This window comes from Anomaloglossus baeobatrachus, chromosome 1, assembly GCF_048569485.1.
Source record: "Anomaloglossus baeobatrachus isolate aAnoBae1 chromosome 1, aAnoBae1.hap1, whole genome shotgun sequence".
NCBI lineage: Eukaryota > Metazoa > Chordata > Amphibia > Anura > Aromobatidae > Anomaloglossus > Anomaloglossus baeobatrachus.
Window position 1 is genome coordinate 598,845,604 of NC_134353.1, and position 253,455 is coordinate 599,099,058.

General features: G+C 47.6%; 1 protein-coding gene across 4 annotated transcripts; it reads left to right on the plus strand.

Moving 5' to 3' along the window:
• Positions 1-29,664: 29,664 nt before the first annotated feature.
• On the plus strand, positions 29,665-175,194 carry CEP78 (centrosomal protein 78). Of its 4 annotated transcripts, XM_075318214.1 has the most exons (18): positions 53,260-53,419; positions 56,603-56,729; positions 57,080-57,351; positions 59,792-59,967; positions 69,443-69,515; positions 77,750-77,853; positions 90,762-90,936; positions 91,911-92,024; positions 94,690-94,754; positions 99,080-99,179; positions 100,493-100,510; positions 113,276-113,408; positions 122,792-122,822; positions 127,354-127,500; positions 130,093-130,170; positions 130,650-130,816; positions 171,018-171,165; positions 174,357-175,194. In XM_075318214.1, exons 3-18 carry the CDS (start codon positions 57,099-57,101, stop codon positions 174,867-174,869), a joined length of 2,295 nt encoding a protein of 764 aa, XP_075174329.1. In that variant the 5' UTR covers positions 53,260-53,419; positions 56,603-56,729; positions 57,080-57,098; the 3' UTR covers positions 174,870-175,194. The 4 variants fall into 4 exon arrangements, with proteins under 4 accessions (XP_075174337.1, XP_075174329.1, XP_075174319.1 ...); XM_075318222.1 differs by lacking the exons at positions 53,260-53,419; positions 56,603-56,729 and adding an exon at positions 29,665-29,690; XM_075318204.1 differs by lacking the exon at positions 56,603-56,729.
• The last annotated feature ends 78,261 nt before the right edge of the window (positions 175,195-253,455 follow it).

The following is a 253,455-nucleotide window of genomic DNA, read 5'->3' on the forward strand; positions in this document are numbered from 1 at the left end:
ACACAGTAGAACATAAACACAGTAAATACCTGCCGGGTTCGGAGCAAAGGGGGAATTCCCGGGACCGCGCACCGGATTCCCCCAGGGAGACCACCAGGAGCGAACCCCTATACAGGGGCTGTCTGGCAATCACCCCAGAAGGCCTAAATGCGCAGCAGCCGGGACACGAAAGGGCAACAGGTATAGTCCAAAAAATGTCCGTACGTGATGTGAGTCCTAGGGTGGATATGAAACGGAAGGGACCGGGCAGAAGTGCCGACCAGAGACGGCAGACAGAGTCCGAGCACAGCTTGATGAGACAGGTGAAGTCCAGAGCCGGTGTCGGGTGTTTCAACAGGATCCAAACAGCAATCAGGAGATGAGAGCAGCAGGGCAGGAGTACACAGGAAGCAGTATACTCAGGCAACTAGACTAGGCTTAGGGGCGGGCTTTTAAACAGATGAACAGGAAGTAGGGCAACAGAACAGAAAACTCCATGTTAACAAAGGGCAAGATCCTTCAGAAGAAAACTGGAAATCTCGGAACTCTGACACCGGTGTTTGCGCAACAACTCTGCCGCAGATGAAGCCTTTTATAGTCTAGACGTCCAAACGCGAAGATCAGGTGAACAGAAATCTTAAAATTAATGACGTATGTGCATGGGTAGGGCGAGGCTTCACACACGCAAGGGTGTAAACTATGTGCAAAGCTACGCCTTTTTCGTTCCCGGAAACGGTGAGTAATATGCTGGTGTCATCGTAAACACTATCTCCTAGATCTAATGAGATATTAATCGATGTGGCTTCGTTTAGAATATAGGGTTGGACGCAGGCTCTTTTGGTCTCCATACTTCCCAGGTAAAACTGCATCTGCCATTGTCTCCCTTATCATTGGAGGCTTGGGTCTCTTCCACAATCCTCCATCAACCCTGTGCAACCCTGTTTTTCATTCATATACCTTACATATATTCTATGTGGTTGCCATGGTTCTTTGAGGAGGTTGTTTTGATCTATGACCCATCTACATTTAAGTGTATTTCATGCAGTTTCCTTGGTGGATTATTAATTATCTGACTGCATATATAGATATACCGTTTTATATGCAACTACAACCAGTATTAGTAAATTTTATTTATAGTTTGTCAGTAATCCGCCATTGATCAGTGCCTATGTCCACACTTGTTTGTGCCGCCCTGCACCTATTTACCAATAAAGTTTTTTCACTTTGTACCCTGGACTTTGGTCGTAATTCTCTTGTTTGTATTCGTTTAGAATTTGCACGTGTGACGGCTCCTAGACGACCTATGTACGATCTCTGCAGATCGTATCAACGACCTGGGAGTGTCACATCGCATACGAGATCGCATATGAAATCGTAGCGTGTAAAGCAGCCTTAACTCATTACTCAGGCACCTCTCATAGGGCAGAGGTGCTTTAAGTATCTGCAGCCTCTTAGCTGACCTGAGAGGCACTTCTGGATTAGGGTACGCTGGCCCTTTAAGAAAAGGGGTGTGACCCAGCGTGCCCTTCGGGCAGAACCCGGAGGCTTGTGAGTTGTGCACAGCCTCCGGGACACAGCAGCATGGACCAGTGATGGAGCAACTACCACAGGACGGGCAGACGGGTGAGAGAACAGACATCCCGGCCAGGGGAGGGGACCTGGACAGTGTGGGGATGCAGATATGAGCATTACACAGTATAGGTGTATATCTATCTATATATATATATATATATATATATATATATATATATATATATATATATATATATATATATATATTTTATATATATATAATATATATATATATATATATATATATATATAAAAAATGTATACTCTCAAGTAAAATCAAATAGCATAATAGTCATTGCAGGTGCAAATGTCAAGTGCAAGCATACCATAAGTATAAATAGAGACTGATCAGAGGAAATGGTAACCTAGATCTCTGCCGTATGTTTTGCTTTAAGTTTTCTGAAATAGTGGTGTGGAATCAAGATATCAGTGCTTTATAAACCCAGTCTCAGCCAATGAAATATATTACAATAGTTTATTGAATGTAAGCAGCTATAGAGGTGAGCAAACTGACCAATGTGCAGTTGATATGTCAAACAGAGCATCCTGGAAGTGATGCATGTGCTTCAGCATGGAACGCACATCACACCTGCATATATTAACATAGTGTGTCTAATGGAAGTGACGGCAGATAAAGATGGCCGTGCATTTCAATGGAGATCGTCAGCCATATTGAATAAATAATGAGCAGCATCAAAATACTGGTGTGCTCAAGCAAAACATATAGTTTGAAGGAAGAGGACAGCTTTATGCCTTCCACAGTGAAAAACAAAATAATATTAAATAATAAGCTGCACCTTAGGGAAGAAAATAACAGAATGTTTTTTTCTTTCATTAGCCCTCGTTTAATAAAAGAAAAACCCACATTGGTCACAGAAATAACTTGAATCTGACAAAAGTAATAATAAATCAAAATAAAAAATAAATAAAAAAAATCTTTCAAAGTGAGAAAATGAAATTCAAACATTGCTTTTCAACCATGCTTCCATAGATTTTTTTTTTTTTAACTAAAACTCATGTAATAGGCCTGGACAGAAATGATGGTACCCTTAACTTAATATTTTCTTGCACAACCTTTTGAGGCAATGACTGCAATCAAACGATTCCTGTAACTGTCAATGAGACTTCTGCAGCTCTGGACACTTATTTTGGTCCACTCCTCAAGAGCAAACTGCTCCCAGTTCTCGTGTTTGAAGCTTGCCTATTCCAGACGGCATGTTTCAGCTCTTTTCAAAGATGCCTCAATAGGATTTAGGTCAGGGCTCATAGAAGGCCACTTCAGAATAGCCCAATGTTTCCCTCTTAAGCCTGCTTTACACATATCAATTTCTCGTGCGTTCGCATGAGCGATCGCACCCACCCCCATCGTTTGTGCGCACGGGCAATTTCTTGCCCGTGTCGCACAAACTCGTTAACCCCCGTCACACGTACTTACCTCCTGGACGACCTCGCTGTGGGCGGCGAACATCCACTTACTGAAGGGGGAGGGACGTTTGGCGTCAGAGCGACGTCCCACAGCGGCCGGCCAATAGAAGCGGAGGGGCGGAGATGAGCAGGACGTAAACATCCCGCCCACCTTCTTCCTTCCACATTGCCGGCAGCTGCAGGTAAGCTGCAGTTCATCGTTCCCGGGGTGTCGACGTGTGCTGCCTCGGGAATGATGAACAACCGGAGCACAGAAGGACGTTCGATTTTTTGAAAATGAGCGACGTGTCAATGAGCAATGATAAGGTGAGTATTTTTGCTCGTTCACAGTCGCTCATTTGTGTTACATGCTACGATATGTCAAACGAGGCCGGATATGCATCACTAACGACGTGACCCCGACGACATATCGTTTGATAAATCGTAGCGTGTAACGTGTCCTTTAGCCATTCTTGGGTGTTTTAACTGTGTGTTTTGGTTCATTATCCTATTGCAAGACCCATGACCTGTGAGTGAGACCAAGCTTTCTGACACTGAGCAGCACATTTTTCTCTAGAATCACTTGATAGTTTTGAGATTTCATCATACCCTGCACAGATTCAAGACACCCTGTGCCAGATACAAAAAAGTAGCCCCAGAAAATAACTGAGCCTTCTCCATGTTTCACAGTAGGGACAGTGTTCTTTTGTTGATATGATTTATTTTTCCGTCTGTGAACATAGAGCTGATGTGTCTTGCCAGAAAGTTCCATTTTTGTCTCATCTGTCCATAGGACATTGTCGCAGAAGCATTGTGGCTTGTCAACATGTAGTTTGGCAAATTCTAGTCTGGCTTTTTTATGTTTGGTTTTTTTGAACAATGATGTCCTCCTTAGTCATCTCCTATGAAGTTCACTTTGGCTCAAACAACAATGGATGGTGCAATCTGACACTGATATTCCTTGAATTTGAAGTTCACCTTTAATCTCTTTACACGTTTTTCTGGCTCTTTTGTTACCATTCGTATTATCCATAGCTTTGATTTGTCATCAATTTTCCTCCTGCGGCCACATATAGGGAGGTTAGCTATAGTCCCATGGATCTTAAATTTCTGAATAATATGTGCAACTGTAGTCACAGGAACATCAAGCTGCTTGGAGATAGTCATATAACCTTTACCTTTAATATGCTTGTCTATAATTTTCTTTCTAATCTCCTGAGACAACTGTTTCCTTCGTTTCCTCTGGTCTATGTTGAATGTGGTACACATCATATCACCAAACAGCACAATTGGTAGTTGTAGCCCTATATAAAGGCCCACTGAATGATTACAAGATTTTTTACATCTGTGATGCTAATTAGCGGACACACCTTGATTTAACATGTCCCTTTTGTCACATCATTTTAGGGGTACCATCATTTCTGTCCAGACCTCTTTCATGAGTTTTATTTTTAAAAAATTCTGTGGAAGCATGGTTGAAAAGCAATGTCTGACTTTCATTTGTTCATTTTCATTTTTAACTCATTATTACTTTTGTCAGATTAAAGTTATTTCAGCGACCATGGGTTTTTCTTTCAGTAAACAAGAGGTACCAACAATTTTGACCGCGTGTGTGTATATATAGATATATATATCTAGTGTGTATATATAGATATATATATATATATATACATATATATAGTGTGTGTATATATATATATATATATATATAGTCATATGAAAAAGTTTGGGCACCCCTATTATTGTTAACCTTTTTTCTTTATAACAATTTGGGTTTTTCCAACAGCTATTTCAGTTTCATATATCTAATAACTGATGGACTGAGTAATATTTCTGGATTGAAATGAGGTTTATTGTACTAACAGAAAATGTGCAATCCGCATTTAAACAAAATTTGACCGGTGCAAAAGTATGGGCACCCTTATCAATTTCTTGATTTGAACACTCCTAACTACTTTTTACTGACTTACTAAAGCACTAAATTGGTTTTGTAACCTCATTGAGCTTTGAACTTCATAGGCATCCAATCATGAGAAAAGGTATTTAAGGTGGCCACTTGCAAGTTGTTCTCCTATTTGAATCTCATATGAAGAGTGGCATCATGGGCTCCTCAAAACAACTCTCAAATGATCTTAAAACAAAGATTATTCAACATAGTTGTTCAGGGAAAGGATACAAAAAGTTGTCTCAGATATTTAAACTGTCAGTTTCCACTGTGAGGAACATAGTAAAGAAACGGAAAAACACAGGTACAGTTCTTGTTAAGCCCAGAAGTGGCAGGCCAAGAAAAATATCAGAAAGGCAGAGAAGAAGCATGGTGAAGAACAGTCAAGGACAATCCACAGACCACCTCCAAAGACCTGCAGCATCATCTTGCTGCAGATGGTGTCAATGTGCATCGGTCAACAACACAGCGCACGTTGCACAAGGAGAAGCTGTATGGGAGAGTGATGCGAAAGAAGCCGTTTCTACAAGCACGCCACAAACAGAGTCGCCTGAGGTATGCAAAAGCACATTTGGACAAGCCAGTTACATTTTGTCGAAAGTCCTGTGAACTGATGAAACAAAAATTGAGTTGTTTGGTCATACAAAAAGGCGTTATGCATGGAGGCAAAAAAACACTGCATTCCAAGAAAAGCACTTGCTACCCACAGTAAAATTTGGTGGAGGTTCCATCATGCTTTGGGGCTGTGTGGCCAATGCCGGCACAGGGAATCTTGTTGAAGTTGAGGGTCGCATGGATTCTACTCAGTATTAGCAGATTCTTGACAATAATGTGCAAGAATCAGTGACGAAGTTGAAGTTACGCAGGGGATGGATATTTCAGCAAGACAATTATCCAAAACACCGCTCCAGATCTACTCAGGCATTCATGCAGAGGAACAACTACAATGTTCTGGAATGGCCATCCCAGTCCCCAGACCTGAATATCATTGAACATCTGTGGGATGATTTGAAGCGTGCTGTCCATGCTCGGCGACCATCAAACTTAACTGAACTGGAATTGTTTTGTAAACAGGAATGGTCAAATATACCTTCATCCAGGATCCAGGAACTCATTAAAAGCTACAGGAAGCGACTAGAGGCTGTTATTATTGCGAAAGGAGGATCTACAAAATATTAATGTCACTTTTATGTTGAGGTGCCCATACTTTTGCACTGGTCAAATTTTGTTTAAATGCGAATTGCACATTTTCTGTTAGTACAATAAACCTCATTTCAATCCAGAAATATTACTCAGTCCATCAGTTATTAAATATATGAAACTGAAATAGCTGTTGCAAAATCCCAAATTGTTATAAAGAAAAAAGGTTAACAATAATAGGGATGCCCAAACTTTTTCATATGACTGTGTATATATATATATATATATATATATATATATATATATACAGTACAGACCAAATGTTTGGACACACCTTGTCATTCAAAGAGTTTTCTTTATTTTCATGACTCTAAAAATTGTAGATTCACATTGAAGACATCAAAACTATGAATTAACACATGTGGAATGAAATACATAACAAAAAAGTGTGAAACAACTGAAAATATGTCTTATATTCTAAGTTCTTCAAAGTAGCCACCTTTTGCTTTGATTACTGCTTTGCACACTTTTGGCATTCTCTTGATGAGCTTCAAGAGGTAGTCATGGGAAATGGTCTTCCAACAGTCTTGAAGGAGTTCCCAGAAACGCTTAGCACTTGTTGGCCCTTTTGCCTTCACTCTGCGGTCCAGCTCATTTCAAACCATCTCGATTGGGTTCAGGTCTAGTGACTGTGGAGGCCAGGTCATCTGGCGTAGCACCCCATCACTCTCCTTCTTAGTCAAATAGCCCTTACACAGCCTGGAGGTGTATGTTGGGGTCATTGTCCTGTTGAAAAATAAATGATGGTCCTACTAAAAGCAAACCGGATGGAATAGCATGCCGCTGCAAGATGCTGTGATAGCCTTCAATTTTGAATAAATCCCCAACAGTGTCACCAGCAAACAGGGCCGGACTAGAACTAAGATTCAGCCCTGGCATTTGGGGGTGCACAGGCCCACTTGTCGAGTGGTGAATGTGTAATATCTTTGTGCACTTATAGGTTGTATAATACGACCATATAGCATGTAGTCACAGCTGTGTCCAGTATTACAGCTCAGTCCTATTTATTGCTTTTAGTTGCAGGACCTGGTGAAGCCACTATTTTACCTACAAAGCTGGGTCTCATAATGATAATGAAAGAGGATGCTGTGCTCCATATAATGCTGCAGCCTCGTCATATATTGATGGGAAGGATGCAAAATTAGATCCCCCAGACCTAATATTGATGACCTATTCTATAGATCGGTGATCAGGGAAGCTGTAACTTTCACTGGTGATAATTTGGGACACATACCACTTAGGGAAGGAGTAATGACATTTTTGGGGGCAGATCCCACCATGGAAACCACTATGAAAAATACTCACAATGAATAAACATCTGCCTCTACTTGCTGTGCACAGGTTCAGGCTTTTGAAAATGTTTTAATCACTTCAGGTTTCTAAAACCAACAAGTGATTAAAAGAAGTGGCCGCTCTATTCTTCTGGTGTTTTCCTCTCAGAAAGCATTATGTGCTTTACAATGCAGATCAATGGGAAGGCTCGGAAGATGCCTGGATATCTTTTGCTGTGTTTTTCCCATCGCTTTTTCTTAAAAGCGCAATAAAGAATGTGACAAAAACAATGGGAAAATATAAAAAAAAAAACAAAACAAAGATGGTCAATACCATAGGTGCTAGGAAACAACTGTAAAACTACACAGAAGATGGGTCAGGAAAAAATGCTATGGGTTTCAACATCTTCTGCTTGAAAGACATGGCAGGTTTGCTTGAGTTTAACCCCTGGGTACTGGGTACGCCATGGATCGTGTGCCGGTAAGCCCCGCCCCCTGCCGCCGGCAGGCGGCTGCGATCCGCGCACATATCAGCTGTTATCAACAGCTGACATGTGTGCCTGCTAGCCGCGGGTGGAACCACTTCCACCCGCGCCCATTAACCCCTTACATTTCGCTGCCAAAATCTGGCAGTGATATGTATATTTGCTCCGCCATGACAATGATCACGTGACTTTCGGCGGTTGCCATGGTAGCACAGGGTCACGTGATGACGCCTGTAGCTAACATGACTCACTTCCTCTCAATGCCGGAATACAGCCGGCATTGAAAGTGAAGCAGCAAATCTGCAGTTCTCAGCTCTGTAGCTGAGATCTGCAGATAGTGCAAAGCGATCGGATTACTGATTGCTATAGCCCCCTAGGGGGACTAGTAAAATAAAAAAAAAAAGTAAAAAAAAGTTTTAAAAAATTAAAAAAAAATAAAAAAACCTAAAAGTTCAAATCACCCCCCTTTCACCCCATTGAAAATTAAAGGGTTAAAAAAATAAAAAATATACACATATTTGGTATCGCCACGTTCAGAAATGCCCGATCTATCAAAATATAAAATCAATGAATCTGATCAGTAAACAGCGTAGCGGCAAAAAAATTCCAAACGACAAAATTACGTTTTTTGGTCGCCGCAAATTTTGCGCAAAATGCAATAACAGGCGATCAAAACGTAACATCTGCGCAAAAATGGTACCGTTAAAAACGTCAGGTCGAGACGCAAAAAATAAGCCATCACTGAGCCTCAGATCCTGAAAAATGAGAACGCTACGGGTTTTGGAAAATGGCGCAAAACGTGCGCCACGTTTTTTGGACAAGCTTGTGAATTTTTTTAACCCCTTAGATACAAGTAAACCTAGACATGTTTGGTGTCTACAAACTTGCACCGACTTGAGGCATCACATAGATACCTCAGTTTTACCATACAGTGAATAAAATATCCCAAAAACTATTGTATGATCACACTTTTTTTGCAATTTTTCCGTACTTGGAATTTTTTTGCCGTTTTCCAGTACACTATATGGTAAAACTCATGGTTTCATTTACAACTCGTCCCGCAAAAAACAAGCCCTCATATGGCAAGATTGATGGAAAAATAAAAAAGTTACGCCTCTCGGAAGAAGGAGAGCAAAAAACAAAAACGCAAAAACGGAAAGTGCCCGGGGGCTGAAGGGGTTAAAAAACCTTGTGTGCACATAGCCTCAGGTTTTCCGGTTTTGGAAACTCATTCCCGCATTGTTTGTTTTATTCACTCCTCAGGTCTGCTATTGTCTGCAGCACTGATGTCACATCACAATGACAACGCTGCAATCAATCAAGGAACTCAGCAGCTAACTGATTGGCTGCAGCACTGCTGATGTGATGACAGAGATGCAGACAATTATAGACACCAGAAGCAACAGCAGTTTGTATTTTTCATAACAAAAAGAACGAATCAGACATCAAGAGGATGTGAACAGTCAGCGTCATGGAAGGGTTACTTACATGAATACATCACCAGAGCCATGTTTTAAATATCTGAGGAGGATTTGGAGAGATTCTGCTGAGTTTCTGCTTCAAAAAAAAATGTGTAAACATATGCTAATTTACACTGGTTTTGGAGCAGAAACTGAGCAGGATCTTGTCAAATTCTTCTCATAATTTCAAAACAAAGTTTTAAGGATTTTTAAGTTTTAACATAGCCATGAAACTTGTTTTGGGTTGTTAAGTGTGTACAAGTTCAGAACCATCATCAGCACATAAATGCCACACCAGAACCATCATCAGCACATGAATGCCGCACCAGAACCATCATCAGCACATGAATGCCGCACCAGAACCATCATCAACACATGAATGCCATTCCAGAACCATCATCTGCACATGAATGCAGCACCAGAACCATTATCAGCACATGAATGCAGCACCAGAACCATCATCAGCACATGAATGCAGCACCAGAATCACCATCATCACATGAATACAGCTTCAGAAACACCATCAGCACATGAATACAGTTTCAGAAACACCATCAGCAGATGAGTACAGTTTCAGAAACACCATCAGCACATGTATGCAGCATCAGAACCACCATTAGCACATGTATGCAGCGTCAGAACCCCAGCCAGTCAGCACTTGAATGCAGCGTCAGAACCACAGTCAGCACATGAATGCAGCATCAGAACCACAGTCAGCACATGAATGCAGCACCAGAACCACAGTCAGCACATGAATGCAGCGTCAGAACCACAGTCAGCACATGAATGCAGCGTCAGAACCACAGTCAGCACATGAATGCAGCGTCAGAACCACAGTCAGCACATGAATGCAGCGTCAGAACCAACGTCAGCACATGAATGCAGCGTCAGAACCACCGTCAGCACATGAATGCAGCGTCAGAACCACCGTCAGCACATGAATGCAGTGTCAGAACCACCATCAGCACATGAATGCAGTGTCAGAACCACAGTCAACACATGAATGCAACGTCAGAACCACAGTCAGCACATGAATGCAACATCAGAACCACAGTCAGCACATGAATACAGCATAAAAACCACCGTCAGTACATCAGTAAATTACCATGCTTAGCCCCATGTACAATTGTATTCCATGAACCAACAACTCGCAGCTTGTCCTTAAAAATGGTAAGGAGATGCTGGGAGTTGTTCTTATCAATAATTATCAGACTGCAAACCATATAAGCAACCACAGTACTGATAAGCCGCAATCAGTACCACAAATAAACATTTACATCCAGGTACCTTATAGATGACATTTTCTTTGATCGGAATTGTTCCCATCCCTTTTGTCTCCACGTATTACAGACGCCATCATGAGATTTCATGCCCACAGCTCTTCTCTGAAAACCTCCCTCTTTGTCTTTCAGCAGCACTTCCCGGCACAATGCCTTTAAAAATAAAAGTATCATTATTCTGATCCCTAAATATAAATATCTCACATTCTGCACCCTGAATAAAAAATTGTTGTGCTTCCTACACAAAATATCTCCACCCATATACACACTGCTCTTATCGAAAATATCTCACACACTATCACTCTTCATAATAAACCCCAACACTGCCCCTTTTTATAATATACCCCCACACACACAGCCTCTCTATATAATATGCTAGCCCACACACAGCCTCTGTATATAATATACCAGCCCACACACAGCCTCTGTATATAATATACCCCCCCACACACAGCCTCTGTATATAATATACCCCCCCACACACAGCCTCTGTATATAATATGCGCCCCCCACACACAGCCTCTGTATATAATATGCCCCCACACACACAGCCTCTGTATATAATATACCAGCCCACACACAGCCTCTGTATATAATATACCAGCCCACACACAGAGCCTCAGTATATAATATACCCACACACACAGCCTCTCTCTATATATAATATACTAGCCACATACAGCCTCTGTATATAATATACCAGCCCACACACAGCCTCTGTATATAATATACCAGCCCACACACACAGCCTCTGTATATAATATACCCCCGACACACAGCCTCTGTATATAATATACCAGCCCACACACACAGCCTCTGTATATAATATACCAGCCCACACACACAGCCTCTGTATATAATATACCAGCCCACACACACAGCCTCTGTATATAATATACCAGCCCACACACACAGCCTCTGTATATAATATACCAGCCCACACACACAGCCTCTGTATATAATATACCAGCCCCCACACACAGCCTCTGTATATAATATACCAGCCCACACACACAGCCTCTGTATATAATATATCCACACACACAGCCTCTGTATATAATATACCCACACACAGCCTCTATATATAATATATCCCCACATACTGCCCCACTCCAGAATTGTGCGACCCCCCCCCCCCACACACACACACACACACACACTGCAGAAAACACACTGCCCCCTCTGGATAAAGTACTCCCCCCACTGCCTCTCGCAAACCTGTGTCCCTTTCACAAACGTTCCACCATGATGTGCCCTAATCCCCTCCTCACCATCGATAGTGATTGCAACTTTCATCTTCGGTTCCTCCATGGAGCGCGCTGCCCGACGTGTCTCTTCGGTGACAGCAGCACGGTGATGACGTGAAGGTGCCGACGTCATCACACAGCCGCACGTCAGAGTCCAAGTCCCGGTGCCATTACTGATCAAATGTAGATACGTCTGACTATGACAGACGTACGGCACATACATTTGAAAAGGAAGTCACCGCCACCGCCGCTCTCCTTGCAGGGTGTACTGCGGGCAGCATAGTTTGCCTTGCGCACAAGATTGCACAGCAGGGCCGGGGGCAGCATAGTACAGCACGCTGCCTCCTGCTGCTTTCAGCTGTGCAAGTGTGCGCAAAGGCAAACTAATGCAGCGCGCGTGCACACGTCAGAAAAGAGTGGCAGTGACTGCAGACTGAGCGGCCCACTACAGGCACCAGCCCATCTGGAATTTGCCAGAATTGCCCTATAGCCAATCCGCCAAAGTACCCCCACACCATCACACCTCCTCCTCCATGCTTCACGGTGGGAACCAGGCATGTAGAGTCCATCCGGTCACCTTTTCTGCGTCGCACAAAGACACGGTGGTTGGATCCAAAGATCTCAAATTTGGACTCATCAGACCAAAGCACAGATTTCCACTGGTCTAATGTCCATTCCTTGTGTTCTTTAGCCCAAACAGATCTCTTCTGCTTGTTGCCTGTCCTTAGCAGTGGTTTCCTAGCAGCTATTTTACCATGAAGGCCTGCTGCACAAAGTCTCCTCTTAACAGATGTGCTACAGATGTGTCTGCTGCTATAACTCTCTGTGGCATTGACCTGGTCTCTAATCTGAGCTGCTGTTAACCTGCGATTTCTGAGGCTGGTGACTCAGATAAACTTAAGCGGGCTTTACACGCTACGATATTGCTAGCAATTGCTAGCGATATCGTACGCAAAAATACCCGCCCCCGTCACGTGCATGCGATTTCGTGTGATCGCTGCCGCAGCGAACATTATCGCTACGGCAGCGTCACAAGCCCTTACCTGGTCGGCGGTGTCACTGTGACTGCCGAACAATCCCTCCCTCAAGGGGGAGGGACGTTCGGCATCACAGCGACGTCACCGCGACGTCACCAATCGGCCGGCCAATCTAAGCAGAGGGGCGGAGATGAGCGGGACGTAACATCCCGCCCACCTTCTTCCTTCCACATTGCGGCCGGCGGCAGGTAAGGAGACGTTCCTCGCTCCAGCGGTGTCACACACAGCGATGTCTGCTGCCGCAGGAGCGACGAACCACATCAATAAACAACCATTACCGTTTTTTGGTTTTGGGACGACCTCTCCATGGTGAACGATTTTCACCATTTTTGAGGTCGCTTAAGGTCGCTGGTAAGTATCACATGCTGCGATATCGTTAATGACGCCGGATGTGCGTCACTAACATCGTGACCCCGACGATAAAACATTAACGATATCGTAGCGTGTAAAGCCCCCTTTATCCTCCGCAGCAGAGGTGACTCTTGGTCTTCCTTTCCTGGGGCGGTCCTCATGTGAGAAAGTTTCTTTGTAGCGTTTGATGGTTTTTGCCACTGCACTTGGGGACACTTTCAAAGTTTTCCCAATTTTTTGGACTGACTGACCTTCATTTCTTAAAGTAATGATGGCCACTCGTTTTTCTTTACTTAGCTGCTTTTTTCTTGCCATAATACAAATTCTAACAGTCTATTCAGTAGGACTATCAGCTGTGAATCCACCAGACTCTGCACAACACAACTGATGGTTCCAACCCCTTTTATAAGGAAAGAAATCCCACTTATTAACACTAAAACTACTGGACTCGTGACACCTATATAGAAATACATAGTGCAAAGTAGTCAAAATGACTACCTCAGTAGTTCTAGTGTTAAACCTGACAGGGCACACCTGTGAAGTGAAGACCATTTCCATTGACTACCTCTTGAAGCTCATCAAGAGAATGCCAAAAGTGTGCAAAGCAGTAATCGAAGCAAAAGGTGGCTACTGTGAAGAACCTAGAATATAAGACATATTTTCAGTTGTTTCAAACTTTTTTGTTAAGTATTTCATTCCACATGTGTTAATTCATATTTTTGATGCCTTCAATGTGAATCTACAATTTTCAGAGTCATGAAAATAAAGAAAACTCTATGAATGAGAAGGTGTGTGCAAACTTTTGGTCTGTACTATATATATATATATATATATATATATATATATATACACAGTCATATGAAATAGAAAAAAAACAGTTGCACTCTGCAATAGCACAAAAATACACTACCTATTGAAGAAATTGGAGGTATTTAGAATATTAGAATGGCCATTATAATACTTGTCCAGCACCACTTCAGAGCACCCTCCTTTGTTGGGTCCTACTCTACACTGCATCTTTTTGGGCTTCTTAAAAACCTTCCCAGCCGGTCTCCCATGCCGGTACTTGCCTGACTTCAAACTGGACTGGCAGCACCTCCCAATGTGAATAGGTGCGTATCTGTTCATGATGTAATATATGAAAAATAGAAAAAAAAACAGTCGTGCAATAGCACAAACCTACACTACCTAATGAAGAAATTGGAGGTATTTAGAATATTAGAATGGCCATTATAATACTAGCCCAGTGCCACTTCACGGCACCCTCCTTTGCTGGGTCCTACTCTACAGTAGGTTGGAGTGCAGAGCCAGTCAGATGCAGTGTAGAGTAGGACCCAGCAAATGAGGGTGCCGTGAAAGTGCCCTGGACTAGTATAATGGCCATTCTAATATTCTAAATACCTCCAATTTCTTCATTAGATAGTATATTTTTGTGCTATTGCAGAGTGCGACTGTTTTTTTTTCTATTTTTTATATATTGGATCATGAACAGATTCCGTGTTTTTCCAAAAATAAGACACTGTGTTATATATTTTTTGCCCACCCAAAAAAGCACTAGGGCTTATTTTTGGAGGAGGTCTTATTCTTGGAGAAATACTGTTGGGGGGTAAGTTTACCCCCCCAAAAAGCAGACCCCCCCCCACTTCCCAGGAGACCTCCTGTGATCTCCAGTGGGTGCTGCACACCGTCCTCCCCTGCTGCTGGCTGACACACACACACACACACCAGATCGCAGACACACACACAGCCGATCGCACACACACACACAGCCGATCGCACACACACAGCAGATCGCACACACACGCGCGCACACATCAAATCCAGCGCAACCGGCCGCAGGGAATGATGGGAGGAAGTCACGTGTCCGGCCACAGGTCCTGTTCTGCAGGTGCTTGCGCTCCACCGCACTGCCTCTCAGGATTCTGCCGATGAGAAGAGATCAATGTTACTGGATGTGGTGAGTATGTATGCGACCCGATATGTGTGCGATCCGATGTTTGTGTGTGTTTTTTGATGTTTGCGTGTGATCCGATGTTTGTGTTTGCGTTCTGATTATGTGTGCGATCTGATTGTGTGTACGATCCAATGTTTCTGTGTGAGATCGGGTGTGTGTGTGTGAGAGAGATCTGATGTGTGCGGGTGTGCGATCACTGCAGGTCTTCTGCTCGGAGTCTGTTGAGTGTGATTACGGGATGCCCGCTGTGTATAATGAAGTGTCCTACAGTATCTGTATCTTTTTTAGCTGCACAGACACTTCATTATTAATCTGCGACTAGGGCTTATTTTCCGGGGAGGGCTTATAAGCCTTGCTCCAAAAATGCTGAAAATCCCTGCTAGGGCTTATTTTTGGTGGAGGTCTTATTTTTGGAAAAACACGGTACGTACCTATTCAAATTGGGAGGTGCTGCCAGTACAGTTTGAAGTCAGGCAAGCACCGGCATGGGAGACCGGCTGGGAATCCCTGGTTTCATTCTTTTTTCATATATTTTATATATATATATATATATATATATATATATATATATATATATATATATATATATACTATATATATATACTGTATATATATATTACAGTGGGTACGGAAAGTATTCAGACCCTTTAAATTTTTCACTCTTTGTTTCATTGCATTGCCATTTGGTAAATTCAAAAAAGTTCATTCTTTTTCTCATTAATGTACACTCTGCCCCCATCTTGACAGAAAAAAAACCCAGAAATGTAGAAATTTTTGCAAATTTATTAAACAAGAAAAACTGAAATATCACATGGTCAAAAGTATTCAGACCCTTTTCTCAGTATTGAGTAGAAAACTATCATAATTGCAGCACACGCTTATAGAATGCAAAAGTGAAATTTAATGGATATATAACACACACACTATGTACAATTTCAACAGGCAAACTGCGATTTAAGGCTATGTTCGCACGTTGCGTTTTTTACCGCGTTTCTGCAGCGTTTTTGACAGCAGCGTTTTTGGGCAAAAAGGCATGCGTTTTTGATTTCCAGCAAAGTCTATGGTAAAAGCAGAAATCCTGTCTGCACTTTGCTTTTTTTTCAGCAGCGTTTAATTTGCATATTTGTGGTCAAAAACCATGCTGAAAAAGAAGCAGCATGTCAGTTGTTTTTGCCATTTCTGCAGCGTTTCCTTAACATTGGAGTCAATGAGAAATGGCAAAACGCAACCAAAATCACAATTCCTGCGTTTTTCATGCTTTTTACCTGCTTTTCCACTGCGTTTTTGGCTCCAAAAACGCATGCTTTCCAGGACAAAATTTAATGGGTTCTAATGTTCCTTTACACACACACAATAACCGAAAATTTAAATGTTAAAAAATTAGAAACTTCACCTATTTTTCTGATAAAATGTGCATAACCACTATTTTCTCATTAAAAATGATAATTTCCCATATAGTTTTATTAAAAGTTAATTTTATACTTTTTTTCTTTTTTTTCATTCTTTTTGACTAATTCAACTTTATTTCTCAGTGTCTTGATCTCAAAAACGCATCTGCAGAAACGCAGGTGAAAACGCAGGTAAAAAGCGCTAAAAACGCACTAAAAGCGCGGTAAAAACGCATGCGTTTTTAGCGCTAAAAAATGGTCAAAAGCCATTTGGTCAAAAACCAAGGGAAGGAAAACGTGCAGAATAAACTGCAGGTACACCGACGCAACGTGCGGACATAGCCTTACTGTGACGTTTCGACCCAATTTGGTCTCAATCATACAGTTGCTCTCTTGTATGTGTGTTAAATGTCTTATTTTTTGAATCAATAGGATGCCACAAGAAAAAAACTAGTTAGCAGGTAAAAAAGGCGGACTGGTGCTTGTAGTGGACCTGGGATACTACAATGCCAATTGTTCATACAGGTACTTGGATGCAAACAAGATGGAAGCGTGTTTCAGCTTCTGTGGTCGCTTGCCATGAGATACAAGCTCTAGTACACGTTGTACTAAGAAACTTATTATGACATATCAGGTCCGGGATTACGAGCAGCCAGAGAGATGGGTGGGAGTGGTATGTTAAAATGTAGACTGTCTCACATGTCGTCTGTGTGTGAAGAGGTTGGAACCTCTTGTAGAACCTTGGTTTTGTGAAATCCCGTTTGGGCGCACCCCGCAGAGATATATAAGGACTGGTTATTTTGCTGTTTATTATTTTGTGCCAGAAAAGTCTTTTTCTTTTATTTTTTTCCTGGAGAGGTTTATAAAGCTTAAAGAAACCTACTGGATTTTAATGAAAACTGTTTTTGTTTTTGCCTTTAACCTGCAGCCAAGTGAGTAGCTTGATTACAGTTAGTGCTAGAGTGCGGCCAGCGTTCCTAGGGAACACGTGTAACTGCTACTGGCGTGCTGCATGTCCTGGATAAAGGCGGCCATAGATATGGAAGCACGGTTGGACAAGATGGAGGAGTTAAGGCCCCGTCACATGCGACGATATATCGTGCGATCGCATGACCGATCGCACCCGCCCCCGTCGTTTGTGCGTCATGAGCAATTTGTGGCTCATAATGTCGTTAACACCCGTCACATGTACTTACCTCCCTAACGACGTCGCTGTGGGCGACGAACATCCTCTTCCTGAAGGGGGTTGGACGTTCGGCAACACAGCGACATCACACAGTGGCCACCCAATAGAAGCGGAGATGAGCGGGACGTAACATCCCACCCACCTCCTTCCTTACGCATTGCCGGCGGGACGCAGGTAAGCTGTGTTCGTCGTTTCCGGGGTGTCACACGTAGCGATGTGTGCTGCCTCAGGAACGACGAACAACCAGCGCGCAGAAGGCGGAACGACATTATGAAAATGAACGACGTGTAAACGAGCAACGATAAGGTGAGTATTTTTGCTCGTTAACAGTCATTCGGTGGTGTCACACGCTACGATATCTCTAACGATGCCGGATGTGCGTCACAAATTCCGTAACCCCGACGACATATCGTTAGATATATCGTAGCGTGTGACGGGGTCTTTAATCCAGCATCTGGTGTAGGTGAATATCCAGCAGCAGCAAGCTCAGCTACAGCAACAACAAGTCTTGCAGCAGGAACAACAAACAAATAAACTGTTGATTCACCAGCGGCAGCAACACCAAGTGCAGGAGCAGCAACAGCAGGCGCTTCAACGGCAGGTGGATCTTCTGGCGGAGGCAGTCTGTGTCAGGGAGACTCCCCCCCAACCTTACACCAAGGTAATGACTCCAGCGGCCAGAAGGTGGTAGGACGAGTGCTACAGAAGATGACCCCAGAGGATGATGTTGAGGCGTTTTTAACTATCTTCAAAAGGGTCGCAGAGTGGGAGAAGCTACTGCAGATTCACTGGGTAGAGGTCCTGGCGCCATATTTAACTGTGGAGCCACAAAAAATGTATTATGATCTGGGCTTACAGGATACAAAAGAGTACACCAAATTAAAAAATGAAATATTGGCACATCTGGTAGTGACACTTACTGTCAGGGCACAACGGGTCCACCGCTGGGCATATCACCATGACATACCTACTCACTCCCAGATCTTTAACTTTCTACACCTGGTCCAGAAGTGGTTACAGGAGTCCTCTTCCCCAGCTCAGATGGTAGAGTGTGTTGCCATGAACCAGTTTGTGCACTGCCTTCTGAGGCTGTTGCAAACATGGGTTGCCCAGGGAGATCCCCAAAACGCCGATGACCTGGTCGAGCTGGTAGAAAGATAGCAGGTGGTAGAGGGATCCTTGGGGAGGCAACAGAACTCACCCTTCACATACTAGGGTTCCCAAAAGGGGATGAATACCAAAAAGACGGCTGGATGACCAAGGTCCAAAGGGGAGGAGGTAGAGCCGAAGGTTTCAGCTGGAGGTATAGTTTGCTGGAGATGTCATGACCCAGGTCATTAGCAGTATAGACCAAAAGTTTGGACACACCTTCTCATCTCTAGAACAACAATTAAGAGGAGACTTTGTGCAGCAGGCCTTCATGGTAAAATAGCTGCTAGGAAACCACTGCTAAGGACAGGCAACAAGAAAAATAGACTTGTTTGGGCTAAAGAACATAAGGATTGGACATTAGACCAGTGGAAATCTGTGCTTTGGTCTGATGAGTCCAAATTTGAGATCTTTGGATCCAACCACCGTGTCTTTGTAGAATAGGTAAACGGATGGACTCTACATGCCTGGTTCCTACTGTGAAGCATGGAGGAGGAGGTGTGATGGTGTGGGGGTACTTTGCTAGTGACACTGTTGGGGATTTATTCAAAATTGAAGACATACTAAACCAGCATGGTTACCACAGCATCTTGCAGCGGCATGCTATTCCATCCGGTTTGCGTTTAGTTGGACCATCATTTATTTTTCAACAGGACAATGACTCCAAATACACCTCCAGGCTGTGTAAGGGCTATTTGACTAAGAAGGAGAGTGATGGGATGCTACGCCAGATGACCTGGCCTCCACAGTCACCAGACCTGAACCCAATCGAGATGGTTTGGGGTGAACTGGACCGCAGCGTGAAGGCAAAAGGGCCAACAAGTGCTAAGCATTTCAGGGAACTCCTTCAAGAAAACCATTTCCGGTGACTAACTCTTGAAGCTCATCAAGAGAATGCCAAGAGTGTGCAAAGCAGTAATCAAAGCAAAAGGTGGCTACTTTGAAGAACCTAGAATATAAGACATATTTTCAGTTATTTTACTCTTTTTTAAGTATTTCATTCCACATGTTTTCATTCATAGTTTTAATGCCTTCAATGTGAATCTACAATTTTTAGAGTCATGAAAATAAAGACAACTTTTTGAATGAGAAGGTGTGTCCAAACGTTTAGTCTGTACTGTAGCTGCCTGTTGTCCCTTAACCACTTTGCCGATGGACTGCGACATGGGGTGACGCTGTTTATATTATGCCTATCCAGCCTGCAGTGTGGACTGTCAGCCTGGTGAGGGGCTGCAGGCATGCCCAGTGACAATAAATGGTGTACCAGTGACTAGACTCTTGGACTCGGAGACTTTGGTGACCCTGATAAGGGCCATTCTCTCTCACCAGTTGATCCTTGGAAAGATTGTCATTTTCCGCTGTATCCATGGGGATTCAAAGGACTATCCTGTCACCACGGTGACTATAAAAATTAACTGGGGTACTGGGTCACATAAGGTTAGTGTGGCCAAAGATCTACTACAGAGAGTGATAATATAACTGGACTTTACAATGTTCTGGGACTTGTGGCAAGAGATGGGAAGGCCCAATTGTTCTGCTAAGAGCTAGGTCGCCCCTAAAGAAGTTGCAACGCAGTCTGAGTCTGATGGGTTTCCCTTCTGTGTGCTTGTGGGTGATGATGCAGAGGCCACGCCCCCTGAGGTCAACATCCCAGAGATAGTGGTGACGGGGGAATTTTGGGTCTGCCCAACTTAGGGACCTGACACTCAAAGGGGCGTTTGATAATGTCACCGTACTAAACGGGGTAACTCAGGAGCCAGGGGCAGACACCAGGTTTCCTTATTTTGCAATAAATGGAGACTTATTATATTAAGTTACCAAGCTGAGGGAGGAGATAATAGAACAATTATTAGTACCAGGGCCTTATAAGTGTAAGGCAGTGTTCCCCAACTCCAGTCCTCAAGAGCCACCAACAGTGCACATCTTCAAGATTTCCTTACTATTGCACAGGTGATAATTTAATTACCTGCACAGGTGATAATTCCATGACCTGTGCAGTACTAAGTAAATCCTGAAAACAATGCCTGTTAGTGGCTCTTGAGGACTGCAGGTGAACTACACTGGCATAAGGTATTAGACATGGCCCATTCAAATGTCTTGGGTGGGCATCTGGATAAATAGATAAAACCCAAGAGCAGACCCTTTGCAGGTTCTACTGGTCCGGATGTCACAGAGAGATAGTAAACTATTGTAGGTCCTGTCCACCTTCCAACTAACCGCTCCATCCTTTAACTTCCGTTATCCCTTATTGCTGTTGCCCATTATAGAGGTGCCCTTTGAACATATGGCCATGGATCTAATCTGCCACTGGTCAAGTCTGCGTGTGGACATCAATATATCCTGGTGATCCTCGACTATGCGACACGGTACCCAGAGGCAGTACCCCTAAGAAACTCCTCTGCGAGAAGCATAAGCCGAAAGTTAGTCCACATCTTTGCCCAGACCGGAATATCGAAGGAGATCCTGACCAACCAAGGAACTCCCTTTATGGATAAGATGATGAAGGAATTATGTAAAGTCCTCCAGATCGCCCAACTGAAGTTGCCGGTGTACCATCCGCACACAGACAGCCTAATTGACAGGTTCAACAAAACCCAAAAATCAATGCTAAAGAAGGTGGTAGAGAAGGATGGGGACTGTCTTCTCCCGTACCTGTTGCTTTCCATCAGGGAGTTCCACAAACATCTACTGGGTTCTCTCTGTTTGAACTACTGTTCAAACAGTAGTTTCCTTTCTTGAGGAAAGAAGGTTTAATCATAATCACAGACGAGGATTCTTTACTGTACGAGCAGTGAGACTATGGAACTCTCTGCCGCATGATGTTGTAATGAGTGATTCACTACTAACATTTAAGCAGAGCCTGGATGCCTTTCTTGAAAAATGTAATATTACCAGTTATGTATATTAGATTTTATGACAGTGTATTGATCCAGGGAACTAGTCTGATTGCCGGATGTGGAGTCAGGAAGGAAATTTTTTCCCCATTGGAACTTGTTTGCCACATTGGGGTTTTTTTGCCTTCCTCTGGATCAACATGTTAGGCTACGGGTTGAACTAGATGGACTTAGAGTCTCCCTTCAACCTTAAAAACTATGATACTATGATACTATGATACTATGATACTGCATGGCCGATACCCTCGATGACTCCATGACATAGTGAAGGAGACCTGGGAACCCAAAGATACACCCTACAGGAGCGTCATCTAGCATGTCGCACAGATACAGGAAAGCATTGCGAAGGTGATGGCTATCATGAAGAAAAGTCTCCTACAGGCACAGGAGGCCCAGGCGAGGGTATACAATCTGCCAGCACAGGTAAGACAATTTAAACCTGGAGACCGAGTGTTAGTGCTGATCCCCACAGTGGAGAGCAATTTTTTTGCCAAATAGCAGGGGCCATATGAAGTAATAGAAAAACTTGGGGAGGTGAACTATAAAGTTCATCAGGACAGAAGACGGAAGCCCTACCAAGTATACCATGTCAATTTGTTCAAGCCGTGACAAGATAGAGAGCCGGTTGTAACTATGTGTCTTTAGGCTAGTCCTGAAGCCAGTATCAAAGATGTCACAGTAGATACATTGTCACAGGCTCAGAAACCCAGTGTCGAGCACTGCTCCTTCTAAACCGAAACTTGTTCTCCGAATTGCCGGGTTGTACACAGATCGTGGAGCACAAAATTCTGATAGAACCTGAAGCCGTTCCAGATCCCTGAGGCTCGCCAAGAACTAATTTCCATGGAGGTAAAACAAATACTGAGTTCTCAGAGTCATCAAGGAGTCTAAAAGCGGTTAGTCCAGCCCGATCGTCCTAGTGCAAAAACCTGGTGGGGAATGGAAATTCTGCAATGACTATCGGAAGTTGAATGACATCCCCAAGTTCGATGCATATCTGATGCCTTGGGTTGATGAGCTGATTGAGAAGTTGGGGCCGAGGAAAGGATACTCGCAAAGCGCAAATCCCCATGTCACAAGATGCTAAGGAGAAGACAGCCTCCTGTATGCCTGACGAATGCTTCCAATATACCAGGATGCCGTTCAGGTTGCAGGGAGCTCCGGCCACCTTCCAGAGGGCTATGGCCCAGATTCTGACTCTATATAAGAGTTCCACAACAGCCTATCTGGATGAAATCGTAATCTTCAGCCCATATTGGGGAAATCATCTGACAAAAGTGCAGGCAGTCTTTGATGCTTTGAGGGAGATAGGGTTTTTGATAAACTCAAAGAAGTGTGCCATAGGGAACGAAGAGGCCAAGTACTTGGGATATTTAGTGGGTAGAGGCAAAATCAAGCCCCAAATCAATTAAGTAGATGCAATCCAGAATTGACCAAGGCCACTTTCAAAGAAGCAGGTGAGGGTCTTTCTTGGAATTGTGAGATACTACAGATATTTCATACCAAACTTTGCCATGGTTGCCGCACTCCTGACAGACCTTCTTAAAGGTACGACGTAAGCATTGGCCAAATGGACTTCAGAGCGAGAGACGGCTTTTCAAGAGTTGAAAACCTAAACAACCGGTTTAGGTGACACCTGACTTTCAAAAATAATTCATGTTCCAAATGGATACTTCAGAGGTTGGGTTAGGAGTAGAGATGAGCGAACCCAAGGTTCGGTTTTCGAACCGAACACTGACTTAAAAAAACAGAGTTAAGGTTCGGTGTTCGGATAGTTAACATGTAACCTTCACTTGTGCAAGCAGCGCTGTGCTCGGGTACGCTTTGTACTGAGCCCAGTGTGAGCTGCTTGAAGTGTCTGAATGGCTCGCACTGCTGATAGTAACAGCGTGATTACATGTAGTGTGCAACAAAAAAAAACAAAACAGTGATTTTGAACCGGCCTTGGGCAAAGTTCGAACCAGTGTAGGTTCGGTTCAATTACTGCAGAGAACTGAACCTTCAAAGGTTTGCTCATCTCTAGTTAGGAGAAGTTCACATGCAGGTAATCAATGGAAAAGAACACACAATAATCTACCTAGAAAGCTGTGGGCTTGTGAGAAAAATTATTCTATTGTGGAAAAGGAGTGCCTGGCCATTAAGTGGGTGGTTGACACATTACGGTACTATCTGTTGGCAGAAGTTTAGATTAGTATCAGACCAAGCCACACTCAGGTGGGTGAGGGAAAAGAGAGGGAAAAATACCCGGGTTACCCGTTGGTTCTTAGCTCTTCAGGATTTCAGCTTCCAGGTAGAACATAGACCTGGCATTTTGCATGGTAATGCAGAACTGCTATCAAGACTCCATTGTTTGTAAGTGGAAGGTGCCAAGCCTCACAGCTTTAGCCAGAGTGGGGGGGGGGATGTAAGATGGCTGCTGGGTATGTAGTTGATCACAGGTATGTATCACAGAGGTGGTTAGCCTGTGTAATCGTGTAAGCCCGGGATGCAAGCTCTAGTACACATTGTACTAAGAAAGTTATTAGGGAATATCAGGGCTGGGCTTACAAGCAGCCGGAGGGATGGGTGGGTCTGGCTGCTCACATACCCTCACCCATGGGAGTGGTATATGGCTTAAAATGGAGACTGTCTATCTCAAATGTTGTCTGTGTGTAAGGAGGTTGGAAGGTGCTGTGGAACCTTGGTTTTGTGAAATCCTGTGTGGGTGAACCCCGCATAGATGTATAAGGACTGGTTATTTTGCGGTTTATTATTTTGAGCCTTTTAAAGTTAAAAGAAACCCGCTGGACTTTAATAAACCTGCTGGACTTTTCCTGTTTCTGCCTTTAACCTACAGCCAAGTGGTAGCCACTGCTAATTTTACAAGTTTTCCCACCTACAAAGAATGGAGAGGTCTCTAATTTTTCTCGTAGGTACCCTTCAACTGTATCAGACAGAATCCCAAAAAATTCCAGAAAATCACTGTGACAGGGTCCTTCTCCCATATCCCACAATCAACAGAGCGAGAGATGGCTGAAGAATCTAAAGAGCATTTATTCCAAGCAAATCAAATGGTCCATAACATAATCCACAAAACAGAAGGTAAAATTGTCCAGTAATGGCATCAATGTCCCGAGGATCAGTCACAATCCTCCAGCAGTGGTTTTCCAGGCAAATTAGGGTTTTTCACAGTCTTTCTGGCATGCTGACCGCAGCCTCAGCTTTCCCTCCCAGAGGATCAATCTTCTTCCTTCTCTCTTCAAGTTCTCAAACAGACTGACTCATCCCCCCAGGTAAGCAAAGAGGTTAGGTAGATTCCAGGTCCACCTCCCCCCACACCTAGGGACAAACACTACAGGGGGTGATTACTTACAGACAATACAATGTACACACAAGCAATACAAATAATAGACTGTGAACCATGCCTAAAGTATGACCTTACACAACATGATACACAGTACACCATATCCCAACATCACAATCACATTGTATGATTTTTAAATAATTAATTTGCATTTTACTGTATAAAATAGGTATTTGATACAATAGAAAAACAGAATTTAATGACTCATGACCAAGTTTGCATGCAATGCAGCAGGAATTTTGGTGCACTGCTCCATACAGATCTTCTTCAGGTGTTTCAGGTTTCGGGGCTGTGACTGGGATACATTAAGTTTCAGCTCCCTCCAAAGATTTTCTATATGGTTTAGGTCTGAAGACTGGCTAGGCCACTCCAGGACCTTTGAAATGCTTCTTATGGAGCTATCCCTTAGTTGTCCTGACAGCATGTTTTGTGTCATTGTCATGCTGGAAGCCCAGTCACGACCCATCCTCAATACTCTTATCAAAGGAAGGAATGGTTGGCCAATATCTTGCGATACATGACCCCATCCATCCTCCTTTTAATGTGGTGCAGTTGTTCTGTCTTTTTTGCAGAAAAGTATCCCCAATGTATGATGTTTCCACCATCATGCTTCATGGTTGGGATGGTGTTCTTGAGGTTGTACTCATCCTTCTTCTTCTTCCAAACACGGCGAGTGGAGTTGATACCAAAAAGGTCTATTTTGGTCTCATCTGACGCTTCTGGATCAGATTGGTGAACTTAAAATGGGCCTGGACATGTGCTGGTGTGAGCAGGGTGTCACAGGGATGAGATGACTGGACAGGGATGCCTAGGCTGGCCCTCAGACTGGGATCTGTGCTTTCCCTTAGCTCAGAGGTACACTTGATAGTAGCGAGGTCTGAGTCACCAGCATGACCTTAACTCCTGTCCTAGCCCTGGTGTAACGCCCCTCCCCAGGGGTAGGCTAGGATCGCAGTCACAAACCCCTTAACTAAACCCAGACAGGGGAAAAACCAATACTCATTCACATGAACCAAACACAAAGGAGCAACAATACGTGCACAGGGGAAAATAACATAAAAGGGAACAAGTAAGCTAACAACTGGGAAACTTCCGCACCACACAGTATAGCACACCACAGATCTCAAAAGATTGGATCACCACTATAAGGCTATGTGCCCACGTTTTGTTCTGTCCCTGCAGAAATTTCTGCAGCGATTTGAACAGCACACATGCGCTTCAAATCGCTGCAGAAAGTCTGTAATGAAAAGCCGATTTCATGCGCTCTGGATGCAGCCTCTCCCATAGACAGAGCGGGACCTGCATCCAAAGCGCATGAAAGAAGTGACATGTTGCTTTTTAGAACGCAGCGCTTCGGCAGTAGCTCAAGCGATCTCGTTGGGGTCATGGAATTTGTGACGCACATCCGGTCGCTTTAGCGAAGCCGTTGCGTGTGACACCTATCAGCGATTTTGCATCGTCGCGAAAACGTGCAAAATCGCTCATCAGTGACATGGGGGTCCATTCTCAAATATCATTACTGCAGCAGTAACGAAGTTGTTCCTCGTTCCTGCGGCAACACACATCGATACGTGGGACACTGCAGGAGCAAGGAAGCTCTCCTTAACTGCCTCCCGCCCGCAATGCGGAAGGAAGGAGGTGGGCGGGATGTTCGTCCCGCTCATCTCCGCCCCTCCGCTTCTATTGGGCGACGGTTCAGTGACGCTGCTGTGACGTCGTTGTGATGCTGAATGAACCGTCCCCTTAGAAAGGAGGCGGTTCGCCGTTCACAGCAGCGATTTGCCCATGTCGCACAACTGATGGGGGCGGGTACTCACGCTAGCGATATCGGTCACGATATCGCAGCGTGTAAAGAGGCCTTAAGACTGGAATCGCACAAGCTGGAGCTATTATTGGTACTGAGTACCAGAATACCTTATATAGGAAGGAGATGGCTGTGATTGGTAATTAGCAACCTGAGCTCCTAGCAGAGGTCTCCTGGCTAGCAGGAATTAACTCCTTCAAGACTGAGGTATAGTGGACATGAAATAACCGACACCCAGCTCTGGCTGAACAAATAGGAGACATCAGGTTGCTTGTCAGCCTCTGCAGTGCGAACAGGGACTCAAAGAACTGTGGTCCGGATAAACATTAACATAGACTGGTTCCAAGAATCAAAGTGGTAGTGATCAAAAACATTTTGCATCCTATAATTGTCGGTCATGTTTATCCTCTGTTTTGGGATTTATGAGGGAAATACATAATGCCTGCTAGTTCAGCTGACAGCCAGTTTACAGCAATAAAAACCTTGTCACACACTGCGGCTGATGAGTTACCATTATCTGCATGGGTTGGCAATAAGGATGTGGAAGTGTTGGAGGAGGGGACGCTGCGCTCACCCACTGCTCGGGTCTGGGTACTGCTGCTGCTGCTCGGTGGTGGCTCGAGCGGTGGGTCGGATCCCGGGGACTCGAGCGGCGTTCCTCGCCCGTGAGTGAAAGGGGGTGGTTTGGTTTAGGGATATTGTCCGTGACGCCACCCACGGTTGTGGTGAGGTTGTGACACCACCTTTGCTCTGGACGGGGATTTTGGGAGCGATGACAGGGAGCAGCTTAGATGTTGGTTCTCCCCTCCGTGGGTAGGGGGGTTTGGTGGTCCCGGGGCCCGGTGAGGGGTAGGGATGGATGGCAGGCGGGTTACGGGGCCTGGTGAGGTGCAGGGTTGCGGGGGTAGCGCTGTGCCGCACAGCACGGTGGTACTCACTCAGCCAGTAATTCACACAGAGTCTCTGGTCAAACAAACGGCTGGATGGACGGGTCCCACAGGCGGCTGCGGTTGTTCTCCTCCCTGCAGGTTGATGGTGACTGCCTTTCCCTGCACCTGTGTAGTGTGTATGGTTCCAATGGGTTCCCACCGTTAACCCGCTCCCCAGCTTGGATGGATGCTGAGGGAGCCCCTTTTGCCCGCAGGCTCTGGCCCTGGGAACTGTAGCCTCGGCGGTGACTGTGTTTCCCTCTACGGTGTGAGCTGTTGCTTTCAATTGGGTCTTGGCTGCTGGGAAACCCCGGAGGTTCCCTTCGCTAACGGATTTCACCAGTTTTACGGCGACTCCTAGCCTGGTCGGGGTCCGTAGGCCCTGCCGGATGGTGCTGGCTTCTCTTTACTCTCCGATCCGGTACCGCCGGGCCACCGCCTGTCCACGGTCCATACAGTTTGCTCCGATCAGCCTCTCCTGCAGACGGTCACCACCGTCTGCCAACCTTGCTGTTTGTGCCCGGGCCACACACCCGGACACGGTCAGTCTCCTCCTTTACCACTTCACTCTTCAAAACTCAACTCTAAACTGATCCCTTTTCCCGCCTCCAGGACTGTGAACTCCTCGGTGGGCGGGACCAACCGCCTGGCCCACCCCCTTGTGTGGACATCAGCCCCTGGAGGAAGGCAACAAGGATTTTGTGTTTGGCTCTGGTGTACCTAACCGGGGTGTAGGGTGTGTTGGTGTTGTCCTGTGACGACGTGGCTTGTCCAGGGCGCCACAGAAGCATTCCCTAAAGACAATATCGCTGGGTTGGAAGTGGAAAAACTTTGGAACCACCCAACTCAGGAACTTTACTTTAAAAGATGCTCGGAAAAAGGTAAGGAGATTAAATGTTGTTCCTTTGGTGTCAAGACCCAGTAAACAGTCTCTGCATTTGCTAGCTATAATGTTCTTTTATATCAAGGGACCAAAGTGAGAGGCCAGGTAAATGAGTGCCTCCTTAAGACTCAAGTAAGACAATTGAAGCCTGGTGATCATGTACTTGTGATGGCTCCCACAGTGGGTAGTAAGGTCCTTGCCAAGTGGCAGGGACACTATGAAATGATGGTAGAAGGTGCCCAGCTTCCGACTTTGGGCAGAGGGGCAGAGGGGCAGGGTATGTAAGCAGCTGGCAGAATCCTGGATGAAAGGTGTATATCACTGATGTGGAAACCTTCGGGTATGTGAAACCTGGTAGTAGGCTCCAGTACTGAAAGGTAATGAGAGGGTTAATAGATCCAGTATGGTTTCAGGTTTTTAAGAACAACTAAAAGAAATGAGTGAGACTAATCATTAACATTCTCCAATCTAGCTAATGCAGTAAATATAAAAATGGCAGCAAAACTCATCAGGGCCTGGGAGTAGAGATGGAAACACCTCTGAAACTTGTGTGAGAAATTGAAAGGGAAAAGACCTGGTATATGTTGCTCGGTGTCACGCCGGTGACTCTCACTGTTGGCAAGTGACGCTGTACTCACTACAGTTACCACTCTGCTCTTTCCAGCTTAAGTTTGTCTCTCTAAGCCAGGGGTGGGGAACCTCCGGCCCGCGGGCCGTATGCGGCCCGCCATGACCTTTTCTGCGGCCCCCGGGCACATTCCACAGTCCACAGAGCTCGGGAGGCAGCAGCGTCTTGCTTGCTGCTGGCCCTTTAAACCCTGTATGGCTTACGTCCTCATGCTAGCGTGAGGACGTACTTTGTGGGTGGAGTAAGCGCTCAACTCGCTCTTTTTCCACAGAAGAGAAGCTACTACCTCAGCGTCCGACAGGTGTGTTTGTGCTCCCATGCCTGTGTGTGCCCCTGCACATCCCCACTGCAGCCTGTGCTCCGTGCAGCGTCCCGTCCTCCTTGTGCATTCCCACTGCAGCCTGTGCTCCGTGCAGCGTCTCATCCTCCTCACTCTCCCCCACGGCAGCCTGTGCTCCTCACTCTCCCCCACGGCAGCCTGTCCCCCTGTGGCCTCCCCACGGCAGCCTGTCCCCCTGTGGCCTCCCCACGGCAGCCTGTGCCCCTGTGGCCTCCACACTGCTGCCTATGCCCCTGCGGCCTCCACACTGCTGCCTGTGCCCCCCTGGTATGTCAGAACCCCTAGCAATGTCCTTATATTTCTCCCAGCCCTCCCAAGTGATATATAATCCTCCCCAGTGATATATAATCCTCCCCAGTGATATATAATCCTCCCCAGTGATATATAATCCTCCCCAGTGATATATAATCCTCCCCAGTGATATATAATCCTCCCCAGTGATATATAATCCTCCCCAGTGATATATAATCCTCCCCAGTGATGTCTAGTCCTCGCAGCCCTCCCCAGTGATGTCTAGTCCTCGCAGCCCTCCCCAGTGATGTCTAGTCCTCCCAGCCCTCCCCAGTGATGTCTAGTCCTCCCAGCCCTCCCCAGTGATGTCTAGTCCTCGCAGCCCTCCCCAGTGATGTCTAGTCCTCCCAGCCCTCCCCAGTGATGTCTAGTCCTCCCAGCCCTCCCCAGTGATGTCTAGTCCTCCCAGCCCTCCCCAGTGATGTCTAGTCCTCGCAGCCCTCCCCAGTGATGTCTAGTCCTCCCAGCCCTCCCCAGTGATGTCTAGTCCTCCCAGCCCTCCCCAGTGATGTCTAGTCCTCCCAGCCCTCCCCAGTGATGTCTAGTCCTCCCAGCCCTCCCCAGTGATGTCTAGTCCTCCCAGCCCTCCCCAGTGATGTCTAGTCCTCCCAGCCCTCCCCAGTGATGTCTAGTCCTCCCAGCCCTCCCCAGTGATGTCTAGTCCTCCCAGCCCTCCCCAGTGATGTCTAGTCCTCGCAGCCCTCCCCAGTGATGTCTAGTCCTCCCAGTCCTCCACAGTGATGTCTAGTCCTCCCAGCCCTCCCCAGTGATGTCTAGTCCTCGCAGCCCTCCCCAGTGATGTCTAGTCCTCCCAGCCCTCCACAGTGATGTCTAGTCCTCCCAGCCCTCCACAGTGATGTCTAGTCCTCCCAGCCCTCCCCAGTGATGTCTAGTCCTCGCAGCCCTCCCCAGTGATGTCTAGTCCTCGCAGCCCTCCCCAGTGATGTCTAGTCCTCGCAGCCCTCCCCAGTGATGTCTAGTCCTCCCAGCCCTCCCCAGTGATGTCTAGTCCTCCCAGCCCTCCCCAGTGATGTCTAGTCCTCCCAGCCCTCCCCAGTGATGTCTAGTCCTCCCAGCCCTCCACAGTGATGTCTAGTCCTCCCAGCCCTCCACAGTGATGTCTAGTCCTCCCAGCCCTCCCCAGTGATGTCTAGTCCTCCCAGCCCTCCCCAGTGATGTCTAGTCCTCCCAGCCCTCCCCAGTGATGTCTAGTCCTCCCAGCCCTCCCCAGTGATGTCTAGTCCTCCCAGCCCTCCCCAGTGATGTCTAGTCCTCCCAGCCCTCCCCAGTGATGTCTAGTCCTCCCAGTCCTCCCCAGTGATGTCTAGTCCTCCCAGTCCTCCACAGTGATGTCTAGTCCTCCCAGCCCTCCACAGTGATGTCTAGTCCTCCCAGCCCTCCCCAGTGATGTCTAGTCCTCCCAGCCCTCCCCAGTGATGTCTAGTCCTCGCAGCCCTCCCCAGTGATGTCTAGTCCTCCCAGCCCTCCCCAGTGATGTCTAGTCCTCGCAGCCCTCCCCAGTGATGTCTAGTCCTCGCAGCCCTCCCCAGTGATGTCTAGTCCTCGCAGCCCTCCCCAGTGATGTCTAGTCCTCGCAGCCCTCCCCAGTGATGTCTAGTCCTCGCAGCCCTCCCCAGTGATGTCTAGTCCTCCCAGCCCTCCCCAGTGATGTCTAGTCCTCCCAGCCCTCCCCAGTGATGTCTAGTCCTCCCAGCCCTCCCCAGTGATGTCTAGTCCTCCCAGCCCTCCCCAGTGATGTCTAGTCCTCCCAGCCCTCCCCAGTGATGTCTAGTCCTCCCAGCCCTCCCCAGTGATGTCTAGTCCTCCCAGCCCTCCCCAGTGATGTCTAGTCCTCCCAGCCCTCCCCAGTGATGTCTAGTCCTCCCAGCCCTCCCCAGTGATGTCTAGTCCTCCTAGCCCTCCCCAGTGATGTCTAGTCCTCCCAGCCCTTCCCAGTGATGTCTAGTCCTCCCAGCCCTCCCCAGTGATGTCTAGTCTTCCCAGCCCTCCCCAGTGATGTCTAGTCCTCCCAGCCCTCCCCAGTGATGTCTAGTCCTCCCAGCCCTCCCCAGTGATGTCTAGTCCTCCCAGCCCTCCACAGTGATGTCTAGTCCTCCCAGCCCTCCACAGTGATGTCTAGTCCTCCCAGCCCTCCCCAGTGATGTCTAGTCCTCCCAGCCCTCCCCAGTGATGTCTAGTCCTCCCAGCCCTCCCCAGTGATGTCTAGTCCTCCCAGCCCTCCACAGTGATGTCTAGTCCTCCCAGCCCTCCCCAGTGATGTCTAGTCCTCCTAGCCCTCCCCAGTGATGTCTAGTCCTCCCAGCCCTCCCCAGTGATGTCTAGTCCTCCCAGCAATGTATATTCCTTCCAGCCCTCCCCAGTGATGTATATGCCCTCAGCATCTCCTGTGATGTATATGCCCTCAGCATCTCCTGTGATGTATATGCCCTCAGCATCTCCTGTGATGTATATGCCCTCAGCATCTCCTGTGATGTATATGCCCTCAGCATCTCCTGTGATGTATATGCCCTCAGCATCTCCTGTGATGTATATGCCCTCAGCATCTCCTGTGATGTATTTACAGCAGTCCCAGCTGACACAAACGTGGAAAAACAGTTGTGAGAAGCAATAAGATCAATATTGAATAATATAGCCGCACCAAAAACAAGAAGCTTCAGCCGCCATGATGAGTTAATTGTTTGACTAAGTATAGCAGGGTAATTTTAAGTTGATAGTTTTGTGCGGCCCCCGAAGGTTGGTAGAACATTCCAAATGGCCCTCGGCATTAAAAAGGTTCCCCACCCCTGCTCTAAGCTGTCTCCTATAGCCTTTCAAACTTTGCTACATCCTCCTGCTGCTGGTGAGTTTCTAGCTAACCTGGCTATAGGGAGGCGCAGCAAGAATTTAATGCAACTATTTCCAGCAGAGTTTAGGTTCCCTGGCCAATCCATAAGCAGCAGGGACTTCATTTTTACAGCTCCACCCACCACACCTTGCCTGATTTAGGTTTTTGTTCAGTTCACTGTCAAGTTTCCTGCAAGGTGTTTCTATTGTTAACTCTTTCATTTGCTGACACAGCTTGACTTCTCGTTTATCTCTCCACTCCTGACATTAGTTACCAATACTGAACCTGTGCTGCCTGCCCTGATCTTGAACTGCTTGACTACCTCTGTGACTGTGCCCTCTGCACCTCATACACCTGCCTTGACCTGTCGGTCAGCTGCTGCAGTCACAGGGACTGCTTTGCAAATGGTACCTGATGACTACCTGTAGCAAAGCCTATCCTCACCACCAGAGGTCCTAGTGAAAATACGTAGTTGCTTAGTTACACCCCTCTATAGTAAGTCCGGTCCATGGTGCAGTGGGACTACACCTACTAGGGTTACAGTTAGATCAGGTCATGGACATCGCTGACAAGTCAGGTCCTAGGGACCCCAAGTCTAATGTGCAAATCCTGTACGAAGTTGTCGCTGCCCCTTCCCTCTATCACATCTGGGCAACTCTCCACAGGGTCGTCAGCCTCTTTGAGGGAAATGCCTAATGCTCCAGTCTCTGGTGGTTCTGCTAACTCCAACTTCCACCTCATCCTATTATGGTGGAGACCCCAAAAAGAGAACATGTGCATGTACAATAGAGGAAATGGACATATTATTCTCCAGTATGCTGTGAGACCGAGAAACTCCAGACCCTCAGGTTTGCGGTAGAGTCAACCCTAGGTGAAAGTAATTTATCTACAAAGCTACTGACTGAAGTTACCCTGGTCTGGAAGGAGAGGTCCCTCTTCATGCCTGCCCATAGAGATTCCGGCTTCACAGGCAACTCATTCATTAAGTTCTGGACCATTATCTTCAGCTCCATACACAGCAACTGGAACACCCCCAGACTATTGCCTTCATTGGTGGACAATGACTGGCAGAACAAATTCTATTCATTACACAGCCCTTCATGCTGTGGAACGGAGTCCTGCATTCTGAGAAAATTTCATTCTATTTTCTACCCAGATATATGAATTCAATTGTTCTAGATTTTTACATGCCATCTGTTGACTGGTCCACCAGACAGGTGCTCCACTGGGGACCATATAACTGCCTCACCAAGGTCACGTCCTTAACTCTGTTCTCCATGCCTTCGAACTTTGCTTCCCTGTCTGTTCATTATCATGCCTTTGCAGATGTCTCCTGTGAAAAGAAGTCTGAGGTCTTGTCACCCCACAGACTTAATGACTATCCAATCAATCTACTGTTTGGTACAACTCCCAGGGGTTGGATGTATCCGCTATTTCAGCCTGAGACTTGGGCCATGTCCGAATACATTCAAGAAAACTTGGCCAAAGGATTCATCCGGAAATGCTATTCATTGGCTAGACAGGGCTTCTTCTTTGTGTCTAAGAAGGACAGTTCCCTACGTCCATGCATAGACTATCGTGGAGTTAACAAAATTACCATCAGGAATAGGTATTGCCTGTCTTGGATCTCCAACTGTTTGACAACATTCGTGGGAGAAGATCTTCTCCAAACTGGATCTATGAGAGGCTTGCAAATTTATTTATATTCACAGGGGTGATGAATAAAAAATGGCTTTAATAAAGTCAATTTGAATATCATATTACGTCTTTTGGTTTGTGCAACACTCCCGCCTTTTTTTCATTAATTTGTCAATGACCTCTTTCAGGAGGTCTCTCTTCTCTATTTTTCCATGGTAGTGTATTTGGATGACATCCTGATTTTCATTCCAGAACTCACCACCCATAGAAGGCATGTTTCTCAGGTTCTGGGAGAACAATTTGTTTGGCAGGTTATCCAAATGTACTTTAGAGAAACCTTCCTTTCCTTTCTTTGGTTATATCAATTCCAGTCTGGGCCTAGAAATGGATCATGAACAGGTTTCTGTCATTCTTCCCTGCACTCGTCCCCAGCGTTTATGGGCCATCCAGCTGTTCATGGGTTTTGCCCACTTCTGCAGACAATTTATTCAGCACTTCTCAACCATCATGGCACCCATTTCTGCCCTAACCAAGGAAAGGGCTAATACCACAATCTGGCCAGAGTTGGCCATGTTGGCCTTCCAGATTTTGAAAAAGGTTTTTGCAAGCGCACCAATTCTGCACTACCCTGATCCCAACAAGTAGATTCTCTTGCAGGTAGGTTTATTGGTGCATGGGCAGTTCTCCTGCAAATAACTTTTTCAGGGATATCTATCTCTTGTGTCTATGTATAATGTACTGTGTTTTTATGATGCAAATTGTGTTAAGGTAATGTGAGTAATGTACAAAGCAGAGTATACTTAGTATGAGGTTTTAAACTGGTGTCACACATAACGACAACGATGTCACTGCTACGTCACCATATTCTGTGACGTAGCAGCGACGTCGCTGTGTGTGACACATAACAACGATCAGACCCCTACTGCGAAATCGTTGCTCGCTCCTGAATGTTCCAGGTCATTTTTTGATCGCTGCTATCCCGCTGCGCCATGCTGATAAGCTGATAATCCTTGTGTTTGACACCGCAGCAGCGACAATCGCTACGCTACGTCTGAAACCACACAACGACCGTCGACGTCGCTATGATCACTGCTCCGTCGCTGCTTTATATAACATGTTTGACAGCTTACTAACGATCATCTATGGTCGCTGCTACGTCACAGAATATGGTGACGTAGCAGCGATGTCGTTGTCGTTATGTGTGACACCAGCTTTAGACAAAGACATAGGTTTTGAAATTGGAGATGAAGGGTTTAAAGCTGCACTGCTGTCCACAAGCACAAATAGAGTCTTATCTTTGAAGACAGTGGAGAAACAAAACAGGACAAATTGCTTCCTCACCTGGAGGGCTTATGTGAAACACAACCACTATTGAAGCGACTGATGACAGCTGCAGCAGCCTCCACAGCGTGAAGTGTAGAAATTGGAGATGAAGGGTTAAATGCTGCGCTGCTGTCCACAAGGAAAATGCTGGTGCTTGAAAAAGTGATTTTATTCAATGCGTTTCAGTGTTGAAAACTCCTTCATCAGGATTCTCACAATTACATGCAGCACATCAAGGGGGTATATATAGTGAAACAGGTTTTCAAAAAACAGTGCACAGGAGATGTTCCTTGGAACAGCTGATCACTGTAAATATTGTGCTACATAAATAAATTGCAACGCGTGATAAAAATGGTACTTGAGGATGTCATTTATATTGTACAATAAACTAAACATAAAAAGAACATTTTTAAAAATTGAGTATCTCTATAAGTTGAAAAAAAAAAATTAAAGGAATTAAGGCACTAGAACTTGTGCTGAAGGGGTGTAAATCAATGACATGCTATTTGCTAGACCTTGACTCTATTGTGGAATTGTATTTGGGAGTGAAGAAAAATGTTGAATTATCTACACAGTGAAAGGGAGAAAAAGAAAAGAAGCAAAGTGGAAAGGATGAGTATCAAACTTATAGGGGAGCAACGGAATTGATTCATTATAGGGTGATATACCGACTCTAGTATCAGAAGAACCAATTGGGATAGGAAAATGTTTTAATAGCTGTGACAGATCAATGATGTAGGAGAAACTATATTGTTTATTATATTGAAGGGAACCTGTCACCAGAGTCACTATTCCCAAAGCATTAAAGGGAACCTGTCACCAGATTTTGGCCTTCTAAACAAAAACTAGCAGCGCCTGTGCTACATGCCATGAAGGTGCACATTACCCCCTGACCTCCCCCTTTAGACCTCACAAATACCTTTATCAAATCTCCCGCCCTGTATGTAAATTGTCCAATCCAGTCCAATGTGTGTCCTAATCTGTGCGTCCTGTCCCTCCTTTCGCCCTCCTCCTGTGCCTCCGACACCACCTATGCCTTGGAGGCCATCCACATAGGCAGGCAAAATCTCGCGCCTGCACAAACATATTACCAGCTTGCGCAGGCACACTTTGCTCTGCCCTATTGCGAGCAGAGCTGAAAACATAGGTGCGTCTTCGCGATCTGGCAAGTTCCCTGTGCAGGCGCGAGATATTGCCCGATGTGGATGAGGTCAGCCGCTTCATCCACATTACTGGGAAAAATCTCGAGCCTGCGCAGAGAACTCGCTGGTCCGCACAGGTGCACCTATGTCTTTGGCTTTGCCTGCAACAGGGCAGAGCAAAGTGTTCCTGTGAAGCCAGGAATATGGATATTTTGCCCACCTATGTGGATGGCGTCCAAGGCGTCATTCACGTCAATCAGCACAGAAGGAAGGCGAAAGGAGGGACAGAAGGCACAGATTAGGACTCCCATCAAACCATATAATTTACATACAGGGCGGAAGATTTTATAAAGATATTTTTGGGCTCTACAGGGGGGGTCAGGGGGTAACGTGCACCTTCATGGGATGCAGCACAGTTGCTAGTTTTAGTTTAGAAGGCCAAAATCTGGTGACAGGTTCCCTTTAATGCATTGGGTATCGTGACTATTTTCAAGGAGGGAAGGGACAGCAGAATACTGGCATGAGACAACGATTGAAAAAGAGTTTGATTTTAATGAGGATTGGAGTGGAAAGAAGCTGATACCATTGATACCTTTCCACTCCAATGCTCATTAAAATCAAACCCCTTTTTCAACTGTAGTCTCATGCCAGTATTCTGCTGTCCCTTCCTTCCCTGCTTTGAAAATAGTCATGATACCCAATGCATTAATATAATAAACTTAATATATTTTCACCTACATCACTGATCTGTCACAGGTATTAAATATTCTCCTATCCCAATTGATTCTTCTGATACTACAGTGAATATATCACCCTATAATGAATCAATTATTTTGGTCCCCTATAAGTTCGATACTCATCCTTTCCACTTTTCGTTTTCTTTTTTCTCCCCTTCTCTGTCTAGATAATTCAACATTTTTCATCACTCCCACATATAATTCCAATAGAGTCAAGGTCTAGCAAATAGCATGTCATTGATTTACAACCCTTCAGCACAAGTTTTAGTGCTGAGACTCCTTTAATTATTATTTTTTTTCAACTTCTGGAGATACTCAGTTTTTATAAATTTTCTTTTTATGTTCATACAGTTTATTGTACAATGTAAATCACATCCTACTGTGGCATTTTATCATGTTTTACAATTAATTTATGTAGTACAATGTTTGCAGTGATCAACTGTTCCAACGGACATCTCCTGCGCACTCTTTTGAAAACCTGTTTCAAAATATACAGTATACAGTATACCCCCTTGATTTGCTGTATGTAATTGTGATTATGCTCATGGAATGTTCAACTCCGAAACGCGTTGAATAAAATTACTTTTTCAAGCACCAGCATTTTCCTTGTGAACAGCAGTGCAGCATTTAACCCTTCATCTCCTATTTCTACATTTCACGCTGTGGGGCCTGCTGCAGTTGACATCAGTTGCTTCAATAGTAGTTGTGTTTCACACAACCTCTCCAGGTGAGCAGGTGATTTTTTTCCTGCTTTGTTTCTCCAATGTCTTCAAAGATAAGACCCTACAGTGCCTACAAGTAGTATTCAACCCCCTGCAGATTTAGCAGGTTTGATAAGATGCAAATAAGTTAGAGCTTGCAAACTTCAAACAAGAGCAGGATTTATTAACAGATGCATAAATCTTACAAACCAACAAGTTATGTTGCTCAGTTAAATTTTAATAAATTTTCAACATAAAAGTGTGGGTCAATTATTATTCCACCCCTAGGTTTAATATTTTGTGGAATAACCCTTGTTTGCAATTACAGCTAATAATCGTCTTTTATAAGACCTGATCAGGCCGGCACAGGTCTCTGGAGTTATCTTGCAGATCTTCTCCAAGTTATCTAGGTTCTTTGGGTGTCTCATGTAGACTTTAATCTTGAGCTCCTTCCACAAGTTTTCAATTGGGTTAAGGTCAGGAGACTGACTAGGCCACTGCAACACCTTGATTTTTTCCCTCTTGAACCAGGCCTTGGTTTTCTTGGCTGTGTGCTTTGGGTCGTTGTCTTGTTGGAAGATGAAATGACGACCCATCTTAAGATCCTTGATGGAGGAGCGGAGGTTCTTGGCCAAAATCTCCAGGTAGGCCGTGCTATCCATCTTCCCATGGATGCGGACCAGATGGCCAGGCCCCTTGGCTGAGAAACAGCCCCACAGCATGATGCTGCCACCACCATGCTTGACTGTAGGAATGGTATTTTTGGGGTCATATGCAGTGCCATCCAGTCTCCAAACGTCACGTGTGTGGTTGGCACCAAAGATCTCGATCTTGGTCTCATCAGACCAGAGAACCTTGAACCAGTCTGTCTCAGAGTCCTCCAAGTGATCATGAGCAAACTGTAGACGAGCCTTGACATGACGCTTTGAAAGTAAAGGTACCTTACGGGCTCGTCTGGAACGGAGACCATTGCGGTGGAGCACGTTACTTATGGTATTGACTGACACCAATGTCCCCACTGCCATGAGATCTTCACGGAGCTCATTCCTTGTTGTCCTTGGGTTAGCCTCGACTCTTCGGACAAGCCTGGCCTCGGCACGGGTGGAAACTTTCAAAGGCTGTCCAGGCCGTGGAAGGCTAACAGAAGTTCCATAAGCCTTCCACTTCCGGATGATGCTCCCAACAGTGGAGACAGGTAGGCCCAACTCCTTGGAAAGGGTTTTGTACCCCTTGCCAGCCTTGTGACCCTCCATGATCTTGTCTCTGATGGCCTTGGAATGCTCCTTTGTCTTTCCCATGTTGACCAAGTATGAGTGCTGTTCACAAGTTTGGGGAGGGTCTTAATTAGTCAGAAAAGGCTGGAAAAAGAGATAATCCAAACATGTGAAGCTCATTGTTCTTTGTGCCTGAAATACTTCTTAATACTTTAGGGCAGGGGTCTCAAACTCGTCAGAGTAAGTGGGCCGCACATAAAAAAAAATTAAGGCCGAGGGCCGCATTCCTTTCAAATTTAATACAATACAATATAATTGCTAATCAATTATTTCAACTATTATAACAATGCTACATTAGTATGCGCTGAGAATCAAAAATACCGTGAAGCGAAACGTCATTTTTTTATATTATTTATTTGTCAAAGAGAGTGGGCATCTGTGATTGGCATCAGCATCAAAATGTATAAGCAGATTCCAGGTTATTCCAACAGCCAAGCACAAACACTCATTCTCTGTCACAGCATTAAAAAAATTACATAGCGCTCCGCAGTATTTTTGATTCTCAGAGCAGATAAAGCGGACAGGTACGGGCTGCCACCCCCAGCTGCCTGGCTTTACCTTAGCTGGCAATCAAAATACAGGGAAGCCCAATTGTTTTTTTAATTAAATAATGGAAAAAAAAAATGCGTGGGCTCCCGCCATATTTTGATCACCAGCCAGGTAAAACCAGACAGCTGAGGGCTGGGATTCTCAGCGTGGTAAGGCCCAAGCATTTTGGGCCCCCCGCAGCCCACAACCACCCCTGGAAATGGCGCATTCATCACAGCGCTATTTCCAGGTGCTTTACCTGGCTCTTCCAGCGTCCCTGGTGGCAGCGGCACGCTGGGTAATAATGGGGTTAATACCAGCTTTGTATTCTCAGCTGGTAGTAAACCCGAAATTCATGGTGTCATGTCAAATTAGATGTGACCACCATGAATTTTTAGTAAACAGTAGAAAAACACAACACATAGAAAAATATTTTTATTAGAAATGAAACAAAAAACACATTTAGGGACTCCATCTTTTTTAGAAAAAAAAAGCTTCCCTCTGACGTAGTCCAAAGTCAATGTCAGCTCAGCTTCATCGCTCTGAACAGATGAGCGTCTGTCCAGACCGACAAGAAGGCTGAGACTGAAAGTAACATTTTCCGGTCTTCCAGTCACCATCAAAATCATTTTTATCATCATCATACACACACAGCCACCATCATCATCATACAAACACACACGGCAATCATCATCATCATCATACACAGCCATCGTCATCATCATCATCGTCGTCACTCACAAACAGCCACCACCACAATCATCATCAGTCACACACAGCCACCACTGCTATTATCATCAGTTGCACACAGTCACCACCACCATCATCAGTCACACACAGCCACTACCGCCATCATCATCATCATCATCATCATCAGTCGCACACAGCCACCACCACCATCATCATCATCAGTCACAAACAGCCACCACCGCCATCATCAGTCACACACAGCCACCACCGCCATCATGTCACACACAGCCATCACCGCCATCATCAGTCACACACAGCCACTACCGCCATCATCATCATCATCATCAGTCGCGCACAGCCACCACCACCATCATCATCATCATCAGTCACAAACAGCCACCACCGCCATCATCAGTCACACACAGCCACCACCGCCATCATCAGTCACACACAGCCACCACCGCCATCATCATCATCAGTCGCACACAGCCACCATCACCAGTCACAAACAGCCACTACCGCCATCATCATCATCAGTCACACACAGCCACCATCACACCATCATCATCATCAATCGCACACAGCCACCATCACCATCATCATCAGTCACAAACAGCCACTACCACCATCATCATCAGTCACACACAGCCACCACCGCCATCATCATCATCAGTCACACAGCCACCACCGCCATCATCATCATCAGTCACGCAGCCACCACCGCCATCATCATCAGTCACACACAGCCACCATCACCATCATCATCATCATCATCAGTCGCACACAGCCACCATCACCATCATCATCAGTCACAAACAGCCACTACCACCGCCATCATCATCAGTCACACACAGCCACCACCGCCATCATCATCAGTCACACAGCCACCACCGCCATCATCAGTCACACACAGCCACCATCACCATCATCATCATCATCATCAGTCGCACACAGCCACTACCACCGCCATCATCATCATCAGTCACACACAGCCACCACCGCCATCATCAGTCACACACAGCCACCATCACCATCATCATCATCATCATCAGTCGCACACAGCCACTACCACCGCCATCATCATCATCAGTCACACACAGCCACCACCGCCATCATCACCATCAGTCACACAGCCACCACCGCCATCATCATCATCAGTCACACACAGCCACCATCACCATCATCATCAGTCGCACACAGCCACCATCACCATCAGTCACAAACAGCCACTACCCCCATCATCATCAGTCATACACAGCCACCACCGCCATCATCATCATCAGTCGCACAAAGCCACCATCACCATCAGTCACAAACAGCCACTACCGCCATCATCATCAGTCATACACAGCCACCACCGCCATCATCATCATCAGTCGCACACAGCCACCACCGCCATCAGCATCATCAGTCGCACACAGCCACCATCACCACCATCATCAGTCACAAACAGCCACTACCGCCATCATCATCATCAGTCACACACAGCCACCACCGCCATCATCATCATCAGTCACACACAGCCACCACCGCCATTAGCATCATCAGTCGCACACAGTCACCACCGCCGTCATCATCATCAGTCACACACAGCCACCACCGCCGTCATCATCATCAGTCCCACACAGCCACCATCAATATCAGTCACACACAGCCACCACCGCTATCATCATCATCCTCATCATCATCAACACACAGCCATCATCATCATCATCCACACACACATACAGCCACCATCACCATCAACACACAGCCATCATCACACACACACACACACACACACACACACACACACCCACACCCATCATCATCATCACACACACACATCATCATCATCATCCTACATACACACACACACACACACAGCCATCATCATCATACACACACACACATCATCACACACACACACACACAGCCATCATCACACAGCCATCACACACACACACAGCCATCATCATCACACACACACACATCATCACACACAGCCATCATCATCACACAGCCATCACACACACACACACACACACACACACACACAGCCATCATCATCACACACACACACACAGCCATCATCATACACACACAGCCATCATCATACACACACAAACAGCCACTACCGCCATCATCATCATCAGTCACACACAGCCACCATCACCATCATCATCATCATCAATCGCACACAGCCACCATCACCATCATCATCAGTCACAAACAGCCACTACCACCATCATCATCATCAGTCACACACAGCCACCATCACCATCATCATCATCATCAGTCACACACAGCCACCATCACCATCAGTCACAAACAGCCACTACCGCCATCATCATCAGTCATACACAGCCACCACCGCCATCATCATCAGTCACACACAGCCACCACCGCCATCATTATCATCAGTCACACAGCCACCACCGCCATCATCATCATCAGTCACACACAGCCACCATCACCATCATCATCATCATCAGTCGCACACAGCCACCATCACCATCAGTCACAAACAGCCACTACCGCCATCATCATCAGTCACACACAGCCACCACCGCCATCATCATCATCAGTCGCACACAGCCACCACCGCCATTAGCATCATCAGTCGCACACAGTCACCACTGCCGTCATCATCATCAGTCACACACAGCCACCACCGCCGTCATCATCATCAGTCCCACACAGCCACCACCGACATCATCATGATCAGTCGCACACAGCCACCATCAATATCAGTCACACACAGCCACCACCGCTATCATCATCATCCTCATCATCATCAACACACAGCCATCATCATCATCATCCACACACACATACAGCCATCATCACCATCAACACACAGCCATCATCACACACACACACCCATCATCATCATCACACACACACATCATCATCATACATACACACAGACACAGCCATCATCATCATACACACACACACACATCATCACACACACACACACAGCCATCATCACACAGCCATCACACACACACACACACACACAGCCATCATCATCACACACACACACACATCATCACACACAGCCATCATCATCACACAGCCATCACACACACACACACACACACACACACACACAAACAGCCATCATCATCACACACACACACACACACACACACACACACATCATCACACACACACACACACAGCCATCATCATACACACACAGCCATCATCATACACACACAAACAGCCACTACCGCTATCATCATCATCAGTCACACACAGCCACCATCACCATCATCATCATCATCAATCGCACACAGCCACCATCACTATCATCATCAGTCACAAACAGCCACTACCACCATCATCATCATCAGTCACACACAGCCACCATCACCATCATCATCATCATCATCAGTCACACACAGCCACCATCACCATCATCATCAGTCACAAATAGCCACTACCACCATCATCATCAGTCACACACAGCCACCACCGCCATCATCATCATCAGTCACACAGCCACCACCGCCATCATCATCATCAGTCACACACAGCCACCATCACCATCATCATCAGTCGCACACAGCCACCATCACCATCAGTCACAAACAGCCACTACCGCCATCATCATCAGTCATACACAGCCACCACCGCCATCATCATCAGTCGCACACAGCCACCACCGCCATCAGCATCATCAGTCGCACACAGCCACCATCACCATCATCATCAGTCACAAACAGCCACTACCGCCATCATCATCATCAGTCACACACAGCCACCACCGCCATCATCATCATCAGTCACACACAGCCACCACCGCCATTAGCATCATCAGTCGCACACAGCCACCACAACCGTCATCATCATCAGTCACACACAGCCACCACCGCCATCATCATGATCAGTCGCACACAGCCACCATCAATATCAGTCACACACAGCCACCACCGCTATCATCATCATCCTCATCATCATCAACACACAGCCATCATCATCATCATCCACACACACATACAGCCATCATCACCATCAACACACAGCCATCATCACACACACACACACACACACACACACACACACACCCACACACACACCCATCATCATCATCACACACATACATCATCATCAACATACATACACACACACACACACACACACACAGCCATCATCATCATACACACACACACATCATCACACACACACACACACACACAGCCATCATCACACAGCCATCACACACACACACACAGCCATCATCATCACACACACACACACATCATCACACACAGCCATCATCATCACACAGCCATCACACACAGCCATCATCATCACACACACACACACACACACACACACACATCATCACACACACACACACAGCCATCATCATACACACACAGCCATCATCATACACACACAGCCATCATCATATATATATACACACACACACACACACACACACACACACAGACACCACAAACGTTGTAACCTGACCTATGCTCTTGTTCCTTCCGCTGCACCAGTCGGCAAAGCAGCTGACGTCAGCGCTGCTCGGGTCGCGCTGCTGAGCTCGAGTTGAATGCCGCCGTCGATTGCTTCACCCTGACATCTGATTGAACTCCGGCTTTGATTGCTTCTCCCTGGCGGCTTCTCCAATGCGGAAGTGCGGCCGGCCGCGGCTGCAATGTTAAAGTGCGGCTGGCGACCGCTAAATGACTGGAGGCAGTGGAGGGCAAATATCAAGTGTTCTGCACTGTGTCTGCGGGCCGCATAAATCAGACTGGCGGGCCGCATGCGGCCCGGGGGCCGCGTGTTTGAGACCCCTGCTTTAGGGGAACCAAACAGAATTCTTGTGGTTTGAGGGGTTGAATAATAAATGACCCTCTGAATAAACTTTTCTCAATTTAAAAAAAAATAAAAAAAGAAATAACATTCTTTTTTGCTGCAGTGCATTTCACACTTCCTGATCTACAGTCCAAATGTCACAATGCCAAGTTAATTCCGAATGTGTAAACCTGCTAAATCTGCAGGGGGTTGAATACTACTTGTAGGCACTGTATTTGCACTTGTCCCTTCCTAATCTAAAGGCCCCTTTACACACTGCAACATCGCTAGCGATATCGCTGTAACGTCACTGGTTTCGTGACGTAATAGCGACCTCCCCAGCGACATTGCAGTGTGTGACACGCATCAGCGACCTGACCTGCGCTGTGCGGTCGCTGATTGCTACAAATCGTTCAGGACTATTTTTTGGTCCTTTGTTTCCCACTGCGCAGCATGAATCGTTGTGTTTGACACCGTTACAACGACATTGTTAGCGACTTAGAACACAGCCCGTAGGTGTGCTATAGCGTTCCCTTTCCCGCCCCCTTACCTCCGATTGGTGGTCGCTGTTGCGTTCTGATTGGGCGGCTTTCACTGAAAAGAAGGCAACTTTAGCACTTCCGTCATTTGTTTCAAAGCTACCTTGTTCCTGAGTGCTGGTTTGCGGATCATTAGAGTTCTCCAGTCTGCAAAACTATAAAGCCAATACGGTAAACATCATTTGATTGAAGCTGTATTGATGCTTTATAGATAAACCAGTGTGGAGTCGCCGCACAGAGCACTCTACAAAGATCCGCTAAGTAACAGAAGCTCAGGAACAAAGGATATACAAGCGTGACTTTTGCCAATCTTTCCAAGCTCAGGGTCGCCAATAAGAACGCACTAGCGATCACCAATCGGAGCTGAGGGGGGAGTGTAACAAGGACACCTAGGTGGCTTCAGCACCAAACACCACACCCCTAACATAGGTGTGAGTCGTCAAATAGCTGCTGTGTGACACGTCCCCAACGACCAGCGAGGTCGTTCTGCAGGTCCGTATCGCTGCTGCGTCGTTGGCCAGATCTGCCTGTTTGACAGCTCACCAGCGACTGTTTAGAGACTTTCCAGCGATCCCGGCCAGGTCGGGATCGCTGGTGGGATCGCTAGAAAGTCTCAGTGTGTAAAGGGGCCTTAAGACATTGGTTTTGATAAAGATAGTAGAGTGCAGTATGTTATGTAGCAGCATAGGATGTTTTTCTTATATAAGTGCTGTTGACATCTAGTGGCCAGTTATTGTATTACAGATGTTAAAAGATAGGATCTTCTTAGTTTAAGCTTAGATCAGTGAAAGATAAATAAATGGTTAAAATGTGGGCCTAGCCAACATAAAGGAGCCAAAGGCTAGAGTGAGTGATCATATTCAAAATAGAGGCAGATTGGGTTTATGACTAAGAAGAGAGCAGAGTGCTGGCTTAGGTGCAAGGTGTTACCAGATATCTCATTGTTAACTCCTGAACGTCTAGAGCCAACAGCTCGTATTTGGTGCCAAGTTGAGTATCCATTTTTCCTCCAATGGGGGGATACAGAAGAGGAGTTTAGCTGTGGGAAGAAGTAGTGAGCTTGTTAAAACCACAGACCTAAGCCAGGAAGGACAGCCTTGAACGGAGATAGACGAGCTGGGAACAAAGGAAAGTTCTGAAGTTAGTTGTAAACGAAGAAGGTAGGAAGGCAAGAAAGTGTCTTATTGCATGTGTTGTACAACTGTTTGTTGGAAAAAACTGTTAAGTAAAGGGAGTTTTGAAGAAGAACTTTGGCTGTCTCCTGATTAATGTGTGGCCGGCCCTGAGTTTCAGAACTTGGAAGATGGCAGCAGAATGTAAGATACGAGTGTAAACACACACAATCAATGACCCATTTTCAATGTGAGGTGCCAGGGTGCAACAATGCGGCCTTGCTTACGACTAACACCCTCTGACATATTATAAAAAGTGGCGTAGTCAGCATGATGGAGCCATGCATTGCAAAACCATTTTGGATGCTATTAAGGCTTATATAACTTTAGGAATGGTGACCACTGCAAGGGAAAATGGTGGATGATGGAGTACTTCATGGAAGGAGCTCCACCCATTGTGGTTATTGGAACCTGGAAAAGTCACGAAGACTAGTCCGGTCAACGAAAGCTCCTTTGATGAAAAGATGCCTTCTGGTGGGCACGGTGACAGGAGAGGCATTTCACAGCAAACTGATGGAGGACGGGAAGAAGCAGGCTGGATAGCCAAAAGAGGCCCGCTTTAGAAGGTGTGGAGAGAAGAAAAAACACTCCCACTAGAGAGGAGGCCAGCACTATTGTTGGAGAGTGAGAGGAGAAACATTGAGAAAAATGATAAGCTGACAAAGCATGACGGCCGCTGGTACGGTATTTCGGCCCTCGGAGGCCTAAACCGAAAAAGCTGGCAGGAGTGACTGGCTGCAATGCAGGTGAAGGAAGCACGACCGGAATGACTGCATCTGTAGAAGGATCTTCCAGAAACCCAGAAAGGTGTCAGAGCAGTCGGTGGCCATTCCTAAATTCTTGGAGCCCTGCAGCCATGGCAAGCGGATATAGATTCTTAAAGCACAGTTGGCTGCGAGGAGCCCAAGGGCCTCAAAAGAGGTATCCATGCAGGAAGCTGTCCCAATGCCATGGTCGCACTCACGTTTATGAGAATCTGCGGCCAAAAAACCCTTGCCCCAGATGTACACTAACAAGCAAAAGGGTAACAATGTTTTAAGCTTTTGATTTCAGGCTCCATATCTCACAATTTACTACAGCATTGGGTGTGAGATTACTTTAATTTTATAGACAACATTCTTGGCTATCTCATAAATAAATTTGACTTGCAACAATATAGCATTTGATAAATAATCTTTATTGTAACAAAATTTAATAAAATACAAAATGAGGTGCAGTAACGAGGAGGTGCACAACGTGGCATACTGGAGCAGCAGAGAGGAAAGTGTCAGGTTAGAATAATCTATGATAATGCCAACAATAGAAAAAGCTTAATCACAGGTTGAATATTGTAATATGTCAGTCCACTACGTGACCAGTACATAGAAGTCCCTGTGATAAGAAGATAATTTAAAGTGGCAAAAGTGGAAATAGTATAAACAAACCTAGGAACACTTACTGCTGGAATTGCGTCAGGTCTCAACCAACGCACGTTTCGGCGATAGCCTTCGTCCCAACCAACGCCCCCTGACGAAGCAAATTGCCGAAACGTGCGTTGGTTGGGATCTGGCGCCATTCCATCGGTATTCCTAGGTTTGTTTATACTATTTACACTTTTGCAACATTAAATTATCTTCTTATCACAGGGACTTCTATATACTGGTCACGTAGTGGACTGACATATTACAATATTCAACCTGTGATTAGGCTTTTTCTATTGTTGGCATTATCATGGATTATTCTAAGGCTATGTGTGCACTAGGCATTTTTGCGTGTTTTTCGGGTGCGTTTTTGTTCAAAAAACTGCATGACTTTGCTTCACCAGAAAAGTCTGAGATTTCATTTTTGCTGTCTGCACACAGCGTTTTGTTTTAGCTGCGTTTTTGTAGTGCCCACAAAAACGCAGCATGTCAATTATTCCTGCGTTTTTCACTACGTTTTTCACACATTGAGTTCAATGAGATGTTCATAAACGCAATGAAAAACGCAAATTGCAAATATAGCTGCGTTTCTATGACTAAAAACGCAGCTATAAACGCAAGGGGTGGGTAGTACAGTCACGTGTACAGGAAGAGGATTCCTTGTGTTGGTAAACACAGAAGAGTGTCCGGATGGGAGGTGGAAGCAGCTGCGAAATCAAAAGTGAACAGTAGAAAAAAAAAGTCTCATACTCACCTGTCTGCAGACTCCCGAGACACGTCCGATGGCTGCAGGACCTGCCGGTGATCAGCTGATGCGGTCACCTGATGGCATCAGCTGATTGTATAAGTCCGGCGGTGAGGCAGGCTTTTTACCGCCCTGGCTGGCTTAAACTATCAGCTGATGCCATCAGGTGACCGCATCAGCTGATTACTGCCGGGTCCTGGAGTGATCAGACGGGAGTCTGCACAGCAGTGTGTAGTTTTGTTTTTTTTTTCCACTGATGCATCAGCTGATTGTATAAATGGCTTTTATACAATCAGGTGATGTGTCATGTGATTCACGTCCTTGAACCTGACACATCATCTGATCACTTTGCCTTCCAGGAAACCAATCAGATGATATTGAATCTGGATTGGACGGCGTGGGACCCTTGACCAAGGATTACTGCAGAGGGAGGGGGGTTCTTTATTTCAATAAAGATGAAGTCACTAATTGTGTTGTTTCATTTCTAATAAAAATATCTTTCTGTGTGTTGTGTTTTTTTTTATCTTTACTAGAAATGCACGGTGGCCATGTCTAATATTGGCGTAACACAATGAATTTCGGGCTTAGGGCCAGTTGATAATATACAGCTAGCCTTAACCACATTATTACCCAGCGAGCCAGCCAGCACCAGGACAGCTGGAAGAGTTGGATACAGCACCAGAAGATGGCGCTTCTATGAAATCGCCATTTTCTGGGGTGGCTGCGGACTGCAATTTGCAGGGGGGTACCCAGAAAGCTTGGGCACCCTGTGCTGATGATTTCAATCCCCAGCTGCCTAGTTGTATCTGGCAGGACTCAAAAATTGGGCAAAGTCCACGTCATTTTTTTTTAATTATTTCATGAAATTCCTGAAATAATTAAAAAAAAAAAAGAAAAAAGGCTTCCCTATATCTTTGGTTCCCAGCCGGATACAACTAGGCAGCTGGGGGTTGGGGGCAGCCACACCTGCCTGCTGTACCTGGCTAGCATACAAAAATATGGCGAAGCCCACGTCCTTTTTTTGGGCAAAATCCTCCTGCATACAGTCTTGGATGGAGGGTGCTGAGCCTTGTAGTTCTGCAGCTGCTGTCTGCTCTCCTGCATACACTAGTGGATGGAGTATGTTGAGCCTTGTAGTTCTGCAGCTGTCTGTTCTCCTGCATACACTAGTGGAGAATGAAGAACATTTTGAAGAAGGAAATTACATCAGACCTTTTTTTTTTTTTTTCTTTTCAACAATCTTAATGGCATTGTTCGCTGATAAAAAAAAATGCATAAAAACACAGTGAAGAAAAACGCAGCAAAATTCAGCCAAAAATGTGGTACAAAATGCGTTTTTTGATGCGATTTTTTGCTGCAGGTGCGTTTTTTTACTGCAAAAAAGCACAAAAACACAGCGTCAAAAAAACGCAGTGTGCGCACATAACTTAAAACTATGAGCGCACAGTGCGTTTTTGCGTCGTTTTTCGGGTGCGTTTTTGGTCTAAAAACTCCATGACTTTGCTTCCCCAGCAAAGTCTATGAGTTTTCATTTTTGCTGTCAGCACAGTGCAGTTTTGTTTAAGGCTATGTGCACATGCTGGGTTTTTGGCGGCTAAAAACGCACAAAAACGCACCCGCGTCAAAAAACGCATGCGTTTTGTTGCGATTTGGTGCGTTTTTGATCTCTGCGTTTTTCCAATGCATTGCATGGGGGGGAAACGCAGAAAAACGCAGGAAAGAATTGACATGTCCATTTTTTTTTTAAGCTCAAAAATGCAGCTTAAAAAAAAACGTGTGCGGACAGCAAAAATGAAAACTCATAGACTTTGCTGGGGAAGCAAAGTCATGCAGTTTGGAGGCCAAAAACGCCGCGAAAAACGCACTGTGTGAACTTAGGCTAGGTTCGCACACTGCGTCTTTTTGACGCTGCGTTTTTGGCCGCTAAAAACGCACAAAAACGCACCTGCGTCAAAAAAACGCATAAAAAAGCATGCGTTTTTGCCGCGATTTGGTGCGTTTTTGGCTGCGTTTTGCTGCGTTTTTGATCTCTGCGTTTTGCTGCGTTTTTCCAATGCATTGCATGGGGGAAAACGCAGAAAAACGCAGGAAAGAACTGACATGTCCATTTTTTTTTTCTAACTCAAAAACGCAGGTAAAAAAAACAGATGTGTGCGGACAGCAAAAATGAAAACTCATAGACTTTGCTGGGGAAGCAAAGTCCTGCAGTTTTGAGGCCAAAAACGCACCCGAAAAACGGACAAAACCGCCGCAAAAAACGCACTGTGCGCACATAGCCTTAAAATGCGCAAAAACACTGCATTTTTGCGGTCTCAAAAAAAAAGCAGCGTACGTACATAGCCTTATGGAGAGTGACTGGTTAGATAGATGCACACTGAGTGGGAGGAAAGAAGGCAGGTACGCACACTGAGGGGGAGAAAACGGGAATGACAGGCAGGATGCACACCGAGGGGGGAAAGCAGGAGTGCCCAGTAGCATGCACACTGTGGAGGGAGCGGCCGGCAGACTGGGTGTGCGGCAGGCAGGATTCACACTGTGGAGGGAGCGGCAGGCAGGATGCACACTGTGGAGGGAGCGGCAGGCAGGATGCACACTGTGGAGGGAGCGGCAGGCAGGATGCACACTGTGGAGGGAGCGGCAGGCAGGATTCACACTGTGGAGGGAGCGGCAGGCAGGATGCACACTGTGGAGGGAGCGGCAGGCAGGATGCACACTGTGGAGGGAGCGGCAGGCAGGATGCACACTGTGGAGGGAGCGGCAGGCAGGATGCACACTGTGGAGGGAGCGGCAGGCAGGATGCACACTGTGGAGGGAGCGGCAGGCAGGATGCACACTGTGGAGGGAGCGGCAGGCAGGATGCACACTGTGGAGGGAGCGGCAGGCAGGATTCACACTGTGGAGGGAGCGGCAGGCAGGATTCACACTGTGGATGGAGCGGCAGGCAGGATTCACACTGTGGATGGAGCGGCAGGCAGGATGCACACTGTGGAGGGAGCGGCAGGCAGGATGCACACTGTGGAGGGAGCGGCAGGCAGGATGCACACTGTGGAGGGAGCGGCAGGCAGGATGCACACTGTGGAGGGAGCGGCAGGCAGGATGCACACTGTGGAGGGAGCGGCAGGCAGGATTCACACTGTGGAGGGAGCGGCAGGCAGGATGCACACTGTGGAGGGAGCGGCAGGCAGGATTCACACTGTGGAGGGAGCGGCAGGCAGGATGCACACTGTGGAGGGAGCGGCAGGCAGGATGCACACTGTGGAGGGAGCGGCAGGCAGGATGCACACTGTGGAGGGAGCGGCAGGCAGGATGCACACTGTGGAGGGAGCGGCAGGCAGGATGCACACTGTGGAGGGAGCGGCAGGCAGGATGCACACTGTGGAGGGAGCGGCAGGCAGGATGCACACTGTGGAGGGAGCGGCAGGCAGGATTCACACTGTGGAGGGAGCGGCAGGCAGGATTCACACTGTGGAGGGAGCGGCAGGCAGGATGCACACTGTGGAGGGAGCGGCAGGCAGGATGCACACTGTGGAGGGAGCGGCAGGCAGGATGCACACTGTGGAGGGAGCGGCAGGCAGGATTCACACTGTGGAGGGAGCGGCAGGCAGGATGCACACTGTGGAGGGAGCGGCAGGCAGGATGCACACTGTGGAGGGAGGGAGGCGGCTGCCAGCCGGGAGGGCGCACACTGTGGAGGGAGGGAGGCGGCAGCAGTGCTGAGGAAGAGGAGGACTGCAGAGTATGATGACACCAGGAAACCAGGGGGCGTGCTCCGAAGGACGGTTGGGAAACCAAGGGAACGGAATGCCATGGAGGACGCAGGAGGTGGCCATTACTAACGCTAGTGTCAGACCGGGGCACCGAGCAGCAGGTGAGTTCTTTCCCGCCCGTGGCATTTACACTCTGTGTGTTTATGACCCGCACACTATTGCTGGGTTGTCGTGCTTCACCTCAGTGATGTGGACCAGGGATCTTTGCATATATGACAAGCATAGGGTAAGTGACATCAGCTGCCTGGGCTATGCCACAGACTATGCCAGTGTAAAGATTAGTTTTTGGTTTAACCCCTTCAGGAGGAAGCAGTTCTTTATTGTCTTATGTAACGAGTTATAACTTTTTTTCTATCATTGTAGGTGAATAAGGACAGTTGTTTTATATTTTATTTTCTTCCTTTTCATATTATTCATATATTTTAAAGCGCCAGTCAGTCCAGCATTGTATTCCCTGCTGTAGTGGTGCGTCTAAGCCACGTCTCCTGCCCCTGGTCTTACACTAAAGGGGGCTTTACACGCTACGATTTTGCTACAGCGATCTCGTTGGGGTCACGGATTTTGTGACGCACATCCGGCCGCTGTAGCGATCTCGTAGTGTGTGACTCCAAGGAGCGATTTTGGATCATTGCAAAAACGTCCAAAATCGCTCCTCGTTGACATGGGGGTCCGCTCCCAATTATCGATACTATCGCTTTCCCGTTGTTGTGCCTCATTCCTGCGGCAGTGCACATCGCTGTGTGTGACCCCCGTAGGAACGAGGAACATCTCCTCCCTGCCGCCGGCCATAATGCGGAAGGAAAGAGGTGGGTGGGATGTTCGTCCCGCTCATCTCCGCCCCTCCGCTTTCATTGGGCGGCCGCTCAGTGACGTCGCTGGCCGAGCGGACTGCCCCCTTAGAAAGGAGGCGGTACGCCGGTCACAGCGACGTCGCTATGCAGGTAAGTATGTGTGACGCGGGTGCGCGATGGGCAGCGATATGCCCGTTTCGCACAAACAATGGGGGCGGATCGCATGCTAGCGATATCGGGACAAATATCGCAGCGTGTAAAGCCACCCTTACACTCTCCCTCCGGCGTCTTCATTTTTTATCGGCACCGCTCTAGTCTTGTGGAGCCATTTGTGGCTGGAAATCACAAATGACGTCACAAGCTCTCAATACTAGTCTGAGAGCCAGAATGATTAGGCTCTCATCTGGGTTGCTCCATTAAAGGGAACCTGTCACCACTTTTTTGGCCTATAAGCTGCGGCCACTACAACCAGTGGACTCTTTTATATACAGCATTCTAACAGTATTCTAACTGTCGCGCGGTTGGTCTTATGGGCGTCTTCGGTGCCAGCGCCTCCTCTTTCGGCCATCTTCGTCCTCTTTCTGAAGCCTGTGTGCATGACCCATCTACGTCATACACACTCGCCGGTCCTGCGCAGGCGCACTACAATACTTTGATCTGCCCTGCTCAGGACCTGAATGCCGGTGAGTGTGTATGACGTCGGACCCGTCATGCACCGCAGCTTCAGCAGATGGCCGAAAGAGGCGGCGCTGGCACCGGACAACGGAGACGCCCATATGGCCAACCGCACGACCGTTAGTAAGTATTATAAAGTGTTTTTTATGTTCTACACAGCGGCCTGGGCTCTTATATACAGCATGTTAGAATTCTGTATATAAGAGCCCACTGTTGGTGGCCACAGCTTATAGGGCAAAAAACTGGTGACAGGTTCCCTTTAAACACTGGGGCTGCCAGCAGGTCACAAACTACCTGAGGCCGGAGTGGGAGTATAAGAGTACGGTCAGGGAACTTACATTAGTGGCACCACACCAATGGTAAAATTAAAAAAAATCCCGTTAGAATGGTGCTTTAACCCTTTCCCAACGTGCGTTCTCGACCAAGGACATATTGGATACGTCCTGGCAATCATGTGGACACAGGAGCTGTGCTCGTGCGATCGCCACCAAGACTTCGGCGTTCCTGACAGCCAAGCTCCGGTTCTTACAACCAGGGACGGTCACGGTGCCGTGCCTGGCTATTTAAACCCCTTCATGACCGCAGACAGTAAAGTTACGTCCTATTTTTACGTGACTTAACGACCAGGGACGTAACTTTACTACCCAAAGTTAATTTGATTACCGTGGCTATAGCAACGGCTTTCAAATGATATCCCCTCTTGTTTCTTACAGCAGGGGACCTTTGCTTGACCCCAGGGGGGTGACATCGCCACCCTCCATCGACGATCGTTGTAATTGGCTGTTCAAATCTGAACCGCCAACCATATCAATCGCACTGGTTTCGGCTAAAAAAAATGCCTGAACCAGTGCGATCCTGTGAGATCCTTCTATGAGGTTCTACTGCAGCTGCAACAGATCATAGCTATAGCTCAAACATGGCGCCCCCCCCCCCAGCCCCTGCAGCACTGATTGGAGCGATCGTGCTATGACGCGCGATCGCACCAATCAGCGTGCAGTGGGGCGGTCTGATGTGGAGGTGACCGCCCTCCCCAGGCTTGTGTTGGTCTGGGGAACCTTCCCCCAGCTTGTCTGCGGCGTGAACCGGCTGGTACTTGTAGTACCACGCCACCGCTGCTGATGCAGCCGCCCGATCGCCGCTCCTGCTCCCCGCATTGCGCGCTCCCGTGATGGCCCCTGCCCATTCCAATGTGCGCCCCCGCAATCTGCCCCCCCCCCGGCACGATTTGCCCCCTGCGATCTCTATTCTTCTCCCACTCCGACGTCCCTTACCTGCCGTCACTGGGTCGTCCGACGTCCTCACTGGCCCAATCACATCTGCCTCCATCGCTGGGTCCTTCCTGGGTCTTCTAATGAGCTGTCCAACGTCCTGCCTGCTGCTCCTGTAATAAGCTGTCCATCTTGCTGCCTTCTATTCCTCCTGCAGTTTCTCTGGTCAGTGATCCTTCTGCTAATTCTCTGGGTACTGTGAGTATGTATGTATATATATATATATTTTTTTTTTGTGTATACCCTGTCCGTTTTTACACCTCATCCGTCCGTGCGTCACTCGGGACTTTTTTTTTTGTCCGTATCTTGCATCGTTTTTTTGTACCTCATCCGTGTTTGCGTCCTGCAGCGGCCGAGCGCTGATCAGGGATGCACGTAACGGATCGGCATCTCTGCTCAATTTTCGGCGTGACTTTTTTGTTTTTTTTCCATATCCCTATTGCTTTTTGTATCTCATCCATCCGTGCGTCCTGCAGCGGCCGATCAGTGATGCACATCACTGCACAACATCTGCGTTTGAAAAGTCAAATGGTTCTCCTTCTCTTCTCAGCCCTGCCGTGCGCCAAACAATTACTTTCCACCACATATGGGGTACCTGTGTACCCCAGGATGGAGCAGCGCCCGAAGCCCCAGGACGGAGCAGCACCCGCATCCCCAGGACATCGCTGCCGCCTGCAGTGAGTATCTGGGCCCCCTATGCACCGCTCGCAGCACCACTGTACTTCAGTACCACCCCTGCCTCCTTTGACCGCCCTCCCCCGCTCCACCACCGCTGCCGACCCCCTCCCCTGTAAGACAACACCGGATTATAAAATGGACCCCATATTTGTTTTTGTTTAACCTTTTTTTGTCTCTAAATTTGGGGTGTATCTTATAAAACAAAAAATATGGTACATTACCGCTTGAGAAGCAAGAAGTCAATTGTAAAAACATTATGTTGGTGTTAAAATGAACATTTTCATAAAATTTTAATTCAATGGAGAATTGAAGCTTATGTTTAAACTTTAACTTATTTGTTTTGTTGCAGAAACTAATTTAAATAAAAAATGATTGATTCTGTAAGAATAAGGCGTCATGGGGCCATGGACTTCAGATCACATTATGACTACTTGTGTGTCTTACAAGACTCTGTTCCATTACAAGCAGTAAAAGCCAATCTCCGACGAGGAGTTCTCAGCTTTAATGCAGATAGAGTAAAATTATCCGATTGGCCGCCCATTCTTAATACTCTGAAAATCAACAAGAGCTTGACAAGTGTGGCTATTAAAAGCTGCCATCAACCCGGACTTGGAGAGTCAGGTTGGTGAAATCTGTTTTTAGACTGTTTATAGCAATTAAGTAACATGTTCTTTTTAGTTACTTGGAAATAAATATAACTTAAATTTAGTCCAGTAGCTTTTAGATTCACTTGAATTGTATTTATGTATCTTTACAACTGATGATTTGTACACAAGTCAGACCATTTTCATAAGAATCTTCCAATCCATGCCAGACATAACACCGGGTGAAATAAATATTGAACACGTCTCCAATTTGCTTAGTAAATGTATTTAGAAGAGTGCTATTGACATGAATTTCTCACCAGATGTCTGTAACAACCCATCCGATCTACACAGGCAAATAAATCAAACCATTGATGTTCATAAATTTAAGTTATGTGTAATAATTAGAAATGACAGAAGGAAAAATTATTCAACACATGAAGAAAAAGAGGAGCAATAAGCTATGGAGTTATGAGACCAGCTGAAATCTGTCAATAATTTGAAAGCAATCCTTCCTTTTTGTAAAAAAAATAAATAAAATAACAGCTGGTTCAACTACAAAAAGGAATCTCATTACCAAGATGCCACACAAGAAATATGTCATGATGGGTCAAACCATTGAACTGCCTCAAGACCATCGCAACCTTATTGTTGCAAAATATACTGCTGGCATTGGTTACAGAATAATTTCTAAGCTACTCAACCTTCCCAGGAGCACTGTTGGGGGCCATAATCCGGAAGGGGAAGGAACATAATTTTATCATAAACCAGCTATGACCAGATGCTCCCTGCAAGACTTCAGACAGAGGAGTAAAAAGAATTATCAGAAGAGTTGTCGAAGAGTCAAAGACCACCTGTGGAGGACTACAGAAAGAACTAGATTCAACAGGTACCATTATTTCAAAGAAAACAATAAGTAATAAGTCAACCTCCATGGCCTGTATGCATGCACACCACATAAAATTCCATTGCTGAACAAAAAGCAATTTCAAGCACATTTTAGGCTATGTGCCCACGGGACAACGTACCCGCGGACTTTGTCGCAGGTTTGTCCGCAGGTTTACCACAGCTGGTGCCCTGAATCCGCAGCTATGTGGTAAACGTGGAAGTACCTGCGGAAGTCCCGCCCTCTATCTCCATAGTGGAAAGACATGACATCCGCAGATGCAGTTACGTGCGGCTGCGTAAAATCCGCAGCATTTTCCGCAGCCGCACATACCGTAGAATTGATACAGCACTCCCCAAATCCCATAGGATAACTTGGAGAGTGTCTGTACTTGTGCAAACCTGCGAATTTATGTGGAAAATCCAAATAAATCCACAGGTTTTCCACGGCAAAATCCGCGGGTACGTTGTTCCGTGGACACATAACCTTAACGTTTGCTCAACAATATTTAGACAAGTCTGTGAAATACTGGGAGAATATAATCTGGTCAGAAGGATGCTATAATGCACACTATATTTGAAGGCCAAAGGGCACTGCATAACACTCCAAAAACACCATACCAACAGTGAAGTTTGGAGGTGGGAACATCATGGTGTGGGGCCATTTTTCAGCATGCAGCACTGGCAAACGTCATGTAATTGAAGGAAGGATGAATGGATAAATGTATGGAGACATTCTTGATAAAAATCTGCTGCTATCTACTAGGATGATGAAGAGTGGACATTTCAGCAGGGCAATGATTTCAAACGCAGTCAAGCAAACTCTCAATTAGTTTCAAGGAAAATAAAGCTGCTAAAAAGGCCCAGTCAATCATCTGATCTGAATCCAATAGAAAATGTATGGAAGGAACTAAAGCTCAGAGTTCATAAAAGAAGCCCAGGAACCTTCAGGATTTGAAGAGTTTGTCTTGAAGAATGGACCAAAATCACACCTGAGCAATACATGCGGCTTATGTCTCCCGACAGAAGGTGTTTTGAAGCTGTCATCACCAACAAAGGATTATGTACGAAGTATTAAATAAATTTCAGTAAGCATGCTCAATATTTTTTCCCTCTGTCATTTCTTATTTTAACAAATAATATAATTTATGGACTTCTATGGTTTGATATCTTTGCTTGTGTGGATTGGATGGGCTGTTGTCGTCACCTGGTGAGAAATTCATGTCAATAGCACTTAGAAATACATTTACTTAGAAAATTAGTGACGTGTTCAATACTAATTTCATCCGCTGTATAGCATCACTGTTTAGAAATGTGTCCTATCCAACCCTATCCAAAATATTCTGCAACCCATTAACCATAGCTTGGATGTCGAAGATAAACCTCTGTAGTGTTGCTGAAATGGGGAGAGAGTGATCTGAAAAGCAGACTTGGGTAACGTACATGTCAGTAAAAGTGACATGTTACCCAGTTGACTTTAGTGTCAACTGTTTAATACTTTTTTAAGATTTGTTAGTACATTTTTCCTGTTTTCTGAAAATCATCAGTAAATACAACCCCTCTTATCCTAACTATTCCACGTTGTTTTGCAGAATCTGATAAACATGGAGTCCACTTTCGAAGACGAATTCCACCTATTCGGTCAAAAGACATGACTTTCCAACTGTGTAGGGCACTTGCAGCCTGTTTGACTGTATCAAGTTCCTTAAGAGAGATGGAGCTGCATGGACTTCCTTTAAGGGAAAGAGATTTAATGACCTTAGCAAAGGTAAGTATTAACTGGCTTAACCCCTTCACGACCGGCCGACTTTTCGCTTTCCATTTTTTTTTCACCATTCTTGTTCCAAGAGACGTAACCTTTTTATTATTCAGTCAATATGGTCATGTGAGGGTTCATTTTTTGCGAAACGAGCTGTACTTTTAAATGAAACCATATGTTCTACCATATAGTGTACTGGAAAATGGCAAAAAAATTCCAAATGCAGAAACATTGCAAAAAAAGTGCGATAGCACTATTGTTTTTGAGATATTTTATTCACTGTGTTCACTATATGGTAAAACTGATGTGTGGGTGTGATGCCTCAGGTCAGTGTGAGGTTGTAGACACTAAACATGTATAGGTTTACTTTTATATAAGGGGTTAAAAAAAAATCGGAAGTTTGTCCGAAAAAAGTGGTGCACGCTTTACGCCATATTCCATGACCCGTAGCGTTCTCATTTTTCAGATCTATGGCTCAGTGACGGCTTATTTTTTGCGTCGAGCTGACGTTTTTAAAGGTAACATTTTTGCGCAGATGCTTTTGATCGCCTGTTATTGCATTTTGCGCAAAATTTGTGGCGACCAAAAATTGTAATTTTGGCATTTAAAATTTTTTTGCCGCTACGCCGTTTACTGATCAGATGAATTGATTTTATATTTTGATAGATCGGGCGTTTCTGAATGTGGCGATACCAAATGTGTGTGTATTTTTTATTTTTTTTAACGCTTTAATTTTCAATGGGGCGAAAGGGGGGTGATTGGAACTTTTAGTTTTTTGGGTTTTTTTTTTACATTTTTTAAAACTTTTTTTTTAACTTATTTTGTTATCTTACTAGTCCCCCTAGGGGGGGCTATATGGATCAACAATCCGATCGCTTTGCCATATAGAATACTTGCATTTTTGGCATTTTATTTCTCACGTTTTTCTCATTCATTTTCTAAAATGGTAAAACAAATGACAAGCTGCAGATTAAAAAAAATGCTTTGAAAAATCAAATCTGCAAAAGCAAAATAAACATGTGCTTGAGAGTTCAGAAATTTCATTCACTTTACTACTATTAAAGTGCAGCTTTTTTACCATTGAAAAACCTAGCTTGTGAACAAGCCCTTAGTGTTTCTGTTACAGGCACTCAGCTATTTATGTGCACTTAGGTCTTGATATATTAAGGCTGGAGTTTCGTATGACAGTCATTTGCCCCCTTCACATGTACAGTATGTGTCTCTGGCATCCCTTTTTTTCAGGAATACCACAAATAACCATTATAACCTTATCACGTCTGTGTTTTCACTTGGACCGTGTGTCTGTGAGAACCACATGGAGACATGTTCTTTTTTTTTTTTTTTTTTCCTGCAGCACGGATGACAAGGGCCAATACAAGTTTATGGATCTGTGAAAAACATGTACATCACACCGATGGGATCAGTGTGCCATTCTTATACCATCCGTGTGCCGTACTTGTATAACATTGCAAAATAAAGAAGAAGCTTTGTAGATTCCTTCTTTATCCATCCCTAGTAAACCACAAATGGCACACTGATAGAAAACACTGATGACACCGGTACTGTTTTTTTCCTTTCGTCACGACAGCACCCACGAGAGAGGGATCCGCCCCCTTCAGGACAGGAAACCTACAGATAAAAAAGGGGCAGTCCCCCTCCCTCATCAGTTAGTTTCCTGTCCTGAATGGAGAGGAACCTACAGTACCTGGGTCCGATTGAGTCCGTGCGGTCTCTGTGGGAACGGCGGAGCTCTAGGCCCAGAAGCACGGTCGGTGGAGCTCCCCTCGTGGACTCCGTCCTCCGGTGCGTCTCGTCCTCTTCCCCTTGGTTCGGCTTTGCCTCCGGGGTAATGACGCCGGCACCTGCGCGCGCCTGACTGTGGACGGCAGGGGGGGACCCTGCCGTGTCCGCGCGCTCTCTCTGCTGCCGTGACCCGGAAGTGCACTGGAGCGCTTCCGGGGGAGTGGACCGGGCAGGTTCCTTGTGAAGGCCGTGGATCCCTCCTTCCTGGGCCGGTCGCCGGGTAAGTTGCTGTCGGTACTCGGGGTATTGTACGGCTGTATCGGCCGGCGCCTCTCCCTGTGACATGGGCTGCGCCTCCGGCTGCGCGGTGGGTGCGCTGTGTCCGGGCCGCGTCCCCACTCTATCTCCTCAGTGTTCCGGCTGTGCGAGGAGGATCATCCTGGGCTTTGGGGCTGGATTCTGCCATGCATGGCCGGGGTCCTTGTGGCCTTTGTGTTCACCTGGCTGTATCCTCTGTGGCCTCCGGGCCCGGTAAGGCCTCTGTGGACTCGCCTGCCTCCGGCCTCTGTGGGGCTCCTGTGGCCTCTGTGGACTCTTGCACTCGTGGTCTCTGTGGACTCCTGGCCCTCGTGGCCTCTGTGGACTCCTGACCCTCGTGGCCTCTGTGGACTCCTGGCCCTCGTGGCCTCTGTGGACTCCTGGCCCTCGTGGCTTCTCTTGGACTCCTGGCCCTCGTGGCCTCTCTGGGACTCCTGGCCCTCGTGGCATCTCTGGGACTCCTGGCCCTCGTGGCATCTCTGGGACTCCTGGCCCTCGTGGCATCTCTGGGACTCCTGGCCCTCGTGGCCTTTCTGGGACTCCTGGCCCTCGTGGCCTCTCTGGGACTCCTGGCCCTCGTGGCCTCTGTGGACTCCTGGCTACTGTGGCCTGTGTGGGCTCCTGGCACCTGTGGCCCCTGTAGGCTCCTGGCTCCTGTGGACTCTATGGACTCGTCCCCTGTGGGGTCCTGGTCTCTGTGGGTTCTTGGCCCCTGGGCCTCTGTGTCCTCCTGGTCCCTGTGGCCTTCGGGCCCATGTGCATTCTGTATGTCCGGACCCTTGTGGCCTGTGTATTTTTCACGCCTCTGGACCTCCTTGCCTCTGGGCCTCTGTATCCTCTGGCCCTCCTGTCCTCTGGTCTGGCGTCCTCCTGGCCTCAGGCCTCTGGCCTTCCCGGCCTCTGAGCCTCCTGGCCTTTGCATCTTCTGAGGTTGAGTCTCGGGCCTCTGTGTCTCTCAGCCTCGTGCTTTCTGGCTTGTGCCTCTGTTCCTCTGTGCTGCCTGCCCTTGGTCCTTTGTGTCTCATGGCCTTGGCCCTCTGTGCTGCCAGCCCTTATTGCCTCCTGGCCTGGGGCCGCTGTGCCTCCTGGCCTTGCACGCTGTGCCTCCGGGCCTTGGGCCGTTGTGCCTTCTGGCCTCGGGCCGCTGTGCCTTCTGGCCTCGGGCCGCTGTGCCTTCTGGCCTCGGGCCGCTGTGCCTTCTGGCCTCGGGCCCCTGTGCCTTCTGGCCTCGGGCCGCTGTGCCTTCTGGCCTCGGGCCTCTGTGCCTTCTGGCCTCGGGCCTCTGTGCCTTCTGGCCTCGGGCCTCTGTGCCTTCTTGGTCTCGGGTCTGTGTCCCTCCTGGCCTCGGTGCCTCCTGCCTTCGGGCCTCTGTGTGTACTGTCTCTGTGCCTTGGGCTTCCTGGACACGCGCCTCGATTGCCTCCTGACCTCATGCCTCCTGCCTCGGTGCCTCTGCCGTCTCGGGTTCCTGGTCTCTGTGGCTGCCTGGCCTCTGTGTGTGGCTCCCTGGCCTCTGTGTGGCTCCCTGGCCTCTGTGTGGCTCCCTGGCCTCTGTGTCGCTTCCTGGCCTCGGTATGGCTTCCTGGCCTCTGTGTGGCTTCCTGGCCTCTGTGTGACTTCCTAGCCTCTGTGGGGCTGCCTGGCCTCCGTGTGGCTTCTTGGCCTCTGTGTGGCTTCCTGGCCTCTGTGTGGCTTCCTGGCCTCTGTGTGGCTTCCTGGCCTCTGTGTGGCTTCCTGGCCTCTGTGTGGCTTCCTGGCTTCTGTGTGCCTTCCTGGCTTCTGTGTGGCTTCCTGGCCTCTGTGTGGCTTCCTGGCCTCTGTGTGGCTTCCTGGCTTCTGTGTGCCTTCCTGGCTTCTGTGTGCCTTCCTGGCTTCTGTGTGCCTTCCTGGCCGCTGTGTGCCTTCCTGGCCGCTGTGTGCCTTCCTGGCCGCTGTGTGCCTTCCTGGCCGCTGTGTGCCTTCCTGGCCGCTGTGTGCCTTCTTGGCCTCTGTGTGCCTTCTTGGCCTCTGTGTGCCTTCTTGGCCTCTGTGTGCCTTCTTGGCCTCTGTGTGCCTTCCTGGCCTCTGTGTGCCTTCCGGGCCTCTGTGTGCCTTCCGGGCCTCTGTGTGCCTTCCTGGCCTCTGTGTGCCTTCCTGGCCTCTGTGTGCCTTCCGGGCCTCTGTGTGCCTTCCGGGCCTCTGTGGGCCTTCCTGGCCTCTGTGGGCCTTCCGGGCCTCTGTGTGGCTTCAGGGCCTCTGGGCCTCCTGGCCCCGTGCCTCTGTGCCTTCTGGCTCGGGCCTCTGTGTCTCTTGGCCTCGGTACCTCTTGGCCTTCTGCGCCTCTTGGCTTCCTGGTCGCTGTGCCATCTTGGCCTCTGTGCCTTCTTGGCTTCTGGGCCTCCGGGCCCCGTGCCTCTGTGCCTGCTGCCTCCGGCCTCTGTTCTTCTTGGTCTCTTGTGCCTCTTGGCTCCGTCCTTGTGCCTCTTGGCCTCTGTGCCTCTTGGCCTCTTGGCCTTTGGGCCTCTTGGACTCTGGGCCTTCTGGGCCTCTGTGCCTGCTTGGCCTCTGTGCCTTCTTGGCCTCGGGGCCTTCCTGGTCTCTGTACCTGCTGGCTTGGGCTCCTGGCCCTGTGCCTCCTGGCTCCGACCTCTTGGCCTCGGTACCTCTTGGCCTCGGTGCCTCTTGGCCTCTGTGCCTCGTGGCCTTTGTCGTTTTGGCTCTGGTGCCCCTGTGCCTCTTGGCCTCTGTGCCTCTTGGCCTCTGTGCCTCTTGGCCTTTGTCGTTTTGGCGCTTGTGCCTCTGTGCCTCTTGGTCTCTGTGCCTCTTGCCCTCTGTGCCGTTTGGCCTCTGTGCCTCTTGGCCTCTGTGCCTCTTGGACCTTGTTGTCTTGGCCTTTCTGCCTCTGTGCCTCTTGGCCTCTGTGCCTCTGTGCCTCTTGGCCTCTCTGCCTCTCGGCCTCTGTACCTCTTGGCCCTTGTGCCGCGTTGCCTCTTGACTCTTGGCCTCCGCTCCGTGCCTCTGTGCTTCTTGGCCTCAGTGCCTCTTCGCTTCTCTGCCTCTTGGTCTCTGGGCCTCTTGGCCTCTGGCCCTCTGGGGTCTGGGCCTCCTGCCCTTTGGGCCTCTTGGCCTCCGGGTCTCCGGGCCTCGGTGCCTCTGTGCCTCGGTGCCTCTGGGCCTCTTGGCCTCTGGCCCTCTTGGACTCTGGGCCTCCTGGCCCTTGGGCCTCTTGGCCTCCGGGCCTCTGTGCCTCTGTGCTTCTGTGCCTCTGTGCCTCTGTGCCTCCGTGCCTCTGTGCCTCGGTGCCTGTGCCTCTTGGCCTCTGGGCCTCTTGGCCTCTTGGTTTCGGGGCCTCTGTGCCTCTTGTCCTCTGTGCCTCTTGTCCTCTGTGCCTCTTGTCCTCTGTGCCTCTTGTCCTCTGTGCCTCTTGTCCTCTGTGCCTCTTGGTTTCTGGGCCTCTTGGGCTCTGTGCCTCTTGGGCTCTGTGCCTCTTGGGCTCTGTGCCTCTTGGACGCTGTGCTTCTTGCCCGCTGTGCCTCTTGGTCTATGTGCCTCTCGGTCTCTGGGCCTCTGTCCCTCTTGGGCTCGGGGCCTCCTGGGGTCTGGGACTCTTGGGCTCGGGGCCTCGGGGCCTCTTGGCGTCTGTACCTCTGTGCCTCTTGGCGTCTGTGCCTCTGTACCTCTGGACCTCTGTGCTCGGGGCCTCCTGGTCGTGTGGGCCTGTGTTCTCGTCCTGCGTCTCTAGGCCTTGCGCTTTTGTGCTTGCTTCTGGCGGCGTTCCTGCCTTGCGCCCTGCCGCCTTGCGCCTCCCGGGCCTTCCGCCTGGCCTGGCGCCTTGGGCGTCCTGCTTCGCATCTGCGTCTCTTCTCCTCCTCGTCCGTTCCGGTGCTGTCTCTTGGTCGACCTTGCTTCTGCGAGGCGTGTTCGCGCCTGTCCGGCCCTGTCCATTGGCCCTTCCTGCTTTGGTCGCTCGGTCGGCCCCTTGGCGGGGGGTTTGGGTCTTTGTTCTGTTGTTCTTTGTCTTTCAGGATTCCGGCTGTGGCCCTCGCGTGGCGTGCTGTGCCTTGTCCTGATGGCTGTGGAATGCTGTTCCCTTATCGCCTGTGCTGCAGCAGGTTCCCCTGGCCTCCTCGGTGGCGGATCCTTCTCCTGGGTGGTTGCCTCCTCCTTGGCTGGATGTGGCCTGTGTCTCCTTCGATGGTATTGTACGGCTGTGTCCTGATCCTCTCCGTCCGCCTTTCCGGTCTGTGCCGGCTGGCCTGTGTTCTTCCGCTGTCTTCCGTTGGAGGCTTGGCCCTTCGTGTGGTTTTTCCCTCCCTCTGAGTGTAATCTCTCTAAGTCTCTCGTGGGTGCTGTCGTGACGAAAGGAAAAGAGTACATTACTTACCGGTAATGGGATTTTCCTGAGTCCACGACAGCACCCTTTACACCCCTTCCCTTTCTTGTTTGTTTGTCACCATTTGGTGTCCTGGGGTCTGTTTTTTTTTGTCTATTCATTCATTGGCAGTTCCTCTCCCGGTTCTCTGCAACCAACTGATGAGGGAGGGGGACTGTCCCTTTTTTATCTGTAGGTTTCCTGTCCTGAAGGGGGCGGATCCCTCTCTCGTGGGTGCTGTCGTGGACTCAGGAAAATCCCATTACCGGTAAGTAATGTACTCTTTTTTTTTTTTTTTTTCTTCACATACGTGTCTCATGAAGAGGGCCTTAAAGCCTTGACAACATCCACAGTATATGTACAGCACTGCAGGAAGTGCATTCCCACAAACCGCCTTACATGTATGGCGCTGCAAGTTACGGTCACTGCGCGATTTAGCTCTTTCATCAGACCATCCCTGCATCTCGTCACGAGGGGCTTTACTCCCCCCTGTGTTGGTGGTTACGATCATTGACAGGTCAGTTCTAACCTGCCAATCACAGTATTCTAACAATAAAGTAAAACAAAACAAAAAATCCATGTGGCATGCTGTGATTGGTGCACCAATCACAGTAGTCAAAATAGATGGCACCAATCACAGTAGTCAAATTGGATGGGGTGATCACAATGTCACTGTGCAAAAATCAGAGAGCCTTCCCTAACTCGCTAATTGGACAGCTGCTGAAAATAGGTTAGAGCAGAGCCCAATGTAGCGACAACGTGCTGGTGATGAAGTATAACAAGAAGGATGTCCTTATCTTGACTACAATACATCGTGACAACAGCTCCCTTGTCACTGTCCAAGGTACCACAGCAGAAGTCCCAAAGCCAAATTATATCCTGGATTATAATAGGTTCAGGGGAGGTGAAGATCTCTCCAATTACAACCTTAAACCATACAATGCCATGCGAAATGCAAAAGTATGGTATAAAAAGATGACCCTGTACAATGATTTTGTGATGTTTCGACTCGAAGTGCATTCAATACGGGGGTCCTTCCTTCTTTTTCAGGAGGCAGTCATCAAGACCCTGATGTTTGGCAGTCAGGAAGGTGAAGGTCCCGTTCCTTATGAAATTGATGGTGCCCGTTTTGTACCAGGGCAACATTTTCCCAGTGAGCTTCCCCAAACTGTGAGAAAAGGAAAAACGCAGAAAAGGTGCAGAGTATGCTCCAAGAGGGGAATACAAAAGGACACAATTTATTATTGTGAAACGTTCCCTGAGAGACCAGGCCTTTCGTTATGGATTACTTCAAAGCATACCAAACGTTGACGAACTGATACATTTTCGTTTAACCCTGTTAACACCGCGCTTTTATAGTCTAATGTTCTCCACATAACCTACTCATACTACCACATTATTAATTCTTACACCTGCAAAAACCAAAAGCATTGTTATCATTACTATCCCTCTAGGTAATTCCAAGAGGGGTGTAGTTTCCAAAATTGGGTCACTTGTGGGGGTTTTCACTGTTTAGGCACATCAGGGCCTCTGCAAACACAACATAGCATCTGCAGACCATTCCGTCAAAGTCTGCTCTCCAAAACTTCACTCCTTCCTTTCAGAGCTCGGCAGTGTGTCCAAACAGTAGTTTCCCACGACATATGAAGCATTAGTGTACCCAGGAAAATTTACACAGAAAATTGTATGGTCCAATTTTCTTTGTTACCTTTGTGAAAATGCAAAATTTGGGTCTAAAGAAACATTTTTGTGGGAAAAAGTTTAATTTTCATTTTTTCCTTCCACTTTGCTTTAATTCCTGTGATGCACCCAAAGGGTTAATAAACTTCTGGGATGTAGTTTTGAGTACTTTGAGGGGTGCAGTTTTTAGAATGGTGTCACTTTGGGGTATTTTCTGTAATCTAGGCCACTTAGTCACTTCAAATGTGATATGGTCCCTGAAAAAATATTCTTATAAATTTTGTTGGAAAAATGAGAAATTGACAAAAAAATTGTTTACAAAATAGTGCTGATATAAATTAGACAAGTGGGAAATGTTGTTTATTAACTATTTTGTGTGACATAACTCTCTGGTTTAAGGGCATAAAAATTTAGAGTTTGAAAATTGCGAAATTTTCACCAAAATTCTGGTATTTTCACAAATAATTGCAAAAATATTTACCTAGATTCACCAGTAAATATTAGAATCACTGAGATCCGTTGAAATGCCCCAGAGTTACCACCTCCTAAAGTGACACTGGTCAGAATTGAAAAAAAAAATGGTCTGTCAGGAAGGTGAAAGGGGCTAATGAGATCTGAGAAGAAATAGGATTCGACTAGTGATGAACGAGCACTACAATGCTCAGGTGGTCGGTACTCCTTAAGAGTAGATGGATGCTCAGATGGGCATGGCTCGAGTATAATGAAAGTCAATGGGGAACTCCAACATTTTTGCAGGTTATTTACTCGGGTTCTCAAGTCACCCCCATCCGAGCATCCAACTGCTCATTACCAGTAAAGACCTCCCGTGCATGGTAGGGCCTTAGTGTTCAGCCTTGTGGTCCACAGCTTGTTGCTGTAAGTGGTCGCTGATAAGCTAATGGTTCCAGCACCTGACATATAGTTTCTATAAAGTTATTGAACTACCACTGTTAAAGACCAGCACCATGTCATTTCACTGGCCACCTCCACACTTTGCTGCTTGTAATGTTGTTTCCTTCCCTGAGCGACGATATGATTGCTGCATGCATACGGAGGCGTTGCGTCTGCCAGAAAGAGAGTTGCTGTAGTAGATTGTCTCTTCTTTCTGGCTTATGGAAATTGGTCCTCTAAAGGCTCTAATATGGCAAATGGACAGATGTTTTCTTCATGAGACAAAGTATAATTCGTTGTTCACTTAGACCAAATATCACAAAAGTGTAGGAGTACTTATATACAGTACATTGGCTTGTTGCATTTCTTATTCTTACAAGCTAGAATCAAACTAGATCTAAAAGTCTTTATTAGGTTTATACAAGTTTTGTTCAATAACAAGTTAATTGTACTTCTATCTGTATATAACCAGCTTGTGTTTTCTTTTTTTTATTTCTTAAGGGCTTAGCTGCGTCCTCATCATTGGAGAGCTTGGCTTTACCATATTGTTCATGTGGAGATGAAGGCCTTAAAAGTAAGCTCCTAGTCATTCTGTATATCTTTTCCCTATGTAAAGGCAGCACATTGTACTTCAGTAAAAATTAAGTAGTAGTCATTTATTACTCACTTTTAGTTTGCCATATTTCTTAGTCTATTTTATTAATAACCTGAAGAAATTCCTCTTATGATAATTAACAGCTTTAGGCATTTTGGTATACACATTTAGTCTATGGGCTGTATATGTTTCCAGTGCATATGATCAGTTAGTCTATAGACCTGCTAAAATAGTATTTATACCGTATTTTTCATTTTATAAGACGCATTGGTTTATAAGACGCACCCCAAATTTGAAGCAGGAAAATATGAAACAAATAATTTTTACTGTTAAAATTAGGGTCCATCTTATAATCCTGGTACCTCTTATATTAACTCCACTTGGGGGGAGCGGCAGTGGTGTAGTGGTTCAGGAAGGTCATAGTAGGCAGGGTAGGTAATGCTGCGAGCTTGAAGGAGGGGGTGTCGCGGCTCAAGAGGGTCAGTGAGTGAAGGGTCGGCGATACTGCGGGCCCGTGGGGTGTCACGGCGGCGGGTCACTTGGATCTGCCAGTGGGCTTGGACGAGGAGGTGTCACAGCTCAAGAGGGTCAGTGTGCAGCAGTGAAGGGTCAGCAATACTGCGGGCTCGTGGGGTGTCGCGGCGGTGAGCACCATTGATCTAGCAGCGGACTGCGGGCTCCATTGAATCGCCGGCTGTTGATGCGATGGACTTCAAGACGAGGACGTCACGGAGGCGGTGCGTGTGCAGATTGGCCTCCGTGGTCATTTTCTTGCAGTCCATCGCGTCAACCGACGGCGATTCAAAGCAGCCTCCAGATCAATGACGCCCGCTTCAGCGACACCCCACAAGCCCGCAGTATCACCGACCTTCTGCTGCTGCACTCCGGCCCTTTTGAGCCGAAGCACCCCTTTGTCTGAGCCCGCCGGCAGATCAATGGCGCCCCCCACAAGCCCGCAGTATCGCCAACCCTCCGTTCCCCCAGACTGATCCTCCTGAGCTGCTCCACTGCAGTGACACTGCCGCCCCGGTAAGCCATATGTGGTTTGTAAGATACGCCCCTATTTTTCTCCGAGTTTTAGGGGGGAAAAAGTGCATTTTACAAATTGGAAAATATGGTATTTATGTCAATAGGGGTTTTACGTTTGACCCACATTCTGACTTGTTTCCACTTTAATTTTGTCTTGTTTTGATTTTCATTTTCACTTGTTTCCATTTTCATTTTGTGTGTGTCTTCAAATCCAGGCCTCCATTGGTTAAAACATTTGATTTCCTTTGATGATTTTTGTGTGATTTTGTTGTCAGCACATTCCGCTTTGTACAGAACAAAGTATTCAATGAGAATATTTCATTCATTCAGATCCAGGATGTGATATTTCAGTGTTACCTTTAATTTATTGAGCAGTGTAGAATGATAGAGAGGGAAGCATATTGAATGCTGTCGATAGCATGTGGAAAACATGTGAAAGGGACCTTAGAGGAAGTCATGTTAACTATAGAAAGGCTCAAACTCAATACTGATTCCTGGTTGGATCTGTTAGTATGTACGACGCTGTCTCTGTTATCAACTGTCAAGCTGTTTCTTTAGTGACACTTGATGTTATACTTATCAGGAAAAAATGGAAATATTCAGATGGCAAAAGCAATAGACAGTGAGTCATTTATTCCCAGCAGAATTTACTTTATTGACTTGCTGCTTTTTTTTTTGGGTGTCTTATTTCTACAATATTCTTGGTTACTATGGAGATAAGAAGAGTTTAAATTTATGAATCAATGAATTAATGAAAATTCAATGTAGCACATTGTAGCTCTTTATATCACAGCTGTTTCCGATTTTTGCATGCCTTACGTTCTGACTATAAATCAGGGACGCACACCGAGGGCCACAGTCACATGTTAAATAGCTCTAAAGGGTTGCAGTAAAAATTAGGCTCCATGCACACACTGAAGTTTTTTCTGCAACCAAAACTGCACCTTGTCAGAGAGAGCCTGGAAATGTAAAAAACAAAAAAGCGCTTGTAATGTAGGTGCGTTTTTGGTGCATTTTGTTATTGTGTTTGTTTTTTAAAGGAGAAACAAAATATGATAGCATAGGATAATGGATAGATAGAAAAAAATAGAAAAGATAGCTAGATGGATGGATAGATAGATAATAAGAACAAATAGATTAGCTAATAAGAAAGAACAGAATACATAGAAATAACAGAATAGCTTGATAGAAAGCTAGCCAACTTGGCTAGCTATTTGGTTTTTTTTTTTGTTTTTTTTATTTTTTGGGGGTAAAAAAAATGATGTGGGGTCCCCCCCTTTTTCATATCCAGCACAGGAACAGTAGTAGCTGCAGGCTGCAACCCTCAACTATTTGCTGTACCTTGGCTGGTTTAATAAAAAATAGAGGGGATACCATGGTTTTTTTTTTTTATTTGATTTATTTAAAAAAAACCCAAAAACGTTGGGTTTCCCCATTTTTCTAATACCAGCCAAGGTGCAGCAGACAACTGGGGGCTAATATTTTTAGGGTGGGAAGGGCTATCGTTATTTGGCTCTTTCCAGCCTAACAATAGCAGCTCACAGCTGCCCCAGAAGTGGCACATCCATAAGATGCGCCAATTCTGGCGCTGGACCCAGCTCTTCCCGATTTGCCCTGGTGCGGTGGCAAGCGGGGTAATAAGGGGTTAATGGCAGCCCATAGCGACCACTAAGCCCTAAGTTAGTGATATCAGGCGTCTGAGACATCCTGTATCACTAATCTGTAGGTGAAAGTAAACAACCACAAACAGCCAAAAAGCCTTTTTATTTCAAATAAAATGCCCCCTCTTTCACCACTTTATAAACCCCCAAACACCCCTCCAGGTCTGTAGTAATCAATACGAGGTCTCACGGCAATTCAGCTCTGCTACATCCCTGTCCTCTCACAGCGCTTGGCTATACAGCATGACTGCCAGGTGTGAGTGCAGACCGAGCCGCAGCGATCAGAATGAACTGGAGTGAACCCCTGACGTCACGGCTACGGGTCCCACAGTACAGCGTGACGTCACGGGTTCACTGCTGTCAGGGTCAGGCCGCTACTGAAGTGTACTGTACTGTACGATGTAGACACGCCCACAGGTGGCTGTGATTGGTTGCAGTCAGACAGCTGTCACTCAGCATGGGGGCACGTCTGATTGCAACCAATCACAGACTGGGGAGGAGTGAATTTGTATGAGGCTAATGAGCTGGTCCGGAAGAAGATGAGAGGCTGCGGGAGCAGTGTGACAACCGATGATCGGTGAGTATGTAGTGCTTGGAGAGAGAGAGAGACACATGACATGCCAAAGTCACTCCAGCATTGATTTTGTTATTCTGGAACTAAGTTGGTGAGCTGAGTTTTTGTTGACAAAACCATGGGTAAAACGCACGGAAAATGCACCAATTTGATAGCATGCGTTTTTCCTTGCATTTTTTGTATGCCCTCATTGATTTCAATGGGTGTCAACTGTTTACAAAAACGCAAGAAAGAATTAACATGCTGCTTCCTTTTTGTCACAAACGTTTATAAAAAAAACAACAAAAAAACCTGCTGACAAACTGCAACGTGCGCACAGCAAATGTTACTTCTCATAGACTTTGCTGGGAAGTCAAATGTCAGAAAGTTCTCGCAACAAAACTCCACCAAAAAACGTGACAAAAACCTCAGTGTGTGCATGTAGCCTAATTCCATCTGAGGCTTTTATGCATATGTAAATTAATTGCTATAAGTGCCTGATAGTGGTCCATAAAGTTGAACCTGCACCTATTGGAATAATATGCATTTAGGAGGGGGGATGACCAGGTGTGAATGTGGCTCTTCCCATTGGAAATTTTAATGCTATAAACTACAATATAGAGAGGCCCAAGCGTAGCAGGTTATTTGGAATACTCACAGACAGACAGGTACTCTAGTCTCCTAAAATGTATGGAGACACAAGGATTACTGTGTGCCATCCTGCTTCTTTTTTTATGGAAACTACTAGCTGTCCATTCTTGCATAAGCAATGCTTGCATTTTGCCAGAATTTGTTGGTTTTTGTTTGTCCACCCGTCTCTTGATGATTGCCCACAAGTTCTCAATGGGATTAAGATCTGGTGAGTTTCCAGGCCATGGACCCAAAATCTCTGTTTTGTTCCATGAGCCATTTTGTGATCACCTTTGCTTTCTGGCAAGGTGCTCCATCATGCTGGAAAAGGCATTGTTGGGCGACAAACTGCTCTTGGACAGTTGGGAGAAGTTGCTCTTGGAGGACATTCTGGTACCATTCTTTATTCATGGCTGTGTTTTTAGGCAAGACTGTGAGTGAGCCGATTCCCTTGGCTGAGAAGCAACCCCACACATTAATCGTTTCAGGATGCTTAACAGTTGGCATGAGACAAGACTGGTGATAGCGCTCACCTCTTCTTCTCCTAATAAGCTGTTTTCCAGATGTCCCAAACAATCGAAAAGGCGATTCATCTGAGAAATTGACTTTACCCCAGTCGTCAGCAGTCCACTCCCTGTACCTTTTGCAGAATATCAGTCAGTCCCTGATGTTTTTTCTGGAGAGAAGTGGCTTCTTTGTTGCCCTCCTTGAAACCAGGCCTTGCTCAAGCAGTCTCCGCCTCACAGTGCGTACAGAAGCACTCACACCAGCCTGCTGCCATTGCTGAGCTAGCTCGGCACTGCTGGTAGTCCGATCCTGCAGCTGAAACAGTTTTAAGATACGGTCCTGGCGTTTGCTGGTCCTTCTTGGGCGCCCTGGAGCCTTTTTGGCAACAATGGAAGCTCTCTCCTTGAAGTTCTTGATGATGCGATAGATTGTTGACTGAGGTGCAATCTTTGTAGCTGTGATACTCTTCCCTGTTAGGCCATTTTTGTGCAGAGCAATGATGACTGCCCGTGTTTCTTTAGAGATAACCATGGTTAACTGAAGAGAAACAATGATACCAAGCACCAGCCTCCTTTTTAAAGTGTCCAGTGGTGTCATTCTTACTTAATCATGACTGATTGATCGCCAGCCCTGTCCTCCTCAACACCCACACCTGTGTTAATGGAACAATCACTAAAACAATGTTAGCTGCTCCTTTTAAGGCAGGAATGCAATGATGTTGAAATGTGTTTTGGGGTTAAAGTTCATTTTCTTAGCCAATATTGACTTTGCAAGTAATTGCTGTTAAGCTGATCACTCTTTATGACATTCTGGAGTATATGCAAATTGCCATTAGAAAAACTTACGCAGTAGACTTTGTAAAAATTAATATTTGTAGCATTCTCAAAACGTTTGGCCATGACTGTACACTCACCTCTGCAATTACTCTTATACATGTTCTGATGCCTCTTTCTCCCTAGATAAGAATCATTTCCTGTATTGAGGTCCATTTACATAGGGAATGAGCATTTGTAGCGAAGCTTGTTCCCTATTTGCTAGGCAGACATTCACTCTACAAACAAGCAAAACCTTCACTTATTGGGTGCAATGATTTTAAGTAGACTTATAAATCCTCATTCTCAGCAGCACAAAACCCCATGTACAGTAGATAGGTGTGTAATATAATGCTGATTACACTATATTCTATGTGCACAGAACCAGTTGTATCAACCCCTTCACGACCTTGGACGGATCTATCCGTCAAGGATCGTGTCCCGTTAAGCCCCGCCCCCTGCCGCGGGCAGGCGGCGGTGGTCGGCACACATATCAGCTGTTTTCAACAGCTGACATGTGTGCCTGCATGTTGCGAGTGGAATCGCTGCCACTCACAACATTTAACCCCTTAAATCTCGCTGCCAAAGTCTGGCAGCGAGATCTATTTGCGCGCGGCCATGTTTTTTACTTACCGCCGCCCCCACCGGAAGTCACGTGAGTGATCACGTGACGTTCAGTGGTTGCCATCGTAGCACAGGGTCATGTGATCACGCCTGCAGCTACGAAGTTTCACTTTCATTTTTCCTCGGCACAGAGCAGAGGGAAACCGGAAGTGACTGAATCTGCTGTTTACAGCTGTATAGCTGTGATCAGCAGATAGATAAGAGCGATCGGATTGCTGATCGCTATAGCCCCCTAGGGGGACTAGTAAAATAAAAAAAAAAAGTGAAAAAAAAGTTTTAAAAAATATAAAAAAAAACAAAAAACCTAAAAGTTAAAATCACCCCCCTTTCACCCCATTGAAAATTAAAGGGTTAAAAAATAAAATATACACATATTTGGTATCGCCGCGTTCAGAAATGCCCGATCTATCAAAATATAAAATCAATTAATCTGATTGGTAAACGGCGTAGTGGCAAAAAAATTCCAAACGCCAAAATTACGTTTTTTGGTCGCCGCATGTTTTATGCAAAATGCAATAACAGGCTCTCAAAACGTAGCATCTGCGCAAAAATGGTACCATTAAAAATGTTAGCTCAAGACGCAAAAAATAAGTCGTCACTGAGCCATAGATCCCGAAAAATGAGAACGCTACGTGTTTCGGAAAATGGCGTAAAACGTACGCCACTTTTATTGGACAAACTTGTGAATTTTTTTTAACCCCTTAGATACAAGTAAACCTATACATGTTTGGTGTCTACAAACTCGCACCGACCTGAGGCATCACATAGATACATTAGTTTTACCATATAGTGAACACGGTGAATAAAACATCCCAAAAACTATTGTGCGATCACACTTTTTTTGCAGTTTTTCCACACTTGGAATTTTTTTGCTGTTTTCCAGTACAATATATAGTAAAAAATATGGTTTCATTTAAAAGTACAACTCGTCCCGCAAAAAACAAGCCCTTATATGGCAAGATTGACGGAATAATAAAAAAGTTACGGCTCTCGGAAGAAAAGGAGCAAAAACGGAATGTGCCCGGGGGCTGAAGGGGTTAACTATTGTTATGTGTGCATACAACTCTGGTCAGCTTGTCTACAGGCCAGTAGTCCACCGCCGATAGCTTTGCTTGTCGATGATTGGTGGTTGTTTAAAGGGAACCTGTCACCATTTTTTTTGGCCTATAAGCTGCGCCCATCAACAGTGGGCTCTTATATACAGCATTCTAACATGCTGTATATAAGAGCCCAGACCGCTGTGTAAAACAATAAAAACACTTTATAATACTCAACGGTTGCGCTGCAGTGGATTCTAGTCAGATGGGTGTCTCTGTTCTTTGGTGCCGCCACCTCCTCTTTTGGCCATCTTCGTCCTCCTTGTGAAGCTTGTGTGCATGACACATCCTACATCATACACACTCGCCAGTCCCGCGCAGGTGCACTGCAATGCTTTGATCTACCTTGCTCAGGACTGATCAAAGTGCGCTGTGCAGGACCTCAATGCTGGCGCGTGTGCATGACGTAGGATGCGTCATGCACCGTGGCTACAGAAGAAAGACAACAAAGATGGTTGAAAGAGGCGGCGCCAGCATCGGACAATGGAGATACCTATCTGACTAGAATCTACCGCAGTTAGACTATTAGGTGAGTATTATAAAGTGTTTTTTATGTTTTACACAGTGGCCTGGGCTTTTATATACAGCATGTTAGAATGCTGTATATAAGAGCCCACCGGTGGTGGCCGCCACTTATAGGCCGAAAAACTGGTGACAGGTTCCCTTTAAGGGCCTTTATCCACAGTTGTAAATATGCCATTAGTAGAGTTGAGCGAGTACCTAACTATTTGTACTCGCTATACTCATAACGAGTACTGTCTAATACTCGTATATTCGTTCCGAATAGCGTGTGCAATGCAAGTCAGTGGAGAGAATACTCGCAAAGTAACGAGTAATCCGAATTTCACACTATTTGCTACTCACACAAATAGTACAGCATTCGGGTTACTCATTACTTTGCGAGTTTTTCCCCATTGACTTGCATTGCACATGCTATTCGGAACGAATATGCGAGTATTAGACAGTACTTGTTATGGGTATAGCGAGTACAATTAGTTAGGTACTCACTCAACTCTAGCCATTAGTAACGACATCTATGCATATGATAAATCCAGTACCTCTTGTAACTAATGATTATTTTGTGCAGCACAACCACCAATGATACAGTCAAGAACTAGAAAGATGGTGCTCTGCTCCATTATTGCACAAGTTCAGAGGCCAGGCTTAAAAATTAATGTACAATTAATTATTCCTTGTTCTGTGATCCCAAAAAGACTCTGGAAAGACAAATGAATATTTTTTTTTCTTTACTGTATTTGTGTGGCATTTTTCTTTACTGAATTATCTTCCATCCATACAGTAATTTGCAAAAGTGTGAAGAATTCACCAACAATCAAAATGATAGATTTTACCGGGTGTAACCTGACATGGCATGGCGCTGAATGGATAGCAAGTATTGTAAAGGTAATTAAATGATTTAAAAAATTGTAATATGCACAGACTATACATGCTTAAAGTGTTGTTCATTAGTTATCCATATAGTCTCAAAGGTGATCATTATTTATTTATTTTCTTTGTCGCTCCATTGGGAGACCCAGACAATTGGGTGTATAGGCTATGCCTCCGGAGGCCGCACAAAGTATTACACTAAAAGTGTAAAGCCCCTCCCCTTCTGCCTATACACCCCCCGTGCTCCCACGGGCTCCTCAGTTTTTTTGCTTTGTGCGAAGGAGGCAGACATGCACGCACAGCTCCACAGATTGGTCAGCAGCAGCTGCTGACTATATCGGATGGAAGAAAAGTGGGCCCATATAGGGCCCCCAGCATGCTCCCTTCTCACCCCACTCTTGTCGGCGGTGTGGTTAAGGTTGAGGTATCCATTGCGGGTACGGAGGCTGGAGCCCACATGCTGTTTTCCTTCCCCATCCCCCTTAGGGCTCTGGGTGAAGTGGGATCCTATCGGTCTCCAGGCACTGAGACCGTGCTTCATCCACAACTCCTGTGGAGCCTGCTGGATAGGAGCCGGGTATCGTTCAGGGACATGGCCCTGTTACTTGGAGGTACTCTGTATCCCTGTGGGGACAGCGCACAGCAACACTCCAGCTTTGCTGGGTGTGCTAGTGCACCGGGGACCGCGGCGCTGACCGGGTTAATATGTGCCATTACACACTCAGCGTTGCCGAGTGTGTTTATGTATAGGGACTGCCGCACTGACCGCCGCTGCCATGGAAAACCGCGGCGCGGCTGGGACTTGTAGTGCGCCGGGGACTTCCATGCCGGCCGCGCTTTTACGGCGGCCGCGTTTATTACTAGAGTCCCCGGCTTTTTGCGGCCTAGTTTCCTTTCTTCCCACCCCCAGCCCTGACAGGCAGGGGAAGGGCGGGACGCTGCACAGAACGAGCAGCACTGAGGGCTGGAGCATGCTTTGCATACTCCACCCCCCTCACTGTGCACAGTGCGGGCACCAGTTCCCGCACTTTCTGGGTCACGCCCACGGCTCCCTCCTCTCCTCAGGACGCCGGCAGCCATTCCTGTCAGCTCCTCGGACGCTGCAGAGGGGGACAAAGTCTGGGAGACCCAGGCAGGGACTCTGGTGGCCTCACAACCGCTTTAAGCGGGTGGTAAGCAGCACCTGTGGTGCTAGCCCCATTGTGCAGTAGTGTAACATTATATATTTATGGTATATATATTTTACACTGTATGGTGCACAGTTGATTTCTGGCTATATACCCTATTGTGTTGCTCAGGGAAGATAATAGCATGGCGCCCATGAAAGGCAGGGGTGCCAAAACACAGGCTTTTTATGCTGCCTGCGCCGCATGTACGACCCCGCTACCGGCAGGTTCCACTGACCCTCATTGTGTGCACTGTTCGGCCCCTGTGGCACTTGCTCAGCCAGAGCCTCTGCTAAGAGGGGCCCAGGGGGAGCCACCTGCTGACACTGTCCAGGTGACGGGGACGGAGTTTGCAAAACTCTCTGAGACTATGGCTAAGATACTAGAAGCCTTGCAGTCCAGACCGGTATCTCAGCACAGGGACTCTGTTGAATCTTTGTTCCCTGGCCCACCTCAGTTGGACCAACAATGTCCTCCCGGGGTATCTCATGGGTCCCAGGCCGAGGGTTCTGACACAGACCCCAGCCCCAGACCGACTAAGCGAGCTCGCTTAGAATTTCCCTCGACATCATCATATTGTGCAGGGTCTCAGAGGGGGGAGTCTCTGGTTGATTAAGCGGAGACAGTTGATCAGGATTCTGATCCTGAGGCCGCTCTCAATCTTGATACTCCTGACGGGGACGCCATAGTGAACGATCTTATTGCGTCCATCAATCTAATGCTGGATATTTCTCCCTCAGCTCCTCCGGCGGAGGAGTCGGCTTCTCAGCAGGAGAAATTCCGTTTCAGGTTTCCCAAGCGTACACCGAGTATGTTTCTGGACCACTCTGATTTCAGAGAGGCAGTCCAGAATCACCATGCTTGTCCAGATAAGCGTTTTTCTAAGCGCCTTAAGGATACACGTTATCCCTTTCCCCCTGACGTGGTCAAAAGTTGGGCTCAGTGTCCCAAAGTGGATCCTCCAATCTCCAGACTGGCAGCTAGATCCATACTTGCAGTGGAAGATGGGGCTTCACTCAAAGATGCCACTGACAGGCAGATGGAGCTCTGGTTGAAATCCATCTATGAAGCTATCGGCGCTTCTTTTGCCCCAGCATTCGCAGCCGTATGGGCGCTACAAGCTATCTCAGCAGGTCAAGCGCAAATCGACGCAGCCACACGCACGTCCGCGCCACAAGTGGCGTCCATAACCACTCAGACGTCGGCATTTGCGTCTTACGCTATTAATGCTGTCCTGGACTCTGCGAGCCGTACGGCGGTTGCAGCCGCCAATTCGGTGGTACTACGCAGGGCCTTGTGGCTACGGGAATGGAAGGCAGATTCTGCTTCCAAAAAGCGCTTAACCAGTTTGCCAATTTCTGGCGACCGATTGTTTGGCGAGCGTTTGGATGAAATCATCAAACAATCCAAGGGAAAGGATACATCCTTACCCCAGCCCAAACCGAACATACCCCAACAGAGGAGGGGGCAGTCGAGGTTTCGGTCCTTTCGGGGCGCGGGCAGGTCCCAATTCTCCTCGTCCAAAAGGCCTCAGAAAGATCAAAGGAACTCTGATGCATGGCGGTCTAAGTCACGTCCTAAAAAGACCACCGGAGGTGCCGCTACCAAAGCGGCTTCCTCATGACCTTCGGCCTCCTCACTCCGCATCCTCGGTCGGTGGCAGGCTCTCCCGCTTTTGCGACACCTGGCTGCCACGGGTAAAAGACCGTTGGGTGAGAGACATTCTGTCTCACGGTTACAAGATAGAGTTCACCTCTCGTCCCCCGACTCGATTCTTCAGGTCATTCCCGCCTCCCGAGCGAGCCGAGGCTCTTCTGCAGGCGCTGGGCACTCTGAAGGCAGAAGGAGTGGTGGTCCCTGTTCCTTTTCAGCAACAGGGCCACGGTTTTTACTCCAACTTGTTTGTGGTCCCAAAGAAGGACGGGTCTTTCCGTCCTGTCCTGGACCTGAAACTTCTCAACAAACACGTAAAGACCAGGCGGTTCCGGATGGAATCCCTCCGCTCCGTCATCGCCTCAATGTCCCAAGGAGATTTCCTTGCATCGATCGATATCAAAGATGCTTATCTCCACGTACCGATTGCTCCAGAGCACCAGCGCTTCCTGCGCTTCGCCATAGAAAACGAACACCTGCAGTTCGTGGCACTGCCGTTCGGCCTGGCAACAGCCCCACGGGTTTTCACCAAGGTTATGGCTACTGTAGTAGCGGTCCTCCACTCTCAGGGTCACTCGGTGATCCCGTACTTGGACGATCTGTTGATCAAGGCACCCTCTCAAGAGGCATGCCAACACAGCCTCGACGCTACCCTGGAGACTCTCCAGAGTTTCGGGTGGATCATCAATTTTCCAAAGTCAAATCTGACACCGGCCCAATCGCTGACATACCTTGGCATGGAGTTTCATACCCTCTCAGCGATAGTGAAGCTTCCGCTGATCAAGCAGCGGTCACTACAGAAAGGGGTACAATCTCTCCTTCAAGGCCAGTCACACCCCTTGAGGCGCCTCATGCACTTCCTGGGGAAGATGGTGGCAGCAATGGAGGCAGTCCCTTTCGCGCAGTTTCACCTGCGTCCTCTTCAATGGGACATCCTACGCAAATGGGACAGGAAGCCGACGTCCCTCGACAGGAGCGTCTCCCTCTCTCAGGCGACCAAAGCTTCCCTTCGGTGGTGGCTTCTTCCCACTTCATTATCGAAGGGGAAATCCTTCCTACCCCCATCCTGGGAGGTGGTCATGACGGACGCGAGTCTGTCAGGGTGGGGAGCGGTTTTTCTCCACCACAGGGCTCAGGGTACGTGGACCCAGCAAGAGTCCTCACTTCAGATCAATGTTCTGGAAATACGGGCAGTGTATCTTGCCCTGAAAGCGTTCCAGCAGTGGCTGGAAGGCAAGCAGATCCGAATTCAGTCGGACAATTCCACAGCGGTGGCATACATCAACCACCAAGGCGGCACACGCAGTCGGCAAGCCTTCCAGGAAGTCCGGCGGATTTTGATGTGGGTGGAAGCCACGGCCTCCACCATCTCTGCAGTTCACATCCCAGGCGTGGAAAACTGGGAAGCAGATTATCTCAGTCGCCAGGGCATGGACGTAGGGGAATGGTCCCTTCACCCGGACGTGTTTCAGGAGATCTGTTGCCGCTGGGGGGTGCCGGACGTCGACCTCATGGCGTCCCGGCACAACAACAAGGTACCGACGTTCATGGCACGGTCTCAAGATCCCAGAGCTCTGGCGGCAGACGCCTTAGTTCAGGATTGGTCGCAGTTTCAGCTCCCTTATGTGTTTCCTCCGTTGGCACTGTTGCCCAGAGTGTTACGCAAGATCAGGGCCGACTGCCGCCGCGTCATCCTCGTCGCTCCACACTGGCCGAGGCGGTCGTGGTACCCGGATCTCTGGCATCTCACGGTCGGCCAACCGTGGGCACTTCCAGACCGACCAGACTTGCTATCTCAAGGGCCGTTTTTCCATCTGAATTCTGCGGCGCTCAACCTGACTGTGTGGCCATTGAGTCCTGGATCCTAGCGTCTTCAGGGTTATCTCAAGACGTCATTGCCACTATGAGACAGGCTAGGAAACCAACGTCCGCCAAGATCTACCACAGGACGTGGAAAATTTTCCTGTCGTGGTGCTCTGCTCAGGGTTTTTCTCCCTGGCCTTTTGCCTTACCCACTTTTCTGTCCTTCCTTCAATCTGGACTGGAAAAGGGTTTGTCGCTCGGCTCCCTTAAGGGACAAGTCTCAGCGCTCTCTGTGTTTTTCCAGAAGCGCCTAGCCAGACTTCCACAGGTACGCACGTTCCTGCAGGGGGTTTGTCACATCGTTCCTTTTTACAAGCGGCCGTTAGAACCCTGGGATCTGAACAGGGTGCTGATGGTTCTTCAGAAACCACCATTCGAGCCAATGAGAGACATTTCTCTCTCACGCCTTTCGCAGAAAGTGTTTTTTCTAGTAGCAGTCACTTCACTTCGGAGAGTGTCTGAGCTAGCAGCGCTGTCATGCAAAGCCCCTTTCCTGGTGTTTCACCAGGACAAGGTGGTTCTGCGTCCGGTTCCGGAATTTCTCCCTAAAGTGGTATCCCCCTTTCATCTCAATCAGGATATCTCCTTACCTTCTTTTTGTCCTCATCCGGTTCACCAATGTGAAAAGGATTTGCACTTGTTAGATCTGGTGAGAGCACTCAGGCTCTACATTTCTCGGACGACGCCCCTGCGCCGCTCGGATGCACTCTTTGTCCTTGTCGCTGGCCAGCGTAAAGGGTCACAGGCTTCCAAATCAACCCTGGCTCGGTGGATCAAGGAACCAATTCTCGAAGCTTACCGTTCTGCTGGGCTTCCGGTTCCCTCAGGGCTGAAGGCCCATTCTACCAGAGCCGTGGGCGCGTCCTGGGCTTTGAGGCACCAGGCTACGGCTCAGCAGGTGTGTCAGGCAGCTACCTGGTCGAGCCTGCACACTTTCACGAAACACTATCAGGTGCATACCTATGCTTCGGCGGATGCCAGCCTAGGTAGACGAGTCCTTCAGGCGGCGGTTGCCCACCTGTAGGAAGGGGCCGTTTTACGGCTCTATCACGAGGTATTATTTTACCCACCCAGGGACTGCTTTTGGACGTCCCAATTGTCTGGGTCTCCCAATGGAGCGACAAAGAAGAAGGGAATTTTGTTTACTTACCGTAAATTCCTTTTCTTCTAGCTCCAATTGGGAGACCCAGCACCCGCCCCTGTTTTTTTGTGTGTACACATGTTGTTCATGTTGAATGGTTTCAGTTCTCCGATATTCCTTCGGATTGAATTTACTTTAAACCAGTTTATAATTCTTTTCCTCCTTCTTGCTTTTGCACCAAAACTGAGGAGCCCGTGGGAGCACGGGGGGTGTATAGGCAGAAGGGGAGGGGCTTTACACTTTTAGTGTAATACTTTGTGCGGCCTCCGGAGGCATAGCCTATACACCCAATTGTCTGGGTCTCCCAATTGGAGCTAGAAGAAAAGGAATTTACGGTAAGTAAACAAAATTCCCTTCTTTTGTCTTTTAAATATATTTTAACCTAAAGACATATATTGTTCATCATTTTGCATACATCCTGGGTACAAATAATAGATTACTTGACTTTACGTATGGTGTTCATTGAGTAGTCATCAAAGCCTTGCAGTAACCAAATCTGAATATATTTTGCTACTTAATTCATAGCTAGTGATAGGCGGACTTGAGATAACCCAGACCTGCAGGTCTAACCAGGTTAAAAAAAAATAAATCCTTCGTGCCTCGAGTGATGGAGGAATTGGCCAGGAATTGGTTCTTGTGAAATGGGAGCCCTATCTTGTGCACCCTTATACCACCTATACCAGGACACTGCATTCAGTGGTGGTATCCCCATTGATGTTTGAAATATTTTACAGGACTTATCGGAAAGGCCCTGAAGTTCGATATTGGTTCTATATGTTTACAGCTGCAATTGCATTAACTTTATTTCTTTGCAGGGACAGGCTTATTACTGTTGGAGGGTTAACCACACTTAATTGCAGGGCAGAAAGCGTCTTATACCTGGGATCCTGGTTCTATAAAAAGATCTATGTGATATGGGGTCAGAGCTAATATTTATGACCTGGAATGTCAGAGGCCTTAAATTGCCCAAAAAACGTATTAAGGTATTCTCCCAAATTAAGCAAGTCAAGGCCCAACTGGTGGTACTGGTAGAGACTCACCTCACATGGGACACAGCCAGACTAGTAAACAAACCGTGGGTACAATGGTCGGCACATGCGTTCCACACCAGCTACTCCAGGGGTGTCTCTCTATTAGTCCATAGACATATCCGTTGGGAAGTGAAGGTGGTGAGGCATGACCCGGAGGGGCGATTTGTGTTTATATATGCGTCTATAAACTCTAGAGATTATGTGCTGTTATGTATTTACATCCCCCCGCCAGCTCGCATCTCCATTCTTAAACAAGCAATGAGCTTTGCCCTCAATTATCCAGATGTGTATGTGTTATGTATGGGGGATTTTAATCTTGTGATGAATGAGGAGCAGGACAGGTTTCGGATGGATGGAGGGGGACAACATTCGACCACACACTTGACTGATTTGCAGCAATGCGCGGAGGGAGGTGGGTGGATTGACCTTTGGCGACTCTGGCATCCTAACACCCGAGAATATACATGTCATTCTTCTACTAGACGCACGCTGTCCCGACTAGATTATATTTTTGGGTCGAGCAATATCGCAACCTGGGTGGATGACATGGTACACTGGGTCAGGGGCATATCAGATCACAGCCCAGTGATTCTTACTATGAAGACTAACCAAGGTGTTGGTAAACCCTTTTGGAGGTTAAACCCCTTTTGGCTGAAACTAATAGATCAAAGTGATAGAACTCTGACCCAAATAGAGGATTTCCTGGAAGCCCACCCTTAACCCTGGAATATTAACTTGGTGTGGGACACTCTTAAAGCCTACCTTAGAGGGTGTTTGTCTTCAACCATAACATATCTTAAAAGAGTGACTAAAACTGAGGATGATATAGTAGAGGGGAGACTTAGGGACTTAGAGGCAATATATATATCGGCCCCAACCGATGAAAATAGAGCAGCCTGGATGCAATCATATAGGTTATATATGCAGCACTCTGAGACCAAGTCCAAACGCAAATTGTTCTTTACCCGACAATCATATTTTGAGCTTGGAAATCAATCCAGTAAATTATTGGCATATATGGTTAGGCAACACAACACTTCAAATACAATATTGGGTATACGGAGGATGGATGGCTCAATAGCTACATTCCCTGAAGATATTTTAGAGTGCTTTTGTGAATACTATAAAACCCTATACACATCTAGAAATCCTCATGGAGTTCAAAGTTGCGTGACATATTTGTTGAATTTGGAGTTTCCCACTTTGAGTGAATCACAACGGGAGTCTCTGGAGGCGGACATCACACTGGATAAAGTGATTACTGCCATCTCGGATATGGCTAGGGGGAAATCTCCGGGTCCAGATGGCCTTCCCATAGAATTCTATAGTAAATATTGTGACCTATTGGCCCCGATTCTTTTAGAGGTTTTCTCACATTTTTCAGCCGGCGACTCTCTACCTGCTTCCTTGTACGAAGCACATATAGCGTCCAGGCTTAATTCAGTCATATTGAGTATAGTTCACCCAGATCAAACCGGATTTATGCCTGGGAAAAACACCTCTATAAATATAAGACGGGTCCAGTCCATAGTGCAATATAGCACACTGGTCCAGGAGAATGAGTGGGCCTTGGCCTCACTGGATGTGGCCAAGGCATTTGACTCGGTAGAATGGCCATTTTTATTTGCCTGCCTCCAGAGATTCGCTTTTGGGCCTAAATTCAGTAATTGGATTCATATGTTGTATAGGTCCCCGACAGCCAGGATACTAGTCAATGGTGCTATGTCTACACCCTTCGCATTGAATCGGGGCACAAGACAGGGATGCCCTCTGTCTCCAGCATTGTTTACACTAGTTATTGAAGCTTTGGCAATTAGAATCCGCTCTCATCCACAGATCACTGGAATCACTATAGCCGACCGAACAGATCAAATAGGATTGTATGCGGATGACATGGTTGTCTTCTTAGATCGAGTGCAAGAGACTCTAACGGTGGTTATAGACACTATAGATACATTTGGGGAGTTTTCGGGACTACGCATCAACTGGGATAAGTCGGCTTTGATGCCATTAATGCATGGGTCTGGAATTTCAATGGAGGGTAGGTCACCTTTGCAAGTGGTAACTAGCTTTAAATACCTGGGAATACACATACAGAAAGACCATACACTAGACCTGCAGACGAGTATAACACCACTTCTGGAGCACGTTAAACTTAAATATAACTTGTGGAGCAAGCTACCCCTGTCAGTGGTTGGCAGAATAAATTTAATCAAAATTATATTACTTCCAAAGCTTAGTTATACTCTACAACATAGTGCAGTATCAGTACCCAAATCCTTCTTCTCAATGTTGAACTCGCTTACTACCTCTTTCATATGGGGAAAATCCAGACCCAAACTTCGGTTATCCATTTTACAGAGATCCAAAAGACTGGGAGGGATGGCTTTACCGGAGTTCTTCCTCTACTACCTCGCGGGACAGCTTAGGGCACTAGAGACTTGGATGCCTGGATGTCAGCTACCAAACTCTGAGAGTCACTTGGCACACGCGGCTGGGACTGATTGTTTAGTGGGTTTTCTCGAATCAGAAGGACTGAGAACACCACGGCAATTACCCCTCCTCAGGTTGGCAAGAGTAGTCTGGCGGCAAGCCAAGAGGGTGGTACTCTTCGAAGGGGTGGTGGCGAAACTCCCATTATGGGGGAATAGCCACTTCCATACTCTGAGAGATCACCCCTCGGCGCAATTCTGGGCCACTCACAGCGTCAGTGCATTAGGTGATCTTTTTGTCCCGGGAACCACAACCTTCAAGTCCTTTGAACAAGTCCAGATTGAATATAATGTTCCAAGATCACAGTTTTTTAGATACCTGCAGATTCGCACAGCAATTCAATCCCACATACAGAAAATTGGAGTGAGGAAATTGATATCATCACTTCCTATGATAGGTATTCTAAAATCACAAGGACCTCGAGGCCTCATCTCAGCTATATATACTTACCTGTTGTCAGTGGGGGTGGAGTCGGACCCCTTGCCAGCCCAGGATAGATGGAAATCTCTAATTCCCTCTCTACAGGGAGAGGAATGGGAAGAGATATTGGAATCTCCGACTGCGGTATCCCCTTCGGTTAATAATAAGTTGATTCAATGCTACATTGTCCACCAGGCATACCTTACTCCAACTCGATTATTTAGTATGGGCCGTTCTCGTACATCGGCGTGCCCAAGGTGTCATCTCTCAGGGGCAAATTTCATACATATGATTTGGAGCTGTCCCAATATATCTTCGTACTGGCGGGGAGTGACATCTCTGCTGACATCGATTGTGTCGATTCCTGTTTTGTGTGACCCTTTGATATGCCTGTTTGGGGTGGTGGAGGAAGAGTCCTGGGATCACTACATGACAATATTCCTCAGAGAGGCATTGTTTCTGGCTAGGAAATTAATAGCTCTGAGGTGGATGGGAGATTCGAATCCAACTGTGCGGTCCTGGGTTAAACTAGTCAATGCAACCAGTCTATGAGCAAGTGGTATATTATAATAGGGGGTGCCCGGGAAAATTTAACAAAATCTGGGGTTTGTGGAATTCTTCTCCGACACACTTGCGGAGGTTTGAGGGAGATTATGCGGATAATGGTGGTTCCCGTTAGATGTTGGGATATGAAACACTGTCCAATGGTATATTGAGATATAATAATGCAATGTGGCTGTTGTTGTTCTTTCTTTCTTCCCTTTTCTATTCCTCTTTCTATATTGTTTTCAAAATATGGTCATGCTGATAGTTACAGCTGTTCTTATGCTCAATATAAAATTAGATATATATGCAAATGATAAGAAGTATGGATAATAACATTGTTTTATGTTAAGTGCTAAAGATATTATAGACTTTATATGACTGTTTATTGTTATATTTAAATATCACTATCTATATACTGAGCTATCTTTATATGGCAAATGTCAGTTGTACCATGTTTGAAATTGTTAATAAAACGAAGTTAAAAAAAAAAAAAAAAAAATCCTTGTCCCCGGTCACAGCTGGAGGTTCCCACAGTCCTCCAGCTGTGACTGCAAATCACCTGAGTAACGTCACCTCTGATCACGCGGCTCAGTCTGCCTGAACCTCACAGTGGGCAGTCATGTTCTATGGCCACTCGGTGTGAATGCAGATATGTAGCAGAGCTACTGTATTAGGGTTAATAAAGTGGTAAGAGAGGGTGCTTGGAGCCTCAGTAAATGTAAAGCTCTTGCTTCATTCTTATTTTCTTTATTTTTTTCCTTTTTTTTAAATTTATTTAAATTTTTTTTATTTTCCGGGTGCCGAATCCAGATCAACAGCCGGAATTCCCTGAGAATTCTGGGACGGCACTCTGGTAGATTTGAAACTGCGTGGATCCAGACTTTTACAGCCCAGGTCCGCCCCTCACTATTCATAGCCCTATGACCTCCATATCAAGTTGAGAGGGAATGTTTCCTCAGAAATGACCTATTGTTTAAGTTACGTTTTTGTCTTAAATATATCTAATTTGGGGCATTTTTTTTTATCCCAATATTTATAAAAAATAAAAAATAGAAATCTTGCACTTTTCACACTTGCCACTGAGGCTTTTTTAGACACTAAGTTCCTCTTTCAGGAAAGCCACATGTATATTAGCAGCAATGAGCAAACACTGAACCCTATTGTATTTGTGACGCCCTGGCCTATCAGGTCGTCACAGGGTATTGTGCAATCTGCCCTTCTGCACAGTACCCACCCTCCTTGGTTAACGGATCCCAGTCCTTTAGTGTTGTTAACAGCTTGTCCAATCAAAATCCTAGGAACACTTCCCACTTGAACCTACCAGACACATCATTGGGGGGGCCTGAAGGGATTAGGGCCGCCCACATGGGGGGGTTGGTGAGGAGAAAGTGAGGACAGTGACAGTTGAGAGTGAAGGAGAGAGGAGGTGAAGTGGCTCTTGTGAGGAGAGGCCACGGAGAAGAGCTCCTGTATACTAGGTGGCAGACGTTGGTCTGGGCCTTGTAGGAGCTGGAACCCGGTCGCAGGGGACAGTGTCAAGGGGCACGGACTGCCGAGGAGGGCAGCCGGCGGCCTTGGGCTATCACTGAGCCGGGGCCAGGGCACGACTGGGTACGTGGACCCCAGGCCGGAAAGTAACTTCACGCGTTCTGGTAATTTACCCGACGGGGGTGAAGACTTCAAGTGTCATCCCCAACCCGCTCCAAAATCGGGGTACTAGCGCACCGATGGGATAGGACTTTCCCACTACAGTCCAAAGAAATCCTATGCGTGAACCCTGAGAGCAAGCTCACTCCGTTAGCCATACGGGTGAGCGGGAACCAGAGAGTTTCATACCAACGGGTCCAATCGAGACTAAGGTGCCAGGGATAGTGCCACAGACCAACAACAACACCAAGGGCACGGATCCAGGCGTGCTCCCCGCAGACTACCGTGGTGCTCAGAACTTTGGTTTACAAGCTCTCGGTGTGGTTATTTTGGGACTGAGTGAGTACATTGGAAACCCCTGCACCTATCCCCCAATGGCACCCAAACACCATCCATCATCAACGGGCCCCGGGACACAAACCCCCTATCCACGGAGAGGTTAAACTTCAGGCAGCCACACCATCGTCACCGGTCTCCCAACGGCAGCGGTGGTTCCGCACCGTGGGTGGCGTCACGAACTTTCCAAAATCCCCCTGTACATATCCCCCCCGCCCTTCTTTTAATCGAGTGGCCGCGCAACCCCCGGGTCTGGAGACCCCTCCAGCCACTCCGGATCCAAGCGGCGGCAGCAACCCGGCTGCTCGCACGGGGGCGGTACACCTCTACTGAAGAATCCAGTGAGCTTGTGCAAAGGTAATTCTGCAGAGAAGGGAGCAAGGTCAGCTGTGGCATCACGTATTATGCATGGTGGTGTCTTAAGTTATCAGAAGTGTCATTGCAATCTTTCCTCTGATGATAACGAAACTGCTGAAAAGCTTCCTGAAAGGGCAGGAATTATGAGTCTAAAATAGAAAGTCGCAATGGCCTTGTCAAAAGATGCTGTTTGTTTAAATGTAATGTTAAATAAAAACTTTTGTTTTATTTTTTTTTTTTTATTATATTTGCATTTTTTTGTTTTTTAAGCATCAGGCAACAAGAAGACACAGTGAGGCATGGGCTGAAAGCTTACGATATAGACGACCTGACCTTGACTGCATGGCTGGGTTGAGACGGATTTCTTTGAATTGCAATACGCTAATTGGAGACCAGGGAGCAAAGGCAATAGCAGATATTCTTGTAGAAGACCTGTGGTTGAAAGGTAAAAGAAATTAATATTGCAGATGACAACAGGTTTACCAATAAAATCAATGATGGCTAACTAAGCTACAGGGACAATCTGCCCTTGTATAGTGAGTTATCATTGTTGGTATTGAGCTCATTGTTCCTAGAGCTTAGTACCATGCGTAAGCAAAATGTAACTGCAAACAACTGTAAGATGTACAGTAAATATGTCTACATTCACAGTTGCGTATTCTCAAGAAATAGCTAACACAGTCTACAAATTTTTCCAGGTACTCAAAATCTTCCTGGGTCTTGTGGCCGTAATGCAGTTGCTAAAAAGAAATCGTTAGCTGATTGTTGCTGCCTGTACCACGGTCAGCAGGAAGCAAAGACTGGCATCATTATTGCATTATTGTAGCCATGTAAGATTCATATAGTGTTTAACAGAAATAACACCTCCACCCCCTTAACACCAAAAGTACCCATAAAAAAAAATACCCCATATAATACCCCATATACTTTCATCACTGACCAGTGCAAGTCTTGCGATGTCTCCAATATTACGTACAGCTGTCTCATGACATTGACATGAGACTGCAGGGAGGCACAGTACCATCATCACAGGAGTAGCGCCGATCTGGCAGATAAGTATATGTTTTTTTTATTTCATTATTGATACGTTGTCTGTTAAGAAGGGGTTGTTTTAAAGATTTACTGAAGATCATGTGACTTGGATGACTAGTTTGAGATGTTTGTTTCATGCCCCACCTATGGGCTAGTCTCCTACCAGCTTTTTAAAGTATGCTTTCTATGAAGCATCTCAGTGTTTGAATGAAACATACATGGCTGCAATAACTGACCTGGCCTCTAGCGGTTTCGGGCAACATGAATCAGCTAAGTTTCTCTTTAAATGAACTTGCACTAAGGCTGTCTTGAAGAAGATTTTGTCCATGGTTTTCTTTTTGTTAATAAAGTATTCCATTTATTTGTCATTTTTTTTTTCTTCTTTAGCATTAGACATGCGGCAGTGTGGAATATCCAGTGAGGGTGCAAAAGCATTTCTTCATGCATTGCAAACTAATACAACACTGATGGTCTTGGATATAAGAAAGAATCCACTTATCGGTATGGAGTAGTTTTACTGTGCTCAAAGTACTATCTTTATATATTATGTTCGAAAGCGCACTACACAGCTCATCAGCCAGCTGGATGTCCCGCTTGGTGGACAGATCAGGCTAAAAGCACACCAATCACCGAGATTTTCCTATACAGTGCTGGCCAAAAGTATTGGCACCCCTGCAATTCTGTCAGATAATACTCAGTTTCTTCTTGATAATGATTGCAATCACAAATTCTTTGGTATTATTATCTTCATTTAATTTGTCTTCAATGAAAAAAGAAAAAATGTGTCATAAAGCCAAATTGGATATAATTCCACACCAAACATAAAAAGGGGGTGGACAAAAGTATTGACACTGTTTGAAAAATCATGTGATGCTTCTCTAATTTGTGTAATTAATAGCACCTGTAACTTACCTGTAGCACCTAACAGGTGTTGGCAATAACTAAATCACATTTGCAGCCAGTTGACATGGATTAAAGTTGACTCAACCTCTGTCCTGTGTCCTTGTGTGTACCAGATTGAGCATGGAGAAAAGAAAGAAGACCAAAGAACTGTCTGAGGACTTGAGAATCCAAATTGTGAGGAAGTATGAGCAATCTCAAGGCTACAAGGCCATCTCCAAAGACCTGAAAGTTCCTGTGTCTACGGTGCGCAGTGTCATCAAGAAGTTTAAAGCCCATGGCAATGTGGCTAACCTCCCTAGATGTGGAAGGAAAAGAAAAATTGGCGAGAGATTTCAACGCAAGATTGTGCGGATGGTGGATAAAGAACTTCGACTAACATCCAAACAAGTTCAAGCTGCCCTGCAGTCCGAGGGTACAACAGTGTCAACCCGTGCTATCCGTCGGTGTCTGAATGAAAAGGGACTGTATGGTAGGATACTCAGGAAACAAAATCCAGGCTGGAGTTTGCCAAAACTTACCTGAGAAAGCCTAAAACGTTTTGGAAGAATGTTCTCTGGTCAGATGAGACAAAAGTAGAGCTTTTTGGGAAAAGCCATCAACATAGAGTTTACAGGAAAAAAAAAAGAGGCATTCAAAGAAAAGAACACGGTCCCTACAGTCAAACATGGCGGAGGATCCCTGATGTTTTGGGGTTGCTTTGCTGCCTCTGGCACTGAACTGCTTGACTGTGTGCATGGCATTATGAAGTCTGAAGACTACCAACAAATTTTGCAGCATAATGTGTGGCCCAGTGTGAGAAAGCTGGGTCTTCCTAAGAGGTCATGGGTCTTCCAGCAGGCCAATGACCCAAAACACACTTCAATAAGCACTAGAAAATGGTTTGAGAGAAAGCACTGGAGACTACTAAAGTGGCCAGCAATGAGTCCAGACCTGAATCCCATAGAACACCTGTGGAGAGATCTCAAAATGGCAGTTTGGAGAAGGCACCCTTCAAATCTCAGGGACCTGGAGCAGTTTGCCAAAGAAGAATGGTCTAAAATTCCAGCAGAGCATTGTAAGAAACTCATTGATGGTTACTGGAAGCAGTTGTTCGCAGTTATTTTGGCTAAAGGTTGTGCAACCAAGTATTAGGCTAAGGGTGCCAATACTTTTGTCTGGGCCATTTTTGGAGTTTTGTGTGAAATGAACAATGATTTGATTTTTGTTTCATTCTCTTTTGTGTTTTTTCATTGCAAGAAAAATAAATGAAAATAATAATACCAAAGAATTTGTGATTGCAATCATTTTCAAGAAGAAACTGAATATTATCTGACAGAATTGCAGGGGTGCCAATACTTTTGGCCAGCACTGTATAATCTAAAGCCAGTGCTATACTGGCACTATCATGGTGATTCTATACATACTTTTAGTTGTCAGCTCTGATGTATTGTATAAAGTTTAAAATACAGACAAGTAAAGTTTGTAAAATGAACAGCTTTTTGAATGACAGCAGCTGCTGATCAGCTGATATCTGGGGTGGATTCCCGCCCCCTGCCTGTCCATCCTCCCTGTTTTTTGGCCTCAGCCAACAGAAAAATAATGTTGCTTCAAGGTATCAGCTATGTTGGCTGAGGCCCCGCCCCTGCTTGTCACATGGATATGACATCAGCACAGGTCCTTCTAGTCAGTAAAACACTTCTATAATAGAATTAGCATAAATAACGGAGGACGGACAGACGGGGGCGGGAATCACTATGAATACCCACCCAAGCTATCAACTGCTGCCATTCAAAAGCTGCTCATTTTACAAACTTTACTTGCTTGTTTTTCAAAACCTATACATCCGAGCTGACAACTAAAGGTATGTATAGAATCAGCTTGATACTGCCAGTATAGCACGGGCTTTAGGTTATATAAGAAAATCCTGGTGATTGGTGCGCTTTCACCGTATCCTCAAGTTCCTCTTACAGCTAGCTGGAAACCATAAGTGAGAAAACAGCATATTAGGAGAATAAGTGAAAATGTAATTTGCAAAGTTTTTCTGGAAAAAAATCCTAGCCGTATAAGAAGTTGGGAAAATGCGCTGATTGTTTTTGAAAACCATGTGAACACTGATCCAAATGCTTTCCTTATAAAGCTGTACATTCATCTTCACAAATCAAAGCATCGAACATGAACATTTCAAGTCTATAGTACCTCCAGTTTTTATTTAAGAGAAATTGTTTATGCTTATTTTATGTGGATATTCGCTTTATTCTATCACAACTTTTCATTGTTTTTCTAGACCATTCTCTGCTCAAGACTGTTATTGAAAGAGTACTGTTAAATGCCCATGACACACATTCTGAGGTATGGTTCCATATTGTACAGTACTTTGCAAATTACATAAAAGAGAATCTGTCAGGTTTTGACTAAGTAATCTGAGGGCAACATGAGGCAGATTTCAACAATGTGTCTCTTATTAGGCTGTGTGCTGTTGTTTCAATACAATGAGTGTTTTTTCAGCAGGAGCTTCACTAGAGGACTAGGTGCCCATGTGATAACTGGTGCAAACGCAACCCAGCACTGATTAGCAGCGGTGAATATACAATGTACCCAGAAAGCTATGGTGTGAGCGGGATTATGCTGCTCTCAGATGAGATGTCAAAAACTTGTTGCCGAATTCCCTTGAACCCCTTCACTCCTGTCCGATTTTCAGTTTTTTGGGTTTTTTTTCGCTCCCCTTCTTCCGAGAGCCGTAACTTTTTTTTACTTTTCAGTCAATCTTGCCATATGAGGGCTTGTTTTTTGCAGAAAGAGTTGTACTTTTAATTGAAACCATGAGTGTTACCATATAATGTACTGGAAAACAACAAACAAATTCCAGGTGCGGGAAAAATTGCAAAAAAAGTGTGATTGCATGATTGTTTTTGAGATATTTTATTCACTGTATTCACTATATGGTAAAACTGATGTGTCAGTGTGATACCTCAGGTCAGTATGAGTTTATTGACGCCAAACATGTATAGGTTTACTATTATCTAAGGATTAAAAAAAATCTGGTTTGTCCAAAAAAGTGGCCACTTTTTGCGCTATTTTCCGCGATCTGTTGCGTTCTCATTTTTCGGGATCTATGGCTCAGTGACTGCTTATTTTTTGCTTCTCGAACTGACGTTTTTAATGGTACCATTTTTGCACAGATGCTACATTTTGATCGCTCGAAATCAGCTGACATGTGCGCGGATCCCCCCGGCTGCCTGCAGCAGCCGGAGGGGATTAACATTATGACCGCTAGGACGTAATTTTACTGCGCGCAATCGTTAAGGGGTTAAAGCGATCCTTTTACCAGGATTTTCCCTTATGAGCTGCGGCCACCACTAGTGAGCTTCTGTATACAGCATTCCACTCATGCCGCTCTGTATAACGTAAAAAACACCTTTAGGCTATGTGCGCACCTTGCCATTTTTTGTGACTACAAAGATGCAGCGTTTTTGGCTGCTAAAAATGCACAAAAACGCACCCGTGGCAAAAACACAGCGGTAAAAACACATGCGTTTTGGTGCGTGTTTGGCTGCATTTTGCTGCATTTTTTTTCACTGCATTTTGCTGCGTTTTTCCAATGCATTGCATGGGTGGAAAAACGCAGGAAGACACTCAAAAATGCAGCTAAACAACTGTGCGAATAGCATAAATGAAATCTCATAGGCTTTGCTGGGAAAGGAAGTGCATGCAGTTTTGAGGCCAAAAACGCACCCGAAAAACGCTGCGAAAAACTCACTGTGCGCACATAGCCTTATAATACTCACCTAGTGGGCGGTCTGGTCAGATGGGTGTCGGTGCTCTTTGTCTGGCGCCTTCTCCATCACGTGCATCCTGCGTCAGTCACATGGAGGCCTCAATTGCGCTCCTGTGCATGCACACTTTGATCTGCCCTGCTGAGACAAGTTGTTTAAAGGCATAGTGCTCTTAGTTTATGTAAACTTTTGACTTTGCAGAAAGTAATAAAAATGCCTTAAAACATTCTCTCTCTCATTATTCTGGCATTTGTCAAATTATAAATAATTTTGGTTTCTAACTGACCTAAAACAGGAAAAGTTTATTCTGATTTCATGTTAGATAATGAGAAAAACATACATATTGTCTTTTTCGATATTCTATGTAAACCTCTGGTTTCAACTGTAGATTCTTGAGTGTATTGCAGACTAGTCTTTTTAATATATATTATAATACATTCTTTAACCCTTTAACAAGCTGCTTCATTGTACGATGTACAGCGCTCACCGGAAGCAGATGTATGTAGCAGACTTGATACATGAGCCCTAACTACACTTGTTAAATGATGGCCGTGTTATTTAGCTATCATCTGCCATGAACAGTCACTCACCATCCACTGCGGTTAAGCTCTTAAATGCCACTGTAGATCTGTGGCAGTGGTATTTACAGTGTATGGCATTAAAGCACACTGTTCTAAGCATCCTTTGCCTCTCCCCCTCACACCCATCCCTTCCGTGATGTTATTGTGGGATGCTAATGATTTGCCATGGCAGCTGTTGGTCTAAACAAGTCCTCCATGCCTGCCATGATGGTGCACCTATGAAGACCAGCATCTACCCTGTTTCCCCGAAAATAAGACACTGTCTTATATTTTTTTTTGCCCTGAAAAAAGCACTACGTCTTATTTTCAGGGGGTGTCTTATTCTTGAGGAGACAGGGTTGGGGTAAGTTTATCCCCCACAATAAGCAGACCCCCCCCCCCCCTTCCCAGGATCATCATACTTACCAGCCCCAGGCTTCTGTATGGCTCCCAGATCTTCCTGTGATCTCCCTGTAGGTATGCTGCATGCCTCCCCTGCGTCTGGCCGACACACATACTTCAGATCACACAAACACACACATATATCAGATAGCATACACTCATTTAGGCACACACACACACCCCTTTCAAATCATTGCTCCCGGTGATCTCCCAGTAGCTGTGCTCTCCTGCGTCTGGCCGACACTCACATCAGACATCATACACACACACACACACACACACACATACACCCCTTTCAAATCATTCCTCCATGTGCTCTCCTGTGAGCGCTCCCAGCAGCTGTGCTGCATGCTGTCCTCCTGCCGACACACACATCCGATCGCATACACGCACACATCCGATCGCATACACGCACACATCCGATCGCATACACGCACACATCCGATCGCATACACGCACACACATTCACGATATCGCATGTACCACTACAATCGCGCGCGCACACACTCACAACATCCGGAGATGTCACATGCCTCCGGCCATGTGATCAAGGTCCTGGAAGATCACAGCACAATATCGCCGCCGAGAAGCAAGCAATATCACTGGATTGGGTGAGTGTGTGTATGCGATCTGTAGTCTGTGTGTGTGTGTGTGTGTCTGTCTGTGAGATCTGATGTGTGTGTGTGTGTGTGTGTGTGTTCCGCTGCAGGACCATGATGCGCTCACCTGCTCCCGGTCGGCGTCTGGTCTGGTGAGTATGATCGGGGCATCTTCTCTCTTCTGTCTTCTCTCTTCTTTCTTTAGGGGTCTCCGCTGTCTACAATGAAGTGTCCTGCAGTGTCTTTAACTCGTTCACCGCTGCATGACACTTCATTAATGACCGCAGCTATGTCTTATTTTCAGGGGATGTCTTATATTAAAGCATCCCTGAAAACTCCTGCTATGTCTTATTTTCGGGGGACATCTTATTTTCGGGGAAACACGGTAGCTAGGCTTCATAGGAGATAGTGGCTTTTACTATATTCTGGAATATTGTGGTTTTGAATTATATAGTTATACTATCAGACTCAGACTATCCCAGGTTCATCACACCATAGCTAGTCCAATTCATGACAAGCTGTGGTGCTCCTTATGCCAGAAATCTGACTCCAATACCTGACTGGAGTGATATTTCTGGCGTAGTGCATGAGGCATATGCCACTTGTCAGACCCTCCCAGGTTTATGTAGAGGCAAGCTCCTCTTCATGAATCAGGAGTGTTGGTCTACAGCACAGCCTTAATCTAAACCAGCGTGAACAACACTGGTCTTGATGAACTGGGCCCCAAGTATTCAGAAAAAAAACAACCAGATTATTGAAAAAAAGAGTTTTCTGAAACCTACCCCATTTTAATCACTTATAAGCCAGCAACAACTGTCTCTAAAGGAAAAAGTGTAAAATAAAAACTAGAACATTTTAGAGGAGTGTCTTAGAATAAACTCTCCAATCTTGTCATCACCATATACTCCCTTCTGAGCAACTGATCAATATCGTGTAATTTGGAGGGAAATACAGACTTGTTTCTGATATGCCACAAAGCAAGAGGAAACTATTGGGGTCCATGAGTTAGAACACAAAGTGCTTCCCAGGTTAAATGGTACATTGCAATGGTATAAGATATAAATCATTGATTTCCTCAAAATCTTTGGCTAAATCCAAGAAAAAAAACTGTATATAATACTTTATTTTTTTCAGCCTAATTTCCATTTCCCATAAGTGTTTTTCTTACCTTTTCAATTGTAATAAAAAAAAAAAAAAAAAAGCAACCGATAACACTGGTGGAAATAAATATAGGCAAATACTGGGGTTCTGTATGCCCCAAAATTATGAGGAGTGGGTTTAGACTTGAAAAAACTTCCACAAAATGTCACAAATTACTGACAATCCTCTGTTTTTAATAGTACAAGTGGTTTACATCACCATGTTCAAAGGAAGGGTCAAAAATGAAGCGGTCGGCAATGTTACGAAATGGACTAAAAGGAAAAAATACAATCCGCATCGGTATGTATGGCCGTCTAACTGAAAAGTAATATATAATTTTAGTCAACAAAATAATACTTGCAGTTTCTAAATGTGGTGGCATATCTGTATAAGGTGCCTTGCTGAATTTTGGCGTGAGGCCCCAAGTATCCCCAGTATTTGAGAGGACATACACTACAGGTTTCTTAAAGGGGTTCTCCAAGAAAATGTAATAAAATAAATAAATAATACACATTTAAATATTTAAACATTTTTCTAAATACCTTTTTGTTTAGTAAAAACATATACCTTTACTACTGAACTCAGGATTTTAAACATAGCAACAGCTTGGACATGTTGTAGGCAGACTGTGTGAAGCACTAAAACTGTCAGGCTGACAGAGATGGATGTTCATTTTGCCATTATGGAAAGTGTTTTACTAATGGTTGTGGCTAAATCATCATAGATAAAAGGACCTGTGTTGATGTCATAGCCATGTGACCAGAAGGGGCAGAGCCTCAGCCAACATAGCTGATACCAGGAAGCAACATTATTTTTCTGTTGGCTGAGGCCCCGCCCATTCTGGTCACATGGGTATGATGTCAGAACAGGTCCTTTTAGCCACCATGATTTGTAGCCTCAAACTTCTATAATGGAATTAGCAAAAAAGTGGAAGGATGGATAGGCAGGGGGGTGGGAATAACTGAAAACCTACCCCAGCTATCAGCTGCTGTGCACCTGCTGCTATATGTTACTTGCTTGTGTTTCAAAACCTATACATCCTAGCTGACAACTAATTGTATGTATAGAATCAGCATGATAGTGCCAGTATAGAACTTATATACGAAAATCTTGGTGATTGGTGACCTTTATTTTAAAAGTTTTAGTACATTTCTCAGAGAATCCCTTTAAGCAATTTTCTCTGCATAAAGCCATTGGCATCTAGGGAAGTGCAGAGAATAATGTAACGAGTCATAGCACAGGACAATTGTGCTATGCAAGAGAAAAAAAAATAAATCAGATGGAACCTTTATTTTAGCAGTTGGAAGACATCTCACGTCGCCCCCTCCTCCCACTGATCCGCAAGTAACTGCATATCCTGGAAAAATGCCACCCTTTGCTATGAGCTGAGAGCCCCCTTTGAAGCATTGTTGGCATGTATGCAAGTATACTTAATAAAATACATATGCACATCATAGTATAATAGAGTACACAATGGTTTACCGATTGTTGGACCTAAAGGACTTGTTCTGGTTATGGATGTAGTAGAGAGGAGCCATTACTTTTGGTTTATGCCATATTTTTAGTTGCTTATATTTACAGTTTCTTTATTTGCTTTGACATTTTTGCTACAGTAATTTGGAGACATTCAGGTAAGATAAGGTTGAAAACAGTTGAGAAAAAAGTTACCTAAAATCTGAAAAAAAATGCATAAAACAGTTGTATTAAAAAGAAACAAAACACATAATTGGTATCAACGATCCAAGCTATAAAACTGTTGGAATATTTGTTCTGAACTACAAAAAACCCATCCCTAATATAGCTCATGAGGAGATAAAAAAAAAAGTTACAGCTCTCAGAATATGGTGATGCAATAACAAATAAATGTTTGGAAAATTTTAAGGGTTATTGTGTAAAAGGAGCAAAGCATAAAGAAACTATATAATCTGGTATTGCTACAATCGTACTGACCCAAAGTATAAATCAGTCATCATTTTTACTACACGGTTAATCGAACAAAAAGTGCTGGTTATTGTTCATCTGCGTCAGAAAAATATGAATAAAAGGCGATCAAAAAATGTTTACATAATAATACAAAAAAACCTCTTATCCCGCCGTGCAAAAAATAAACCCCCATACAGCTCAGTTCACCCAAAGATAAAAAGTTACAGCTCTCAGAATATGGCAAATATATATATTTTTTATACAATTTTTTTAATGTGTAATAGTAGCAAAATATAAAAACCCCTTGTCACAAACCACCGGGGGGATCACTCAGAAATCCCCCGCGCTGGCTACCAGTACGTCACAATCGGGGGGTAACAAGTGGGGGTCACCCCTCCTTTATACCTCCCGACCGACAGACAGAGCACGTGACGCGCTCTCTAGCGCCCCTCTTATAGTCAGGCCAATTATGGAATTGCCCGACAATAAGCAAGGAGGCCGCTATACTACTTATGCCGATTATTGAAGGGTCCCCGGTGAGAGTAGGGTATATATTCCCCCGACCTCCGCGGGCGGAATATATAAAATCTCCCCGAATCTCACTGGCCTCCCCACAATAATCCTTGGCACAATTCGCTGCCACCAACCGATTTACGGTAACCATTAGCCGAACACACAGACGTGGGATTCAAGATCGAGATAACAGAACAGCCCAAGATTAATTATATAATTTAATCAGCCTAAAGCACACTAGAAACTACAATATACACAATAGGGAATCTACAGAATATACATATGTCAGAGTACAGTTACAATCAAAGCATGGGTTACAAACAGGCATACACAGTTCAATCAGTTACCTTGTGCGTCTGGCCACAGGGGGGCGCTGTAGACCAGGTTTCCAGGAACTCCCACAGATGTTTCCTACACGTGCCCCCAGCGAAAGAACACTGGAAAATGGCCGAAGTAGGGTTATCAACCTGGGCAGATCCAGGTCCCCTGCTACCTTAGTGACCTCACAGGGAAGCACTGCTCCACCCCTGGCTTGAGTTATGGACAATATCCCAACATGGAATATGGGCCATAACTTTGCCTGGGAGCGTCGTAGGCGGACGCCAATGCTCTCATTGTGACAGTTATGAATTTAGCTACAGAACGAGGGGACTCATGACCTGTCTGCCAGTTCCCCATTGGCTGATATCACGCCTGGGGCATTTCCCAATGTCCTGCTCCCATAAAAAGGGTGTGCCAGCATCGCCCGCATGCGGAGACACCATTTTTATGGTTGCCATATTTATCGGAAATATGGCTTGCGAGATATGAACCATTTTTTACTGGAGTCGTTCTGTCTGGCTATTTCCAGAGCCTTGCTAATTAGATAGCAGCTCCTACTACAGGGTGACGGCAGGGAGTCATCCTGTGTCCATTGTTCCCACACCACCTCATCTCCATATCACAGGACATGGCCATGGAGGTGTAAGTGGAACACTGAGAACAAGAAGGGAGGGGGCACTGCCAGGGAGTGATGAGGGATTATGACTGGAGTCATAATTCATCTTCATATCCCGGGATTTGCCTCACACCTCCCCCCTTTTGAGGGCGCTAGGGGGCAGCACACTCCGGTGTTCCCCCGTGCGCCCGTCCGCGACCTCTCCTTGTCGGGACAGCCCGTCTGCGTTACCGTGGTCACGGCCCCTTTTGTGGCGAATGGTGAAGTTGTATTGCTGGAGCGCAAGGCTCCATCGCAACAATCGCCCATTCGTCCCAGAGACGGTGTGCAACCAGCTGAGGGGATTGTGGTCCGTCTCCACGATGAAGTGGCGCCCGTATAGATAGGGTTGCAGACGCTGCAGGGCCCACACTATGGCCAGGCACTCCTTCTCCATCGTGGAATAGGCAACTTCCCTTGGTAACAGCTTCCTGCTCAGGTACAAGACTGGGTGCTCTTGGCTCGCAGAGTCCACCTGGCTGAGCACCGCACCGAGGCCGAAGTCACTGGCGTCGGTCTGTACTACAAACGGCCGCGTGAAGTCGGCTGCCTGTAGCACGGGCGGGCTGGACAGGGCGTCCTTTAGGGCCCGGAAGGCTGTCTCGCAGTCCATTGTCCAATCGACTGCAGAGGGCAGCTTCTTCTTGGTGAGGTCCGTCAAGGGCTTTGCCAGGCTACTATAGCATGGAACAAACCTCCTATAGTACCCAGCGGTCCCCAAGAAGGACATCACCTGCTTCTTGGTCCTGGGGGTGGGCCAGGATGCGATGGCTTCCACTTTCTCAGGCTCGGGCTTCAGTGTTCTCCCACCTACCCGGTGACCGAGGTACTGGACCTCGCTCATGGCCAGCTGACACTTTCCCGGCTTGATGGTCAAACCTGCCCGGTGGATCCGCCTGAGCACCTGTGCTAGATGCTCTAGGTGGTCCTCCCAGGTGGGACTGAAGACGGCAATGTCATCCAGGTACGCGGCCGCGTACCCTTCAAGTCCCTTGAGCAGGGTGTTGACCATCCGCTGGAAAGTGGCAGGGGCATTCCTCATCCCGAATGGCATCACCGTGGACTCGTACAGTCCAAATGGGGTAATAAAGGCAGAGCGTTCCCTGGCCTTGCGAGTCAGGGGGATCTGCCAATATCCCCGGCTCAGATCCATGATGGTCAGGTACTGAGCCCCGGCCAACTGATCGAGCAGGTCATCGATGCGTGGCATTGGGTACGCATCGGCGACCGTGACCGCATTGAGCCCCCTGTAGTCCACGCAGAACCGAGTGGTTCGGTCCTTCTTAGGGACGAGGACTACAGGCGAGGCCCAAGCGCTGTTGGATGCCTGGATCACCCCCAGCTTCAGCATCTCGTCAATCTCCTGGCGCATGTGTTGCTGCACCTCCAGGGAGACCCGATATGCTGAACGCCGGATCGGGGGATGATCCCCAGTGTCCACGTGATGGACAGCCAAGTCAGTCCTTCCGGGCTGGTTGGTAAACAACCCCCGGAAGGGGAGGAGGGTGGCCCACAGCTGGGACCGTTGGTCTTCCAAGAGCTGGTGGCCAACCTCCACATCCTCAATGGATCCGCCTGCCCTAACCTGGGCTAGCATATCCAAGAGGGTTTCCGCTTCTCCCTCCTCGGGCAGGTTGCACACGGGGAGCGCACACGCCTCCCGCTCATGATGTGCCTTCATCATGTTCACATGGAAGGGCTTCCGCCTTCCACGGGCAGGGTCCAGGGTGACCAGGTACGTCACAGGGTTGAGCTGCTGGTACACGAGGTATGGGCCTTCCCAGGCTGCCTGAAGCTTGTCCTGTGGTACGGGGACCAGTACCCACACCCTTTGACCCACTTGGTAGGTCCTCTCACAAGCGTTCTGGTCGTACCAACGCTTCTGATCGGCCTGGGCTTGAGCCATATTGTCGTGTACCAGTTGCGTCAAGGCCTGCATTTTGTCCCGGAAGCGCATGACATACTCGATAACCGACACTCCAGGGGTGGCCAAATCCCCTTCCCAAGCCTCTTTCACCAGAGCCAGGGGGCCCCGCACACGTCGCCCGTACAGGAGCTCAAACGGTGAGAATCCTGTTGAGGCCTGTGGAACCTCCCGGTAAGCAAATAACAGGTGTGGGAGATACCGCTCCCAGTCACGCCCATGGGAGTCGACCAACATCTTAAGCATCTGCTTTAAGGTGCCATTGAACCGCTCGCACAGGCCATTAGTCTGTGGATGGTACGGGCTGGCCACCAGATGTCGCACCTGGACTTGCTTACAGAGGGCCTCCATCAGCTGGGACATGAATTGGGTCCCCCGGTCAGTGAGCATTTCCTGGGGAAAACCCACTCGGGAGAAAATCTCCAGCAATGCGGTGGCCACCTTGTCAGCCCGAATGGACGACAAGGCCACTGCTTCTGGGTACCGGGTGGCATAGTCCACTACCGTCAGTAGGAAGCGTTTCCCGGAGCTGCTGGGGATGGCCAGCGGGCCGACCAGATCCACAGCCACCCTCCTGAAAGGCTCATCGATGATTGGCAGAGATACTAGTGGGGCTTTGGGGCGTGGCCCCGCCTTCCCCACTCTCTGACAGGTTTCACACGAACGGCAGTAAGCAGCCACATCGGCCCCCATTTTTGGCCAGTAGAAATGCTGGTTTAACCTGGCCTTGGTCTTAGCGATCCCTAGGTGTCCGGCCATCGGAATCTCATGTGCGATCCGCAACAACTCCGTCCGGAACGGATAGGGTACCACCAACTGTCGGTCCCTGGGCCATGCCTCCGGTGAACCCTGCTGGACCGTGGCCCGGTACAGCCGTCCTTGGTCCCAGACCACTCGCTCCGGGTCCGAGTCCGAGGGAGGCTGTGCCGCCTGCTCCTTAAGAGCTTTCAGGCTGTCGTCAGCTTCTAACGCTGCCTGAAACCCCTGACTAGATGTGGCCAGAATCGACGAGACTGTCACATCTTCAGTCAGTACCCCGGGACCTGTGTCCTGGCCTCCACCTGACTCGGCTGCCACTTGGTCAGAAGGGGAAGTGCTATCGGACCTCCGGGAGGCCCCTTGGCTTCCAGCACTCCCACTGCGGGTGACAGCGGCCACAGCCGCTGCGACCGTGGGTCGTGCCTGCTCCTCCTCCGTTCCTGACCAAGTCGCCGGTTCAGGCAGACCTACCTGGCTTCCTGACACCCCGGTTGTGGGGGAACCATGCACCGAGATCTTACCTGGGAGCACTTCCGCTCCTGGACCGGCCCCAATCTCACCTGCCTGTTCCCCTCCTGCAGCAACAGAACCCCGCTGTGAAATCTCTGGGGACCCCACATTTGCTGTGGTAGCCCCCACCCCACACACTGGTCCTCCCCCTGCAGCACCCTGCTCCCTGCTTATCCCTGCAGAGGGCAACAGATCCCAGCTCACAGGCTGGTTACTTGTAGAGGCATTGTCACACCTTTCTCTGACCCCCTCCCCTGTCACAGCTGCAGCTGAGTGTGTGTCTATGGTGTCTATGCAAGCAGAAATATCAGAGTTCACTCCCTCCTCCCTTACATCATTCATAGATAACACATTAACATTGTCCGGAGGCATGTCAGTACGGGCTGAAGGTTCAGCCCTTGGTTGGGGCCCAAACTGGGAGGTTATCTGCCCCAAATCTGTCCCAAGTAGCACGTTTGCAGGGATCCGATCAGTTACCCCCACCTCCCTCACCCCTCGCCCTGCGCCCCAGTCCACATAAATGTCAGCAACAGGCAGCGCCGGGTCAGTGCCTCCAATCCCGGAGACAGCGAGGGTTTTTCCAGGGATCAAGTCTTGGGGGGACACCATCTCAGGCCGCACCAGAGTCACCTCCGAGGCGCTGTCTCGCAGTCCTATGGTCACAGACCGGCCGACGGTGACAGGTTGGAAGCTGTCCAGGGACCTACCACCACCCCCACCCACACAATACACCTTGGGCGGCCCTTGGGACGGGGACGGAGCCGGGGCCTTGGGACGCTGAGGGCACATGGCCTTGAAGTGTCCAGGTAGGTTGCACTGGTGGCACCGTCTTGGTTCCGCCACGGGCCTGGAGAGGGGAGTTGAGGGGGACACCCCCTGCAGTCTAGGGGCAGGTGGGGCAGTCGCAGAATTCATCTTACCCCCTCTCCAGGTGCTGCTGGTGGCCGCTCTCCTGGCCTCAGGGGCCCGGTTGTTGGTGTAGTCATCGGCAAGGGCAGCTGTAGCCGTGGACCCCTTTGGCTTCTGGTCTCGGATGAACTGGCGGAGATCCTCCGGGCAGTTCCACAAGAGTTGCTCCGTGATGAACAAGTCCAGGATCTCCGGTCCGGTGGAAAGCTGCAGGCCTTGGGTCCAGTGGTCGGCAGCTCGGGCAAGTGCCCGCCGGTGGTCAGCCCAGGAGTCCTTTGGTCCCTTCTGTAGGCTCCGGAACTTCTTGCGGTAGGACTCTGGAGTGAGGTTGTACTGTTGGATCAGGGCCCGCTTGATGGTGTCGTAGCCCTGATCTGCCTCAGCAGGCAAGTCCCCAAGGATATCCAGGGCCTTACCCCTTAAACGGGGGGTCAGGTATTTGGCCCACTGGTCCTTGTCCAGATGGTGCTGCAAGCAAGTCCGTTCAAAAGCAGTCAAGAAAGAGTCCAAGTCTCCATCCTTCTCCAGCACTGGGAAGTCCTCAACACGGACCTTTGGAAGTTTGGTGTCTCGAAGGTCACATGTGGCTGATGAGGGCCGGAGCTGAGCTAGCTGCAGTTGGTAGTCACGGTCTGCCTGTCGCTCTCGCTCTTCACGCGCTGCCTGCCGCTCTCGCTCCGCAGCCTCACGCTCTGCGTGCCGCTCTGCCCTGCGCTCTGCCAGGAGTTCCTTGTAGCCCTTCTGGTCTCCAGCCTGGAGAAGGGCCATAGCCATTTGAAGAAGGCTATCCGAGCCTCCCAGGCTCGGTGGAATGGCACGTGGTGATCTGCGGCACGCTGCAGAGCTAGGCAATTCACTGTCCCTTTCAGAGCGGAGGGCTGGCATCTGGCTCGTTGAGGAACCTTGGGTGAGCTCCTCCTCATCTTGTCCAGCAGTGCCAGGTTGCGCAATGTCCTCGGCAGAACGGTTTTCTGGCGTCGAGCTCCTGGAGGACTCGTGGGCAACCTCCTCATTGCTGTCCACAGCACCGTCCTCCCTCTCTTCGGCTCCTGCCTTAGCATTGGCCAGTTGCATAGCTCTGCTCCTGGTGCCATCAGCCATTCTTGCAGACTTTTGGTCACTGACACAGAACTGACACCTGATGCCTCCACACACCTTACAGTATCTGCACTCTGACACTCTAGTGTTGAGCTAGTCTGAAGACCCCAGCAGCCACAGCTGCTGCAGGCAGTCTTTAGTGTCTGGGAGTATGGGTCTCACACTCACACACACTATTATCTCGATCCCACCGCTATGCCACCAATATGTCACAAACCACCGGGGGGATCACTCAGAAATCCCCCGCGCTGGCTACCAGTACGTCACAATCGGGGGGTAACAAGTGGGGGTCACCCCTCCTTTATACCTCCCGACCGACAGACAGAGCACGTGACGCGCTCTCTAGCGCCCCTCTTATAGTCAGGCCAATTATGGAATTGCCCGACAATAAGCAAGGAGGCCGCTATACTACTTATGCCGATTATTGAAGGGTCCCCGGTGAGAGTAGGGTATATATTCCCCCGACCTCCGCGGGCGGAATATATAAAATCTCCCCGAATCTCACTGGCCTCCCCACAATAATCCTTGGCACAATTCGCTGCCACCAACCGATTTACGGTAACCATTAGCCGAACACACAGACGTGGGATTCAAGATCGAGATAACAGAACAGCCCAAGATTAATTATATAATTTAATCAGCCTAAAGCACACTAGAAACTACAATATACACAATAGGGAATCTACAGAATATACATATGTCAGAGTACAGTTACAATCAAAGCATGGGTTACAAACAGGCATACACAGTTCAATCAGTTACCTTGTGCGTCTGGCCACAGGGGGGCGCTGTAGACCAGGTTTCCAGGAACTCCCACAGATGTTTCCTACACGTGCCCCCAGCGAAAGAACACTGGAAAATGGCCGAAGTAGGGTTATCAACCTGGGCAGATCCAGGTCCCCTGCTACCTTAGTGACCTCACAGGGAAGCACTGCTCCACCCCTGGCTTGAGTTATGGACAATATCCCAACATGGAATATGGGCCATAACTTTGCCTGGGAGCGTCGTAGGCGGACGCCAATGCTCTCATTGTGACAGTTATGAATTTAGCTACAGAACGAGGGGACTCATGACCTGTCTGCCAGTTCCCCATTGGCTGATATCACGCCTGGGGCATTTCCCAATGTCCTGCTCCCATAAAAAGGGTGTGCCAGCATCGCCCGCATGCGGAGACACCATTTTTATGGTTGCCATATTTATCGGAAATATGGCTTGCGAGATATGAACCATTTTTTACTGGAGTCGTTCTGTCTGGCTATTTCCAGAGCCTTGCTAATTAGATAGCAGCTCCTACTACAGGGTGACGGCAGGGAGTCATCCTGTGTCCATTGTTCCCACACCACCTCATCTCCATATCACAGGACATGGCCATGGAGGTGTAAGTGGAACACTGAGAACAAGAAGGGAGGGGGCACTGCCAGGGAGTGATGAGGGATTATGACTGGAGTCATAATTCATCTTCATATCCCGGGATTTGCCTCACACCCCTATATAAATCTGGTATCACTGCAATCATACTAACCTGTCTTATCATCAATACCGCATGGTGAGCTACACAAAAATAAGAACTATCCTTGTACTACGGTCTATTTGTTAATTTTACCTCTCAAAAAACAATCGGAGTAAGGCTCTGTTCACATTGATCCTTTGCACTCCTCCGAACGCTTACATCAGGGTTTCTGTGTAAACCACAAAAACCTTGAATCAGACAAAGGTCTGGATGGAACCACTCACAGAGGTAGATGGAGTCTCAATTTGAACTTCGTGTGATCTCTGTTCTGGTTGTGTCACATCATATTAGGTGAATTTATCGCTCAAGTGTGGACGACCACATATCGTTTTTTTCGGACTATAAGAAAGACGCACCGGACCATAAGACGCACCCTGGTTTTAGAGGAGGAAAATAGGAAAATAAAATTTTAAGCAAAAAATGTGGTCATCTCACACTGTTAGGCTATGTGTGCACGTTGTGTATTTGCATGCAGTTACGCTGCGATCTGCACCACAGCGTAACTGCATGCGTCCTGCGTCCCCAGCATAATCTATGAAGATTATGCAGGAGACGTACGCACGTGGCGTATTAGAGCGCAGCGCTTCGGCTTCTGACCAAAGCGCGCGTTCTAAGAAGTGACATGTCACTTATTCCGTGCGCTCTCATGCATCCCCCGCTCTGTCTATGGGAGGGGCTAAACTCAGAGTGCATGAAATCTGCTTTTTTTTTTTCTTTCTGCAGCGATTTGAAGCGCACGTGTGCTGTTCAAATCGCTGCAGAAATTTCTGCAAGGACAAACGCTACGTGCGCACATAGCCTTATGGGGCGAGGATCTGCTGCTGACACTGTTATGGGGGTAATGTCCCCAAATTCTCTACTAAGGTACCCCAGCCTGGTAATGATCCTCCTGCCTTGTATATACAGTATATGTCCCTCATCCTGGTATAGCCCCCATCCTGCTATATACCGTCATCCTGGCATATCGCTGCATCCTGCTATATACTGGCATATGCCCGCATTCTGCTATATACCCCATCCTGGCATATGGCCCCATCCTGCTCATATACCCCCATCCTGCTCATATACCCCCATCCTGCTCATAATATACCCCCATCCTGCTTATAATATAACCCCATCCTGCTCATAATATACCCCCATCCTGCTCATAATATACCCCCATCCTGCTCATAATATACCCCTATCCTGCTCATAATATGCTCCCATCCTGCTCATATACCCCCATCCTGCTCATATACCCCCATCCTGCTCATATACCCCCATCCTGCTCATATACCCCCATTCTGCTCATATACCCCCATCCTGCTCATATACAACCATCCTGCTCATAATATATTCCCATCCTGCTCATAATATACCCCCATCCTGCTCATAATATACCCCCATCCTGGTATACGGCCCGCATCCTGTGGCACATAAAAAAATTAACCGTTCGTACTCACCTTTCCTCACTCCCTGCAGCATCGCTCCTCCTCCGTCTATGTCAGCAGCAGCGCCCCTGGAGTGAGGAGCTGGCCACGATCCCTGCAGCATCGCGATGTCATCCTGTCTGTGCCGGTGGTGGCTGCATGTGGACACGTGCGCACAGCGATAACGTCATCACTGTGCGCATGTGTCCACACGCAGCTGCCGCCGACACTGACAGGAGGACATTGCGGTGCTGCATGGATCGTGGCCGGTGAGTGTACTGATTCACTGCCCCCCGCGCTGATGATGACACGCGGGGGACAGTGAATACAGCCACACATGATCACTCCAGGCTGTAGTTGCCAGGGGTGATCATGTCGGGTACCGGCGCACTCAGAGCAAACTAGGAAACAAATTGAGGAGTGCATATTCTCATTCTATTCCTTGACAAAGTGAAACATTTTGGGCTAAAGCAACATTTTAGAGGAAGAATTACATTTTTGTTTCATTCCACATTGCGTGAATTCCTATGTAGCACCTGAAGGGTTAAAACATTTCCTGACAGCAGTTTTGAAGTATTTAAGGGCTACGGTTTTTAAAATGTGATCACTTTTGTGGGGTTTCCAATATATCGGCTCATTTAACTCTGAATTGGTCCCTAAAGAAACAGGTTTTGTAATTTTCTTGAAATAATGACAAACTGCTCCTAAACTTTTAACCCTTCTAACATCCTAACAAAATAAAATGACATGTGAAAAACGATGCAGATGTAAAGTAGTCGTTTGGGAAATGGAAATTTATAAATTATTTTGTACAGCTTGACTAACTGCATTGGAAAATTGTGAAGGTTTCTAAATTTAATCCAGAAAACTTTTATTTTCACAAATAAAGGCAAAAAATACTTGCCTAAATTTAACACTACCCTAAAGTACAATGTGTCACGAAAGGACAGTATCTAAATCACTGGGATTCGTTGAAGTGTTCCAGAGTTATAACCTCATATGCTATGTGCGCACAGTGCGTTTTTCGCGGCGTTTTTGGCCTCAAAACTGCATGACTTTGCTCCCCCAGCAAAGTCTATGAGTTTTCATTTTTGCTGTCTGCACACAACTGTTTTTTTAAGCTGCGTTTTTGAGCTTGAAAAAAAAAATGGACATGTCAATTCTTTCCTGCGTTTTTCTGCGTTTTCCGCCCATGCAATGCATTGGAAAAACGCAGCAAAACGCAGAGATCAAAAACGCAGCAAAACGCAGCCAAAAACGCACCAAATCGCGGTAAAAATGCATGCGTTTTTTATGCGTTTTTTCGATGCAGGTGCGTTTTTGTGCGTCTTTAGCGGCCAAAAACGCAGTGTCAAAAAAACGCAGCGTGCGCACATAGCCATAAAGTGATACTGGTCAAATTTAATAAATTTGGCTTGGTTATTAAAGGGTTATTCCCATCTCTTATCCCGTTATGTAGTAGGTGTAATAATAATAATAATAATAATGATATTAGCAAATACTTCCAAATAGAAATGTAGTATAGTTCTGATATAGCCATGTCTCTTACCTCATGTTCAGGGCATTGCAGCTTAGGTATCCATGGTTATGACCACAAGAAACTAACTAACTAATTGTGACTATATGTGTGGTCATAACAATGGCTACAATGCCCTGAACATGAGGTAATTGACACAGTGAATCAGAAAAATTATACTACATTTCCAATTGGAGGTATTTGCTAATATTATTATTACACCTACTACATATTGGATAGGATCTTGGAGATGTGAATATCCATTTTACAGTCAAAATTGGCTTGGTCACTAAGGGGTTAAGCATACTGACACTAGATGCTCTTAGATACCTTAAATAACAAACAGAAGTTACTCACCCTCCCTAGTGCACAGCGAGGTCACAGTAGGAGTAGGCAGGGGCGGTGCTGGAATAGGGAGATGCTGCAGGTGGTGCAGTGGGTGTCACGAATGCTTGCTGCAGGCGCTGTGAGGCAGGAGCATTCAGAAACTGTTGGCCGTGTGGGCTTCAAAGAATTGGTGTCTGGAGTCGGTGTATGCGCAGATTGAGCTATCTGCTCAATGATGAGCCAAGAACTCATCTGCGCACGCACCACTTCCGGGTGCCATTTTCCTTAAGTCTGCTGCTGGGAGATCAGTGGACCGGAGGTAGCGCGTGCGCAAATGAGATCTTGAACCGAGAGCTTAATCTGCGCATGCGCAGACTCCGGGCATCATTATTTGAAGCCATTTTCAGTATGGCCCCTGCCTCACCCTGCAGCGAGCACAGCCCAATATCAGCATCAGCACCACCCACAGAACTGTGCACAGCCTGCAGCATTGCCCCTGCCTCCTGTGACTCCTCTCCACCATCCTCTGGTAAGCTTCATTTGGCTTATAAGATGCACACCCCATTTTCCTCCCAAATAGGTTGAAAAGTGTGTCTTATAATCCGAAAAATACGGTACTTTTTAGGTTTTTTTTCTTCTTTATTTTGTAAGAGGGGACAAGGGGATATATTTTTAATTTCTTTTTTTTATTTGTTTAGTCCCATAAGGGTCTTCAACCTACCATTGTTTGATTGTTTTGATTATATAGTGAAAATCTCAATCTCCTCCAATTGAACTTCGAAGGAGGGCCAAGATGAGAGTGATACAAATGTTGCGGCTGGTAGATAGATCCAGCTATATAATATAGCCGGCTTCTGCTTCCTGCGGGGGGGGGGAATCCGCTCATGATCTTCTCCACACGTGATGACCCCCCTCCTAGAACTTGAATACAACGTCCTTTTGCAGGAAGTGGATATGAATGTTTGGTGTCCACTTTCCTTAAAGTGTAATACGCCTTAACTTTGTTATCAAATTTTCCACAGGCTTGGCTGCTAAAAAGACATTTGTTCCTGGAATAAAATGTATACCTAAGGAACTTTATGCTCCTGAACCGAAGACTCCAGGAGAGCAAGGTTTCCTTCCTTGGAGAACTGCAGAGAGAGCAAACAGACACAGGTATTTTACAATCATTAGGGGAGAGTTATTAAGCTAAATGCACTAAAATTATTTTATGATTGGCACATTATAAAGCCCTCTTCACACGTCTGTGTTTCCAGTATGTTTGATGTCTGTTTTCACATGTACTGGAGACATGCACACATACAGTACATACTCATTGAAGTCTGTGTTGGTTTTCACACCTCAGTGTTTTCACATCGACAGTGTGTCCATGTGATCCACACTGAGAAATGTTTGTTTTTTTAGCTTCAGGACAGATTATAAGGAGCAATAGAAGTCTATGGGTCCTTGAAAAACACGGACAGCTCTCTGATGATCTCCTTGTGCCGTCCGTGTGACATAGAACAGAATGAAATGCTGTCAAGTAATGAAAGATTTTTATGTGTTAATGATGTGCAAAGATGACACAGAGATTTGACATCAATTTACCAAATAAATAAAAGAAAAAAACGACGCAGGGGTTCCCCCCATTTTTGATAACCAGCAAAGGTAAAGTAGACAGCTTTCGGCTGTTATCAGGCTAGGGAAGGTCCATGGTTATTGGGCCCTTCACGGCCTAAAAATGCGAGCCCACACATTAGATGCGCCAATTCTGCCCCTTTGCTTTGGCTCTTCACAAATGCCCTGGTGCATTTGCAAGCGGGGTAATGTTTATGGGGTTAATATCAGCTGTGTAGTGTCAGTTGACATTAAGCCCTAGCGTTAGTAATGGAGGGGTGTTTATCAGACACCCCCATTACTAACCCAGTAAAAAAAAGAAAAAAAGACACAAACACAATGAAATAGTTTCAACACCCCCAAATTTTCCATCGGTTATCATTTTATAAAAAATAAAACAAAACCACACCGCTCCACCGTAGTCACCGAATCCATCTTAGCCCAGTATATAAAAGTATATCTGAAACATAACACAATCATACAAGCACAGAAATAAAACGAGACACTTATCCTCGTTCACCACTTTATTCAAAAGAAAAAAAAATTCACAGCTGGTCTGACATAGTCAAGGGATTCAAACTGCAAAGTCTATGGGGCATCGTCCTGACACTCAATAGACTTTGCAACCAGGCAATTCTGGGTCACACTGCACTGCATGAGACCCAGCGCCTCTGAAGAGCAATGACATCAGGAACATTACTGCTGTTCAGGGTTGCTGGGTCACTAGGTCACTCCGGGTCTTGCTGCTCTGTGCGAGACAAGCGCCTCTGAAGAGTGGTGACATCAGTAACGTTACTGTTCATCAGAGTTGCGCACAGCTCAGCGGGAGTAACCTGGTGACCCGGCAACCCTGAACAGCGTTAATGTTGCTGACCCCAGCGCTCTTCAGAGACGCCAGGTCTCGCACAGCGCAGCGTGACACAGAATTGCATCTAAGCAAAGTTTGTTGAGTGTCAGAACAATGGTCCGTAGACTTTGTTCATCGCAATCCCTGGACTGCGTCTGAGTAGTTGGGAATTTTTTCTGTTGAATAAAGTGGTGAATGAGGAGAAGTGTCTTGTTTTTATTTCTGTGTTGAATGTTTGTGGTTTTTTTTCCAGATATCCTTTTTTGGACTACAAGGCATTCAGTGGACAGATTCCCTGGACTATGACAGAGCTACATAATTTTTTTTTTTAATAAAATGGTAAGTAAGGGAAAGTTTTGGGCGAGTGTTTATTGGAATAAACTATTTCTTCATCGTTCCTTATGGGAGACCCAGACCATGGGTGTATAGCTTCTGCCTCCGGAGGACACACAAAGTACTACACTCACGTGTAGCTCCTCCCTCCGGGCTATATACACCCCCTGGATGACAATCTAACCAGTTCAATGCTTTGTGTTCAGGAGGTCACACACACACATGCATTCTCTGATTTTTAATTTTTTAAGATTTTTGATTTCAAAGATATGGAAGAAAAGCGGGTCCAGTCTGGACTCCCGGCATGTCCCTTCTCACCCCACTGTGTCGGCGGTGCTGTTAAGGTTGACTTTACAAGGCTGGAGCCTTCACATGCCGCGCTCCTTCACCATCTCCTGAGGCTCTGGCTTGAAGTGGGAGCCATCACGGTTCTCTCTGCTGTGCAGGAGACCGGTCTCCATCCGCAGCCCTGTCAGGATCCTGCCGGACGGAGCGTTTAACCCCCCCCAGGGACCTGGCCCTGCGTCTCAAAAGCTAAGTATTGAGACGTTTTTCAGGGGTCCCGGGTACATTTATTAAGGGGAGAGTGTGTCTTTTGATTTTGCTAAGAATTCCGGCCGGTTCTCTGGGTTTTGCCTGAGAACCGCGCCGAGGGTGCCTGCTCGTCGGCCGCATGTAAAAATCTAGGCCCCGGCTTCAGTTGCGGCCTAGTTTCGTTTTCAGTTCCCCTGCATATCATCATGCAGGGGAACAGTGCGGCGCCGCCCACCGGCCGTTCAGCAGTGGGGAGGACACTCCTCTCTGAGGAGATGTTTCCCTCCCCTGTATCTCTCCTTGGCCCTCCAAATTCCCGCTCTTGGGCTAAACCCGCCCCCCCCCTCCTCACTCCGGCGCCATTTTATCAGCGTTCACACACTGATCGGCGCTGGCTGCTGCAACTTCTCCATCTACTGGGGGTCCGAGCTGTGGAATCCGGAGGGCACACAAAAACCGGTCTGGTAAGCCACAACCTCTGGTTGTGGGCTTTATTATACACTCTCAAGGAGTCATTCTATAGGAGTGTAGTTTTTACTGCAGAGCTTCCACCTCAGCAGCATGTCTCTCACTAGGAGCAAGTCTGCAAAGCTGTACTCTATATGCACTGCATGTAAGCTCATTCTGCCTGAACCGAGCACATATCCACATTGTGATGCCTGCTCTAACATGGTGGTGCCTCAGCCTGGAGCCTCTTCAGGGGTCCCCCCGGCTGCTCCGGTCCCGGTGGCTGAACCCCCGGCTTGGGTAGCATCTTTTTCCAGAGCTATCTCCCAGTCTTTTGCCGACTCCATGGGACAGCTGTCCCGGACTCTGCTGACCATGCATCAGCCCCCTTCTCAGGGTGCCTCTGCTGCTCCGAGCTCTGGAGAGCTCTCAGAGCATGTTTTAGGACCCCGTCCTCCTAAACGGAGACGCAGGGACCCTTCTCCTTCCTCGTCCCACGGCTCTGATTCACGAGCTGAGGTGCAGGGCGAGGAGGATACTTTTACTGTGGGCTCAGACGCTACCTCTATGTACCCCATTGACTTATCTGAGGGTGATGCGGATGTTAGTGACTTGATTGCATCCATTAACTCCGTACTGAACCTCAATCCACCAGTGTCAGAGGAAAAAGCCTCTCTGGTAGAAATACACCAGTTTACCTCTCCTAAGAGAGCTAGGAGTACGTTTTTTAACCACTCCAGTTTTCAGGCTACTGTTACCAAGCCCAGGGCCTGTCCTGACAAACACTTTCCATAGCGTAGTTCTGATGACCGTTTTCCCTTTCCACCAGAAGTGGTTAAGGAGTGGGCTCACTCTCCAAAGGTAGACCCTCCGGTGTCTAGAATCTCAGCCCGGACAGTCGTATCTGTGGCCGATGGCACCTCTCTTAAGGATCCCACTGACCGCCAGGTTGACCTTCTGGCCAAATCTGTATATGAGGCGGCAGGAGCCTCGTTCTCCCCGTCCTTTGCAGCAGTGTGGGCTCTTAAGGCAGTCTCTGCCTCTCTGGCGGAGATGCATTCCCTCGCCAAGGACTCTATACCCGAGATGGTTGCCTTAACTTCCCAGGCTTCGGCTTTTTCATCCTACGCCATGTCTGCCATTCTGGAGGCGTCTCACCGCACGGCGGTGGCTTACGCTAATTCTCTCGCGATCCGCAGGATCTTGTGGCTTCGAGAGTGGAAAGCAGACGCTTCTTCTAAGAAGTTCCTTGCTGGGCTCCCCTTTGCTGGGTCCCGGCTGTTCGGTGAACAACTGGATGAAATTATTAAGGAAGCTACTGGCGGGAAGAGTACTTCCTTGCCACAAACTAAAACCAGGAAACCTGTCCAGGGCAGGAACCAGTCGAGGTTTCGTTCCTTTCGTTCCTCTAACTGGTCATCCTCTAAGCCCTCAGCTTCGTCCACTACCTCAGCCAAGGATCGAAAACCCAACTGGCGCGCGAAGCCGCGTCCTCAGAAGAACGGAGGAGCCGCTGCCACTAAGGCAGCCTCCTCTTGACTATCTGGCTGCGCCAGCAACGTCCTTGGTCGGTGGCAGGCTCTCCCACTTTGGCGACGTGTGGTTTCAACACGTCTCCGATCAGTGGGTGCGGGATATCATCTCCCACGGCTACAGGATAGAATTTTCTTCCAGCCCGCCAAACAGATTTTTTCTGTCCACTCCCCCCTGCTCCAAAGCCGCCGCCTTTTCACAGGCCGTGGCATCCTTGCAGGCCAACGGAGTAATTGTTCCGGTTCCCGCCCGGGAACGGTTCAGAGGTTTCTACTCAAACCTCTTCCTAGTCCCCAAGAAGGACGGTTCCTTCCGGCCCATCCTGGATCTCAAGCTTCTCAGCAAGCATGTTCAGGTGCGGCGCTTTCGCATGGAATCTCTGAGATCAGTCATTGCCTCAATGACCCAAGGAGATTTTCTAGCATCCATCGACATCAAGGATGCTTATCTGCATGTGCCTATTGCGGTCTCACACCAGCGTTGGCTATGCTTTGCAATCGGAGAGGAACATTTCCAATTCGTGGCTCTTCCCTTCGGGTTAGCCACGGCCCCTCGTGTTTTCACCAAGGTCATGGCAGCAGTGGTTGCGGTCCTGCATCTCCAGGGGTTGGCAGTAATCCCCTACCTGGACGACCTTCTAGTCAAGGCCTCATCCAGTGCAGACTGTCAGCGGAGTGTCTCGCTCACTCTCGCCACGCTTGTTCAATTCGGGTGGCTTGTCAATCTGCCCAAGTCCACTTTGACCCCGACCCAGGAACTTATGTACCTAGGGATGCAATTCGAGACTCTACCGGCACTTGTGAAGCTGCCCTTAGTCAAACAGCAGTCCCTTCATCTGGCGGTGCGCTCTCTGTTGAAGCCCCGCCGTCATTCCATCAGGCACCTCATGCAGGTGCTGGGTCAGATGGTGGCGTCAATGGAAGCGGTTCCCTTTGCCCAGTTCCATCTGCGTCCCCTGCAGCTGGACATTCTCCGTTGTTGGGACAAGCGGACCTCTTCCTTGCACAGGCTAGTGGCTCTGTCGCCACAGACCAGGAGCTCTCTTCAGTGGTGGCTTCGGCCCCTCTCTCTGTCACAGGGACGCTCCTTCCTGACTCCGTCCTGGGTGATCCTCACCACGGATGCCAGCCTCTCCGGCTGGGGAGCAGTATTTCTCCACCACCGAGCACAGGGCACTTGGACTCCGTCCGAATCAGCCCTCTCGATCAATGTGCTGGAAATCAGAGCTGTTCTTCTAGCTCTCGTAGCCTTTCACCACCTGTTGGCGGGCAAGCACATTCGAGTCCAGTCGGACAACGCGACAGCGGTTGCCTACATCAATCACCAGGGCGGGACTCGCAGCCGCCTGGCGATGTTGGAGGTTCAACGAATCCTTCAGTGGACGGAGGACTCCAAGTCCACCATATCCGCAGTCCACATCCCAGGCGTAGAAAACTGGGAGGCCGATTATCTCAGCCGTCAAACCGTGGACAGCGGCGAGTGGGCCCTGCATCCGGCAGTGTTCCAGTCAATCTGCCGCAAGTGGGGCACTCCGGTAGTGGATCTAATGGCATCCCGGCACAACAACAAGGTCCCGGTTTACGTGGCTCGCTCCCACGATCCTCAGGCCTTCGCAGCGGACGCGCTGGTTCAAGATTGGTCCCAGTTCCGTCTGGCCTACGTGTTTCCCCCTCTAGCTCTCTTGCCCAGGGTTCTGCGCAAGATCAGAATGGAGGGCCGTCGGGTCATAATCATTGCTCCGGACTGGCCCAGGCGCGCTTGGTACCCAGATCTGCTCCGTCTGTCCGTAGAAATGCCGTGGCATCTCCCGGACCGCCCAGACCTTCTCTCTCCAGGTCCGTTTTTCCGCCAGAATTCTGCGGCTCTCAGATTGACGGCGTGGCTCTTGAGTCCTGGATCCTGACGGCTTCAGGCATTCCTTCTGAGGTCATCTCCACTATGACTCCGGCTCGGAAGTCTTCCTCGGCCAAGATTTATCACAGGACTTGGAAGATTTTCCTGTCCTGGTGTCGCTCTTCCGGCCATGCTCCTTGGCCGTTCTCTTTGCCGACCATCCTGTCCTTTCTACAGTCCGGTCTGCAGCTAGGACTATCCCTCAATTCCCTCAAGGGACAGGTGTCGGCTCTGTCGGTGTTATTCCAGCGGCGTATCGCCCGACTGGCTCAGGTGCGCACCTTCATACAGGGCGCATCTCACATCATTCCTCCTTACCGGCGGCCTTTGGATCCCTGGGATCTTAATCTGGTCCTCACGGCCTTACCGAAACCCCCCTTTGAGCCTCTTAGGGAGGTTCCTTTGTTTAGACTTTCACAGAAAGTGGTTTTTCTAGTGGCCATAACTTCTCTCAGGAGAGTCTCTGATTTGGCTGCGCTCTCTTCGGAGTCACCTTTTTTAGTGTTTCACCAAGACAAGGTGGTTCTCCGTCCGACTCCGGACTTTCTCCCTAAGGTGGTGTCTTCTTTCCACCTTAACCAGGACATTTCATTGCCTTCCCTTTGTCCGGCCCCTGTGCATCGCTTTGAGAAGGCGTTGCATACCTTGGATTTGGTGCGGGCGCTCCGAATCTATGTGTCACGCACCGCCGCTCTTAGGCGGTGCACCTCTCTTTTTGTGCTAACCACGGGTCAGCGCAAGGGTCTCTCGGCTTCTAAACCGACCCTAGCTCGTTGGATTAGGTCGGCCATCTCCGATGCCTACCAATGTTCTCAAGTGCCTCCCCCGCCGGGGATCAAGGCGCACTCGACCAGAGCTGTCGGTGCCTCCTGGGCTTTCAGGCACCAGGCTACGGCTCAGCAGGTTTGTCAGGCTGCCACTTGGTCTAGTCTGCACACCTTTTCGAAGCACTACTAAGTGCATGCTCATGCTTCGGCAGATGCGAGCTTGGGCAGACGCATCCTTCAGGCGGCTGTCGCCCATTTGTGAAGTTAGGTTTTGCCTACTTCTCAGTTTTGTTTATTTCCCACCCATGGACTGCTTTGAGACGTCCCATGGTCTGGGTCTCCCATAAGGAACGATGAAGAAAAAGAGAATTTTGTTTACTTACCGTAAATTCTTTTTCTTATAGTTCCGACATGGGAGACCCAGCAGCCTCCCTGTTGCCTGTTGGCAGTTCTTGTTCCGTGTGTTTCACCGGCTGTTGTTGTAGACAGAGGTTCCGGTTATTCCGAGTTTTACTCTATCTCTACTTATGGGTGGATGTCCTCCTTCAGCTTTTGCACTGAACTGGTTAGATTGTCATCCAGGGGGTGTATATAGCCCGGAGGGAGGAGCTACACGTTTGAGTGTAGTACTTTGTGTGTCCTCCGGAGGCAGAAGCTATACACCCATGGTCTGGGTCTCCCATGTCGGAACTATAAGAAAAAGAATTTACGGTAAGTAAACAAAATTCTCTTTTTTTCATGTGTTTCTTTTTTTTTTTTGATTACTTGGTTAGTAATGATGGTATCTGATAGACACCTCTCCATTACTAACACCAGAGCTTGATGCCAGCTGATATCAAGCCCAGCTACCATTACCCTGATAGCCAATGCACCAGGGTAATCGGGAAGAGCTAAGGCGAAGCACCAGAATTGTTGTTTACTATTCATTGTGCTGCAAAATGGGAAGAAATTTCAAGTTGTAACATTTCACAAAAGTTAGCAATTTTTTTTTTGGCTTTGTTTTTACAAAAAAAATTGTAATTTTTTTTTAATTGCTACTGTCACCATTTTCTGAGAACCGTAAGCAATGTTTATTTTTTCTGTCTGGAGCTGTGTGAGGGCTCGTTTTCTTAGCAGTGAGCTTTCACATTTTCATTGATGCCATTTTGGGGTACATGCTACGTTATGATGGCTTCTTACAGTATTTTGTTGTGCTGTTGCAGAAACCAAAAAAAGGCAATTCTGAAAATTCAACTTTTTTTACTGAGTTTGATTTAATTATTTTAAATTTTGGTAGATTTGAATTTTACAGTTGCGTTGATACCAAATATGTTTATTTTTTATATACCTCTTTTTATTTCTTTTTTTAATAGGGGTAACAGGTTATGATTTTTGTTTTTTTTACTTTATTTTGTAATCCCCTTAGGGGACATGAGCCTGTGGTCTTCTGATTGCTTAGGCTGCGTTCACACGTATTTATTCTGTATAAGGACCGCAGTGCTGTGATTGTGGGACTACGGGTCTCCTGACCTGAACATGGAATCTCGTAGACACATGAGAAGGCAGTCCCATTGCCAGACCGAGCATTGCAGTGCGTATAAAGACTGTGAATCACACTCTTGTGAATCCAGCTGTATGCCGCAGTACCACAGGTTGGTCTGCACAGGGGTACTTTAATGGCATGCAAGGGGATCACCTAGAACTATATATATATATATATATATATATAAAAAAAAAAAAATCACAGACTATAGGAGCCAATTCAGATGATGTAGGCACACACAGAATGGGGCAAACCCTCCTAGTAAAGATGGCCGCAGCCCACGTGCACGATGCTGATGATACAGCCACACAAACCTCCACACTAAAGGGCGGCTGCTTAGCATAGGACATGCACACTAAGGCTTGCATTGGGAGCCCGTCATATAGATGAGTGAGATGCACAGCGTCTGAACTGCAACCTATAAATGACGCCAGAATCCTAGGTCAGGCGGGCCCATCAGCACTATATAGGTGCATCTCGCACGGATACGCGAGATGCACAGTGTCTGAACTATAGCCTATAAATGACGCACAACACTAGGTCAGGCGGGTCAGTTAGCACTATATGAGTGTATATCACATGACAGACTCACCACTTAACCACCTGAATTCAGAAGGTCTACACACATCCTGCAAAAAAAGATAAAATGGGCCATACCTCAAATAGTGAGATATTAGTTGATATTTTGTCCCAAAATATGTAAGCCTTATTAGTGTGCATGTCCTATGCTAAACAGCCAACCCTCCCCTTTAGTGTGGATGCTTGTGTGGCTGTATCATTAGCATCGTGCACCTGGGCTGCGACCATCTTTACTAGGAGGGTTTGCCACATTCTGTATGTGCCTACATCATCTGAATTGGCTCCTAGGTTCTGTGATTTTTTTTTTTTTCATGCATAGGCATCATCAACAAATCCTTTGCTTCCATAAAAACCCATTGCCACCCAGTGATCGGAATGGTGCAAAGCCAGAAAACCCCAAAATTCCTGTGCTGCTGTTCTTGAGAAACGTTTACTGCCCAGTCTGTGGTCTGTGCCCTAATTTATCTATTTTTTTTTTTACCCCCAGAGACATGTCACCATATTCTTCTCCTATGAAGGTAAAGTATTGATTTGTCTGTTAGCAAAAACAAATAGTTTTATTTTTAACTCCCTATGTCAAGATAAATTGGGGATAATGTGAATTTTTGCAGCAGTAATCCCAGTCCAGTATCAGCCATGCTAGATGATACTGTTAAAGTAGCCAAATAAGGTCTCTTTCACTTCTGTGATTTTTCATGTATGCAAAAATTTGGAAAGAGTACCATCTGTTAGGATTATTTAGGATCCGAATTTCCTCAGTGTTTGGTCCGTGTGTTACTTTTTACCATCAGTATTTGGTCCGTGTTTCACTTTTTTCCATCAGTGTTGGGTCCGGGTGTCACTTTTTACCGTCACTGTTTAGTCCGTGTGTCACTTTTTACCATCAGTGTTTGGTCTGTGTGTCACTTTTTACCATCAGTGTTTTGGTCCGTGTGTCAGTTTTTACCATCAGTGTTTGGTCCGTGTGTCAGTTTTTACCATCAGTGTTTGGTCCGTGTGTCAGTTTTTACCCTTAGTGTTTGGTCCGTGTGTCACTTTTTACCATCAGTGTTTGGTCCGTGTGTCACTTTTTACCAGCAGTGTTTGGTCCGTGTGTCAGTTATTACCATCAGTGTTTGATCCGTGTGTCAGTTTTTACCATCAGTGTTTGGTCCGTGTGTCACTTTTTACCATCAGTGTTTGGTCCGTGTGTCACTTTTTACCATCAGTGTTTGGTCCGTGCGTCAGTTTTTACCGTCACTGTTTGGTCCGTGTGTCAGTTTTTACCATCAGTGTTTGGTCCGTGTGTCAGTTTTTACCATCAGTGTTTGGTCCGTGTGTCACTTTTTACCATCAGTGTTTGGTCCGTGTGTCACTTTTTACCATCAGTGTTTGGTCCGTGTGTCACTTTTTACCATCAGTGTTTGGTCCGTGTGCCACTTTTTAGCATCAGTATTTGGTCCGTGTGTCAGTTTTTACCATTAGTACTTGGTCCGTGTGTCCGGTTTTACCATCAGTGTGACTGATAAAATATAGACGTCTCTGATTTTTGTGATTTTTTTTTTTTTTTTTTTTTTTTTTTTTTTTTTTTTTTTTTTAATTTTTAATTTTTTTAATTTGCACACTGTTCACCCTCCACTCAAAAAAAAAAAAAAAAAGACATCCAAACAACCTCATGGATTATAATGGGACTGTAATATAGTGGATAGAATATTTACGTCAAAAAGTGACATCTGAATGAGACGTGACAGGAGTGCGCCTGGCAGAGCTCATGTTATAGGGCATATTACAGGACTGTGTATGCACACACATTATTTTTGTCGTCTGCCATATATCTTCTTGTTATATGCTAATGAATAGCATCACATCTAAACTGTGTCACTTGTCATAAAGTAGATATTCTGTTAGGGTACCTTCACACTTTAGCGATGCAGCAGCGATCCCACCAGCGATCTGACCTGGTCAGGATCGCTGCTGCATCGGTACATGGTCGCTGGTGAGCTGTCAAACAGGCAGATCTCACCAGTGACCAGCCCCCAGCCAGCAGTGACGTGCAAGCGACGCTGCGCTTGCACGGAGCCGGCGTCTGGAAGCTGCAGACACTGGTAACTATGGTAAACATCGGGTATGGTTACCCGATGTTTACCTTAGTTACCAGCCCACACCGCTTAACTTAGCGTGTGCAGGGAGCAGGAGTCGGCACTGGCAGCGTGAGAGCTGCGATCTCACAGCAGGGGCCAGATCGCTGCTCAGTGTCACACACAGCGAGATCGCTAATGAGGTCACAAAAAACGTGACTCAGCAGCGATCTCAGTAGCGATCTCGCTGTGTGTGAAGTACCCCTTAGGTATGGGTGTCCTCCTTATCTTTACTTTTTCATTTACTTTGCTGAAGCTATAGAAATGTAACTCTTTTAACTGATGGCATTTGTCAAATGACTTGAAGGCCTGGATCACACGAGCATATGAATTGAACTGGGCAGTCCGATAAAAATAATCAGATAGCACTCGGCCCATTGTAGGTTAGATCTGCACGATTTTCCTCTGCTCTAATCGGTCTGAGGAAAAAATTACAGCATGCTGTGAATGGCAGCGTGTCTCAGATCATACGCACGCATATAGGTCTATTGGTGGGAGTGATGACATCCTAGTGCAGTCCAATATATGCAGAGATAGGCAATGAATCGGATGGAGAAATAAATCTCTCCATCTTCTCATCACCTGTGCTCCGATTCTCACATGCAAGAGAATCCGATCGGAATAATGACACTTGGCCCATGCTCGCAGCAAAGACTGAGCAGAGTGTTATTAACAGATCACATCCGATGCTATACACTAATGTGATCCCGCCCCAATTGTGGTAATTATAAGAGCATGTTATGCCGATATACCTTATGTTCTGCAGAATGATACTAACAAGTTGTATCCAGTCCACTGGCCTCCTGTATTGGCTATTCCAACTCACAATGAAAATTGTGTAGCACTTTTGTACCCATGAAGAGCTTCATGATGTTAAATGCTTTCCACTAGAGGGCAGCAGCACTACACGGAGTACAATACTCTGAGTCTAACAGCATCCTGCTGACTAAAGATGTTTTTTAATTTATATATAATATATATATATATATATATATATATATATATATATAAAATATATATATATATATATATAAAATATATATATAAAATATACACAGTACAGACCAAAGGTTTGGACACACCTTCTCATTCAAAGAGTTTTCTTTATTTTCATGACTTTGAAAATTGTAGATTCACATTGAAGGCATCAAAACTATGAATTAAAACATGTGGAATGAAATACTTAAAGTGTGAAACAACTGAAAATATGTCTTATATTCTAGGCTCTTCAAAGTAGCCCCCTTTTGCTTTGATTACTGCTTTGCACACTTTTGGCATTCTCTTGATGAGCTTCAAGAGGTAGTCACCGGAGATGGTCTTCCAACGGTCTTGAAGGAGTTCCCAGAGATGCTTAGCACTTGTTGGCCCTTTTGCCTTCACTCTGCGGTCCAGCTCACCCCAAACCATCTCAATTGGGTTCAGGTCTGGTGACTGTGGAGACCAGGTCATCTGGCGTAGCACCCCATCACTCTCCTTCTTAGTCAAATAGCCCTTATACAGCCTGGAGGTGTGTTTGGGGTCATTGTCCTGTTGAAAAATAAATGATGGTCCAACTAAACGCAAAAAGGATGGAATAGCATTCCGCTGCAAGATGCTGTGGTAGGCATGCTGGTTCAGTATGCCTTCAATTTTGAATAAATCCCCAACAGTGTCACCAGCAAAGCACCCCCACACCATCACACCTCCTCCTCCATGCTTCACGGTGGGAACCAGCCATGTAGAGTCCATCCGTTCACCTTTTCTACAAAGACACGGTGGTTGGATCCAAAGATCTCAAATTTGGACTCCTCAGACCAAAGCACAGATTTCCATAGGTCTTATGTCCATTCCTTGTGTTCTTTAGCCCAAACAAGTCTCTTCTGCTTGTTGCCTGTCCTTAGCAGTGGTGTCCTAGCAGCTATTTTACCATGAAGGCCTGCTGCACAAAATCTCCTCTGAGGCTGGTTTCACACTACGTTTATTTAACATGCGTCAGGAACGTTTTTTTGCTGTAAAAGCGGATCCTGCTTTTACAGCAAAAAACGCATGCAAACGCATCTGTTATTTTGCAGGATCCTGTCACTGGATGTTTAGGGGCGGGCATTGGAGTCATGTGATCGGGAGTGAGGGGAACTAGACTGGGAGCCGGCTTCTGACAGCTGCAGACGCTGGTAACCAAGGTAAACATCGGGCTTGGATACCCGATATTTATCTTGGTTACGAGTGTCTGCAGCTGCTAGGAGCAGGGCTGCCTGCACGCTAACCAACGTAAACATCGGGTAACTAAGAGAAGTGGTTACCCGATATTTACCTTGGTTACGAGTGTCCGCAGCTCTCAGGTGGGAGAGAGAGGAAGGGGAGGAAGGGGGAAAGACAGAGATAGAGAGAGAGAGGGTGAGGGAGGGAGGAGGAGAGAGAGACAGATCACGCGAGACTGGTTCTGGGCATGCTCAGTACTTTCTGGGCATGCTCAGTATAAAAGCAGGATCCTGTCTATCAGCACGCCAGCGTTCACCTGCGTTTGCGTGCTGTTTAGTCAGGATCCGGTGACATGCAGTATTTGGACGCAGCTCAAAAACGCTACAAGTAGCGTTTTTGAAAGATGTTAAAAAACTGCAAGTCGCTGGATCCTCACTATAACTATAGCACGCAAACGCAGGTGAACGCATGTTAACGCGAGTCCATTGCAAATGCATTGAAATGAAAACTCATTTGCACTGGATCCGCTTTTCCGCTAAAAAAACGTTATGGACGGATGTTAAATAAACGTAGTGTGAAACCAGCCTTAATAGTTGTTCTAGAGATGAGAAGGTGTGTCCAACTTTTGGTCTGTACTTTATGTGTGTCTGTGTGTATATATATATTAGAATGCAATCTTTTTCTGCATTGCTGTATCTGAGACACGTGTTGATTAGTGAATACATTAGGTGACAACTGATATTTCTTTTATTAGACAGGTACTCCAATAATGGTATCTGTGCATAGTGAAAGCACCTTAGACACTGATGATTCGGAGATTTCAGCAGACGTCATTATTGAAGAACCTTCCGTGTGTGAAATTCTTGGAAAAAGCAGTATGAAAAACTACAAGCGCTTACAGGTAGCATGCAAAATAGTGTCACAGTGATTTAGGCTGTGTGCGCACGCTGTTTTTTTGTTGCAGTTTTGGTGCAGTTTGTTGCCCAAATCTGCATGTCTATCCTTATGCCAGAAAAGTCTATGAGAATTCTGAAATTCTGTGCACGTTACTTTTCTCCTTACAGTTTAAGGCCTCTTTCACACACCAGTTTTTTGCCATCAGTCAGAATACATTTTGTGACTGATGCGACGGATCTGTCGCAGATTGTGGTAAAACTCATGCGACGGATCCTGTAAAAAAACGGATCCGTTGTACCAATTTTTTCTGACCAGAAATGAAATTACACCCCATTTCGGCATGCTCTTTTGAAAAAAACGGATCCGTCGCCGGAATCCATCATTTGACGGATTGCAATGTATCCTACGCCCATAGGCTTCCATTATAGCAAACGGCCGACGGATCCGTCGCTGTCTGTTTTTGCGACGCAGACCAAAAACGTTCATGTGGACGTCAGCTCAGTTGGCCGGACAAACATTTTTCGAATGATCCGTCGCACAACGGATAAATTGTGAGGCCATCCATTGCAAATTGTCGCTTATACAAGTCAATGAGAAAAAAACGGATCCAGCGCTGGATCCTTTTTTTTCACAAAACGACGAATTGCGACTGATGGTAAAAAACTGATGTGTGAAAGAGGCCTTAGGTGCAGGAAAAAAATCTGCAGCATGTCAATTGTTGGTGCTTTTTTTCCCTGCGTTTTTTTTTTTTTTTATTATCCTTCCAGGCATTGATTTAACAAAAAATGCATGTTTTTTTTTTTTTGTTTTTTTTTTAAACCAAATTTTTTTATTTCTTTTCTTGTAATGGTAAAATAGGGTACAGAATGAAGAAAATAAGGGTCAACAAAAATGCATGCTTTTTTTTGGTGTATGTTTCTGCCACAAGGTGCGTTGTTTGGTGCAGGAAATTTCTGCACATAATCTGCAGTATACACACATACCCTTAAGGTGGCTTTACACACTGCAACATCGCAAACGACATCGCTGTAACGTCACCAGTTTTGTGACGTAATAGCGACCTCCCCAGCGACATTGCAGTGTGTGACACACATCAGCGACCTGGCCCCTGCTGTGAAGTTGCTGATCACTACAAATCGTTCAGGACCATTCTTTGGTCCTTTGTTTCCCGCTGTGCAGCATGATCGCTAGAAAGTCTCAGTGTGTAAAGGGGACTTTACAGCGACTTTGTTAGCGACTTCCCTTTCAAAAAGCTGCTTTACAACGTCCCCAATGACTAGCTAGGTTGTTCTGCAGGTCCGTATCGCTGTTGCGTCGTTGGCCAGGTTGGCCTGTTTGACAGCTCACCAGCGACTCACCAGAGACTTTGTAGCGATCCCTGCCAGGTTGGGATCGCTGAAAGTCTCAGTGTGTAAAGGGGCCTTTACTGTACCTGTTTGGAATGTAGAAGCTAATAGCTAAGGTTCATAGCATTCGATCCAGTTCTAGCTGTCGTGCATTGAAAGCAAGTTTAAATGAGGCAATTCGCCTTACTGTCACCTCAATCAGTAGCTGTTATTTCGTTTAAATCTGGAGTTGTTCACACCACAAGCCGAATTTAATACACCAATTAAAATGAAATATAGCGATTTCTTTCTCTTAGGGTTCATTCAGGTGGTATATGTACCATATAGATTAAAGGGAACCTGTCACCACTTTTTTGGCCTATAAGCTGCGGCCACCACCACCGGGCTCTTATATACAGCATTCTAACATAAGAGCCCAGGCCCGGGGGTATAACATAAAAAACACTTAATAATACTTACCTAACGGTCGCACTATGGTCCTAATGGGCGTCTCCGTTGTCCGGTTCCCGGCGCCGCATCTTTTGGCCATCTTTGTTCTCCTTCTACTCTAGCCGCGGTGCATGACAGGTCCGTCGTCATCCACACTCACCGGCATTCAGGTCCTGAGAAGGGCAGATCAAATTATTGTAGTGCGCCTGCGCAGGACCGGTGAGTGTGTATGACGTAGCCGCGTCATGCACCCAGGCTTCAGAAAGAGGACGAAGCTGGCCGAAATGGGAGGCACCAGACAGCGGAGACGCCCATATGGCCAACCGCGCGACCGTTAGGTAAGTATTATAAAGTGTTTTTTATGTTATACCCCCGGCCTGGGCTCTTATATACACCATGTGAAAATGCTGTATAGAAGAGTCCGGTGGTGGTGGCCGCAGCTTATAGGCCAAAAAAGTGGTGACAGGTTCCCTTTAATGCAGTATACTAGTCTATTCTGCACTGAAGCATTGAGGTAAAAGAAAGAAATAAAAACTCAAGGGTGATACTAAATGACTATTCAGTGGTATATGTCGGGTAATTCTGTTAACCTATTCCACTGATGTACGCTGCACAGTCTGAAGGCACCTTAATTTCTGTAATGATTTGATCTGCCTTGCAGCCGTCCTGAATTACAGTGTCAAGTAAGGTCAAAAACAAAGTAAATTGTCTGCAGGATCCTCAAGCCCTTGATTGTGGGAAGTACAGCACTAATATACTTGCAATTTAATGAATGCTTTCAGTGTAGCCAATGTCTACAGCGTTATGCTTCTTGTTGACAGGTTGCATTGCAGGAATGCCAACTGAGGCTGGAGGAGGAAAGAAAAACAAGATTAAGAGCTGATGACAGGATAATGGAGGTAATCAAGTAATGTATTTAATCCAGTTATAACTTTAATCTCCATAAATAGATACTCTTCTATGGATACAATGAGAATAAATGCATGTGGTTTAATTTTGTCCATCTCCTGTCCATTACCACCTGTTGCATTTGATAAATCAATGAAGTAGAGGAAACGAGAGGAGCATGTCGACTTAACAGGTGTCTTTTTAAAAAAGAAAGGACAGGAATACACAGCTACCTTTGTTACTTTGTAGTAGGCAGGTTCCTTTTATTGCACTGCTTTTACTAAAGAAAATCTCCTAATGTGTTTGTAGTTAATGAAAACTGCTTTACTAGTGCAGGATATATATTTACTAAAGTTGTTTTAATTTGCGGGGCAGAAAATTACATAATTTTGATTAAGATTTAAAAGCTTTTAAGAACAAGGCTAGTAATAATATCGCCATAAAGACAAAAGTTACTGTTTCTGCCATTTTATGTTACACTTTCTTCTAGCTGGAAGTTGAAAATACCCGTTTACGACAAATAAATCGAACCCTTTCTGAGACACTTGAAGCACGAAATGTAACTTCTGCATTCCTTGAAGATGATGGGGTTCTTGACAGCATTGAAAAATCATTCAACAAATTCCACGCTTTCCTAGATCTTTTAAAAGACGCTGGGTAGGTATAAAACGGGCCATGCTTGTCAGGAAAGGGGAAAACACAAAAAGAAAATGGTATCTTAAGACGTTTTGTGCACTGAGGGAGGATTGGCAGATGAGTCTTAAAGCTGCAGGGAATGTTTGTTTGTGCTAGAAAGACCAGACTGTCCAAAAGTTGGCCTTTTGGAAAAAGAGCATAACACTGTTTATACATATTTTCAAAAGTTGTCAGGTTCAGTTATAAAATTTGCCATTTCTTAATGATTTTCACCTCCTGAATTCAAATCTGATAATTAAAAATTTTAGTTGGCTCTTGTTTCTATGATATCAAAGCGATTTCCTTCTCCTACTACATATAATCTATATATATAATTGCCTTATTCTGTCTGTCTGTCTGTCTTGCTCCAAAATTATGTCCTTACGGTGACAAACAGCGGATTGGCCGCTGGGCTCGCCATGGCCCCGCCCCCCCCGCACGGATTGGCCTCTCGCCCCGGCCCCCTGCACGCATTGGCAACTCGGCCACGCCCCACCCCCCTCACGTATTGCACGCTCGCTCTGGCCCCGCCCCCCGCACGCATTCCCCGAACCGACTCCCAGGTGAGTGCTGTACCCCCGGGAGCCCACATCAGCGTACGCCGGCAACCCAGCATTGCTGGGGTTGCCGGCGTATGCTGGTGTGGGCTCCCGCGCGAGCGGGTGCAGCGGCGGAACACACACACACACACACACACACACACACACACACACACACACACACACGCACACACATAAGAACAGACACACACACACACACACACATCAGATCACACTCACTCTCACACACACCTCACACACACATCAGATCGCATCCACACACTCACAACATCCCGTGATATCGCTTGCTTCTCGGTGGCGATACTGTGCGTGCAGTGACCTTCCAGGACCTGCCGGAGGATCACATGGCCGGAAGCATGTGGTATCTCCGGATGTTGTGATTGTGTGAGCGCGTATGTGCGATATCGTCAGTGTGTGTGTGCGTGTATGCGATCGGATGTGTGTGAGTATGTTCTGATGTGTGAGTGTGTGTGTGTGTGTGAGTGTATGCGATCGGATCTGTGAATGTCGGCAGAGGAGCACGGCGTGCAGCACAGCTGCTGGGACCGCCCACTGGTGGGCACAGGGAGAAGTGGGGTGTGTGTGTGAGTGTATGCGATCAGATGTGTGCGTGTATACTGTCTGATGTGTGACTGTGGAGCACGATGGGGGGTGCACAGCATGGGGGATGGAGCACGATGGGGAGTGCGCAGCATGGGGGATGGAGCACGATGGGGAGTGCGCAGCATGGCGGATGGAGCACGATGGGGGGTGCGCAGCATGGGGGATGGAGCACGATGGGGAGTGCGCAGCATGGGGGATGGAGCACGATGGGGAGTGCGCAGAATGGGGGATGGAGCACAATGGGGAGTGCGCAGCATGGGGGATGGACCACGATGGGGAGTGCGCAGCATGGGGGATGGAGCACGATGGGGGGGTGCGCAGCATGGGGGATGGAGCACGATGGGGAGTGCGCAGCATGGGGGATGGAGCACGATGGGGGTGCGCAGCATGGGGGATGGAGCACGATGGGGGGTGCGCAGCATGGGGGATGGAGCACGATGGGGGGTGCGCAGCGTGGGGGATGGAGCACGATGGGGGTGCGCAGCATGGGGGATGGAGCACGATGGGGGGTGCGCAGCATGGGGGATGGAGCACGATGGGGGGTGCGCAGCATGGGGGATGGAGCACGATGGGGGGTGCGCAGCATGGGGGATGGAGCACGATGGGGGGTGCACACTTCCCCCCAAAACATACACACACACACACACCGCCACACACGCACTGCACAACACACCACACACACACTGGGAACCACAAACACTGCCCTACACAGACACACACAGACAACGCCGCACACACACAACACCCAACACACAAACACCGCGGCACACACAAATATACGCACATACCGCACAACACACACATTGCACAAAACATACCTCCCCCCAAAAACACACACACACCCCACACCCACACAAACCGCGCAACACACACACACACAACGCTACAGACACACAGCGCTCCACAAACAACGCAACACACAAACAACACCGCTCTCACCCCCCGCCACACCCAGACAACACCCAGAACATGTACAGCGCCCTACACAAACACTTGGTAACTACACACAACAACATCTATATATATATATATATAACAAAAATCATACATTAACTACACAATACGTAAATTCTAGAATACCCGATGCATAGAATCGGGCCACCTTCTAATTAATGCATAAAAGTCTCAGTACAGTGGAACCTTGGATTACGAGCATAGTTAGTTCCGGGAGTGTGCTTTTTAACCAAGTTACTTTTATATCAAAGCAAATTTTCCCATAGGAAATAATTGAAATGCAGACAATTCGTTTCACAACCCAAAAATATTTACTGTATTTTTACAAATTATTACAGTAATGTTAAATAATGTACTGTATTCATATAAAATTTTTACAGTACACTAATACAACATACTGTACAGTATAATAAAAAACATGTAAAGCAAATTAAACTGCATATTAGGAACCTATATAACAAGAAAAAACAGCATAAAAACAACCTCTACTCAAAAATATTATGTATTGCAAAGTGTGCACAGTACCAACATTCCAAGCTGTACTATTGAAAAAATGAGATTTTTGTCAAAAAATTGCAATTTTTCGAGCTACCCTGCCAACGTCACGGCAAATCTCCTGGGGCAGTCCTAACACTAAAATAGTTTTATTTAAAGTGTGCCATGCGGCCTCACATATGCAAAAATAGGACTGCACAGCAAGTACCTGGTGCTCTTCAGTCACGTGTGAATAGCCACCAACCGCCAAAAATCAGGACAGATGGAAAAATAAACAGTAGTTTAGGACTTCCCCAGGAGATTTGCCGTGACGTTGGCGGGGTGGCTCGAAAAATTGCAATTTTTCCCTCACCCTATGACGGCACCACGAGAGAGGATCCGCCCATCCAGGACAGGAAACCTTCAGGTTAAAAAGGGGCGGTCCTCTCGCCGCTTCAGTTTGGTTTCCTGTCCTGGACGGATACCTCAGGATGCGGCCCTGGAGGGCCGTGGATCTTCTGGATATTCTTACCCGGTCCCGACGGGCGGCTCTGGCGGTGGCACGGGTCCTGCCTCGCTCCGTTCGGGTACCTGGAAGCGCCATGGTGGGCCCCCGGGGGTTGCGTCCATGAGCGGGAGCGCTGCGTCAGGCGGCAGGTGAGTTCAGCAGCCGGCCGGTCGTTACTGGAACGGCGGGGCTGCTTGCGGCCGCGTGTGCTGCACGCCGCCGCCATCTTGAAGCCGGGGTTTGGTGTGCCGGCGTTGCGCATGCGCGGCGGCCTTCCCTGACAGGCGCTGACGTCGGCGATGACGTCTGAACCCGGAAGTGGGTCCGGAGGCGCGGGAAACAGCGCTCAGTTTGAAAAACGGAGCTCAGAGCTGGGGAACAGTGCTCCAGTGCTCCTGCAGAACGGAGGGTTCTATTGCTCTGCCAGCTGGGTTAGGATGGACAAAGAGGGGCACCAAGAGGAGGATCGGCACTCGGTGCGTGAGTCCTCCTCCCCTCCTGCTGGCAAGAAAGCGGTAAAGCCATCGGAGCGTCGCAGAAGCGACTCTGGATCTGATGCCAGTTTATCCAGCACACGTGGCCGGGCCACTAAACAGACCCGAGATGTGGCTGACGTCAAAGGCGCCTCCAGAGGGAAGACTTTAATGAAAGCTCCTTCCCCGGATCCGGTACTGACCCTTCATCTCCTATGGGTGAGTGATCTTCGGGCATGTGTACCTGTTGTTCATTGTTTTCCTGGTGTTTTGTCTCCCATCCGTCCCTGTCATGCCTAGGTTAAAAAATCACGGAAGTGTGCGGCCAAATCGAATAACAGGGAATGCGCGCTCTGTAACCGGGATCTGGCTCCGTCTGGCTGGGGACAGAAAGAAGAACTTTCCGGCCCCGTCCTTCCCCTCCTTCAAGCGGTCCTTTCGTCAGAAGCAGTTCATAGCCCTGACCTCGGCCCGTAGGATTAGCGACATTCAGGCCCTTTCTATTGACCCGCCTTACACTCAAATACTGGACGATAGGGTAGTTTTGCGCCCTGACCCTGCGTACCTCCCCAAGGTTGTTTCTCGGTTTCATATGTCCCAGGAGATTGTATTGCCATCATTTTGCACTAACCCAACGCGTACGGAGGAACAGCGTTGGCATTGTCTGGATGTTCGTCGTTGTCTCATCCAGTATCTTCTGGTCACCAGTTCCTGGAGGAGAGACAAGTCTCTGTTTGTCTCTTTCCAGGGGCCTCAAAAGGGGGTTAAGCCATTGCGTTGGCTTACACGGCTAGGGGTGCTGCTGTTCCGGTGGGTCTGAAGGCACATTCCACGCGGGCTGTAGCATCATCTTGGGCAGAACGGGCGGATGTTTCCATTGCTCACATTTGTAAAGCTGCCACATGGTCTTCACCCTCGACCTTTTTTAAGCATTATAGGTTGGATCTTTCCTTCTCCGACCTCACCTTTGGGAGGCGTGTTCTACAGGCTTGTGTTCCCTCCCTAATTTTTCTTTCGCTGTAATTCTCTCGTGGTGCCGTCATAGGGTGAGGGAAGAATACGTAATTACTTACCGGTAATGTGTTTTTTCCGAACCCATGACGGCACCCTTATATACCCACCCTTCACTGGGGATTGTTGGTTGGTTCACCTTCCTTTTTTCCTTCTTCCACAATTTTTCTGGTGGTGGACTTCTACTAACCTGTAGTTTTTTTTTGAGGTCCTCTCATGCTCTGTAATCAAACTGAAGCGGCGAGAGGACCGCCCCTTTTTAACCTGAAGGTTTCCTGTCCTGGATGGGCGGATCCTCTCTCGTGGTGCCGTCATGGGTTCGGAAAAAACACCTACCGGTAAGTAATTACGTATTTTTTGCGAAAAATCTCATTTTTTCAATAGTACAGCTTGGAATGTTGGTACTGTGCACACTTTGCAATACATAATATTTTTGAGTGGAGGTTGTTTTTATGCTGTTTTTTCTTGTTATATAGGTTCCCAGTTGGTCCCCATCTTGCAGTGCACCTCATGTTTATTTTTCCATCTGTCCTGATTTTTGGCGGTTGGTGGCTGTTCACACTTGCCATCCAGCCCCGTCCACTGGCTATTTATTCTAAGCAGCATGTGCTCGGGCCTGTCCCGCCCACAACCATGAATCAGTCATGGAGACGGTGACTGAAAAGCACAAGGTACGTGCTGTGCAGTCCTATTTTCTTCGTCGCTCTATTGGGAGACCCAGACGATTGGGTGTACAGCACTGCCTCCGGAGGCCACACAAAGCAATTACACTAAAAAGTGTAAGGCCCCTCCCCTTCTGGCTATACACCCCCAGTGGGATCACTGGCTCACCAGTTTTCTGCTTTGTGCGAAGGAGGTCAGACATCCACGCATAGCTCCACTGTTTGTAGTCAGCAGTAGCTGCTGGCTATATCGGATGGAAGAAAAGAGGGCCCATATGGGGCCCCCAGCATGCTCCCTTCTCACCCGCGGTGGTGCTTGTAAGGTTGAGGTACCTATTGCTGGTACAGAGGCTGGAGCCCACATGCTGTTTTCCTTCCACATCCCCTGGAGGGCTCTGTGGAAGTGGGATCTTGCCGGCCCCCAAGCCCTGGGGCCGGGCTCCATCCACAGACCCATAGAACCTGCTGGATTTGGAGCGGGAGTGCCGTTCAGGGACAAGGCCCTGCAACTTTCAGGTACTCTGTGTCCCCGGCAGGCACGGACACTCTCAGGCTTGCTGAGCGTTATAGTGCGCCGGGGACAGTAGCGCTGTGCGCCGGGGTTAGGTCACTGCAGCCTTGCTGAGTGACGTTTCATGTTGGGAACTACTGCGCCGACCGCTCCTGGAGCGGCGGCGCAGCTGCGACTTGTAGTGCGCCGGGGACTTTGTGCCGACCGCGCTTTTACGGCGGCGGCGCTTCTAACTTTAGCCCCCGGCTTCTGCGGCCTAGTGCCGCTTCGTTCCCGCCCCCACCCTGTCAATCAGGGTAGGGGAGAGACGCTGCTCAATTAACAGCGCCGAGGGCTGGAGCTTTATTTACATGCTCCAGCCCTCTCACTAGGCACAGGGGGAAGCAGACTTCCCGCTCTTCGTCGGTGTACGCCCAGGGCCCGCCCCCCCTCTCCACAAGGACGCCGGCAGCCATTACACATGCGGTCTGGCTGGGGAAAGGCAGCAGGCTCTGGGAGACCCAGACTAGAGGGATTTCTGGCGTCCACACACCGCTCCTAAGCGGGCGGTAAGCAGCACAGTAGTGCTGGCCCCTCTAGTGCCTCAGTGTTATATTAGTGTACTTGTTTCTTGGTACCATATATATATATATATATATATTTATATAGTGCACTGTAAGGTCGCTTCTTGGCTGGACACCCTGTACTGCTCTGAGGAGGCAGCAACATGTCTTCCGCAAAACGCAAGGCTGCCAAGGCACGGGCTGTGTACACTGTTTGTACTGCATGTGGGGCTGATCTACCAGCAGGCTCCAACGACTCTCATTGTGTGCAATGTTCAGTCCCAGTGGCACTTCGTCAGCCAGAGCCTATTGTGGTGGTAGCCCAGGCAGAGGCGCCTGTGAACCCTGCCCCGGTGACGGGGACAGACTTTGCAGTTTTTGCTGATAAAATGTCTGTGACTATGGCAAAAATCCTGGAGACCTTGCAGTCCAGGCCAGTTGCTCAGACCATGGACACTGCTGTGTCTATGCTCTCCGGTCCCCCTCAGTTGGAACTAATCCGTACTTCAGGGGGGTCTCAAGCATCACAGGCTGAAGTCTCTGACTCAGATGACAGTCCCAGGCAGCCTAAGCGAGCTCGCTGGGAAAGACCCTCCACGTCTTCACACTGTTCAGGGTCGCAGCGACAAGAGTCTCTCTGTGATGAGACTGAGGACGGTGACCAGGATTCTAATCCTGAGGCCCCTCTCAATCTGGATGCCCCTGATGGTGACGCCATGGTTAATGACCTTATATCGGCAATTAATAGGCTGTTGGATATTTCTCCCCCAGCCCCTTCTGCAGAGGAGGCAGCTGCACAGCAGGAGAGGTTCCATTTCCTATATCCCAAGCGTAAATTAAGTGCTTTTTTGGACCACTCTGACTTCAGAGAATCGATCCAGAAACACGACGCTCATCCAGACAAGCGTTTCTCTAAACGTTCTAAGGATACCCGTTATCCTTTTCCCTCTGAGGTGGCCAAACGCTGGACCCAGTGTCCAAAGGTGGATCCCCCAATTTCCAAGCTTGCGGCTAGATCCATAGTCGCAGTAGAGGATGGCGCTTCACTTAAAGATGCCAACGACAGACAGATGGACCTTTGGTTGAAATCTGTCTATGAATCTATCGGCGCGTCGTTTGCTCCAGCATTCGCGGCCGTGTGGGCACTCCAAGCTATTTCAGCTGGTTTAGCACAGGTGGATGCTTTCATACATCCATCAGTGCCGCAAGTGGCGTCCCTAACTTCGCAAATGTCTGCGTTTGCGACCTATGCTATCAATGCTGTCCTAGAATCTACGAGCCGTACCGCTATGGCGTCCGCCAATTCTGTGGTTTTGCGCAGAGCCTTGTGGTTAAAGGACTGGAAAGCAGATGCTGGTTCCAAGAAATGCTTAACCAGCTTGCCATTATCTAGAGACAGACTGTTTGGTGAGCCATTGGCTGAAATCATAAAACAGTCCAAGGGTAAGGACTCTTCCTTACCACAGCCCAGAGCAAGTAAACCTCAACAGAAAAAGTGGCAGTCGAGGTTTCGGTCCTTTCGAGGCTCGGGCAAGGCCCAATTCTCCTCGTCCAAAAGGACTCCGAAAGAACAAGGGAGTTCGGATTCCTGGCGGGCTCACTCACGCCCCAGGAAAACAAATGGAGGAACCGCTTCCAAAGCGGCTACCTCATGACTTTCGGCCTCCTCCCTCCGCATCCTCAGTCGGTGGCAGGCTCTCCCGCTTTTGCGACATTTGGCTGTCACAGGTCAAAGACCGGTGGGTAACAGACATTCTGTCTCGCGGGTACAGAATCGAGTTCAGTTCTCGGCCTCCACTTCGGTTCTTCAGAACCTCCCCACACCCCAACCGAGCAGATGCCCTGCTGCAGGCGGTGGACTCTCTAAGAGCAGAAGGAGTCGTGATCCCTGTCCCCCCTCACGAACGGGGGCGAGGATTTTACTCCAATCTCTTTGTGGTTCCAAAAAAGGGCGGCTCCTTCCGTCCTGTTCTGGACCTAAAACTGCTCAACAAGCATGTGAACGCCAGGCGGTTCCGGATGGAATCCCTCCGCTCAGTCATTGCCTCAATGTCTCAAGGAGATTTCCTAGCATCAATAGACATCAAAGATGCTTATCTCCACGTGCCGATTGCTACAGAGCACCAATGCTTTCTACGCTTCGTGATAGGAGACGACCATCTTCAGTTCGTAGCTCTGCCATTTGGTCTGGCGACAGCCCCTCGGGTGTTCACCAAGATCATGGCGGCAGTAGTAGCAGTCTTGCACTCTCACGGACACTCTGTGATCCCTTACTTGGACGATCTACTGGTCAAGGCACCCTCTCAAGAGGCATGCCAACTCAGCCTGAATGTTGCACTGGAGACTCTCCAGGCGTTCGGGTGGATCATCAACTTCCCAAAGTCAAATCTGTCACCGACCCAATCACTAACGTATCTTGGCATGGAGTTTCATACTCTATCAGCGATAGTGAAGCTTCCGCTGGACAAGCAGCGGTCTCTACAGACTGGGGTGCAGGCTCTCCTTCAAAGTCAGCCGCACTCCTTAAGACGCCTCATGCACTTCCTCGGGAAGATGGTGGCGGCAATAGAGGCGGTTCCGTTTGCGCAGTTTCATCTGCGTCCACTTCAATGGGACATTCTCCGCCAATGGGACGGGAAGTCAACATCTCTGGACAGGAAAGTCTCCCTTTCCCAGACGGCCAAAGACTCTCTGCAGTGGTGGCTTCTTCCCACCTCATTATCACAGGGAAGATCCTTCCTACCACCGTCTTGGGCGGTGGTCACGACAGATGCGAGTCTGTCAGGGTGGGGAGCAGTCTTTCTCCACCACAGGGCTCAGGGTACGTGGTCTCAGCAGGAGTCCACCCTTCAGATCAATGTTCTGGAAATCAGAGCAGTGTATCTTGCCCTACTAGCCTTCCAGCAGTGGCTGGAAGGAAGGCAGATCCGAATTCAGTCGGACAACTCCACAGCGGTGGCATACATCAACCACCAAGGGGGGACACGCAGTCGGCAAGCCTTCCAGGAAGTCCGGCGGATTCTGATGTGGGTGGAAGCCACAGTCTCCACCATATCCGCGGTTCACATCCCCGGCGTAGAAAACTGGGAAGCAGACTTCCTCAGTCGCCAGGGCATGGACGCAGGGGAATGGTCCCTTCACCCAGACGTGTTTCAGGAAATCTGTCGCCGCTGGGGGGTGCCGGACGTCGACCTAATGGCGTCACGGCACAACAACAAGGTCCCAACCTTCATGGCACGGTCTCGCGATCAAAGAGCGCTGGCGGCAGACGCCCTAGTGCAAGATTGGTCGCAGTTCCGGCTCCCTTATGTGTTTCCACCTCTGGCACTCTTGCCCAGAGTGCTACGCAAGATCAGATCCGATTGCAGCCGCGTCATACTTGTCGCCCCAGACTGGCCGAGGAGGGCGTGGTATCCGGATCTGTGGCAGCTCACGGTCGGCCAACCGTGGGCACTCCCACACCGACCAGACTTACTGTCCCAAGGGCCGTTTTTCCATCGGAATTCTGCGGCCCTGAACCTGACTGTGTGGCCATTGAGTCCTGGATCCTAGCGTCTTCAGGATTATCCCAAGGGGTCGTTGCCACCATGAGACAGGCTAGGAAGCCCACGTCCGCTAAGATCTACCACAGAACGTGGAGGATATTTTTATCCTGGTGCTCTGCTCAGGGAGTGTCTCCCTGGCCATTTGCATTGCCTACCTTTCTTTCTTTCCTGCAATCTGGGTTAGAAAAAGGTTTGTCGCTCGGCTCCCTTAAAGGTCAGGTCTCGGCGCTATCCGTCTTTTTTCAGAGGCGTTTGGCACGCCTTCCTAAGGTGCGCACGTTCCTACAGGGGGTTTGCCATATCGTACCCCCGTACAAGCGGCCGTTAGATCCATGGGATCTGAACAGAGTATTAGTTGCCCTCCAGAAGCCGCCCTTCGAGCCTCTGAAGGAGGTTTCACTTTCTAGACTATCACAGAAAGTGGCTTTTCTGGTAGCGATCACATCTCTTCGGAGAGTGTCTGAGCTGGCAGCACTATCATCCAAGGCTCCCTTCCTGGTCTTCCACCAGGACAAGGTTGTGCTGCGTCCTATTCAGGAGTTTCTCCCGAAGGTGGTATCCTCTTTTCATCTTAATCAGGATATCTCTTTGCCTTCGTTTTGTCCTCATGCAGTTCATCGGTATGAGAAGGATTTACATTTGTTAGATCTGGTGAGAGCACTCAGAATCTACATTTCCCGCACGGCGCCCTTGCGCCGTTCGGATGCACTCTTTGTCCTTGTCGCTGGTAAGCGCAAAGGGTCGCAGGCTTCTAAAGCCACCCTGGCTCGATGGATCAAAGAACCAATTCTTGAAGCCTACCGTTCTGCTGGGCTTCCGGTTCCATCAGGGCTGAAGGCCCATTCTACCAGAGCCGTGGGTGCATCCTGGGCTTTACGACACCAGGCTACGGCTCAACAGGTGTGCCAGGCAGCTACCTGGTCGAGTCTGCACACTTTCACCAAACATTATCAGGTGCATACCTATGCTTCGGCGGACGCCAGCCTAGGTAGAAGAGTCCTGCAGGGGGCAGTTGCCTCCCCGTAGGGGAGGGCTGTCTTGCAGCTCTAACATGAGGTATTTCTTTACCCACCCAGGGACAGCTTTTGGACGTCCCAATCGTCTGGGTCTCCCAATAGAGCGACAAAGAAGAAGGGAATTTTGTTACTTACCGTAAATTCCTTTTCTTCTAGCTCTTATTGGGAGACCCAGCACCCGCCCTGTTGTCCTTCGGGATTGTTGGTTGTTTGCGGGTACACATGTTGTTCATGTTGAACGGTTTTCAGTTCTCCGATGTTACTCGGAGAGAATTTGTTTAAACCAGTTATTGGCTTTCCTCCTTCTTGCTTTTGCACTAAAACTGGTGAGCCAGTGATCCCACTGGGGGTGTATAGCCAGAAGGGGAGGGGCCTTACACTTTTTAGTGTAATTGCTTTGTGTGGCCTCCGGAGGCAGTGCTGTACACCCAATCGTCTGGGTCTCCCAATAAGAGCTAGAAGAAAAGGAATTTACGGTAAGTAACAAAATTCCCTTCTTTGCATATGTGAGGCCGCATGGCACACTTTAAATAAAAATATTTTAGTGTTAGGACTGCCCCAGGAGATTTGCCGTGACGTTGGCGGGGTGGCTCGAAAAATTGCAATTTTTTGCCAAAAATCTCATTTTTTCAATAGTACAGCTTGGAATGTTGGTACTGTGCACACTTTGCAATACATAATATTTTTGAGTAGAGGTTGTTTTTAAACTGCATATTAGCTTATAAAAGAATTGTTGGTGTGCGGGAGGTACTATAGAGAGAAAAAAATGATATATAAATATGACAACCTTTATTCTAGTTCAATACCCAAAAAAAGCCATACCCCTAATCTATTCTCAAAATAAGGGCACAACCAAGCCAAATGTATTGTAGGAATACTACACAGGCAATTAGATTACAGTGCATGAAATGTGCTGTACTGGATAGCAGAAAGAAAGTACACATTAGTAATGTATACATTACATATGTACAGAAAGTTATGTACAGAGCGGGTCAGAGCGTGGTGAAAGGATCGATGAAAGGACTGATCCGGACTAGTGCACAGTGAGGATTTTCTCTTACTGCAAAGTATTGCTCTTAAACCATGTTACAAATTTGTAAAAAGCTTTGCTTGTCTTGCAAAATGCTCTCAAACCAAGTTACTCTTAATCCAAGGTTCCACTGTACTTTTAAACATTTTTTTGTAAATATAAAAATTCAAAATATTTTATGCCAATTTTCTGATATTTATTTAGAGGAAACTTGGCAACAATTCAAATAACTAAAACATAACTAAAATTATCAACCATTACGGAAATTGCTCTACAAAATTTGTTTTTTGTTCAGTGACAACTCTTTTTTGCTTGTCTCTTGTATAACCACATCGGATCATCTTTCAATTGTCCAATAGTAATCTGCATTGGTAGATTCCATCTTCCTTGATATCTTTCTCAATAGCCGCAATATCTTGGTGTAATGTCTCACTATGCTTGTCGCTCCACAGTTTGGTGTAACAAAGTCTAGATGCTAATGTTAGAAATGAATCTTTATGGACATGTTAATATCAATATCCTTATATGTTGTGAGGAGATATTCCACCAAGTCTTTATAGTTATCTGCTCTTGAGTTTCCCAAAACATGAGTTCCATTAATACAAGTGTTAGCCATGCAGCTTTTCTTTGCCCTGCAACAAACGGAGAAACTCTTCGTCTTGAAGAAAAGAAGCTTATGAATCTGAGGTCCAATAAAGATTCCTTCCTTTGTTTTGCTTCACTCAACCATGTAAATTTATCTATGAGATACTTAAATATGTTAGCAGTTTTATCCATTGCCTTTACAAAGTTCTTCATTAGGCCCAACTTGATATGCAGTGGTTGTAACAAAATCTTATGTGTGTCAACAAGTGCTGCATGCATGCCATTTTACTCCTTGGCTGCAGTGAATGTCAGAGAGGCCAGTCTCTTTTATTGTAGACTAGCTGTAGTACCCGGCGTTACCTGGGATAGTAACTGTCTCTCTCCCACTCTCCCTCTCTGTCTCTTTCTCTCTCTCTCTGTGTGTCTGTCTCTCTCTCGCTCTCTCTCTGTCTGTCTCTCTATCCATCTCTCTGTCTCCCTCTCTGTCCGTCCATCTCTCTCCCTCTCTGTCCATCAGTCTCTCTCTCTCTGTCTCTCTATCCATCTCTTTGTCTCCCTCTCTGTCCGTCCGTCTCTCTCCCTCTCTGTCCGTCCGTCTCTCTCCCTCTGTCCGTCTGTCTCTCTCCCTCTCTGTCCGTCCGTCTCTCTCCCTCTGTCCGTCTGTCTCTCTCCCTCTCTGTCCGTCCGTCTCTCTCCCTCTCTGTCCGTCCGTCTCTCTCCCTCTCTGTCCGTCCGTATCTCTCCCTCTCTGTCCGTCCGTATCTCTCCCTCTCTGTCCGTCCGTCTCTCTCCCTCTCTGTCCGTCCGTCTCTCTCTCCCTCTCTGTCCGTCCGTCTCTCTCTCCCTCTCTGTCCGTCCGTCTCTCTCTCCCTCTCTGTCCGTCCGTCTCTCTCTCCCTCTCTGTCCGTCCGTCTCTCTCTCCCTCTCTGTCCGTCCGTCTCTCTCTCCCTCTCTGTCCGTCCGTCTCTCTCTCCCTCTCTGTCCGTCCGTCTCTCTCTCCCTCTCTGTCCGTCCGTCTCTCTCTCCCTCTCTGTCCGTCCGTCTCTCTCTCCCTCTCTGTCCGTCCGTCTCTCTCTCCCTCTCTGTCCGTCCGTCTCTCTCTCCCTTTCTGTCCGTCCGTCTCTCTCCCTCTCTGTCCGTCCGTCTCTCTCCCTCTCTGCCAAAGGCACAGATTTCCGCTTCCCATGCAACCGCTGGGTAAGATGTGATGCACATCTATTGCAAAATATGTGTGGAGCTCAGCTGTTGTCCTAATCTTCTGTTCAGCAGCCCAAAATACAGTTTGTAGTCTTTTGCAAGAGTGACTTCTCCATATATGTGCAAAAACTATCCGCTTTGTTAATGGACGAATGAGGCATATCTGTAAAAACATATAGAAACGTCAATATGCTGAGAAAATAAGCTAAGAAATTCTAATAGGTGATGTAAATGTAATTAGGATTATGTCATCGGAGCTGAGTTAGTATTCTTTAATTGGTCTTCCTAAGATGATAGAAAATTGGAGTCTCAATAGACAAAATGCAGTAATAATTATAAAAATAATAAAGACACAATTTTTCTATAATCCTGCATGAAAGGTGTACTAAGTAACTACAACCTCCTCTGGATTTTGAAAATAAGAGTCAATCAGCAAATGTAAGCATCATTATTCGTTATTAGCACCAGAAAATTATTCAAAGAGTTAGGCCATGTGCGCACGTTGCGGGTTTTTTTTGCGTTTTGGTTGCGTTTTAAACTGCATTGTGTCAGTGACAAAATGCATGCGTTTGGCTTACCCAGCAAAGTCTATGAGAAGTCAATATTTCCATCCGCACGTTGCTTTTTTAGGCAGCGTTTTGTTTGACAAATATTTGTCAAAATCGTTGCATAAAAAAAAGCAGCATGTGACTTCTTCATTGCGTTTTGGTTGCATTTCCACCCATTGAAATGAATGAAGTGCATCAAAACGCAACCAAAAATGTTTAGCTGTGCGTTTGCACTGCATTTTGGTTAGATTGTGGACCCATTCTTGTCAACAAAAACGCAGGTCTCTCGGTCTCTCTGACTCTCCCTCTCCACTTCATACTCACCTATCACCAGCGCGGCTGTCACACTGCTCCCGTGACCTCTCCTGCTTCTGAAAGTGCCTGCCGCACATTAGGCTCATCTCATATTCACTTCATCTGCTCATTAGGCTCATCTCATATTCACTGCTTCCCCCGCCCACCGGCGCCTATGATTGGTTGCAGTTAGACATGCTCCCATGCTGAGTGACAGTTGTCAGACTGCAACTAATCACAGCCGCTGGTGGGCGGGTCTATATCGTGCAGTACAATAAATAAATAATAAAAAAAAACAAAACGTCGTGCGGTTTCTCCCCAATTGATACCCAGCCAAGATAAAGCCTCACAGCTTCTGGCTGCCCCCAGCCTAAAAATATCAGCCTGTACCCAACTGGAATTGCCGCGTCCATTAGATGCGACAGTCCCGGGACCATACCCGGCATATCCTGATTACCCTAGTGCAGTGACAACCGGGCTTATAATGAGTTAATGGCAGCCGAAAGCTGCCACTAAGTCCAAGGTTAATCATGGCAGGTGTCTATGAGACACCACTCATGATTAATCTGTAAGTGAAAGTAAATAAACACTTAGGCTATGTGCCCACGCTGCGGAAAATGCGCGGATTTTGCCACGGATTTTCCAGAAATCTGCAGCACAGCTACTCCCCAGCCATTTCTATGGCATTTGGGAAATGCTGTGCCCACGCTGCGGATTTTTCCGCAGCGGAAATCATGCGGCTTTTCGTGTGGAAAAATCTGCAGCATGTCAATTATTGTTGCGGATTTCTCCGCAGGGTCCCATATACTTACCTGCCTCACCGGAGTCACTTTCTCTGTCCGGTGTACAGGAGCGCGGTGAATCCAGGTACAGGAAGGAAGAGGTGGGCGGAGCCTGCACGAGCTCCGGTCATGTGACAGCCGGAGCTAGTTCAGGCCCGCCCACCTTCTCCTGCAGACGCTGAGTGACCCGGCTGCCGGAAAGCGAGGTGCTGCATGATGGAGGTAAGTATGAACTCCCCCGATCACTGCAGCACTTGTTCTGCATTGAGAATGCAGTGCCGAAGCCATGGTACTGTATCCTCAATGCAGAATGCCCGCACCATATCCGGAGGACATTCCGCAGCATGGAAACAGACAAAAGTTGTGGTGCTGTTTCCTGGGAGCACCTGCGGAATGTCCTGCGGATATATCCGTAGGACACTGTCCCCGTGGGCACATAGCCTTACACACAAAGAAATCCTTTATTTGGAATAAAAGACAAAAAAAATCACCCTCTTTCACCACTTTATTAACCCCCAAACACCCTTCCAGGTCCGACTTAATCCACACGAGGTCCCACGACGCTTCCAGCTCTGCTACAACGGAAGCTCACAGCGAGCGGCCACAGCACACGAGCGCTCTCTGTGAGCTCTACGCAGCAATTGAAGTGAGTCACGCTATTAGCGGTGACATCAGTCAGGTTACCCGCGGCCACAGCTGGATCGCAAATCACTCGAGTGACAGACGTTAGCCACGCGATCAGCAGGACGTCACTTAGGTGATTTGCTGTCACAGGTGAATACTTCAACAGTGACCTCAAATCAGGCTGCGACAGAGCCGAGCAATGAGAATGAACTCGGGTGAAGCTCTGATGTCACAGCTGCGGGCCCCGCACTACTCCCTACGTCGCAGCACTGATGTCGGAGGTTGACCTGAGTTCACGACAGCATACAGAGACAGAGCCGTGCAATGCCAATGAACTCGGGTGAAGCTCTGATGTCACAGCTACAGGCCCCGCACTATTGCCTGTGTTGTGACACTGACCTCAGAGGTTCACCCGAGTTAATTCTCATCGCATGGCTCTGTCAGCGGGCAGTCATGCTATCTATTCTTTCTATCTATTTGTTTCTGTCTATCCCGCTATCTATGTATTCTAGCTATCTATCAAATCATATCCTATCATATTTTATTTCTCTAAAAACGCACTGTCCAAAACGCAGCCCAAACGCAGGGAAAACACATAGAAAACGCATTTGTTTTTACCACCTTTTTTGTTTTCAAACGCAGCGTTTACAGTTGTCAAGAGTCTGCCAGAGGGTGCATTTTTGTTGTCAAACCAGAATGCAGCGTGTGGACATAGCCTTATTCCCAACGCCAAGATTGTATTCCAATATGTAGTAGGTGTAATAAATATATTAGCAAATACCTCCAATTAGAGATGTATAGTTCTACTGATATAGCCATGTCTCTCACCTCATGTGCAGGGCATTACAGTTTAGGCATCCATGGTTGCGTCCACTCATATAGTGATTAGGTAGTTAGTTACTTGAGATCGTAACCATAGACACCTTAAGTTGGCTTTACACACTGCAACATCGCAAACGACATCGCTGTAACGTCACCGGTTTTGTGACGTAAGGGTATGTGCGCACGTTGCTTTTTACCTGCTTTTTACCTGCTTTTTTGCTGCTTTCTTTGTCGCTCCATTGGGAGACCCAGACAATTGGGTGTATAGCTTCTGCCTCCGGAGGCCACACAAAGTATTACACTTAAAAGTGTAAACCCCTCCCCTCTGCCTATACACCCCCCCGTGCATCACGGGCTCCTCAGTTTTTTTGCTTTGTGTTGAAGGAGGCAGACACATGCACGCAAGCTCCACAATTTAGTCAGCAGCAGCTGCTGACTATATCGGATGGAAGAAAAGAGGGCCCATAACAGGGCCCCCGGCATGCTCCCTTCTCACCCCACTCTGGTCGGCGGTGCTGTTAAGGTTGAGGAACCCATTGCGGGTACAAAGGCTGGAGCCACATGCTGTTTTCCTTCCCCATCCCTTAGGGGCTCTGGGTGAAGTGGGATCCTAACCGGTCACCATGCACTGGGACCGGGCTCCCTCCGCAGCCCCTGGGGGAATCTGCTGGACAGGAGCCGGGTATCATCAGGGACAGGGCCCTGCTACTCTGAGGTACTCTGTGTCCCCTTGGGGACGGCGCATAGAGCGCCTGTGTAATGGACGCTACAGCAGCTGCTGGGTGTGTTTGTGCGCCGGGACTACCGCGCTGACCGCGCTTGTTTGCCGGCCGCGCTTATAAATTTAGTCCCCGGCTTTTGCGGCCTAGTACCGCATACTCCCGCCCCCGGGCCTGCCAGTCAGGGGTAAGGGCGGGACGCTGCACTGGACGTCAGCGCTGAGGGCTGGAGCATACTTAGTATCCTCCTCCCCCCTCACTGAGCACCGTGGGGCACCAGATTCCCGCACTTTCTGAGGCACGCCCACGGCTCCCTCCTCCTCTCAGAACGCTGGCAGCCATTCCTATCAGCACTTCTGACGCTGGAGAACTTCAGAGGGGAGACAACACCGAGCTCCACAGCTCTGGGAGGCCCAGGCAGGGAATCTGGTGGTCACACAACCGCTGAGGGCGGTCGGTAAGCCGCACCTGTTACTAGGTGCTGGCCCCCCTGGGTGCCGAAGTGTATATTTATATGTTTATATTGTATACATTTACTCTGTACGGCCGCACTATTTGCTTTTGGCTATATACCCTCACTGATTGCTCTAAGAGGAGACAACAGCATGTCGTCCGCAAAAAGCAAGGGTGCCAAGGCACAGGCCTATTTTGCAACCTGTACCTCATGTGCGGCTATGCTACCTGCAGGTTCCACCTACCCTCATTGTGTGCAATGCTCGGCCCCTGTGACACTCACTCAGCCGGAGCCTCAGCCACCGGTGGGACCCTCGGCCCAGGTGGAACCACCTGTTGCCACTGTCCAGGTGACAGGGACAGAGTTTGCAGCATTCGCTGACAAACTTTCTGAGTCTATGGATAGATGGTCTGCTAAGATACTAGAAGCTTTGCAGTCCAGACCGGTAACACAGGCCCCGGGCACTGTTGAATCATTGCTCTCAGATCCCCCTCGGTCGGCGCAGCAAAGTGCTCCTGGGGCGACTCATAGGTCCCACGGTGAGGACTCCGACACGGACCGCAGTCCCAGACCGGCTAAGCGGGCTCGCTGGGAACTTCCCTCGACTTCATCACACTGCTCAGGGTCTCAGCCTGAGGACTCTCTGGAGGATGAAGCGGAGGTGGCAGATCAGGGCTCTGATCCTGACGCCGCTCTCAACCTTGATACACCTGAAGGGGACGCCATAGTAAACGACCTTATAGCGTCCATCAATCAGGTGTTAGAACTTTCTCCTCCAGCTCCTCCGATTGAGGAGTCAGCTTCTCAGCAGGAGAAATTCCAATTTAGGTTTCCCAAACGTACACGGAGTGCGTTTCTTGATCACTCCAACTTCAGAGATACAGTCCAGAAACACCGAGCTTTTCCGGATAAGCGCTTTACTAAGCGCCTTAATGACACACGTTATCCCTTCCCCCCTGACGTAGTCAAGGGTTGGGCTCAGTGTCCCAAGGTGGATCCTCCAGTTTCTAGACTGGCGGCTAGATCCATAGTTGCGGTGGCAGATGGCTCATCACTCAAGGATGCCACTGACAGGCAGATAGAGCTCCTGATGAAATCCATCTATCAAGCTATAGGCGCGTCCTTTGCTCCGGCATTCGCAGCCGTATGGGCACTCCAAGCTATCTCAGCTTGTCAGTCTGAGATTAATGCAGTCACACGTGCCTCTACTCCGCAGGTTGTGTCCTTAACCTCTCAGGCGTCGGCGTTTGCGCCCTACGCCATGAATGCTGTCCTGGACTCTGCGAGCCGTACGGCGGTAGCATCCGCCAATTCAGTGGCAGTCCGCAGGGCCATGTGGCTACGTGAATGGAAGGCAGACTCTGCTTCCAAAAAGTTCTTAACCGGTTTGCCATTTTCTGGCGACCGCCTGTTTGGCGAGCAATTGGATGAAATCATTAAACAATCCAAGGGAAAGGACTCGTCCTTACCCCAGTCCAAACCAAACAGACCTCAACAACGGAAGGTACAATCGAGGTTTCGGTCCTTTCGGCCCTCAGGCAGGTCTCAATTCTCCTCGTCCAACAGGCCACAGAAGGGTCAGAGGAACTCTGATTCATGGCGGTCTAAGTCACGTCCTAAAAAGACCGCCGGAGGAACCGCTACCAAGGCGGCCTCCTCATGACTTTCGGTCTCCCCAAACCGCATCCTCGGTCGGTGGCAGGCTCTCCCGCTTTTGCGACGCCTGGTTGCCACATGTCCAAGACCGATGGGTGAGAAACATTCTGTCTCACGGTTACAGGATAGAGTTCAGCTCTCGTCCTCCGATTCATTTCTTCAGAACATCTCCGCCCCCCGAGCGAGCCGATGCTCTTCTTCAGGCGGTGAGCACTCTGAAGGCAGAAGGAGTGGTGATCCCTGTCCCCCTTCAGCAATGGGGCCACGGTTTTTACTCCAGCTTGTTTGTGGTGCCAAAAAAGGACGGATCTTTCCGTCCCGTTCTGGACCTCAAACTGCTCAACAGACACGTGAAAACCAGGCGGTTCCGGATGGAATCTCTCCGCTCCGTCATCGCCTCGATGTCCCAAGGAGACTTCCTAGCATCAATCGACATCAGGGATGCTTATCTCCACGTGCCGATTGCACCAGAGCATCAGCGCTACCTGCGTTTCGCCATCGGGGACGAACACCTTCAGTTCGTGGCACTGCCTTTCGGCCTGGCGACAGCCCCACGGGTCTTCACCAAGGTCATGGCAACAGTGGTGGCAGTCCTACACTCTCAGGGACACTCGGTGATCCCTTACTTAGACGATCTTCTTGTCAAGGCCCCCTCTCGGGTGGCATGCCAACACAGCCTGAACATTGCTCTGGAGACTCTCCAGAGATTCGGGTGGATCATCAATTTCCCAAAGTCAAAATTGACACCGACCCAATCGCTGACATATCTTGGGATGGAGTTTCATACTCTCTCAGCGATAGTGAAACTTCCGCTGGACAAACAGCGTTCACTACGCACAGGGGTGCAATCTCTCCTTCGAGCCCAGTCGCACCCCTTGAGGCGCCTCATGCACTTCCTAGGGAAGATGGTGGCAGCAATGGAGGCAGTTCCATTTGCGCAGTTTCATCTGCGTCCACTTCAATGGGACATTCTCCGCAAATGGGACAGGAAGTCGACATCCCTCGACAGGAACGTCTCCCTTTCTCGGGCAGCCAAGGCCTCCCTTCAGTGGTGGCTTCTCCCTACTTCTTTGTCGAAGGGGAAATCATTCCTGCCCCCATCCTGGGCTGTGGTCACGACAGACGCGAGTCTGTCAGGGTGGGGAGCGGTCTTCCTCCACCACAGGGCTCAGGGTACCTGGACTCAGCCAGAGTCCTCCCTTCAGATCAATGTTCTGGAGATAAGGGCAGTGTATCTAGCCCTAAAAGCGTTCCAGCCGTGGCTGGAAGGCAGGCAGATCCGAATTCAGTCGGACAACGCCACGGCGGTGGCATACATCAACCACCAAGGCGGCACACGCAGTCGGCAAGCCTTCCAGGAAGTTCGGCGGATTCTGCTGTGGGTGGAAGCCACAGCCTCCACCATCTCCGCAGTTCACATCCCGGGCGTAGAAAACTGGGAAGCAGACTTTCTCAGTCGCCAGGGCATGGACGCAGGGGAATGGTCTCTTCACCCGGACGTGTTTCAAGAGATCTGTTGCCGCTGGGGGAAGCCGGACGTCGACCTAATGGCGTCCCGGCACAACAACAAGGTCCCGGCATTCATGGCACGGTCTCAAGATCACAGAGCTCTGGCGGCAGACGCCTTAGTTCAGGATTGGTCGCAGTTTCGACTGCCTTATGTCTTTCCTCCTCTGGCACTGCTGCCCAGAGTGTTACGCAAGATCAGGTCCGACTGCCGCCGCGCCATCCTCGTCGCCCCAGACTGGCCGAGGAGGTCGTGGTACCCGGATCTGTGGCATCTCACGGTGGGTCAACCGTGGGCACTACCAGACCGACCAGACTTGCTGTCTCAAGGGCCATTTTTCCATCTGAATTCTGCGGCCCTCAACCTGACTGTGTGGCCATTGAGTCCTGGATCCTAGCGTCTTCAGGGTTATCTCAAGAGGTCATTGCCACTATGAGACAGGCCAGGAAACCAACGTCCGCCAAGATCTACCACAGGACGTGGAGGATCTTCTTATCCTGGTGCTCTGATCAGGGTTTTACTCCCTGGCCATTTGCCTTGCCCACTTTTCTATCCTTCCTTCAATCCGGAATGGAAAAGGGTTTGTCTCTCGGCTCTCTTAAGGGACAAGTCTCGGCGCTCTCTGTGTTTTTTCAAAAGCGTCTAGCCAGGCTTCCGCAGGTACGCACGTTCCTGCAGGGGGTTTGCCACATAGTCCCTCCTTACAAGCGTCCGCTAGAACCCTGGGATCTGAACAGGGTGCTAACGGTCCTTCAGAAACCACCTTTCGAGCCAATGAGGGATATTTCTCTTTCACGCCTTTCGCAGAAGGTGGTCTTCCTAGTGGCAGTCACATCACTTCGGAGAGTGTCTGAGCTAGCTGCACTGTCATGCAAAGCCCCCTTCCTGGTGTTTCACCAGGACAAGGTGGTTCTGCGTCCGGTTCCGGAATTTCTCCCTAAGGTGGTATCCCCTTTTCATCTCAATCAGGATATCTCCTTACCTTCTTTTTGCCCTCATCCAGTTCACCAATGTGAAAAGGATTTGCACTTGTTAGATCTTGTGAGAGCACTCAGACTCTACATTTCTCGTACGGCGCCCCTGTGCCGCTCGGACGCGCTCTTTGTCCTTGTCGCTGGCCAGCGTAAAGGGTCGCAGGCTTCCAAGTCAACCTTGGCTCGGTGGATCAAGGAACCAATTCTTGAAGCCTACCGTTCTTCTGGGCTTCCGGTTCCTTCAGGGCTGAAAGCCCATTCTACCAGAGCCGTGGGTGCGTCCTGGGCATTGCGGCACCAGGCTACGGCTCAGCAGGTGTGTCAGGCGGCTACCTGGTCGAGTCTGCACACTTTCACGAAACACTATCAGGTGCATACCTACGCTTCGGCAGATGCCAGCCTAGGTAGGCGAGTCCTTCAGGCGGCGGTTGCCCACCTGTAGGAAGGGGCCGTTTTACGGCTCTTTTACCGAGGTATTCTTTTACCCACCCAGGGACTGCTTTTGGACGTCCCAATTGTCTGGGTCTCCCAATGGAGCGACAAAGAAGAAGGGAATTTTGTTTACTTACCGTAAATTCCTTTTCTTCTAGCTCCAATTGGGAGACCCAGCACCCGCCCCTGTTCCCTTCGGGCTGTTGTTCTTTTGTGTACACATGTTGTTCATGTTGAATTGTTCTTGGTTCATGGTTTTCAGTTCTCCGAACATCCTTCGGATTGAATTTACCTTAGACCAATTTATAAGTTTCCTCCTTCCTGCTTTTGCACCAAAACTGAGGAGCCCGTGATGCACGGGGGGGTGTATAGGCAGAGGGGAGGGGTTTACACTTTTAAGTGTAATACTTTGTGTGGCCTCCGGAGGCAGAAGCTATACACCCAATTGTCTGGGTCTCCCAATTGGAGCTAGAAGAAAAGGAATTTACGATAAGTAAACAAAATTCCCTTCTTTTCTTCTGCGCTGTTTAATGCCAAAATGGATGTGTTCTTCTATTCAAGCAAAGTCTATGGGAATTTGGGTTTCTTGTTCACCACTATGTTGTTCAAAATGCTGCCTTTTTGTGGCAGAACTTTGGTCAAAAACTCAGCTTTTCAAAGAAGCAACATGTCAATTGTTTTTGCCATTTGGGTTTTGCACTGCAAAGCTGAGTTTTTGACCAAAGTTCTGCCACAAAAAGGCAGCATTTTGAACAACATAGTGTGAACAAGAAACCCAAATTCCCATAGACTTTGCTTGAATAGAAGAACACATCCATTTTGGCATTAAACAGCGCAGAAGAAAAAGCAGCAAAAAAGCAGGTAAAAAGCAGGTAAAAAGCAACGTGCGCACATACCCTAATAGCGACCTCCCCAGCGACATTGCAGTGTGTGAAACACATCAGCGACCTGGCCCCTGCTGTGAAGTTGCTGATCGCTACAAATCGTTTAGGACCATTCTTTGGTCCTTTGTTTCCCGCTGTGCAGCATGATCGCTAGAAAGTCTCAGTGTGTAAAGGGGACTTTAATGTGCAGGGAGCAGGAGCCGGCTTCTGCGGACACTGGTAACCACTGTAAACATCGGGTAACCAAGAAGCCCTGTCCTTGGTTACGCCGATATTTACCTTCGTTACCAGCCTCCGCCGCTCTCACTGTCAGTGCCGACTCCTGCTCCTTGCATGTGTAGCAGAGTACACATCGGGTAATTAACCCCATGTGTGCTGTAACTAGGAGAGCAGGGAGCCAGCGCTAAGCAGTGTGCGCTGCTCCCTGCTCTCTGCACGTGTAGCTACAGCACACATCGGGTAATTAACCCGATGTGTACTGTAGCTAGGAGAGCAGAAAGCCAGCACTAAGCAGTGTGCGCGGCTCCTGCTCTGTGCACATGTAGCTGCAGCACACATCGGGTAATTAACCCGATGTGTACTGTAGCTAGGAGAGCAGGGAGCCAGCGCTAAGCAGTGTGCGCTGCTCCCTGCTCTCTGCATGTGTAGCTGCATGCGCTGGTAACCAAGGTAAATATCGGGTTGGTTACCCGATATTTACCTTAGTTACCAAGCGCAGCATCGCTTCAGTGCGTCGCTGCTGGCTGGGGGCTGGTCACTGGTTGCTGGTGACAGCTCACCAGCAACCCGTGTAGCGATGCTCCAGCGATCCCTGCCAGGTCAGGTTGCTGGTGGGATCGCTGGAGCGTCTGACTGTGTGACCTCTCACTAGCAACCTCCTAGCAACTTAAGGCCCAGTCACACTAAACAACATCGCTAGCAACATCGCTAGCAACATCGCTGCTAACGAACAACTTTTGTGACGTAACAGCGATGTTGCTAGTGATGTTGCTGTGTGTGACATCCAGCAACAACCTGGCCCCTGCTGTGAGGTCGTTGGTTGTTGCTGAATGTCCTGGGCCATTTTTTAGTTGTTGCTCTCCTGCTGTGAAGCACACATCGCTGTGTGTGACAGCGACAGAGCAACAACTAAATGTGCAGGCAGCAGGAGCCGGCTTCTGCGGACTCTGGTAACCACAGTAAACATCGGGTAACCAAGAAGCCCTTACCTTGGTTACCCGATATTTACCTTTGTTACCAGCCTCCGCCGTTCTCAGCTGTCAGTGCCGGCTCCTGCTCTGTGGACATGTAGCTGCAGTACACATCGGGTAATTAACCCCATGTGTACTGTAGCTAGGAGAGCAGGGAGCCAGCGCTAAGCAGCGTGCGCGGCTCCCTGCTCTCTGCACATGTAGCTGCAGTACACATTGGGTAATTAACCCCATGTGTACTGTAGCTAGGAGAGCAGGGAGCCAGCACTAAGCGGTGTGCGCTGGTAACCAAGGTAAATATCGGGTTGGTTACCCGATATTTACCTTAGTTACCAAGCGCAGCATCGCTTCCACGCGGCACTGCTGGCTGGGGGCTGGTCACTGGTTGCTGGTGAGCTCACCAGCAACTCGTGTAGCCACGCTCCAGCGATTCCCTGCCAGGTCAGGTGGCTGGTGGGATCGCTGGAGCGTCGCAGTGTGACATCTCACCAGCAACCTCCTAGCAACTTACCAGCGATCCCTATCGGGTTGTATCGTTGTTGGGATCGCTGGTAAGTTGTTTAGTGTAAAGGGGCCTTAAGCTGCAATGCCCTATAATTGAGGTTAGAGACATAGCTAATCAAGAGAACTATACTACATTTCTAATTGAAGGTATTTGTTAATATTATCATTATTACACCTACTACATATTGGGATATGTTCTTGGAGATGCGAATATACTTTAAATTCAACTATTTTCGTCTCTGAACCAGTTTGGCTGTAGAACAATGTAATCAGATTAGGGAAGAATAGGGCAGATTTCCAAAAGAATAGCTATTCTCTGTTAAGAGGACTAGTTAATTAGCTATAATAACAGCATTTTTACCTGAAACACCTACTAATAGGTATGCAATAGCAAACCCTATCAACATGTCATAATGTACGGTACAGACCAAAAGTTTGGACACACCTTTTCATTCAAAGAGTTGTCGTTATTTTCAGGACTGAAAATTGTAGATTCACATTGAAGGCATCAAAACTATGAATTAACACATGTGGAATGAAATACTTAACAAAAAAGTGTGAAACAACTGAAAATATGTCTTATATTCTAAGTTCTTCAAAGTAGCCACCTTTTGCTTTGATTACTGCTTTGCATACTCTTGGCATTCTCTTGATGAGCTGCAAAAGGTAGTCACCAGAAATGGTTTTCCAATGGTCTTGAAGGAGTTCCCAGAGATGCTTAGCACTTGTGTGCCCTTTTGCCTTCACTCTGCGGTCCAGCTTACCCCAAACCATCTCGATTGGGCTCAGATCTCGTGACTGTGGAGGCCAGGTCATCTGGCGTAGCACCCCATCACTCTACTTCTTAGTCAAATAGCCCTTACACAGCCTGGAGGTTTGTTGTGGTCATTGTCCTGTTGAAAATTAAATGATGTTCCAACTAAACGCAAACCGCATGGAATAGCATGCCGCTGCAAGATGCTGTGGTAGCCATGCTGGTTCAGTATGCCTTCAATTTTGAATAAATCCCCAACAGTGTCACCAGCAAAGCACCCCCACACCATCACACGTCCTCCTCCATGCTTCACAGTGGGAATCAGGCATGTAGAGTCCATCCGTTCACCTTTTCTGCGTCACACAAAGACACGGTGGTTGGATTCAAAGATCTCAAATTTGGACTCATCAGACCAAAGCACAGATTTCTACTGGTCCATACAGATTTCCACATTCCTTGTGTTCTTTAGCCCAAACAAGTCTCTTCTGCTTGTTGCCTGTCCTTAGCAGTGGTTTCCTAGCAGCTATTTTACCATGAAGGCCTGCTGCACAAAGTCTCTTCTTAACAGTGGTTCTAGAGATGTGTCTGCTGATAGAACTCTGTGTGGTATTAACCTGGTCTCTAATATCCGCTGCTGTTAACCTGCGATTTCTGAGGCTGGTGACTCAGATAAACTTATCCTCCGCAGCAGAGGTGACTCTTGGTCTTCCTTTCCTGGGGCGGTCCTCATGTGAGTCAGTTTATTTGTAGCGTTTGATGGTTATTGCCACTGCACTTGGAGACAGTTTCAAAGTTTTCCCAATTTTTCAGACTGACTGACCTTCATTTCTTAAAGTAATGATGGCCACTGGTTTTTGTTTACTTAGCTGCTTTTTTCTTGTCATAATACAAATTCTAACAGTCTATTCAGTAGGACTATCAGCTGTGTATCCACCAGACTCTGCACAACACAACTGATGGTCCCAACCCCATTTATAAGGCAAGAAATCCCACTTATTAAACCTGACAGGGCACACCTGTGAAGGGAAAACCATTTCTGGTGACTACCTCATGAAGCTCATCAAGAGAATGACAAGAGTGTGCAAAGCAGTAATCAAAGCAAAAGGTGGCTACTTTGAAGAACCTAGAATATAAGATATATTTTCAGTTGTTTCACACTTTTTTGTTAAAGGGGTTGTCCGACATAACAAAAATTTTGAGTTTAAGCTAATCTGCGCTGTATTGTCATATAAAACACCCCTTATTTTTTGTTTTCTAACTTTTGTTCCTCTTGAATTATCCCTTTATTCTCTGCAGCTCCTTGTTTACATTTAGCACAAACAAACTGACCACTTCCTGTGCTGAACCTCCCTGTCACAGCTGGCACCGCCCGGCCTCAGTGTCCAGCCCCACCCCAGTTTCCAGCCCCACCCTCTTCCCGCCCCCTGCACACACATTCCCTGTCAGTATATTCTGCCCCAGCACTGACCTCTCATCACTACAGCATTGCAAATAACAGTCCCACATCGGGCTCTGCACCGCATACACACACATCAGGCTGTGCACCGCATACACACATCAGGCTGTGCACCGCATACACACACACACACCAGGCTGTGCACCGCATACACACACACACACACACATCAGGCTGTGCACCGCATACACACACATCAGGCTGTGCACCGCATACACACACACACATACACCAGGCTGTGCACCGCATACACACACACACACCCATCAGGCTGTGCACCGCATACACACACACACACCTATCAGGCTGTGCACCGCATACACACACATCAGGCTGTGCACCGCATACACACACATCACGCTGTGCACCGCATACACACACACACACACACATCAGGTTGTGCACCGCATACACACACATCAGGCTGTGCACCGCATACACACACACATCAGGCTGTGCACCGCATACACACACACATCAGGCTGTGCACCGCATACACACACACATCAGGCTGTGCACCGCATACACACACACACACACACACACATCAGGCTGTGCACCGCATACACACACATCAGGTTGTGCACCGCATACACACACATGAGGCTGTGCACCGTATACACACACATCAGGCTATGCACCGCATACACACACACCAGGCTGTGCACCGCATACACACACACCAGGCTGTGCACCGCATACACACACACATCAGGCTGTGCACCGCATACACACACATCAGGTTGTGCACCGCATACACACACATCAGGCTGTGCACCGTATACACACACATCAGGCTATGCACCGCATACACACACATCAGGCTGTGCACCGCATACACACACACCAGGCTGTGCACCGCATACACACACACATCAGGCTGTGCACCGCATACACACACATCAGGCTGTGCACCGCATACACACACACACATCGGGCTGTGCAGCGACCCCCCCATAGAGAGTACATACTCACCCGTCCTTGGTCCCCGCCGCTCCTGCACGTTCGCGCGCTGTCTGTGCTCTGGCCATATCAGCACAGTAGTGACGTCACCGCTGTGCTGAAGAGAGCACAGACAGCGGGGCAGTGATGAGAAGCTGCGCTCCTTCTCATCAGCGTTTTCAAATATACCGGCATCTGTGATCTGTGATGCCGGTATATTTGAATGTGCGATCCTGAGCAGGGGGCCCGGTGGCAGCCGCCGCCAGGCCCCGCCCCCAAGTCACGGGTCCCACAGCAGTGTAGGGGGAGGTTGTGGGCAGAGTACGGGGTTCCGGTGGATTGTGTGGGAGGGTGCAGGGAAGGGGGGCGGGGCTCATCACACTGTACCCGCCCAGTAGGGAGGCGACATGCTGTTTTCAGATTTGCATGTCAACATATCCCTGCCCATGTTGACATGAAATGACCGGAAGCAGCAAAATCGCGGCAGGAGCGGTCACATGACCACTCTGAGCCGGGGGAGGGGGGCTGACAGCAGGGCAGGTAAGTGGTCACTATCTACTTACCTGCCCCAATGTAGCCCAATAGGGTAATAATGAAAAAAACTCAAAATAAGCCGGATAACCCCTTTAAGTATTTCATTCCACGTGTGTTAATTCATAGTTTTGATGCCTTCAATGTGAATCTACAATTGTCAGAGTCATGAAAATAAAGAAAACTCTTTGAATGAGAAGGTGTGTCGAAACTTTTAGTCTGCAATGTATATTCACTTTTTAAATTCACATTAATTCTGTATTTAAACTCTAATGTTGTGCATGGAGATGGATATACTGTATATGTTACCTATAGCTTAGTGTCACATATCATTTAATAGCTAGTATATCAAATAACTTTTTTTTTCTATAAAGTAATCTTCCAACAGATCATTCTTTCAGGCCTTACCAAGAATTTAAAGGGAATCTGTCACCAGGGTTTTGCCACCTTATCTGAGAGCAGCATAACGTAGGGGCAGAGATTCTGAATCCAGCGATGTGTCACTGGGCTGCTTAGTGTAGTTTTCATAAAATCACTGTTTAGTCAGCTTATCAGATTATAGTTAGAGGACTACTTGGCGTGCTGTCAGGTAGTCCAGCATATTCATGAGCTCTGTATAACTGCTAGATCTGCAGCAAAGAAAACATTGATATTATTAACATGACAACAAACAGGTCATTAAGTGACACATTGCTGGAATCAGGGTCTCTGTCTCTACATTATGCTGCTCTAAGATGTGATCGCAAAAACCTTGTTACATATTCCCTTTAAAAAATAACAGTTCTCTTATTATTTTTCCATGACGTAATGGTACAAACAAATCAGAAGCTTTGTAATACATCTTATAGAGAAATCTGCTTCTTTATCCTCCTGTAAGGATATTTTATTCTCCATTCACAGGTAAAATCTGTCCTCACTGAATACAGATTTTCCCATCACTTCGATAGGAGATGACATGTCAGGAGAACTTGCAGTGAAATGTATGTGTATCTCCAGCACTTCTCTAATCCACCCTCCATAGATCTTTTAAAAACATAAACAGTCATCGGAAAATCTGTCTTCACTGCATACAGATTTTTGTCACTGAAGTAACAGTGAAAGATCAGTCCAGGAGGAGAAAGAAGCAGATTTAAAGGGGTGGTTCACTACTCTGCAATAGTGACCATATCCCTTTCACTATCCCTTTCACTGCTCATCACAGCCCAGTGTCACAGTGCAGCATGTCGCGCGCGCTCTTCTTCACTGCAGAGCACCGTAAGCAGGAGCGATGCTGGGCTGTGATGAGTGGTGAAACTCCACCCACAGTCCAGTCACTAAGGACTGGCCGTGGTAATGTTAGGTCAACTGGAAGTTGACATGACATCACGGAACCCGCGCGGGGGGGGGTGTCACTTGATGGGGATTAGCGGAGCACAGTAGTGCCACTAAGAGGCAGAATTGGCTGATCAAGGTATGTAGAAAAAGCCTTCCCTATCAGTTTTACAGAGACGTGGAAGCTATGGCTAGGTTCACGTTTCCGTTGTTTTGCATCAGTCACATGCGTTGCTTGACGCATGTGACTGATGCGTTGTACAACGGATGACAAAGAACAGAATTCAATGTTGGACTCCGTTGTGTGCGGGGAGCGGAGCGCGAGGGGGGCGGAGCCGAGCGGGGCCTTGGCGCTGAGGACGTCAGTGCCGCGGGGACTGCAGGGCTGGGGACAGGTGAGTGTGTGAGTGTGTGTGTACACATGCGGAGTGCGGGAGGGGGCAGAGCCGAGTGGGGAAGTGTCGGCCTCCCTGCACACGTATCCAGGATAAATATCGGGTAACTAACCAAAGTGCATTGCTTAGTAACCCGATGTGTATCCTGGTTACGTGTGCAGGGAGCCAGAGAGAGCATGCGCAGCAAAATCCTACAGATTGCGCTGCTCAAAAAACGTTACAGGCTGTGTTCCTTCCGCCCCGCGGTCAGTCGTTCCACGACTGAGCAGTTGGGCGGAGGGTGCAACGCAGCATCATCAGTCACAATCCGCCGCTCATACAAGTCTATGGGAACAACGGAATCCGCCAAATGGATTCCGTTGTTTACCAGAGCCGCGGATTGTGACTGATACAATTTAACGGAAGTGTGAACCTAGCCTATTACAGAGTATTGAAACACCTGTATAATGATATATATGACACAGTTGCTTAGTTTCATATATACTATTGATTTCTGTAATAAAAGTTATAACTGTTACTTTTTAAAACTAGTAAAAGGTTATTTTCTTATTTATATACATTAGGTCGCTGCATCTGTTGTTGTTTTTTTGTGGAAAGGAAGACAGATGGGATTTATGTGCCCATTTTATCATACTGGTTTTTTTTCCGAATACAAAACCTCATAGTAACTAATGCATCTATGAAAGAGAGGTAATATTTCACCTAAAAATTAAAAGACAGAACTTGGAAAATGTTGAGGAATTGAAATAGACTTTGGATGACTCCAGTGTGTGTGCTGGAGAGCACTGCCAGGTAAATGCTTGGCTGCACCATCCACAAGAGAAGGCCTACTGTTCCTTTATTGTTTTACATTCCACCTAATTATGGTATTCATTAACTCTGTTGGATAACAAGCCTGGTGGCCTGCTACAGAGCATGCCAGGTCTTCCATGTAATCTGTATAAATGAATGTTTGATGTCTCCAGTGGAAAATGTTGTTAATGCAAGATATCAAGTCCTCAGAACATTGGCAGATAGCCCTAGGATAGAAAAGGCTATGTGCAAACCAGATCAGATATTTCAAATTAAAACTGAATTTCATATGCGGTTTCTGCTTAAATTTATTAGTATACATCCAAAAATTATAATTTTTATTTGTTTGATGTTATTCTGACACTGCTGAGAAATTCTGCAAATTAAATCGACCACTGTAAAGCCAGGTTCACATCACTGTGTTTTCGGTCTGAGAGCGGCCAAATAAAGCTTCGGATTTTACTCAGACCAATGTTAGTCTATGGGGCCATGTCACAAATAAAAAGTGCGGTCCTGCAGCACTGAATGTTACCTTGCGGTATCGCATGTGCGCCAGGAGTGTAGCTCCAACATGAAATGTTTCTCGGATGCGGGGTGCCCATCCACAAACAGAGGATGATTCCAAGTGACTCCCAGAAGGGAAACAGACCGCACTCAGCCGCTGTGCCGAAATCGTTTTATTAGAACATGTGCAGGTTAAAAGGCAGGAGGAGACCTAGGTGCAGGTTCCTTGCAAGGGACGATGACTGTTTCGCCTACAAATTAGGCTTGGACCAGTCGAAGCCTAATTTGTAGGCGAAACGGCCGTCGTCCCTTGCAAGGAACCTGCACCTAGGTCTCCTCCTGCCTTTTAACCTGCACATGTTCTAATAAAACGATTTCGGCACAGCGGCTGAGTGCGGTCTGTTTCCCTTCTTGGAGTCACTATGGGGCCATGTACAATGGTTTTTCCCTGACTACTGCAAGTCATAGTTTGATCCCATTTTCTGATGTTTTCTGATCTTTCTTGGCCATGGAAGTCAGTGAGTGCATGGAAAACATCAGTCAGCAATTGGATGACGTGTGTGCAGTGCGATTTCTACGAACTAACACAATAGAGAAAATGGAGACACTTTTTTTTTTTTGTTATCATCAGAGAGAATCGGATCACATGGAGACATTTTTTTTTTATCATCAGAGAGAATCAGATCACACTTTGCTGACACTGATTGAACTCTGATAAGGTTTTGATCAGTGTCATTTGCAGAGTCGACCCAATTCTCTCAGAATTTACGGTTGTCTGCACCTGCCCCAATTCGCAGCATGTCATTTTATGAGTCAACATCCAATAGGTAGTGTCAGAGATCAAGTCCTCTTCCTTTTGAAGAGGCTATTTGCATATTTTATGCTGCACATGTTACCATGGATTGCAATGCAAAGGGTAAAAATTGCAGCAAATCTGCAGTGGGTTTTATTACTGAAGATTTTATACTGTGGAAATTGCACAGTAGATAGGAGTTGTAGGAACACATCTTAAATGTCAGTTTGAAACATACTTTAGTAAGATACTTGCAGTTTTCCTAGCTTGTATATCTTCATTACTCGTGAAATGTTGTGCACATTTATACATAAATCAAATCACTTGTAGTTGTATCTGTATATACACTGACAAGCAAAACGGTAACAATGTTTTGAAGTGTTGACTTTTAAGGGTGCTTTACACGCTGTGACATCGCTAACGATATATCGTCAGGGTCACGGTATTTGTGCCGCACATTTGGCGTCGTTAGCGACATCGCAGCGTGTAACAGCTAGGAGCGACGATCAACGATCGCAAAAATGGCAAAAATCGTTGATCGTTGACACGTCGCTCCAAATCATAATGTCGTTGGTGTTTCATTCCGCAGGTTGTTCGTCGTTCCTGCGGCACCACACATCGCTGTGTGTGACACCGCAGGAACGACGAACATCCTACCTGCGTCCTTCGGAAAGGAGGAAGGAAGGAGGTGGGCGGCATGTTACGGCCGCTTATCTCCTCCCCTCCTCTTCTATTGGGCGGCCGTTTAGTGACGCCGCTGTGACGCCGAACGCACCTCCCCCTTGAAGGAGGGATTGTTTGGCAGCAACAGCGACGTCGCTGAACAGGTATGTGTGTGTGACGCTGCCGTAGCGATATTGTTCGCTACAGCAGCGATCACCACATGTCGCACGAACGACGGGGGTGGGTGCTATCGCTCGCGACATGGCTAGCAATCGCTAGCGATGTCGCAGCGTGTAAAGCACCCTTTAGACTCCATATCTCACCATCCACTACAGCATGGGTCCCCAATTCCAGTCCTCAAGGGCCGCCAACAGTGCATGTTTTCAGGATTTCCTTAGTATTGCACATGTGATAATTTAATCACCTGGACAGTTGATGATTCCAACACCCATGCAATGCTAAGGAAATCCTGAAAACATGCACTGTTGGCGGCCCTCGAGGACTGGAGTTGGGGAATCCTGCACTACAGTTTTGAGGGTGAGACTACCTTCATTTTATGCACAATTATCTTGGATATCTCATACATAAATTTGACTTGCAGCTATTTAGCATATGATTAATTATGCGGATTCTTGTCATGTCAATGAATTGTTACTGTTTTGCTCCTGGTGTTTGAAAAATCTTTTTATCCTTGTATACTACAAATTACAACCTGTTCTCACATTTGCTAATAGCTAAGTGTGTTATTATGTTGACTCCAAAGCGAAAGGTCACTGGTTTGAATCGAGAAGCAGCCATGAAAAAAATTTCCCTAGAAAAGAGAAACCACATCCTCTAGCTCATCGATTGTGGTCGTGGCAAAAAAAAAAAGAGAAAGAAAGAGAGAGAAAGAGAAAAAAAAAAAAAAGCCGAATCCAGATCGTGCAGCCGGATTCCCGGGTCCGGGTCAGAGCCGGATCGGATGATGAAACGGCAAAGATCCGGATTTTTACAGTTCGGGGTCCGCTCAACACTACCTGGGATCAGATTTTGGGGGACACATGCTTAAATCTGATCGAGAGCATGCCCAGAAGGATTCAGGCAGTGTTGAAAGCCAAAGGAGGATTTACAAAATTTAATAAATGATTAAAAATTTAAATTAAATTTTTTAGGAGAAAAGCAGTAACAATGCAATGATATGACAAGAATGTGCATAACTAATCATATGATAAATATTTGCAAGTCAAATTAATGTATGAGATAGCCAAGATAATTGTCTATAAAATAAAGGTAGTCTCACGTTCACAGCGGGGAGTGTATGGTGAGATATACTGAAAGTCAAACGTTTAAAACACAGAATATTTGGACAGTGACACAAGTTTTGTCATTTTAGCTTTTTACCAAAACATATTAAAGATACAGTTATAGAATCATCATGGGCTTAAAGTGCAGACTCTCCAGTTTAATTTGAGTATTCACATCATAATTGGGTTTATAAGGGTTTATCAGTTACAGCTCTTTAATATGTTGCTGCTCCTTTTTGAAAAAGGCTAGAAATAATTGGCCGATTATCTCAAAAGCCCTATAATGCACTACATGCGCTATTCTTTTGTTAATCTTTCTTCAAAAAAGCAGTAGAGATGAGCAAACCTGATGGTTGGTGTTCAGTTTTTCTGAAAAATACCGACTTTACAAAAAAACAAAAACAAAACAGAGTTCGGAGGCTAACGGATGCTGAGCACTCGCATGCGCATCGCTATACTTAGCCCAGTGCAAGCCTCTTGCAGTGTTTGTATGGCTCGCACTGGGGGTAACAGCGTGTAGTGTACAACCAAGGGGAAAAAAAAAAGCACCCACCCTCCCCTGGAAGTATTCTGCCTATGGGGGGCTGCATGTGGACGGAGACCTGAACTGCCAATCGCTGACTTCCTTTGGCATTTGAGTCATGTTCGAACCCGTGGAGGGTCGGTTTGGCTGCACCCACCGAACCAAACTTCTACAGGTTTGCTTATCTCTATTAAGCAGGTCAATGGTCTGAATCTGATTCCGGTGTGGGATTTGCATTTGGAAACTTTTGCTGTGAACTTAGATCATGAGGTTAAAGGAGCTCTCAATTTAAGAGAAACAGCCTAAGGCTATGTGCGCACAGTGCGTTTTTCGCGGCGTTTTTGCAAGATTTTCGGGTGCGTTTTTGGCCTCAAAACTGCATGACTTTGCTTCCCCAGCAAAGTCTGAGTTTTCATTTTTGCTGTCTACACAACTTTTTTTTTTTAAGCTGCGTTTTTGAGCTTGAAACAAAAAATGGACATGTCAATTCTTTCCTGCGTTTTTCTGCGTTTTCCGCCCATGCAATGCATTGGAAAAACGCAGCAAAACGCAGAGATCAAAAACGCAGCAAAATGCAGCAAAAAACGCGGTAAAAACGCATGCGGTTTTTGATGCGTTTTTTCGATGCGGGTGCGTTTTTTGTGCGTTTTTATCGGCCAAAAACGCAGCGTCAAAAAAACGAAGCGTGCGCACATAGCCTAACTGTGGTCTATGTGTGCATGCTGCTTTTTTCATTTTACCATGTTTTTAGGTGCAGTTTTGGTCCCAAAACTGCATGCATTTCCTTCCCCAACAAAGTCTATGAGATTTCATTTTTGCTGTTCGCACGTTGCAGCTTTTTTTTTTTCTTTTTTTTTCTTACCACAAAGATGCAGTATGTCAATTCTTTCTGCGTTTTTGAGCCCTTCTAGTCAATAGATTTGACTTAAAAATGCACTGGGCAAAAACGCTGTGAAAAAAACGCAGTGAAATGCATGCCAATGGAGCGTTTTTTGGGACAAAAAAAACCTAACCTTTCTGCTATCTCTCTGATGAGATGCAGAAGTGGCCAAATGAACAGTTTGGGCTTGAGAACTCAAAAAGGCCTGGACTTCCACAGAAGACAACAGTGGAGAAGACTTCATGAAGGCAAATACAGAGTGTTCATCACCAGGAGAAAACCTTTAATCAGCCTTAAAAATAGATAGGCCAGATTGAACTTTGCTGAAAATAACATCTGAAGAAGCCAGCCCAGGTCTGGAAAAGCATTCTTTGGACAGATGAACCAAAGATCAACTTGTACCAGAATGATGGGGAAAAAGAAAGTATAGAGAAAGCTTGGAATGGCTCATGATCCAAAGCACACCACATTTTCTGTAAAACATGGTGGAGGCAGTGTGATGGCATGGCTTCCAATGGCACTGGGTCACTAGTGTTTATTGATGATATGACTGAAGCAGCCAGATGAATTCTGAAGGTGTGCAGGGTTATTCTTTCTGCTCAAATGCCACCAAAATCAGCAAGGTTGTTTGGGCGGCGCTACACAGTACAGATGGACAATTCTTATGCCAGCGCATGGCACCTGAAAGGGGGACCAATTTTTATTAAGAGGCATATGCTTATGTCGGCAGGCTTTACATCAAGACTGGCATGCAAAATGTCATTCTTGATGAATTGCGCCTATGTGTTGAAGTGTAATTGTACTGTAGTGCATTGTTTTGTACTTTGCTTGTGGGCCCTTAAATTCTCAGTGGGAACCAGGTACTGAGATAATCACTGATGGCTAAAAAGACTGCTTATTGCAGCTCATGAGGTAGAAGACCTCACCTCCTGCCTGATCTGTATAAAGGCCCAATAGAAAGTCCATACTCCGCTTAGGCATTAGCTGTGCGCTTCCGCCTCCTGAGCAGCATCATTCTGAGTAGTGTTTTCAGTGAGCAGTAGGAGTGCTAGAACCCTGTTCCAAAAAAGTGTAAGGAATTAAAAAAAATAAAAAATGGAACAAAGTTTACTTACACTTTAAAGTGAATGTTAACGGGAATCTGTTAGCAGGAATTCATCCTCAAAACTATTGGACATGTTGTTTTTTCAAAGACAAGGCCTGCAATACCTTTCACATGGCTAGTCTGTTCTCACATTACTGAAAAATCAGTGTTTCAATTGATGTGCAAATGAGACTGAAAAGCTATTTTTGGATCTGAAGCCTTTGTCACTCCAGCTGTATTCAGCACTAGGGCTGAGCGGACTGAAAAAGACCGGATCCACTAGGTTTCAACGTTGCCCGGGTGCCGGATCTGGGCCAGAGATTCTGGGTGTTTGACCGGATCCGGCACTCGAGAAAATAAAAAAAATAAAGGAAAAATAAAGAAAATATGAATGAAACAAGAGCTTCATACTTACCCAGGCTCCGGCCAGCTGTACGCTGCTCTCACACTGCTTTACGCTGCTCCTGCTGCTTCCCTGTGCCACTCATTTCATATGCACGGCTTTCCCCGCCCACCGGCCGGCCTGGCGCCTGTGATTGGTTGCAGTCAGCTGACACGCTGCCACTCAGGGTGGGGGTGCATCTAACTGTAAACAATTACACACCCCAGTGGGCGGGGAAAGCAGTGAATATTCAATGAGGGTTAATTGTCGTCTCCAGAGGGGAAAGCGTGACCTGTAAGTAGCTTGCCGCCATGACGGAGATTCAGTGAGTACACCGCGTGCGTTCCTACCCCCATAACCCTTCTACCAACAATTGTTAAAAATTCAGCAGGGACCCGCCAGTCCCGGTATTCTGTGAGTTTGACCAGCTCTATTCAGCACCTATTTCTGCCTCATTTGTTTTGACTAGTAGCATCTATGCTGTCTAGCTTGAAGAAAAGAAGCCGCCAGTTAAGCAGCAGGAGGTGGTGGTGCTGGGCAGGAAAAAGAGCAGTGACAGAGGCTTTAGATCTACAAATAGTTCTTCAGCCTCATTTGCATATCAATTTAAACATTCTTTAATGGAGGAAGGGACTAGCCATGTAAAACTGTTGCTGAACTTTGTTTTAAAAATAGTCTGTTCACAGATCCCCTTAAGGCTCTCATACACATAATATAGCTGTCTAACGATTGATCATTCAGCTGACAACTCTCTCTGCTGACTCCTTTATATACAGGAATGCCCAGCGCTCCTGTTTTCTCTTTGAGAGAACCACTGCCAGTGGAGTCTGGCAATGTCTTATCTCAGCACAGATGAAAAGAATTGGCTTCTGAAATTCTGTAGGCTGGATCCTACAATCTTCTGACATCATCTGTCAAGAGAGTTGAGAGGTAACCTTAGGGTGGCTTTACACACTGCAACATCGCAAACGACATCGCTGTAACGTCACCGGTTTTGTGACGTTATAGCGACCTCCCCAGCGACATTGCAGTGTGTGAAACGCATCAGCGACCTGGCCCCTGCTGTGAAGTTGTGATCACTACAAATCGTTCAGGACCATTCTTTGGTCCTTTGTTTCCCGCTGTGCAGCAAAGTTTTAGTGTGTAAAGGGGACTTTACAGCGACTTCGTTAGCGACTTCCCTTTCAAAACCCTGCTTTACAACGTCCCCAATGACTAGCTAGGTCGTTCTGCAGGTCCGGATCGCTGTTGCGTCGTTGGCCAGGTTTGCCTGTTTGACAGCTCACCAGAGACTTTGTAGCGATCCCGGCCAGGTTGGGATCGCTGGTGGGATCGCTAGAAAGTCAGTGTGTAAAGGGGCCTTTACACATTAGGCTGTTGGCCAATGTTGCCAATATCAGTGGATCCAACCGACTTTAGTCTAATGTGCATAGAGGCCGCCTTTAGCCTGTCCTTTTAGTTTGATTATCCTTAGTCTAATGGAAATGTTTTGTCTATTTTTTTTTCCCTCGTAACATTCAGTCAGTGAGCAGCAAATTGCTAGATTTTCTATTAATGTTAATGATTATTTGATATAATCTACTGCATATAGCACATTTGTGAGCATACCATTCTAGTACTATGCTATGCTTTATAATTTCTTATGTGAATAAATATAAACCATGATGTAACCATTTCAAGATTAGGCCCAAATCTTCATGTGAGAGAGTTTGTTGTTTTGTTTTGTTTTTTTTTACAAGTCAGAGCATTCGTAGTGCAAAAAAACATATTTACATACTACCTAGATTGTGGCCATTATGTGTATGAAAAGTTGTGCTAAAAAGTCTACATACCCTGGCAGATTTTTTGCTTTCTTGGCCCTTTTTTTTTTTGTTTAAGAGAATATCAATGATAACACAAAATCTACCCCCGTGCTTTACAGTAGGAATGGTGTTCCTTTCATCATAGGCCTTGTTGACACCTCTCGAAATGTAACGTTTATGGTTGTGGCCAAAAAGTTTGATTTTGGTCTCATCACTCTAAACGACCTTGTTCCAAAAGTTTAGAGGGTTGTCTCTGTGCTGTTTGACGTATTGTAGGTGAGATACTTTGTGGCATTTGCGCAGTAATGGCTATCTTCTGGTGACTTGACCATGCAGCCCATTTTTCTTCAAGTGCCTCCTTATTGTACATCTTGAAACTCACTCAGCTTTTATGCACACATACTGATTACAAGGAAACAGGTTACAGGTGAGGATGTTACCTTTATTAACCATTGAAACCCATTTGTGTCAACCTCTGTGCATGTTATCATACACCAGGGTATGTTAACTTTTTTGATCAGGGTCATTTGGATGTTTTTGGTTGTCATTATGATTTAAAAAGAGAAAACACAGTAATTTGACAATAAATAGCTTCACCCAACTACTAGCCATTGGTGGGAAAAAAAGATTTTGTGTTATTTATTCATTCATTCATTCATTCATTCATTCATTCATATTCTCTGAAAAAAGGCCAAGAAACCAAAAAATCTGCCGGGGTATGTAAACTTTTCCGCATAACTGTGTGGGAGCATCAAAGTATTAGGTGACCTGAATCCACGGAGCGGTCTCTATAAAAACACTACACATGACATAAATCAGAAAGGGCATGTTATCCTCAATATCACTACTTGTCTTCAAAAGATCACATCTCATCTAATAAATGTATGTGGAAAATAGGACCTTTTCAATTTTATTTTTTTTTACAGTGTCTCTTTTTTTGCATGGTATATACAGTTTGAATTTTGATTGTAATGCAGCTCAATATTTGCATCTACTAATGTTAACCAATGAGATGTTCTGTTTTAAGGTTGGGGCAGCTTGCAAGCATGGCTGGCATTGATCGGTCAGACTTTGCCATACCAGGAGATCCTCAGTTGTCTTCAACCATTGGAAGAGCTCCACAACCTTCATCTGAGGAGTTCCATAACGTACAAAGAACCTACTTTGTTGACCAGGTAATTATCCACTGCAGAGAATCAGGTTGTCATTATTTTTGCACTAGTTATCATATTCAGCTGATTTCAATGTGCAGATCCATTCGATGTGTAGCAGGCACTACCGAATACTGCAGAATAGAATTTCGCTAGCTGTGCTTTCCTTTAAAACCCACATACGGTTAAAGGTGCAGGGTGACTTTCACCAATCTGATATTGATAATCTTTCACAAGGATATGTTGTCAGTATATTATGAGTGGCAGATAGCTGGATCATATAATAGACATCATAGAATATAGAGATCTAAAATATAACTTTAGAATCATAAAAAGTGAACCAAGTGTTCACTAGTATAAAACGTGAAGATAAAAGAAGATTGGCTTGGTTATCAGGCTCAATAATACCAATACTCCATAAAGGGCACACAAAAATTCCCAGAATATATACCCACCTTAAACAGAGGTAGGGCAAATTCCAAAGCCACCCCCTTGATGCAGGCCCTCTACACACACAGGGGGTTGGGGATACCTGGAATGGAATAATCAGAGCTCCGCCTGGAACTACAAACCACAGTTTTTAAATCCCAATAAAAGGGAATGGTCTTACCGGGTCCAAAGGCAGGCTTTCAGGGCTTTTATAGGTTCAGGCTTGTAAATGTGGCTGTGAACCAGCCCATTAAATCCCAAAGTCAGCCTTATAATAAACCTCATGAATATATCAGGCAGGTGAAACACATACTCCCGACGCGTTTCATTAGAGACATTCTTCAGGGGAGTCCAAATATGTTCATTCTTTACTACCAATGGTAGCCGCTCATGGCAGTATATATCAACAATTGCCCAGATAGACATGCACGTCTATGTTCAACAGGACGGTAATCAAAAGTGCCGTGTGGATTCCAGGCGGAGCTCTGATTATTCCATTCCATGTATCCCCAACCCCCTGTGTGTGTAGAGGGCCTGCATCAAGGGGGTAGCTTTGGAATTTGCCCTACCTCTGTTTAAGGTGGATATATAGTTTAGGAATTTTTGTGTGCCCTTTATAGAGTATTGGTATTATTGAGCCTGATAACAAAGCCCATCTTCTTTTATCTTCACGTTTTATACTAGTGAACACTTGGTTCACTTTTTATGATTCTAGAATAAAAGTTATATTTTAGGTTTCTATATTCTATGATGTCTATTATATGATCCAGCTATCTGCCACTGTGAATACTTTGGATCTATCTGGTGTTTTGCTATTTCTGCAGTATATTATGAGCAAACATTCCTTTTAATGTTTGCTGTTAAATGAAACCCGGCTAGATTTTTGAATGTTAATGTATGAACTGCATGGCTTATTTGTCATTTGGATTTTGTAACTACAGTATATCACAGATATATCTGGTTTTGGTCACTTCTTTTTCAATGAAGTGCATGTCCAAATAATCAATTATAGGCAAATGCAGCTGTGTTGTTTTTGGACATATGCTGCCAACCCATTAGCACGTCCCATTAGAGGCAATGAGCATATTCAATTTCACGGCCCCTGGACCAAGCACCATAAATGTGAATACCCTCTAAATAAAGCTGAGAGTCTGCACTTTATGCCCATATTGATTATATAACTGTCTCTTGAGTATGTTTTTGTAAAAAGCTAAAATGCCCTAACTTTTTTCACTGTCCGTATATATCTGGACTGAACTGTATAGAAACTACACACATTGATAATTAATTTATTTTTCTATTCTGTTGCATAAATTTCTTTATACTTGCTATTTGTTATAAAGCTATATGTTGGTGGACAGGTTGTTCACTATAGGAAATATATAAGGTGTACTTTTAAAAGTGTATGATACCTGCATTTTCCAGATTGTTACCTTTTTATAACATTTTCAGTGTAAAACCAGACATTTGCTTCCTAAAAAAGCAGTATGTATGGACTCTGCATAAAGGGAACTTGTCATCAGGATACAAGACCCCTAACTAAAGACATGTGTAAATGACTTTTTAATGATTATTAAATCAATACATTCATTGCTTGTGGTATTTTGTTTGGACATTATAGAGAAATCTTTGCAGTTTTACTAGCAAGTGTAGGAGTCAGACACTGAACTTCCAGTTATCCTGCCTCTTTGTATATTTCCCAGCTCTCCAGCCAGCCATTATCTCTGTGACCTGCCTCCCTTGCTCGAAATACTGCTAAGCCTTTTATGTTACCTGCATTGTCTCACTAGAGCGCATGACAGATCAGTATTCCGGCTCTCTAAATACCATTAGGTATATACTGCGCATGCGCCGCTCCCCTTTGATGAGATATATTTGCCATTTAAACCTTCAAGGCTGCATTTTTCTAGGATTTGCAAATTAAATAATACAAGCAAGATATGTATTTAATAAGCATTAAAGGGCCTTTATACACATGCCTTTACTTAGGGGTCTAATATACTGTTGATTGGTTACCTTTAAAGGGAACCTGTCACCAGATTTGGGGCTATAAGCTGCGGCCACCACCAGTGGGCTCTTGTATACAGCATTCTAACATAAGAGCCCAGGCCGCTGTGTAGAATGTAAAAAAACACTTTATAATGCTCACCTAGGAGGTCGCTCCGGTGCAGACTGGTCGAATGCGTGTCTCCGGGACCGGCCCCTCCTCTTTCGGCCATTTTTGTCCTCCCTTCCTCTGAAGCCGGCATGCATTACGCTTCCTACGTCATGCACACAGGCAGATACTGAGGACCTGCGCAGGCGCACTACAATTCTTTGTTCTGCCCTGAGCAGGGCAGATCAAAGTGCGCTTGCGCAGGACCTCTGTGCCGGCGAGTGTGGATGACGAAGGACACGTCATGAACGCCAACTTCAGGAAAAGGAACACCAAGAGGGCTGAAAGAGGAGGCGCCACCCTCCCGGAGAACGGCGCCACCTATGTGACCAGTCTGCACCGGAGCGACTAGCTAGTACTGGTTAGTACTCCTGTGAAAAACTGATGTCTAAGCAAGCGAGTAAAAGTGTAAAGTGCTTATAATATCATTAATAATGAGGGAAGTCAATGGATTTGTTAATCACATGCAGTTGAGAAAAGTATTATAATTATCTCTGCTTTCACGTCCATATTTTTCTAAGTGACAGGTCTTTTAAAAATAAATAACTGATGCAAAATACTAAGCAGACAATGTGTAAAATACATAAGATTGTTTTGCTGTATTTTATGTTTGAATTTGTGTTCTTTTTAGGCTGACCTCCGAAATAAAGAAATTGATTCATTAGAGAGATCATATTCAGTGGATGCAACAGCTACCAATCCACCTTGTGCATCTGCTAAAATTCATGCCACCAGTGAGAAGAACAAGGAAGACGTAGAAATGAGTTTTGATGTTTCTACAAAGAATGTAGAGGTATTCAGGAACAGCAGGATTGCGTCTGAACAGCAAAGTACCAAAGATGCAGACGTATCAAAAAAATCCAACCTGTCTGACTATAAAACGACTGATAGTGATAGCTTGGCATCAGATTCTAGCAAAAGTAGAAAAAGTCATGCCAGTAGTAGTTCTAAGGAACCCGCTCACAATAAGCATCAAAAACACTCATCAAAAAAAAGCCTCTCAAAAGGGACAAGCAAAGAACATCCTGATGACTTAGAAAAACAAAGTAGTTACAAAACTTCAATTTTTTCTGATGCTAGCAGAGAATCAGAAATCCCAGAAAACTTTAACTCTGTAGGGAGCAAACAGAATGGGTCAAACTAGAGCGCTCAGATCTAGCAAGATGCTGAGCTAAAAAAAATGTAACGCTACTGTGGAGCTTCTGAGACTTATACATCATTAACTGCATAGCTACCAATGTAATATGACGGGAACTTAAAATTCTCACATTTCTCTTTGCAAACGTTATGCAGTATAAAACTGTAAATGGAAGGGCTTACAGTAAAAGCAAACCGACTAAACAATTTTTTATCATTTGCTGTGAGAATATTTACATTACAAATTTGGGTGATATTGTAAAAAAAATTTTTTTGCTTGTATTTATTATTTTTTTATGAAACATTTTTGTAATTAACTACAGAAAAATAAAGCCGCCTTTATGATTTTGTATTTGTTTGTTTCTTTACTGGATGTCCTGAAAAGTAAACGTTTCATTAAGATTTCCCTACTTAACTAACGCCATTTTAATAAAGTACTTGTATATGAATGTACAGTATGTATGTACATATGTATATGTATGGACATATATACACTACAGTTCAAAAGTTTGGGGTCACCCAAACAATTGTCTTTTCCATGAAAAATCATACTTTTATTTATCAAATGAGTTGCATAATGAATAGAAAATATAGTCCAGACATTGACTAGGTCAGAAATAATGATTTTTTACTTGAAATAATAATTTTCTCTTTCAAACTTTGCTTTCGTCACAGAATGCTCCTTTGCAGCAATTCCAGCTTTGCAGACCTTTGGCATTCTAGCTGTTAACTTGCAGAGGTAATCTGGAAATATTTCACCCCATGCTTCCAGAAGTCTCTCCCACAAGTTGGATTGGCTTGATAGGCACTTTTTACATACCATACGGTCAAGCTGCTCCCACAACAGCTCAATAGGGTTGAGATCTGGTGACTGGGCTGGCCACTCCATTACAGATAGAATACCAGCTGCCTGCTTTTTCCCTAAATAGTTCATGCATAATATTGAGGTGTGCTTTGGTCATTGTCCTGTTGTAGGATGAAATTGGCTCCAATCAAGCGCTGTCCGCAGGGTACGGCATGGCGTTGCAAAATGGAGCAATAACCTTCCTTATTCAAAATCCCTTTTACCTTGTACAAATCTCCTACTTTACCAGCACCAAAGCAACCCCAGACCATCACATTACCTCCACCCACCATGCTTGACAGATGGCGTCAGGCACTCTTCCAGCATCTTTTCAGTTGTTCTGCATCTCACAAGTGTGAGTCGCCTCTTCACTGTAGACATTGACACTGGCGTTTTGCTGGTACTATTTAATGAAGCTGCCAGTTGAGGACCTGTGAGGTGTCCATCTCTCAAACTAGAGACTCTTGTAGTACTAGATTACTTGACTTGTTGCTCAGTTGTGCAGTTGTTTCGGTGCATTTTTTGGCTGCGTTTTGCTGCGTTTTTGATCATTGCATTTTTCTGCGTTTTTTCCAATGTATTGCATGGGTAAAAATCGCAGTGAAACACAGGAAAGAATTGACATGTCCACTTTTTTTTTATTTATTTTTTTTAGCTCAAAAACGCAGCTAAAAAAAAAAGCTGTGCGGACAGCAAAAATGAAGTCATAGACTTTGCGGGGGAAGCAAAGTCATGCAGTTTTGAGCCCAAAAACGCACTCGAAAAACACGGAAAAACGCTCAGTGCGCACATAACCTTACCCCCTCCTTCTATATAGCAGTTGCTACTGATAAGATTCTATCTCCTATCTTGGTAATGGGGAAGTCTGTCTACACTGAATACAGATTTCACTTAGATTTTAAAGTTGGGAATTTCAAAAACAAATACTCAGTCTTGTCAGTGAGAAACATTTCTCTAATATATATCACACATTTCCTTACTTTCATGTGTACTATTGATTTATGAAATAAAATTAAAATTATTTTTATTGTTTAATAATGGAAGTAAACAGCCATTCTGACAGATTTTCAAAGTAAATGCACTGGTTTCATCAGCTGTACCTTCTTAATAAAGTATGGCGTATGTATTGTGAAATTTGATGACAGATCTGCTGTGTTCACACATTATTTTTTCATAGTGATTTATATTCTAAGCCCAAAATCACGCTGTGTTGAGTGCATTTTGTTTTTTTTTTTTTTGCAAACACCACAAGTAGATTGAAAGGTAATGGGAAATATTAAGGAAGTGTCACTGTGCCGCCCCCGTGCCAGCAGCCGCCGCTGCTCGGATCTGGACCTTCAGGGGTGGTGGCTCGAGGGTCTCCGTACCCGAGGGTCTCGTGGACACGCCGAATAAAATGGGAGACGTAGATGTACGGGCTAGGCCATAATAAGTTTGTGACGCCACCCACGGTGTGTGGTGAGGTGGGACACCACCGCTGCTGTTATGGGGCACCCAGGGGAGATGTTGTGCAGCAAGATGTTAATCCCTCCGTGGGCAGGGATGGTGGCCCCGTGACCTGATGACTCTGGTGCAGGGGAAATGACGACCGCAGGGGGTGTTGGTGTACTCACTTTCAGTAAAACACACGAGTCTCTGGTAAACCAAGATGGTGGTGGCCGGTGCCGCGGCCGGTTGCGTTCGGGATCCCCCACCCGGCTGGTGGTCTCTATCCTTTTCCTGCATCTTTTTGTGTTCAATGGACTTCCCCGGTGTGAAACTCGGGAGTCCGCTCCCGGCTGGATGTGGCCTAAGGAGCCATGCCCGCAGACGCTGGCCCGTAGGATCTCTGGGTCTTGGCGGTGACCTCTTATCCCTAATCGGTGGGCTGTTGTCTTCTATGAGGGACTTTGGGTGGGACAGGACCTCTAGTCTTGGCCTCAATTGGTTAATTAACCAGTTCCAGTAGGTTCTGGTTCCTGGCTTCAGGGTCCGAGTACCCCCCTTTGTGTTACGGTTTCCGTGTCGGTTCCCCGTGTAGGTACCGTCGGGCTACAACTCTGGCCCGGTCCACCTCGGTTCCACCGAGCTGTCTTCCCGTTTCCTGTTGACGGAGACCACCGTCTGCCTCCTAGCCAAGGCACCAGGGCTCCTACCCTGGTACCTTTCAGTTTACTTCAGGCCTGACACACAGGCCTGGCCTCCACTCTCACAGAACTCCAAAACTGATCTGCTGCTTTTCCCGCCCCGGGCAGTCTAAACCCCTGCGTGGGCGTGCACCAACCGCCTGGCCACGTCCACTGGTGTGTCTATCTGTCCCGAAGGGGGGAAGACTAGGGTTTAATGATTGGCAGTGTGTTTCCTAGTGAGGGAAGGTGTTATAAAGGGGCCTGTCTGTGGCTACCTGGTTTTGCCAGGGCATCACATCACAATTCCTCCTGTGCGTCTTGAATGCAATAGGTGACCGTTTGCTGCACTGTAGAATCCAGGTGTGCTGAGCTGTTAGTATGCTAATTGATAGCTCAGTTGTCCAATCTGGTGCAGGAGTGTGCTGAACTTTTGATGTCTTCAGTGACCGCTTGGCTATCCAGACTCAGACTGGGAGATTCTGGGTTTCCAGGTGTGCCCTGTTTGGTATGATTGCCCTGCTATTTAGCTGAGCAGTTAGGCCGGAGTCACACTTGCGCGTATCTCATGCGAGACTCGCATCACATCACCCGGCTCGGCCTGATGCTCTCCGGACAGGAGCATCTCAGCTGCATAGAAATACATGCAGGCGATCCACTCCTGTCAGGAGAGTGCGGCCGTGCGTTCTGCAGAAAAACCGCAACCGTTTTTTTTTTTACGCCGGTTGCGTTTTTTTTTGCATAGACTTACATTAGTGCCGTATTGTGCTGCAGGGGCTTGCGTTCGGTCCGGTTTTTGCAGCATGCGGCAGATTTAGCCGATGCCGCGGTCGGATAGAACGTTCCCTGCAACGTTTTTTGCTCCGGCAAAAAAAAACGCATCGCGCCGCGGCGCATTTTTCAATGCATACCTATGGACGCCGGATGCGGCGCGATGCGGAAAAAAACGCATCCGGTCGCCGCATGCGGTTTTTTCCACTGCGCATGCTCAGTAGCGTGCCGCAACTGGAAAAAAATGGACGGGCCGCATGTAAAAACTTATGCAAAGGATGCGGTGTTTTCGCCGCATCCGTTGCATAGGTTTCACAGCCGGATTGAGCCGCAGTGCTCAAACCGGATGTGTGAAAGTAGCCTTAGTCTCAGAACTCTGTCAGTTTTAGTTTTCTGCTGAGTTGTCCTAGTTGGCCTCTTAAATCTTTGTGCTTTGGGAACTGCTCTTTTGCTGCCTGACCGTTGATTTTCTTTGACCATCCTTTTGCCTTGTCCTTCTGCTCTGATTTGCTACCCTCAGGTATTCTGACTCCAGACTGACCTCACTACACCTCTGCCTAGCCCCTTAATCTTGATGTGATCTCCTGCTATCTGACTACAGAACATTTGACTATCCTACCTCTTGACTTGCCTTCACAGGAAGGACATCTTTTGCGGATTCACTTCTGACATTGACAAAAAAAAAATTGCATGAAATTCTTCATCTAAGGGTGGCTTTGCACACTACGATATCGCAGGTGCGATGTCGGTGGGGTCAAATCGAAAGTGACGCACATCCGGCGTCACTTGCGATGTCGTAGTGTGTAAATCCTAGATGATACGATGAACGAGCGCAAAAGCGTCGTTATCGTATCATCGCTGCAGCCTCCGACATTTCCATAATGCCGGTGCAGCGACAGGTACGATGTTGTTCCTCACTCCTGCGGCAGCACACATCGCTGTGTATGAAGCCACAGGAGCGAGGAACTTCACCTTACCTGCCACCGGCTGCTATGAGAAGGACGGAGGTGGGCGGGATGTTTACATCCTGCTCATCTCCGCCCCTCCACTTCAATTGGCCGCCTGCCGTGTGACGTCGCTGTGACGCCGCACGACCCGCCCCCTTAGGAAGGAGGCGGGTCGCCGGCCAGAGGGACGTCGCACGGCAGGTATGTGCGTGTGAAACTGCCGTAGCGATAATAATCGCTACGGCAGCTTTCACTAGATATTGCACGTGCGACGGGGGCGGGACTATCGCTGCAGCATCGGTAACACATTGTTACCGATGTCGCAGCGTGCAAAGCCCGCCTTAGTCTGGTTTGGGCGTATTTAATGGTCCCGAAATAGACCGAAATGCGACAACTGATGGCCTCATGTGAACATAAATGGCAATAAGTTCGGGTCAGCAAATACCGGTTATTATAGCCTGTATTTGTCATACATGCTCTAGGTGTGCAATTGTTTTTTCCAGCGTTTTTCAAGAAGATTGAAAAATGTATAGGGGAAAAAAGCTTGAAACAAATCTAGAGTAGTTCCATAAATCGTTTAAATCAATTAAACCCTTTTTCTCTGAGATGTAATTGAGGCTGTGAAGTGACATTGAGAGCATATCAACAGTGGCATAACTAGAGTCCAATGTAAAGATTTGGAACTGAGCCCCCACTCCCATTTTCATATACTTGACCCCCTATCCTGAGCCCCTTTTGTGATATAGATGTCCACCATCCTTGTTAAAAAAAATTACCCCATCTTGGGGCCCCTTCCTGGTATATTTGTAACAAACCATTCTACTCACCTTCCTTCACTCCCACAACTCGTGGCCTCCTGCACTGTAGCCTGCATAAAGGCCAGCAGCTGACATGTTAGGCTGGGGCCACACGGGGCACTACTGCAATGCTCGCATGAGACTCGGCTTGCGCTGGCAGCACAGCAGGAGTCGAGTGTCATACGAGTGTGCCTGCATCTGAGGTTCGATCATGTGAGCAGACCTCAGCTGCGGGGGGCGGGCTGGCACGGAGGAGGGGAGGGAGGGATTTCTCTCCCTCTCTCCTCCGTAGTCGGCTATTGCCATTCTCGCACTCACTGGCAGTACACCAGTGTACCGCGAGTGCAGTACGATTTTTCGCTCGCCCCATTCACTTGAATGGGTGCGAGAGAAAGAGTCTCAGCTTACAATCGCAGCATGCTGCGATTGTTTTCTCGGTCCGATTAGGGCTGAGAAAATAATCGCTCATGTGTGCTGACACACAGGCCACAATTGGTCCGAGGGGAATGCGATGTTTTATTGCACTCCACTCGCACCGATTTTCTCGCCGTGTGGCTTACGCCTTACAGCGATGCATGACGTCACTGCCCTGCGACGCCAATGCCTGAATATGTCAACTGCTTCCAATTGGCCTGCTCCATGTACTGTGGTGTATGGACTCTACTGACACACACCCAGCTGAAGTAGGTGCTGTGACCGCGATCGTTATGTGGATATGCCGGGGCATATGTAATGATAAATACAATTCAAGTTGCATTCAAATTGTCTGTGAGTTGGCTGTATTTTCCAGCAAAGTCTTAAAGGGAATCTGTCACCAGGTTCTTGCTCCCCCATCTGAGAGCAGCATAATGTAGAAAATAGAGACCCTGATTCCAGCGATGTGTCACTTACTGGGCTGCTTGCTCTGATTTTAATAAAATCCCTGCTTTCTCTGCTGCAGATTTAGCAGTTATCGGAATGTTGAGCTTTGTATAACCCTGACAACACCACTGTTTGGCAGTTTTCTGCACATGGGCAGATTTTTGTGTAAACTGTATATTAGTGGTGGGGGCGAGATTATACAGGGTTTATGATTGTGCTGGACTACCTCACAGCAGGTTTACTAGTCCCAATCTACTGCTGCTAAAACAGTGATTTTATGGAAACTACTGCAGCCCAGTAAGTGACACATTGAATAAATCAGGATCTCTTGGCCGGCATTACGCTGCTCTCTGGTGACAGATTTCCTTTAACTCTTGATAGTAAATTGCACACGTTTCGCTGTGATAATGATAATTTTGATTGGACATCTGTCATGTGACCATAGTTTGCTAGGTGTCGCTGATACATTGTAGCACAAAATAAATAAATTAGATTGCATTGCATTGCAACCCACAAACAAGTCGCAAGAAGTCCAAATACCTTGTTTTTGCGACTTGTTTCCAAAGTTGCCTTCTAGCCCCAACCTAAAGGTATTAGTCATGTCTGATAAGGTTTTTCCTGCACTACCCACTGCAAGGGAAATTTAATATTATAAGCCAGCCTATTCTAGCTTACAGATGGCGATCACACTATAGATCGACGTATTCATTTTTATTAGGCTTCATTCAGACGTCCATGTTCTTTCAGTTAAGCAAAAAATGTCAGCGCGATCATCAGCGTTTAGTCAGTGTATCAGTTTTTATTAGTGATTTTCACAGATGGATAAATAATTTAAAAACGTCTCCAATCCTTTACATTATTACTTACGGAATGTAGACTGATGCCATCCGTGTGGTGTCCATGATTTTAACAGAAACAGATTTAGGGTAAGTTCTCAAAGTGCGTTTTTCGGGTGCGTTTTTGCACAGAAAACTGCATGACTTTATGACTTTAATTCCCCAGCAAAGTCTATGAGTTTTCATTTTTGCTGTCTGCACACAGCGGTTTTTTTTAGCTGCGTTTTTGTGGTGCCCACAAAAACGCAGCATGTCAATTATTTTTGCGTTTTTCACTGTGTTTTTCACCCATTGAGTTCAATAAGATGTTCAAAAACGCAATGAAAAACTCAAGCTGCAAATATAGCTGCGTTTTAGTGCGTTTCTATTACTAAAAACGCAGCTATAAACGCAAGGGATTGGTAGTAAAGTGACATGTACAGGAAGAGGATTCCTTCTGTTGGTAAACACAGAAGCGTGAATCCTCCCTGTACCGCCACCACTGCTGCTTCCACCTCCCGTCCGGCGCCATGTCCGCTCACGTCCTGCGCCGTGTCCGGACGGGAGGAGGAAGCAGCTGCGACATCAAAAGTGAACAGTAGAAAAAAAAGTCATACTCACCTGTCTGCAGACTCCCGGTGCCATGTCCGCTCCCAGCTCCTCTCCCGATACCGCCACCCCCGCTCCGCCTGTGTGCCGAATCCCGGGCACGTCCGATAGCTGCAGGACCTGGCGGTGGATCACCTGATGTGGTCACCTGATGCGGCACCTGACGCATCAGCTGATCGTAAGTCTCGCGGTGACGCCGGCTTTTTACCGCTCGGCCGGCTTAAATTATCAGCTGATGCCGTCAGGAGACTTCATCAGCTGATTACCGGCAGCTCCTGGAGCGATCAGACAGGAGTCAGCATGGGCGTGATATACATATACATACATATATATATATATATATAATATATATACACATATTTTTTGCACTGATGCATCAGCTGATTGTATAAACGGCTTTTATACAATCAGCTGATGTGTGATGTGATTCACATCCTTGAACCTGGCAAACCGATCAGATGATATTGGATCCGGATTGGACGGCGCGGGACCCTTGACCCAGGATTACTGCGGAAGGGGGTTCTTTATTTCAATAAAGATGGAGTCACTAATTGTGTTGTATTTTATTTCTAATAAAAATATTTTTCTGTGTGTTGTGTTTTTTTTTATCTTTACTAGAAATTCATGGTGGCCATGTCTAATATTGTCATGATACCATGAATTTCGGGCTTAGGGCCAGCTGATAATATACAGCCAACCCTAACCCCATTATTACCCAGCGAGCCACCCGGCATCAGGGCTGCTGGAAGAGTTGGATACAGCGCCAGAAGATGGCGCTTCTATTAAAGCGCCATTTTCTTGGGTGGCTGCGGACTGCAATTCGCAGTGGGGGTGCCCAGAAAGCTTGGGCACCCTGCACTGCAGATTCCAATCCCCAGCTGCCTAGTTGTACCTGGCTGGACTCAAACAATGGGCGAATCACACGTCATTTTGTTTTAATTATTTCATGAAATTATATATTTTTGGTTCCCAGCCGGGTACAAATTGGCAGCTGGGGGTTGGGGGCAGCCCATAGCTGCCTGCTGTACCTGGCTAGCATACAAAAATATGGCAAAGCCCACATCATTTTCTTTTGGGGGGGGGGCAAAAAACTCTTGCATACAGTCTTAGATGGAGGATGCTGAACCTTGTAATTCTGCAGCTGCTGTCTGCTCTCCTGCATACACTAGTAGATGGAGTATGCTGAACCTTGTAGTTCTGCTCCTCCTGCCTCTCCCTCCAGCATACAGTCCTGGATGGAGCATGCTGAGCCTTGTAGTTCTGCAGCTGTCTGCTCTCCTGCATACACTAGTGGAGAATGAAGAACATATTGAAGAAGGAAATGACATCAGACCTTTTTTTTTCTTTTCTTTAATGGCATTGTTAACTGATAAAAAAACGCAGTAAGCAAAAGCGCGTTTTGTTTTTTTTTTGCTGCGGGTGCGTTTTTTTCCACAAAAACGCAGCGTCAAAAAAATGCAGTGTGAGAACATAGCCTTACTGTGGTAATTTTCAACCATGAGAGTGGGAAAAAATAGACATAGGCTATGTGAGCACACTGCTCTTTTTTGACGCTGCGTTTTTGTGCATTTTTTGCGGCAAAATACGCCGCGTTTCGGTGCGGTTTTTGGTTGCGTTTTGCTGCATTTTTTATCTCTGCGTTTTGCTGCGTTTTTCCAATGCATTGCATAGGTGGAAAATGCAGAAAAACGCAGAAAAGGACTGACATGACCATTTTTTTTTTCCAGCTCTAAAACGCAGCTAAAAAAAATAAGTTGTGTGCGAACAGCAAAAATGAAAACTCATAGGCTTTGCTAGGCAAGCAAAGTCATGCAGTTTTGAGCCCAAAAACGCACCCGTAAAATGCGCAAAAACGCACTGTGCGCAAATAGCCATATGTTCTGCAAAAAAACACGGACATGTGAACAGTCCTATAGATTATGATGGGTATGTGTTTTATCTGTGAAAATCACTGAAAGAAAGCATGTCTGAAACATGGGAGTCTAAATGAGGCCTTATCATATCATATCATATCTAGTGATGGGCAAATAGTAACTATTCGTGTTCTGATTATTCTTAATGAGTCCCAACGCACTATTCTGGTATTCATCACGAATAACAAACCTAATGCAAGTCAATGGGGAAGCCAAGGATTTTTCTTGTCGTGATGAATACTGGAATAGTACTCCGTTTATGGTGAGCATTATCCGAGCACGAATAGTTACTATTCGCAGATCTCTAATCATATTGCATACTTAGTCATGTGCCGCCGCTTCCAGTGCTGAAGAATACTGAGAAGCATGTGTACTACAAGCTGTGATGATTCACAAGTCTGGAGTCATATAGAGTGAGTGCAAACTTATATCTGAAAACCTGAAAAAAAAACCTTTAAGTGACCACAACTGAACAGGACTGTGGCAGATTTTGGCCACAAAGTGGTTGCTGCATGTGAAAACAGTGCAAAAGGCACTCAATACAAAGCTAAATGCATTTTCTAATATGTACTTTACTTTTGCAAATGCAGCAGAAAAGAGCAGTCACCTTTATAGAAGAATTACGTGAATGACTGTACATACAAATATCTTTTCTTCTACTTTTACAGTCCTTAACACTGTGCTTAGTTTTGCTGGAAATAATATTTAACCTTTAGACCATAAGTAGTATCACTTGCTTAGTAAGTAGTGTGTTGGTTTCAAGTAGTTCATGTCTGTCTATGCACTTTATTTCCTCTACAATGTTTTTTTTTTTTCTTCTCCCAGCGCTGGAGTGGTGCATTTCAGATAAGGTTCCTTTCCCCTGGTGTTATACTCACCCTCCGGCTTTCACCTTTTATCAGTATCACTCTGGTCCCGTAATGTCATATTGTGACCATAACTTCTGACTAGCCGGAAGTCAGAAGCTACGACACAAGCTCTCAATGCAGATCTATAAGAGCTAGAACAAGGCTCTCATAAACTTGCATTCAAGAGTCACCTTTGGCTCGCTACATGAAACACTAGACCAATTTGGCAGGTTACAAACTTCCTAAGACCGATGGTAGCGACGCCGATAAAAGGTGAAAATGCCGGAGGGTGAGTAAAAGACGGGAGGCAGGGAACATAGATTAAAAACACCAGTGAAGCAGTGAAAAAAATAAAGGTGGACTGGTGCTTCAGGCTATGTGCCCACGCTGCAGAAAATTTGCGGAATTTGCCTTAATTTTTTTGCAGAAATTCCGCGGATTTCTCAAAAAACCACAGTACAGAAAATCCCCAGCCATTTCTATGGCATTTTGGAACTGCTGTGCCCATGCTGCGTTTTTTTCCGCAGCGGAAATAGTGCGGATTTCCCTGCGGAAAAATCTGCAGCGTGTCAATTATTCCTGCGGATTTTTCCACACGATCTCATACTTACTTGCCTTCGTTGAAGACACCGATGCAGAGGAGCGTGGTGGAGCCAGAAGCAGGATGTGGGTGGGGCCTGCAAGAGCTCCAGTCATGTGACAGCTGGACGTAGTTTAGGCCCGCCCACCTTCCCCTGCAAAGTGCAGACAGACACGGCCGGAAAGTGAAGTGCTGCATGATGGAGGTAAGTATGAACGCCCCGATCACTCCAGCACTTGTTCTGCATTGAGGCATTGAGGATGCAGTGCCGAAGCCATGGTACTGTATCCTCAATGCAGAATGACCACAGGACATTCCGCAATACAACCGCAGCATGTAAACAGACAAAGTTGTACTGCGGTTTTCTGGGAGCTCCTGCGGAATGTCCTGCGGATATATCCACAGGATACTTTCCCCTTGGGCACATAGCCTAAAAGAAGCTGCATTCACACATCCATGTGACACATCTTAGGCTTCCTTCATACGTCTGTTTAAACTCATGTGTGGCACATTCCATTTTGACTATCCATGAAGCTATCTGTATGTATGTGTCATCCATGTGACACATACATACACACATATTAAAAAAAAAGGAAACCCAGCTCAACCGTGTATGTGGGAGTGTTAGGACGGTAGCTAGGTAATAGCTGTGGATTGTCCTTGTAAGGACGGGAGCTGTTGGGGGTCGTAGGGCGAGCTAGCCGGCATATATATAGTGCCCTTCCCTCCGCTCTGCCTACGTGACAGGAAGGCTGTGACAGACAGGGGATCATCTGACTGGGTGAGATTCTTCCTTGTTTTTGCTAATTATGCACAAGTTTATGTATGTAATTTCCAAAATTTGGTCACATGAGGGAATTTCTTCTGTTCTGGCACTTAGGGGCTCTGCAAATGGAGTCCGCAAACTATTCTAAGGAAATCTGTGCTCCAAAAATCAAATGGCGCTGCTTCCCTCCCGAGTCCTGTGGTGCATTCAAACAGTACTGTACAGTGGCATGTGAAGTATTGCCAAATTGAGGAGAAATTATGTAACACATTATATGGCCAATTTTACCTATTTCCCTTGTGAAAATTGGAAATCTAGGATTAAAGCAACATTTTAGTGGTAAAAATGTAATTATTTTTGGTTCACCTACCAATAGTATAAAATGTTGTGACACACCTGTATGTTCACTGCACCGCTAGATGAATTCATTGATGGGTGCAAATTGTAAAATGAGTTGAGGAGTTTCTGCTGTTCTGGCATCTCATGGGCTCTGACAACGTGACATGGCACTTGAAAACTATTACAACTAAATCTGCACTTCAATATGGCGCTCCTTCCCTTCTTCACTTTATACTTTGTGCCTCAAAAGTAGTTTTCAAATAAGGAATAACGTTTGGAACTCCATTCTATGTCTGAACTGGGTGCAAAAACCTAAAAAAACATCACTATGGGGAGATAAGGTATGCACACCAGTGACTATGTACCAGTATGTAGGTATGTAGGTATGTATGTACCAGTGACCTTACATAGTCACTGGTGTGCATACCTTATCTCCCCATCAAAAGTAGTTTTCAACCGCATTTGGGGTATCAACATACTGAGAAATTGCACAACAAATTGTATGGTCCATTATGTCCTGTTACCATAATGAATTTGAAAAATTTGGGGTTAACGCAACATTTTTGAGGTTAAAAATGTATCTTTTCATTTTCACAGCTCAATGTTAAAAAATTCTGTGAAGCACCTGGAGATTCAAGGTGCTCACCAAACATCTAGATAAATTCCTTGAAGGGTCTCATTTACAAAAGGACGTCGCTTGTAGTGGAGCTCCACTGTTTAGGCATATCAGGGGTTCTTCAAACGGTACATGGTGTCCGCTAACGATTGCAGCTATGTTAGCATTCTAAAAGTGAAATAATACTCCTTTTCTTCCGAGCCCAGCCGTGTAGCCAAACAGGTGATTTCTACCATATACGAGGGGCTGCTGATAAGTCTTTGGCTTTGTGATCTTTTTTTGTAACGAATGCTATATAACATGAAAACCTTATGTGTCTAATATATGTTTTCAAAATGTTGTGTTTGTTGCTTATGGCAACAGTGTTCTACACACGTGGGAAAACGTAAAACACAATGGCGGAGTTTAATGCGATATTCACAGCAACTGAGAGAAAAGGAGGGATAAAATTCTTCTTTTTGCAAGGAAAGTCCGTGATGGATATTCATAGTGATATGTCGCAGACAATGGGGGATCAATGCCCTTCATATTCCACAGCTAAAGGCCACGTCTCACTAAGCGACATCGCTGCTGAGTCACGTTTTTTGTGACGCAACAGCGATCTTGCTAGCGATGTCGCTGTGTGTGACATCCAGCAACGACCTGGCCCCTGTTGTGAGGTCGCCGGGTGTTGCTGAATGTCCTGGACCATTTTTGGTTTTTGCTCTCCCGCTATGAAGCACACATCGCTGTGTTTGACAGCGAGAGAGCAACGATCTGAATGTGCAGGGAGCCGGCTTCTGCGGACGCTGTTAACCAAGGTACACATCGGGTAACCAAGCAAAGCGCTTTGCTTGGTTACCCGATATTTACCTTGGTTAACAGCGTCCCCAGCTTCTAGAAGCCGGCTCCCTGCACACGTAGCTAAGGTACACATCGGGTAACTATAAGCAAAGCGCTTTGCTTAGTAACCCGATGTGTATCATGGTTACAAAGTACATCGTCGTTGCACGGGTCGCTGGTGGCTGACCTTTGATCGCTGTGAAGATCTGCCTGATTGCCAGCTCACCAGCGACTATGTGTGGACGCTCCAGCGATCCCTGCCAGGTCAGATCACTGGTGGAATCTCTGGAGCGTCGCTAAGTGTGACGGTACTTTAAGAACTGGGTTGCCAAATTTAAAACGGGCCACTTCAGCACCAATGAGGAGGAACATCCTGCACGATCAAGAGTGGTTGTTGTTCCAGAGATCGTCGATGCTGTGAACAACCTAATACTGGAGAATCGACGAATTCAGCTAAAGCAATAGCATACATCATGGAGATTTCCTGTGAACATGTTTGTGACATTATCCATGAACATTTGGACATGAGGAAGCTATCTGTAAAGTGGGTCACCAAATGATTGACAACAGATCAGAGAAGTATGTGAGTGAAAACTTCTCCGTCCATTTGTCAGCATTTCTGGACTGATAAGAACTTCCTGGATCGACTGGTCACTATGGATGAGACCTGGATATATTTGTATGACCCTGAAAACAAGGAGCAGTCAAAAGAGTGGAGGAACAATGGTTCTCCTCGTCCAAAGAAGTTCAGGGTGTAAAACTCAGCCACTAAGGTGATGGCATCCTGTGTTCTGCAATAAGGAGGGCGTGCTGCTAGTGGACTACCTTTAAAAGGGCTCCACCATCAATGCAAGGTATTACATTGAACTTTTAGAGGAATTGAAGACCGATCAGAAGGCCAAAAGGCGCAGCAAGCTGTCCAAAGGAATCTTGTTCCTGCAAGATAACGCCTCCGCTCACACTACACAAGCGACCACGGCAAAACTGGCAGAGCTGGGCTTCCAGTTGGTTGACCACCCACCGTATTCACCTGATCTAGCTCCCTCTGACTATCATCTTTTTCCAAACTTGAAGAAAGACCTCAAGGGTACCAAATTTCACACCATTTCTGATGCCATGGCTGCTACAGATGCCTGGTTTGAGCCACAACCAAAATCCTTCTTTTTGCTAGGCTTACAGAACTTGGAATGCTGATGTAAGAAGTATGTTGACATCTGTGAAGAGTATGTGGAATAAATGTAAAGTTTCATCATCCTATCACGTTTTTTTCTGGGTAAAGCCAAAGACTTATCATCAGCACCTGGTATCAGATATCCGCATACTTAAAAGAAATTGCACAATAAACTATATGGTGCATGTTTTCCTGATTGCCTTGTGAAAAAAAAGTTACAGTATCTGGTTGAAGTAAAATTTTGTGGACAAAATGTATTTTTTTATTTTCACGGCTCAACCGTATGGGTTTCAAGATGCTCGCCAAACATCTAGATAAATTCCTTGAGGGGTCTAATTTCAAAACTGGGGCCACTTGTGGGGGTAGCTCCACTGTTTAGGCCCCTCATGGGTTCTTCAAACGCTAAATGGCGTCCGTTAATTATTCCAGCTAATTTTACATTCAAAACGTAAAATTTCGTAAAAGTTCAAACAGCGCTAGTTCCTTTCCGAGTCCAGTTGTGCACCCAAACAGTAGATTTCCACCACATGTGAGATACCAGGGTACTCAGGAAAAATTGCACAACAAATTTGTAAGGTGCATTTTCCCTTATTCCTCTTGTGAAAATGCAAAACTTTATGATAAAATAACATTTTTGTGGGAAAAAGTAAAATTTTTATTTTTTTCTTCCACATTGCTTTAGTTCCTGTGAAGCACCTAAAGGGTTAACCAACTTTTTGGATGTGGTTTTGAGCAGTGTCAGGGGTGCAGGTTTTAGAATCGTGTCACTTTTGGCTATTTTCTGTCACCTTGGCCTCTCAAAGTCACTTCAAATGTGATGTGGTCCCTAAAAAAAATGGTTTTGTAAATTTTGTTAGAAAAATGAGTAATTGCTGAAAAACTCTGAACCCTTCTAACTTACTAACAAAAAAAAATTATTATACAAAAATTGCACTCATGTAAAGTGGACATGTGGGAAATGTTATTTAGTAACTATATTGTGCAATATAACTCTCTGGTTTAAGGGCATAAGAATTTAGAGTTTGAAAATTACAAAATCTTTCCCAAATTTCCAATATTTTCAGAAATAAATGCAAAAATATTGGCCTATATTACAACTATCATGAACTACAATGTCACAAAAAACATTCTCATAATCACTGGGATCCGTTGAAGTGTTCCAGAGTTATAACCTATTAAAGTGACACTGTTCAGAATGGCAAAAAATGGCCCGATCATTAAGGTGAAAACGGGTTTGGGTGTGAAGGAGTTAATTCTATTAACCAAATAAATAATTGAAAAGAACAACGTGTGTTCCCACCCATTTTTGATAACCAGCAAGGGTAATGCACAGTGCTGAGAGATGATATTATCAGGCTGGAAAGGTCCATGATTATTGGGCCCTTCCCAGCCTAAAAATAACAACCAACGCTGCCCCACAAGTCTCACGTCACATTAGATGCGCCAATTATGGTGCTTTGTATTGGCTCCTCCCCATTGCCCTGGTGCGTTGGCAATCGTGGTAATAGTGCCTGGAGTCCATGTCAACTGCCATCAAGCCCTGGTGTTAGTAATGGAGAGGTGTCTATCAGACATTCCCATTACTAACCCACTAAGTAAAAAGAAAAACATGAAAAAATTATTTTATTCAATACACACTCCCCGAAACGTTCCCTCGTTAACTATTCTATTAAAAAAAAAAATGCAGCTCCGCTGTTGTCCACCAAATCTATTGTAGTCCAAAAATGGATATGTGAAAAAACCCACAAATATATAAACACAGATAAATAGAACAAGACACTTACCCTCATTCACCACTTTATTCAAAAGAAAACAAAATCCCAGCTGGACGAATGTCCTCAAGGGTTTCCGACAAACAAAATCTACAGAGCATGGTTCTGAATCTCAGTAGGCCAGAGGTCCCCAACCTTTTTGACTTTGAGAGCCACATTCAGCTCTGAGAGGTCACAAGTCACATTTAGCTCCAGCCCCTCAAAGTAGTGAAAGCCAGACCTGCCATTACTAGTATAATGACAGCCAACACTTTTTCATAGAAATCACCACACGGAGACAGTATACCAAGATCCAGAGGTTCCACCATCTGGAGACCTGCTGTTCATGGCATATACCTAGTGTAAATTCACCTATAAGAGACAGCCGCAAGCAACACATCTTGTGCCCGTGAGCCACAGATTGAGGGCCCCTGACATAGACTTTGCTCGCAGGCAATTCCGGGTCACACTGTTCTGTGTGAGATTTGACACCTCTGAAGACTAGTGATAGGCGAACTTCCCGATGTTTGGGATCGAGAGCCTCGCCCGAACCTTTTGTAAAGTCCGTGTTCGGGGTCGGACATGACGCAAACTTGCGTCCAAACCCTGAGCTTGGACTGTACAGTTATGGGATGGCGGGGGGGGCTGTAAAATAAAGAATATAGTTAATAATAAACATTGTCATTATACTTACAGGTCCCGTGATGCGTCCTGCAGACTCTGCTTCCCTTCCTCTTCTGCCTCTAGGTCCGATCATTAACTTCTGGTGGTATTCACTGGACTGCACGTCACTAGGCAGTCTTTGGCTTTTTTTTTTTTTGTTTTTTTGGAGTATTACCATTAGTGGCATCCTGGGTTGGTTATTATGTATGATCCTATGTGATGTTATTGACCACTGTCTGATCCCAATTTTTTTGGGATCATTTACCACCCCAGGAGCTTTCAGTTACCCGGTTGTCCTTAAGTACCATGTTAGTTTATAAATGCATATTTATTAAAAGTTATATCTTAGTCCTTTGCTTTTTTCCTCTATTACAACCTGTGTCTAAATATTTTTGTAATCAAATTTGTGTGTGATGCCCCAGCACTAATAATCTAAGTTGTGGAAGAGAAGTGACAAAAATATAGATATAGATATACATTAAATTTATGGTATACGGAGTGACCTGGTTACTAGAGATGAGCGAACCGGTCGCGGTTCGGCTCGAGGTCGGTTCGCCGAACGGAGCTCCCGTTTGAGTTCGGTTCGTCGAACGTTCGACGAACCGAACTCGAACTGCATAGGAAACAATGGCAGGCAATCACAAACACATAAAAACACCTAGAAAACACCCTCAAAGGTGTCCAAAAGGTGACAAACAACTCACAACACAACACAAACACATGGGAAAGGGACAAGGACAAATTCTCATGCGAAAACAAAACAGCGTTACGAGGAAAAAGAGGACGAGACACAGATATAGGCATGGCATGCCCTTCTAAAATCATGTAAAACACTGCAAGGTGACTCCAAGCGGAGTCTCCCTTTTTTCCAAAAATTGGGCCACACAGACACCCCTTCAGTGGCAGCACTTGTGCCCCAGTTGTACACTTCACAGGTAGATTTGCATCAAGCACATTCAAAAATACGCCATACTTAACCGTCCCCAGGATGACACCGGGGTAGGTAGCAAAGACTTTCCTGATCCCAGCTGTATGCATCTTGGATCATTTTTTAAAACTATGTAAGCAAGGGTTACTCCAAGCGGAGTGTCCCTTTTTCCAAAAATTGTGCCCCACACACACCCACCCATTCAGTGGCAGCACTTGTGCCCTAGTTGTACACTTCACAGCTAGATTTGCATCAAGCACATTCAAAAATACGCCATACTTAACCGTCCCCAGGATGACACCGGGGTAGGTAGCAAAGTCTTTCCTGATCCCAGCTGTATGCATCTTGGATCATTTTTTAAAACTATGTAAGCAAGGGTTACTCCAAGCGGAGTGTCCCTTTTTCCAAAAATTGTGCCCCCCACACACACCCACCCATTCAGTGGCAGCACTTGTGCCCTAGTTGTACACTTCACAGCTAGATTTGCATCAAGCACATTCAAAAATACGCCATACTTAACCGTCCCCAGGATGACACCGGGGTAGGTAGCAAAGTCTTTCCTGATCCCAGCTGTATGCATCTTGGATCATTTTTTAAAACTATGTAAGCAAGGGTTACTCCAAGCGGAGTGTCCCTTTTTCCAAAAATTGTGCCCCACACACACCCACCCATTCAGTGGCAGCACTTGTGCCCTAGTTGTACACTTCACAGCTAGATTTGCATCAAGCACATTCAAAAATACGCCATACTTAACCGTCCCCAGGATGACACCGGGGTAGGTAGCAAAGTCTTTCCTGATCCCAGCTGTATGCATCTTGGATCATTTTTTAAAACAATGTAAGCAAGGGTTACTCCAAGCAGAGTGTCCCTTTTTCCAAAAATTGTGCCCCACACACACCCACCCATTCAGTGGCAGCACTTGTGCCCTAGTTGTACACTTCACAGCTAGATTTGCATCAAGCACATTCAAAAATACGCCATACTTAACCGTCCCCAGGATGACACCGGGGTAGGTAGCAAAGTCTTTCCTGATCCCAGCTGTATGCATCTTGGATCATTTTTTAAAACTATGTAAGCAAGGGTTACTCCAAGTGGAGTGTCCCTTTTTCCAAAAATTGTGCCCCACACACACCCACCCATTCAGGGCAGCACTTGTGCCCTAGTTGTACACTTCACAGCTAGATTTGCCTCAAGCACATTCAAAAATACGCCATACTTAACCGTCCCCAGGATGACACCGGGGTAGGTAGCAAAGTCTTTCCTGATCCCAGCTGTATGCATCTTGGATCATTTTTTAAAACTATGTAAGCAAGGGTTGCTCCAAGCGGAGTGTCCCTTTTTCCAAAAATTGTGCCCCACACACACCCACCCATTCAGTGGCAGCACTTGTGCCTTAGTTGTACACTTCACAGCTAGATTTGCATCAAGCACATTCCAAATCCACAAGCATTTACTCTCCCCAGGATGACACAGGGGTAGTAAATTCCTGGTGGATCCATGACTTGTTCATTTTGATGAACGTTAGTCTGTCCACATTGTCACTGGACAGACGTGTGCGCTTATCTGTCAGCACACACCCAGCAGCACTGAAGACACGTTCAGAGACAACGCTGGCAGCTGGACACGACAAAATCCCCAAGGCGTAACTGGAGAGCTCTGGCCATTTTTCTAGATTTGAAGCCCAAAATGAGCAAGGCTCCATTTGCAAAGTCATGGCATCGATGTTCATTTGGAGATACTCCTGTATCATCCTCTCCAGCCGTTGCCTATGTGTCAGACTTGTTGTCTCTGGTGGCCTTGCAAAGGAGGGTCTAAAAAAATTATGAAAAGATTCCATAAAATTGCTGTTACCAGCACCAGATACAGTCCTACTGGTACGGGTAGACTGTTGAAGATGAAGAGACCGTCCCATGTTTGTCAAGTTACAACTGTGAGATTCACTCCCTGCACCTGCACGGTTGTTTGGTGGAAAAGCCAAGCTAAGATCGAGTAACAGCTTCTGCTGATACTCCTGCATACGTGCGTCCCTTTCTATGGCTGGACTTATGTCACAAAATTTGGACTTGTACCGGGGATCTAATAGTGTGGCAAGCCAGTAGTCATCATCACTTCTAATTTTGACAATACGAGGGTCATGTTGGAGGTAGTGCAACAAGAAGGCACTCATGTGTCTTGCGCAGCCATGCGGACCAAGTCCTTGCTGTGTTTGTGGCATAGAGGTGCTACCCGTTCTTTCTTCCTCTGACATCTCCCCCCAACCTCTTTCAACTGAAATTTGACCAAGGTCTCCCTCATCCGCTGAGTCTTCCATGTCCATGGACAGTTCGTCCTCCATTTCTTCATGTTCTCCTGCACCTTCCTCAACATTTCGCCTGCTACTATGCGCCCTTGTTGATCCCTGTCCCCCATGATCCCATGCCTGCCGCGTTGGTGATGATGAACGTCTGGACCTTGGTGATGTTGTCCCTTGCGCATATGAATCCTCCTGTAGTTCCTCCCCTTCCTGTTGTCCCACCCCCTGACTCCGAATAGTGTTTAGCGTGTGCTCCAGCATGTAAATGACTGGAATTGTCATGCTGATAATGGCATTGTCAGCGCTAAACATATTCGTCGCCATGTCGAAACTGTGCAGAAGGGTGCATAGGTCCTTGATCTGAGACCACTCCATCAGGGTGATCTGCCCCACCTCTGCATCTCGTTGGCCCAGGCTATACGGCATGACGTATTGCACCAGGGCTCGGCGGTGCTGCCACAGTCGCTGTAACATGTGGAGAGTCGAATTCCAGCGTGTCGCCACATCGCATTTCAGGCGATGAACCGGCAGGCCGAAAGACTTCTGGAGCGATGCAAGTCGCTCAGCTGCGGCGGTTGAACGGCGGAAGTGAGCAGACAGTTTTCGTGCCCTGGTCAGAAGGCCATCTAGGCCGGGATAGTGTGTTAAAAATTGCTGGACAACAAGGTTCAACACGTGAGCCATACAAGGCATGTGTGTCACCTTGCCCAGGTGAAGGGCCGCACCCAGGTTTGCAGCATTGTCGCACACGGCCTTACCAGGCTGCAGGTTGAGTGGAGACAACCATTTATTAAACTCAGACCGCAGAGCTGACCACAACTCCTCAGCTGTGTGACTCCTATTACCAAGACATGTCAAGCTAAAGACCGCCTGATGCCGTTGCGCTCTGCTGCCAGCATAGTAATGAGGGGTGCGTGATTCCTTCTGCGCAGTGAGAACGCTGGTGGCCTGACCAGGCAGGCTTGGGGCGGAGGTGGAGGACCCAGATGAGGTGGAGGAGGCAGAAGCAGTGGCGGAACTTGGACAGACAGAGGATTGACACACAAGTCGTGGGGACGGCAAGACTTGTGCAGCAGACCCTTCACCATCTATCACCATAGTTACCCAGTGCCCAGTCAGCGACATGTAACGTCCCTGTCCATGCTTACTGGTCCAAGTATCGGTGGTGAAATGCACCCGTTCTCACACACAGTTTCTCAAGGAAGCGGTGATGTTGTGTGCGACATGCTGGTGTAGCGCGGGCACACCTTTCTTAGAGAAGTAGTGGCGACTAGCCATCTGGTACTGGGGCACAGCGACAGACATAAGGTCTCTAAAGTCCTGTGTGTCCACTAGGCGGAAAGGCAGCATTTCGGTAGCCAAGAGCTTACAGAGGGATAGAGTCAACCTCTTAGCTTTGTCATGGGTCGCAGGAAATGGCCTTTTATTTGACCACATCTGAGGGACAGAGATCTGGCTGCTGTGTGTAGACGGTGTTGAGTAGGGTGTCCCTGGAAAAATGCAGGTTTGTGAGGAAAGGGCAGGCGGAGACATGATGTTGCCTTCATCCAACGTTGGTGCTATCGATATCTGAGAGAGCTGTACACACTCACTTGTTTCCCCTTCCAAACCAACTGACGACCTACCAAGCAAACTGCCTGTTGCGGTTACAGTGGTGGAAGTTGTGCGTGGAAAACCAGGTGTGACAGCTGTCCCCACAGTCCTAGAAGATGAAGAGCGCGCGGATGCGCTGGAAGGGGCAGGCTGTGGATGGTTCGCTCCGCTAGGCCGCATTGCAGCACGGTGAACTTCCCACTGGGACCTATGATATTTATTCATGTGACGATTCATGGAAGAAGATGTCAAACTGCTGAGGTTTTGACCTCTACTAACAGAATCACGACAAATTTTACACATCACATAATTTGGGCGATCTTTTTCTATGTCAAAAAAGGACCATGCTAGGCAAGGCTTAGAGGGCATGCGACCTGCTGAGCCCCCCCAACTAGTGCTCAGAGGCAGAGTGGTGGCTGATGATGCAGTTGTAGATGTGCTACCAGTGCTCCGACTCTGTCCAGGAAGGCGCAAGGTAACTTCGTCGTCAGTTGCATCCTCCTCCACCGCCTCTGTTGACCTCCTTGAGTGCCTGACTGGGGGTTGACAGTAGGTGGGATCTAGAACTTCATCATCAATTGTTGTGTTTGCACTCCCCTCCCCCTCAGACCGAGCCTCTTCTTGCCCTGACCGAATATTTAAGTTGTCATCCCAATCTGGTATCTGCGTCTCATGGTCATCAGTATGTTCCTCATTGTCTATAACCACAGGTGTTACAGTTTGGGACAAAGGGTCAACATTATGCTCAGAAACTTCGTCCTCACGGCCTGAATCAGATTCACAAAGGTTCTGGGCATCACTGCAGACCATTTCCTGGTCTGTACTCACTGTAGCTTGGGAGCAGACCTCTGATTCGCAGGCTATAGTGTGACTGAACAGCTCTGCAGACTCAGCCATCTCAGTTCCACCATACTGTGCAGGGCTGATGGAGACTTCAGAGCTGGTAGAAAGCAAGTTTGATTGGGATGACAACTCAGAGGACTGGTGTTTTTTGGATGCAGTAGTTGAGGTGGCTGAGAGGGCACTTGTTGGACCACTTGAGATCCATTCAAGCATTTTCCTTTTTTGGCCATCATTTACCTTTGTTCCTGTTGTTTGTGTCCGTAAAAAAGGGAGCACATCGGATTGTCCACGGTAAGTAGTAGACATCTTACTTTTGCTGGTAGATGGTCTATCTTCAGCAGATGATAATGGAGCTTTGCCACCTTCCCCACGGACAAACCCTTTTTCTTCATCATTCCTTATGGGAGACCCAGACCATGGTTGTATAGCTTCTGCCTCCGGAGGACACACAAAGTACTACACTCAAACGTGTAGCTCCTCCCTCCTAGCATATACACCCCCTGGTAGCCAGTCCTAGCCAGTTTTCAATGCTTTGTGTTCAGGAGGTCACACACACATGCATTCTCTGATTTTTGATTTTTTTGATTTCAAAGATTTGGAAGAAAAGCGGGTCCAATCTGGACTCCCGGCATGTCCCTTCTCACCCCACTGTGTCGGCGGTGCTGTTAAGGTTGATTTTACAAGGCTGGAGCCTTCACATGCCGCGCTCCTTCACCATCCTCTGAGGCTCTGGCTTGAAGTGGGAGCCATCACGGTTCTCACTGCTTTGCAGGAGACCGGTCTCCATCCGCAGCCCTTTCAGGACCCTGCCGGACGGAGCGATCACTCCTCAGGGACCTGGCCCTGCGTCTCATAAGCTAAGTATTGAGACGTTATTCAGGGGTCCCTTGTACATTTATTGTGGGGAGTTGTGTTATTTCACCTTGTTGTGATTTCCGGCCGGTTCTCTGGTTTTTACCCGAGAACCGCGCCGATGGTGCCTGTTTGCCAGCCGCAGTGTTAAATCTAGGCCCCGGCTTCGCCTGAGGCCTAGTTTCGATTTCACTGCCCCTGCATGTCAGTCATGCAGAGGGACAGTGCGGCTCCGCCCAGCGGCTGTTCGGCACAGGGGAGAGACATTCTTCTCTGAGGAAAGATTCCCTCCCCTGTATCTCTCCTTGGCCCTCCGGATCCCGCTCTTAGAGTAGGCCCCGCCCCCTCTCCTCGCTCCGGCGCCATTTTTTCAGCGTCCTTATGCCATGTCTGCACAGCGATCGGCGCTGACTGCAGCATCTCTCTGGGGCTCCGGGCTGTGGGATCTGGAGGGCACAGAGACAATGTCAAAACAGTCTGGCAAGCCACAACCTCCGGTTGTGGGCCTGCTTATATACTGCTTATATACTGCTTATATACTGCTTATATACTGCAATACTCTGCTGGGGGTCATTCTGGCTCAGAGCCCCCACTTCAGCAGTATGTCTCACACGAGAAGTAAGGCTGCAAGGCTCAATAGGCACTGCATGTAGGCTCGTACTGCCTGTACCGAACACATAACCACATTGTGATTCCTGCTCTAACATGGTGGTGCCTCAGCCTGGAGTCTCATCCCCAGTGGTCCCTCCGGCTGCTCCGTCTCCGGTGGCTGAACCCCACTGGCTTGGGTAGAATCCCTCTCTCCATGGGACAGCTGTCCCGGACTCTGCTGAGCATGCATTAGCCCCCTTCTCAGGGCGCCTCTGCTGCTACGGCTCGCTCAGCGAGGCCCACAGAGGATTCTTCTTCTGGTCTCAGACCCCGTCCTCCTCACAGGAGAAGCAGGGTCCCCTCTCCTTCCTCGTCCCGCGGCTCTGATTCAACGAGCTGACTCGCAGGACGAAGAGGATCCCGTTACTGGGGGCTCGGACGCTTTCCATGTCCCCCATTGATCGGTCCGAGGGTGACGCAGATATTAGTGTTTCGTTTGCGTACATTAATTCTGTACTGGACCTCAATCCGCCAGTATCAGAGGAGCAACCCGCTCTGGCAAAAAGGCACCAGTATACCTTGCCTAAGAGAACAAGGAGTGTCTTCCTTAACCACTCCAGTTTTCAGGCCACTGTGACCAAGCCCAGGGTCTGCTCTGACAAACGCTTCCCAAAGCGTGGTTCTGATAACCGTTTTCCCTTTCCACCAGAGGTGGTCAAGGAGTGGGCTCATTCACCAAAGGTGGACCCTCCGGTGTTTAGACTCTCAGCCTGGACAGTTGTATCAGTGGCTGATGGCACCTCACTTAAGGTTTTGCTGTCCGCCAGGTTGTCCTTCTGGCCAAATCTGTATGGAGGCGGCAGGGGCCTCGTTCTCCCCAGCTTTTGCAGCAGTGCGGGCTTTCAAAGCCATCTCTGCTTCTCTAGAGGAGATGCATTCCCTCACAGGGACTCTATGCCCGAAATGGTTGCCTTAACTTCCAGACTTCAGTCTTTTCATCCTATGCCATGTCTGCCATGCTGGAGACTCTCACCGCTCTGCGGTGGCCTCGGCTAATTCCCTCGTTATCCGCAGGCTCCTGTGGCTTCGAGAGTGGAAGGCAGATGCTTCTAAAGAAGTTCCTTGCTGGGCTCCCTTTTGCTGGGACCAGACTATTCGGGAACAACTGGATGAAATTATTAAGGAAGCTCTTGGCGGGAAGAGTTCTTCCATGCCACAAACCTAAACCAGGAAACCTCTCAAGGGCAGGAATCAGTCGAGGTTTCGTTCCTTTCGTTCCTCCATCTGATCGTTCTCTAAGCCCTCGGCCTCGTCCACTAGCTCAGCCAAGGATCGTAAACCCAACTGGCGCACGAAGCCGCATCCTCAGAAGACCGCAGGAGCTGCTGCCACTAAGTCAGCCTCCTCCTGGCTATCTGGCCACGCCAGCAACGTCCTTGGTCGGTGGCAGGCTCTCCCACCTTGGCGATGTGTGGTTTCAACACGTCTCCGATCAGTGGGTGCGGGATACCATCTCCCACGACTACAGGATAGAATTCTATCCAGCCCGCCAAACAGATTTTTTTCTGTCAACTGCCCCCTGCTCCAAGGCCGCCGCCTTCTCACAGGCCGTGGCATTCTTGCAGGCCAATGGAGTAATTGTACCGGTTCCCGACTGGGAACGGTTCTGAGATTTCTACTTAAATCTATTCCTAGTCCCCGAAAAGGGGCGGTGCCTTCCGACCTGGATTTCAAGCTTCTCATCAAGCATGTTCAGGTGTGCGGCATTTTCGCATGGAGTCTCTGCGATCAATCAATGACCCAAGGAGATTCCCTAGCATCCATCGACATCAGAGATGCCTATCTGCATGTGCCAATCGCAGTTTCACATCAGCGTTGGCTACGTTTTGCAATCGGAGTGGTCCAATTCGTGGCTCTTCCCTTGGGGTTAGCCACGGCCCCTCGAGTATTCTCAAGGTCAAGGCAGCTGTGATTGCGGTCCTGCACCTCTAGGGGTTGGCAGTGATCCTTTTGTCCTGGACGGCCTTCTAGTCAGGGCTTCATCCAGTGCAGACTGTTAGCGGAGTGCCTCGCTCACTCTCGCCACTCTAGCCAATTCGGGTGGCTTGTCATTCTGTCCAAGTCCACTCTGACTTCGACCCAGAAGTTCACGTACCCAGGGACGCAATTCGAGACTCTGTCGGCACTTGTGAAGCTGCCCTTAGTCAAACAGCAGTCCCTCCTCTGGCGGCCGACGTCGTTCCATCAGGCACCTGATACAGGTGCTGGATCAGATGGTGGTGTCAATGGAAGCGATTCCCTTGCCCAGTTCCATCTGCGTCCTCTGCAGCTGGACATTCTCCGCTGTTGGAACAAGCGGACTTCCTCCTTCCTCGGGGTGGTGGCTTCGCCACAGACCAGGGGCTCGTTTCAGTGGTGGCTTCGGCCCCTCTGTCTCAGGGACGCTCCTTCCTGGCCCCGTCCCGGGTGATCCTCACCAGGATGCTAGTCTATCCGGCTGGGGAGCAGTATATCTCCACCATGGAGCGCAGGGCACTTGGACTCCGTCCGAATCAGCCCTCTGGATCAATGTGCTGGAAATCAGAGCTGTGTTTCTAGCTCTCCTAGCCTTTCACCATCTGTTGGCGGCCAGGCACATTCGAGTCCAGTCAGACAACGCGACAGCATTTGCCTACATCAACCTCCAGGGCGGGACACTCAGCCGCCTGGCAATGTTGAAGGTTCAACGCATTCTCCAGTGGACGGAGGACTCCTAGTCCACCATATCCGCAGTCCACATCCCAGACGTGGTAAACTGGGAGGCAGATTATCTCAGCCGTCAAACCGTGGACAGCGGCGAGTGGGGTCTGCATCCGGCAGTGTTTCGGTCAATCTGCCGCAAGTAGGGCTCTCTGGACGTGGATCTTCGCTCCACGATCCTCAGGCTTTTGCAGCAGACGCACTGGTTCAAGATTGGTCCCAGCTTCGTCTGTCTTACGTGTTTCACCCTCTAGCTCTTGCCCAGAGTCCTGCGCAAGATCAGAATAGAGGGCCGTCGGGTCATTCTCATTGCTCCAGACTGACCCAGGCGAGCTTGGTACCCTGACCTGCTCCATCTGTCCGTAGAGGTGCCTTGGCATCTCCCGGACTGTCCAGACCTTCTCTCACGAGGTCCGTCTTTCCGCCAGAATCCTGCGGCTCTCAGGTTGACGGCGTGGCTTTAGAGTCCTGGATCTTGAAGACTTCTGGTATCCCTCCTGAAGTCATCTCCACTATGACTCGGGCCCGGAAGTATCCTTTGGCCTTTTTGCCCTGCCGACCCTCCTGTCCCTTCTACAGTCCGGTCTGCAGCTAGGGCTATCCCTCAATTCCCTCAAGGGACAGGTCTCGGCTCTGTCAGTGTTGTGCCAGCGGCGTATCGCCCGGCTGGCTCAGGTGCGCTCCTTCATGCAGGGCGCATCTCACATCATTCCGCCTTACCGGCGGCCTTTGGAGCCCTGGGACCTTAATCCGGTCCTCACGGCTTCCGGAAACCCCCCTTTGAGCCTCTTAGGGAGGTTTCTTTGTTTCGTCTTTCACAGAAAGTGGTCTTTCTAGTGGCCATAACTTCCCTTAAGAGAGTCTCTGTTTTGGCTGCACTCTCTTCGGAGTCACCCCTTTTTTGGTTTTTCATCAAGACAAGGTGGTTCTCCGTCCGACTCCGGACTTTCTCCCTAAGGTGGTTGCTGCTTCCACCTTAACCGGGACATTTCCCTGCCTTCCTTTTGTCCGGCTCCTGTTCATCGCTTTGAAAAGGCATTGCATACTCTGGATCTGGTGCGGGCGCTCCGGATTTATGTGTCTCGCACCGCTGTTCTTAGGTGGTGCACCTCTGTTTTGTGCTGACCACTGGTCAGCGTAAGGGTCTCTCGGCATCTAAGCCGACCCTGGCTCGTTGGATTAGGTCGGCCATTTCCGATACCTACTAGTGTACTCAAGTGCCTCTCCCGCCGGGGATCAAGGCACACTTGACCAGAGCTGTCGGTGCCTCTTAGGCTTTCAGGCCCAGGCTACGGCTCAGCAGGTCTGTCAGACTGCCACTTGGATTAGTCTGCATACCTTTTCGAAGCACTGCCAAGTGCATGCTCATGCTTCGGCAGATGCGAGCTTGGGCAGACGCATCCTTCAGGCGGCTGTCGCCCATTTGTGAAGTTAGGTTTCGCCTACTTCTCAGTTTTTCTGTTTATTCCCACCCATGGACTGCTTTGGAACGTCCCATGGTCTGGGTCTCCCATAAGGAACGATGAAGAAAAAGAGAATTTTGTTACTTACCGTAAATTCTTTTTCTTATAGTTCCGACATGGGAGACCCAGCACCCTCCCTGTTGCCTGTTGGCAGGTTTCTTGTTCCGTGTGTTTTCACCGGCTGTTGTTGTTGTAGACAGAGGTTCCGGTTGTTCCGGGTTTTGCTCTATCTCTACTTGTGGGTGGATGTCCTCCTTCAGCTTTTGCACTAAACTGGCTAGGACTGGCTACCAGGGGGTGTATATGCTAGGAGGGAGGAGCTACACGTTTGAGTGTAGTACTTTGTGTGTCCTCCGGAGGCAGAAGCTATACACCCATGGTCTGGGTCTCCCATGTCGGAACTATAAGAAAAAGAATTTACGGTAAGTAACAAAATTCTCTTTTTTTCCTTTTCCACCACGCCTCTTCCCCTTTCCACCAGCATCTGTCATTTTGCCACTCATGTTGATTGCGACAAGATTGTGCACTGAAAATGTGGTAGTAAATATTGAGAGGTGGTGTAGATTGCAGCGGTGGTCTAGCTTTATTAACAGCAGAATAATAAAGAATAAATATCCCTGACAATGCAACTACGGCCCTTAAACTGGCAGCATAAATTGCTAGTATAATGACTTAGTAACAATGAGTAGGAGTGTGCAATGCAGGCAGACGTGCTGCAAATATCTTTGCACTACTGGGACTATACAGAAGTCCAATAGCCACGTTTAGGATGCCACTAAGTTCACTGAGTGTTTGCTAGTATAATGGCTTAGTTACAATGAGTTTGAGTGTGCAATGCAGGCAGACGTGCTGCAAATATCTTTGCACTAGTGGGACTATACAGAAGTCCAATAGCCACGTTTAGGATGCCACTAAGTACACTCAGTGTTTGCTAGTATAATGGCTTAGTAACAATGAGTTGGAGTGTGCAAAGGGCAGGAGGGTACAGTGGCAGGGTTGTGGGTCTCTGGGTAGAGGAAAGGAAGCCTGCCTTTCTATCCCTCCTAATGGGGAAATGCAGCGAGGAAATCCCTGACCTTAGCTACACAGACGCTGTCATCTTGTGTAGCTGTTAAACTCTCTTTTCAGGACCTGTCACCTATGGCTCTGACCCTGCCGGTATGAGCCCTTAAAAGGACTGATAGAAAGTGCTATCCCTATGCTATCCAGTGCTGTGTATGGAGCGTATACAGCTGTATCGGCGATAGGAGCTGCGCCAGTGATGTCTGACACCAAGGACGCAGAAGGCAGATAATGGCGTGCTGGAGGAAAATGTCCGGTTTTATAATGCAGGGACATGTGACATGGACATCCTATCACACATGCCGTTGCTTCTCTGGCTAAAAGTCCACTTAGCTGTGTGTGTGTCTGGGATTGGCTGACATGCTGGCCCGCCCCACTACACGCGCGCGCTTAGGGAAGGAAGACAAGGGAAAAAAAAAAAAGGCGATCGCCATTATCCAAACAGCAGTGATCTGAATGCGCTGTTCCCGCACACTATACACTGAAATGTCATAATAGTGTGAGTCACAGAGTGACTTACACTATTACAGAGGAAAGCCAGCTAGGAATTAGCTGGGTTTTTTGCTGCTAGAACCGTTCTCGAACGTATCTAGAACTATCGAGCTTTTGCAAAAAAGCTCAAGTTCTAGTTCGATCTAGAACAGCCCCCAAAATCACTTGAGCCGCAAACTGGAGAACCACGAACCGCGCTCAACTCTACTGGTTACCAGGCGACCCTGAACAGCGATAACGTAAACTAACAAAAAATACACAACAATAACACAGTGGTCCTTCTCCCATAAAAGAAACAAATAAGAAAAACGAAATATACTCAAATACAAAATGATTCACAGTAACAATAGTCAGCATGTAATATACAGATTGAGTAAATATATAATGGAATGGTCTCACTAACGCTAAGAAGAGCCTTGGTACAGAGTGTTTCCAACCAGGACAGGGTCCACAGCTAGTAATAGGTCCGACTGTCCCTAAAAACGCCTTAGGAAACTAACAGCTGTACTGTCACCCAAAGACGTCCTTACAAGGACAATCCACAGCTAGCTATGCTAGATTGGACCCCCTACAATGACCCTTCATACATCCCGATGCGTTTCGTCATAGTGACTCTTCAGGGGACACACTGTCATTTATGGAAAAGGTCCTCCAACCCAGCTAACACAGAGCCATACTACTATTGAACCGGACTGGGTAATACTGGGGTATTAAATAGCTAACAAGGTGATTAGACCAAGATCCTCAAAACTAGACTCACCTGAGGACCATCATTAACTTCCTGCATCACACAGATCCAGACAAATGTAGACAAAAACAATCAGTACCTGCCTGGAATGCATGCGTGCGCTCCAAGTCTCTTCATCACTGATATCCAGCGAGAGTGCAGTGATTATATAGCTCGTCCCTCCACTTCCGCTTCCTGGAACACACGCCCCGTGCGCTCCACGTTGTGCAATAACAAGAAATTAGTATTTGCGTGACGTCATTTCCTGGGATGGAATCATGACGTAGAAGCACAGCAGAACTACAGGGGCATACACAACGCAAGTCCAGCTGAAATCACCAGGGACAGATCAGGACGCCGCCCATTATGCAAACCACTCAGGAAGTAAACAGACCGCCCCCCTCTGTGCGCACACAATGGCTATAGGTTGTAATATAACAAAATAGGTAAAACGTCAAGAGGGGTGAATGCTTTTGCAAGGCACTGTACTCTCTTTATCTATCATCTTTGCACATCATCTATATATATATATATATATATATATATATATATATACACAGTAATTGTCTAATTCTGTCTGTAACGGAAATCCCAAATCGCTAATTGGTCATACCCACTTAACTTGTAATATTGTGGAGAACAGTACCATTTTTACTTCAGGGCTCCCTCTTTGTGGCGGTTAGGGTCGTACTATTACAATTGTGTTCAATATTACGTTTGTGAATTTTCTCTATCCATGACCCTGTGCTTTCATCCTTTTTGATACTATATTGCAATTATTGTGACTTTAGTGAGATTAATATTTTAACGATTTTTCTAATAAAATTTACATCTTCCTTTGCAATACCTTGTGCCATTTTTTCTTCCTTGTTCTCGTTGTTTACAATGTCTCTTGAAGTTGGCACCTTTCCTGTGGGAAACTGTTTTGTCCTTTTCCCCAGTGTATACACAAATTAGCCATGAAATTTTTGTTTACAATCTTTTCATACTCTGTAGTACTTTCTCCCTCCCCTCGCTGGCCGTGCAGGCTGGGAGATGCGGCTGCTTCCTATTTCCTCCCTGGCATGTCCCGTCCACCGCTCTGCTCAGCTGCCTCTGGATTGGATGTGGGTGTTGCTGAGGGAGTGGTGCGGGCAGCACCTCAGATACCCGACTGCGGCCTTAGCAACGTGACATACACTGTCACAGAACCTGTGTTAGAGAGCAAATGGAGGGGAGAGGGGAAAGTTAGCAAATGAAGGGGAAAATAATGATTGCTGCGTGATGGCACGATGTGTGTGGGTGGCGGTGGGTGCTGACGCCGGCCCTGTTGTAGTTCACTCATGTTTACTAAACAAGTGTGATGTAATTCAGTCACGTTTACTGGACAAGTTCTGTCAGTCACAGTACCACTTAGTTCAGTCACGTTTACTCAACACGTTCTGTCAGTCACAGTGTGACGTACGTCTTAATATATTATAGTGTCGATGTACTTCTGTCCGATGATTTATTTAAATACAGTTAGATATTCATGCACTAGCTTATATATTTTGATGATCTGTTTAATAATTTCGTTCAGTTGTATTAAGTGCTATGAACAATAACATTTATTGATACTGTATACATTTTACCCTGTATATTCACTGCATTATTCTTAAATCTTCAGAAATAAACTACATACATATTCTAGAATACCTGATGCGCTAGAATCGGGCCACCATCTAGTTAACACATAAACATTTTTAATTTCTTGAATGCAATTAATTCTGGTCCGTATTACATGGGCGGCACATGGATGTTATAGGGATATCATCCTAGTGCTGCACATGTTTTTCACAGACTCATAGACTTCTTTTGGCCCTTGTTATTGGTGTTGATGCTAAAAAACGGAATATGTCCTTCGTCTGGATCACATAGGCACACGATCCATGAAAAAACACGGCGGTTTGAAAATAAACAGATTTTAGTGAGTATGCATGTGAACGTGTCTCCAGTAAGTGTGAAAATGGACCTATGAAGTGGGCCTTAGTGCTATACGTTGTTTTTTTTTCTCAGACTGCAAACTGTCCCGTAGAATTTCACTGATTCATTCACACTTCAGTCTTAAAAGCATTTCTATGTCTGTGGTCAGTGAGATTTAGAGCATGTCCTATTGTCATCTTTTTTGCAGATTAGACTCTTAGGCTATGTGCCCACAGGAGCTCGTACACAGCAGGTACGGCCGCTGGTTTACCGCAGCTGCCCGCCGCCATCCACAGCTATTCTTAGCTGCGGTAGTACGGCGGAATTCGGCCTCTATCTCCATAGTGGAGAGCCGAGATTTCCGCAGGTAATTCCGCAGGAATAATTGACATGCAGTTATGTGCGGCTGTGGGACATCCGCATAATGTTCCGCAGCCGCACATTCTGCAGTGTGGACACAGCACTCCCCATGTCCCATAGGATTACATGGGGAGTGTCTGTACTTGCTGAAACCTGCGGATTTATCTGGAAAATCCAGATAAATCCGCAGGTTTTCCGCAGCAAAATTCGCAGAAGCAAGCTCCCGTGGGCATATATCCTTGCAATCACATCTATGTAGATTCATATTAAACAGATAACCCACAGAACACATACTTTATATTTAAAAAGAACTTGTCATCACAATTTATTATATTAAAGGGAACCTGTCAGGTCCCTTATGCGTTATAACCTACAAGCAGGGTGATGTGTGGCCTAGTAACCCCTTCCTACTCATCCCTGTGTTGTAATATTGTATAATATGAATGTATAAAAATATGTTTTATTACTTACATGTTCCCTATGTAAATGATCAGAGGCTCTAGTCCCCTGGGCGTCGATTTGCCCTGTGGGCATTTGCATCATTACCGTGGTATCACGCCCCCCGTGGGCATGATTCCATGGATTTGCATGAGCGACGTCACCGTCGCTTCTTGAGATCCCGCGCGTGTGCTTACCATTCCCGTAGTGTTGTTATTCAAGTGCTTGCTCCTTGGCTTCAGACACGCACTGCACAGGCTCAGAAGACTCCTGCGGTTCCGACCATGTGCGGAGCGTGTTTGAAGCCAAGAAGCAAGCACCCGGATAACAAGGCTGCGGGAATGGTAAGGCTACATGCTCACGCTGCATTTTTTATCGCCCTTTTGCCGTGTTTTTTGGTGCAGTTTTGTTGTCAGAACTTTCTGACATCTGACTTCCCAGCAAAGTCTATGAGAAGTCAGATTTGCTATGCACACAGTGCAATTTGTCAGCGTTTTTTTTGTCAAAAGTTTGTGACAAAAAAGATGCAGCATGTTCATTCTTTCTTGCATTTTTGTCAACATTTGTCACCCATTGAAGTCAATGAGGGCATCAAAAACGCAAGGAAAAATGCATGCTATCAAATTGGTGCGTTTGGCATGCATTTTGCATGCGTTTTACCTGCATTTTTGGCAACAAAAACGCAGCTCACCAACTTAGTTCCAGAATGCCAAAATCAATGCTGGAGTGATTTTGACATTCCGGTGTCCGTGCCCGTGTCAGTGCTGTGTCAGTGTGGTGTCCGTGCGCGTGAGTGTCGGTGCCAATGTCAGTGTCGGTGTCTGTCTCTCTTGTGCTCTCTCTCGTTCTCCCCAAGAAGTTACATTGCTTCCACGCCTCTCACATTGCTTCCATGCCTCTCATCATCTTCCTGACCCGCTCATACATATTGACTCCTCCCCTGTCTGTGATTGGTTGCAGAGAAGCGAGCCCCAATGCTGAGTGACAGCTGTCTGACTACAACCAATTACATGCGCCGGTGGGTGTGTCTAAATCATACCACACTGAAGAGAGTCGCTCTAACAGCGGTGGAGGACTCGAGCTGTGACAGCAAACACCTGAGTGACGGCAACGCAGATCGCACGGCTCACTTCAGTCACTCGGGTGGTTTGCTGTGACAGCTGGAGGACTGCTGTCGCTCAGCAAACCACCCGAGTGACTAAAGTGAGCAGAGGGATCGGCGCTGCCGTCACTCATATGTTTGCTGTCACAGCTCGAGTCCTCCACCCGTGAGTGCACATCAGGCCGCAACTGAAGTGAGCCGCAGCTGGAGGACTCACGTGAGTGACGGCACCGCCGATCGCGCGGCTCACTTCAGTATTGGCCTGAACCACAGTGAACCCGGCCATGATGTCATTGCTGCGACACCCGCCGTACTGCGGGACCCGTAGCTGTGACGTCAGGGGTTCACCCCAGTTCATTCTGGATGCTGCGGGTCTGTCCACACTCACAGCTGGCAGCCATGCTGTATAACCGCTGGCTGTGACAGGAGAGGGATGTAGCAGAGCTGGAAGCATCGTGGGACCTCGTGTGAATTACTTCGAACCTGGAGGGGTGTTTTGGGGGTTAATAAAGTGGTGAAAGAGGGTGGCTTTTTATTTTACTGCAAATAAAGGATTTTTTTTGGCTGTTTGTGGTTATTTACTTTCACTTACAGATTAGTGATGTGGGGTGTCTCATAGACGCATGACATCACTAACCTAGGGCTTAGTGGCAGCTGTGGGTTGCTGCCATTAACTCCTTATTACCCCAATTGCCAGGGACCACACCAGGGCAACGGGAAGAGCCGGGTCCAGCGCCAGAATTGGGGCAGCTGTGGATTGCTATTGTTAGGCTGGAAAGAGCCAAATAACGATGGTCCTTCCCACCCTAATAATATCAGCCCCCAGTTGTCTGCTGCACCTTGGCTGGTATTAGAAAAATGAGGGGATCCCACGTCATTTATTATTTTTTTTAAATAAATCAAATAATTAAAAAAAAGTGTGGGATCCCCTCTATTTTTCATAACCAGCCAAGGTACAGCAGAAAGCTGAGGGTTGCAGCTGCTGCTGTTACTATGCTAGATATGAAAAATGGGGGGGATCCCATGTTATTTTTTTTTTACCCCAAAGAAATAAAAAAAAAAAAGCTAACCAAGCTGGCTATCCTTCTATCAAGCTATCTATTCTATTATTTCTTTCTATGTATTCTTTCTGTTCTTTCCTATTATCTAATCTATATGTTCTTATTATCTATCTATCTATCTATCTATCTATCTATCTATCTATCTATCTATCTATCTATCTATCTATCCATCTAGCTATTCTTTCTATTTTTTCTATTTATCATCTATTCTAGCTATTTATCCATTATCCTTTCCTATCATATTTTGTTTCTCCTTTAAAAAAACGCACTGACAAAAACGCACCAAAAACGCACCTACAAATACAAGCATTTTTTGTGACATTTCCAGGCTCTCTCTGACAAGGTGCAGTTTTGGCTGCAGTTTGGCTGCAGTTTTGGCTGCAGTTTGTGAACACAAAAAGTTGCAGCGTGTGCATGTTGCCTAAGCGCGCACGCACGGGATTTCATACATTTTGTTCTGCAATTTCTCTAGAGTACAAGGATACCCATATGTGGTGAAAAAGAACTATTTACATGCCATGTCGTTGCCCCAGATATGTCTAAACTGTGGACCCCCCCGCACAGGAGACCCAATTTTGGATACTAGACCCCTCAAGCAATTTATCTAGCTATGTGGTGAGCACCTTGAATGCACAGGTGCTTCCCTGAAATTTAGAATATTGAGCCATGAAAATTAAATACTTTTTTTGACCACAAAAATGTTAATTGAACCTCAAACTTTTAATTTTCACAAGGGTAACAGGAGAATATGGAATATTTGTTGTGGAATTTCTCCTAAGTACACCAATACCCCATGGTGGAAAACTACTGTTTGGGCGTACATCTGGGTTTGGAAGGGAAGGAGCGCTATTTGAATTTCCAGTGCAGTTCCTCAGGATAAATTAAAAATCCAAATGTATTGTATATTCACGTTAAAAGTATCCGGTATACAGCATAGATGTGAATATAACCACACAGTTACAACATGGGACTACGCGTTTCGACGTTCTGTCTTGGTCATGTTTCATGAGGTTCTGAATGCCGGCTTCCTAAAAACAGTCCAGCCACCCTTGTTAATCAGCAACATATGTGTAGAAAGCCCACGCATTGAGGGAAGTTAATGATCAAATAGGCAATGGTAAGGGGTGCTTCACACATAGCGAGATCGCTACCGAAATCGCTGCGACGTCACGGTTTTGGTGACGCAGCAGTGACCTCATTAGCGATCTCGCTGTGTGTGATACTGAGCAGCGATCTGGCCCCTGCTGTGAGATCGCTGTTCGTTACACACAGCCCTAGTTCGTTTTCTTCAAAGGCGCTCTCCCGCTGTGACGCACAGATCGCTGTGTGTGACAGCGAGAGAGTGACGAAATGAAGCGAGCAGGAAGCAGGAGCCGGCATCTGGCAGCTGCGGTAAGCTGTAACCAAGATAAACATCGGGTAACCAAGGGAAGCCCTTGCCCTGGTTACCCGATATTTACCTTCGTTACCAGCCTTCCCCGCTCTCGCTGCCAGTGCCGGCTCCCTGCTCTCTGCACATGTAGCTACAGTACACATCGGGTTAATTAACCTGATGTGTACTATAGCTAGGAGAGCAAGGAGCCAGCGCTAAGCAGTGTGCGCGGCTCCCTGCTCTCTGCACATGTAGCGATGTTATGATCGCTGCTGCGTCGCTGTGTTTGACAGCTAAGCAGCGATCATAACAGCGACTTACAAGGTCGCTGTTACGTCACAGAAAAAGGTGACGTAAGAGCTACGTCGTTGTCGCTGTCGCTATGTGTGAACCCAGCCTAAGAGTAAAAAAAACATGAGATAGAGACTGACAAAAAAGGTATAAAAAGACATAGTCCATAATAAATAGAGAGTTTATAAACTGGAGTACTACTAGTCTGTAGAGATTTTGTATCCCATGTCCACCGTATTTTATATCTACTATATCCTTGTTTTTTTTATTTATATTTTTAGTTTTTGTATATGTTTATTTTATGTTATTACTATTGGTGGAGGGAGGAAAAAAAATATATATAGTTTATTGTATCAAATCAACATGTATAATAGTTCTCCTGTTTATATTACTATGCCATTAAACCACAAATGGATATACTGTAAATATATCATCATCCAGTAGACACAATAGTAGGGATCAAGATAGAAGATGATTTCTTTTTAGTCTCTCGGGAATAGATTCCACATTCACTTGAACAGTACCAGGTAATAATTCCTACCCTATAATAATGCCACATACAATAACCAGGTGTTATATTCAAAAAAGATGTTATATAGGAAAGGGGAAAAGATGAATGAAAAAATGAATAAAAAATTATAATTAAGTAATATCCCATTTTTTTGAAGACCACAGAATTGGGAATATGATGATAAAAATCGTCACAACTCTTGTTATTATAGTGCTGATATTTAAATTGGTGTATTAAAAAGATATATACAGTGCCTACAAGTAGTATTCAACCCCCTGTAGATTTAGCAGCTTTACACATTCGGAATTAACTTGGCATTGTGACATTTGGACTGTAGATCAGCCTGGAAGTGTGAAATGCACTGCAGCAAAAAAGAATGTTATTTCTTTTTTTATTTTTTTTTTTAAATTGTGAAAAGTTTATTCAGAGGGTCATTTATTATTCAACCCCTCAAACCACAAGAATTCTGTTTGGTTCCCCTAAAGTATTAAGAAGTATTTCAGGCAAAAAGAACAATGAGCTTCACATGTTTGGATTAATTATCTCTTTTTCCAGCCTTTTCTGACTAATTAAGACCCTCCCCAAACTTGTGAACAGCACTCATACTTGGTCAACATGGGAAAGACAAAGGAGCATTCCAAGGCCATCAGAGACAAGATCGTGGAGGGTCACAAGGCTGGCAATGGGTACAAAACCCTTTCCAAGGAGTTGGGCCTACCTGTCTCCACTGTTGGGAGCATCATCCGGAAGTGGAAGGCTTATGGAACTACTGTTAGCCTTCCACGGCCTGGACAGCCTTTGAAAGTTTCCACCCATGCCGAGGCCAGGCTTGTCCGAAGAGTCAAGGCTAACCCAAGGACAACAAGGAAGGAGCTCCGGGAAGATCTCATGGCAGTGGGGACATTGGTTTCAGTCAACACCATAAGTAACGTACTCCACTGCAATGTTCTCCGTTCCAGACGAGCCCGTAAGGTACCTTTACTTTCAAAGCGTCATGTCAAGGCTCGTCTACAGTTTGCTCATGATCACTTGGAGGACTCTGAGACAGACTGGTTCAAGGTTCTCTGGTCTGATGAGACCAAGATCGAGATCTTTGGTGCCAACCACACACGTGACGTTTGGAGACTGGATGGCACTGCATACGACCCCAAGAATACCATCCCTACAGTCAAGCAAGGTGGTGGCAGCATCATGCTGTGGGGCTGTTTCTCAGCCAAGGGGCCTGGCCATCTGGTCCGCATCCATGGGAAGATGGATAGCACGGCCTACCTGGAGATTTTGGCCAAGAACCTCCGCTCCTCCATCAAGGATCTTAAGATGGGTCGTCATTTCATCTTCCAACAAGACAACGACCCAAAGCACACAGCCAAGAAAACCAAGGCCTGGTTCAAGAGGGAAAAAATCAAGGTGTTGCAGTGGCCTAGTCAGTCTCCTGACCTTAACCCAATTGAAAACTTGTGGAAGGAGCTCAAGATTAAAGTCCACATGAGACACCCAAAGAACCTAGATAACTTGGAGAAGATCTGCATGGAGGAGTGGGCCAAGATAACTCCAGATACCTGTGCCGGCCTGATCAGGTCTTATAAAAGACGATTATTAGCTGTAATTGCAAACAAGGGTTATTCCACAAAATATTAAACCTAGGGGTTGAATAATAATTGACCCACACTTTTATGTTGAAAATGTATTAAAATTTAACTGAGCAACATAACTTGTTGGTTTGTAAGATTTATGCATCTGTTAATAAATCCTGCTCTTGTTTGAAGTTTGCAGGCTCTAACTTATTTGCATCTTATCAAACCTGCTAAATCTGCAGGGGGTTGAATACTACTTGTAGGCACTGTATATATACTCCCACCAAAATCATCATATTAATACACGCCAACATAGTATACCAATGGTTAGTGCCAGGGTATTTAATGGGTAATCAGACAAGGTAGAGAGTAAAGATCATGGATTATTTGCACCGGGAAAATTAACCATTTATCGGTACCTACAATAATTTATGTAACTCAGCCCACATAGTCAAATCAGATAGAATGGGGACAGAAAGATATATTACCATTTTATCTCTGCGGTCCCGTAGATTCAATAATGGAGGATCAGGTCTTAGCGGTTGTTCATACCATGTGGATACCGAGTCTCCAGGGTGAAGATCCAGAAGGTTTCCCTATTCAAGAGCTTTCTCCTGTGATCTCCACCCTGGACCAGTTTGTATACTTTCTCAATTCCCATAAATTTGAAACCATTGAGATCTCCCCCATGAATTCTCCAAAAATGTTAGATACCGCAGAGGCAGAAATGACCGTAGGGTTGGATGCATCTGATTAATGTCTTCTGATTCTTTTTTTTTAACGGTCCAGAAGTGCACCCCACATATTGAACCCCACAAATTGTGCTTGTGATTAAGTAGACTATGTGGTCTGAGTTACAATGGGTAGACCATTTCTTACAACCCCTGGTTTATGACATTCCTGGCTTTATAAAAAACTCTAAATAGGTTGTCAAAGCTCTAGATAGTTTCCCATGGAGACAAATTTCCAATGACTTTCATGTGATGTCATATCGCTTTACTCTTCGATTCCCCATAACATTGCTATGAGATGTCTCTCTCAACACCTTGACAGATTTAGTGGTTATGAGATGGTATTAAAAGATTTTTTTTTTTGTCATCAGTGCAGTTCCTCCTTGAACACAATTATTTCTCATTTGATGGGAAATTTTATTTGCAGTGCAGGGGTGTCAGTATGTGGTATTGCTTCTCCCCTCGCTAGATAATATAGTTATGGCGAGTTAGAAGGAGGAGTTTCTATACAGTGACCACAGTCCATTTTCTGACAGTATCTATTGGTACGGTAGGTACTTGGATGACTGGCTTTTAATATGGGTCGGCTCCGAGGATGGAATTCAAGAATTTACATCACACATTAATTCCAATTAATTTAATCTCAGGGTTACACCCCAAATACATCTTGCCCAAATTAATTTTTTGGATATTAAATTATCACTAGATGTACATAATAAAATTGTTATCACAACTTACACAAAACCCACTGCCTGCAACTCAATCCTGACAGCAAATTCTTGCCATACACCCCATACCAAAATTAATATACATGTAGGGGAATTGATACATATCAAGAGGAACTGCACTGATAATGATTATCTTATAGAAGAAAAAACGTGCACTATGTAGATTGGCCTGCAGGGGCTACTCAGATTGGATCCTTCATAGGACAAAAAAATTAGTGCACAAAATGGTAGAGAAGATTTACTTTATTCTGTACATATAAAAAAGAACAAACAATACACCGTGTGCAGAATTATTAGCAAATGAGTATTTTGATCACATGATATTTTTTATACATGTTGTCCTACTCCAAGCTGTATAGGCTGGTGAGCCAACTACCAATTTGGTAAATCAGGTGATGTGCATCTCTGTAATGAGGAGGGGTGTGCTGTAATGACATCAACACCCTATATAAGGTGTGCTTAATTATTAGGCAACTTCCTTTCCTTTGGCAAAATGGGTCAGAAGAGAGATTTGACGGGCTCTGAAAAGTAAAAAATTGTGAGATGTCTTGCAGAGGGATGCAGCAGTCTTGAAATTGCCAAACGTTTGAAGCATGATCACAGAACAATCAAGCATTTCATGGCAAATAGCCAACAGGGTCGCAAGAAGCGTGTTGGGCAAAAAAGGCGCAAAATAACTGCCCATGAATTGAGGAAAATCATGCGTGAAGCCATTTGCCACCAGTTTGGCCATATTTCAGAGCTGCAACGTTACTGAAGTATCAAAAAGCACAAGGTGTGCCATACTCAGGGATATGGCCATGGTAAGGAAGGCTTAAAAACGACCACCTTTGAACAAGAAACAAGATAAAACGTCAAGACTGGGCCAAGAAATATCTTAAGACTGATTTTTCAAAGGTTTTATGGACTGATGAAATGAGAGTGACTCTTGATGGGCCAGTTGGATGGGCCAGAGGCTGGATCAGTAAAGGGCAGAGAGCTCCACTCCGACTCAGACGCCAGCGAGGTGGGGTACTTGTATGCAGGACCGTATTCACCACTAGGCATGGTCCGGTGCCTGGGGCGGCGAGTTGCGGGGGACGGCACCTTCTGGCAGCAAAAAAAAAAAATTTATATATTTTTTTTTACACATCTTCTTCCCCTCTGTTAGACAGTCGATTAAATCCGCTGTGTTTTCGGATGGGGGGAGGCGCACCTGCATTTATTTGTGTCTGCGTCAATTAAGACGCGAATGCAAACAAACTGCGGCTGCTGGGCACAGGGAGCTGATTGACCCCGGAACTGCCGGCGCCTGAACTTCCGGGGTCACAGGCGCGCGCCAATCAGCTCCTTCGTCTGTGCTGTGTCTAATGCTGTGTGGACATAACATGCAGAGCTCACAGCAGGACGCCGCAGAGGACGATGCGATGGAAGCCGGTGTCAGAAGAGGACACTCACGTGATCCAGGAAGATGGCGGCGGGCACTGGAGCAGGTAAGTGCTTGCAGAGCTGAAGAGTCATAAGGAGCGTGGGGGTGTCTCAAATGTAGATCGGAGATCTGCTTATGCGGTGGGGGGAGAGAGTCTGATACTGGGGGAGGCTTGGGGGAGAGAGGCTGATACTGGGGCATTCTTGGGGGGGAGAGAGGCTGATACTGGGGGAGGCTTGGGGGAGAGAGGCTGATACTGGGGGAGGCTGGGGAGAGAGAGGCTGATACTGGGGGAGAGAGGCTGATACTCGGGGAGGCTGGGGAGAGAGGCGCTGATACGGGGGGAGGCTGGGGAGAGAAAGGCTGATACTGGGGAAGCCTGGGGAGAGAGAGGCTGATTCTGGGGGAGGCTGGGGGGAAAGAGGCTGATACTAGAGTCTGGGGGAGAGTAGCTGAGACTGGAGGCTTGGGGAGATAGAGGCTGAGACTGGAGGCTGGGGGAGAGGCTGATGCTGGTAGCGGCTGGGAGGAGAGAGGCTGATATGGGAGGCTGGGGAGAGAGAGGCGGATACTAGGGGAGGCTGGGGAGAGAGAGGCTGGTACTGGGGAAGCCTGGGGAGAGAGAGGCTGATTCTGGGGGAGGCTGGGGGGAAAGATGCTGATACTGGAATCTGGGGGAGACAGGCTGAGACTGGAGGCTGGGGGAGAGGCTGATGCTGGTAGAGGCTGGGGGGAGAGAGGCTAATGCTGGTAGAGGCTGGGGAGAGAGGCTGATACTGGTGGAGGATGGCGAGAGAGAAGCTGATACTGGGGAGGCTGGGGAGAGAGAGGCTGATACTAGGGGAGGTTGGGGAGAGAGAGCCTGATACTGGGGAAGGCTGGGGGGAGAGAGGCTGATACTGGGGGAGAGAGAGGCTGATACTCGGGGAGGCTGGGGAGAGAGGCGCTGATACGGGGGGAGGCTGGGGAGAGAAAGGCTGATACTGTGGAAGCCTGGGGAGAGAGAGGCTGATTCTGAGGGAGGCTGGGGGGAAAGAGGCTGATACTAGAGTCTGGGGGAGAGAGGCTGAGACTGGAGGCTGGGGGAGAGGCTGATGCTGGTAGAGGCTGGGAGGAGAGAGGCTGCTATGGGAGGCTGGGGAGAGAGAGGCTGATACTGGGGGAGGCTGGGGAGAGAGAGGCTGGTACTGGGGAAGCCCGTGGAGAGAGAGGCTGATTCTGGGGGAGGCTGGGGGGAAAGATGCTGATACTGGAATCTGGGGGAGACAGGCTTAGACTGGAGGCTGGGAGAGAGGCTGATGCTGGTAGAGGCTGAGGGGAGAGAGGCTAATGCTGGTAGAGGCTGGGGAGAGAGGCTGATACTGGGGGAGGATGGGGAGAGAGAAGCTGATACTGGGGGAGGCTGGGGAGAGAGAGGCTGATACTAGGGGAGGTTGGGGAGAGAGAGGCTGATACTGGGGAAGGCTGGGGGTAAAGAGGCTGGGGGAGGCTTGGGAAGAGAGGCTGATGCTGGAGAAGTTGGGGATGAGAGGCTGATAATGGGGGAGTCTGTGGGAGAGAGGCTGATGCTGGGGGAGAGAGGCTGATGCTGGGGGAGGCTGGGGGGACAGAGGCTGATGCTGGGGGAGGCTGGGGAAAGAGAGGCTGATGCTGGGGGAGGCTTGGGGGAGAGAGGCTGATGCTGGGGGAGGCTGGGGAGAGAGAGGCTGATACTGGGGGAGGCTGGGGAGAGAGGCTGATACTGGGGGAGGCTGGGGAGAGAGAGGCTGGTACTGGGGAAGCCTGGGGAGAGAGAGGCTGATTCTGGGGGAGGCTGGGGGGAAAGATGCTGATACTGGAGTCTGGGGGAGAAAGGCTGAGACTGGAGGCTGGGGGAGAGGCTGATGCTGGTAGAGGTTGGGGGGAGAGGCTAATGCTGGTAGAGGCTGGGGAGAGAGAGGCTGATACTGGGGGAGGCTGCGGTGAGAGAGGCTGATACTAGGGGAGGTTGGGGAGAAAGAGGCTGATACTGGGGGAGGCTGGGGGAAAGAGGCTGGGTAAGAGAGGCTGATACTGGAGTAGGCTGGGGAAGAGAGGCTGATGCTGGGAGAGTCTGGGGGAGAGAGGCTGATGCTGGGGGAGGTTGGGGGAGAGAGGCTGATACTGGGGGAGGCTGGGGAAGAGAGGCTGATGCTGGGGGAGGCTGAGGGAGATAGGCTGATGCTGGGTGAGGCTGGTGGGAGAGAGGCTGATGCTGGAGGAGAGGCTGCTGCCGGAGGCGGGGAGAGAGAGGCTGCTGCTGTGGGAGTGGGAGAGAGGGGCCAATGGTAGAGACAGAGGACAAAGGTTGAGGGATAGTGCAATGACAAAATCGATGGGGGGGAGTGTAAGGACTTTGAGAGGGGGGGCAGCATTGGGAGCTCATTATGGAGAAGGGGCAACATGTGTGGGCTTAGTATGGAGTGGAGCAATGTAGGGGAGTCAATATCAAGAGTGGGGTAGTGTGTGTGTGGGGGGTGTCTCAGCATAAGCGCTACTGTGGTGGTCTTAGCATGATGAGTGGGGGCAGCATGGAGGTGTCATTATGGAAAAGAGGAAGGCAGCATTAGGAGCTCATGGAGAGGGGCAGCACACATGGGACATTGTGAGGAGGGGGCAGCATGCATGGGACATTGTGAGGAGGGGGCAGCATGCATGGGACATTGTGAGGAGGGAGCAGCATGCATGGGACATTGTGAGGAGGGAGCAGTATGCATGGGACATGGTGAGGAGGGAGCAGCATGTAGTGAGGACAATGTGCAGATCTTATTTAACAATTGAGGAAGGTGTGGTGGGTATAATTTATAAGGGAGGGCAGTGTGGTGTTTTAGTTTATTGGGGGCAGTGTGACAGTCACAGTATATAAGTGGGGACGGTGTGGTGGGAATATTTTATACTCATGCTATGTTTTGATGTGCCTGTGGTGATCCCCATTGGGGGGGTAAGTGCCCTTCGTTTCTCATTGATACTTTTTCAAGTGTTTGACATCTGCCTTACACAGATGTCGTGTGTGAAAACTCATAGTTTTACATTGTCAGTAAGAGGCACGACCACTTAAAGTGCCTAGGGCAGCATGAAGGCAAAATACAGCGCTGCTCGTATGGGCTGGTATCATCAAAGATGAACTTGTGGGACCTTTTTGGGTTGAGGATGGAGTGAAGCTCAACTCCCAGACCTACTGCCAGTTTCTGGAAGACAACTTCTTCAAGCAGTGGTACAGGAAGGCGTCGGTATCATTCAAGAAAAACATGATTTTCATGCAGGACAATGCTCCATCACATGCATCCAACTACTCCACAGCGTGGCTGACCAGTAAAGGTCTAAAAGATGAAAAAATAATGATATGGCCCCCTTGTTCACCTGATCTGAACCCCATAGAGAACCTGTGGTTCCTCATAAAATGTGAGATCTACAGGGAGGGAAAACAGTACACCTCTCGGAACAGTGTCTGGGAGGCTGTGGTGGCTGCTGCACGCAATGTTGATCGGAAACAGATCAAGTAACTGACAGAATCTATTGATGGTAGGCTGTTGAGTGTCATCATAAAGAAAGGTGGCTATAATGGTCACTACTTGTTTTGGGTTTTGTTTTTGCATGTCAGAAATGTTTATTTCTAAATTTTGTGCAGTTATATTGGTTTACCTGATTAAAATAAACAAGTGAGATGGGAATATATTTGTTTTTTATTAAGTCTCCTAATAATTTTTCACAGTAATAGTTACATGCACAAACAGATATCCTCCTAAGATAGCCAAATCTAAAAAAAAACCACTCCAACTTCCAAAAATATTAAGCTTTGGTATTTATGAGTCTGTTGGATTGATTGAGAACATGGTCAGCACCTCTTTTCCCCAGTCCAGGAAACGGGTTCGGGTCCGGGTGTTGCCCACACGAGCCGGGTAATAAGTTCCAGTTGTTGATCAATAATAAAAAAATCCTATAAAATACAACTTGCCTAATAATTCTGCACACGGTGTAATGTCAATTTTGTTACTAATTATAGTAGTCAATTTTCCAGCATTTTCAATATCATCAGGAAATATTTACATATCCTGAATGACGACCCTAAACTTAGAACTATTATTAAGGGGCGCATCTGTCTTATAGCTAGGAGGAGGAGCCCCTACCCTGGCAAGTTTATTATCCCCCAGTTTATATTGTAGTGATAATAATAAACACAAAAACACCACAACATAGTTGGATCTAAAGAATTTCTATAGTTGTGGGGCCAATAGGTGTAAAACGTGTGACTATAGGCCACTTTACACGCAGAGATAAATTTTTGGCAGATCTGTAGTTGCAGTGAAATCATGGACATATTGTTCCATTTGTACACAGCCACAAACCTGGCACTGATTGTCCACAATTTCACTGCAACCACAGATCTGCCACAGATTTATCTCTGTGTGTAAAGTGTCCTTATGTCGATAAGAGCACGACATTTAGATCTGTCAAAAATGACAAAGAATTTAAAGTTAATCATTTTCTTAAGTGTAACTCAGACCACATAGTCTACTTAATCACAAGCACAATTTGTGGGGTTCAATATGTGGGGTGCACTTCTGGACCGTTAAAAAAAAGGATCAGAAGACATTAATCGGATGCATCCAACCCTACGGTCATTTCTGCCTCTGCGGTATCTAACATTTTTTGAGAATTCATGGGGGAGATCTCCATGGTTTCAAATTTATGGGAATTGAGAAAGTATACAAACCGGTCCGGGGTGATCACAGGAGAAAGCTCTTAAATAGGGAAACCTTCTGGATCTTCACCCTGGAGACTCGGTATCCACATGGTATGAACAACCGCTAAGACCTGATCCTCCATTATTGAATCTACGGGACCGCGGAGATAAAATGGTAATATCTCTTTCTGTCCCCATTCTATCTGATTTGACTATGTGGGCTGAGTTGCATAAATTATTGTAGGTACCGATAAATGGTTAATTTTCCCGATGCAAATAATCCACGATCTTTACTCTCTACCTTGTCTGATTACCCATTAAATACCCTGGCACTAACCATTGATACTGTATGTTGGCGTGTATTAATATGATGATTTTGGTGGGAGTATATATATATCTTTTCAATACACTAATTTAAATATCAGCACTATAATAACAAGAGTTGTGATGACTTTTATCATCATATTCCCAATTCTGTGGTCTTCAAAAAAATGGGATATTACTATAGACTATACTGCTATAGACTATACTGCTCTCTCCAGTCATTTTTCATTTTTTATTCATTTTTTTAATCATTCGGTCCCATTTCCTATATAACATCTTTTTTGAATATAACACCTGGTTATTGTATATGGCATTATTATATTATAATATTATACTCTTACCATTGCCTATTTGATCATTAACTTGCATCAATGTGTGGGATCTCTACACATATGATACTGATTAACATAGCTGGATGGACTGTTTTTAGGAAGCCGGCATTCAGAACCTCATGGAACATGACTAAGACAGAATGTCGAAACGCATAGTCCCATGTTGTAACTGTGTGGTTATATTCACATCTATGCTGTATACCGGATACTTTTAACGTGAATATACAATAAATTTGGATTTTTAATTTTTCCTGAGGAACTGTGCTGTATTTCATCTATTTTTCTATGGACATACAAGGCAACCAACCTTTCCGTGCACAGGATCCTAACAGGAATCGGTGAACAGCTGATCGGTGAGCTGAACATTCTCCCTCTTTTTTGTGACTATATTTGAATTTTGGAACGCCATTTTGGCTGGAATAGATTGCGGATGGCATGTCACATTTGATGATCCCTTGACATGCCACAATAGCAGAAATCCCCCACAAGTGAACCCCTTCTGGAAACTACACTTTTCAAGGAATTCATTTTTGGGTGTAGTGAGATATTTTAACCCTCAGATAACTCACAGATTTGTATAACACTGGGCTTTGAAAATAAAAAATTACAATTTTTTTCCACAAAAATGTTGCTTTGGCCACAAAGTTTTAATTTTCAAAAAGGTTAATAAGAGAAAATGGACCATAGTATTTGTTTTACAAATTCTCCTGAGTTTGCCAGTACTCTCTATGTGGTTGAATACTACTTTTGAGGCACAGTGCAAAGCTCTGAAGGACCGCCATATTGGAGTTCACATTTAGTTACAATGGTTTGGGGGTGCCATGTCACATTGGCAAAGCCCCTGACATGCTAAAAGATGCTGATGTAGCGCCCCTGAACCCATCAGGGCACTAAAAGTTACTGTATCCTGGCAAAGATAAAGGGCCTACCCCCAGGGACCTAGAATACCAGTGCCGGTACCACCAAAACACATAACATCCCCAGTTTCCCATTCCCAATCAGGCGTGACTAACTAGTCTGGGACCCAATGGATGGCTACCCAGGGGTGGACCCAGTCCAGTCCACTAGACAAAATCCCGGTGGGAGGGGACAGACAGACAGTCAGACAGAGGAGTCCAGTAGTGACAGTTGAAGGGGACGGACGTGTCTCCCGACGGGGTCGTGTAGCAGTGACCTAGGTGGCGTAAGAGAGTGGTTGCCAAGGAGGATACAGCCAGGTACTCCTGGAATCAGAGCACTGACGGGGCACAGGGCCATAGGTTAGGCGAAAGCTTCAGGCAACCTGACAAATACATGCACAGTGAGGGGACCTTCAATGACCTCACACTGACCCAAGAATCCGGGAGCACCAGTAGTAAAGATTGAGCCAGGGTCCGGAACTGAATACTGACCCTCCAGGGTTCACACTGCCCGACGTATGGACGAGAGACTGCCAACAGACAGTAGGGGACCCACAGACGCTCCAAGCTATGAGGTTCCACCAACCAGTAAGAGGTGTTGGGGAAAGAGACCACCAGGTTACTACACCGGCACTGGGACAAAAGGGACCAGGGGTCTGAACCAGCCATCCTCAGTGCCTCAGCTCAACATCACTGTGAGTAAAAACAGAAGTTGCACTGCATCCCCATAGTGTGGTCTCCCTTATTTCTGCGCCAGATCCCACCAATCACTCCCTGGGGCCTGGCCCTACTTGCGGAGACACTAACATCCAGGCTGCCATCACCATCAGCCCCAGTGTAACAGACTGTGCAGCGGCGGTTCCATCACCATAACCGCAACCCGCAAGTGGCGTCACAGTATAAACTCTTTCATCTCCCCTGTATATAATTCCCTTTTAAAAGTGACCACCAGGGTCACAGAACCGGGCATCGGCCGTTACACAACCGTGACACAGCATCCCTCTACATATATGGCCCGGGACCGAGTACCCCATAGCTCTGGGGCGTCACAGCTTTTTCCTGGTGCTGTGAACAGGATATGGACTGGACCCATTCACGGGTGACGTGCGCCTTATGGACTGTCTTTGTGAGCAACTACCGCCATTTTATTATCTGTGAAAAAGTAACTGCGCCATCACTGTGGTGAAAAGGGCGCAAAAAGGGAATCCCACCCTCAACTCCTGCAAGCGCGGGCGGAAGGAGGGAGTGCCCTGACCCGAAAGCTTCCGAAGTGCTCCAGTTCCCGCGAGAGTGGTGAGAACAAGCAAGGGGCTGCACCATGGAACGAGACAACCCTAAGTGCGCTCGGTGGGAGGTAGATGATCCAGCCGAGGATGAGCATGTCGTACCAGTCCCCGTCGCCTTAGAATCTGAAGAGTCAAACTCAGCTTCTAGTACCCCGGAGGTGGCGTGGATCCCGCGTACGGGGGGCAATGGCTGCCGTGCTCTCCTCACAATTCATTCCCTGCCTGAGATCTTGGAGCCGCTGGAGCCGGATGAGGAGCCTGCTGCCAACTCAAACAGAATCCCACTCCTGACCTACCGCCGAAGTGACAAGCCAGGACACTCTACTTGTGTGTGTCCAATGGATGTCCAGAACCCCGGAGCTAAGACTGGTTCTGCGGTGTAGCCTTACGTACAAGCGGAGATTGCTGCAGAAATACCAGCTCCCGCTCCTGCAACAGCACCAGTTCCCCAGCTGCCACCAGGAGGCAGTGGAGGTGTGCGAGACCACTGCAACCAAACCGTGAGTGCCAATCCCAGGAGGCCTGCTGATCCAGATGGCCCCCTTTCAACATTATGGTAGCTGAACCAGGCTACCCAGTTTTGTTGTTCCAATAAGTGTGTGAAAAATGTTTGCATAGTACTGTATAGTTTTGATAAAGATGGACCACTGGTCATTGGACTGGGAATGACCTGAACTCTTGCAGTGTAAAAAATTACACCAGTTGTTGCCAATACCAGAGTACAACCTTGCCAAAGGATGCTCAATCACACCACCAACATGGAGAGGAAAAGGTCACAGGAAGGGTCTGCGGCAGAGGCGGCCGAGACTCGGTCACCATTGAAACCAGTGACCTTTCTCCTGGGGTTTTTGGAGTGACCTAGGTGGCATAGGAGAGTGGTTGCCAGGGAGGGTACAGCCAGGTACTCCTGGAACCAGAGCACCGATGGGGCACAGGGCCCTAGGTAAGTCGAAAGCTTCAGGCAACCTGACAAATACCTGCACAGTGAGGGGACCTTCTGTATAATATATGTGATTCCCTTTCTGTATTGAATTACTGAAATAAATTAACTCTTAGATGATATAATTTATTGAAATGCACTTGGATGTATGTATATATATATATATATATATATATATATATATATATATATATATATAACATACAGGCAGGATGTAGCTGTCTTAAGTAGATGCACGGAAATATGTGCTGAGGTAACGTTCTGCCTTCCATATACAGGTGGTTGCTGGGTATAGTATATATACAGGCAGGCTGTAGGTGTCTAAAGTGGATGCACATGTATATGAGCTGAGGTTTCGCCCCTCCATATACAGGTGGTTGCTGGATGTATATACAGGCAGGCTGTAGAGGTGTAGGAGTCCATATAGTGGATGCACATGTATATGAGCTGAGGCTCCGCCCCTCCATATATAGGTAGTTGCTGGATGTATATATGCAGGCAGGCTGTAGAGGTGTAGGAGTCCATATAGTGGATGCACATGTATATGAGCTGAGGTTCCGTCCTTCCATATGTAGGTGGTTGTTGCATGTATATATACAGGCAGGCTGTAGAGGTGTAGGAGTCCATATAGTGGATGCACATGTATATGACCTGAGGTTCCGCCCCCTCCATATATAGGTGGTTGTTGCATGTATATATACAGGCAGGCTGTAGAGGTGTAGGAGTCCATATAGTGGATGCACATGTATATGAGCTGATGCTCCGCCCCTTCATATGTAGGTGGTTGTTGCATGTATTTATACAGGCAGGCTGTAGAGGTGTAGGAGTCCATATAATGGATGCACGTTTATGAGCTGAGGTTCCGCCCTTCCATATATAGGTGGTTGAGGATGTATATATACAGGCAGGCTGTAGAGGTGTAGGAGTCCATATAGTGGATGCACATGTATATGAGCTGAGGTTCCGTCCTTCCATATGTAGGTGGTTGTTGCAAGTATATATACAGGCAGGCTGTAGAGGTGTAGGAGTCCATATAGTGGATGCACATGTATATGACCTGAGGTTCCGCCCCCTCCATATATAGGTGGTTGTTGCATGTATATATACAGGCAGGCTGTAGAGGTGTAGGAGTCCATATAGTGGATGCACATGTATATGAGCTGATGCTCCGCCCCTTCATATATAGGTGATTGCTGGATGTATATATACAGGCAGGCAGTAGAGGTGTAGGAGTCTATAGTGGATGCACATGTATATGAGCTGAGACTCCGCCCCTTCATATATAGGTGGTTGCAGGATGTATATATACAGGCAGGCTGTAGAGGTGTAGGAGTCCATATAGTGGATGCACATGTATATGAGCTGAGGCTCCGCCCCTCCATATATAGGTGGTTGCTGGATGTATATATACAGGCAGGCAGTAGAGGTGTAGCAGTCTAGTGGATGCACATGTATATGAGCTGAGGCTCCGCCCCTCCATATATAGGTGGTTGCTGGATGTATATACAGGCAGGCAGTAGAGGTTTAGGAGTTTATAGTGGATGCACAGGTATATGAGCTGAGGCTCCGCCCCTCCATATATAGGTGATTGCTGGATGTATATATACAGGCAGGCAGTAGAGGTGTAGGAGTCTAGTGGATGCACATGTATATGAGCTGAGGCTCCGCCCCTCCATATATAGGTGGTTGCTGGATGTATATACAGGCAGGCAGTAGAGGTGTAGGAGTCTATAGTGGATGCGCATGTATATGAGCTGAGGCTCCGCCCCTCCATATATAGGTGGTTGCTGGATGTATATATACAGGCAGGCAGTAGAGGTGTAGGAGTCTAGTGGATGCACATGTATATGAGCTGAGGCTCCGCCCCTCCATATATAGGTGGTTGCTGGATGTATATATACAGGCAGGCAGTAGAGGTGTAGGAGTCTAGTGGATGCACATGTATATGAGCTGAGGCTCCGCGCCTCCATATATAGGTGGTTGCTGGATGTATATATACAGGCAGGCAGTAGAGCTGTAGGAGTCTAGTGGATGCACATGTATATGAGCTGAGGCTCCGCCCCTCCATATATAGGTGGTTGCTGGATGTATATACAGGCAGGCAGTAGAGGTGTAGGAGTCTATAGTGGATGAACATGTATATGAGCTGAGGCTCCGCCCCTCCATATATAGGTGGTTGCTGGATGTATATATACAGGCAGGCAGTAGAGGTGTAGGAGTCTATAGTGGATGTACATGTATATGAGCTGAGGCTCCGCCCCTCCATTTATAGGTGTTTCCTGGATGTATATATTTGCAGGCAGGCAGTAGAGGTGTAGGAGTCTATAGTGGATGCACATGTATATGAGCTGAGGCTCCGCCCCTCCATTTATTGGTGGTTGCTGGATGTATATATACAGGCAGGCAGTAGAGGTGTAGGAGTCTAGTAGATGCACATGTATATGAGCTGAGGCTCATATATAGGTGGTTGCTGGATGTATATACAGGCAGGCAGTAGAGGTGTAGGAGTCTAGTGGATGCACATGTATATGAGCTGAGGCACCGCCCCTCCATATATAGGTGGTTGCTGGATGTATATATACAGGCAGGCTGTAGAGGTGTAGGAGTCTAGTGGATGCACATGTATATGAGCTGAGGCTCCGCCCCTTCATATATAGGTGGTTGCTGGATGTATATATACAGGCAGGCTGTAGAGGTGTAGGAGTCCATATAGTGGATGCACATGTATATGAGCTGAGGCTCCGCCCCTCCATATATAGGTGGTTGCTGGATGTATATATACAGGCAGGCAGTAGAGGTGTAGGAGTCTATAGTGGATGCACATGTATATGAGCTGAGACTCCACCCCTTCATATATAGGTGGTTGCAGGATGTATATATACAGGCAGGCTGTAGAGGTGTAGGAGTCCATATAGTGGATGCACATGTATATGAGCTGAGGCTCCGTCCCTCCATATATAAGTGGCTGCTGGATGTATATATACAGGCAGGCAGTAGAGGTGTAGGAGTCTAGTGGATGCACATGTATATGAGCTGAGGCTCCGCCCCTCCATATATAGGTGGTTGCTGGATGTATATATACAGGCAGGCAGTAGAGGTGTAGGAGTCTATAGTGGATGTACATGTGTATGAGCTGAGGCTCCGCCCCTCCATTTATAGCTGTTTCCTGGATGTATATATTTGCAGGCAGGCAGTAGAGGTGTAGGAGTCTAGTGGATGCACATGTATATGAGCTGAGGCTCCGCCCCTTCATATAAAGGTGGTTGCTGGATGTATATATACAGGCAGGCAGTAGAGGTGTAGGAGTCTATAGTGGATGCACATGTATATGAGCTGAGGCTCCGCCCCTTCATTTATTGGTGGTTGCTGGATGTATATATACAGGCAGGCAGTAGAGGTGTAGGAGTCTAGTAGATGCACATGTATATGAGCTGAGGCTCATATATAGGTGGTTGCTGGATGTATATACAGGCAGGCAGTAGAGGTGTAGGAGTCTAGTGGATGCACATGTATATGAGCTGAGGCACCGCCCCTCCATATATAGGTGGTTGCTGGATGTATATATACAGGCAGGCTGTAGAGGTGTAGGAGTCTAGTGGATGCACATGTATATGAGCTGAGGCTCCGCCCCTTCATATATAGGTGGTTGCTGGATGTATATATACAGGCAGGCTGTAGAGGTGTAGGAGTCCATATAGTGGATGCACATGTATATGAGCTGAGGCTCCGCCCCTCCATATATAGGTGGTTGCTGGATGTATATATACAGGCAGGCAGTAGAGGTGTAGGAGTCTATAGTGGATGCACATGTATATGAGCTGAGACTCCGCCCCTTCATATATAGGTGGTTGCAGGATGTATATATACAGGCAGGCTGTAGAGGTGTAGGAGTCCATATAGTGGATGCACATGTATATGAGCTGAGGCTCCGCCCCTCCATATATAGGTGGTTGCTGGATGTATATATACAGGCAGGCTGTAGAGGTGTAGGAGTCTAGTGGATGCACATGTATATGAGCTGAGGCTCCGCCCCTCCATATATAGGTGGTTGCTGGATGTATATACAGGCAGGCAGTAGAGGTGTAGGAGTTTATAGTGGATGCACATGTATATGAGCTGAGGCTCCGCCCCTCCATATATAGGTGGTTGCTGGATGTATATATACAGGCAGGCAGTAGAGGTGTAGGAGTCTAGTGGATGCACATGTATATGAGCTGAGGCTCCGCCCCTCCATATATAGGTGGTTGCTGGATGTATATACAGGCAGGCAGTAGAGGTGTAGGAGTCTATAGTGGATGCACATGTATATGAGCTGAGGCTCCGCCCCTCCATATATAGGTGTTTGCTGGATGTATATATACAGGCAGGCAGTAGAGGTGTAGGAGTCTAGTGGATGCACATGTATATGAGCTGAGGCTCCGCCCCTCCATATATAGGTGGTTGCTGGATGTATATATACAGGCAGGCAGTAGAGGTGTAGGAGTCTAGTTGATGCACATGTGTGAAGCCCCACAGGTGTTGTGTCGGTGCATTACCTTCAGGGACTCCACTCAGCTGGATCTGGTCACAGGTAGGAGATCTTCTTCTTGTCGTGACGCCACTCTCAGAATTGCGGTCAGTGGGGACCGCCACTGCAGGTTGAGGGTCGCCTGGGGCTGATGGTGTGTGCAGTTAGTTGGAATAGCCTCCTGAGAGTGAGGCAAGCCCCAGGGCCCGGTGTAGGTGCGTAGTACCACAAGGCGCAGAATGACTCAACACAGGCAGGATGTCTTTCAGGGTTTTTACTCACAGTTGATGGCAGGGTAAGTGACCCGGGCGTAGCTGGGATGAACCAAGTGGTAACCAGGTGTCCTTCAGGCTGACTTGTGAGGGTGACTACTAACTCGCCTTCCTTAGCCCTTGGTGGTTTGGGGTAACCCCGACTTTGAGTCCCTATGGGGGTCACCCAGGGAAGATGCTGCAGCCTCTCTCCCCTTCGTTTGCCGTTTGCTTGTCGCCTGGACCAGGCCACTCCAGCTGCTTGCCTCCTGTGACCTATGGGCCCTAACTGTGGCTACGTGGCTGCGGCTTTTGTGGTGTTGTGGCGTGGGCTTTGAGAGCCCCACACCGGCAGGTTTAGCAAAAGAAAGCTGGATCTATCTCCGCTTCGGGATCTGCCGCCCGTTTGGGCCTGGTGCTCTCTAGCAGTCTCCTTACTTCCCACTCCGTGCTCTCTCTCTAGCTGAAGATGGATTTCGGGTAGCACTCCTAGTTGACCGTTCTCCCCCGTCGGTAGCCACTGCGCGGACGCTGTCAGACTACAGCAGCCCAGGGGAAGGGGTCAGCTCTCCTCGGAGCTCCCTGGACTCTGCTCTGAACCGGCTCACATCTGGGACCTTCACTGCTGCTGCTCCTGTCAGAGCCTCACTTTCCTGCTCCTCACTCCTCCACACTCTGCTGCAGACTCCAGACTGTTTACTCCTCCTTCTCCTTTCCCTTTTGTGCCTGCCTACGCCACCTAGCAACCAGACTCTCTTACCACACCCCTTGAGAGGAGATGGAGGCTTTTGGCCCCCTCCACTATTCCAGTGAAGGTGAAGGCTTTTCCCCCTCCTGGGATCCCCAGGGGTCCTCTCATGGGTACATGTGTGAGACCTGATCACTATGCGCCTGTGTTCCACACCCCGGTCAGCCTTCTGGATTACCTGTATTGTACTGTCCCCAGCATGGGTGCAGTACTCAGTGGTGCCTGACCAGGTCAGGGGCGCCACACATGTATATGAGCTGAGGCTCCGCGCCTCCATATATAGGTGGTTGCTGGATGTATATATACAGGCAGGCAGTAGAGCTGTAGGAGTCTAGTGGATGCACATGTATATGAGCTGAGGCTCCGCCCCTCCATATATAGGTGGTTGCTGGATGTATATACAGGCAGGCAGTAGAGGTGTAGGAGTCTATAGTGGATGCACATGTATATGAGCTGAGGCTCCGCCCCTCCATATATAGGTGGTTGCTGGATGTATATATACAGGCAGGCAGTAGAGGTGTAGGAGTCTATAGTGGATGTACATGTATATGAGCTGAGGCTCCGCCCCTCCATTTATAGGTGTTTCCTGGATGTATATATTTGCAGGCAGGCAGTAGAGGTGTAGGATTCTAGTGGATGCACATGTATATGAGCTGAGGCTCCGCCCCTTCATATAAAGGTGGTTACTGGATGTATATATACAGGCAGGCAGTAGAGGTGTAGGAGTCTATAGTGGATGCACATGTATATGAGCTGAGGCTCCGCCCCTCCATTTATTGGTGGTTGCTGGATGTATATATACAGGCAGGCAGTAGAGGTGTAGGAGTCTAGTAGATGCACATGTATATGAGCTGAGGCTCATATATAGGTGGTTGCTGGATGTATATACAGGCAGGCAGTAGAGGTGTAGAGTCTAGTGGATGCACATGTATATGAGCTGAGGCACCGCCCCTCCATATATAGGTGGTTGCTGGATGTATATATACAGGCAGGCTGTAGAGGTGTAGGAGTCTAGTGGATGCACATGTATATGAGCTGAGGCTCCGCCCCTTCATATATAGGTGGTTGCTGGATGTATATATACAGGCAGGCTGTAGAGGTGTAGGAGTCCATATAGTGGATGCACATGTATATGAGCTGAGGCTCCGCCCCTCCATATATAGGTGGTTGCTGGATGTATATATACAGGCAGGCAGTAGAGGTGTAGGAGTCTATAGTGGATGCACATGTATATGAGCTGAGACTCCGCCCCTTCATATATAGGTGGTTGCAGGATGTATATATATGTGAAGCCCCGCAAACACTGTGTCGGTGTCGGTGCATTACCTTCAGGGACTCCACGTTGCTGGATCTCCGTCACTGGTAGGAAATCTTCTGTTTGATCGTGACGCCACTCTCAGTATTGCGGTCAGTGGGGACCGCCACTGCAGGTTAGGGGTGCCTGGGGCTGATGATATGTGCAGTCAGATGTAGTAGCCTCCTGAGAGTGAGGCATGCCCCAGGGTCCAGTGTAGATGCGTAGTACTACAAGTCGCAGAATGACTCACACAGGCAGAGCTGTCTTTCAAGGGCTTTACTCACATTTGATGGCAGGGTGAGTAGCCCGGGCGTAGCTGAGATGAACCAGGTGGGAACCAGGTATCCTTCAGGCTGACTTTATGAGGGTGACTACCAACTCGCCTTCCATAGCCCTTTTTGTGTTTGGAGTAACCCCGACTTTGAGTCCCTATGGGGGTCACCCAGGGAAGATGCTGCAGCCTCTCTCCCCTTCGTTTGCCGTGTGCTTGTCGCCTGGACCAGGCCACTCCAGCTGCTTGCCTCCTGTGACCTATGGGCCCTAACTGTGGCTACGTGGCTGCGGCTTTTGTGGTGTTGTGGTGTGGGCTTTGAGAGCCCCACACCGGCAGGTTTAGCAAAAGAAAGCTGGATCTATCTCCGCTTCGGGATCTGCCGCCCGGTTGGGCCTGGTGCTCTCTAGCAGTCTCCTTACTTCCCACTCCGTGCACTCTCTAGCTGAAGCTGGCTTTCAGGCAGCACTCCTAGTTGACCGTTCTCCCCCGTCTGTAGCCACTGCGCGGGCACTGTTAGACAGCAACAGCCCCACAGGTCTGCTCCTCACTGAGCCCTATGGAGTTCTGCTCTAACTGACTCACTGCTCCTCCTCTCCTGTTCTTGCCTACGCCACCTAGCAACCAGACTCTCTTACCACACCCCTTGAGAGGAGATGGAGGCTCTACCCCCTCCACTATTCCAGTGAAGGTGAAGGCTTGCCCCCTCCTGGGATCCCCAGGGGTCCTCTCATGGGTACATGTGTGAGACCTGATCACTATGCGCCTGTGTTCCACACCCCAGTCAGCCTTCTGGATTACCTGTATTGTACTGTTCCCAGCATGGGTGCAGTACTCAGTGGTGCCTGACCAGGTCAGGGGCGCCACATTCCCCCTTAGTTATCACCAGCACGTCCTCGGGCTGCAAGACAACATTTTTAAAATGCATAAAACATTAAAACATGTAAAACATTTAAAAGCACCAGGTACCATACATCACCACCCTCCACCCACAAGTCCGTTAACCCACCCAAAACCCTCTCAGGAGGCAGGTCACCGGTCCTTTTGGTAACCAGATCTGGGCCATCTACTTCCCCAGACCTTTCCTCCAATCTTCCTCTCCCGTTGGCCGCGACTTCAGCCACTTCTGGCAGGATGTAGAGGCGGCTTACATGGGCTGGTGGTTTCAGGGTATACCTGGCCTGGTGGATCCGCGCCGTCAGCCTCTTCTGGCAGGATGCAGAGGCGGCCTCCACAGTTGGTGCTGACCAGGTACCCTCTTTGTGGTGGTGAGCCAAGGCCCCATAAACAGGCGTGCTCTCTGGTCGCAGGTGAGCCAAGGCCCTATATACGGACGGGCTCCTCCTGGTTGCAGACGAGCCAAGCCCCTAAACAGGCTGACTCTGGTGGTGGTGGTGCCCTCTGGTGTAACTATTTACACTGCGAGAGTTTGTGGCTATAGCCAGTTCATAGCCTTAAGGTTTATGGTTTTCTCACAATAGTTTTTGTGGGCACATGCTTAAACGTGAACGTTGCAAAACAAAACTTTTCAAAACTTCAACTGGTAACTTCTGAACTTCTTACTTTCCTTTACTCCTCTTTTTCACCAGGGCTTGGGCCTGTAGGGCTGCGGCACCTGTTGCTTTCTTGGCCTTTTTCTTCATCTGTTGTTGTCTCATCTGCAGGTTCCTTGTCTCTGCTTTCTCTATCTTCATCTGTTTCCTTTCCTGTATCTGTTTCTCTTTCCTGTAGCATGGGGTGGCTGTAAGGTTTGCTGGTACATAGTGCTACGTCAAGCGCGTACAGTCCTCTCTCGCCTTGATGCATGGTAAACTGTACTGAATCCCCCATCTTTAGGTTTCTGCCAGGGTGTCCTCTAGGCAGATGAGCGCTCACATCTCTTCGGTTGACAAATATCCCTTCCTTCACACCAGGTGCTACAATGAATCCATATCCACTTCTCAAATTGAAATCCTCCACTACTCCTTGGGGGTGCGCGGAGGGCGCAGGTACTGATCCACCAACCACTGCGGAAACTTGGCCTCCATGTCGGCCTTCAGCTGCCAGTATGTGGAGTTCTCTCCCAGCGTGGGCTTCCTATCAGGGACCTCCGTGGACTGGGGAGCAGTGTCTGCTCTGGCCTTGCAGGCCGGGGTAAATGATGAGGTAATCTCTTCTTGGCGGGTCGCGCCTGGCATGGCGGCGGCCTGGTCTTGGCGGGCCGGGCCTGGCATGGCGGCGGCCTGGTCTTGGCGGGCCGGGCCTGGCATGGCGGCGGCCTGGTCTTGGCGGGCCGCGCCTGGCATGGCGGCGGCCTGGTCTTGGCGGGCCGCGCCTGGCATGGCGGCGGCCTGGATCAGTGTCGCTGTTGCAGGGGGCTCTGTGCAGGCTGGGCTGGACGTTGCTGCAGCAGTCTGGGCTTGGCGGGCCGCGCCTGGCGTGGCTGCGGCCTGGTTCAGCACCTCACTTGCGGCGCGGACGAGCGTTGCTGCGGCGGTGGGGTCTCGGCGGGCCGGGCCTAGCAGGGCGGCGGCCTGGGTCAGCGTCACACCTGCGGCGCGGATGAGGGTCGCGGTGGCAGCCGGTTCTTTGCGGGCCGGACTGGGCGTTGCTGCAGGGACCGGGTCTTGGTGGGCCGAGCAGGGCATCGCTGCGGCCGCTGGGGCTTGGAGGGCCGCACCTGGCGTGGCTGCGGCCTGCTTCAGCGTCGCCGCACCGGACGCCTCTTCGGGGACCGCGGACGTGGCAGCAGGGGTCGGGGCACTTGCGCTGGCCGGGGCATCACTCGACTCACCCATCTGTGGCAGCATCGGGGTCTGCGTCGTCGCCGTCCTGTCTGGCACTCGGCGCGCGGCTCTCCTTTCATAGGCCCGAACCGCCGCGGTCATCTCCAGCAGTTCCATTCGTTCTTCTTTGATCTGCTCCACGACCCGGGTCTCCAGTCGGTCGCAGAACTGGGCCAGCTCCCGGTACCACCAGGCAGCGGAGCCTGGTTCTGGGTTCCTGCGGTCAGACGCCATTTCTTCTGCGCCGTCTTCTGCACGATCTCCCAGCAGTGGACTCGCCGTCGCCTCTAGTAGCAAGCTGTTCAGTTTCCGCTCTGCCTCTTTCAGCAGCTCCTCTCCCAGCAGCAGGCTTCTGGCTCCCTTTCTGTCCCGACGTCTCTGGACGCTTCCACTCTCATAGCTGGCAAGGTCAGAACTCTGCAGGGGATCTCTGGGTAGCCACACCTCTTCGTGGGCGGTAACTTCTTCCAGCGCGGGCTGCTGTTGTTTTTCAGCGCGCTTTTCATGGTGGCAATATGGCGGCGCTTCCAATTTTTCAAGCGGACCGCCTAGGCACATGGTCACCTGTCTGAACAGGTCTAGTCCTTATCCTGTTCGTGACGCCAGATGTGAAGCCCCGCAAACACTGTGTCGGTGTCGGTGCATTACCTTCAGGGACTCCACGTTGCTGGATCTCCGTCACTGGTAGGAAATCTTCTGTTTGATCGTGACGCCACTCTCAGTATTGCGGTCAGTGGGGACCGCCACTGCAGGTTAGGGGTGCCTGGGGCTGATGATATGTGCAGTCAGATGTAGTAGCCTCCTGAGAGTGAGGCATGCCCCAGGGTCCAGTGTAGATGCGTAGTACTACAAGTCGCAGAATGACTCACACAGGCAGAGCTGTCTTTCAAGGGCTTTACTCACATTTGATGGCAGGGTGAGTAGCCCGGGCGTAGCTGAGATGAACCAGGTGGGAACCAGGTATCCTTCAGGCTGACTTTATGAGGGTGACTACCAACTCGCCTTCCATAGCCCTTTTTGTGTTTGGAGTAACCCCGACTTTGAGTCCCTATGGGGGTCACCCAGGGAAGATGCTGCAGCCTCTCTCCCCTTCGTTTGCCGTGTGCTTGTCGCCTGGACCAGGCCACTCCAGCTGCTTGCCTCCTGTGACCTATGGGCCCTAACTGTGGCTACGTGGCTGCGGCTTTTGTGGTGTTGTGGTGTGGGCTTTGAGAGCCCCACACCGGCAGGTTTAGCAAAAGAAAGCTGGATCTATCTCCGCTTCGGGATCTGCCGCCCGGTTGGGCCTGGTGCTCTCTAGCAGTCTCCTTACTTCCCACTCCGTGCACTCTCTAGCTGAAGCTGGCTTTCAGGCAGCACTCCTAGTTGACCGTTCTCCCCCGTCTGTAGCCACTGCGCGGGCACTGTTAGACAGCAACAGCCCCACAGGTCTGCTCCTCACTGAGCCCTATGGAGTTCTGCTCTAACTGACTCACTGCTCCTCCTCTCCTGTTCTTGCCTACGCCACCTAGCAACCAGACTCTCTTACCACACCCCTTGAGAGGAGATGGAGGCTCTACCCCCTCCACTATTCCAGTGAAGGTGAAGGCTTGCCCCCTCCTGGGATCCCCAGGGGTCCTCTCATGGGTACATGTGTGAGACCTGATCACTATGCGCCTGTGTTCCACACCCCAGTCAGCCTTCTGGATTACCTGTATTGTACTGTTCCCAGCATGGGTGCAGTACTCAGTGGTGCCTGACCAGGTCAGGGGCGCCACATATACAGGCAGGCTGTAGAGGTGTAGGAGTCCATATAGTGGATGCACATGTATATGAGCTGAGGCTCCGCCCCTCCATATATAGGTGGTTGCTGGATATATATATACAGGCAGGCAGTAGAGGTGTAGGAGTCTAGTGGATGCACATGTATATGAGCTGAGGCTCCGCCCCTCCATATATAGGTGGTTGCTGGATGTATATATACAGGCAGGCAGTAGAGGTGTAGGAGTCTATAGTGGATGTACATGTATATGAGCTGAGGCTCCGCCCCTCCATTTATAGGTGTTTCCTGGATGTATATATTTGCAGGCAGGCAGTAGAGGTGTAGGAGTCTAGTGGATGCACATGTATATGAGCTGAGGCTCCGCCCCTTCATATAAAGGTGGTTGCTGGATGTATATATACAGGCAGGCAGTAGAGGTGTAGGAGTCTATAGTGGATGCACATGTATATGAGCTGAGGCTCCGCCCCTCCATTTATTGGTGGTTGCTGGATGTATATATACAGGCAGGCAGTAGAGGTGTAGGAGTCTAGTAGATGCACATGTATATGAGCTGAGGCTCATATATAGGTGGTTTCTGGATGTATATACAGGCAGGCAGTAGAGGTGTAGGAGTCTAGTGGATGCACATGTATATGAGCTGAGGCTCCGCCCCTTCATATAAAGGTGGTTACTGGATGTATATATACAGGCAGGCAGTAGAGGTGTAGGAGTCTAGTGGATGCACATGTATATGAGCTGAGGCACCGCCCCTCCATATATAGGTGGTTGCTGGATGTATATATACAGGCAGGCTGTAGAGGTGTAGGAGTCTAGTGGATGCACATGTATATGAGCTGAGGCTCCGCCCCTTCATATATAGGTGGTTGCTGGATGTATATATACAGGCAGGCTGTAGAGGTGTAGGAGTCCATATAGTGGATGCACATGTATATGAGCTGAGGCTCCGCCCCTCCATATATAGGTGGTTGCTGGATGTATATATACAGGCAGGCAGTAGAGGTGTAGGAGTCTATAGTGGATGCACATGTATATGAGCTGAGGCACCGCCCCTCCATATATAGGTGGTTGCTGGATGTATATATACAGGCAGGCTGTAGAGGTGTAGGAGTCTAGTGGATGCACATGTATATGAGCTGAGGCTCCGCCCCTTCATATATAGGTGGTTGCTGGATGTATATATACAGGCAGGCTGTAGAGGTGTAGGAGTCCATATAGTGGATGCACATGTATATGAGCTGAGGCTCCGCCCCTCCATATATAGGTGGTTGCTGGATGTATATATACAGGCAGGCAGTAGAGGTGTAGGAGTCTATAGTGGATGCACATGTATATGAGCTGAGACTCCGCCCCTTCATATATAGGTGGTTGCAGGATGTATATATACAGGCAGGCTGTAGAGGTGTAGGAGTCCATATAGTGGATGCACATGTATATGAGCTGAGGCTCCGCCCCTCCATATATAGGTGGTTGCTGGATGTATATATACAGGCAGGCAGTAGAGGTGTAGGTGTCTATAGTGGATGCACATGTATATGAGCTGAGACTCCGCCCCTTCATATATAGGTGGTTGTGTGTCGCCCTGGGCAAGCCAGGGGACACAGGTCACACACCACCACACCCCACACTCCAGGTAGGCACATCACAGCTAACCAGAAATCCTTGTTGCCTTCCTCCAGAGGTTGATGATGCACACCAGGGGGTGGGCCAGGCGGTTGGCTCCGCCCACCGAGGAGCTCACAACACTGGAGGCAGGAAGTAACCAGGCAGTCCAGCTAGGGACATGAAAGAGTGAACAGCAGATAGCCCAGGCAGGGCAAGAGTAAACAACAGAGAAGAGCTCAGGGAGAGCTTGAGTGAGGAGTCTAGTCAGGGAGGAGGAAGTGAAAGTGAAGGAAGGAAAGTAGTAAAGGAGAAGAGTAAGCAAAGTGACAGAAGGAAAGAAAGCCTGAGAGCCCAGCTTTGTGTAGGGCCAGAACAGCAAGGTCAGCGACGGCGGTGACTGTTTGGAGGGGGACCGTTTGGAAGTTCCTGGAAGGACCCCGTTGGCTGTGTGCCCGGTGGTTTGGAGCAGTGTTCCGAAGGACAGTCAGCACCAGGGCAGGGGCCTCTCGGACCCCGGCAAGGCTAGGAGTCGCCAAATTTGCCAAATCCGTCAGTGACGGGGACGCAGATCCCCCAACAACCAAGTCCCGATTGACGGCAACAGCCCGACCATTACCGGGGAGACACCGCCACCGCCAAGGCACCAGTTTCCCCAGGGCCAGCGCCTGCGGGCAAAGTGTAGAGCTCCTCCGGCCCAGATTGCAGTCGGGGAGCGGGTAACCGGAGGGAATCCACCGCTACCATCAGACAACATAGGTGCAAGGAAGAGAAACGTCACCGTCACCTACCGGGAGTGCAGGTGCAGCCGTCTGTGGGACCGTCCTACCAGCCGTTGGTTTACCGTACAGACTGTGTCCGTGTGTCAGGCTGAGTGAGTACCATAGTGCCGCAAGGCACAGCGCTGCCCCCGCGTCCCTGCGCCCTCCAGGCCCTACACTTCACATCTCATCACCGGGCCCCGGGATCACCAACCCCTACCCACGGAGGGGCAACACAACACCTGGCTGCTCCGCATCACGTTCCCTGGGACCCCCACACTGAGCAGCGGTGGTGCAATCACCACAACCATGGGTGGCGTCACGAACTATAACAATCCCCACATCAAACATCCCCCCCTTTCACTCACGGGCGAGGAGTGTCGCTCGAGACACCCCGGGATCCGGCCCACAGCTCGAGCCACCAGGAGCAACTGCCGGACCCGAGCAGAAGGGGTGAGCGCGGTGTGCTGACACCCTCCTCCCCGCCCGCGACAACTTGGCGTCACGAACAAGATCTTACCGCTCTGCCGTCAGGTAGAGGTGCGCCTTGTTACCGCCGGAGGCATCCGGCAGAAAAATTTCAGAAGCCGCCATCTTTGGCGCGAAAAGTTCCCGCTCGAGCGTCTTCTCGAGCAGTAGAGGCGCGAAGGCCAAAACCCCGCCCCGAGAGAGGAGGGGCCGGAAAGAGCTAAGGGGGACGGAAACAAGATGTCTGCGCCCGACGGAGCCGCTGGAGGAGCGGTGGTCGCAGCCGCAGCGGCACCCGCGGATGGGAATGGGCCTGCCCAGGCCCCGGTCGTACCGGCGGGAGGTGCCGCGGCCCCCGCGCTTGCTCAGGTCATGCCATTTTCCTTGCCCTATGCACCCGGAGCTGCCTGGCTACCGCAGTATGACGGGAAACCGGATGCCCTACAGGCCTTCCGGAAAAAGCTTAACCCGTTGCTAGAGCTGTACCCCCTGACTGATAAGCAACGTGCTGCGATAGTGCTGGGCCAGTTAACCGGTGCGGCGGAGCAGGAAGCGGAGACCTGGGCCGAGGGGGACCGGCTCTCTGTAGCCACCATCTTCGAGAAGCTACAGACTGCCTTCGAGACCCGGACTGAAGCTGAGCTGAGGATGCAGTTTTACCAGTGCCGGCAACGAGCTGGAGATAGCATTCGGGACTATGCTCTACGTCTGCAGACCGCCCTCCGCACGCTGAAGCGGGTGAACTCTATTAATGAGGCGGATAGCAACAAGATGTTAGTGGAGCAATTTGCGCAGGGGATGAGGTCCCCTGAGGATCGTAAACAACTCCGGCTGTGGGCCCTAGAACACCCTGATGTGGACTTTGCTGTGTTAAAGGAGCGGGCTATTAAAGCACTACAGCCCCCAGCTGCTGAAGTTCTGGAACCCGTCCCGTGGCCCGTCGAGACAGCTCCTGTTATGGCGGCCTCAGCCAAACCAACCTCTGTAATGCCGGCAGCCCCGAGCAGCACAGTCGAAGAGTTGGCAGCCCAGGTCCGTCGCCTGGACGGACCCTTGCCAAAATCCTTGCTGCACTGCAACCTCTGACCAGATCCCAGCCTCCAGCGCAGATACAGCTTGCTGACAGTCCCGAAGATGTTCCCTGGATGCAGCGGAGAAGCGCTAACAACCCGCGGAGCAGACCTCCAATCTGCTACAAGTGCCGTAAGCCGGGCCATTATTACCGACAGTGCCCGTTAAACGAGCAACCCCTGGGGCCCCGGGCCAATCCTCAGGAGTAGAACACCGTGGCCCCCCGGACTGGCGAGACCGATATGTCGGGGCCCGCCCTATCATCCCCGTGGCTGTGGACGGCATACCAGTGATGGCTCTCTTGGACACTGGATCACAGGTAACTACCATACCGTACACGTTGTATCAGCAGTATTGGGCCACAGACGAGCTGGCGCCTCCAGACAATAGTATAAATTTGATTGCCGCTAATGGACTTCCATTGACCCAGGTGGGGTATAAAGAAGTGGCTATGACAGTGGGGCAAGCTGAACTGCAACATCAGGGCATGATTGTGATCATGAATGAACCCAGTGATCATAACCCGAAAATAGTGCTGGGAACCAATGTGATGGAACACTGCATGGCTGATGTGTTGAACCTTTTGCAACAGCTAGCCGCCACGGCGGCGGGGAGCCGGCAGAGGGCTGTGCAGCGTGAGATCCGCGCCCTGATGTACCGCCAGCATGTAAGCTCAACCGGAGGGGAGATTGGTGGAGTGCGAGTGATGGATGTTGCTCCATTGACTGTACCCCCTAGGAGTGAGATGATGATCTGGTGTAGGGCAGCAGTAGGGCCTCAGGGGCGTGACTACCCTGCGATGATGGAGCCCATGCCTTCCGAGCACTGGCCCACTGTAGTGGCCGCTCGAGGGGTGGTAGATGTGAAGAAAGGGAGAGTGCCCGTGAGAGTGTTGAACTGTGGGGAGGAAGAAGTCAGGCTCCCCCGGTATGCCACCATTGCCAAGCTGCTCACCCTGGACCCTCACACTATCCAGGAAGCCCGTCCATCCACACTCCCACCTACCACCAGCACTTCCCCACCCCAGGGGGACACCAAGGAGTGGCACCAACAGCTACATGTGGGCACTGATGATACCCCTACACATCACAGGGCAGGGGTACACAGGGTAGTGCAGGAGTACGAACAGGTTTTCAGTAAGCACCCCCTAGACTTTGGGCAGATCAAGGGGGTCCAGCACCACATTCCCACGGGTGAACATCCCCCTATCAAAGAGAGGTATAGACCTATTCCCCCTGCACATTACCAGTGTGCCAAAGATATGTTGAAGAATATGAAGGAGGCAGGGGTTATTCGGGACAGTTGTAGTCCCTGGGCCGCTCCGTTGGTACTGGTCAAGAAGAAGGATGGTACCATGCGGATGTGTGTGGACTACCGGAAGATCAACCAGATAACCCATAAAGATGCCTATCCATTGCCTCGTATTGAAGAATCTTTGGCTGCACTGAGAACTGCAAACTACTTCTCGACCCTTGACCTCACCAGCGGATACTGGCAAGTGGCCGTGGCCCCCGAGGACCGGGAAAAGACCGCCTTCACCACCCCGATGGGGCTCTGCGAATTCAATAGCATGCCGTTTGGGCTGTGCAATGCCCCCGGGACCTTCCAACGGTTGATAGAGTGCTGTCTGGGACATTTAAACTTCGAGACCGTCCTGCTGTATTTGGATGATGTGATTGTTTATTCCCAGACGTATGAGGCCCATCTGGAGCACCTGGCCGAGGTGTTCGCGTCCCTTGCCAAGTTCGGGATGAAGTTGAAGCCCTCGAAGTGCCATCTGCTGAAACCCAGGGTGCAGTATCTAGGACATGTGGTGAGTGCGGATGGTGTCGCCCCCGACCCTGAGAAGATCACTGCCATCCAGAGCTGGCCGAGACCAACCACAGTGAGGGAAGTAAGGCAGTTCCTGGGTCTGGTGGGGTACTATCGGCGCTTTATAAAGGGGTACACGAAGATGGCTGCCCCCATGCAAGATCTCCTCGTGGGACAGACCAAAGGTGGTAAACCCATTGGAGCCCCACTGTTGTGGGAGGACAAGCATGAGGAGTCCTTTGGCCAGTTGAAGGCGGCCTTGACCGGAGAAGAGGTCTTGGCGTACCCTGACTATGGGCGCCCGTTCATCCTCCACACGGACGCCAGTAACGTGGGGCTAGGAGCGGTCTTGTCCCAGGTCCAGGATGGAAAGGAGAAGGTGATTGCCTACGCCAGCCGAAAACTCCGGCCGACCGAAAGGAACCCTGAGAACTATAGCTCCTTCAAGCTCGAGCTATTGGCGTTGGTGTGGGCTATCACAGAGCGGTTCCGCCACTACCTGGCGGCAGCGAAATTCACCGCGTTTACGGACAACAATCCGCTAACTCACCTGAACACGGCCAAGTTGGGCGCGCTGGAGCAGCGGTGGGTAGCCCGGTTAGCCAACTATGATTTCACCATAAAGTACCGAGCTGGTCGTGTCAACATCAATGCAGATGCACTCTCCCGGATGCCCCATTTGTCAGAAGAGGGGTGTGAGGATGACGACCTCGAGGAGATTGAGTTGCCTGCGTTTCACCAGCCGCCTACTGAGAGGGTACAGGTATGTCAGCAAAGGGTGGATCTGGACCCGCGGCCCAGTCAAGAGTGGCAGGACGCCCAGGACCAAGCGCCGGCTGTCCGCCTTGTCAAGACTCTGGTGGAACAAGGCGCCATGGGAATGGACCCCAGCGCTCCAGCCGAAGCCCAACGCTTGTGGAAAGAACGGAAACGGCTTTACCTACACCAAGGGAGGCTGTACCGTGAGCTGATCAACCCGAAGACCCATGAGAAAATATGCCAGCTAATCGTTCCTCAGGCTGATGTCGCTACTGTACTGCGGGCATACCATGATGGTGCTGGCCACTTCGGGTGGAAGAAGCTGGAGATGCTGTTGAGGGAGCGGTTCTATTGGAGTGGGATGCGTGAATCGGTGGAAGCCTGGTGCCGAGAGTGCGGTCCTTGTACGCTGAGGAGAAAGGACGAGACTAGCCAGAGGGCACCGTTACATCCCATAGTCACCCATCAGCCACTGGAACTGGTCGCCCTAGACCATGTTAAGCTCACCCCTAGCCGAAGTGGGTACACCTACGCATTGACCATGGTAGACCACTACTCAAGATTTATGGTGGTAGTCCCCGTCAAGGACCTTACTGGTCGAACTGCTGCTCGAGCGTTCCAGGCTTATTTTTGCCGACCCCATGGGTACCCCGAGAAGGTGCTGACTGACCAAGGCCCGGCTTTTGAAGCAGAAGTGTTTCACGAATTCTGTCAGTTGTACGGCTGCAAGAAGATCCGGACCAGTCCATACCACGCCCAAACCAACGGCATGTGCGAGAAAATGAACCACTTGGTCCTGGGGCTCCTCAAGACGCTACCGCTGGAAGAACGGAACATGTGGCCGGAAAAGTTACCCGACTTGGTCGACATGTACAATAATATCCCATCCAGCTCGACGAAGTGCACCCCAGCGTATTTGATGAGGGCTCGGCCTGGCCGCCTGCCGGTGGATCTGGAGATGGGGTTGGAGGCTCCGGAAGCACTCCCTTCAACGGCAGAGTGGGAAAGTCGGAGGAGGGCCCAGTACCGGCAAATCCAGGAGTATGTGGAGAAAAACCTCAGTCGAAGTCGAGAACAGCAAGAGCACCGGTTCAACCAGAAGGCGCCTGCAGGTCCTTTCCAGCCAGGAGATGTGGTGCTGAAACGGAAAAGAAAAGCCCACAAACTGGATGACCAGTGGGAGCAAGTCCCTTACGTCGTACAACCCACCGAGTGGGACAATGGAAAAACCTACCAGATCAGTCGTGACCAAGGGGGCACCCTGGCCACAGTTTCTCGGGACCATCTAAAAAAATGCCCCCCAGCGTTGAAAGCAGAGGCTGAAGTACCGGTTTCTCCACCAGTGGAAAAGGCAGCAGAGGTAATCCACACTGTAATGGGTGACTTCCCAGCAAACTGGCCTACACAGAACGGCGCGGTGATACTTCCAGTGATACTGTTCCCACAACCCGTGGATGAAGAAGTAGTGGAAGCGGTTAACCGTGAGCCAGAACCAATGCCAGTGCCCAGGGATGAACCTGCACCCAGCCCCCCTGCACCTCCGCCTGCTCCACACTATAGCAGGGAGGAGGAACCGATTGTTCCCTCTACCCCACTGTTTAGCGCCACTGACACCGGGCCCCGAAGGTCCACCCGTTCCAACCTAGGTAGACCCCCACTTAGGTACAGGGAGACCGTTCTATGAGTAAGAGGGGCCCGCAAATGTAAAAGAGTGTTGTGTGTTTGTTTGAAAAAGTTGAAATTTTTTAAAAAAATGGAAAAAACACTGATTGAACCGAGTTTTCACCTGATTTACCGTGTGATTTGCAACCGGCTGGAGCCGGCACCGTTGTCCCCGTGGGGACCGTTTAAAATTGCATGGGAACTATCCATGGACAAGCCCGTGAACTTGCAGGGCACCACAAACGTTAAGTGGCTTGTAAATATGTTGGGTACCGTTACCGTTTCCGCAATGCCGCCTCCGGAGAGGCAGGTTGGAGGGAGGGCCCTGAGCAGAGCAGGCCAGGGCCCAGCCACCAAAGGAACCGGTGGCCACCCTCTGGAGGGGAAGGACAGATCCCGCTCGGGTAACTTGTGCTGGACTGTGGGTCAAGGGGTGCTGCCTGGGTTTTAAGGGCAGCATCAGGGCCAGGTTGCTTGGGTGGGAGAGAGCGGAAACCGTGACCGTATACCGTTGCAACGTTAAAGTAAATGTGCCTCCCGTCTTGGGAAGAGTTTTGATTAAAAATGTCAATTATGTTTTGCTTAACCCTTGTTATCCCCTTTTACAGAAAAATAAAACCGGTGTAGGACGGCAGCCCGCGGACGGTCTGCATTTTGCTAAGGGGGAATGTGTCGCCCTGGGCAAGCCAGGGGACACAGGTCACACACCACCACACCCCACACTCCAGGTAGGCACATCACAGCTAACCAGAAATTCTTGTTGCCTTCCTCCAGAGGTTGATGATGCACACCAGGCGGTGGGCCAGGCGGTTGGCTCCGCCCACCGAGGAGCTCACAACACTGGAGGCAGGAAGTAACCAGGCAGTCCAGCTAGGGACATGAAAGAGTGAACAGCAGATAGCCCAGGCAGGGCAAGAGTAAACAACAGAGAAGAGCTCAGGGAGAGCTTAAGTGAGGAGTCTAGTCAGGGAGGAGGAAGTGAAAGTGAAGGAAGGAAAGTAGTAAAGGAGAAGAGTAAGCAAAGTGACAGAAGGAAAGAAAGCCTGAGAGCCCAGCTTTGTGTAGGGCCAGAACAGCAAGGTCAGCGACGGCGGTGACTGTTTGGAGCGGGACCGTTTGGAAGTTCCTGGAAGGACCCCGTTGGCTGTGTGCCCGGTGGTTTGGAGCAGTGTTCCGAAGGACAGTCAGCACCAGGGCAGGGGCCTCTCGGACCCCGGCAAGGCTACGAGTCGCCAAATTTGCCAAATCCGTCAGTGACGGGGACGCAGATCCCCCAACAACCAAGTCCCGATTGACGGCAACAGCCCGACCATTACCGGGGAGACACCGCCACCGCCAAGGCACCAGTTTCCCCAGGGCCAGCGCCTGCGGGCAAAGTGTAGAGCTCCTCCGGCCCAGATTGCAGTCGGGGAGCGGGTAACCGGAGGGAATCCACCGCTACCATCAGACAACATAGGTGCAAGGAAGAGAAACGTCACCGTCACCTACCGGGAGTGCAGGTGCAGCCGTCTGTGGGACCGTCCTACCAGGCGTTGGTTTACCGTACAGACTGTGTCCGTGTGTCAGGCTGAGTGAGTACCATAGTGCCGCAAGGCACAGCGCTGCCCCCGCGTCCCTGCGCCCTCCAGGCCCTACACTTCACATCTCATCACCGGGCCCCGGGATCACCAACCCCTACCCACGGAGGGGCAACACAACACCTGGCTGCTCCGCATCACCATCCCCGGGACCCCCACACTGAGCAGCGGTGGTGCAATCACCACAACCGTGGGTGGCGTCACGAACTATAACAATCCCCACATCAAACATCCCCCCCTTTCACTCACGGGCGAGGAGTGTCGCTCGAGACACCCCGGGATCCGGCCCACAGCTCGAGCCACCAGGAGCAACTGCCGGACCCGAGCAGAAGGGGTGAGCGCGGTGTGCTGACACCCTCCTCCCCGCCCGCGAGAGTTGCAGGATGTATATATACAGGCAGGCTGTAGAGGTGTAGGAGTCCATATAGTGGATGCACATGTATATGAGCTGAGGCTCCGCCCCTCCATATATAGGTGGTTGCTGGATGTATATATACAGGCAGGCAGTAGAGGTGTAGGAGTTTATAGTGGATGCACATGTATAAGAGCTGAGGCTCCGCCCCTCCATATATAGTTGGTTGCTGGATGTATATATAAAGGCAGGTAGTAGAGGTGTAGGAGTCTAGTGGATGCACATGTATATGAGCTGAGGCTCCGCCCCTCCATATATAGGTGGTTGCTGGATGTATATACAGGCAGGCAGTAGAGGTGTAGGAGTCTATAGTGGATGCACATGTATATGAGCTGAGGCTCCGCCCCTCCATATATAGGTGGTTGCTGGATGTATATACAGGCAGGCAGTAGAGGTGTGGGAGTCTATAGTGGATGCACATGTATATGAGCTGAGGCTCCGCCCCTCCATATATAGGTGGTTGCTGGATGTATATATACAGGCAGGCAGTAGAGGTGTAGGAGGCTATAGTGGATGCACATGTATATGAGCTGAGGCTCCGCCCCTCCATTTATAAGTGGTTCCTGGATGTATATATATGCAGGCAGGCAGTAGAGGTGTAGGAGTCTAGTGGATGCACATGTATATGAGCTGAGGCTCCGCCCCTTCATATATAGGTGGTTGCTGGATGTATATATACAGGCAGGCAGTAGTGGTGTAGGAGTCTATAGTGGATGCACATGTATATGAGCTGAGGCTCCGCCCCTCCATTTATTGGTGGTTGCTGGATGTATATATACAGGCAGGCAGTAGAGGTGTAGGAGTCTAGTGGATGCACATGTATATGAGCTGAGGCTCCGCCTCTCCATTTATTGGTGGTTGCTGGATGTATATATACAGGCAGGCAGTAGAGGTGTAGGAGTCTAGTAGATGCACATGTATATGAGCTGAGGCTCATATATAGGTGGTTGCTGGATGTATATACAGGCAGGCAGTAGAGGTGTAGGAGTCTAGTGGATGCACATGTATATGAGCTGAGGCACCGCCCCTCCATATATAGGTGGTTGCTGGATGTATATATACAGGCAGGCAGTAGAGGTGTAGGAGTCTAGTGGATGCACATGTATATGAGCTGAGGCTCCGCCCCTCCATATATAGGTGGTTGCTGGATGTATATATACAGGCAGGCAGTAGAGGTGTAGGAGTCTATAGTGGATGTACATGTATATGAGCTGAGGCTCCGCCCCTCCATTTATAGGTGTTTCCTGGATGTATATATTTGCAGGCAGGCAGTAGAGGTGTAGGAGTCTAGTGGATGCAAATGTATATGAGCTGAGGCTCCGCCCCTTCATATAAAGGTGGTTGCTGGATGTATATATACAGGCAGGCAGTAGAGGTGTAGGAGTCTATAGTGGATGCACATGTATATGAGCTGAGGCTCCGCCCCTCCATTTATTGGTGGTTGCTGGATGTATATATACAGGCAGGCAGTAGAGGTGTAGGAGTCTATAGTGGATGTACATGTATATGAGCTGAGGCTCCGCCCCTCCATTTATAGGTGTTTCCTGGATGTATATATTTGCAGGCAGGCAGTAGAGGTGTAGGAGTCTAGTGGATGCACATGTATATGAGCTGAGGCTCCGCCCCTTCATATAAAGGTGGTTGCTGGATGTATATATACAGGCAGGCAGTAGAGGTGTAGGAGTCTATAGTGGATGCACATGTATATGAGCTGAGGCTCCGCCCCTCCATTTATTGGTGGTTGCTGGATGTATATATACAGGCAGGCAGTAGAGGTGTAGGAGTCTAGTAGATGCACATGTATATGAGCTGAGGCTCATATATAGGTGGTTGCTGGATGTATATACAGGCAGGCAGTAGAGGTGTAGGAGTCTAGTGGATGCACATGTATATGAGCTGAGGCACCGCCCCTCCATATATAGGTGGTTGCTGGATGTATATATACAGGCAGGCTGTAGAGGTGTAGGAGTCTAGTGGATGCACATGTATATGAGCTGAGGCTCCGCCCCTTCATATATAGGTGGTTGCTGGATGTATATATACAGGCAGGCTGTAGAGGTGTAGGAGTCCATATAGTGGATGCACATGTATATGAGCTGAGGCTCCGCCCCTCCATATATAGGTGGTTGCTGGATGTATATATACAGGCAGGCAGTAGAGGTGTAGGAGTCTATAGTGGATGCACATGTATATGAGCTGAGACTCCGCCCCTTCATATATAGGTGGTTGCAGGATGTATATATACAGGCAGGCTGTAGAGATGTAGGAGTCCATATAGTGGATGCACATGTATATGAGCTGAGGCTCCGCCCCTCCATATATAGGTGGTTGCTGGATGTATATATACAGGCAGGCAGTAGAGGTGTAGGAGTCTAGTGGATGCACATGTATATGAGCTGAGGCTCCGCCCCGCCATATATAGGTGGTTGCTGGATGTATATACAGGCAAGCAGTAGAGGTGTAGGAGTTTATAGTGGATGCACATGTATATGAGCTGAGGCTCCGCCCCTCCATATATAGTTGGTTGCTGGATGTATATATACAGGCAGGCAGTAGAGGTGTAGGAGTCTAGTGGATGCACATGTATATGAGCTGAGGCTCCGCCCCTCCATATATAGGTGGTTGCTGGATGTATATACAGGCAGGCAGTAGAGGTGTAGGAGTCTATAGTGGATGCACATGTATATGAGCTGAGGCTCCGCCCCTCCATATATAGGTGGTTGCTGGATGTATATACAGGCAGGCAGTAGAGGTGTGGGAGTCTATAGTGGATGCACATGTATATGAGCTGAGGCTCCGCCCCTCTATATATAGGTGGTTGCTGGATGTATATATACAGGCAGGCAGTAGAGGTTTAGGAGGCTATAGTGGATGCACATGTATATGAGCTGAGGCTCCGCCCCTCCATTTATAAGTGGTTCCTGGATGTATATATATGCAGGCAGGCAGTAGAGGTGTAGGAGTCTAGTGGATGCACATGTATATGAGCTGAGGCTACACCCCTTCATATATAGGTGGTTGCTGGATGTATATATACAGGCAGGCAGTAGTGGTGTAGGAGTCTATAGTGGATGCACATGTATATGAGCTGAGGCTCCGCCCCTCCATTTATTGGTGGTTGCTGGATGTATATATAAAGGCAGGCAGTAGAGGTGTAGGAGTCTAGTGGATGCACATGTATATGAGCTGAGGCTCCGCCCCTCCATTTATTGGTGGTTGCTGGATGTATATATACAGGCAGGCAGTAGAGGTGTAGGAGTCTAGTAGATGCACATGTATATGAGCTGAGGCTCATATATAGGTGGTTGCTGGATGTATATACAGGCAGGCAGTAGAGGTGTAGGAGTCTAGTGGATGCACATGTATATGAGCTGAGGCAACGCCCCTCCATATATAGGTGGTTGCTGGATGTATATATACAGGCAGGGTGTAGAGGTATAGGAGTCTAGTGGATGCACATGTATATGAGCTGAGGCTCCGCCCCTTCATATATAGGTGGTTGCTGGATGTATATATACAGGCAGGCTGTAGAGGTGTAGAAGTCCATATAGTGGATGCACATGTATATGAGCTGAGGCTCCGCCCCTCCATATATAGGTGGTTGCTGGATGTATATATACAGGCAGGCAGTAGAGGTGTAGGAGTCTATAGTGGATGCACATGTATATGAGCTGAGACTCCGCTCCTTCATATATAGGTGGTTGCAGGATGTATATATACAGGCAGGCTGTAGAGGTGTAGGAGTCCATATAGTGGATGCACATGTATATGAGCTGAGGCTCCGCCCCTCCATATATAGGTGGTTGCTGGATGTATATATACAGGCAGGCAGTAGAGGTGTAGGAGTCTAGTGGATGCACATGTATATGAGCTGAGGCTCCGCCCCTCCATATATAGGTGGTTGCTGGATGTATATATACAGGCAGGCAGTAGAGGTGTAGGAGTCTATAGTGGATGTACATGTATAGGAGCTGAGGCTCCGCCCCTCCATTTATAGGTGTTTCCTGGATGTATATATTTGCAGTCAGGCAGTAGAGGTGTAGGAGTCTAGTGGATGCACATGTATATGAGCTGAGGCTCCGCCCCTTCATATAAAGGTGGTTGCTGGATGTATATATACAGGCAGGCAGTAGAGGTGTAGGAGTCTATAGTGGATGCACATGTATATGAGCTGAGGCTCCGCCCCTCCATTTATTGGTGGTTGCTGGATGTATATATACAGGCAGGCAGTAGAGGTGTAGGAGTCTAGTAGATGCACATGTATATGAGCTGAGGCTCATATATAGGTGGTCGCTGGATGTATATACAGGCAGGCAGTAGAGGTGTAGGAGTCTAGTGGATGCACATGTATATGAGCTGAGGCACCGCCCCTCCATATATAGGTGGTTGCTGGATGTATATATACAGGCAGGCTGTAGAGGTGTAGGAGTCTAGTGGATCCACATGTATATGAGCTGAGGCTCCGCCCCTTCATATATAGGTGGTTGCTGGATGTATATATACAGGCAGGCTGTAGAGGTGTAGGAGTCCATATAGTGGATGCACATGTATATGAGCTGAGGCTCCGCCCCTCCATATATAGGTGGTTGCTGGATGTATATATACAGGCAGGCAGTAGAGGTGTAGGAGTCTATAGTGGATGCACATGTATATGAGCTGAGACTCCGCCCCTTCATATATAGGTGGTTGCAGGATGTATATATACAGGCAGGCTGTAGAGGTGTAGGAGTCCATATAGTGGATGCACATGTATATGAGCTGAGGCTCCGCCCCTCCATATATAGGTGGTTGCTGGATGTATATATACAGGCAGGCAGTAGAGGTGTAGGAGTCTAGTGGATGCACATGTATATGAGCTGAGGCTCCGCCCCTCCATATATAGGTGGTTGCTGGATGTATATACAGGCAAGCAGTAGAGGTGTAGGAGTTATAGTGGATGCACATGTATATGAGCTGAGGCTCCGCCCCTACATATATAGTTGGTTGCTGGATGTATATATACAGGCAGGCAGTAGAGGTGTAGGAGTCTAGTGGATGCACATGTATATGAGCTGAGGCTCCGCCCCTCCATATATAGGTGGTTGCTGGATGTATATACAGGCAGGCAGTAGAGGTGTAGGAGTCTATAGTGGATGCACATGTATATGAGCTGAGGCTCCGCCCCTCCATATATAGGTGGTTGCTGGATGTATATATACAGGCAGGCAGTAGAGGTGTAGGAGTCTATAGTGGATGTACATGTATATGAGCTGAGGCTCCGCCCCTCCATTTATAGGTGTTTCCTGGATGTATATATATATACAGGCAGGCAGTAGAGGTGTAGGAGTCTATAGTGGATGCACATGTATATGAGCTGAGGCTCCGCCCCTCCATTTATTGGTGGTTGCTGGATGTATATATACAGGCAGGCAGTAGAGGTGTAGGAGTCTAGTGGATGCACATGTATATGAGCTGAGGCTCATATATAGGTGGTTGCTGGATGTATATACAGGCAGGCAGTAGAGGTGTAGGAGTCTAGTGGATGCACATGTATATGAGCTGAGGCACCGCCCCTCCATATATAGGTGGTTGCTGGATGTATATATACAGGCAGGCTGTAGAGGTGTAGGAGTCTACTGGATGCACATGTATATGAGCTGAGGCTCCGCCCCTTCCATATATAGGTGGTTGTTGCATGTATTTATACAGGCAGGCTGTAGAGGTGTAGGAGTCCATATAGTGGATGCACGTTTATGAGATGAGGTTCCGCCCTTCCATATTTAGGTGGTTGAGGATGTATATATACAGGCAGGCTGTAGAGGTGTAGGAGTCCATATAGTGGATGCACATGTATATCAGCTGAGGCTCCGCCCCTCCATATATAGGTGGTTGCTGGATCTATATATACAGGCAGGCAGTAGAGGTGTAGGAGTCTATAGTGGATGCACATGTATATGAGCTGAGACTCCGCTCCTTCATATATAGGTGGTTGCAGGATGTATATATACAGGCAGGCTGTAGAGGTGTAGGAGTCCATATAGTGGATGCACATGTATATGAGCTGAGGCTCCGCTCCTCCATATATAGGTGG

Coding starts and splice junctions, on each gene's coding strand:
- CEP78 (XM_075318222.1), top strand. CDS start 57,099: ATGATTGATTCTGTAAGAATAAGGCGTCATGGGGCCATGGACTTCAGA. Junction 113,409..122,791: donor GAGAGAGCAAACAGACACAG/GTATTTTACAAT, acceptor TTTTACCCCCAG/AGACATGTCACCATATTCTT. Junction 122,823..127,353: donor CATATTCTTCTCCTATGAAG/GTAAAGTATTGA, acceptor TTCTTTTATTAG/ACAGGTACTCCAATAATGGT.